The 288,358-nt window shown below is 38.2% G+C and overlaps 3 protein-coding genes, 1 long non-coding RNA gene, 2 other non-coding genes and 1 pseudogene across 7 annotated transcripts; 5 read left to right on the plus strand and 2 right to left on the minus strand.

The window, feature by feature from the left end:
* The first annotated feature begins 12,380 nt into the window (after nt 1-12,380).
* LOC118902803 (uncharacterized protein C12orf74-like) lies at nt 12,381-15,186 on the plus strand. Its single transcript, XM_036867465.1, is given in 3 exon segments — nt 12,381-12,462; nt 13,864-14,612; nt 15,121-15,186. Coding segments are annotated over 3 exon segments (897 nt in total).
* Nucleotides 15,187-23,258: 8,072 nt separating this feature from the next.
* Nucleotides 23,259-99,562, plus strand: LOC118901568 (pleckstrin homology domain-containing family G member 7). Its single transcript, XM_036864799.1, has 15 exons — nt 23,259-23,383; nt 29,294-29,421; nt 32,306-32,346; nt 38,288-38,386; nt 39,438-39,581; nt 42,668-42,763; nt 43,618-43,719; nt 47,537-47,650; nt 81,206-81,380; nt 82,925-83,040; nt 83,387-83,480; nt 89,414-89,493; nt 91,439-91,592; nt 96,572-96,669; nt 97,676-99,562. The coding sequence occupies exons 1-15, from the start codon at nt 23,334-23,336 to the stop codon at nt 97,781-97,783; spliced, it is 1,599 nt and encodes a 532-aa protein (XP_036720694.1). The 5' UTR covers nt 23,259-23,333; the 3' UTR covers nt 97,784-99,562.
* LOC118902897 lies at nt 43,044-43,145 on the plus strand. The gene has a single exon (XR_005021616.1). It is a non-coding gene; the product is annotated as a U6 spliceosomal RNA (small nuclear RNA).
* Nucleotides 99,563-101,393: 1,831 nt separating the features above from the next.
* On the minus strand, nt 101,394-237,319 carry EEA1 (early endosome antigen 1). 2 transcript variants are annotated; one of them, XM_036865414.1, is made up of 30 exons: nt 235,876-237,319; nt 195,675-195,767; nt 188,412-188,537; nt 183,823-183,947; nt 179,997-180,051; nt 179,835-179,900; nt 177,892-177,931; nt 176,513-176,626; nt 170,633-170,754; nt 169,560-169,715; nt 163,444-163,560; nt 154,901-155,239; nt 148,586-148,735; nt 147,445-147,564; nt 140,163-140,366; nt 135,437-135,637; nt 134,195-134,308; nt 131,670-131,825; nt 129,235-129,374; nt 126,244-126,574; nt 125,045-125,146; nt 122,979-123,173; nt 116,425-116,607; nt 109,460-109,645; nt 108,292-108,423; nt 107,093-107,278; nt 105,954-106,192; nt 105,577-105,697; nt 104,903-105,001; nt 101,394-104,175 (listed from the first exon to the last, which is right to left on the minus strand). In XM_036865414.1, the coding sequence occupies exons 1-30, from the start codon at nt 235,897-235,899 to the stop codon at nt 104,053-104,055; spliced, it is 4,359 nt and encodes a 1,452-aa protein (XP_036721309.1). In that variant the 5' UTR covers nt 235,900-237,319; the 3' UTR covers nt 101,394-104,052. The 2 variants fall into 2 exon arrangements, with proteins under 2 accessions (XP_036721309.1, XP_036721310.1); XM_036865415.1 differs by lacking the exon at nt 188,412-188,537 and having other exon boundaries at nt 235,876-237,318.
* LOC118902926 lies at nt 138,260-138,388 on the minus strand. The gene has a single exon (XR_005021640.1). It is a non-coding gene; the product is annotated as a small nucleolar RNA SNORA40 (small nucleolar RNA).
* On the plus strand, nt 209,551-213,022 carry LOC118901957 (annotated as a pseudogene).
* On the plus strand, nt 235,188-237,318 carry LOC118901801. The gene is made up of 2 exons (XR_005021472.1): nt 235,188-235,332; nt 235,491-237,318. It is a non-coding gene; the product is annotated as an uncharacterized LOC118901801 (long non-coding RNA).
* Nucleotides 237,320-288,358: the final 51,039 nt, after the last annotated feature.

Raw genomic sequence — 288,358 nt, forward strand, 5'->3', positions numbered from 1 at the left:
GAATGGACTTGAGGACACGGGGAGGGGGAAGGGTAAGCTGGGACGAAGTGAGAGAGTGGCATGGAGTTATATATACTAACAAATGTAAAATGGATAGCTGGTGGGAAGCAGCCGCATAGCACAGGGAGATCAGCTCGGTACTTTGTGTCAACCTAGAGAGGTGGGGTAGGGAAGGTGGGAGGGAGACGCAAGAGGGAGGAGATATGGGGATATATGTATATGTATAGCTGATTCACTTTGTTATAATGCAGAAACTAACACACCATTGTAAAGCAATTATACTCCAATAAAGATGTTAAAAAAAATTTTTTTTCTATCATGGGACTTCCCTGGCGATCCAGTGGTTAAGACCCCGCGCTTCCACTTCAGGGGGCACGGGTTTGATCTCTGGTTGGAGAACTGAGATCCTGCATGCAACATGCTATATGGCAAAAAAAAAAAAAATTCCAAAATGAAGCCCTGAAGTTAAAAAAAGAGGGAGGGAGGGGGAAAGATGGAAATAACACAATATAACAGACATGTGGGACATAATCAAAACATACATAATTGGAGTCTGAGAAGGATGGGAGAGAGAGAGAGAGAGAAAATGGAACAAAGCAATACTGGCAACAGATGATCACAGAATTTCCTGATTCTTCTCCTTTGTTAATGTTGTTAATTACATGAAATATATTAATTATTAATGTTAAAATAACCTTGTTTTCTTGGAATAAGTAAGCCCCATTGCAGTGCATCAGCAGCTCCCCAGTCACCTTAGCCCCCAGCTCCTTCTCCTGACTACTCTTTCCCTTCTTAGAGACATCAACACACTGGGGTTGCCATCTTTTGGCTGCACCCCAGTCTGGAGGCCCTGATCTTCCAATGGGGACTTCCTCTATGCTATTACCACTGCTCTTAATAACCTGAGGACCAGGAGCTGAGCCACACCCACAAGTATCCTTTGTATAGAAGTTTCTTGCTATTGTTACTGCTCTAGGACCTGGCCTTTTGAATACCTACAAAGCAGCCCGTCATTTTTTTTGGAGAGCCCTAAGTGTTACAAGTTTTTATTTATTTAGGGCTAAAATTTGTGTCTAAATCACAACCTAATTCTGGGATGAAGTCATTGATAATAAGTCTACTACTATAAATTCCACACAACAATTATTTAAGCATAGGAAGATAGTTCTCATATACCCTCAGCTAAATTTATACAAGCTAAATCTCTCCATTTCCGTTGACTATATCTTACTTCTGTATTAATTGGGACTCTTTTGGTTACCTGTGATAGAAACCCAGCTAACACTGGCTTTAAAAGGGAGAATATATTACCTAGCTGGGAAATATAAGGGATTAAATGTAAGGGATTAAAACTGGCCTCAGGGATCCATAAGTTTTATTTTTCCTTGAGTGACTTGACTTGGGGAAGGTCTCCCACATGAAAGCAAATATGGTCATGAGCAAATCCCAGTTGACATCATCTTCAAGCCATGGGACTGGAGAGCAGGGAGCACCTGCTTCTTTGAACTACAGCAAAAGGCTTGATTGACCTGGACTGTAACAGCTGCCAACTCCTCACCAATCACACGCAGCCAGGGTGATAAAGCTCTTGGACTGACCAAGCCTCGTTCTGTGTTGAGGGGAAGGCAGAAGGAAAATCAGCCCCACTCCAACCAAAGAAAAAAACATCCAACCACCAGGAGGAGGAGTAGAAGAAAATCACTCTCGTCTGGCAATGTCCTGCTACAAATTGGGAGACAGTGATATCAACAGAGGCATGATTACATTAAAATATGCACAGTGGCAGGTAAACTTGTGAAATAACGATATCTAGATACAGAGAGACAGAGACAGAGACGTATCTGCCCCCAGTTCCTGACACAGATCTCCTAAAACTCTTATAATTTCCTAAGCACCAGGGGTGCTCAGAGCATCTTTTGTTCTAACATTTGGTCTTTGACCCCAGTTCCTGACACTGAACTCCTAAATCTCTTGGAATTTCCTGAGTGATAAGAGTGTCGTTTCTTCTAATGAGGTGACTCTCGGTCATGACCTAGTCACCTTCCCAAAGGCCTCACCTCCTAATACCATCACCACTGGAAGTTAGGATTCAACATAGGAAAGGGGGGGTGGGGGGCACATCAGACCACAGCAAGACTTAACTTTACCTGTAATATTTTTCCACAGGGCAACATATTTCTATATTAATTATGTGCATCCAAAATATATAAATCTAAATATATGTATGAGCATGTATACACACACTTTAAAAAGTCTATGAGAAAACAGCCAAAATATTAGCATTTAGAAAGTGAGTACATGGGAAACTTTTCTTTTTTGTATGATTTTTAAACATTTTTAATATCTAAAATTAAAATAAAGAAAAACTTAAATCACTTTCAGTGTGTATCCCAGTCATATACCATCTTCTTGGATTTCCTTCATTACTCTCGTCAGCGAATGGGTTGTCTTGTGTAATTTTGATTCATTTGTCTATTTCACTGGCCACACTATCTATCACTGTGGCATCCACAAATGGGATAAACAGGACTTCTATTCCATCATACAAACATGGATAAAAACGTTGATCAACACAGACCAAAAGCAGGAACTTGTGGCCCCCTATAGCCTGTCCTCCACATGAGCCCTTTTGGGGTACAACTGATCTCCATTAACCTACCTGAACTCCAATTTAGCCCACACTTCCCCATCTTGCCCGGAAAGAAAGCAGGAGAATCTTTGTCACAAACAGCATTAAAATTAAAGTACACTACATATTTTTAAAATTCTCCTTATCTATGAAAAGCAGAAAACAAGAATATAAAGCATTGGTTTTTTTTCAGTCAGGCCCTATGGACCCCTGGAACCTTTCCTGAGTTAATTCGTTTGACCCTGTGAGAGGCTGAGTCTTTAACCACCCACAAAGGGCACTCCTAGGGTTAAACAAAATGCACAGCCACCGAATACAGCAACCTCTGACAAAGAAATAAAACCGATTAATTGGGAGTAACTATTTAACTTTCTAATATGATATAATCAGCCTTGTGCACTGATTATTCCTCAATAAATGCACTCACTAGGCTATTCCACACTCACATGAGTTTCAGGTTATAGAGTCCCATGGACAATAAAATCAGGTAAAGTGCTTTTTTGGTCATGAAAGTTTAAAGATGACTCTATCTTTATATAATAGGTGGTACAGGAAATAGTATATATTTCATTTTTAAAAAGCTTTACATCCATATATAATGTGACAGTAATATGACCCATCTCACAGAGTTCCTTTGCTTGAGAACAATTTCACTAATGTCATTTGAGAAAATTAGATCCATCTTCCTTCCATTTAGAAATAATTCTGGCTTATGTAACAAACCATGTTTTCTCTCTTCCCTCACTCTACTGTCCTCAGGAACATTTTTCAGAAGAGCAGAAGGTTTATGCTTCTCTGTTTCTAGGGCTCCTGCTGCTTCTGCTTATTCACCACCTGAAGTCTTAACTCTGTTTGTAACACCACAATTGGCTACTGTGGAGATAATTTTGACATAATCATGCTAGAATTATGACTTGGGGACAGAGATCACAGGGAAGTGGGTGAAGTCTTACAATGGGTCATAACTCACAGAGAAGAACCAGAAGCAGAATAATTCTCATCCAAGTAATCTGTTCTAGCTTTACTACAGTTAAAAATAAAATCCACAGGCTTGCTTCCCCCCCAACCCCCGCCACCCCACTGGGCTTTTAAAACTCATTTCCAAGCTTGTTATTGTAGTCATTAACTTCTTCTCAGCTAGAATTCTGACAAGGGAGGCAAACTCAGTCACTTGAAAAATATCATCACTAAAAATTGGTTGAGTTTAACTGGATGAAACATGCTGGGTAAATCAGCAGCAGCTTAGAACTTCAGCACTATTCAGAAATGAATTTCACACCTAAATCTCATCTCCACACTTTCCAAGGTAGGCGACTTGCTGGTTTAGTCAACATGAGAACAAATTCATTCAGGTAAGTCTGAGCATTACTGTGAGCCCCTGTTGAATATCAGAGTAAAATTCAAAGCAGCCCACACTAAAATTAAACTGAAGAAATACATTCCACAGTGCCTCTGTTGGATCTTGGCAAACACAGATGGGCTGCCACAGAGCCAGGGCAGCCTAAGGAATTGTGAAACCTTAGCTGTGCCTTCCTCCCGGGTTTCTATGATGATCAGTTGCTTGGTTTATTTCCACTTTCCACACTGGCCTCTCTCTCTCAGAAACACTAAAACCATTCTTCAGGCCAAACTGATGTCAAAGAGTAAAAGATACGGTGTGAAAGGTTGGGGACATATCTTAGCCACAATCCAATTCTAAAAAAACTAAATAACTATTGAAATGACTGTGGTGGACACAGCCTAATGTGACCCCCAAGTCACACTGAGTAACCCCCTCCCTGATAGTGTAGATGGGACTTGTGATTTGCTTCTAACCTGTAGAATATGGCAAAGGTGATGGAATGTCACTCCTGTGATTATGCTACAATACATCTATAAGACTCCATCTTACCAGACTGGATGGAAAGGCTGTCCTGCTAGCCTTGAAAGCAAACTGCCTATGGAGAGGAGCATGTGGCAGGGGACAGTAGGTGGGCCCTAGGACCTAGAGCCTCAGTCCTTCAACCACAGGGAACTGAATTCTCCCAACCACATGAAATTTGAAGAAGACCCTGAACTCCGGAGAGGAATGCAGCTCAGCCAACACCTTGACTGTAGCTTTGTGAGACAGTGAGCAGAAGATTCAGATAAACTGTGCCCAGTCTCCTAGTCCAGTTACTTGAGATAATCAGTGTCCACTGTTTTGAGCCGCTAAATTTATGGTAATTTGTTATGCAGTAATAGAAAACTAATACAGTGACCAACAAAATAATCATATTGGAAAACATCTGCATAACCACTGGAAATCAAGGACTGGTGCCACCTACATATCAGAAATCTACAGGAATTTATTCTCCAGATATAGTCTAAGAGGTCTTGGATCAAAGAAAGATGATGAAGGCTGCCCTCTTCCTGAGAACAATGTTTCTAGATGGTAGGGAGAAGAGCTAATAGACCCCCAATGACACCACTATACTACTGAGGATCCATTTGTATGCAAGTAAAGAAAGCATGACTCAAAGTGGCTTAACAATAAAGGAAACTTAATGACTTGGGAAAAGGTAAATGCAGAAGAGTGTCTTTCTGGAGTCCAATGAGGACTATTTCAGCTACTCAATGATGTCACTAAAGCCCAGTTTTGTTTTGTTGTTTTCTAATTCCACTCTCCCAGCCTTGGTGTCAGATATATCCTAAGACTGGCTCCTTCACCCCTATGGTCTCAAGACAGCTGCCAACAGTTCCAGTGCCGCGTGCCTACTATTTCACATCCATCAGGAAAGAGAGTCTTTGTCCCTGTATTCTCAGCAAAATTCCTGAGAGGCACATTGATTGGACTGGCTTAGCCTACATGCCATCTTCTAAACAATCCTTGCAGCCAGGGGGTTGGAAACCATGTGTTCCATCCTTCAAGCTGGACATGGAAGATCATGATGGAAACACTTAAACCTAAATGGAAGTCACAACTCTTTGGAAAGGGGAAGAGGTCATGGATCCAGGGAGGCTACTAACAAATGTTTACTGAAACCCCAACCTAAAGAGGTGAGTTTGGTGCTATCTTAAGACTCAGAAAAGAGGGCATTGAGAACTCACTGGTAAGCCCAGCCCTTAGGACCCTCTCACCTCAGCCGATAGATAACAGCTTCTGTGTTGGAAGGCCTCAGACTTCGTTCTTGCAAAAAGTCTCAGCAAGCAGAAGATTGAGCACGATGGGGAGCTGCTCTGCCCTGCATTTGTGCAATGGCACAAAGAGCTGGTTGTGACTGCAGCTGTGGCTCTAGAGACTTCTCCATGCCTTTTAGTCTTAAAAATCACTGAGCAAGCAATCTGATGATTTAATTCTCTCATTTCTTCTTTCAAACAAATTCTACTTGAGATATCTTGTCATAAACCCACACATTATCAGAACCCAGTCCAGTGCTTTCTTGGACACCAAGCAAGTAAATATATCCCTCTACAAGAATAGCAAACAGAGTAACTACAGAACTCAGTACAATAGTCTACACATCATGAGAATAACGTAAAAGATTCTAAGATGACTAAGTAGAGCTACCTTTCTTTGAAATAGAGTTATTTGAAAAAAATAGAAAAATTACAAATTATCTGATTCAGGATTTTTTACTTTAATTTTTAGACCACAAGTGTATAGTTGAGTGTATCATATACCTCAGTTTATGACACACTAAATAATTCATATTTCAACATGATTCAAGAACCTAGAGTCTGTCATCATGAAAAAGGAAACATTTACAATAAAAAAGAATTGCAGTGGAATAGTCCTCTTTATCTTAAAAGTAAAATGGATGTTAAAGTCATTATAGAAGCAGTTAAATGCAATTTGCACTCCACAGAAAATGGAACAAGCAAAATAGTAAATGATGTCAAGAAATTATCCCCAACTACAAGGGAGAAAGTAAAAGCAATGAAAATAATGTAGAGAGAAGATGAGATAATAGCAGATGTCCCCTAAAGAAAGAGAACTACTGAAAGAGAGAGAATTGTCAAATAACAGAAAAAAATTCTTATTTGGGAAAAGCATTTTAAGTAATTGAGAGTACACACCAGATCCTAGGCAAAACTGAACCCACTCTGACATATGCTGATTGAACATTTCCAGCTTCAAGTATTAGAAAATCAATTTTTAAAAGAAAAAATATAGAAACAAATTTAATAGTTAAACAATATGTACAACATCACAAGGAAAAATCTTTGAAGTTTAAAGTACCCACTAAAGAGCAAATATTCTATTGGCTTCCTATCTCAAATACCACTGACTGAAAATCTTATAAAAATGTCTACAGACTTTTAGAAGAAAATATTGTGGTGCAAGGATTCTATATCCAGCATTCATATGCTACAGCAGATATGAAACGGCTCAGAATATGTACTGCCCAGAAAACTTTCTTGAATAAACAACTCAAAGATATTGAGACGTATCTGGAGGCATTGAAATTAATCATTTTAAACATGGTTGCACTGGACTTTTATAACCCTAAAACCTAAAACATAGCTCAAGTAAAAATCACACCTCTTTTCAAACACTAGGAAAACAATTTTTTTTAGAAATTTTTCAATTCGAAGACCTGTGTTGGCCAGCAAGTCATGTAAACAAGTAAGCAAACCAGGATACAATCTGTTTGCACAGGCACACTCTTATTTTTATTCAAGCAAAGCGTATGTAAACAGAAAACTGCACACAGTGAATGACACAAAGACAACACACCCAGGTGCCAGCACACAGGTCAGGAGATTGAACATATAAGCATCCCAGAAGTCACACTCCTGACTCACAGTCACTGCCTCTCCCCAAAGACAAAAATTCCAATTCTAACTTCTAATACTATAGATTAATTTGGCCCATTCTTGCCGTTCTTATAAATAGAAACATACAGTCTGGCTTCTTTCACTGAACATCATGTTTGGGACTAGAGAAATTGTTCCTTCACTTTCAGAGTTTAATACATCAATGTATTTGTTGATGATGGACATTCTATTGAAATGGACATTGGGGTTGTTTCTGCTTTGGGGCCATTCTTTGTGGTTCTGTTAGAAGAAATAAAACTCTACAAGCACAAAGATAAATGAGAGCCAGCATCAGCCTATGTCAGGAAGACTGGGAGAAGCAGAGAGTATGGTGAACTGGTCACTGCTTGTCCTACCTGAAACAGGGAGCCTGTCCTCAAATCTAGTCTTTTTATATAGATATGGAATTGTGGGAATATGAATGTAGTACTGCCAGAATGGCTAATTTTTCTAAAATTCTTGCAATCCAAAATTTTCTAAAAAATCTCCTAATTTTTAATGTCAGATTTTTTTTTTTAAGCTGGAAGGCCACTCAGACATAGAAAACAAACTTATGGTTACCAAGGGGGAAAGGTGGGGGAGGGATAAACTGGCAGATTGGGATTGACATATACACACTACTATTTATAAAATAGATAACTAATAAGAACCTACTGTATAGCACAGGGAACTCTATTCAATACTCTGTAATGACCTATATGGGAACAGAATCTAAAAAAGAGTGAATATATGTATATGTATAACTTACTCACTTTGCTGTGCAGCAGAAACTAACACAATATTGTAAATCAACTCTACTCCAATTTAAAAAAATTAATTAAAAAAAAAAGCTGGAAGGCCAGTCAGAATTCCACAGCTTGCAGCCTCAGATCTAGGTATTCATGATACAAAAAGAGCTTGTCAGGCTTTAGACTTTGTAAGGGGCACATCCCAAGTGGTTTTCTCCCCAATGAAGACTTACCACGATCAAGTAAGGAGGAGGCAAAAACATAAGAAAAGCTGCCCCCTCCGAAGTACTGGAGAGAACATCTGTGTGTCACACTTAGAGATAAAGGGCCACCTTTGTTTCAAGGAGTTGCCCCAGGTCCTGAAGGAGAAGCTGACCCCCAGGATCGCCTTTCCATCGTGGTATCCCTTCCCTATCCAATGCTTCCCAGTCCCTTTTACTCTTTAGAGGTTGCACTATTTTTTTTCCTGATAATCCTTTGTGACCTTTCTGTACACTCTGAATTTTCTTATTTAAGATACAACCAGAGGTTGGAAATTTTTGGATGGGTGTCAGATATCCCATTATCATTATCCCCCAGGAGAGACGGTTTTACGATCTTGTGTGTGTGAGGGGACTCGCAGATGAAGTACGACCTTCGTGTCCACAAACCAAAAGCTAAAATACTTTATTCATTTTTCTTTCTTCCTAAAGTGAAACAATTCATTTCCAGACAGCTTTGGCAGGAGCTCAGACTATTTTATGCTGGCTCCATGCTGGCAAAATAGAGAAATGCCCTTGATACTGCGTTTTGGGTTTGGCAGTGACAGTGACAATGGTGGTAAAGGGAGAAGGTCGAGTCATTTTTCAAAGTTCTAAGTAAATGATGTTCTAATAAGACCAACATGAGAGGATTAAAGACTAAAGCAAGGGTTATCACAAAGCTAACATCTATAAATTAGACCTTTCTTCCCCCTAAGGCAGCAGCTCTCAAATTTTTAACACGTGTAAGAATCACAGGGAGGGCTTGTTAAAACGTAGACTGTGGGCCCCACCCCCAGAGATTCTGATGCAGGAGGTGGGAAGGGGCAAGAACTCGCCTTTCAAACAAGTTCGCAAGTGATGCTGATGCTTTTGACCCAGGGACCCCACTTGGAGAACCACTGACCTAAAGAAACCTTCACAGTAAGTATCTGTAATGATTCTAAACAATGACAACTTCAGTAAATTAGACTGAATTATAATTCGTTTGAATTTGTTTTTGTAAAGAGTCTGCAGAAATATCTTTTAAGACTGTGTACATTCTTGGGAATGTATGCCATATCTCCACCTAGACACCAAATAAAGGTTCTCTGGGGTACTGCTCTAATGAGAATGCTGGTAGATACAAATGCCTTTCCATCTGCCTTTTAACTACTTGAAAATTAATGCTCACAAATGTGTTCCCAAGTGCAATGACCATTTCCTCTATTATTCAATGCTTATCAAAACATTCCACTAAGTAAGTAGATCCACACAAAATGTTTTACGATGTAAGCAAAGTAAGGCTGAAAGGAATGACTTCTCAGAACTTTGGAGAAAATAAACAGATGAGAAATCTAGAACTGTCTCACTGAACTATCAGTGATAATCACTGAGCACCTGAAAGGGAAGTAAAAAGCCACACCTGCATCATTTCTGTATTAGATCAGTCACTGTTCAGTAGAAACAAATCACCTGACTTTTTCTTAGGCGGTCTTAGATTCTGAACTTGCTTCCCCTTAGGCTTTTTCATAAACAAATAACTAGAAAAGCCTCTAAGGAGGGGAGAGGCCAGTTCCTCATTTCAGCTCCCATCAAGTGTCCCTGTGCTCGGCCAGGAGGGTTCATTGTTACAGGTGTGGAACTTGTTCTTCCGAACCCTTGCCTGGCAGCTCGCTGTGTGGTTCTGCTGATTCCCTGGTCAGGACCCACCTGGACAATGTCACCTTCAGAAGCAGACCATCTTGCAGGTATTAGAGGCCGTTCAGCTGCTATCTGGGTTTCCCTCTTGCACTTTTCATTTGGTCAGATCCTGTTGCTACCAGCTTCTCTTGGTCCTGTCTTGCTGGTCTCGGTCAGGTCTAAGTAGAATGGGTGAATCATTAATGTGTGTGGTTTAATTTCGAGTACACTGAGATTGCTTCCCCTAACAGAGTGGGTGGTGGCTGCTGGCTTCTTAAAGCTTGGGAGGTCAAAGCCTGGTGGATTTACTTTATAATGAGCATTTATTGATTTAGTCTTTTAGGGAACATAAAGGAGAAGAGTTAGCCTGAACTCTTCTGTTAACTTTTGGCTTCCTACCAGATCCACGGGGATAATCATTTAGGGAGGGCCTCCCAGGAGCCTCAGCCATTATCCCTGCAAGGAGCTTGTGAGGGAGGGACTTTAATATCCTTTCATAAGTGTGGCCTGGAGGCTGACAGAGGGGGAGTGGATTATCCCAGGTCACAGGACTAGCTGGTGAGCCAAAGAGAGCAAGCAGATCGTTAACTCTAGAGCTTGGGCTCCCCTTCTCAGCAAACGGCCTCCCAGAGCTCCGCTGTAGTTAAAGTTTCTCCAGTTCTGCGGTGAGTCATGTCAGCAGTTACTAATGCCTTGGTTCCAATATATGAGACACTGGCCAGTAAACAATACTTAATGATCCTTAAGTCCCATTGGGTATAATAACCACCTACAGACTGCCACACCCTATGTCAGGACAACTAGAAAGGAAATCTGAAGCAGTGTCCTAACCCCTCTAAGGAGGAAGGAGAAGGCACAAGAACAGAGGGGAAACCCAAGGACTAAGAATTCTGAAAGAACTATTATGCAAGTGCCTGGGTAAACACACTGAACTCCCTTAACCATGCTGCTGCCTAGAACTTGGACAATGCTATGAAGGGGAACGGAATAAAGTCCCCTGGGTGTGTATGTGTGTTGGAAGTACCTGGAACTCCAGTTCTCAGCTCAGGCATTTGTTTGTTGGGAGAATGAGGAACTGGCCCTCCAGTAAAGGACCTGAAAAGAGACCTAATACACCTGTTTTCATCAGTGGTCAAAATGGGTCTTTTCAATCTTCTCCTGTGAAGCTGGTATCAGCCAGAAATTACCAATCTAAAATCAAAACCAGTTCAACCTCACCTTAACTAAAATGTAAGTTTCCTAGCAGGTATTACTGTCTCCCCTCACTCCCAAAATAAGGGTACCTCATACATTTTTGTTCTATATGTGAAGTCCTGTAACATTTGAGTCCTCGGCTCAAAATATTAAAGCAAACCCAGCATTAAGAATTTCAGATTTCTTTTGTAGTAAGAGTCAAACTGACTTTAGTTGGTATCTAAGTAGTTCCTTAAACAACTCTCCAATCTAAAATCCAGTACCTTTTAGTTTCACTTGGCTTTAAACCAGATGAGAACCAGGGAGTAAACATACGAGAACACAGAGTCCCCCAAATCAATCTCACAGAATTGTCATGACAATATCATGATGCTGGGCTCCTCCCCTTTACTGATAAGAATAAACCTAAGAGTCTATTAATTCTCTTGACACAGGGTTATTGGACTTCTACCCCTGAAACAGATTAGAAGAAACAAATGAAAGGAAACAAAGTATCTGCCATAGGCAAGTACAAAACTATAAGGAGACGTAATGACTAAAAACTAGGGAGTACATCAGTGTGAGGCTATTTCATATGGGGTAAATAATCATATGCTATAAAAAACCTGTAACAATTAGTCTCCATGGAACTACAATAAACAGTCATAATATTGTATGTCATCTAGTCTCATGAGTCACAACATAGGCAGACAGGTCATCAAGAATTTTCTGGTGGTCAGTATTCTCTATTATCAAATTGAGGATGTAAATAATACACAGTAGAAAAAGTTCTAAAAAGTGTTGGCAGTGAAATTAAAATTATCCAGCACTAAAAGAGTAAATTATTAGCTATCCTTAAAATTGGGCAGTCCAAATGCATCCATTCCTGAAGGGTTACAGATTGCTTTAGAATTATAGACTTGCTGGGAGTTCCCTGGTGGTCTAGTGGTTAGGATTCTGGGCTTTCACTACTGTGACCTGGGTTCAATCCCTGGTCGGGGAACTGAGATCCCACAAGCTGCGCAACACGGCCCAAAAAAAAAAGAATTATAGACTTGCTGCAGTTATTATTGGAGATCTCAGAATATGTGGTCAACTACTGATGTTCCATCCACCAACAAGCCATGTACAGCCTGAAACTGCCTCCCACATTGCCCATGGCAAGCCAAGATGGTTATTATTTGCTCCACAGTCCCACACCAGATCTGTAAACAATCAGGAGTTGCCTCTTATGCAATAGTTGATAGGATGGGTAAGGACTGATGCTTTCCCACAGGCAACTACCTTATTCAAATGGAAAACTACAAAATAACGGAATAGCAGTAAGTCATTTCCATGTCACCATGAACGTATTTACACCATGGTAGAATCAGATTTGCTTGAACACGGGAAGAGCTTAATTGGGAGGTAATTCTGCATTAGTGAATCATAGAGAGCACCTCTAATCACGAGAAGCAGAGCACCTGCGTGACATCTCGGTTTTTCTTTTCAAACTGGTGAGTTATTTTTCCAGAACACGGGGATGGAGAAAATCTAAAATGTCTTTTGCCAAATACTTTGCATCACTATCTTTGAAATTATGTCTCATTCTGTAATTTAAACCTTGAGGGAAGGGGGTCTCATTTTTCTTGTTCTCTCATCCTTATATCCCTGGAATACTCCAAAGCACATACACACATATTCATACATATATAAACGCAGAATGTAAGGGAAATTGAATGTATATTTGATTCTCTTAAAATGGAATAATCAAAAGGTGATGAGCGTTGTGGCTTCCAAGAAATCTCTTAGATCACCAAGGTTTTTAAAAGCTTTTTTGTTTGAACTGGAAGGGATATTAAGTAACCAGTAAATGTTGCCAGAGCTGCTCCAGGTCTTTGATCAAAACCCATCAACCTCCACAGCTGGCAAGAGTGTCCTTGCTCAAAACCTGCCAAATGCCCCCCACCCCACCTTTAGCAGGAGTGAACACAAATCTTAAAGGGTCCAGAGATAAGAAAGCAAGCTACGAATAAAGAAAACAGATGAAACCAGCTGGGACTAAGATGGCATGAATCTGACGCCCAACAGATCCTAAGTCTCATTATACACTGATTTTACTATATCAACATATTATGTGACACACCTACCGGCGGCCAGGACCAGACATTAAGGACAAAAAAGGGGGTGGCACCCCACTCCCTCGGAAAAAGCTCTGCCCCTTCCTGGTAGACTAACGCATAAGCCTCCCCATAATTAGCCTCACTCCTCCTCGCTTTGTCTTTACTCTTTAAATCACTCTCGCCACATGGGCGAGAGGTTGGTCTGCGAACGCGGTTCCCGCTTCTCCATTCTTTGGCCACTAAGTAAAGCTTGCACTGTGTCCATCTCCGCTTGGGTTTCGTATTCACCTACTCGAACCCCAATGGGAAAAAGAACTCTCCCCCATCGAGGCACAGAGCAAGGTCCAAACGACTTAATTCGGTAACATACACAAATTTCAATACGTAAACAATTTAGACGGGAAGACTGGACTCACTTATGTTAATTATCTACAAAACATAACAGATACTAATGTTAACTGGGCATTCCCTATCTGCTCTGGTGAATTAGAAGTTTTTATGTGAAATTTCAGACACCTTTTTTCTCACCTCCGTCTCCTTGTTCGCAACAGATTCCGCACTCTGCTCGTCCTCGTTAAAGATGCAGCCACCTGCTTGCAGTTATTCTCTGGAAAAGGACGAAGACACACCCGAGGAAGGGAGGCACCCGAAGGCGGAAACGGAGCAACCTCAGTGTGGTCGGGAGAACAGCAACTCTGACGGCGTCCCCTGGAAGCTTCCAGCAACCGGGCCTCTTAGCGGCGTGGAGAAGACGGAGCCATCCTTCCCAGAGGTGCAGCCCCCAGACTGCGGGTCCTCTCCTCGACCCCCCCTGGAAAGCCTGTCCAAGAAGCACTGTCAGAACCAGGGGAAACTTCTCCACTTTGACCGGCAGGCCCCGGGCCGCGCGTCCACCTCGCCCACATTGAGGAGGTTAAGGGGCCGCAGCTGCGGGAGTGTGCGTGGGCGTGCGCACGGCACTGCGCATGCGCTGCCTCAGCAGGCGGCCTTGGAAGGGCCCACCTCGGGCAGCTGCAAGGAGTCTTCCGGCTCCCCGCATCGCCTTTCCAACGGGCTATTTGGAAGCCCAGAGGAGTCTTCGCACTCCCTGTGGCCCCTGAGACTCCACTCAAGATTGCCTCTGGACCCCAAAACGGCGCTCAACGCAGCCGACTCGTTTGAGCTCCAAATGGCGCCCAGTGATGAGTTTGCCCTTCCCGTGCTTCAGTCCCTCAAAGAGGGGTCGCTTCCTCAGGCCTCCCTTCCACGGAGTGGAGGCCAGCCAGCACCCAGCCGCACCCCACGGCTCCCCAGGCCTCAGGTAACACAGTTCTAAGCCTCCTGCCTCTCATTGGTGGATGGAGAGCATAGTAGGTCTCCAGGTTGCCACATTGCCTGGTCGCGGAGTGGCGTGCTGTGTCGGTAGACGGCTGGGGGGACACACAGTCTTTAGGACAGTTGGCTGTCAAGTAAAAGGGGTGCAGCAGTTTGGGGAAGGAGCGTGGAGGTCGAGCTCACTTTCTTCTTCAATATACTTGAAGGCACTTTAAGAAAGGACCCAGGCTAGAGATTGTCTGTCAGTCGTTAGATAGTAAAGGTGGCCCTCTTGCAAGTCTACGCTATGTGAAGACCACCTGGCGTGGCTGGTTTAAAAGGGCAGAAAGAACAAACTACTCAAATTTCTAATGTTCTAACCTTCTCCCCCGAAAACAAAAATGCAAAACATTTTAGCTAGGAAAGTTACTGACCTCTCCCTTCAAGATGTCTGCTTTGGAATTTTGGGTGGGTTTGAGCAAGACTAAAACATGTATTTTTAAAATTTATTTCAGAGAGAAGAATTGCATCAGTCCAGGTATGTGTGTCTTTATTTTCTCTAGTGCTATGAAGTCTGTTGACTGTTTACTTTGACGTCTTTTACTTCTGTTCTGACATAGCAAACCTGATGGTGTATTAATCAGGGTACTTTGTTTTACATCCCTCAAGTCACTCTTCATATTATGGGTGAAAGAGTCTTAATTTCAAGAGTCTCCTTTAAGCGCCCAGCATTTTGCTGTGGCTTTTGGGGCAGGGTATGACAGCCACAGGTGATCATGGTTTTCATTTTGAATTGTCAATGACTTGGTCCTGTGGCTTAATTAACATCCACCAGTAATAGGTTTTGTCAGGAAGAGAGTGTAAAGGCCAGAAACATTCAACAACTTTTCAAAGAGAAATTCAGAGGACAAGGATAAAAGGAACAAGATGTGCTGTTTAAATCTAGGATGACCTTTAAAATGCCTATGACAGACTGTGCTTTTATCTAGATTGCAGGTAGATTGTGTCACTTCAGAAACCAGCTCTGAACTTTCAGCTTGGTCCCCCAGCTGTGGCAGTGGATTTGCCATTTCTTTCAGGGATGAAGAGCTTCTGTGGCAGTAAGGGAGAGATCCAAGCCCAATTACATCCACCCAATTTGTAGGATTGGTGGGAAAGCCCTCAGTTCATTTGGAAAGTCATGCAGGAATCCTCAGGAAATTAGCTATTGTTTTATTACTGGACCTCAATCCTCAAGCAAGTTTGCTGTTTGTAGTAGGAAGGATGAGATCCATCTATGCAGTCTTTGTTTATTTTTAACCCTAGTTGACCTAAATGTCAGCTAAGGTAGAGGATATTTACAAAGCCATAGGCAAATACAAAGTATTGTGTTAGTATATCAGCTAGCTATTGCTACATAACAAACCACCCCAAACCTCAGTGGCTTAAAACAACAAACAAGTATTGTTTCTTATAAATCTGTGTGTCCATTGAGGATCAGTTGATCCAGGCTGGGCTCAGCTAGGTAGTTCACTCCACATGTCCCTCATCCTTTTCATGGAACCAAATTTCTACCCTGGGCATGTTCTTGTGGTGAGAGGAGAGGTTCAAGAGGATAAATGGAAACATGCAAGGCCTCTTGGACCCTGGGCTCTGTACCTTGTCTAATTCTACAGGCCAAAGCAAGTCACGTGGCTGAACTCAAGGGCAGGAAATTATGTCTCACCAACAGTGGGAGAACACTTCAGTATTATACGGCAAAGTGTTTGGATGCAAGGGTTGGTGAAGAAAGGGGCCTTTAATGGAAATCTTCCACAGGTGTGAACCAGAATAAAGCTCTAACATGACACCTAATTCAGAGGTGTCAGAGAAAATGAAAAAGAGATTAGTGTCAGAAAAAGATGATGTTGTTTATAGTCAATCATGCAGAGTCTAATAGGGTGTTTAGGAATTTTGTTCTTTACCCTAAGAGCAGTGTGAAACCACTGAATGGATTGATATGATCATAGGGATACAGGGTAGACATGAGAGTTAGATGAGAGTGGATTCCAGCAGAACAATTAGAATGTTCAGGTATGAGAGGTTGGTAGGTTAGGCTCTGATGAAAGCAGTGGAGTTAGAAGGAAGTATCTCGGTTCAAGAGATATTTAGGAGATACCATCACCTAGACTTTGTGAATAATAGACCACCAGGGGAGAGGGGAAGGAAGTTGTCAAGAAGGACTTCCAAGCTTATGGCTTCCACTGTTAGGTGGCAAATGGTTCCATTCTCTGATCTAGGTAACCTTGGAGGGGAGAAGGGGATATGGGTAGGTGGCATGTAAGTTTGAACATGTTGAATTTGAGGACCTATGGAACATCTGAGTGGATATTTTGAGTGGATAGTTGACTAGAGAAAGCATCGTGGATGGAGATATATATCTGAGAGTCTTTAATCAAGGAATGCTTCCTAGAGCAGGTAAAGTCTGCCCAGCTTTGTGTGTAAGATGGAGTTAGCAGATGTAAAGGCTAACTGATGGGGCACACCAAGCCATTTGCAAAAGATGACATACAGGTGATTTTTATTGACCTGCCTGCAGAATCTTTGTGAGGCAATAACAGACATAGTCTTAAAAGATGCAAAGAGAAAACTTGGTCAGAGGGCTTGAGGCCTTAAAAAGCTCTGTGAGGTTCAGTATGTCACAATCACATACTACAAAATAGTGGAAGGTTACAGAAAATCACAGCAGGGAATCAGAGGGGAAGTAATTTAGATATCTTGGTATCTGGTAATGACCCTGAATTATCCAGGATTGTTTTTGTCAGGACTTAGTACAGTACTTGGCATGTAGGAGGCAGTGTTTGTTGAATGAATAAATGAAAGGCTAAGTAACTGTAAACAATATGTTTAATAAACATTCATGCATTACTGCTAAAAAGAAGTAATTTTGCATCAGCCGCAGACCACTCAGTCTATACTTTTTTAATCAAAAGTACACCAGAAGCATGAATTTTTGGTAAACAGCTAACCGTCTTTGGCACAAAGATCCTCTGTCTGCCTGTCTTTTGCTCCCTCTCTCTCTCTCCTTCCAGTCACTGCAGTCTGTTCAGAGGGCTCAGGTGGCTACTTCCCAGGCCTTGTAGTCCCTTACCTTGTAAGGTAAAGGGCTCTGCAGGAGGCCCTGATGTCCATTGAGGAGCTGGGGGCCTCACCTCAAAAACTTATTTAAACTTTATTTAAAACATACTTAAACGTATTTAATTTAGGCCTTTAATATGCCTATGAGATGGTATAAACCAGGGGGCTAGCAGACTATAGCCTATGGCCCAAATTCGGCCCACTACCTGTTTTTGTAAATAAAGTTGTGTTGGAGCACAGCCACGTCTATTCATTTAAATACTGTCCGTGACTGCTTTCACACTGCAACCACAGAACTGAGTGGCCACTACAGAGACCATATGGCTCACAAAGCCTGAAATATTTACTCTCTGGCACTTTATGGAGAAGGTTTGCTGACCCTGGTATGTTCAGTTAAGAAATGCTTGCCTCTGTGGCTGTCAGTCAATCACAGCAACTTTGTTTTTTCCTTGTAGCCCTTTTGCAAAGATTTTTCTTTTAATATAGTGTTTTAACACAGGGCCTGACAATTGGGCAGGCTTATATAAGTGAGAAGGGCCCAATCTCCTCTCATTTCCGAAATCAGCTCAGTGTTGACTTTGATTCCAGGTTTTTCTTTGTGGACTTTTTTTCTTATTGTTGTTCCCTCTGCCTATATATAACATTCCAGTGAATTCACACTCATTCTAAACTTTTTTCTCCTATCACCGAACTGTGCCTCCTGGCAAACAGTCTTTACAATTCATTCTTACTAAAGTGTGAAGGACTTCAGGCTTAAGGCATATCCACACTCATCTTTCCAAGTAGAGCAGTGTATTTATCCCCTTTGGGTTTCCCTACACCTCATAAATGCCTCCATCATAGTATCTAAAACAATGTATTGTATTTCTTTCACGTCCGTCTCCTTTCAGAAACAAGATCTTCCTGAGGGCAGAGACCACTTATTTACCCTTCATCTCAGCAGCTATTACTCAGCTAGAGTCTGTCTCCAGAATACTTACTGAAGGAAAGGATGGGTGGAAGGATGATAGGCAGGCTGCCTGGCTTACAGTGTTACTTATCTGTCCCTGATGTATTTGAATTTCAACACAGGACATGACTTGAAGCCAAGCAGTGAAGCCATGTTAGTGGAATTTTAAACATCGGGAAGCGAGTGGGGGGATTTTGTGGGTAGGGACACCTTCCTGGCAGCCCTTAAAATCGATAATCACAGAAAACTGTCTCACCTAACTTTTTAGTCAGCCCTGAAACTGAGAAAGGAAATGTACATACTATTACATCTATGAGAGCAGACTGACCTTCCAGTGCTCAAAAGAAATAGGAAAGAAAACCTAAATACGTCCAAAACATGAAAACAAAATGACAAGGAAGAGACCAGACAAAAACACTGAATGCCAGTAAAGCGCTTTCCAAAGCCAGATTTATCTGGAGTTACCCTGGAGGGTTGGGGTGGGGGATTGCAGTACGGCTTGGTGTTAGAATTACTGGAATCAGACTCCCCGGTTTTGAATTCTATCTCTACTTCTCTGGCAGCGTGACCTTGGGCAAGGCTGTGAACAGCTCAAAACCTCAAAGGCTTCATCTGTGAAGTGGAGATACAAATACAGTTGACCCTTCAACAGCACAGGGGTTAGGGATGCTGACCCTCTGTGCAGTCAAAAATTTGCATATAACTGTACGGTCTGCCTTCCTTATCTAAGGTTCAGTACCCAGTGGATTCAACCAACCACGGATGGTGTAGTACTGTAGTATTTCATGAAAAAAAAAATCTGCGTGTAAGTGGACCTCCTCAGTTCAAACCTGTGTTGTTCAAGGGTCAATAGTAGTACCCATCCAATAGGCTTTTGGTATGATAAATCGTGTAACTTAAATATTACCTTTTTTTTAAGAAACCATCATTCATTCATTCATTCATTTAGCACTTCCTGTATGCAAGTCACTGACTTATTCTTTCTAAAATATTCTGACCTCAGAGTGAAATGATCGATCACAGGAAGCTCATCTAATGTGTCTAAATGTTAGATTCAATACAATGTTAAATCCTCCCCAGACTTTTACCTAAAACCTGTTGTGTAGCTAGCACTGTCTGTAAACTCTAAGTAACGCCATAGGGGGAGAAGGCCCTGTCTCAGCCGTTGAGCTTAAAAGCTTATTAGAAAGTTACTAACCAATGATTAATAGATGGCATATTGGTTATTTTGTTTGTTTGCTTGCTTTATTTAAATCTCAGCCCTCCATAGTATCATATTTTATTGTGTTGCTTTCTTTCTTTCCTCCAATTGTATAGAGATATAATTGACTTAGAACATTATATAAGTTTAAGGTGTACAGCATAATGATCTGAAATATGTATATATTGCAAAATGATCACCACAATAAGTTTAGTTAACATCCATCACCACACATAGTTACAGTTTTTTCCCTTGTGATGAGATACATGAATACTGTTAATTAGTCGGAAGAGGAGACTGCAGCCTCAGGGCATCAGGGAAGCCTTCTTGATCCGGGCATGGCTGGAGGCTAGAGTGGGAACTGGCACCTTCCTTTCACATCAGGAACCATGTGTTATTCTTGCACTGGCATCAGCTCCCCCAGAATGTAAACTCCATGACAGCAGAAGTTGTGCCTGTTTTGTTCATTGCTGTATCCCTAGTGTCTAGAACACTACCCGGCACATAGTAGATGTTCAGTGAAAGTTTAAGGAAGAAAAAAGGAAGTGCATTTGTTGGTCAGTTAGGTTAGTTCAAGCCTGGTAGGGGAAATTGTATGATCCCTTTTTGGAAGTTTTCTCCTCCAGCTATTTGTTTATCTCTCTCTAGCTCTTTTCAACCTCCCCCACCTTCCTAATCTGTTTTGTGTTCATCTCTTGAGTGTACGTTGGGTTGTTGGGGATTTGTACAAGTATGGTTTGATCCCACTGGGTAGTAGTTTGACTCTTGTCCAGAAAAGGCAGTAGCCTCGAAAGACGGTGAGAGTTCTAGAAAGTTACCAGTATCAGCAGCTACCCTGGTGCTCTGAACACGTGTGTGTTTAATAACCATTACTGATTGAGCCCAAGATGTCACAGCATGGTGTGTTTTCCATGCAGTTGGAACTCCAAAGACTGTCTCTGTTTCTGTGTTCAAACTGTGTCGGGATGGGTCCCATTTGTTCACTCCACATTCATGAAGTGTCCGCTCTGTGTGGACCTTGGACAGTAAGCTAGAGGCTCCCCATTCATCCTCCCTTCTCCATTGGATTTTCAGCAAATGGAACATTTTGCTAGAAAATGGGCAATTATAATCAAAGGAAAGTTCCTAACAATCTTGTGAGACTCATAATGAAAAAATATTTCCCAGATTTACCCAAGAAAGCTACGGTTCCATAAAGTGGCAGTTGAGTTGTCATTTCTCTGTTGATTATTTCTTAAAAGGTATTTTTTTTCAAGATTGTTACTGATTCTTAATTGGCTCTTCCTGTATGATCAACTCAGTTATAAGCAAGCATTCCCATTTGCACTATATCTCTACCATAGGGTAGAACACTATGGTTTCTAAAATAGAACACCTACTTTTTCTAGTCACACAATTACTGGAAAACTGCCTGCTGGAAAAGGTACATTTACCATGAATTTCACTATCAGATAAGGAATGAGGCCTGATAAGCTTGCCTGATAAAAAACCATTGGGTTATCTTACTATTGTCAGTCTACAGCAGTGAAATTGAAAAAATATTAGAATAAAAAACTCAATTGTACTTTTTATTAAGGTAAAAAAAAAACCATTGGGCAACATTCACAGCAGAGGGGAAGGATTAGGCTGGGCCTTATCCAAACACTAGTACCTTCAATAAGATTTTTACTCCATTAAGACACACATATCACTATAGGGCAGTTGCAACCCTCCCTCCCCATATTCTCTAGTATCTTTGTTATTTTCCTTTAAAATTTGCACCTGGGAATTAGAGCCCAGTAGTCCTTGGCTTAAGCCCCCTGCACAGAAGGAATCTTTTTTTTTTTACTTGCAGTTTTTTTATTTTTTAATTTTATTGGCGTATAGTTGATTTACAATATTTTGTTAGTTTCAGGTGTACAGCAAAGTGATTCAGTTATACATATACATATATTCATCCTTTTTCGGATTCTCTTCTCATATAGGTTATCACAGAGTATAGAGTAGAGTTCCCTATGCTATACAGTAGGTCCTTGCTGGTTATTTATCTTATACATAGTGTGGTGTGTGTATGTTAAACCCAAGGAATCTTTTCTTAAAAAAATGCAAATGATATATTTGTCATATTTCTGAAGGAGGAGCTTTAATTATTCATCTTCAAACATTTCTGCCAAGATAAAGGTCATCACGTAATTACTGCCCCACCCACTGGCGGGGAAGATAAGAGCAAACGTAAACCCTCGATTCATAGATCATGAGGGATGGAAAGGGTCTCACTCAAAGTTGTTTTCCACATAAGGAAACTGAGGCCCTGGGAAGCGACATGCCAAGGTCACACGTAATGAAGGTCAGAGTTGGGAATCGCAGTCCTAAGTCAGGTGCCTTTGCCATTCAATTGCATTGCCCCCTTCACTCGTCTCCTGTAGCTGTCGTAATAAATTACCACTAACTGGTGGCTTAAAAACAACAGAAATTTATGCTCTGAGAATTCTGGGAGCCACAAGTCCAAAATCAAGGTGTCAGCAGAGCCACCCTCCCTCTCAAAGCTGTAGGGGAGGACCTTTCCTTGCTTCTTCATGCAGGCGTTCCTGGGCTATGGCTGTGTTACTTTAATCTCTGCCTCTGTCTTCACGTGGCCTTCTCTCCTATTTGTGTCTCTTCTCTAAGTATCTCTTATAAGTACGCAGGTCATGGGATTTAGAGCCCACTCAGATAATCCAAAATAACTTCATCTTGAGATCTTTTATTTAATTACATCTGCAAAGACTCCTTTTACAAATAAGATCACATTCACAGGCTCCAGGAGTGAAGAGATGGACATATATTGGGGCAGGGGGTGGGGGCAGGGGTTTCCATTCAACCCACTACACACCCTCTTTTATCTAAAGTAATAACCACCATTATATCAATTTCAAAAAACGCTTAGTGCTTTGAAATGGTTTGTAGTATCTTTTTCTCTCCTTCCATTTACAAGTCTTTCTGGAGTCAGACTTGGGTATTTGAATTGAATTCTTGCTCTGTTGTTCACTAACAATGAGACCTCAAGTGAGTTCCTGTCCTTCTAAGCTTCAGTTTCCTCAGCTCTATAATGAGAACAGTAATTTCCACTTCATAGAGTACTTGTGAAAATCAATATGATAATGCATGTAAAGCTCTTAACAGAATGTCTAGTGAGAGCCGATGCTCAGGAAGTGCCAGCTGATTTTAAGTTAGAATAATATTCACCGTGACCAATCTGTTCTTTACAAAGTGTATGTATTTGAGGTCTACTGGGGGACACATTTCCCCCCGCCAGAAACTTTTCTGGCACCAACACGTGAGCACAAGCTCATTCCTGAGTGTGACGCATGAGTGTGTGGCCTGCTCAGCTGAGGGGGAGCATTCTCTGGATTCTCCAAATTGTTGCTGTCCCAGCCCACACTGTGGAACTTCGGATCTTCAGTGGAAGACAGAATAAGGAGAAATTCTGGTACCAGAAAGGAGACAAGATTATTCCAGCAACCATGGGACTAGTCCCTTCAGATCTGACCGGCCTGGGGCAGCGCAACTCAGGGTTAGTGGAAGTGTGGTTGTGTTTGGGTTTGTGGGGGCAGTGGGGTGGCTGGCAAGCCAGAGAGGGCTGCGAAGTCTGGGTCAGGCACCCCGTTAGTTATACAACCTCCTGGGTCCAGAATTTTGTCCTGAAACAAAGAACCAGAATAGCCAAGCATTGAACCAAAAACAAAAAAAAAAAAGTGTTTCCCATGGATGTTTGTTTAGTGTGCTTTTTCAAACAAATAAAGAGTAGCAAGAAGCTATACTGTAGTTACACAGTGACAGTGGCCTGCCAGCCACACCCCAAACATTTTGCAGTTGTTATCAGCTCATTCCTTAGTGTAATCTCCCTCTGAGGAAATTAGGTACCAAAAAATTCTCTTCCCCACCCTCTTCACACAGGATGCCATGACCCCATGCACATACCATTTTGTTTGGGGGAAGGAGATAAAAAGTCTGAATTTATTACAGTGATTGCTTCCAGTGGATAATCAATCCAGAACTGGATACAGTGACCCTGTGTGCATGCCATGTCTTATGAGAAGCAGTCCTTTTAGAATAGCAAAAATAAAATACCAATATGGAACCACCAACACCCCTCCCCCCAAGAGACCTAAATGCAAAGTCATTCTGAATTCATTGCAACTATTTGCATTAATATCACTAATCCAATGATCTGAGCAACCCTGGCTGACACAGGCATGGGATCCTGTGCAGAGTGCCCAGAAATCTAGTCTGCTGCCAGGCATGGGTGATGCAAGGGCAGTTTTTCTGCACCAGTTCATGTCTCTTCATGTTAGTATGTGCAGATGTTCTTTCTTGTTGTTTTCCTAGGTTTCCATATGGTTATAACTGTAATTCTTGATATTTTTATTAACCAGTGCCCTCTTCTGATGAACATAAGAATGTCATCAGAGCTTCTGTTACGCCCTTCCAGGGGCATGCCCCCCCTTTCCAGAATGAGCATCACTGGGTTTTGAACACCAAGGCAACAAAGCCAAGGTCATGGCTCAAGCACTATGCAAGCTAGTTGTCTTCCCTGTGCTCCATATGTGCACATTGAACTCCAAAACCTGCCCTATGTGCTCCCAAATGGATGCCTTATGTCAGAAGGTAGCCCAGACAAGGAAGAAATGGATAGGCGTAACTTAATCACCTTTAAAGGCTGTGAGGGGGACTCAAATTGCACTTTGTGTATTGTATATGCATATAATTATACATTTATGATCCAGAATGGAAAAGCAAATTCATTTGAGGACTATCTGGATATCATTCTATAGGTCAACATAGTTATTCATTCAACAAGCTTATCCAATTACCTATTCTGTGTCAGGTTCTATAATTGGTGCTTAGACTCTATGATATATAAGACACAGCATGAGCCTTCAATGAAATCATTATAAAGAGGCAAGGTGGGAGTAGGGAGGGAGAGAATTGGCTCTCTCTGAGCAGATCAGAAAAGACTTCTGGAGGGAGAGCATCTAAGTGGGAATTTAGAGATGAATATGAGTGTGTCAGGCTCAGTGGAGAGAGGCAGGCAGACGGAAACTACCTGAGCCAAGGCATGGAGGCATGAAGTGCAGGGTGAATTTAAAGAACAGTGAGTAGCTAGCTATTACTGGAGTACACGTTCTGCAGGAGCTCACGTCAGGAAAGGAGAGCAATGGATGACTCCGTGTGTACAGGTTTGGTTATTATTCATTTACTGAACAAATATTTATTGAGCCCTTACTAAACACAGGGATTTAGACCAGGAGGTAGGAACTTAGGATAAAAGGCGAGGAGATAAGACATGAATCTGCAAAACTACCTTATAAAGATAGTTTTATAAGATACTTTCCTCGAGGGAGGACAACATCAGAAGAGTCTTTTATTCATTCGTGTTCATCAGTAACAGTGGATTGAATACTAAATGGGCACCCACCAACACAACTTATAAGACATGCTTCTTGCAAGGAAGGAGGTAGCAGTCTAGTGGAATAAACAGATACATAAATAGAACATGATATTATAATATATTCAACAACCGACATAATCACATTTATTGACAGCTTAATAAATTCCAGACGTGGATCTAAGCACTTTATGTTGATCAGTTGATCCTGACACAAGAAGTAGGTATGATTATTGTCTACATTTCACAGATGGCAGTCAGGGCCAGAGAAGTTACTTGCTCAATCAAGGTCACACAGCTAAGATTAAAATCCAGGCAATTCGACTCCACATTCTTAACCACTGCTCCAGATAACTGTAGAAGCATGGAAGAGAAACATATAAACCAGCCTAGAGGAGGCCGGGGAAGGCTAATTCTTCTACTCCACCATTGGTTATGGCCTCTCTGAGGTCCCCAGGGAATATAAAGATAGCTTATAGACTCATGCCAAATTCATAATAGTTATCAGATTGTGTACCATCTAGAGTTGAAGCTCAAAAGAGTAAACTTTTTTCCCAAAGTTTACCTAGCTTACATTTCTCATTCAAATTACTGTACTTTTCCCAGTCCCCTCTATCCCCATAAATACCAAATCTCATTGTATGCTTCCAGGGTCTTTATCAAGAGAAGTATAAAGTTTACAGGGAAGCTTCTAATATTTCTTTTCAGGGGACTTCTTGGGGCTCCCAGTAGTTTATGTTATCGAATACCTTTTGCATAGCACTGTGAAGATTCCTGGCTGGATTTGTATACTGTTCATTCATTATGTATCAGTTCCAATGTCCTGTTTGCAGAAGGAAGAAACTAGAATTGTATTTCTCATTCAAATTACTGTAACTTTTCCAACTCCCACCTAATTCAGCCCCCTCTATCCTCATAACCACCATGGACATCGGGTTGGCAAATAACAAGAAAGGGAGAGTTGTGAGAAGTTGTATGATTTTATTACACACCTCATCATAAATAGATGGTGAAAAAGTCAAATAAGAGTGCAGAATGCTGAAAGATGATATTCTTGGAGAAGGAAGTCCAGGATGAGGAGATCTGTGTCAGTTAAGACAGCATTTGTCTGCATGTAACAACCCAACTAGAACAACCTAGGCAAATAAAGGATGTTTCTCTTATAACATAACCAGAGCCCAGGCCAGGACAGATGTCGGCATCCTGCCAGGCTCCTTCTGTTTTCCTGTTCTGCTGTTATCTTTGCAAGATCACAGGTATACTTTCAGGTATCAAGCCATATTCATGACAACAAGAAGGGCAAAGGGCAAAAGGTAAATGGAAGAAGCTAGCCACCTCTGTCCCCTTTGAAAATTTTTTTCCCAGAAGCCACACCCTGCAACTTCCATTTAAATCTTGTTGGCCAGATTTGTGTCACACGGCCTCCGCTAGCTGCAGGGGAGCCAGGGCTTGTCAGTGCATTAACTTGGCACATGCCACCCCCAACAAAGCAGGGTTTTGATAATAATAAAAGTGGAGAGCATGCCTGCTGGCTGGGCAGCTAGCAGCGCCTGCAACATTACTCTAAAATTCTCCAATAAAAAAACAAAGAGAAGAACAGAGGCAAGTCAAAACAGATTTTAAAATCCCCGGAAATGCAGCTAATTGAATAAATCTGAGCCTGATTTTATCTAAGTAATTCCTGTAAAGTTACTTAGATAATCCATAGCCCTAAATCTCATGGGATGAATAGGAGTTAGACAGGTTCAGAGAGGGCAGAGAGAGGGCAGAGCATTCCCAGCTAAGTCACTGACGTGTGAAACATTTTGTGTGGGAAATTACAATCCATTCCCTGTTTCCAGAGAATAAATTGCAAAGTAAAGAATATTAGGAAGGTAACTGGGCCAAATCGTGGAAGGCTTGTGTGTATGCTTTAAAAATGTGTTTATCTGAAGCCAGGAGGGACTAAGTCAGACTTACATTTTGGATAACTCACATTTAGTGACTGGGTGTGGGATGGAATCAAAACGATAGAGTGAAGAGGCAGCTGGGTTACTACAGATGGAAGATGCTGAGGGCCTGCAGGGCAGTGCACCAATATGAAGGAATATTTCTTTGAGCATCAGGGAAGACTTCTTAGAGGAAGCAGCCTTTTAAAACTGAAAATTAACTTTGTTTTAGGCCTCCAGCATCTATCTGCAGAGTCTGAGGCAGCCCTAGCTCACAGATTTTGTAGGAATTTATGAGACACAGGTTATTCACTATTTAGAAATTCCCATACAACTTGCCCTACTATTCATTGGTAAAATGATTTAAAATGTTTTTAGCAAAAGACTGAGAATTTGAAATAATCCTTAAAATCTAAAGGTAGGAAAGACCTATATCAAGGTACTTGTATTCTCAAAATCTGTTGTTCTCCAACTCTGATGAGTATCTAGGGAACTGGGTAAAACTACAGATGCAGAGGCCCACCTTCAGACCTACTGGATCAGAATCCAAAAGGTGGGACTTGGGGACAGGTAGTATAATTCCACAGGGTATTCTAATATATATCAGGCTTTGGTCAACAGCATGTTAGGCCTGACAGGACATGACCAGGACCCCAACACCAGACATATTGATAGGAAGAAGGACATGAGAACCAAGAATATTCAATTATGAGGCAAGAGATGAAGGTGCAGGCAGAAAGGCCATCACTCCTGCAGAAGGTCAGAAGCATGGCACTTGGCTACAAAGCATGGAGGAGTTACACCATAGGCAGGTGGGAAAGTGGAAGGGTCAGAGGAAGGACTGGCCTAGGGAGACTAACGGCGCTCTAGGGATGGCCTCTTTGTTGGAGGAGGAAGCTGCATGGCAGTGACCCAAATCATAATATCCAAAGGGATATGACTGACCCAGACTCTGAACTTTCAAGGCAGTTCCATAGCTATACTTTTTTTTTTTTAATTATTTATTTATTTTTATTTTTGGCTGTGTTGGGTCTTCGTTTCTGTGCGAGGGCTTTCTCTAGTTGCGGCGAGCGGGGGCCACTCTTCATCGCGGTGCGCGGGCCTCTCACTATCGCGGCCTCTCTTGTTGCGGAGCACAGGCTCCAGACGCGCAGGCTCAGTAGTTGTGGCTCACGGGCCTAGTTGCTCCGCGGCATGTAGGATCTTCTCAGACCAGGGCTCGAACCCGTGTCCCCTGCATTGGCAGGCAGATTCTCAACCACTGCACCACCAGGGAAGCCCCATAGCTATACTTTTTGTTGGAGACAAAATTCCTTTGTATGTAAAGTAACCTATATGTTAAGCTATTTGTTGATGAAAAGAGAATTTTGAGGTTACATTGGTCAGTAAATAGAAGGAATTGCATCTCTCATTCTCAGAATAGACTAACGGAATATCTGAACAGCTATTATGGGGAAGCTCTGAAAATCCTTACAATTCGATGCAATCATTCCTTACCCATTTTGTTTCTTAGTGATCACAGAGCAAATGCCCAGTGGCTTTGGAGCTACTCCCCACTGTGTCTGATGTCAAGCATTTATTTTGTGAATATCCAACAGACAGGAAGTTTCATGAAATAGGGTGGAAGAAAGGAGAAGGTAGATAGGCCTGTTTGCTAAGCTTTTCCAACAACAGTTCTCATTTTTCTCTAGGAAAAACAGAAGGGCTGCCTTTACACAACCGGCCTCCAGTATCTAGGGGTGTCGTGGCCATGCCCATGCCCATGCCTCCTGTTCCCTCTGAGGCCATGTTCATAATTTGCAAAGACTCTTGTGTTTAAGGGCTTTCTCCTGTGTCCTCCTGAGTCAGAACATACCCAGTATGTTTATGTTGACACTTCCAGGCGAGCTGTTCTGCTTTGGATTAGTCAAAATCGTAAACAGTCAATGAGGCTCAAAAAGGTGTCAAACATGGGGCGGTGTGTGGGTCATCACAGCCCTCCATGCCTGGAGCCTGGAGTGGCCTCCTGAAAAAGCAGGCATTAATCGGGCTGCCAGCAGTCACTTCCGAGTGCCCATGCGGGGGCATGTAAGCTGTTAAGCTCTCTCCTTCCATCTCTTAAACCCAGATTCTACGAGCACAGGAGGAGTTCTGTGGTGCTCAACTTATCTGGACTTGAGGTGTTCCCCGGGGACCTTCTGGTGTCAGATGGAGCCGCCGATTACCTGTGCCACCCGCTTCTGCTGCTGAATTCAGGTCCTGTCCATTCAGCATACTTATATTACATACCTGCTCTACGATGGGTTTTATAATAAGCAAAGGGTGTTTTCAGAATATTTAATGACTAGTAGAACATGGGCACTGACACATTAGAACAGATGTCTCACCAATTAGGACAAGCACCAGCCATGAGTTACCGGAACCAGCTGAATACCGCTCTCGGTATCGGGCATTCCACTTACAGAGATGGATAAGGAGATGGATAAGGTATAGACCTTTCCTCAAAAGGTCCTCTTGTCAAATAATATACCCCACGTCTAGGACCTGGAACAGGTACACCAGTGACGGTGACCATCCTGGAGCCCTCTCTGGGCTGGTGGGCAGTGTCGCTGTCATTGCTGTAATGCCACCCCCCACCCTGTCCTGGCCTTCAGCCTCGCACTGGTATCTTCTAACCACGGTGGTACCGTGTGGAGGCAGCGGGCCCAGTGACGGCAGATTACTGTTAGAGCAGATTAGAGAGAGGCGGCCTTAGGGATGAATCTGCATTTTGAACTAAGTTGTGAAAGAAAAGAACAACTGCGGTGTTCAGGACACATCCCCATGATTCCGATGGTAGCCTTTGAGAGCTAAAAGGAGACTTCAAGATCATCATCCATCCTGGTAGTTTTTAAACTGGTTTTGTTCTTAGCAGAGCTCTTTTTACAAGAGAATCCTTACTTGGAAATCCAGTCTATAAAACAGATCCAGGTGGAGTTGTAGTGCTTGAAAATGGGGCAGGTCCCAAAGACTCACCTCCGAGGCATCCCTAGAAGCCCAGGATAGCCTGTGACAACACACGTGGAAAACCACCAAGCTCTTTCCTCATTCACATATGTGCCAAGTGAGACCCAGAAAGGAGAAGTGGCCTAGCCGTGGTGCCAGCTGGTTTGTGTCAGAGGAATGGGATCGAGACTCCTGACGCCTGACCCTGTATACGCTCCACCAGCCTGCATCAAACACCCATTACGCAGGCAGCTGTAGTCTTCCGTGTGTGGAAGTCAGAAGCCACCAGTGAATAAAGCGTAACTAACATTTGTCTAGCTCGTCACTCTTTATAGAGCCCTTTCACATCTACTGTCCTATATGACACAACAATCCAAATGCCCAAATGAACGAACCAAGAGGGAATTAAGTGATCTACTCAAGGACAGGCCCCTAGAAATTAGAGCTCGTTCTAAACACAGCATAACCTTAAGAGGTCAGTACATGTTCTGTGATGCTTTGCAAATGCTCTAAACTGGTTAAAAAACTAAAGCAGTACTTCTCAAATACTAGTCCCAGACTAACAGCTTCAGCATTGCCTGGGAAATTCTGGTGTCCCATGCCACACCTTCTGAATTAGAAACTCTGGGGGTGGGTCCCAGCAATCTGTTTTTTAATAAGCCCCCCCCAGGTGATACTGATACCAGCTAAAGTTTGAGAACCAGCATGCTAAAGAACAAGGTCATAATAGCTGCATGATGTTCTTTGTTAAGTTCTCTGCTAGGCATGTGTGCCTGGCATCACAGTAGATACCACGTAATAAAAGATATGCAACATTCTTCACCATATCCCTCCATGCCCTCTTCTCTAGGAGTTTAGAATAGAGTTCTCATGTCCCCATCATGGTCTAATGCAGTGCTTCTCAAGCTCTGATGTGCATATGAGTCACCTAGAGATATTGTTGAAATATAGATTCTGATTCAGCAAAACTTAATATTTAATAAAGATAATAAAAGATTAGGGATTCAATAGAGACACATTTAAATTTTCTTCTGAATACTTGTGAAGATTTCCCAAGGCCCTAAAATTACCCCTAAAGTTAGAAAAGCAGAGGAGAGAAATTTGCTAAGACAAGAGACCCCAATTATTGCAGTACAAATTGTACATGATAATTTGCCACCAGGCATTTGAAGCCTAAGAGAGGTGAAGCAGATTTGTCTCTGAGGGAGGTTCCACCTAATCTCCCCTTTACAAAGGTCAATAAGGTGGTCCGAATGAGCAGGATAATCGGTTGGATTCCAGGGTTCCAGTGGGAAAAGTCCCTCAAGCACACTCTTTTTTTTAGTAAATGCTGCTCAGGTAATTGCTTTCATCTGATGGAAGTATTATGCAGAGTCTCCTGATAAACCAGTAGAAACAGAGATGAACCATTAAAACATCCATTTTGTGTACTGAGTTATCAGAACATCTCACCAAAACCTAAGAGATGATTCCCACGTTTTTCTGGGTAGCATTAGAGATTGATGCAAATGACATACAAATCAAGAATCCACAATCTAATCTCTTTACTTCCTGATCATCAAAAGAATGAGTTACTGAATAATGACTTCCTTTTCAATTTAAAGCAACTCCTAAGGAGTATGTGGATGGTGGCCAATAGAGATTATAAGCCCCCAACCTAAAGATTGGTGACATGGGTTGATGTCCCCCTATTTCAGGAATCTGCACTCAACCACACCTGGGGATTATCAGGTCGATGCAGTCTCTGAGTCTCAAGTTTGGTCAGACGATTGAAGTTGCATATGCTGGGGTGGTTTCCAGTATAAAAATAAAGTCCTTTCAGCCCTAAAGTCCTGTGCCGCTGTCTTAAAAGAATACTCAACATTTTATTGCACTTTATAGATTTCTCCAAGAATGAAGGGGGAAAAGGAGGCTGAAACAGGACAATATCACCATAAGGTAGCAATAGTACACCAGCCTTTCAGTTGGAACATCGCTTCGTTTACTCATCTGCATAAATATAAATATTCATCCTGTGCATTTTCAAGAGAAGGAGAATTAAAGCAGGGCAAATGCTGTTTGGCTCATTTGAAAAGCAGATTTTGTAAAGCACTCCATTGATCTGTCAGTAGTTACTCCAAAGTACTAATATATCTTCTTTAATTTCACCCACCAGAATCCAAAAAGCCAAGATGGCCTTTCTCCAAGAGAGGAGTGGTGAGTATTGTGCATTGTCATTTTTGTTTTAATTAAGCCTCCAGTAGCTAGGAAAGTAAGAAATGGCTAAAGAGCCTCTTCATCCTACTTTATCTTTTCATGACAGCAGATGGCACGTGAAGTTTAAATTGTATCATCACATTCATAGTAGTGGATACAGAACTTGCCAAATGATGCCACTTTGTGCAGTGATACAGTGCTAATTGCCAGTGGTTAATGAGCTCTGCAAGAAAACAAAGCAATCCTAATATTGCAGTGCCTTACAGCTCCAAATTTATAACTTGACACAGTGTAGGAAACAGCTCACTCGATGAAGAAAACTTGCACAAGCGTATGCCCCAGTTTGCAGTCAGTGCCCAGTATACTGGGAACATTGAAAAATTAATGAGATAGTACAGAAACAGATTCCACAAATACACTTCTGTTTCTGGGAAAGCCAGTTGGATTAGACCTAGCGGGTTTTCTTTAAATTCATTCTTTCACCCTCAATTATTGAAGAGTTATAGATTGAAATCAGTAGTGCCTGATTCTTTCCTGCCTAGGTCAGGAGTTAGCCACAGTGAAGCCTTTCTCTCAAGCATGCTGGGGGCAGAGGGGAGGAGTGTTCCTCGCTTCTGGAGTGAGGAGGAAGGAGAAGGACTGACTGTGTTCTCCCCACAGTACCTACACGCCACAGCCAGCAGCACCAGGAGGGCCTTAGGAGTAGTTACTGCACTTCCTTCTGTTAAAAATCTGCCCACATGGCCTCTGTAGTTGGCCATCAGTTGTCGACATCTACCTTGGAGGTTCTGTGGATGCACACACATTGATACTTAACTACTGTAGCTAAATTAAAAGCCCTCTGAGGTTTCAATCCCAGCTGCTCCATGTACTGCCCTGTGACCTCGGCCAAATGAATCCATGTCTCTCTCAGCTTCAAGTCCTTCCCTGTAAAAAGTAGGTGGTAATAGTGGCAGCCTCTTAGGATGGTTGTGACAAGTGAGTCAAATAATGCGTGTGAAGCTCACCCCAGAGCTGGGCGTCTGAAACAGTCGTTACTGGCCATATTATTGTTAGTGTTGTTCATAACCAGGGCTTGGAAAACTGTGTGTTCCCATAATCAAGTATAGGAGTGACTTTCACATTATTTTTTCAAGGGTAAAAAAATGGTGTGAGTGTCTTACTCCCCTTGGGCTGCTGTAAAATACCACAGACTGGGTGGCTGAAACAACCAGTATTTATCTCTCACAGTTCTGGAGGCTGGGAAGTCCAGGATCGGGGTGCCAGCATGGTCGGGTTTTGGTGAGAGCTCTTTTCCTGGCTTACCGATGGCCGTCTTCTCGCTGCGTCCTCACATGGTGTAGAGAGAGCTCTGGTGTCTCTTCCTCCTCTTATAAGGGTACTAATCTCATTGTGAGGGCCCCACCCTCATGACCTCATCTACGTGTAATTACTTTCCAGTGGTTTCACCTCCAAATACCATTGTGGGGTTAGGGCTTTAACATATGGGTTTTGGGGGGACAGAAACATTCAGTCCGTAGGGACACAGTCTAAACATTACAAGTTGCAAATCATAAACTGTTAGTAAAATTGTGATACCATTGTCACCAGGGCTGTTGCTCACCAGTCTTTCTCATTTTGCCCCTCTTTAGGGACATGATTTGACTGTTTTCCTGGCAGATCTGAGACAGGGCCTGTGGTGCAGCCTCTCTGGGGATCCTTCCTTCCTTCCTGCCTCCCTCCCTCCCTCCCTTCCTTCCTTATTTAATATCTTTATTGGAGTATAATTATTTTACAATGTTGTGTTACTTTCTGCTGTACAACAAAGTAAATCAGCTATACATATATCCCCATATCTCCTCCTTCTTGTGTCTCCCTCCCGCCCTCCCTATCCCACCCCCCTAGGTGGTCACAAAGCACCGAGCTGATCTCCCTGCTCTATGCAGCTGCTTCCCACTAGCCATCCGTTTTACATTTGGTAGTGTATATATGTCAGTGCTACTCTCTCACTTCGTCCCAGCTTCCCCGTCCCCGCTGCGTCCTCAAGTCTGTCCTCTACGTCTGCGTCTTTATTCCTGCCCTGCCACTAGGTTCATCAGTACTGTTTTTTTAGATTCCATATATGTGCATTAGCATCTGATATTTGTTTTTCTCTTTCTGACTTACTTCACTCCGTATGACAGACCCATCCACCTCATTACAAATAACTCAGTTTCATTCCTTTTTATGGCTGAGTAATATTCCATTGTATATATGTGCCACATCTTCTTTATCCATTCATCTGTTAATGGACACTTAGGTCACTTCCATGTCCTGGCTATTGTAAATAGAGCTGCAGTGAACATTTTGGTACATGACTGTTTTTGAATTATGTTTTTCTCAGGGTATATGCCCAGTAGTGGGATTGCTGGGTCGTATGGTAGTTCCATTTTTAGTTTTTTAAGGAACCTCCATACTGTTCTCCATAGTGGCTGTATCAATTTACATTCCCACCAACAGTGCAAGCGGGTTCCCTTTTCTCCACCTTCTCTCCAGCATTTATTGTTTGTAGATTTTTTATGATGGCCATTCAGACCAGTGTGAGATGATATCTCATTGTAGTTTTGATTTGCATTTCTCTAATGATTAATGATGTTGAGCATTCTTTCATGTGTTTGTTGGTAATCTGTATATCTTCTTTGGAGAAATGTCTATTTAGGTGTTCTGCCCATGTTTGGATTGGGTTGTTTGTTTTTTTGATATTGAGCTGCATGAGCTGCTTGTATATTTTTCCTTCCTCATTTAAATGAAAGCAGGGTCAGTTGTCAGTCGGGTCTAGGGTCTCAGGAGAAGGGGCACCTCCCACCAGCTCTCCCGAGGCTCCTCCAGAGCGGGAAGCTAGAACGTGCTTTCAGAAGGGAAGACTTACCTAAGGAAGGATAAGGGTAAAAACCTACAAGTTTTTGTGATGCATCTATTTTTTTTCCCCCATAAAGAAGTAAGTTGTTCCACATGTATCGGGTGACTATATGTGCCAAACACTGGACTAGATATCTTAAGATTCCAATATGCTCATTTTCAGCTCACAGTTGAGAAGGTCAGACTGACATGTAAGTTGGAAAAAAACGTGATAAATGGCTTGCACAATGTTGGAGGTGGGTAGGCAGTGGTGGAGATACACAAAGACAGAACAATCAGTGAAATGACAAAATGTTTCAGCAAATGTTCTCAGTAATGAAAGGAGACTCATTTCTTGAAGGCTCACTTTTACAAGGACACAATGTCTGGTCCCCTTAAAAATCAGTGTCTACTCACTCCTTCATCTTTTTAGTCTTATTTATCAAGCAGTTCATATCTATTGATATATAAATGGTAATCCACATCAATATCAAACAGTACCATATTGTAATATGTTTCCCCAATCTATCACAGATTTTTCCTTTCCTTACCTTTCTTTCTTCTCTCCTTCCTTTCTTCTCAACCATTAATAACAGTATTTGTAATAAAAGCAAACACATATATAATTTTTACCATGTTATCAGGCATTGTTTCTGTTTATGTGTTTCTGTTTATGTATGTCACAGCTTACATATGTGTTAACTCATTAATTCTGAAAACAACCCACCAAGGTAGGTAACATTATTATCCCCATTTTGCAAATGGGGAAACTGAGGTTCGGAGAGGTTGAATAGCTTGCCTGAGGTCACACAGCTCTTAAGCAGCAGAGTGGGCATTTGTCCCAGCAGTCCCAGGCAGTCTGGCTCTGAGTCTGTTTTAGCCCTAATATTGAATTGCTTCTCCAGCTGAGGGGCTCCATAACCAGACCTGGACACTCCTCCCTCCTTTATCTCATCAGAGCTCTCAAAGATCTTGTCTCTTCTCACCAATTCAAAGCCAATTCAAGGTCAACCACTACAGAATCCATATATTCTCATACAGTCAGCCCTCTGTATCTGTACATTCTGCATCCTTGAATTCAACCAACTACAAATGAAAAATATTTGAAAAAAAATTCCAGAAATTTCCAAAAAGCAAAACTTGAATTTGCCATCCACCAGCAACAATTTATACAGAATTTACATTGCATTATATATTACAAGTAATCTAGAGATGATTTAAACTATATGGGAGGATGTATGTGGATTATATGCAAATCCATTTTATAAATGGGACTTTAGCATCTGTGGATTTTGGTATCCGAAGAGGTCCTGGAACCAATCCTGCTAGGATACTGAGGGACGACTGTATATCCATTTTACTCCAGTTCCATGTCACCAGTGCCTACTACAAATTTCCATTCCACACGCCCCTTAGTTATTAAATTTGAGGCCCCAGAGTTAACCTTGGCTTCTTTTCTTTATCCTCCATATCCTCTCAGATACCCTTCACATCTTCTCATTGCCTCTCCTAGTCAATGCCACCATAGTGGAAGCAGCACAGGTTCCAACAAAGGGTCTGTAACTCTAATGAGTTAATGTTTCCTCCAAGAGGACTGTCCGCTCCCTTCGCACTATCATATCCACCAAGCACTTTGGCCAGGAGGTTGTTCAGACCCTTGGAAAGCCACAGTGAGTGTCCTTCAAGACAGAGGGCTGGCGCCCCCTTTCCCACAGCTCCAGTTCCTCTTCCATTGCCTCAGCTTCTTTATTTTCCAACTGGCTGCTGATTTTTAATTTCCACAACATGCAGTCACTGTGGTTTCAGACATCAACAAAAGGAATACGTCCCAGCTGCCGTAGGAGGTCCCCAATCAGTTCCAAGATTCCTCTGCTACTGTGAAGCCTATAAGTCTCTAGTAAGTTTCTTCTTTCAGTGCCGTAGCCCTAGCAGAGAAGTCAGCCACAGCCCTTTAGCACTTTCTGAACCGATTGCAGGGTCTCCTTTCAGACACACAGGGAGCTGCCTCCCCACAACAGATAAGCTGTGCCTTCTCTGGCTCCTTAACCTAAAGTCGGAAAACGCCCACCAAACTGCTTAGACCCACACCAGCGTCATGAGCCCTGAGGCAGTAGAACAAGTTGAAAAATGATTTGTGCTGAATATTCATTTGAAATGCAGCCAAGTTGACTTTAGAAAGCCTCACACTTCGTTATTTGATAGCTTCTTCCTGGTTTAGTTGGTAAAATGAGCTCTTTAAGCAGGTAATTCATGATGTTGCACTAGGATATTGAATGAGTCCAAAAAAATTGAAAGGTCATGATAAAGTTTCAAAAGCAAGTTACAAAAGGATGTATAAATATGACACCATTAAAAATTAATTATAAATACAGTCAGAGAAAGGCTTTCAGTAGTTACCCCGGGGGGAGGAAGGGGCAGTGGAGATTACAGGTAACTTTGTGTAACTTTTTTTCTTTGTGGTTTTGTTTCTCAAATTTTCTATAATAACCATCTATTACCTTTGTAATCCAATTTTTTAACTAATATTATTTAAAATAAAAATTATAACAAAAATGAGTCAGTGGTTCCATCCTAAGGAAACCAGAGTTTCTAGCATATCCTGGTATTCTCCAGCTGTGAATTACCGTGTTAAGAAGTTGCTTTAACACTCTGGGCTTTATTTAGTCATCTACTAAATGAGGGGTTGAACTAAGACATCCAAGGCCCCTTCTGATGGTAAACATCTATGATCAAACATTTGGAAAAGTTAGAATATGAAGGACTCTAGGACCACAAGGTATGTGCTAGACTGAAATCCATCTATTTGCTATAGGAGTGTTCTGAGCTCTGTCTTTTTTTTTTTTTTTCTATTAGTAAAATGAGAGGTTTGCATCAGACATCCTCACCAGCCTCTCTCCTCCATGTCTGACATTCTGAGGTCCCGTGGGTCAGACTATGGCTCAGAAATGGTGTTTCACCTGTTAGTGACTCATAGACAAAATGTGCACTCTGTTCTCATGCATGTTGGACAATGAACCAGAGATGCCGAGGCTACCAAAGGTGTGTTATTAAAAGATTGAAAATCCTGTTTCTAACAATCTTTAAGCAGGGCAAAGACAAACACAAGCACATATCTGATCTGAAAGACTGCCTCTCCTCTTTGAAGATTACAGACTTCAGAGACTATGAGTTCCACAGCCTGAAGGTATCTCGTGCATTGTTTTCTGTGTGGCATAGCTTTTTTTGTTTGTTTTAGCCATTATTTTAAGTTGTCAGATTATTGGCTTGTTCATAATAACAGTAAAGTGCAGGAGAGAAGCCCAGGCTTGTTCATAATAACAACAAAGTGCAGGAGAGAAGCCCAGACCTGGGCAGACCGAGGTCTGCTCTCTCTAAAGCAGGGGTCACCAACCCTTCCAGTCCGAGGCCCGTTAGGAACAGGGCCGCACAGCGGGAGGTGAGCAGCGGGCGGGCGGGCGAGCGAGCGAAGCTTCATCTGCCGCTCCCCGTGGCTCGCATTACCGCCTGAACCATCCCCCAACTGGCTCGCATTCCCCCCTGCCTGCCCCATCCGTGGAAAAATTGTCTACCATAAAATCCGTCCCTGGTGCCAGAGAGGTTGGGGACCGCTGCTCTAAAGCACACTGAAAGCTCGGGAAAGTCATTGTACCTTAAGTAAGGTAATGGACGTGAGACCACTTTGTAGACCATGAAGCCCTGTACAAATGTTAATATTTGTTACAACCATTCCCCTCTCTGGGCCTTAGTTTCCTCATTTACAAAACAAGTTGGTTTTGATAAGACAATTTCTGAAGGTCTCTTAAAAACTTTAAGTCTCTTATTTCATGATTCTTCAGTAATTAATTTCAACAAGTTTTACCAGTGGAACCTGGATCAGACTTCCCAGTTCTGGGTTTGGGGTTCTTTTGGTGGGTTGTTTTTTTTTTTTTTTTTGCCAAAAAACTGAAAAGGACTTATGAAATTCTCAAACATAGTTCAAAACAATATCAATTTGAATTCGTTTTCATTTTAAACTAAAAACAGCATGTCCATCCCATCCATGGGAGGAATTGATATCCCAAAGCCATGCAGAGAGAACTGTGGTTTGGATAACTCTACCCAGGGGGACGCCTGGGGCTTGCAGTGAGAAATCGTGATTTGGGGGATTGCTTGTTCCTGCTGTACTGCAAGTCAAAGGAAGGGTGAACTGGTCAACCCACTGAAATGTTTTGTTCTCTCTTTTCTCCCACGTACAGGATAAGACCTGGAATGAAGTCGTGGAAACACATCAAAAACTTCCTACTAATCAATTAGACTTGAGAAAGCAGCAAGAGGCTGTATGGGAGCTCTTCACAAGTGAATGCACTTATTTCTTGGACCATTTATTAGTTCTTAAGATGGTAATGCTGGCTTTAATTTTTGTAGTAGATGGAAAACATTGGTTCTTTAGGGACTTGTTTCTTTCTTACATGCTGAAGGAAGGAAGGAAGTATGGGGGGGATCCCCTCTTTCAGAGGATCTTAAGGAAATTTTGTTTGTTTATTTTTGGTTATCAGCAACTTGGTTTCTCTTCATGCTTTTCTTAAACATAGCGTCTTAGGATTGGGTGAGACCTTCCAGCTCCCCATGTGATGTCTGAATCTCTTCTGCCTGATTCTCACCCTGTGCTTACATACTCCTCACGTCAGGGAGCTCACAGCCACCCTCAAGGCAGCCACCCCACTTTCATTCAGCTTCCTCTTTTGGCTCTTATACTCCCTTATGAACAGTGCCAGGCAAATGCTTTTTATCAGCTACGGAGCCACAGATTTCCAGGGCAACCATCCACGTGTAACGCGGGGGTGGGTGGGGAGGGGTGGATTATACAGTGTATTCACGATGTCTGTCATGTAAATGGTGCTCCTGAGGTTGTACAGTGCAGTAGCCCTGATCTGGGGAGGCTCTGAGCAGAGAATTCCTTATAGAAGAACCACAGGGCAAAGGATGGGAGGGGAGCAAATGCCTTCTAAGACCACAGGGGAGGATGGGCCACATTGCTCCCAAGGTTGCCTCTGCCCATAAGCATTTTTGAATCCTGGCTGCTCCCTTACACAGGAAAAGGCACTGTGTTGGGAGACACGAGTTCAAGTCCTGGATCTGCCTCTGACTTGCCATGTGAACTTAGGAAAGTCTAGTCCTCCATTCCATAAAACAGAAGTTGGCGCGTGCTTTCTGTAAATGTCCAGATAGTAAATATTTTAGGCTTTGCCAGACATGTGGTCTTTATTGCAACTACTCAGCTCCTCCATTGCAGTGCAAAAGAAGCCATAGATAATTTGTAAAGAAATGTGTGTGGCTGTGTCACAGTAACACCTTATTCACAAAAATGGGTAGCAGACCTGATTTATCCCACAGGCTGTCGTTTGACAATTCCTGTTCTAAGCTACAAAAGAGGGATGACAGTACCATCTCTGACTGTCTCATAGCATCTGATCATTGAGATGATCAGATTAGTTTCCTTTGAAATCTATCAAGTGCTATACAGATGTTCTTTTCTGTAAGTAATGTTTATTGTGACAGTCATACTGCTAAGTACTTTAGCAAAATTTAAGCCACAAAGACACTCAGAAAGTTAAAACTTAGAGACTATATCAGGATACAGAAAACTAGCTTAAGTAAGGATCTTATTGACCCATGTGACTAAAGTCCACAGTTGAGACAGAATTCAAGGTTGGTTTGATCAAGGGGCTCAAAACCAAGGGCAAAATTTCTTTTCGTCCCTCATCCCTGCCTTCCACAATATCAGCGTCATCCTGTGGCTGGCTTCTGTTGTAGTCACAGAATGGCTGCTGTCCTTGAGGCCATGGAGAGAGTGAGAAATAGAAGGGAGAGAGAGAGAGAGAGTCTCTTCTTAGCACTCATAGGCAAAGTCTTGATTGTCATTCTGATTGGACTGGCTTAAGTCACATGCCCACTTCTGAACCAACTACCCGGATAAGGAAGGAAAGTGCTCATTGGCTTAAGATGATCACATTCAAGGTATGAGGAAGAGTAGATGCTGAGGTGAAAACTGGGATGATATTAAGGAAGGGGGGACACTGAAGCTGAGTGGTACCCAATAGATGTTCACTGCAGAGGACTCACCCTGTGAGCTCTGCTACCTCCCTTGCCCTAATAGACAGCACAGAACTTTCCATCCCACTATAAGCTACATAAGCATTTTAAACTAGCATTTTTCTGCTTAAAAGAAAGCCAATTTGAGTTTATTTTCAAATGCCCCAGTGTATTTAAAGTATATAAGTACCTCTCTTTACACAATCAATATGAATTTCCCAAAGTTGCTTGTAAATTGGAATTTTGTAACTCAAATAATAAATTCACTGAAAGACTCAATGTTTTTCTTAAATGGCAAAAATTTCTATAAAGAAAAGAATCTTATAGCACAAAGATGATTTTTTTCTAAATTTTCCCAATTTATCTGAACTAATGATTTCTGTTTCTTACAATTACATGTTTTAAATGCTTGGATATTGACAGATTTCCAGACAACTGATGCTTCCTGGACTGGGGGAAACTCTAAGTCAGTGGTTCTCAAAGTGTGGTCCCTGGACCAGTAGCATCAGAATCACTTGGGAACTTGTTAGAAACCCATATTCTCAGACCCCATCAGAGGCCTACTGAATCCGAAAGGCTTGGGGTAGGTCCCGCTAGTCTCCAGTTTAACAAGGCCTCTAGATGATTCTGATGCAAGTGCAAGAACCATTTACTGCATTAATTAAGAAATATGGCAATGGGAATTGGAGAACACTGGTGGTCTAAAGTCCAGTCTTTTCACACCTACAGTTCTTGAAATATTCGGTCCCTTTGAATGCTTCATCATATTTATACAAAGTATTCATATTTCAATAAATTGATCTCTCTCTAGTTTATAGCATGAGAGGCAGGTATTCTGCGAGGATCGACTTGCTGTAGTTTTTCTCTTGTAGGAAAACATCAAGTAATGACATAAAGCCTCTCTCAATGTTTTCATTAATATTTAGTGTCTTTATCCAAATCTAAACATCTTACCAGTTATCAGGTATTAACTCATTAGTTCTCTATTTTTAATTTCCTGAAAGTAAAGGACATTTGGGTCTTTCGCAGAGAAAGGAATAAATAAGAACTCAGTATGAATGTTGTTTTGGTCTCAAGTAAGTGCTGTTGGCAAGAAGAGAACCTTGGCGATTTCTTTGGCACTGGGAGCAGAGAAAGCCCATCTGAACAGATTATGTTCAACAGGAGTGTTGTTAGGGCTCACAAAGCGGCAGCAGCTTCATACAGAAGAGCACATCTCCCGTATGTTCTGTGGGGGCTTAAATGTCATACGTGTTTAGCACAACTCTTAACGATTGAAAATACTGATCTCCAAGTTGTTTTGTAAAATTATAGTCAGGAGGTTTATGTTTAATGTTCTTGCAAAGAGCAAATATCAAAATTGAAAAACAAAGTAATGTGCATTTTTTTTAAGATCTTCATGAATACATTAAAATACCTACAGACTCATGAATATCTCCTGGATGTGGATTTATGGAGACTTTTTGCAAACCTGGAGGAGTTAAGTCAGGTGAGCCAAAGTAGGAAGATTCCAGTACCCATGTGTTAAAATTCGCCAGAGGACGATGAAAATTCATGCTTAGTCTATTCTTCTGGCTTGTATTCCATATTGGAACATGGACTATGGTTTCTTCCATATTTCATCCCCATTTAATCTTATGGTCGGGAGTTCAGGTTAATAAGGAAACCTACACATCCATTGATGTCTTTCCAATAGATGGCAGTTATTAGTTAGCCTTCAGTAACATTTTTAAAATTCTTCTATGGCTATTTAAGAAAGTAAACATATTGCTCACTTCAGCAGGACATATACTAAAATTGGAGCGATACAAGGATTAGCATGGTTCCTATGCAAGGATGACACAAAAATTTGGGAAATGTTCCATATTTTCTCTAGAATACAAGCTCTGGAACACCTTCTAGAATATGCTCAGGAACCCACCTTGTTCACTGCTGTATCCAGAAGACCTTGAACAGTGCCGAGTACATGGGAGGACTCAATAAGTAATGTTGAATACATGAATTTCCTCAATAAATGATGTTAAATACAAAAAAAAATTCCTAAGATCTCTGTCCTCACCATAAGTGTCTATTCTCAAATGAATGTTCTTTCTCACATATATTATAAATAAATAATATCTTTCCTCTAAAAAAGGAAGTGAGATACCAACAAGAATTCATTTATAAGAAAAACTTATAAGAAAATATATATTGGAAAGTAGAGGAAAATAGATCTTTGAATTTTGCCAGGAGATAAATTTGAAATGGAAAACATCTGTAAGAATGACATTTGAAGTTCATCAGATTTTTATTTCTTACCCCTGGAAGTGTACCTACTCTTGTTTTCTTTCTCTCTGGCCCTAGACAAGCTTTGGTTTTGTGAACAGTCTTTTCCACATCTTCAAGGACTATGTCGACACTTCTGAGACTTTACCATCGTTGGATTTCATTTCCATGCTCACAAAGGTAAAATCCTTCTGGGAGATCTCAGCTTCTATGTGATAAATTCACCTGCCTCTCAGGATAGTCGTTTATATCTCCTTGATCATTGTTATTGTTCTTCCTGGGAAGGTTCCACCTGCACCCTCCCACAAGGGAACTATCCCTTTTCCCACCAATCAACATTTTCAGAAATAACTTGCAGATTCTGTTTCTCCATTGTCATCTCTCCTGTGTGGGTTTTATTAAGACAAAAATCTGCATGCATGGAAAAGCCATTTCCAAGTCTGGTTTTCAAATGACTTCAATTTAAAGCTGTATTCATGGCAGTAGTTTGTGCAGGCTAATTACATGGTTCAGTTGTTCTTCTAACAGAAGTGCCAGGCTCTCTGAAAGGAACAAAATAAACCTTCAGATCCATTAACACCCTTAATAAGACTTCTGTGTGTGAAAGGAGGAGAAAAGAGGAAAACTTGTACCCGTGGTCTGATAAATGCTATTTTTTTTCTTAAGTAGGTATTTGAACCTCTTCCCCTACTTTGAGCTTTTTAATTCAGTCCCTATCTATCCTCATTTAGCAAGATTTAAATTGTTACAATATACTTAAAAAAACATAGATTGAGGTTTATTGAGCACTTACTAAGTACTTATGTGTGGGACTGATAACCTGTGCACAGTAATGTGCAGAATTATGTGCATATCCCCTGCTTTGGGGGAGTTTTCAGTCTCGCGGGGAAGAAATTAATCCAACGATGACACTAATGATTATATAATCAAATTGAGATCAATGCTGGGGAAAAAAGGAACATAGATATTATGAAGGAAAACTTCTAGGTTGGGGCAGATGGTGAAGTAGTTACAGACAGGAAACTCTTCCTGGGGCGATGATGCTTGAGGTGAGATATGAAGAAGAAGGACAGTTTAACAAGGCAAAACAAGCAAAAATTAGGTATAAAGTGGGGAGATCTTTAAGTGACCTTTGAAAGCAGATTAGAATAAGAAAAGCTTTGAAAAACAAGAGAAAGAATGTAAAGTGTTGGGAATTACCTAAAATCTCAGACTCTCTCAATTCCTTTAGAGTCAGAAATTATCTTTTTTTTAGGACCATCACATGCTACACATTTTTTGTTTTTGTTAGACAAAGGGGCAGAGCCCTTAGTAAGTTACATAATGGACATGAATATTTGGATGTGCATTGGTTCAAGGTCTGAAGTCCCCTTGGTTTTCTTGATAATTTCTTTACTCCATCAAAGGCTAGGGCAACTGGCGGGCTTGGCTCCACTTGGCTCTATCCATCTCCTTGGATCAGTGGACTAGCCTGGTCATCCTCTTCTCACGGTAATGGGTGGGAGCACAGAAGAGCATAAACACCCATTATATTGGGTGTTTCATTTTGTGGCTCTTGCTTGGGACATAGAAGCTGGTGGCAAACATATCCGGGAATATTCATCTAAAGGCTGACATCTTGCTTGGGACATTAGCACCAAGACCTGGCATCCTAGAATTTATTTTTAATGTAGTTTTTAGTAAATAGTCTGGAGAAATATCAACTTCTCATCAAAACACATAAGTTGTCTTAGTCTGCTCAGGCTGCTGTAATGAAGTGCCACAGACTGGGTAGCTTATAAGCAACAGATACCAATTTCTCACAGTTCTGGAGGGTGGAAGTCTGAGATCAGGGTGGTGCCCAGGTCATGTGAGGGCCCTCTTCCAGTCAAAGACCTCTTACTGTATCCTTTGCATAGCGGAAGGGGCTAGATAGCTCTCTGGAGCCTATTTTACAAGGGCATTAATCTCACTTATGGGGGCTCCACCTTTATGACCTAATCATCTCCTAAAGGGCCCACCTCCTAATACTGTCACATTGAGGGTTAGGATTCAACATGTGAATTTGAGGGGAACACACATATTCAGACTATAGCATAAGTGTACTTACAGCCTACTAAAGCATAGACTCTTTGCTGAAAGTCAATAATAATACCCACATATGAATGCTTCCTGTTACGTTACAGATGTGTAAAGATGGGCTATAAAAGTTTCTCCTAAATTTAAAAAGGCCTACATGAGTCAGGTTAATTTCAGTTATACCACAGGAACAAACTCCAAATCTCAGTGGCTTGGTATCATATCTCACTTATGCTCTGCTCCTACTTTGTCCTCGCTCTGGGACCCCTGCTGAGGGAGCACCCACCACCTGGAATGTTACCAGTCTCAAGGGCAAAGACATAAGAGACTGAGGCAGAGCTCTCACTGACTCTTCAAGTTTCTGGCATGTCTGTTCACATTTCATCGGCCTAAGAAAGTCACATGGCCAAGCCATGGACTCAATGGAGTGGGCATATATATTCCTCCCCAGGAAAGGGAACTAGATGAGCAGTGATAACAGTCTACCACGGTGTCTTGCAAGAAGCTCACCAGTGGAAGATTGGGACGTTTGTTATCCACACAAAAGCCATCTGAGAAGTCACTGAGAAGGAAGCTGAGGCTTGGAGAAGTTAAATCACTTGGCCAAGTTCACATAGCCAGTGGGTTGTAGAGCTGCATTTCTAAGCCTGACTGTTTATGGTCTTCACAGCAGCCTCCTCGTAATGGCCTTTCTCAAGCATCTCAAGGTGACCTGTGAGAAGACCTTCTCTTTATTTCCAAGCCCCCAGCTATCACCAACCCCCCAGGAAAAAATTAATTCACATTATCAGCTTTCAAATTACTTCTTCTTGAAGGCAAAACTTGACATTTCCCCCCATAGCGTTTTGTCCTCTGAGGTCCTATAGCAAAATATTTTTCTAGGTTTTTGTTATCTCTGCCTTTACTACTGTCACTTCCTTTACTGGCCTGTTAGGCTTGGTCTGCTGTCTCTACTCACTGCAGTTATAATGTTACCAGCAAGTGTGTCTTCCTTCTCCCATTCACCACATTATGACACTATTGGAAATTCCCTAATGGGACCCATTACTCATTATACTAATTAATAAACCTATCAAGGAGCACATAGGCTTAGCAATGTGGTAGGCACTATGGATTCCTAAAGAGAGTGTCTGCCAGTAAGGAGCCAGAAGCACTGGTGAAGAGAAAAGAATAACTGTCATTCCCGAGACAGACACTTAACTGAGATGGTGGCACATTGTGCAGTGTGCCCAGTTTGACCATTATACATATGAATGTATACGTACGAATTGGCCACTTGCCTCATTTTAAAATAAATTTGACATGGCTTACGAATGTGTAGTCATTATAGCAAGTTTAAGACATTACATAAGCATAATGAAGAAAGAACACAAGTGTTAGCTTGGGTAAGACTAGCACATAAAACGCACGCTACGAAACTACATTCAGTAGAGGTGCCCCAAATCTGACTCTCTATTTTTAGAAGCTGGAAGGAGAATTCAGTATGCGGATATTTTTGGGGAAGATTTAGTGAAAAGTCAGATGTTGTTACTTTAATCACTTACTACAAACACAAGCTTGACATCAACAACATGAGCAGTGAAATCAAAGGCGGCGTTTGTCATCAGGTTCCATGCGGTGTGTGTAGGCCTCAACAAAGCATAAGTGCAAGTAAAGGGTGAATTAAATCAAGATGTCCTAAACAGAATTTTCTTTATGGGAAAAAAAAAAAAAGACAACTTATTGAGGAGTTAACTGTTTACTATGGGGATATCGGGGTTTTTTTTAAACAATGTTTATTTTGAACTGTTACTACCCATGCAGTCATAGCTCCTACTTGATAATGGTGCCTCCTCCACTTTCCCTGTTCTAGTTGCTGATAAAAGTGAAGAGAAAGAGAAAGTCTGTCTGTGCTCTCTTTGCTTCCATTCATTCTCCTTCTGCCCTTCTCCTCTTGCAGTATTTCCAAGGAAGCTTGTGTCAGAGCCACCAGACCTACTGCCTGAATTACTCAGCTGCTGTCTTTTATCTTGAGAGTCTGAGGCAGAGAGAGGACTTCGGAATTTATTTAAAAGTAAAGTACCAGTTTCTTTTCTTTTATATTTTCCCTGAGACTCTTTGGATATAACAGGTACTAGGGATTATTAGGCCCAAATTAAATGGGAAAGGAGGAAAATAAATGATCAACCATACATTTTAACTACAAACCTGCTTTCCTTATAAAGACATCATTCTCTGCACACTTAGGATTTTAAATGGTGCACTTCTGGAAACACTGATCATCTAATGTCCCTCCTGAGATTTCGGCTGGAGCTTTACAGTGCTTTATTTGTTCATTTGTTTGTTTTTGGAAGGAATTGGTGAGAAAACTAGAGTAGGAACTGAGGCTTTGTTTGTGACTAGAGGTTTGGCTCTTGCAGGATTTGGCCCCAGCAAGGTCCTGTTGCACAAAAGCTGGGCGCACCATTTACCTTGTATTCTGTGTGAATGGTGCTTCCTGGAGGACGTCAAAGCACACAGTGTAAACACTGCCCCTGAAGTTGTTCAGCATGGTGGCTATGGGTCCCAAAGTGTTATTAGAACAAGGAATCTCTTCTAGGGACCTTCAGTGTTTGCTGATAAGCAAAACCGAAAAGAATTTTCCTTGACTTCCCTACTTCCTTTAACCCCTTTTTGACATGTCTTTAGTCTGAACCGTACCTTTCAGCCTTTCAGTATTATGCCAGAGCCCTTTTCATGACCCAAGAAAATGGTCCAAGCCTTTCCAGAAAACCAGCTCTTCCCTGCAGCTGCAGGAAGCACCTGCCAGAGCATCACCTCAGAGCTGTGGGAGGAAAGGCCACCACACACAGTTTCCAACAACTTCGCTGTGAATCGGTGCATCTTTGCCATGGCCAGGATGTGCCAGGAAACCTGGGCGAGGGATGAATGACCTTGGAAAGAGACTTGGCTCTATTTTTGTAGCTTCAGCCTTTCAGTGTTTTCTTTGCTACTCAAACCCAAACCTGAAAGCTCATTAGATTTCCAGGGTATGAATAATGTTGTTGCAGAAGTTTTCCCTGGAAGCTTATGGATGAGACCCTTGCCAAGCCCCCAAACTAGGGAGAATCCAGGTTCATTCCTCTCCCTTCCATGCTAAGGCAGAGAATAATTTAACAAGGCTCAGACATTGTTTTCAAGTAACTGTGGAAAATCCCATAACAACTGTGACACAGAAGTTTATGTTTATATATAAAATATATACAGCATCCAAAGATATTTAGGGAAAAGAATGGAGGATGCACTGTTGTAATGATGACATATGATACTTTTATAATGCATAATGCTTTGCCAAGCACTTTCTCAAACAACTTTTTTTTTTTTTAATTTATTTTATTTATTTATTTTTGGCTGTGTTAGGTTTTCGTTGCTGCATGCGGGCTTTCTCTAGTTGCAGCGAGCAGGGGCTACTCTTCATTGCAGTGCACGTGCTTCTCATTGTGGTGGCTTCTCTTATTGCAGAGCATGGCTCTAGGCTCACGGGCTTCAGTAGTTGTGGCACGAGGGCTCAGTAGTTGTGGCTCGCAGGCTCTAGAGAGCAGTCCCAGTAGTTGTGGCACACGGGCTTAGTTGCTCTGTGGCATGTGGGATCTTCCTGGACCAGGGCTCAAACCCACGTCCCCTGCATTGGCAGGCAGATTCTTAACCACCACTCCCCAGGGAAGTCCCAATACCATACTGTTTGTTTTTTTTTTTTTAATTATTTATTTATTTATTTATGGCTGTGTTGGGTCTTCGTTTCTGTGCAAGGGCTTTCTCCAGTTGCGGCAAGTGGGGGCCACTCCTCATCGCGGTGCGCGGGCCTCTCATTATCGCGGCCTCTCTCGTTGCGGAGCACAGGCTCCAGACGCGCAGGCTCAGTAATTGTGGCTCACGGGCCTAGTTGCTCCGCGGCATGTGGGATCTTCCCAGACCAGGGCTCGAACCCGTGTCCCCTGTATTGGCAGGCAGATTCTCAACCACTGCACCACCAGGGAAACCCTATACTGTTTTAATGACTGTAGCTTTGTAGTATAGTCTGAAGTCAGGGAGTCTGTTTCCTCCAGCTCCATTTTTCTTTCTCAAGATTGCTTTGGCTATTTGGGGTCTTTTGTGTTTCCATACAAATAAAAAGTTTTTTTTTTTCTAGTTCTGTGAAAAATACCATTGGTAATGTGATAGGGATTGCATTGACTCTGTAGATTGCCTTGGGTAGTACAGTCATTTTGACAGTATTGATTCTTCCAGTCCAAGAACACAGTATATCTTTCCATCTGTTTGTCATTTTTGATTTCTTTCATCAGCATCTTATAGTTTTCGGAGTACAGGTCTTTTGCCTCCTTAGGTAGGTTTAATCCTAGGTGTTTTATTCTTTTTGGTGCAGTGGTAAATGGGATTGTTTCTTTAATTTCTCTTTCTGATCTTTTGCTGTTAGTTTATAGAAATGGAACAGATTTCTGTGTATTAATTTTGTGTCCTGCAACTTAACCAAATTCATTGATGAGCTCTAGTATTTTTCTGGTAGCGTCTTTAGGATTTTCTGTGTATAGTATCCTGTCATCTGCAAACAGTGACAGTTTTACTTCTTTTCCAATTTGTATTCCTTTTATTTCTTTTTCTTCTCTGATTGACGTGGCTAGGACTTCCAAAACTATGTTGAATAATAGTGGTGAGAGTGGACATCCTTGTCTTGTTCCTGACCTTAGAGGAAATGCTTTCAGTTTTGCACCATTGAGAATGATGTTTGCTGTGGATTTGTTGTATATGGCCTTTATTATGTTGAGGTAGGTTCCCTCTATTCCCACTTTCTGGAGAGTTTTTATCATAAATGGACGTCGAATTTTATCAAAAGATTTTTCTGCAACTATTGAGATGATCATACAGTTTTTATTCAACAATTTGTTAATGTGGTGTATCACACCGATTGATTTGCAGATGTTAAAAAATCCTTGCAGCCCTGGGATAAATCCCACTTGACCATGACATATGATTCTTTTAATGTATTGTTAGACTCGGTTTCCTAGTATTTTGTTGAGAATTTTCGTGTCTATGTTCATTAGTGATATTGGCCTGTAATTTTCTTTTTTTGTGATATCTTTGTCTGGTTTTGGTATCAGGGTGATGGTGGCTTCATAGAATGAGTTTGGGAGTGTTCCTTCCTCTGCAATTTTTTGGAATAGTTTCAGAAGGATAGGTGTTAACTCTTCTCTAAATGTTTGGTGAGCCCTCCCATTTTAAATTTTCTAGTTTCTAATTGTGCCCTTTTTTCCACTTAGAGAAGTTCCTTTAGCATTTGTTGTAAAACTGGTTTGGTGACGGTGAATTCTTTCTGCTTTTGCTTCTCTCTTAAGCTTTTGATTTCTCTGTCAGATGAGAGCCTTGCTGCGTAGAATATTCTTGGTTGTAGGTTTTTCCCTTTCATCACTTTGAATATATCATGCCACTCCCTTCTGGCCTTCAGAATTTCTGCTGAAAAATCAGCTGATAGTCTTATGGGGATTCCCTTATATTTATTTAATATTTTCTCTTTGTCTTTAATTTTTGTCAATTTGATTACTGTGTTTCTTGGCGTGTTCCTCCTTGGGTTTATCCTGTAAGGGACTCTGCACTTACTGGACTTGGGTGACTGTTTCCTTTCCAGTGTTAGGGAGGTTTTCAGCTATTATCTCTTCAAATATTTTCTCAGGTCCTTTCTCTCTCTCTCCTCCTCTGGGACCCCTATAATGCAAACATTGGTGTGTTTGACGTTGTCCCAGAGGTCTCTTAAATTGTCCTCATTTCTTTTCATTCTTTTTTATTCCGTTCTGCGGCAGTGATTCCCACCACTCTGTCTTCCAGCTCATTGATTCATTCTTCTGCATCACTTATTCTGCTATTGATTCTTTCTAGTGTATTTTTTCATTTCAGTTATTGTATTCTTCAACTCTGGTTATTTTTTATATTTTCTAACTCTTTGGTAAAAACTTGTAACTTCTCACTTTATACATCCGTTCTTTTCCCGAGTTCTTGTATCATCTTTACGGTCATTACACTGAACTCTTTTCTTGGGTAGATTGGCTATCTCCACTTTGCTTAGTTGTTCTTCTGGAGTTTTATCTTCTTCCTTCGTCAGGAACATATTCCTATGCCAACTCATTGTGTTTAAATTTCTGTTTGTATTTCTATTCTGTAGCTTAGTTACATTTCTCAGCCTTGGATAAGCGATCCTCTGAAGGCAATGTCCTATATGTCCCAACAGTACACTCCCCTCTCATCAGTCAAGGGCCAGGGACCAGCTGGTCCCAGGGTAGGTTCTGACCTATGTTTGTGGACTCAGTTCTGCAGGCTGCAGGATCGTAGTTTCCTTGCTTCTGGTGTCTGACCCCTGACACTGCTCTAGCCGTTATGCAGGCTTCCTGGTGGGAGGGGCTGGTACCTGCTCACTGGTGGCTGGAGCTGGGTCTTTGCCCTCTGGTGGGCAGGGCTGTGTCAAGGGGTGTGGCTATAGGTGACTGTGGGCTCAGGATGACTTTAGGCAGCCTGTCTACTGATGGCTGGGGCTGTGTTCCCACCTTGTTGGTTGTTTGGCCTGAGGCGTCCCAGCACTGGAGCTTACAGCCTGTTGGATGGGGCCAGGTCTCAGTGCCAAGGACCCAAGGAACTCCAGCCAGAGTTCACATAGGTCCCTGCTATGTCCACTACCAGCTTTTATGACTCCAGAGAGATCCATGGCCACCCCTGCCTTCCTAGGAGACCCTTCAAGACCAGCAGGTAGGTCTGGCCTAGGCTCCTGTGGAGTCACTGCTTTGCCCTGGGACCTGGTGCACATGGGACCTTGTCTGCACCCTCCAAGAGTGGAATCTCTCTTTCCCCCAGTCCTGTGGAGCTTCTGCAATCAAGCCCTACTAGCCTGCAAAGTCGTATGTTCTGCTGATGCAGGGCTCAGAGCTCTCACTGCTGTGGGAGAACTTCTCTGATATAATTATTCTCCAGTTTGTGGGTTGCCCACCCGGGCAGTATGGGATTTGATTATACCATGAGTGCACCCCACCTCCTGTCTCATGTTTTCTTTTTTATGTCTTTGGATGTAGAATCTTTTTTGGTAGGTTCCAATCCTTTTTATCAATGGTTGTTCAGCAGTTAGTTGTGATTTTAGTGTGCTCGTAAGAGCAGGTGAGCTCAGTGTCCTCCTACTCTGCCATCTTGTCTCCCTCTACACCTTGGTCAGGTTTATTCCTAAGTATTTTATTTTTTTGATGTGATTTTAAAAAGTATTTTTTTAACTTTCGCTTTCTGATATTTCATTGTTAGTGTAAAGAAATGCAACAGATTTCTGTATGTTAGTCTTGTATCCTGCTACCTTGCTGAATTTGTTTATTAGTTCTAGTAGTTTTTGTGTGGAGTCTTTAGTTGTAGTAGTTTTTGTGTGGAGTCTTTAGTTGTAGTAGTTTTTGTGTGGAGTCTTTAGGGTTTTCTATATATAGTATTATATCATCTGCCTATAATGACAGTTTTACCTCTTCCCTTCCAATTCAGATAACTTTTATTTCTTTTTCTTGTCTGGTTGCTGTGACTAGGACTTCCAATACTATGTTAAATATAAGTGGTAAGAGTGGACATCCTTTTCTTGTTCTAGATTTTAGCGGGAAGATTTTCAGCTTTTCACTGTTGAGTATTATGTTGGCTGTGGGTTTGTCATAAATAGCTTTTATTATGTTGAGTTATGTACTTACTTTGGTAAGAGTTTTTATCATGAATACATGTTGATTTTATCAGATGCTTTTTCTGCATCTATTGAGATGATCATGTGGTTTTTGTCTTTTCTTTTGTTGATGTGGTATATCACATTGATTGATTTGCATATGTTGAACCATCCTTATAACACTGAGATGAATCCAGCTTGATCATGGTGTATGATCTTTTTTATGTGTTGTTGGATTTGGTTTGCTAATATTTTGTTGAGAATTTTTGTATCTGTATGCATCAATATATTGGCCTATAATTTTCTTTTTTGATAGTGTCTTTTTCTGGTTTTGGTATCAGGGTGATGGTGGCTTCATACAATGAATTTGGGAGTGTTCCCTCCTCTTCAGTCTTTTAGAAGAGTTTGAAAAGGATTGGTATAATTTCTTCTTTGTAGGTTTGGTAGAATTCCCCAGTTGAACCCATTTGATCCTAGACTTTTGTTTGCAGGGAGTTTAATTACAGATTCTATTGCACTTCTAGTGATCAGTCTGTTCAAATTATTTATTTCTTCTTGATTCTGTTTTGGTGGGCTGTATGTTTCTAAAAACTTGTCCATTTCTTCTAGGTTGTCCAATTTGTTGGCATATATTTGTTCATAGTATTCTCTTACTTTTTTACTTATTCTCTCTCTCTCTCTTTTTTTTTTTTTTTTGGTATTTCTGCGGTATCAGTTTTTCCTCTTTCATTTCTTTTTTTTTTTTTTAAACATCTTTATTGAAGTATAATTGCCTTACAATGATGTGTTAGCTTCTGCTTTATAACAAAGTGAATCAGTTATACATATACAATATGTTCCCATATCTCTTCCCTCTTGCATCTCCCTCCCTCCCACCCTCCCCATCCCACCCCTCTAGGTGGTCACAAAGCACCGAGCTGATCTCCCTGTGCTATGTGGCTGCTTCCCACTAGCTATCTATTTTACATTTGATAGTGTATATATGTCCATGACACTCTCTTACCCTGTCACATCTCACCCCACCCCCTCCCCATATCCTCAAGTCCATTCTCTAGTACGTCTGTGTCTTTATTCCCGTCTTGCCACTAGGTTCTTCATGGCCTTTTTTTTTTTTTTCCCTTACATTCCGTATATATGTGTTAGCATACTGTATTTGTTTTTCTCTTTCTGACTTACTTCACTCTGTATGACAGACTCTAACTCCATCCACCTCATTACAAATACCTCCATTTCATTTCTTTTTATGGCTGAGTAATATTCCATTGTATATATGTGCCACATCTTCTTTATCCATTCATCTGTTGATGGACATTTAGGTTGCTTCCATGTCCTGGCTATTGTAAATAGAGCTGCAATGAGCATTTTGGCACATGACTCTTTTTGAACTATGGTTTTCTCAGGGTATATGCCCAGTAGTGGGATTGCTGGGTCGTATGGTAGTTCTATTTGTAGTTTTTTTAAGGAACCTCCATACTGTTCTCCATAGTGGCTGTATCAATTTACATTCCCACCAACAGTGCAAGAGTGTTCCCTTTCCTCCACACCCTCTCCAGCATTTATTGTTTCTAGATTTTTTGATGATGGCCATTCTGATCAGTGTGAGATGATATCTCATTGTAGTTTTGATTTGCATTTCTCTAATGATTAATGATGTTGAGCATTCTTTCATGTGTCTGTTGGCAATCTGTATATCTTCTTTGGAGAAATGTCTATTTAGGTCTTCTGCCCATTTTTGGATTGGGTTGTTCGTTTTTTTGTTATTGAGCTGCATGAGCTGCTTGTGGATCTTGGAGATTAATCCTTTGTCAGTTGCTTCATTTGCAAATATTTTCTCCCATTCTGAGGGTTGTCTTTTGGTCTTGTTTATGGTTTCCTTTGCTGTGCAAAAGCTTTTAAGTTTCATTAGGTCCCATTTGTTTATTTGTGTTCTTATTTCCATTTCTCTGGGAGCTGGGTCAAAAAGAATCTTGCTGTGATGTATGTCATAGAGTGTTCTGCCTATGTTTTCCTCTAAGAGTTTGATAGTGTCTGGCCTTACACTTAGGTCTTTAATCCATTTTGAGTTTATTTTTGTGCATGGTGTCAGGGAGTGTTCTAATTTCATACTTTTACATGAACCTGTCCAGTTTTCCCAGCACCACTTATTGAAGAGGCTGTCTTTTCTCCACTGTATATGCTTGCCTCCTTTATCAAAGATAAGGTGACCATATGTGCGTGGGTTTATCTCTGGGCTTTCTATCCTTTTCCATTGATCTATATTTCTGTTTTTGTGCCAGTACCAAACTGTCTTGATTACTGTAGCTTTTGTAATATAGTCTGAAGTCAGGGAGCCTGATTCCCCCAGCTCCATTTTTCATCCTCAAGATTGCTTTGGCTATTCGGGGTCTTTTGTGTTTCCATACAAATTGTGAAATTTTTTGTTCTAGTTCTGTGAAAAATGCCAGTGGTAGTTTGATAGGGATTGCAATGAATCTGTAGATTGCTTTGGGTAGTAGAGTCATTTTCACAATGTTGATTCTTCCAATCCAGGAGCATGGTATATCTCTCCATCTATTTGTATCATCTTTAATTTCTTTCATCAGTGTCTTATAATTTTCTGCATACAGGTCTTTTGTCTCCTTAGGTAGGTTTATTCCTAGATATTTAATTCTTTTTGTTGCAATGGTAAACGGGAGTGTTTTCTTAATTTCACTTTCAGATTTTCCGTCATTAGTGTATAGAAATGCAAGAGATTTCTGTGCATTAATTTTGTATCCTGCTACTTTACCAAATTCATTGATTAGCTCTAGGAGTTTTCTGGTAGCATCTTTAGGATTCTCTATGTATAGTATCATGTCATCTGCAAATAGTGACAGCTTTACTTCTTCTTTTCCAGTTTGGATTCCTTTTATTTCTTTTTCTTCTCTGATTGCTGTGGCTAAAACTTTCAAAACTATGCTGAATAATAGTGGTGAGAGTGGGCAACCTTGTCTTGTTCCTGATCTTAGTGGAAATGGTTTCAGTTTTTCACCATTGAGGACAATGTTGACTGTGGGTTTGTCATATATGGTCTTTATTATGTCTCTATGCCTACTTTCTGCAGGGCTTTTATCATAAATGGGTGTTGAATTTTGTCGAAAGCTTTCTCTGCATCTATTGAGATGATCACATGGTTTTTCTCCTTCAATTTGTTAATATGATGTATCATGTTGATTGATTTGCGTATATTGAAGAATCCTTGCATTCCTGGAATAAACCCCACTTGATCATGGTGTATGATCCTTTTAATGTGCTGTTGGATTCTGTTTGCTAGTATTTTGTTGAGGATTTTTGCATCTGTGTTCATCAGTTATATTGGCCTGTAGTTTTCTTTCTTTGTGACATCTTTGTCTGGTTTTGGTATCAAGATGATGGTGGCCTCGTAGAATGAGTTGGGGAGTGTTCCTTCCTCTGCAATATTTTGGGACAGTTTGAGAAGGATAGGTGTTAGCTCTTCTCTAAATGTTTGACAGAATTCGCCTGTGAAGCCATCTGGTCCTGGCTTTTGTTTGTTGGAAGATTTTTAATCACAGTTTCAATTTCAGTGCTTGTGATTGGTCTGTTTATATTTTCTATTTCTTCCTGGTTCAGTCTTGGCAGGTTGTGCATTTCTAAGAATTTATCCATTTCTTCCAGGTTGTCCATTTTATTGGCATAGAGTTGCTTGTAGAAATCTCTCCTGATCGTTTGTATTTCTGCAGTGTCAGTTGTTACTTCTCCTTTTTCATTTCTAATTCTATTGATTTGAGTCTTCTCCCTTTTTCTCTTGATGAGTCTGGCTAATGGTTTATCAATTTTGTTTATCTTCTCAAAGAACCAGCTTTTAGTTTTATTGATCTTTGCTATAGTTTCCTTCATTTCTTTTTCATTTATTTCTGATCTGATCTTTATGATTTCTTTCCTTCTGCTAGCTTTGGGGTTTTTTTGTTCTTCTTTCTCTAATTGCTTTAGGTGCAAGGTTAGGTTGTTTTTTCGAGATGTTTCCTGTTTCTTGATGTAGGCTTGTATTGCTATAAACTTCCCTCTTAGAACTGCTTTTGCTGCATCCCATAGGTTTTGGGTCGTCGTGTCTCCATTGTCATTTTGACATTGGTGAAAGTGGGGTGTTAAAGTCCCCTACTATGATTGTGTTACTGTCGATTTCCCCTTTTATGGCTGTTAGTATTTGCCTTATGTATTGAGGTGCTTCTATGTTGGGTGCATAAATATTTACAATTGTTATACCTTCTTCTTGGATCGATCCCTTGATCATTATATAGTGTCCTTCTTTGTCTCTTGTAATAGTTTTTATTTTAAAGTCTATTTTGTCTGATATGAGAATTGCTACTTCAGCTTTCTTTTGATTTCCATTTGCATGGAATATCTTTTTCCATCCCCTCACTTTTTTTCTGTATGTGTCTCTAGGTCTGAAGTGGGTCTCTTGTAGACAGCATATATATGGGTCTTGTTTTTGTATCCATTCAGCCAGCCTGTGTCTTTTGGTGGGAGCATTTAATCCATTTACATTCAAGGTAATTATCGATATGTATGTTCCTATTCCCATTTTCTTAAATGTTTTGGGTTTGTTATTGTAGGTGTTTTCCTTCTCTTGTGTTTCTTGCCTAGAGAAGTTCCTTTAGCATTTGTTGTAAAGCTGGTTTGGTGGTGCTGAACTCTCTTAGCTTTTGCTTGTCTGTAAAGGTTTTAATTTCTCCATCAAATCTGAATGAGATCCTTGCTGGGTAGAGTGATCTTGGTTGTAGGTTTTCTCCTTCATGACTTTAAGTATATCCTGCCACTCCCTTCTGGCTTGCAGAGTTTCTGCTGAAAGATCAGCTGTTAACCTTATGGGGATTTCCTTGTGTGTTATTTGTTGTTTCTCCCTTGCTGCTTTTAATATTTTTTCATTGTATTTAATTTTTGATAGTTTGATTAATATGTGTCTTGGCGTGTTTCTCCTTGGGTTTATCCTGTATGGGACTCTATGTGCTTCCAGGACTTGATTAACTATTTCCTTTCCCATATTAGGGAAGTTTTCAACTATAATCTCTTCAAATATTTTCTCAGTCCCTTTCTTTTTCTCTTCTTCTTCTGGGACCCCTATAATTCGAATGTTGTTGCATTTAATGTTGTCCCAGAGGTCTCTGAGACTGTCCTCAGTTCTTTTCATTCTTTTTTCTTTATTCTGCTCTGCAGTAGTTATTTGCACTATTTTATCTTCCAGGTCACTTACCCGTTCTTCTGCCTCAGTTATTCTGCCATTGATCCCTTCTAGAGTATTTTTAATTTCATTTATTGTGTTTTTCATCGTTGCTTGGTTTCTCTTTAGTTCTTCTACGTCCTTGTTAAATGTTTCTTGCATTTTGTCTATTCTATTTCCAAGATTTTGGATCATCTTTACTGTCATTATTCTGAATTCTTTTTCACATAGACTGCCTATTTCCTCTTCATTTGTTAGGTCTGGTGTATTTTGACCCTGTTCCTTCATCTGCTGTGTGTTTTTCTATCTTCTCATTTTGCTTATCTTACTGTGTTTGGGGTCTCCTTTTCACAGGCTGCAGGTTCGTAGTTCCTGTTGTTTTTGGTATCTGTCCCCAGTGGCTAAGGTTGGTTCAATGGGTTGTGTAGGCTTCCTGGTGGAGGGGACTGGTGCCTGTGTTCTGGTGGATGAGGCTGGATCTTGTCTTTCTGGTGGGCATGTCCACGTCTGGTGATGTGTTTTGGGGTGTCTGTGGCCTTATTATGATTTTAGGCCGCCTCTCTGCTAATGGATGGGCCTGTGTTCCTGTCTTGCTAGTTGTTTGGCATAGGGTGTCCAGCACTGTAGCTTGCTGGTCATTGAGTGAAGCTGGGTCTTGATGTTGAGATGGAGATCTCTGAGAGATTTTTGCCGTTTGGTATTACGTGGAGCTGGGAGGTCTCTTGTGGACCAGTGTCCTGAAGTTGGCTCTCCCACCTCAGAGGCACAGCCCTGATGCCTAGCTGGAGCACCAAGAGCCTTTCATCCACACGGTTCAGAATAAAAGGGAGAAAAAATAGAAAGAAAGAAAGAAAGAGGATAAAATAAAATAAAATAAAACAAAGCTATTATAATAAAAAATAAGAAAAAAATTATTAAGAAAATTTTTATTAAGAAAAAAATTTTTTTAATTTTTTAAGATAAATTTATTAATTTTTTATAAAAAAAGTAAGAAAAAATTAAGAAAAAAATTTATTAAGAAAAAATTTTGTTTAATTTTTTAAAATAAAAAGCAAGAAAAATAAATTTTTGAAGTAAAAAAAAAAAACGGACGGACTGAACCCTAGGACAAATGGTGAAAGCAAAGCTATACAGACAAAATCTCACCCAGAAGCATACACATGTACACTCACAAAAAAAGTTAAAGGGGAAAAATTAATATATCCTGCTCCCAAAGTCCACCTCCTGAATTTGGGATGATTCGTTGTCTATTCAGGTATTCAACAGATGCTGGTACATCAAGTTGTTTGTGGAGCTTTAATCCGCTGCTTCTGAGGCTGCTGGGAGAAACTTCCCTTTCTCTTCTTTGTTCGTACAGCTCCCGGTATTCAGCTTTGGATTTGGACCCGCCTCTGCATGTAGGTCGCCTGAGGGCGTCTGTTCTTCATTCACACAGGACGACGGGGTTAAAGGAGCAGCTGCTTCGGGGGCTCTGGCTCACTCAGGCGGAGGGGAGGGAAGGGTATGTATGTGGGGCGAGCCTGAGGCGGCAAAGGCTGGCGTGACGTTGCAGCAGCCTGAGGCGCGCTGCGCATTCTCCCAGGGAAGTTGTCCCTGGATTACGGGACGCTGGCAGTGGCGGGCTACACAGGCTCCCAGGATGGGCGGTGTGGAGAGTGACCTGTGCTCACACACAGGCTTCTTGGTGGCAGCAGCAGCAGCAGCCTTAGCGTCTCACGCCCGTCTCTGGAGCTCGTTTAGGTGGCGCTCTGAATCCCCTCTCCTTGCGCACCGCAAAACAAAGAGGCAAGAAAAAGTCTCTTGCCTCTTCGGCAGCTGCAGACTTTTTCCCGGACTCCCTCCCGGCTAGCTGTGGTGCACTAACCCCTTCAGGGTGTGTTCACGCTGCCAACCCCAGTCCTCTCCCTGCGATCGACCTGAGCCTGAGCCTCAGCTCCCAGCCCCGCCCGCCCCGGCGGGTGAGCAGACAAGCCTCTCAGGCTGGTGAGTGCTGCTCGGCACCGATCCTCTGTGCGGGAATCTCTCCGCTTTGCCCTCCTCACCCCTGTGGCTGCGCTCTCCTCCGTGGCTCCGAAGCTTCCCCACTCTGCCACCCGCTGTCTCCGCCCGCGAAGGGGCTTCCTAGTGTGTGGAAACCTTTCCTCCTTCACAGCTCCCTCCCACTGGTGCAGGTCCCATCCCTATTCTTTTGTCTCTGTTATTTCTTTTTTCTTTTGCCCTACCCAAGTACGTGGGGAGTTTCTTGCCTTTTGGGAAGTCGGACGTCTTCTGCCAGCGTTCAATGGGTGTTCTGTAGGAGCAGTTCCATGTGTAGATGTATTTCTAATGTATCTGTGGGAAGGAAGGTGATCTCCGCGTCTTACTCTTCCGCCATCTTGCCCAGACCCCTGATTTTTCTTAATATTTATTTATTTATTTTTGGCCGCGTTGGGTCTTCATTGCTGTGTGCGGGCTTTCTCTAGTTGCGGGAAGCAGGAGCTACTCTTCATTGCAGTGCGTGGGCTTCTCATTCGGTGGCGTCTCTTGTTGCAGAGCACGGGCTCCAGGCATGCAGGCTCAGTAGTTGTGGCACACAGGCTCAGTAGTTGTGGCTCACGGGCTCTAGAGCGCAGGCTCAGTAGTTGTGGTGCACAGGCTTAGTTGCTCTGCAGCATGTGGGATCTTCCCAGACCAGGGCTTGAACCCGTGTCCCCTGCATTGGCAGGCAGATTCTTAACCACTGTACCACCAGGGAAGTCCCCTCCCTTTTCTTCTTGATGAGCTTGGTCAGAGGTTTGTCGATTTTGTTCACCCTTTCAAAAAATCATCTCTTGATTTTATTGATTTGTTTCTATTGTTTTTTTGATTTCTATTTTATTTACTTCCTCTCTGATCTTTATTATTTCCTTCCTTCTGCTGACTGTAGGCTTTGTTTGTTCTTCTTTTTCTAATTCTTTTAGGTGGTAAATTAGGTTATTTGAGATTTTTTTAATTTTTTTGAAGAAGGCCTGTATCACTATGAACTTCCCTCATGGGACTGCTTTTGTTGCATCCCAGAGATTTTGTATGGTTGTGTTTTCATTGTCATTTCTCTCAAGATATTTTTTAATTTCCTTTTTGATTTCATTGTTGATCCATTGGTTTTTTAGTAGCCTGTTGTTTAGTCTCCATGTAATCATTTTTTTCTCGTTTCTCTTTCTGTGGTTGATTTCTAGTTTCATGCTGTTGTGATCAGAAAAGATGCTTGAAATAATTTCTGTCCTCTTACATATGTTCAGGCTTGCTTTGTGTCCTAGCATGTTTCCTATTACTTGTTTTCTCTATTTCGGAGCTCCTATATTGGGTGCATATATGTTAACAAGTGTAAGGTCCTCTTTTTGTATTGATTCTTTTATCATTTTATAGTGTCCTTCTTTATCTTTCTTTATGGCCTTTGTTTTCAAATCTATTTTGTCTGATACGAGTACTGCTACTCCCACTTTCTTCTCATTTCCATTTGCATAAAACACCTTTTTCCATCCCCTCACTTTCAATCTGTGTATCCTTTGCCCTAAAGTGGGTCTCTTGTAGGCAGCATATTGTAGGCTCTTGTTTTATTATCTAATCTGCCACTCTGTGTCTTTAGATTGGAACATTTTGTCCATTGACACTTAAGGTAATTGTTGATAGATATGTATTTATTGCCATTTTAAACCTTATTTTTCAGTTGATTTTATATTTCCTCTTTGTTCCTTTCTTTTTCTTTTTGTTTTTCTTCTTGTGGTTTGATGATTTTCTTTTGTATTATGCTGGAGTTCTTTTGTTTTTGGTTTTTCTGAATCTGTTGTATGTTTCTGATTTTTTGTTGCCCTGCTTTACAAGTATGTTAACCCATTACTATATCTACTTGCATTAGACTCATAGTCATATAGGTTCAACCATATTCTGAAAAAAGTCTACATTTTCTTACCCCTCCCCCCACATTTTATGATTTTGATGTCCTCTTTTATATCTTCATGTTTATCACTTTGCTCTTTATTGTAGTTATCATCGCTTTCACACACACACAAAATAATTGTAATCTATATACTGGCTTATTTAAGTGATTTATTTTCCAATTGTGATTTTCTCTTTCCTATAGATTCTTCTTTTCTATTTAGAGACCTTTCAATATTTCTTTTAGGATAGTTTAGTATTGCTGTGTTCTTTTAGTTTTCATTTCTTTTTGTTTTGTTAGTTTTGTTTGAGAACTTCTTTATCTCTCCTTCTATTCTAAATGATATTCTTGCTGGGTAGAATATCCTAAGTTGCAGGTTTTCCCCTTTCTGGACTTTGAACATATCTTGCCACTCCCCTCTGGCCTACAACATTTTCTGTAGAGAAATCAGCTGAATGCCTTATGTGGGTTCTGTTTTAACTAACTCTTTGTTTTTCTCTTTAGAATCCTCTGTTTAACTTTTGCTATTTTAATTTTAATACATCTTCGTGTAAGTCTGTTTGTGTTCATCTTGTTTGGGACTTTCCTGTACCTGGATATCTGTTTCCTTCTTTAGTTTGGGAATTTTTCAGCCACAATTTCTTCAAATATATTTTTGATTCCCTTTTCTCTTCTCCTTCTGGGATCCCTATTATGTGTATATTGTCTTGCTTTATATTATCCCATAAGTCTCATATATTGCTTTCTTTTTTTACATTTGTCCTTCTGTCTGCTGTTCTGATTGCATGATTTCCAATATTCTATTTTCTAGATCACTTATTTGTTCCTCTGCATTGTTTAGTTTCCTATTTATGGCCTTTAGCTTGGCTTTTGTCTCGTCAAATGAGTTTTCTAATTTTAATTGGCTCCTCTTTATAGTTTCCAATTCCTTGTTACAGTGATCTTCATTCGTCTCAATAGACTTTCTTAATTTCTACAGTTTTCTTTTTATTACCTCCTTTTTGAACTTGGGATCTAGTATTATAGACTGATCTGTTTCATTGTTCGTTGGTCTTTCAGGGGATATATCTTGTTCTATAAATTGGGAGTGATTCCTCTGCTTTTTTTTTTAATTTTATTTTTTTATACAGCAGGTTCTTATTAGTTATACATTTTATACATATTGGTGTATACATCTCAATCCCAATCTCCCAATTCATCACACCACCACCACCGCCCACACATTCCCTCCTTGGTGTCCATACGTTTGTTCTATACATCTTTGTCTCGGTCTCTGCCCTGCAGACCGGTTCATCTGTACCATTTTTCTAGGTTCCACATATATCCGTTAATGTACATTATTTGTTTTTCTCTTTCTGACTTACTTCACTCTGTATGACACTCTCTAGATCCATCCACATCTCTACAAATGACTCAATTTCATTCCTTTTTATGGCTGAGTAATATTTCGTTGTATATATGTACCACAACTTCTTTATCCATTCGTCTGTCGATGGGCATTTAGGTTGCTTACATGTCCTGGCCATTGTAAATAGTGCTGAAATGAACATTGGGGTGCATGTGTCTTTTTGAATTATAGTTTTCTCTGGGTATATGCCCAGTAGTGGGATTGCTGGGTCATATGGTAATTCTATTTTTAGATTTTAAGGACCCTCCATACTGTTCTCCATAGTGGCTGTATCAATTTACATTCCCACCAGCAGTGCAAGGGTGTTCCCTTTTCTCCACACCCTCTCCAGCATTTGTTGTTTGTAGATTTTCTGATGATGCCCATTCTAACAGGAGTGAGATGATACCTCATTGTAGTTTTGATTTGCATTTCTCTAATAATTAGTGATGTTGAGCAGCTTTTCATGTGCTTCTTGGCCATCTGTATATCTTCTTTGGAGAAATGTCTATTTAGGTCTTCTGCCCATTTTTGGATTGGGTTGTTTGTTTTTTTAATATTGAGCTGCATGAGCTGTTTATATATTTTGGAGATTAATCCTTTGTCCATTGATTCGTTTACAAATATTTTCTCCCATTTCAGGGTTGTCTTTTTGTCCTGTTTGTAGTTTTCTTTGCTGTGCAAAAGCTTTTTAGTTTCATTAGGTCCCATATGTTTATTCTTGTTTTATTTCCATTACTCTAGGAGGTGGATCAAAAAAGATCTTGCTGTGATTTATGTCAAAGAGTGTTCTTCCTATGTTTTCCACTAAGAGTTTTATAGTGTCCGGTCTTACATTTAGGTCTCTAATCCATTTTGAGTTTATTTTTCTGTATGGTGTTAGGGAGTGTTCTAATTTCATTCTTTTACATGTAGCTGTCCAGTTTTCCCAGCACTGCTTATTGAAGAGGCTGTCTTCTCTCCACTGTATATTCTTGCTTCTTTATCAAAACTATGGTGACCATAGGTGCATGGGTTTATCTCTGGGCTTTCTGTCCTGTTCCATTGATTTATATTTCTGTTTTTGTGCCAGTACCATATTGTCTTGATTACTGTAGCTTTGTAGTACAGTCTGAAGTCAGGGAGCCTTATTCCTTCAGCTGAGTTTTTTTCCCTCGGGGCTGCTTTGGCTATTCTGGGTCTTTTGTGTCTCCATACAAATTTTAAGATTTTTTGTTCTAGTTCTGTAAAAATTGCCTTTGGTAATTTCATAGGGATTGCATTCAATCTGTAGATTGCTTTGGATAGTATAGTCATTTTCACAATATTCATTCTTCCAATCCAAGAACATGGTATAGCTGTCCATCTGTTTGTATCATCTTTAATTTCTTTCATCAGTGTCTTATAGTTCTCTGCATACAGGTCTTTTGTCTCCCTAGGTAGGTTTATTCCTGGGTATTTTATTCTTTTTGTTGCAGTTATAAATGGGAGTGTTTCCTTAATTTCTATTTCAGATTTCTCCTCATTAGTGTATAGGAATGCAAGAGAGTTCTGTGCATTAATTTTGTATCCTGCAACTTTACCAAATTCATTGATTAGCTCTAGTAGTTTTCTGGTGGCATCTTTAGGATTCTCTATGTATAGTATCATGTCATCTGCGAACAGTGACAGTTTTACTCCTTCTTTTCCAATTTGTATTCCTTTCATTTCTTTTTCTTCTCTGATTGCCGTGGCTAGGACTTCCAAAACTATGTTGAATAATAGAGGTGAGAGTGGACATCCTTGTCTTGTTCCTGATCTTAGAGGAAATGCTTTCAGTTTTTCACCATTGAGAATGATGTTGGCTGTGGGTTTGTCGTATATGGCCTTTATTATGTTGAGGTAGGTTCCCTCTATGTCCACTTTCTGGAGAGTTTTTATCATAAACGGGTGTTGAATTTTGTCAAAAGCTGTTTCTGCATCTACTGAGATTATCATATCGTTTTTATTCTTCAATTTGTTAATATGGTGTATCACATTGATTGATTTGCTTATATTGAAGAATCCTTGCATTCCTGGTATAAATCTCACTTCGTCATGGTGTATGATCCTTTTAATGCTTTGTTGGATTCTGTTTCCTAGTATTTTGTTGAGGATTTTTGCATCTATATTCATTGGTAATATTGGTGTATAATTTTCTTTTTTTGTAGTATCTTTGTTCGGTTTTGGTATCAGGGTGATGGTGGCCTCATAGAATGAGTTTGGGAGGTTTCCTTGCTCTGCATTTTTTTGGAAGAGTTTGAGAAGGATAGGTGTTAGCTCTTCTCTAAATGTTTGATAGAATTCGCCTATGAAGCCATCTGGTCCTGGACTTTTGTTTGTTGGAAGATTTTTAATCAGAGTTTCAATTTCATTACTTTTGATTTGTCTGTTCATATTTTCTATTTCTTCCTGGTTCAGTCTTGGAAGGTTATACCTTTCTAAGAATTTGTCCATTTCTTCCAGTTTGTCCATTTTATTGGCATAGGGTTCCAGTAGTAGTAGCGTAGAATGCTTTGTATTTCTGCAGTGTCAATTGTTACTTCTCCTTTTTCATTTCTAATTTTATTTTTTTCCCGTCTTATTTATTTATTTTTTAACACCTTTACTGGAGTATAATTGCTTTACAATGGTGTGTTAGTTTCTGCTTTATAACAAAATCAATCAATTATACATATACATGTATCCCCATATCTGTTCCCTCTTGCATCTCCCTCCCTCCCACCCTCCCTATCTCACCCCTCTAGGTGGTCAAAAAGCACCGAGCTGATCTCCCTGTGCTATGCGGCTGCTTCCCACTAGGTATCTATTTCACATTTGTTAGGTGTATATATGTTGCTGCCACACTCTCACTTCATCCCAGCTTACCCTTCCCCCCACCCCTGTGTCCTCAAGTCCATTCTCTACGTCTTTGTCTTCATTCCTGTCCTGCCGTAGGTTCATCAGAACTATTTTTTTTTAGGTGCCATATATATGTGTTAGCATATGGTATTTGTTTTTCTCTTTTTGACTTACTTCACTTTGTATGACAGACTCTAGGTCCATCTACCTCATTACAAATAACTCAGTTTCATTTCTTTTTATGGCTGACTAATATTCCATTGTATATATGTGCCACATCTTCTTTATCCAATCATCTGTCCTTGGACACTTAGGTTGCTTCCATGTCCTGGCTATTGTAAATAGAGCTGCAGTGTGAACACTGTGGTACCTGACTCTTTTTGAGTTATGGTTTTCTCAGGTATATGCCCAGTAGTGGGATTGCTGGCTCGTACGGTAGTTCTATTTTTAGTTTTTTGAGGAACCTCCATACTATTCTCCATAGTGGCTGTATCAATTTACATTCCCACCAACAGTGCAAGAGGGTTCCCTTTTCTCCACACCCTCTCCAGCATGTATTGTTTGTAGATTTTTTGATGATGGCCATTCTGACCGGTGTGAGATGATACCTCATTGTAGTTTTGATTTCCATTTCTCTAATGATTAATGATGTTGAGCATCCTTTCATGTGTCTGTTGGCAATCTGTATATCTTCTTTGGAGAAATGTCTATTTAGGTCTTCTGCCCATTTTTGGATTGGGTTGTTTGTTTTTTTGATATTGAGTCACATGAGCTGCTTGTAAATTTTAGAGATTGATCCTTTGTCAATTGCTTCATTTGCAAATATTTTTTCCCATTCTGAAGGTTCTCTTTTCATCTTGTTTATGGTTTCGTTTACTGTGCAAAAGCTTTTAAGTTTCATTAGGTCCCATTTGTTTATTTTTGTTTTTATTTCCTTTTCTCTAGGAGGTGGGTCAAAAAGGATCTTGCTGTGATTTATGTCATGGAGTGTGCTGCCTATGTTTTCCTCTAAGAGTTTTATAGTGCCTGGCCTTACATTTAGGTCTTTAATCCGTTTTGAGTTTTGTGTTGTTTTGATTATGGTGTTAGGGAGTGTTCTAATTTCATTCTTTTACATGTAGCTGTCCAGTTTTCCCAGCACCACTTATTGAATAGGCTGTCTTTTCTCCACTGTATATTCTTGCCTCCTTTATCAAAAACAAGGTGACCATATGTGCATGGGCTTATCTCTGGGCTATCTATCCTGTTCCATTGATCTATATTTCTGTTTTTGTGCCAGTACCATACTGTAGCTTTGTAGGATAGTCTGAAGTCCGGGAGTCTGATTCCTCCAGCTCCGTTTATCTTTCTCAAGATTGCTTTGGCTATACGGGGTCTTTTGTGTTTCCATACAAATTGTGAAATTTCTTGTTCTAGTTCTGTGAAAAATGCCATTGGTAGTTCGATAGGGATTGCATTGAATCTGTAGATTGCTTTGGGTAGTAGAGTCATTTTCACAATGTTGATTCCTCCAATCCAAGAACATGGTATATCTCTCCATCTGTTTGTATCATCTTTGATTACTTTCATCAGTGTCTTATAGTTTTCTGCATACAGGTCTTTTGTCTCCTTAGGTAGGTTTATTCCTAGATATTTTATTCTTTTTGTTGCAATGGTAAATGGGAGTGTTTTCTTAATTTCACTTTCAGTTTTTTCACCATAAGTGTATAGGAATGCAAGAGATTTCTGTGCATTAATTTTGTATCCTGCTACTTTACCAAATTCATTGATTAGCTCCAGTAGTTTTCTGGTAGCATCTTTAGCATTCTCTATGTGTAGTATCATGTCATCTCCAAACAGTGACAGCTTTACTTCTTTTTTTCCGATTTGGATTCCTTTTATTTCTTTTTTTTCTCTGATTGCTGTGTTTAAAACTTCCAAAACTACGTTGAATACTAGTGGTGAGAATGGGCAACCTTGTCTTGTTCCTGATCTTCGTGGAAATGGTTTCAATTTTTCACCATTGAGGACGATGTTGGCTGTGGGTTTGTCATATATGTCCTTTATTATGTTGAGGAAAGTTACTTCTGTGCCTACTTTCTGGAGGGTTTTTATCGTAAATTGTTGTTGAATTTTTTCAAAACCTTTTTCTGCATCTACTGAGATGATTATATGGTTTTCACCTTCAGTTTGTTAATATGGTGTATCACATTGACTGATTTGCATATACTGAAGAATCCTTGCATTCCTGGGATAAACCCCACTTCGTCATGGTGTATGATCCTTTTAATGTGCTGTTGGATCCTGTTTGCTAGTATTTTGTTGAGGATTTTTGCATCTATGTTCATCAGTGATATTGGCCTGTAGTTTTCTTTCTTTGTGACATCTTTGTCTGGTTTTGGTATCAGGGTGATGGTGGCCTCGTAGAATGAGTTTGGGAGTGTTCCTTCCTCTGCAATATTTTGGAAGAGTTTGAGAAGGATAGGTGTTAGCTCTTCTCTAAATGTTTGGTAGAATTTGCCTGTGAAGCCATCTGGTCCTGGGCTTTTGTTTGTTAGAAGATTTTTAATCACAGTTTTAATTTCAGTGCTTATGATTTGTCTGTTCATATTTTCTATTTCTTCCTGGTTCAGTCTCGAAGGTTGTGCATTTCTAAGAATTTGTCCATTTCTTCCAGGTTGTCCATTTTATTAGCCTATAGTTGCTTTTTAGTAATCTCTCATGATCCTTTTTATTTCTGCAGTGTCAATTGTTACTTCTCCTTTTTCATTTCTAATTCTATTGATTTGAGTCTTCTCCCTTTTTTTGTTGATCAGTCTGGCTAATGGTTGATCAATTTTGTTTCTCTTCTCTAAGAACCAGCTTTTAGTTTTGTTGATCTTTGCTATAGTTTCCTTCATTTCTTTTTCATTTATTTCTGATCTGATCTTTATGATTTCTTTCCTTCTGCTAACTTTGGGGTTTTTTTGTTCTTCTTTCTCTCATTGCTTTAGGTGTACAGTTAGGTTGTTTATTTTAGATGTTTCTTGTTTCTTAAGGTAGCATTGTATTGCTATAAACTTCCCTCTTAGAACTGCTTTTGCTGCATCTCATAGGTTTTGGGTTGTTGTGTTTTCATTGTCATTTGTTTCTAGTTATTTTTAGATTTCCTCTTTAATTTCTTCAATGATCTCTTGGTTATTAAGTAGTGTATTGTTTAGCCTCCATATGTTTGTATATTTTACAGATTTTTTTCCTATAATTGATATCTAGTCTCATAGTGTTGTGGTCGGAAAAGATACTTGATACGATTTCAATTTTCTTAAATTTACCAAGCCTGATTTGTGAGCCAAGATATGATCTTTCCTGGAGAATGTTCCATGAGCACTTGAGAAGAACGTGTATTCTGTTGTTTTTGGATGGACTGTCCTGTAAAGGTCAATTAAGTCCATCTTGTTTAATGTATTATTTAAAGCTGTGTTTCCTTATTTATTTTCATTTTGGATGATATGTCCATTGGTGAATGTGGGGTGTTAAAGTCACTTACTATGATTGTGTTACTATTGATCTCCCCTTTTATGGCTGTTAACATTTACCTTATGTACTGAGGTGCTCCTATGTTGGGTGCATAAATATTTACAGTTGTTGTCTTCTTTTTGTATTGATCCCTTGATCATTATGTAGTGTCCTTCTTTGCCTCCTGTAATAGTCTTTGTTTTAAAGTCTATTTTGTCTGATATGAGAATTGCTACTCCAGCTTTCTTTTGATTTCCATTTGCATTCAATATCTTTTTCCATCCCCTCACTTTCAGTCTGTATGTGTCCCTGGGTCTGAAGTGGGTTTCTTGTAGACAGCATATGTATGGGTCTTGTTTTTGTATTCATTCAGCCAATCTATGTCTTTTGGTTGGAGCATTTTTCCATTTACATTTAAGGTAGTTATCTATATGTATGTTCCTATTACCATTTTCTTAATTGTTTTGGGTTTGTTATTGTAGGTCTTTTCCTTTTTTTGTGTTTCCTGCCTAGGGAAGTTCCTTTAGCATTTGTTGTAAAGCTGGTTTGGTGGTGCTGAACTCTCTCAGCTTTTGCTTGTCTGTAAAGGTTTTAATTTCTCCATCAAATCTGAATGAGATCCTTGCTGGGTAGAGTAGTCTTGGTTGTAGGTTTTTCCCCTTCATCACTTTAAATATGTCCTGCCCCTCCCTTCTGGCTTGCAGAGTTTCTGCTGAATGGTCAGCTGTTAACCTTATGGGGATTCCCTTGTATGTTATTTGTTGTTTTTCCCTTGCTGCTTTTAATATTTTTTCATTGTATTTAATTTTTGATAGTTTGATTAATATGTGTCTTGGCGTGTTTCTCCTTAAGATTTATCCTATATGAGACTCTCTGTGCTTCCTGGACTTGATTAACTATTTCCTTTCCCATATTAGGGAAGTTTTCAACTATAATCTCTTCAAATATCTTCTCAGTCCCTTTCTTTTCCTCTTCTTCTTCTGGGACCCCTATACCTCAAATGTTGGTGCATTTAATGTTGTCCCAGAGGTCTCTGAGACTGTCCTCAATTCTTTTCACTTTTTTTTCTTTATTCTGCTCTGCAGTAGTTATTTCCACTATTTTATCTTCCAGGTCACTTATCCGTTCTTCTGCCTTAGTTATTCTGCTATTGATCCCTTCTAGAGAATTTTTAATTTCATTTATTGTGTTGTTCATCACTGTTTGTTTGCTCTTTAGTTCTTCTAGGTCCTTGTTAAAGGTTTCTTGTATTTTCTCCATTCAATTTCCAAGATTTGGGATCATCTTTACTCTCATTACTCTGAATTCTTTTTCACATAGACTGCCCATTTCCTCTTCATTTGTTTGGTCTTGTGCATTTATACCTTGCTCCTTCATCTGCTGTGTGTTTCTCTGTCTTCTCTTTTTGCTTAACTTACTGTGTTTGGGGTCTCCTTTTCACAGGCTGCAGGTTCGTAGTTCCCGTTGTTTTTAGTGTCTGCCCCCAGCGGCTAAGGTTGGTTCAGTGGGTTGTGTAGGCTTCCTGGTGGAGGGAACTAGTGCCTGTGTTCTGGTGGATGAGGCTGGATCTTGTCTTTCTGGTGGGCAGATCCACGTCTGGTGGTGTGTTTTGGTGTGTCTGTGGCCTTATTATGATTTTCGGCAGCCTCTCTGATAATGGGTGGGGTTGTGTTCCTGTCTTGCTAGTTGTTTGGCATAGGGTGTCCAGCACTGTAGCTTGCTGGTCGTTGAGTGGAGCTGGGTCTTGGCTTTGAGATGGAGATCTCTGGGAGATTTTTGCCGTTTGATATCATGTGGAGCTGTGAGGTCTCTTGTGGACCAGTGTCCTGAACTTGGCTCTCCCACCTCAGAGGCACAGCCCTGAAACCTGGCTGGAGCACCAAGAGCCTGTCTTCCACAAGGCTCGGAATAAAAGGTAGAAAAAAAAAAGAAAAAAAGAAAGAGGAAGATAAAATAAAATAAAATAAAGTTATTAAAATAAAAAACACATATAATTTTGAAAAAAAAATTTTTTTGAGTAATAAAAGAAAAGAAAGGAAGAAGAGAGCAACCAAACCAAAAAACAAATCCACCAATGATAACAAGCACTAAAAAGTATACTAAAAAAAAAAAAGCAAAAAACAACAACAATAATACAGACAGACAGAATCCTAGGAAAAATGGTAAAAACAAAGCTATACAGACAAAAATCACACACAGAAGCATACACATACACACACACAAAAAGGGGAAAAAATATATATATCGTTGCTACGGAAGTCCACCTCCTCAATTTGTTGTCTATTCCAGGTATTCCACAGATGCAGGGTACATCAAGTTGATTGTGGAGATTTAATCCGCTGCCCCTGAGGCTGCTGGGAGAGATTTCCCTTTCTCTTCTTTGTTTGCATAGCTCCTGGGGTTCAGCTTTGGATTTGGCCCCGCCTCTGCGTGTAGGTCGCCTGAGGGTGTCTGTTCTTTGCTCAGACAGGACGGGGTTAAAGGAGCAGCTGATTCGGGGGCTCTAGCTCACTCAGGCCAGGGGGAGGGAGGGGTACGGATGCGGGGTGAGCCTGCGGCGGCAGAGGCCAGCATGACATTGCACCAGTGTGAGGCACGCCGTGTGTTCTTCCGGGGGAGTTGTCCCTGGATCATGGGACCCTGTCAGTGGCGGGCTGCACAGGCTCCCGGGAGGGGAGGTGTGGATGGTGACCTGTGTTTGCACAGAGGCTTCTTGGTGGCTGCAGTAGCAGCCTTAGCGTCTCATGCCCGTCTCTGTGGTCCATGCTGATAGCCGCGGCTCGCACCCGTCTCTGGATCTCCTTTAAGCCGCGCTCTTAATCCCTTCTCCTCACGCACCAGGAAACAAAGAGGCAAGAAAAAGTCTCTTGCCTCTTCGGCAGCTCCAGACTTTTTCCTAGACTCCCTCCCAGGTAGCTGGGGCACACTAGCCCCCTTCAGGCTGTGTTCTCACCGCCAACCCCAGTCCTGTCCCTGGGATCTGACCTCCAAAGCCCGAGTCTCAGCTCCCAGCCCCTGCCCACCCCGGCGGGTGAGCAGACAAGCCTCTTGGGCTGGTGAGTGCTGCTCGGCACTGTTCCTCTGTGCGGGAATCTCTCCGCTTTGCCCTCCTCACCCCTGTGACTGCACTCTCATCCGCGGCTCCGAAGCTTCCCCCCTCCGCCACCCACAGTCTCTGCCCATGAAGGGGCTTACTAGTGTGTGGAAACCTTTCCTCCTTTACAGCTCCCTCCCACTGGTGCAGGTTCTGTCCCTATTCTTTTGTCTCTGTTTTTTCTTTTTTCTTTTGCCCTACCCAGGTACGTGGGGAGTTTCTTGCCTTTTGGGAGGTCTGAGGTCTTCTGCCAGCATTCAGTAGGTGTTCTGTAGGAGTTATTCCACATGTACATGTATTTCTGATGTATTTGTGGGGATGAAGGTGAACTCCACGTCTTACTCTTCTGCCATCTTGAAGCTCCTCTCCCTCTCATTTCTAATTTTATTGATTTGAGTCCTCTCCCTCTTTTTTTTGATGAGTCTGTCTAATGGTTTATCAATTTTGTTTATCTTCTCAAAGAACCAGCTTTTAGTTTTATTGATCTTTGCTACGGTCTTCTTTGTTTCTATTTCATTTATATGTGCTTTGATCTTTATGATTTCTTTCCTTCTACTAACTTTGGGTTTTGTTTGTTCTTCTTTCTCTAGTTCCTTTAGGTGTAAGGTTAGGTTGTTTATTTGAGATTTTTCTTGTTTCTTGAGGTAGGCTTGTATTGCTATGAACTTCCCTCTTAGAACTGCTTTTGCTGCATCCCATAGGTTTTGGGTCATCATGTTTTCGTTGTCATTTGTCTCTAGGTATTTTTTGATTTCCTCTTTGATGTTTTCAGTGATCTCTTGGTTATTTAGTAATGTATTGTTTAGCCTCCATGTGTTTGTGTTTTTTACAGTTTTTTTTCCTGTAATTGATTTCTAATCTCATAGCATTGTGGTCAGAAAAGATGCTTGATATGATTTCAATTTTCTTAAATTTCCTGCAGCTTGATTTGTGACCCAAGATGTGATCTATCCTGGAGAATGTTCCGTGTGCACTTGAGAATAAAGTGTAATCTGCTGTTTTTGGATGCAATGTCCTATAAATATCATTTAATCTGTCTGCTGTATAGTGTCATTTAAAGCTTGTGTTTCCTTATTAATTTTCTGTTTGGATGATCTGTCCATTGGTGTAAGTGTGGTGTTAAAGTCTCCCACTTTTATTGTGTTACTGTCGATTTCCTCTTTTATAGCTGTTAGCAGTTGCCTTATGTATTGCGGTGCTCCTATGTTGGGTGCATATATATTTATAATTGTTATATCTTCTTTTTGGATTGATTCCTTGATCATTATGTAGTGTCCTTCCTTGTCTCTTGTAACATTCTTTATTTCAAAGTCTGTTTTATCTGATATGAGTGTTGCTACTCCAGCTTTCTTTTGATTTCCATTTGCATGGAATATCTTTTTCCATCCCCCCACTTTCAGTCTGTATGTGTCTCTAGGTCTGAAGTGGGTGTCCTGTAGACAGCATATATATGGGTCTTGTTTTTGTATCCATTCAGCGAGCCTGTGTCTTTTGGTTGGAGCATTTAATCCATTCACATTTAAGGTAATTATCGATATGTATGTTCCTATTACCATTTTCTTAATCGTTTTGATTTGTTTTTGTAGGTCCTTTTGTTCTCTTGTGTTTCCCACTTAGAGAAGTTCCTTTAGCATTTGTTGTAGAGCTGGTTTGGTGGAGCTGAACTCTCTTAGCTTTTGCTTGTCTGTAAAGCTTTTGATTTCTCCATCGAATGTGAATGAGATCCTTGCTGAGTAGAGTAATCTTGGTTGTAGGTTCTTCCATTTCATCACTTTAAATATGTCCTGCCACTCCCTTCTGGCTTCTAGAGTTTCTGCTGAGAAATCAGCTGTTAACCTTATGGGAGTTCCCTTGTATGTTATTTGTCATTTTTCCCTTGCTGCTTTCAATAATTTTTCTTTGTCTTTAATTTTTGCCAATTTGATTACTGTGTGTCTCGGCATGTTTCTCCTTCGGTTTATCCTGTATGGGACTCTCTGCACTTCCTGGACTTGGGTAGCTATTTCCTTTCCGATATTTGGGAAGTTTTCAACTATAATCTTTTCAGATATTTTCTCAGGTCCTTTCTCTCTCTCTTCTCCTTCTGGGACCCCTATAATTCAAATGTTGTTGTGTTTAATGTTGTCCCAGAGGTCTCTTAGGCTGTCTTCATTTCTTTTCTTTCTTTTTTCTTTATTTTGTTCTGCAGCAGTGAATTCCACCATTCTGTCTTCCAGGTCACTTATCCATTCTTCTGCCTCAGTTATTCTGCTATTGATTCCTTCTGGTTTATTTTCATTTCAGTTATTGTATTGTTCATCTCTGTTTGTTTGTTCTTTAATTCTTCTAGGTCTTTGTTAAACATTTGTTGCATCTTCTCGATCTTTGCCTCCATTCTTTTTCCGAGGTCCTGGATCATCTTCACTATCATTATTCTGAATTGTTTTTCTGGAAGGTTGCCTATCTCCACTTCATTTAGTTGTTTTTCTGGGGTTTTATCTTGTTCCTTCTTCTGGTACATAGCCCTCTGCCTTTTCATCTTGTCTGTCTTTCTGTGTATGTGGTTTTTGTTCCACAGGCTGCAGGATTGTAGTTCTTCTGCTGCTGTCTGCCCTCTGGTGGATGAGGCTATCTAAGAGGCTTGTGCAAGTTTCCTGATGGGAGGGACTGGTGGTGGGTAGAGCTTGGTGTTGCTCTGGTGGGTAGAGCTCAGTAAAACTTTAATCCGTTTGACTGCTGATGGGTGGGGCTGGGTTCCCTCCCTGTTGTTTGTTTGGCCTGAGGCAACCCAACACTGGAGCCTACCTGGGCTCTTTGGTGGGGCTAATGGCAGACTCTGGGAGGGCTCATGCCAAGGAGTACTTCCCAGAACTTCTGCTGCCAGTGTTCTCATCCTCACGGTGAGACACAGCCACCCTCCGCCTCTGCAGGAAACCTTCCAACACTAGCAGGTAGGTCTGGTTCAGTCTCCCCTGGCGTCACTGCTCCTTCCCCTGGGTCCTGATGCATACACTACTTTGTGTGTGCCCTCCGAGAGTGGAGTCTCTTTTTCCCCCAGTCCTGTCAAAGTCCTGCAACCAAATCCTGCTAGCCTTCAAAGTCTGATTCTCTAGGAATTCCTCCTCCCGTTGCTGGACACCCAGGTTGGGAAGCCTGACATGGGGCTCAGAACCTTCACTCCAGTGGGTGAATTTCTGTGGTATAAGTGTTCTCCAGTGTGTGTCACCAACCCAGCAGTTATAGGATTTGAGTTTATTGTGATTGTGCCCCTCCTACCGTCTCATTGTGGTTTCTCCTTTCTTTGGATGTGGGGTATCTTTTTTTGGTGAGTTCCAGTGTCTTTCTGTCAGTGATTCTCCTCTCCTTCTTTGTTTTGCTTATATTTCTTTGACTCTATGAATTTAGGAGAAACAGTTGTCTACTGTGGTCTTGAAGGGCTGTTTTTATGTGGAAGCATCCCTGTGTAGTCTGTGTGAGTCTCATATTTTTGGTGCAAGGGATGTTTTTAGTATGGATGCCTGCCATGTCTTTCCTCTATGTATGCTGGTTGTTATCCCCTTGCTAGGGGGTGTGATTGTTTTTGTGGTGACCAGAGCCTGCACTGGAAGTTGAGTGGCCCTCCTCTTTGCTCTGTGCTTGTCACAGCCTTGTTGGGACAGGGTCTGCTCCCCAGTTGTTGGAGTAGAAGCCCCCAGGTCTGTTTCTGAGCTGTGGTATGAGGTAGGCAGTACTGGAGCACTCCCACTGGGAGTCACTGAGTATTCCTCCTCAGGAGCTGTCCACCGGCAGGTGTGCTCTGTGGTGTCCTCTGTCACCCATTGTGCGTGCTCACAAAGTACACCATTGTTGGCACTGCCCTCAGGCCCTCCTCAGCCATGGGGATGCAGGCAGTCAGCCTGGGTGTCCCTCAGGTGCGGTGCTCACAAAGCCACCAGCGCCGATCCATTGGCACAGATTCCCTGAAGACAGGCACCGGGACCTTCCTTAGTTGCCCGTAGTCGTGCACCTGGACCCGCTGTGGGAGCTACGGAATCGGCACAGACCCTGGCCCCACCTCCACGTTCATGCATCCACAAAGTTCGCAGCTGCTAACTCTAGCCCCGCGCCAGCCCCAGGAGTACCAGCATCTGCTCGGATGTCCCACAGTTGTTTAGCTTACAAAGGCGCCAGCAGCGTAAATCCACCAAAGTCACAAAGTCTCCCAGCGGGGCTCAGATTTCAGCCCCAGCTCTGTGTGTGGGCACCTGCAGGCACTGGCGTGCCCCCAGAACTCGTAGAGGCGGAGCCCTGCCCACTTTGAGCACTGTGAGGGTGAGGCTGCTCTGGCGGGGCCCCACTCCTCCCTTCAAGGGCTTGTTAACAGTGGGGCTTCTTTGGCGGACCCAGGCTTCATCCTGCACACAGCCCCAGTTGCAGCCCAGGCCACACTCCAGCCCCTCCAGCTTCTCCGCAGAGCCACCGCCAGTCCTCTCCCCGGGTCTGTCCACTGAAGCCCAAGTTTCAGCACCCAGCCCCCACTCATACCAGGAGTTACATGTCTTGGGCTGGGGAGTGCAGCAAGGTGGCCAGGACCAGGTGTGCTGGTCTCTCTCTCTTCTGCCAGCTGTAAGCTGGTTGCTGCACTCTCCTCTGAGCCTCTGAAGCTCCCTTTCTGTCCCAGCTGATCTCCCAGCCGGTGAAGGGAGTTCCCAGGGTGAGGGAACCTTTCCTCTTTCACAGCTCCCTCCCAGGGGTGCAGGTCCCATCCCGATTTCTTTTTTTTCTTTTGTCCTACCTGTTTACACAGTGATCTTTCTTGCAGCATTGGCTGTATGTCTTCTGCCAGCGTTCAGTAGGTGTTCTGTGAGAGTTGTTCCACATGTAGATGTATTTTTGATGTAATTTGTGGGCGTCATTGAGCTCCGTGTCCTTCTATTCCGCCATCTTGATCTCCCACCTATAAATTTATTTATTATAAAACTGAAGCAGATTTCATTGACCTAGACCCATCCATGAAAAGGACTTCTATGTCCAATCTCTCATGACAGAGAATTGTTTTTCTTTCCCTAATGTTTCTGAAAAGTAAAGCCAATAGAGAGATGAAAAAAAAAACTTAGTTTTACTTTTAGAATCATCAAATATTTTTTTTTTTTTGCTCTTCTGAGACCTTCCAAAACGCTAAAAGCTTCCAGTATCTCTGCCTGGATCTCTGTCTGAATTATTTACCACTGGTGTTTCTTTTCTGATTGATATCTGGGGGAGATTAGGTGTTTTTATATTTACCCTGAACACCAGTGGGTACTGGCAGCCAGAGCTGTTCCCTACAACATGGAAGTTTGGAGCAGTGGCCCAGGGCTGTGTGTTTTGAGGGAATCCCTAACTGCTGCTGAGAAATCAGTTACTGGAGCTCCCCAGCCCCCCACAAGGACCAGCAGGTAGTGCTGGAATGCTGTTGCTAATGACTCAGCATGGAAGTCAGCCACTAAGGCCACAGACTACAGCCTCTCCACACCTCCTCTTTCCACTCCTCCCCACTCCCAGCCTTTCCACATCTGCAGTCCCTGCTTCCTTCATCCCTTCCAGCCCCAATGAGAATCACAGCCATTTTGAGCTGGATGAGAACTGGGAGGTCATCTAGTACCTTCCCCCATTTTAAAGAAGAATCTGAGGTGCAGAGACGGGGAGGTGGTCCCTCAGCCTTGAAGCCTGCCCCCTAGAGCTCCATCCTCCACGCACCTTTCTGACCTTTCTGGGCTCACCTTTCTGACCTGCCATCTGTAGGTGGGGAAGTGGGAAAGATCACGCCCGGCAGAATTCCCGTAAGGAAGAGTCCCGGATATTTTTAAAAGAAATGTGATAAAGCTGCTAGTGTAGGAGGGTACCACCCTCCAGGGATGTGGTCAGGCTATGAAAGACCAGGACAAATTGCAAAGCACGAGGCTAGGAGAGAAAAAGGGGGAAGTTGGAGAGGGGAAGAGAGAGAAAGAGCTCTCTCCTTTCAAAGAAGAGAATGGCGCCAGCAAAATGGGGTGGTGGGTGGTGACTGTGGGCTGTGAGCCCTCCCCATAATCTGAAATCTTCAGTAAAATAAACACATGCACTCATAAAATGTTTGGCATGAGTGGGTTTACAGTGGAAACCAACACAGGAAACCTACCAAAGGGCTAAGTGTGGCATCTGGCCCATGCTGTTCAGCGAAGAAACAGAACGTGTACAAACAGGAGTCCAGGGGCCAGAAGAGGCCATTGGAATATCGCTTTATAAGTGTCTAAGGGAGAGTTCTGGACTTGTTGGAGGTTTGAGCCAATTGTACCGACCTCTCTGAAATGCAAGGGCTGACACCTGGGCATAAAGACGTATGAAGATATCTCTGGGGACGCAGAGGGAGCCTTCCGCAGTGCGCAGTCGTCCCTTTGTATCCACAGGGTATCGGTTCCAGAACCCCGACAGATACCAAAATCCGAGGATGCGCAAGTCCCGTATATAAAATGGTATAGTATTTGCGTATAACCAATGCACATCCTCCCGTATACTTTAAATCATCTCTAGATTACTCATAATACCTAATACAAGGTAAGTTCTATGTAAATATTGTAAATACAGTGTAAATGCTATGTAAGTGGTTGCTGCTGTGCCGCAAATTCAGGCTTTTTGGAACTTTCTGGAATTTTTTTTCCCAAATATTTTCAGTTCACAGTTGGTTGAATTTGAGAATGCAGAACCTACAGATAGTAGAACCGACTGTACCTTGACCCACCTGAGGCTGGTCTTGAGGGTCTGGGTCATGAGGGTCAGGACTTAACCTGGGCCTGGAGTGAGCATGAAAGAGGGAAGAGGCGAGAGCCTGCAGCAAGAAAAATATTTAGTGTGAGGACAGGATCCATTTAGAGCTGAACTCAGGACCAGTATGGTGTGAGCAGGTGGGAGGAGAGAAGTGTAAGGGAAGTGAACACACCCTTAATAATACTTCTTGATGTACCTGTGTGTGCAGTAGCCACAGACCTGGCTCCAGGCATCATGTGTCACCTGCACAAAGGCTGGGACCCCTCAGGCTCAAACGGTGTCACATTCAAAGAAACAGTCCAGCAGATGAAACAAATGTAGGAGCTATTCTTATGTTGCTTGCATTTCTCAAAATACCATTTATGGAAATCCAATGTATATCCCATAGCAATACTTACTGAAGTTTCCTTTCATGTATTCCCCATTGTGTGTACTCCTGGCAACTGCCTCTTTGAACAAACTCTCCCTATTGACAATTGTCTACGTCTTTTTCCCTCTCCTCTCTTTTCTATATCAATGTAGATCAATTTAGCGTCTTCAACTTCTGTTTTCATTTTCTCTTCATTATCCTGATTCCCTCCAACAAAGGAGAGTCAAGGAACTGACCCAACAAGCAAAAATCCTTCCTTTTCCTGTCTACGTGTGTAGTGTTGACTCTCAGTTCTCCTAACTGCATTGCAGCAAGAGTGGGAGCAGAGTTGGCAAAACCAGAAGTCTCCCCCAAGGGCCAGGGAAAAGGAGAAGGCAAGGGGCAAAACTAAACTCTTCAGTGTCAAGGGTAAACAAGGCTGAAATATGTGTATTAATACATCTTACACGGCCACTGATGGAGTACGCAATTTCTAGGGGATTTAACAAAATTCAAACTTTTCCTGTGCATTCAAATCTTGACATCAGTTTTCCCATTTAGGAGGATTGAGGGGGTGGTGTTATAGGTGATGCTGATGACCTCTTCCTTCATCACCATTGCTGGGAAGGCAAGACATCTGAAGAAAGATTCTTTTATTTCTTTAATTGGAAAGCAGCAATGTTTCAGTCAGTAATATTCAATACTTCTTAAGCACATTGAAAAAACCCATTTCAGACCCTGAATTTAGTACTGGTAGATAGATGCTTGCTAAGACAATTTAATATGGAATTTTCAAAAGCAAAGTCTAGTCCATGGCTTATAAATTTTCCTAGCAAGCTCACAGGTGTGTCATGTCATTACTGATTGAACTCTCTAAGGGTTTCTTGTGTCAGGACTTCTCAGGGCCTTGATAGGAGACGCGATGTTCTGATCCACCTGCTTTTGCCTCCCCCAGTGGTGTGAGCAAAATGAACAGTGCAGACGCCTTCACCTGCCTGAGCTGCTAGTGGCCCCACTACACAGGCTGACTCGATATCCCTTGTTGCTGAAGAACATCTGGAAAAGGAGTACTGACTCTACGGAGAAAATCATGATCTACTCCATCAAGGAAAAGGTGGAAAAGTCAATCTGTAAGTCCCTGAGACGAGTGACCCAGAGCTCCAGTGTCAGCTTTAATCAAAGAGTTGGGGGACCCTCTGGCTCTTGGGAACCATTTGGGCTTCCATCCTAGGAGGTAATTCCATTGCCTTGAGGTCATGGCTTTCCGAAATGTGGATTCGAGTTTGAGTTTGCATTGTAAATCAAACACACTCAAAACAATGGGCTCCAGTCACATCCTGGCGAACCCTATGAGAACTCTTAACTCCAAGTTCACGCAGGACATGGCCCCGTCTCCAAGGCTTTCAGATGTGAGTTCAGGCAGGAAAAGTTCTATTTCCCAGATGATGAAGGCACTTTGTTTTTAACATCCATACTGAACCCACACACAAAGCAAATGGGAGTAAACAGCATGGGAAGCCTTTCCGGAGAATAAATTACCATCGGTCATTTTTTTTAGGTCACTGAAATCCAGGGCCAATCTAAATATAATGCCAACTGCAATCATTAGACCCGAAATTTGGGAATAGGAAAAGAGAAAGCCCTGTGATGACTTAAGTTTATTTGGGTAGCTCTGTATAATCACATTCAAATAAAGAAGTTCGTGATATATGTCCATAAACCAAGATTTCCTGGGGAGCATCAAAAGGGAACAATTCAAAATGATGATTATCAGCTGTACAGAAATGATATATTTTTTTTCTTTTGCATGTTTAAAAATAAAATGACCATTCACTTAGGAGTTTCTTTCCTTTTTAAAAATTTTTTGTTGAAATTCTAAAATAACCCAAGGAACTAGAATTCAGCTTATCAAGTGATTAAGACAAAAAATTCAGTTAAAGACAGACTTTTTTAAACTTTTAAAGTAATTTTGAAGATTATTACTCATTTTGATAAGTTTGTGAGGGGGATAACGTCTCTTCTAGGAATTTCTCAATAAAATGAATTCTCATTGTTGGGGAAAGAGATCCTGTGGCCTTCCTTTAAAGCTTAAAGATGGTGAATTCTCAAGGATTCCCTAACCGTGTGATTCTGTGGGTCTATGACTTGCCCTCCATGTTTTCAAAAATCATTTCAAAACCTCAATAGCAATATGTTATTAAAAAACATTGGAAAATTAATATAGACCTTCAAAGAGAAAATGAGTTCTTACCAAAAGAAATAATCAACCTTACCATAAAGTGAATGTATGTTTTATGATTAAGACAAAAGGATATGTTTGTCCTTGTTAGTCTGATTTTTTTTTCCTTCCTGTAATCACACGCTGTGTGATGTAGGGAATATGAGAAAGCTACTAAGGGAACTGTTAGTATTATTGAAATAAAAACGCACAATACATTTCCAACTTACTGAGTTAAATTAGTTCAGCTTCATTTTTCTCTGCAAGAGGCTGATTTCAAATTAGTGAGTTTTTCTAAGGCATTTAAACAGCAAGAAATATGTTAAATGAACCTAAGATATGGTTTGGCTCCAGGGGCGGTCAATATCTCTAAATGATTCCTGTGGATCTTGGTTAAATTTTATGCTGTAATGTCTCATGCATTTAAAAATATATTGAATGTGTCTTGTCTTTCAGGGGATCTTGAAGGAAAAGTGAAGTGGCTTGACAATTTTCAAAAATGCAGACATCTACAGGAGATTATAGTGTGGCCTCCACTTTGGGATAGAGATAAAAGGTTTTTCATTCCAGAGGTACAAAAAGGATCAATTAGAACCTATGTCCCTTTCTAAACGTTTGGCATTCAAGTGGAAGTATACTAGTCTCACAAAGTCCCCAGCTGCCCACTAGAATTATAAATCTAGCAAGAAGTAAAGCCTCATCCACATGGCATTGTGTGTGGGGAGGCTGACCTCCTCATGCCGTTCCTGAACTGGTCCTTCTAAGCATTTTTCCCATTCTTTCCCATTCCCATGTGCATTTACTGGCATTTCCAAATGTCAGGAACTTTCTAGACAGAGTACATTGCCCCAGCTTCTAGAATATGCTGTCCTCCAATCACTAACAACATCTCTTTGATTTCCTCCCTTGTTTTGCCAGTGCCTGAAACACATTTTTAAAGAACACATGGCAGAAAACATCCTGTCACCAACCAACAGACACCTTCTCTATGAAGGAAAATTAACTCTTGCAGGTAAATAACTGTTTCCTTTACAAACCCAACATCTTTGCTACCTTGTAACTTGTCCAACTGTTGCTTATCGAAGGGTGGCAAGAATTGTATTTCCTTATGGCCAAGACGATGGAAGATGTGAATCAGAGAGCATCCTATGGAGTCACGCAGACTCCAGCTTGATCAAACCACGACGTAACTGGCCACACGCCCTCCGTTTTCTCTCTGTAAAATGGGATAACGATATCTGTCTTATAAGCTCAATGTTAAAGTGAAGTAACACATGTGAAGAGCTTAGCTCAAGGTCTGGAATATAGTAACCACTCAACGCCAGCTGTTACCACCCTCATTTTACTCCCCCAGTGAGCTGGGCAATCATACTCTCAGTGTTGACTGAGAACCTATTATGTAACACATGTTGCATTGTGTAGGTACCATTGGAGGATAGAAAAGTCATTATTCTGGATAATCCTTTCCCTCTAGTTGGGAAGCGCTGCCATAATGAGCAGACCTGCAGTCTAAGTCCAGAAGAGAGTCTGATGCTGGAGTACTCAGGAAAGGCTTCATGTGGTCCATGGGACTGGAGGCGGGCTTTGGGGGGATAGAAGGGTGTAGTTCAGTGAAAGGACAGGAGGGAGGACATCCCAGATGAAAAGCACAGCAAGAGAAAAGGCTTGGAGGCAGAAGCCACTTGAGAGAATAGGCTCATGGCAGCGTGGTTAGGAGGGTGATCCCCGAGGCTGCCTGCCAGATTCCCTTCCCAGCTCAGCCTTTGCTGCCTGTGTGACCTGGGGCCACTTACAGCAATCTCCCCATGCTGCAGTGTCCCCTCTTTGTTGTGAGGATTAAATGAGCTGATGGATGTATAAGCACTTGAAAGAATGGTTGGCAGAGAGTCAGTGCTCAGTAAATATTAGCAGAAAGGGCTGCCCGACTGAAATAAGATTTGCATTCATTCATTGATTCATTTCTTCACAAAATCTTGATTGAGCACCTACGGTGTGTGAAGGCCTGTGGGATGTGAGGTTGCCTGAGATCTTTTGGGGGGTGCCAGGCAGTAATTCCTTATTCAGTACACACCTGTTGAGAACCTGCTCTATTTTAGGGATAGCGCCAGATGTCAGCTTGGGACATAACCCCCGCAGGCAACTGCCAACTCGAAACATAGACATGCCCAGCTTTTTATATCAAAGGGCTTTTTCATGCATTGTTTCCTTCCAGTGAGTTATGCAGAGAAGTTACATTTAATCCCATGTCACAGCTGAGACTCGGGGAGGTTCTGTGTCATGCTCAAGGTCACTTGGCGGCAAGTTAATGGCAGCGTCCAGACCCAAGCCAGGCTGCCTCACCCTAGCAGGCTTCCAGAATCACAGCCACTGCCTTGAAAGCCAGAGGGACCCAGCCAGGAAATTGCAGGCAACAAGAAGCCACTGAGTGCTCAGGGACATGGGAGGCTTAAAAGGGTGTTGAAGAAAGAGTTATGGGAAGCAATACACAAAATGGCTAGAGGAGGAGACCAAAGCAGAGAGACCAGCCTGAAGGCGCCACAGTGAAGCAGGATGGGGTGGGAAGAGCCTGGGCCTGTGTTTCTCAACCATTCTCCACCTGTAGACCACTCCCCTCCCACTTTCATTTGGAAAGATAACAATCTTACCCTTTCTTTTACAATTTCAAAAATAATTATATCATTGTGACAAAGCCAAATCCAACCAAAACCAAAAGTAATGAAGCAAAACACAGTTCTGTGTGCAATCCTATGCCTTTCCCTGCAAAACTGGCCTCCACCTGGAATCATGAGAGATTTTATTTCACCTCTTCCCCCTATCCACCAAATTCCCAACTGTGAGACGCACCAGCCTATCCTAAAATGTTAGAAATGGGCGTGGATCAAAAAGGATAAATGTGAGAGCTATTTCAAAGGCAAAAACAGGAGGACTTTATGATTGATAAAATGGATGAAGAGGAAATGAGTCAAACACCTTCAAGTGTGCTTATCTATCTGCCTGAAAGGTTGGTAGATGACCCTGAGGGTGACGCAGGGAGTGGGTCAGGGAGTCAGTTTTAGGGTTCAGGTGTGGACGTGATGGGAGGCCACATAGAGGCTGGATGAACGTGACCATGAAAAATCTCTTGGTGAAAAGCCGCGTCAGATGTGTACTCGTATCAAGTGGGATGGGGGTGCTTGTCATGGAAGCATGGGTGGGAGACTGGCCTAAGAAGGAGTCATTATGGTTCAACCCAACTTTTCAGGAAAAGTTTCTTGTAGAGTCAAATGTGGTAGAATGGCGATGACCTACATAAGCATTACTAACACCAGGCTCCTGTCTGACAGCACATGCTATTAGTCAGATTTCACCAGAGAGGGGTGTGTCATATAGTAGTGTCAAATCAAGTTTAAAGTCACTGGGACTTTGGCTCGGAGTTGGCATAGAGATATGGTGTCGGTGGGGGTAATAGTGTTAGAAGAAACAAGACATCATTTTGAATGGAAAAAGCATTGGACCAAGAATTAGGGGGTCTAGCCCCAACTGTGGGCTTTGGGGAAATTGTTTAAATTCTCTTAATCTCTTCTGTAAATATTGATGATGATGATGATGGTGATGGTGATAACCATGATGATGATGGTATCCACCACTAATATATTATGTTCCAAAATTTCTTCTAGCCTTAAAAACTGTAGTGTTGAAATTAAGTGCATTTTCTCATTCCCAGAAGGTCCAAGTTTTTATAACTTTTGGAGCATAACCAGCTTCCCACTGGAATTCATGCCAGCATGCTCCCCACAGACTGGTATTTCTAAATAGAAAAAGAGGTAAAGTTCAGGCAAATAGGATGGCCCAGCAGCTGTAGCACCTAGAGAACACACGTTGTTCAAGCTGCTGCAGAACTAGAATAAGTCAGTGACGCTGCTCTGTTCTCTAGCAGTGTGATGAAAACCCCACAGGCCAGACTCTTTGAGAAAAAATAAATACCTAATCGAGTTAGAACCGCACAAGTTTGTTAAGTCTCATATCTGGTTGTGTGGCACATAGCTTCAAACTCCTGGGATGATAAATGTGAATACTCTAACTTTATGCCTACAGTCTTCCTCCTTAGTCATCCTTTTTCGTAATCCCATATTTACTTTAGCACTATCAGTTCTTGAATTTATCTTAAATCGTGTTTGTGTTTATTATGTATCTGCTCCCACTATAATTAAAGCTCTTTGAAGGAGAGATTTTGTCTTAATCATTGATGCATAGGAGGTGCTCAGTATTTGTTGACTGCTTGGTGGAAAACTAGGGCCTCAGTAAACGGTAGCTAAAATAATCATCATTTCCTAGAATGAAGTCTAGGACATAGAAGATGCTCATACCTGTTTGTTAAAATACTTGAAGTTAGAAGGAGAAAACAAAGCTATTTCATTTTGACAATGATCATTCACCTAATTCAGATAGGAGTGGCAGAGGGTGGGGAAAGCAATATTTAACAGGTCTTAAAGGTCTAGCATTGTCCAAATGTCCCATTCCTCACCCTACGTGTTAGTTAGGATATTAAGCCAGCTCTTGGAGACAGACCGGTTTATTTATCTCACACGTAAAATTCTGAGCTATATGACAGCTTTACTCCATGAAGCCACAAGGGATCTGGATTTCTTATGTCCTTTTGCTCTGCCATCCTAGAGACTGCTTTCTTCTGTGGCCCCAAGGTGAGTCACCAATTTGCCTACATTCTAGCTCGTATTCCATTGGTCAGAATTTAGTCACTTGGTCATATTTAGCTACAAGGAAAGCTGGGAGATGTAGTATTTATTCACAGTGAACATCTACCCACTAAAACTTGGAAATTTCATTACTACAAAAGAAGGGAAGAATGGTTTTTAAGGGACAACCAGCAGTCTTTACTGCAGCCCAATTTGCAAAAAGGAGTTTCTAGTAGTGATAGAAAACATTAAAAAAAACTATTCAAGGACAATTCAAGATTGAATAAAATATCTAATTTCTATGCAGATATAGGAAGTATCTTTCCTGTAAACTTAGACTAAAAATGAATCCCAGATATTTTATTTATTAATTTAACCTTAGGCATCTCATTTCCACAGGTAAATGTATATGAGAAAGAACTTCTAGAGAAATATAAATAAATAAAATAGAATAATAAAAAATATTTACTGATTTTTCTTATATTTACTTTAAGTGCCTGTCACATCCCCCTCAAGGACGGCCTATTCCTCTAAAATCATTTAAATTTAACCATTTCTTTTTTTTTTTTTTTGGTATGTGAATATAAATTACTATTTTGGGAACTTTTGGAAAGGGTAACTTTTGTCAGATTAATTTTAAATTAAAAATTAATTTAAATTTTTAATTTTAAAAAATTTTAATTTAAAAAATTAAAATTTTTTCTTTGTTTAATTTTTGAATTTTATTTATTTTTTTATACAGCAGGTTCTTATTAGTTATCTATTTTATACATATTAGTGTATATATGTCAATCCCAGTCTCCCAATTCATCCCACCACTACCACCAGTGCCCCACCACTTTCCCCCCTTAGCGTCCATACGTTTGTTCTCTACATCTGTGTCTCAATTTCTGCCCTGCAAACCGGTTCATCTGTACCATTTTTCTAGGTTCCACATATATGCGTTAATATACGATATTTGTTTTTCTGACTTCACTAACCATTTCTTTTTCTAATTTCTAAGGGATAGAGTTAAATTGAGAGGGGAATATCTCATTCTAATATTTTATTTCTCTTCTACGAGTATCCCCTTCTTAGGGAAAAGTAGAAAAGCCTATTTGCCTTCAGTTATTATCAAAAGTGATATCAGAAATATATTTGTAAATATAAAGCTTCATGAAGATTATTATTATTTTTTTTTTAATATTTATTTTTGGCTGTGTTGGGTCTTCGTTTCTGTGCGAGGGCTTTCTCTAGTTGTGGGAAGTGGGGGCCACTCTTCATCGCGGTGCGCGGGCCTCTCACTATCGCGGGCTCTCTTGTTGCGGAGCACAGGCTCCAGATGCGCAGGCTCAGTAGTTGTGGCTCATGGGCCCAGTTGCTCCGCAGCATGTGGGATCCTCCCAGACCAGGGCTCGAACCCGTGTCCCCTGCATTGGCAGGCAGATTCTCAACCACTGCGCCACCAGGGAAGCCCCATGAAGATTATTTAAAGCCTGTATAGACACATTGTAAAACTTAAGAAACAAATTGTTTTAGTGACTGTCTTAATCAGCTAGGGCTACCATAACAAAATACCACAGACTGGGTGGCTTAAACAACAGACATTTATTTCTCACAGTTCTGGAGGCTGGGAGTTCAAGGTCAAGTTGCCAGCTGATTCAGTTTCTGGTGAAAGCTCTCTTTCCAGCTTTCTCAGTGTCCACACGTGGCAGAGAGAGAGAGAGAGAGCATGCTCTGGGGATGACATTCACCCTGTCAGATCAGGGGTCCTCCCTTAAGCTTTCATTTAATTACTTCCTTATTCCAAATACACAGTGGGGAGGGGGGTAGGGCTTCCACATAGAATTTGGGGGAGATGCAATTCAGTCCACAGCTACGACAAAGTGCCTTTTTTTCTGGTAATGTATACCTTTGCCAATGACCACACAGATGAGTCAAGAGGCCAAAATGCTGGAGTTCTGTTAGTCAATAGATGTGTCCTAGGCTCAGCTGAAACCACGACAAATATCATCCAAGTAACCTTAGATCCACATGAAATGCCTTACAAATACAATGTCTTTAAAGTTGGAAGGGTGGGCTCACATCAAGTCCCTGCCTTAGGGAGAAGTCAATTCAACCATAATGCAGTTTTCTGACCCACGTGATTGGAGCCCCCTGAGCTGCAAGCCTCGTGTGCCCTGATCCCCGGCGTATGTTGTTTTCTAAGGGATTCTTTGATTTAAAAAGAAAAAAAAAAAAAAACCTCTGCGTACTGTTTCCAGCCCCAATTTCTTCTTCTTTCTTTCCTCAGAAAGCACAAGATTCCTAGATGTTTATCTGTTTCTCTTTGATGATTTCCTCTTAGTTACGAAAACTAAGCGCAACAAAAAGGTAAAATGCTGTTGTCTCTAAATAATTCTGCTAAATGAGTTTAGAAATATTTCTGAATAAGTTGAGTTAAAAAGAGAAAAGATTCTTATACATCAAATCAGACTTTACCCTCTAAAAAATGGAGGCATTTAAAAATACTGGCTTTTTCCATCGTAGAGTGCTGGACTGAAAAACAACAGTAACAAAAGCAAGTCCCATTTCTTAAGGATGTCACAGCGTGTGTATATTTTTAGAATGACTTAGTCTGTATACTTCCGAGGTGAGTCCCAGAAGCCACAGGGCTTCATGCCCGGCCTGTCTCAGCAAATGAAATTAAGATACTTTTGTCCATATCCGCCTTTTCCTCATCCAAATTGACTAACGCAACAAAAGCTGCCAGAGCAGGGGGCCTCTCTAAACCGTCTGCTGCCAAGTGCTGAGGTGATATCTACCACCCGTTCTCACGTTCTTCCTGAGAAATGATGCTTTGGGGACTGCAGGTGGGAAGGAGCCCTGGTCTCTCAGTGTCTGCCTATAATTAAGAACTGCAGAAGCCAAACAAATGTACAGTTGGCATCACAGAAAAAAAACGAGTCACCAGGGGCTAGAGCCACAAAATCTCTTCTAAGAATAGGGATTTCTCCCTTAAGTATTAATGGTTACCATTACTGTCGTTACTCCCCGATGAGCCATGGGTCTCATGGTCCACCAAAGGCTTTCTATCTAATGTCCCATTTCACAGTTGTTCCCTGACTGGTGTGTGTGAGTGCTTTCAGGAAGAGGCCTCCTCTGCAGCTCTCAGACACCTGCCCTTAGAGATGGGAAGAGGATGTGCAGTATGTTTTTGGCTGTCAGAGATAACTAATGTTGTTCTAACCCACTCACTTCTTTACTAAACGACTAGCCTTACACAGATGTAAGATTATGAGACTAGATCTCTCAGATCTTTTAATAACCTAAGCTTCTAGATGGCATGTTGGCTAGTTGAGCTAAATAATTTAAGGGTCTTTCAGCAATAAAATAGACACCCATTAATCAATCCGTGCATAGTTGATCAGTGGTTGAGGAGGGAATGGGTGTTGGAGAATATTAAGTCACAGTTTTGAGACTTGGATGGCCTCTTATTTTCAGCTACCCAGGCTAGCATGTCTGAACAGGCAAGCTCTGAAAAATCTCTGTCCCCTTCAAAAACCTGACGTTAAGCACAGCTTACCTTCTCTTTACATAATGGCACAAATCAGAGCCCACAAACTAGTGGCAGCCCATTATTGGCCATATTATAAGATAATATTCTGGTTTCATGCTTCACAACTTGATTCCAAAATAAGTAATGTTATCTGTTTTAAATTCCTCTTTAAATTCTTCCATCTGATAAATCTGAGAGAACCACCCAGAGAAGACCCCAGGTTTCATTTATTTTTTTGGAAAAAGAAATAAGGAATGTTATCTGTTTTAACTTTCTCTTTGCTGTTTAATGCACAAATTACTTCACGTACATCCCAATCTTTGACACCCTTTTTAAAAAAAATTCAGTATTTTATATATTCAAAACAATTTCAGTTATTTACATATCATAGAGCATGGAATTTATTTATTTAGATTTTAGTATAAGATCCCATGGACAGAGTTGGCCAACATGAGGCTTCTCTTTCTTGTTCATTTAACTCAGTACCATAGAGGGATACTACTGGAAATGAAGATCTTCCCATTGATGTGATAATGATTTAAATGTTTCCCAGCTATGAAATTACCCTTTTATTTATTCAGGTAATTAAACTTGGGGATCAGAAACACTATGCTTTAAATCACTGTGTACTTTGGGAAATGCTTTTCAAGATCCAGAAAGAATAGTAAGCTAGATTTCAAGCAGTTGTTTCTAAAAATCAGTTTACTTAAGGATGTACCTTAAGTATGTGCATCAATATTTAGTTCCTACTTACTGCATTATTTTCCTCCTTAATTTTAGAAACTTGGAGGCTCAGACCCTGGTTTAATGTGCCCTTCACTTATTCCTGAGCTACAAACAGTAATCAAAGAAGGTGGTTCATGTATGGTACTCGATCAGCCCATTCCACTAGACAGATTGGTTGTCAGAGGTCTCGATCCACTCCACATGTCAGGTATGTGTCTATTTGCATCATTCAGCTCATCTGTTTGCTATCCCAGAGTTTTATGTTGGCCTTTTTTTGGTAACAGGACATGAATCTAATTTAAATCTTCATGAAAGATAACACTGGGTTCCTGTGTAGCTAAGTATCACTCACTCTACAGGCTAGTTATGGAAAGAGTATTGGACTTGCTTCCAGTGCTTGGATGACCCAGCTCTGCCACTTGCTAGCTGTGTGACCCTGTGTGCAAGGTACTTAAATTTTCTAAGCCACAGATTCATCTTGGTAAAATCAGGATAATATCTACCCCAGTGAGCTGTCATGAGAATTAAATGAAATAATGCAGGTAAAGCACTCAATAAATGATAGCTATTATTAGGATTGTTATTCTGTTAACCATTTTTAGTACTATTGCTATTGTTAAAGCACTGGTAAACCATGACATGCTATGCAACCCTAAGATATTTTATTGCAATTGCTCTATAGAAAAATGCCAGAAATAAATATATAAATATGTATATGTACATACATATACACATATACATCAAAATGTATATTTTTGTTTATTTTTCAAGCATTTCCTGAGTGTCTCCTGTGAACCAGGCGCTCTGTAAGTGCCCTGGAGTTACAAAGATGGAGCTCTCAGAACAACGAAAGATCAATAAATCCTGTCAGGAAAGCCCTAGGCCTCGGAGGGACTTGAAGGACATTCTGGCCTACTTAGTACTGGGTGGGTGGCAGCAGTGTTCAGAAGGAAGCATCCGTCATTCTTTCCTGGGGACAGGCTGCTAGAAGACCAGCAAAGCCAGGCAGGAGGGGAGTGCCTTCCTGTCCCAAGGGAGGAGCAGGAAGAGGGGGAGCACTGTCCATGTCCGGCAGTTCCCACTCCAGCAGCCAAGCCCAGAGCACCAGTCATTAGCACAGGACCTGCTTGTACTCAGCAGAGCCACATTACACAGTGAATACACCAATGAATAATAATAATAGCAAAAATTCACATCATTAAGTTATGTAACTAAGTTGTATATTTAAATGTTCAACTCGTGAATGGATGCAAACTCTCTCCCCAAGAGCAGCAGGGCTCCAATGAGGGGAAACCTGTATCCAGAACTAGAGCCTTCTGCCTCCTTTGTCTGTTCTTTCTGTGTCTGCTAAGATTTGCTGAAAAGCAACTGGTCGGGCCTTAAGGCCTCTTAGATCAGATTTGGCACGGACCAATCACTGTCACAGGCCAAAGCCTGCATAAACCAGAGAGCTTTCCCGAGCAAGCCTAAAAAGGGGCATCTCAGAGGAGCACAACCTTCTTACTACAGTGGCCATAGTTAGAAGATTCTGCCATGATAAATGGATGTGAGTGGAGGAAGGTGTCAGATCCCCCAAGCAAGAGAGGGAAGCAGCGTGGGCTCAGGTCAGCCACAGCCCTGGCAGCCAGCTGGACTTTATGGGAAATCTGACATCACAGGATTCCCTTGGGAGACGCATGTTTTCTCTCCTGTATTCCTTGTTCTTTTTTTTTTTTTTTAATAAAATCAATACCTTTTTAAAAACCATACTTCCACCATCTTTTGTTACTTTTTGACTTGTCACTACCATTTCATTTCTTTTTTTTAAATATTTTTCTCATTGCTCTGGTGGTTATTTTAACTGTTCAGATACAGTGCATGAGGTAGAATAGCTGTAGAGTGAGACAGAGTAAAGTCTGAAAAAAGAAGAGATTGTGCTTTGCAGTGACAGAGACCTAGTTTCAAATCCTGGCTATATTATTCACAAGCTGTGTGACCTTAGAAAAATTCACCTAATCTGTGCCCTCATTTGTAAGTGGGAATTAGTTGACCTTTTTTTTTTTTAATTGAAGTATAGTGGATTTACAGTGTTCCAAGTATACAACAAAATGATTCAGTTATACATGCATATATATTCTTTTTCAGATTCTTTTCCATTATAGGTTATTACAAGATATTGAGCTTAGTTCCCTGTGCTACACAGTAGGTCCTTGTTGTTTATTTTATATATAGTAGTGTGTACCTGTTAATCCCAAATTCCTAATTTATCCCTCCCCCACCTTTCCTCTTTGGTAACCATAAATTTGTTTTCCATGTCTGTGAGTCTATTTCTGTTTTATAAATAAGTTCATTTGTATCTCTTTTTTAGATTACCACATATAAGTGGTATCATATGATATTTGTATTTCTCAGACTTACTTCACTTTATATGATAATCTCTAGGTCCATCCATGTTGCTGTAAATGGCATTATTTCATTCTTTTTTACGGCTAATATTCCAGTGTGTGTGTGTGTGTGTGTGTGTGTGTATACACATCACACACCACATCATCCTTATCCATTCATCTATCGATGGACATTTAGGTTGTTTCCATGTCTTGGCTACTGTAAATAGTGCTGCTATGAACACTGGGGGTGCATGTAGCTTTACAAATCATAGTTTTTATCTTTTCCAGATATATGCCCAGAAGTAGGATTGCTGGATCATATGGTAACGCTATTTTTAGTTTTTTAATGAACGTCCATACTGTTCTCCATAGTGGCTGCACCAGTTTACATTCCCACCAACAGTGTAAGAGGATTCCCTTTTCTCTACACCCTCTCCAGCTTATTATTTGTAGATATTTTGATAATGGCCATTCTGACCAGTGTGAGGTGATACCTCATTGTAGTTTTTATTTGCATTTCTCTGATAATTTGTGATGTTGAGCATCTTTTCATGTGCCTGTAGCCATCTGTGTATCTTCTTTGGAGAAATGTCTATTTAGGTCTTCTGCCCATTTTTTGATGGGTTGTTTTATAAGCTCTTGGTATATTTTGGAAATTAATCCCTTGTCGGTCGCATCATTTGCAAATATTTTCTCCTATTCTGTAGGTTGTCTTTTTGTTTTATGGTTTCCTTTGCTGTGCAAAAGCTTTTAAGTTTAATTAGGTCCCATTTGTTTATTTTTGCTTTTGTTTTCATTACTCTAGGAGATGGATCCAAAGAAATATTGCTGCTTACTGCTGCTTAAAATATCTCCTTAATTTATGTCAGAGAGTGTCCTGCTTATGTTTTCCTCTAGGAGTTTTATAGTATCTGGTCTTACTTTTAGGTCTTTTATCCATTTTGAGTTTATTTTTGTGTATGGTGTTAGAGAACATTCTAATTTCATTCTTTTACAATAGCTGTCCAGTTTACCCAGCACCACTTATTGAAGAGACAGTCTTTTCTCCATTGTATATTCTTGCCTCCTTTGTTGTAGGTTAATTGACCGTAAGTGCGTGGGTTTATTTCTGGGCTTTCTATCCTGTTCCATTGATCTTTGTATCTGTTTTTGTGCTGGTACCATACTGCAGCTTTGCAGTATAGTCTGAAGTCAGGGAGTGTGATCCCTCCAGCTCCATTCTTCTTTCTCAAGATTGTTTTGGCTATTTGGGGTTAGTTGACCTATCTTATACAGTTGCTGTGTGGTTTAAATGACACAAAAAGGAAAAAAATACATAGCATTGTGCCTAGTACATAGTAAGTGCTGAATAAATGATGTCAACTATTAATTGTTAATCATTATATTAGAACATCAGGGAGAAAAAAGCTATTCCTGACCATTTATTATCTCCTTATTTTATTTTCTAAGCCTAGCTATACCAGGTCCTTTTGTTTATTAAGCCCTTAGTAGCCATATTACAAACTAAACAGATGAGGGATACCTTAAATAACTGAGAACTACAGTTACAATTTTGAGGAACATGGATTCTGAAATCCAGCCAAGAACAACAACCTGATCTTTAAAGCCTCACTTACTACAGGGAATTTATAAGGAGAAAAATCAGGGAGTAAAACAAAAACAGCCAGATCTTTTTTCCTGAAAGTCATTTTAATAGGTTTAAGTCCTCTCACCCCAGAGAAGCTGGACAGAATTTCATGACCTTGACAGGCTTTGTTGTGTAGAATTTAGGAATTATGAGGTTTAGACTATTACAATCTGTAATAGTGAAGTAGTTCTTGCAGTTAAGAAAATAAAAGTCTCACATTTGCTTCGATTCTGAAATGAGGCCCAACTTGCCTCAGTGAGTCTGAATTAAACCCACAAACTTCAAGGAACAGAAATAATGACTGTGAGCAAGCATCAGCGTAATGATCATCCAGGAAGAGTCAGTGTTCTCCTCCTCCTCTCTGAAGTACTTGGTTTGACCCGGAGCCAGCCCTGGTTTGGTTTTGTTTGTTCCTAAACATAAATTGACTGTAGAAAGAATGTATAGGCTGCAAAATTTTATTCCTGGTGCTGTATAAATAATTCAAGGAAGAGACTTTCATTTTAAGAGCTCCAGCTGTATAAAAAAAGGAAAATCTGCTCTCCTAGTATCTCCTATCATTTCTTTAAGAGACCAGCTAGGAAATGACAGAACAGACTGTTTCTTTTCAAACACAGAAACCATGCCAACATTTTTTTTGTTTGTTTTACATTTCACATAATTTGGTGGATGCTGGATTTTATTTGAGTCCATTTTTTTGGCTTTTCTTGGACTGCTGTGAAGCATTCAGGTGGTTTTGTATTTTTGCTACATGTTAATTTGTTTAACTGTTGTTTTGATGTGACTTCCCTTTAAGTACCAAAATAAAACATTTTTAAAAGGAGTGGTGGAGGTCAAAGAAACAATGATTGTATTATTTTTCGTATTTGTATTTATATTTTACACACACAAAATCTACCTATTATGCTAAGCTTTTTCCTTGGGAAGGAACACATTTTCCATCACTTAAGCCATAAATGCATTTATTTCCTCAAGCCCCAGAAGTCATTGGCTAAGGAAGAAAAGGTTTTCATATTTAAGTGGGCTCTCTTTGGACATAGCAGTGAAGTCTTGGTCTTGGAATCAGATTCTTTTTTAATTGACATAAACCTCCCACACTCATTAATAAACAAACAAAAATCCAGGTTCTTGTACTGAGAAACTGTGGATTTCGTATTAAATGCTTTGGCTCTTTTGTCTTTAATGTTTTTCTAGTCTTTGGGCTGAGAAATTCTTTCCTCATACAACATGAAAACAGCTATCGACAGTGTATAGCAGCATTCTTATTACAAGCCCAAACAGAAAACATCAAGGTATGTATTTCAATTTTGTAGGTTTTGATTCTTCAGACTTAAGGAAAAAAATCACACCCCAAGCTCATTAAGGAACAGTGAATGGAAAGTTTTGTGTATTTTCCTCTCCTGCTTTGGGAAGGGGGTAGGTTGGAAGGAGGGGAAGGATATGAATATCTAGACCATACCAGGCTCAGAGACCTCAGAACTGACCATCTTCTTACATCCCCAGTGTTGACACAGCCTCCCTCATTTTCTCCTGTGGCAGAAGCTCAAGAGCTGCCTCTGACTTCTGGGGGGGTCTGTAGGAAATGGGGGAAGAACTGCTTTGGATTGCATGCTTGATTTTTAAGATGCTCCGATCAATTTCCAAAGCCCCAGTATGCAAACAGTATGATGCCAGCTTAAGTGAGGGGCTCCTGCAGAAATGAACTGTGTCAAGTCTTCTCTTTACCCTTTGAAACTATGCTACTGTTTTTACAGCTATGGAGCTGAAGAGCAGCTGCCTATCTGACTCTGGTTTCTTTATCTTAGAAGTTTCCATTTTTGTCTTTCCCCTGGTAGGCTTTCATCAGGGCAGCAATGTGGCCAGACAATTAATGGAAGACTACATTATTTTCAAGGAGTCAATTTCTTCCCTCAGTCTGTTTTTCAAGTTATGCCACTGATTAATAACTTCTGTTTCCACACAAAGTGGAAATTCAAGAAATTCAGCTTTCAAACTACTTATATTCCCAGTATTCATCTTTGTAATTAGCCATCATTGACTATTATGGTTTCTTGATTACTCACAACTGTTTATCCAACTTGCATACCATACTCATCTAATCCATTTGCATTTTCATATGTGATTAGAGATATTTATGATATATTCGATTTAAGAAAGAAAATGGGAAACATGCAAATGTTTCATCAGTCTTCAGTTTTAAAGAGCGAGTCAACAAATACAAGGGGAAATATTAATCCAAATATGTGAGAAATTTAACATTCTCTTCTCTCTATATATTTCTTTTTTCTTTCTTAACAGAAAACATGGATTGCACAATTAACAGCAGCAATCTCTTGCTTCACCAAGAGTCAGGAAACCAAGAAGATGTCCTTATTCACTTTGCCTGCAGAATCCTCGGAAATTTAGGGACCTAAAACAAGTGGCACACCTTTTTAGACATTAGGGATTAAGGTATTCTTTCATTCAAACTTGTAACACTTACCTAGTAATGAGCTAAAAGAAAATGTGCATTTTAAAGAAGTTCCAGAATTTAAGCTAGGAAATTCCTCAGGGTAGAGTAATAATGGCTGCAACAAATTTGAACCGGAAGGAATTTCTTGGTAAGTGTATACATGCTGATATCCAGACTATGTTATAGTGCTTCAGTCAGGCTTGCAAGAGGGGCGAGGGAAGTATGATGCTATTATAATTCGTAAAAGGTGAATGATCAGGTAAATGCAGTATCAGGAGGAAAACAATGCCCACTGCTTGCATCTGATATGAATTCTAGCATCTTACTTTGTGTATATCTGTAATGAAACCAAGTTTCCTACATGACTTATAAATCAGCCTTACTGCTCTACAGTCCTACCTCATACAAAGTTTGATTGCTCTTTTAACATACTAAGCAATGAATAATAAGGTCTCCATCTTAGCAGTTTTTAAATTCCTAGTCGCCAACAGTTTATTTATCTCAGGTATACTTTATATAACTCTTAACATGGAAGGAGAAAATCCCAAAGACTAAATTCCATTGTTTTAAGAAAGAAAAAGCAAATATCTGTTCCAGTTTCACCAGTTAACAGTTTTACTTGGGAAATTTCATAGAAATAGTAGGATATCTTTCTCTAAGTCTCACTTTTTGAAGAACAGTGGAGTTTGTCATAAAACTTCTTTCTGGTTTTGAATGTGTGTGTGTGTGTGTGAGCACAGTACAGTTACTTTGTCTTATTTGGCAGGACTTGAAACATCATTAGAATTTCTTAAGAAAGACAGCTTGAACTATTATCATGGTGGAATATACTGTTAACTGCATGTAAGGAACTAGTTCTTATAGTCAGATTATATCAAAAGGAAATCCACAGATTTCAATTTCAGACATGGTATCTTTTGCAGTTTCCAAAATGGAAGTAGTAAATTTATCAACTTGGACTGCAAGACAAATGATACCTTAACTGATCTCCTTAAGCTGGAGAATGGGATAGAAAGGATGATGCTTGGGGAAGTCACGTGCACAGTTAATTCTCTGAGAAAAATGTGATTTCACCATGTAAACCAGGCAGTATAGACAAGTGCAGCATAACAGTTCTTTTTAAGGGCCAAGCACCATTAGAATGGAGGGTCACAGCCCCTGTATAATAATGTCATATTTATTAGGAGTAAGTGAAAATGAAAGGAAAATCAGGAAAGCAGTAACTATGGTCAATGCCTAAGAATAAATGAGAAAAAAAGGCAAAGTACAGGAGAACAAATTTCAAGTGAGTTCTTAGAGATGAAAAAAATGTATTTTTTTAGAAAAAAATTAACAATTGTCTTGCAAGGATTTCTAGATATCAGCCAACTTAGGAAAAGGGCAATGGACTAGGTGATCTCCCAAAATTCCTTTTAGTCCGAGTCCAGTACACAGATGTTTGTTTATATGTATAAAACTATTTTCTCCCTTAAATCTCATTAAAGGGAGAAAAAGATTGACTAAATTAACATGTAAATTTAATTAGTTAAGATGTAAAACAGCTTTAAAATATGCAATATGCAAAGAAATATTAGCACTTCTATGTTCACTGCAGCACTAGTCATAATAGCCAAGATGTGGAAAAAACCTTAATGTTCACCAACAGATGAGTGGATCAAGAAACTCTGGTATGTACATACAATGGAATTCTATTCAGCCTTGAAAAATACGAAACAACATAGATGAACCTTGAGGACATTATGCTAAGGGAAATAAGTCAGTCACAGAAAGACAAATACTGCATGATTCCACTTATATGAGATTTCTAAAATACTCAAATTCATAGAATCAAAAAGAGTGGAATGGTAGTTGCCAGAGGCTGGGGGTAGGGGGAAATGGGGAGTTACTAATCAATGGGCATAAAGTTTCAGTTAAGCAAAATGAGTAAGCTCGGGAGATCTGCTGTACTGTACACTTTTACAAGAGTTGTCGAGAGTTGTACTACTCTCGACAAAAGTAGTTGTACTACTTTTACAATGAGTAGATCTCATGTTAACTGTTCTTACCACAATAAGATAAAACTTAAAAGAATATACTATGTACTTAAAGTGAAATTCTATAAAGCTCATAAAAGAGCATATCTAATATATAATATATTAAGTGCTTGAGGATATACACATTATTCTCTTCAGAGGGAAACACATTAGAGTAAAATGAAAAATCACTTATGGAACTTTGGTTTCCAGGGGAAAAAAATCAGTAAAAAGCAATGGTACATTGAACCTTGAAATGGTCACCTGGGTATTAAATGTACAATGAAAGAAGAGATTAATATTGTTTAATATTTTTTAGTTTTGCTCATTTTTCTCAATAATGAATGAAATGAGAAGGGGATGTCTCAAGCAAAATAGCATTAGTAATTTCTCTTGAAATATGAACTTAATTACTATTCTTAGTTGAACATTAAAGCACACCCATTGTGAGGTTGGGATTGACATATATATATATATATACACACTATTGATAATATATATAAAATAGATAACTAACTAATGAGAACCTACTGTATAGCACAGGGAACTCTATTCAGTGCTCTGTGGTGACCTAAATGGGAAGAAAATCCAAAAAGGGGATATATGTATACGTATAGCTGATTCACTTCGCTGTGCACTAGAAACTAACACAACATTGTAAAGCAACTATACTCCAATAAAAATTAATTTAAAAAAATAAAGCACACCCATTGTCTATATCCAAGTGCAAAGTTCTAAATCTGTAAATAAATTAATGTAAAATGGCTAATATCTTACCTCTTTTAAATAGACAAAATAATTTAGTCACAGAATATATCTACTAGAAATTATTTTTAATATCTTTAGCATATTTTTTAAAAAAGCAACAATTCAATAAAGGATTCTTCCATTGTTCTTTATACAGATTCAAATTTTATATAATTTATCAGTTACATTTATAATCAATAACCTTCCACTCACTGAGTTTAGAAACCACAGTATTTACTGAGCTAAACTCTCTCACAAATAAGGCACAACTACATGATCACAAGTAGTAAATACAATGAATCCAAAAACTAAACAAAATATTCATGCAAAAGTATCTACAGAAGTTATGAATATATGATCCAGTTCAAGAAGTACAGAATGTCATATACATAACTGCATCATGTTACAATAAATTCACTACTTCTACAGGGAGAGAACCTAGCTATTTCCAATTCTATTTTATACAATTTTACATAAATTTAGTGAATTTATGCACAGTATTCACATTTGCAACAATAACAACTGATCATTAAAATTCAGGCAAAGGGCAATTAAGACAATAATGTGTGGTACGTTATATAATTACAGAATACCATTCATCAAGCTCTTGTCTAGGAATACTAAATTGATGGCACGTTTAAATTTTATGGATCAAATCATCCATGGTTTCATAGCCAAAGTGCATTTAAAAAAAACTGCTATAGTCAAATAGGTCATGAATATCAAAATATATGATCATAATTCGCTTTCCACTTAAAAGCTAAACATCTTTATGCAAATGCAAGGTTTAAAAAAAAGTGGCTTTAAAGTTCCCAAAACTATAAAATAATCATAAAGCCTTTTCAAGAGAGATGGGGAACGAACAAATTTGGCAGTTACTATGTAACATTACTGTGAAGAAACTATTAAACTAGCTAATTCCACATTAAGAGGTAGTTGAACAAAATTATACACTGCATTGAGGTTTTTGTGTTTGTTTCCCTCTTTTCTTCAAAATAAACAAATCCTATACCAGCAGCTTGTCTTCTTTCTACTAAAAATTCTGTAGGTATAGTTTATTGTACACTAACCCAGCAAGACTTGATTTTAACTCACGTTTCTGTGCTTGGGTTTAGAATTTACTAACACGTGATGCCAATAGGCTTTGCATTAGAGCTGGAACTCCATACGTGCCAGCTGTAAATCACTGACAAATAGTACCAGCAGACATCTAAAATGTAGAACCAATAAGCACTCAGAAGATGACTTTTTAATTAAAAGAAACAGAAAACTCTTTAATTTTTGTTTCCAAAACACCTTATTGGTGAAATTAATAGCAAAATATTAAGTTTCATTTCTAAATATAATAGCCTAATTATTTGGGGCCTAGGAAGTGAGATTAGCTAGATGAAAAGTAGAAAATCACTCAAATACATATGGTTGTATTTGTTGTCCCCACAAATTTTTATGAATATGTGGGTGGGGGGACAAGGCAGGGAAAGGCTTTCAGTGCACCCAATTAGGAGATGAGTGAACAGATATTCTAAGCCAGAAGAATTCCCGTGAAGTTTCATATCATAAAAAAATAACAATGGTGCTGTGAATATGTTTTTCCAACATGCTTATTAATTTACTTATAAGTGTAGAATTAAGACTATTTGAAAGAATTTATATGAAAATGCATAAATGATTTTAGCTCAATTTTTGTTATCCAACTTATTTTTAATAAACATCCACTGTATTTCTTCATTCTGTACGCTCAAGGATATATGTTTATCTGAGTCCAGGGACTCAGTCAGGGTCCTTAGTAGCTACTGACAACAGAGTTTACTTAAATGGGTTTTTTAAATAATTAAATGAATATATGGCAGTCTCTTTGTTTGTATATATTATAGGAAGAGCATAAACATGATAATGTGATTTCAGCATGATATTTGAAAGCAAGTGTACATTATAAACTGTGTATTGTAAATGAAATATTAGCTCCCATCCTTCCCTATTACCAAATGATTGCACTGAATGAATATATATCTTTACATTTCTTCTTAGAGTAATAAACCAATATTAATGAGTTTTCTCTTCAGATGTTCTCCAATTTTCCAAATTAATAAGACTATGATAAATTAAAGTTCAATTCCATTGTTCAGCATCCAAATAAACTAATTTTTAATTACCCTCAATTTGCCATTCTGTTTCAGTTCTAGTTATAATTTGGGGATTCCTAAATACATCTGTTTTTGGCAATACTCTATTATCCAACTGTTATTTCAAGGTAATTTCATAGCATTATTTTTGCAAAGTAAACAGATACACAGTTGATATGGAACCCCAAATTCTGAACCTTTTAAAATTTAAGTCAAATTTAAAACTTTAAAAAATTCTTCCCTATTAGGTAAGAAGAGAATATAAAGCAGAATATTTAATGTCTCCTTACCATTTTGTATTTGTTTTCACAGATAAGACTATAGCAATATCAGTTACTAGCTCAGTGAAGCTGAGCTATGCTTGAGAAGGTTAAACCAAATTACCTTGAAAAAAGCAGATCCATTAAAAAAGCAAATTCAGATTCTTGAAGATGCTGGAGAGACAAAATGAGGATATAAAATGAAGGCTAATCTCAGAAGACTTCCCACTTAAACAGAGAATAGGACCATTATACAACTTCTATTATTCACCTTCCAACTGGGGATGAGGGTGGGAAGTTTTGTAGGATTCTTAATTAAGACTACATGGGAGTTTAAAAATGAAATAGAAAAAGACAAAAAGAAAAATTAACCCTAATCTTTAAAATACAACCCAAGGATAACCATAAAATAAGCAAATTAATTTTCCAGAGGTTTTCATAAAATCCACCCAAGAGAATTTAATCAATATTGTTAAAATAAAAACCATGTTTAAATTCATGGTTAATATTTAAATATAATCTGTATTTGGAACACTTGAGTAGTAAATTTGTAACATAACAATGCAACTGAGCTATGGACCTGTGTATAAGGGAAAAAAAGCTTTATAGTTCTATGCATTTCACAATGAGAATATTTAATATAATTAGAGTGTTACTGTGCAACATATCTGATATGGTAACATCATCACCCATGTACATTTCTTGACACTAAATGTGGGAGAAAGAAGAAGTAAGCTATGGAAGTGCATTCATGTCATTTCTGAACAATGAAATTATATTTAAAAAAATACATTGCTATTTTCCGTCCAAAATTTATTTACATTTCATTGGCTACTTCTAAACTTGGCATGAAAGCTGTTCCGGGGGAAATGGAAAAAAGTAATGAAAGATGGGCTCGAGTCTCACAAAAATAGAAGAGTTTTACTTGATATTGATAACATTCCAAAATATATGAATTCTAATTTGGTTTAGTATTGCAACCACTGTCCAAACCGAATAGTAGTAGTCCAAGATCTCTATTAAGTGTATTTATTAAAAATCTAATGTTAGTGTAATATTACTCTGACGTTGCGATAACCCATTATCCTTGCAAGTCATTGAAACATGCATCACAGACACGAACAGGCTTCTTGGAAGAAGGAGTTAAGGCATTTTTGGCTGAACACTCAGCACAGAAGATATTTCCACATTGTCTGCAGTGATGCTGTAAATGACAAAAATTAAACATTTTTAAGCATAAAAATTATACCAAAAGTATTATGAGACTACAAGAATACAGCAAACTTCACTGTGAAGGTATACTAACTTTCAAGTGATAAGCATTTAATAATATAAAATCTCAGTATGTCGATTTAATCCCTCAGTTAATTTGAATGCTTCCTATTTAATCAGATACTGTACTAAACATTTAATATGGAATTTATCTTGGAATTCTCAGAAGAACCTTAGAAGGCATTTTAATGCCGTAATAAAGTGCTTAATAAAGTGCTTAATAAAGCACTTCTATCAGGTGAAAAACTATTCCTATTTGCAAAATGTTTCAGGCATAATTTCTTCAATAGGAATATAAACTTGAAACATCACATAATGGCATTATTTTAAATGATTTTTTTATCTCTGCTTTTTCTTCCTTTAAGAGAACCTAATGATGACTGAAACGTATGAGTTTAATACTGATGCACTGGTTCAGAAAATGATTATCCAAGAGAGTAACTCAGTAGGAAGGTAATAACTGAATTTAAAACTAAAATTGAAACACACTAACCAGGAACAAGATTTCATGAAACTTAATTATTCTATGTAGTTGTAAATTAAAGTTAATAAATGGCAAAACTTTTAAAATCTGTCAAATGCAGGACAATTTCGATGGTTAAAACATCGTCACTGAGGAATAAAATCAAGAACTATAGCAATATAACAAAACCATTTACCCGTCTCACTGTTACTGAAAAGCCTTTCCCACAGGCCATACAGTTTTGTACTTCATTGTCTTCAGCCCACTTTCTATTCAACGCTTGTGTATGTTTGATCTATTAAAAAAAAAAAAACATTATAATATTCAATGCTGTAAAGAATGATTGATAATTTCTAATTTGGTGGCCAAGTTTTAAAATGGATAAAATTTTAAAAATCAGAAATACTTTGGTCCACTTCCATTATCAAAAGTTGTTACATAATTAAGTCTGAATGACAATAAATAAATAAATAAAGCAAAGCAAGTTTTATTCCTCAAAGGCATTGGTAATTTCTAACCTTTGGTGATTTCCCATTCATTCTAACCCTAAGGATCAATCCTTCCTTGGAACTCTGAGCATATAATCAGATCACTTCTTTATCACGTAGCAACTCATTCATTCCTTTGTGTTCTTGACTTTTCCCAATAATGACAATTCACGAATGACGTGGCTCTCTAATCATTGGGGTCTCAGATAAGTTCTTTAAATCTTATATTTAATTACCCGTAACACCTGCAATACTGCTACACGGGCAGTAGCCATTCAAAAGTATTATTAAATATGAGATTTTTTTTAAATGTTGAAAATATGCTTTTCACTAAGAGGTAAATTCTAGACTAAAAAACTGCCTCATACACCAGGTGACTTACTTGAAGGGACTGATTCTCTCTGCCCAGTTCCTGCACTGCTGCAGTTGTATTATCCAGCTTTCTTTGCAATTCTAGTACTTTGGTTTGAAGCTTTTCTATTTCACCTTCTCCTTTAAGACACCTGGAATAGATTGCAAAAACAATTCATTTTTAAAAAATCATTAAAGACCCTCTCTGAACACAGATAATGAACTACTTTAGTAACTTTAAGCATAATACATTAATTTCAACTCTGTTGTAAGGGTTAATTTTTCAATGACTACTTAAATACCTGCTGGAGCACTTTTCTCAAGACTTCTATTTTTTTAAATGTGGAATACAACAACCTTTGTATCACTTAGCATGGAAATAAACTAATTTTACTAGACATCAACCACCTTTCTAGTAGTGCCCTCCTTTCATCTTGATTATTCTGAACCGTTGCTTCCAATACTGCAATTTCACCCCGTAAGTCGTCCGTCTGTTTCTCAAGCTCACTGACTCTCCGTTGACTGGACTGCCACTCCTTCTTTATGGTGCCCAAGTTTTCATTTAATGCTGTAATCTGCATGGTAAGTTTAGCCTCGTTTTCTTCATGCTGCTTCATTCCTACTTCTTTTTCTTTTATTTCGGAAAGCTGAGAAAAGGAAAAACAGTGGGTAAAAAACCTATTACAAAAGTAGTGCAAAATTTAAGTTGTTGAATTTTAAATATTGGCAACATAAATAATATTACTTCTTCAGCGAAGAAGGCACTAATAAAACTGATTCCACAAACATCTCTGTAATTTGAACTGACAATGGTCATGACACTGAAATGGTGATCAGCAAGCCTCTTATAAAATCAAACTAAAGTAAAGCAATTTGAGATTTTCCTTTTTTCCACTAGAGCAGGGGAAGAACACATAGTTAGGGAAAGCAAGGTGCCCTGGAGACAAAGCTGGCATTTTCTTATGTCTCAAATTCCAAATGCATCCTTTTGTGTCTATCAACCTGCCAAAAAAACAATACTTCAAATCACTGTGTGAACTTGAAATTGCAATTCTTCAACAAAAACATTCAGCAGTCAATTTATCTGGGGATATTTGGACTTAATTCAACAGAGGAAAGCCAGATGCTTCCCATTTGGCATGCACAAGTTAGGGAAGGAAAAGTAGACTTTGGTTATTGTAATTCCAAACTGAAGTTTCCGTTCCCCCTTATCAACATTCAGTTTGACCAAACAAATGAGTTTAACATGATTAGCATTCATGCCATTTACCTCAATCTACATAGTTATAGGTTTGTTTGTTTTTCTGGCACTAAAAGTGTCCCCCCCCATCATGTTTTATTGAATTTTCACTTATATAAACCAAAATATAATCATAGAATAAAATATTTCCAATCACATGTCAGCTATTTAAACAAATCAGATCTCTTAAATCAAAAATTAAATGTTAGGTGAGCATTTGAATCATAACTTTTAAGTAGAAAAATCCTCTCTTACTGGATTAATTTACAAAATCAATTACAAAACACACCTCCCACCACTAACTTACCAGTTTAGCTTCCTTCTCCATAAATTCTTTCTTCAGCTCATCTTCTTCCTTTTTCATCTGCTCTTTTAGCATTTGCTGGGTTTTCTTCTCCTGTTCAAGGGTTGCCTTCAGGGAATCTACTTTCCCTTGAAGCTCTAATTTCTGCTGAATCAAAAGCTGTTTGGCATCCTTGAGATTTGTTACCTCCTATGAGAAAGTAAGGCCAAAATAAATCATCCTTTATAGTAAAAAAAAAAAAAAAAATGTAGCTGAAATTTATGCTACTTATTACAATATAAACAAAGAATTTTAGCCTCTTATGAGAGTCTTAAAGTTCAGTATTGCAAACAGTTGATTAAAAAGGTGAAATATTATGTACTTCCTGCTCAACAATGATTTAAATTCAAGTGATGCCTTGCATGCATGTTTTGATTAAATTATGTGAAAAATTTCTACCCCCTATTTTCCCTTCATTTAGGAAGCATTTATTGGTTCAACATTTAGGCATCACACACTGTGTTAGGTTCTAGGGATATATATAAAGATGAATTATATACATTCCCTGCTTTAAGGAAGTCAGTCTGGAAGAACATAATGACATAAAGAGGTAAGTAATTATAAAGCAAAATGGCAAGTATACTGATAGACATAAGAGGTATTATGAGAGCACTCAAGGGAAAATCCAACCTTTCTCTAAGAAAATGACATTTTACAAACATTTTACAAAGCAAATTATAAGCAGTTAATATTTTCAGGTGGCATGCCAGCCATGCTAATGATAGGAAAAATGTTCTAAACAGATTATTAAAGGATTTTAGGAAGAAAAACGATTAAAAAAACAATCCCTTAAAATCTTAATTCTAAACTCTTACATATTTTGAAGTTTACCATCTATAAGCATAATGGATAGCTCTTGTCGATTACCACCTCAACAAAATCTAAACTTTTAGGGTTACTTTGCTTTATTCAGTAATTTGAAAACAAAGGTAACATAGTTTCAGTATGTGTATAGGTATTATGCAACACAAGAGCACTGTGAGAGTGAGAGTATTTGTCAAAAAACAGCAAAACAATGTGCCTCGCACATAGTATGTCCTAAAATAAATAAATGTGTGTCTACACACATACACACACATACACACACATACGTATATATACACAAATCTTTTTAACAACACTAATACAATACAAAAGGAAAAACAATGATTATCTTCACATACCTTTATGCTTTCTTGCTTGTGAGACTTGAGTTCTTCACTCAATTTAGCAATTTCTTTTTCTTGTCTACACTTAATTTCCTCTATCTCTGCCAATTTACATTTTTCATTTACTAGTTCTTTTTCTTTCAGTGACTATAGAAAAAATGATTTATTTTAAAAAGTTTTAAAGTAAATACTTAAAAGTAATGTAACAAAAATGACTGCTACTATTTATGACTGTCTCTGCCCCTTCCACCTTAGTTAACTTGAGCAAATTATTTACCTTCCCTTGCCTCTGTGTCCTTATTTATACAATATGAACAATAAGATCGTTACAAGGATTAAATAGTTACAGTAACTATTAAAATTAATAGTGCCTGGCTAAAGTTTAGCTAAAGCTACCATCTTATGCTTATGATTATCATCATCATCACTATCTTTATATAGGGCACCTAGGGAGGAGTATTATACATTATCTAATTTAATCTCTATGCTAGGTAGCTCTTTTTAATCCTCATTTTATAGGTAAAGGAACAAAGACTTAGAGAAGTTAAATAAGCTATTAAAAGTAGAACCATAAAACTAAAACAACATCTGCCTGATCTAAAGCCCTTGTAATTAAAGGCCTCTAAACTATAGTTCTGCCAGAATTTTCTAACCTTGAGGCACAAATCATAAATTTCATTCCAGCCTCACCAGCACCATCGCTACAAAAACATCCACCAATTTTTAAATTAAAGATAATTCAGAGGTAATTCCCTGGCGGTCCAGTGGTTAGGACTCCGCGCTGTCACTGGCGAGGGCCTGGGTTTGATCCTTGGTCAGAGCACTAAGATCCCACAAGCCACACAGTGCAGCCAAAAAAAAAAAACAAAAAAAACCACATAATTCAGGAACTGCACAAATAAAATATACCAAGAACTTCAGGAATTGTACACTTCAGAATAATATCAGCTGATGGAAATATAAAATTTCAATTATGAAACCAAAATTAAAATGTTTCCTAGAATTTGAATTTCTCATTCATATAAAATTTTAACTGATCTTTAAACGTACTGATCATAATACAATGCTTTCAACTTTATAACTTAGCATCATTTATATAAAATACACCCCTACTTACCCTTAGAAAAAGCTGGTTCTTAATTTTAAATGCTAAGATTCTAGATTTAGTCAGAAAATAAAATACCTTTTCTTTCTGTATATCTTGCAGTGCTTTACTCTGCTCCTTCAATTGCTGTTCTTTCTTTGCTAAATCTTGCTCCAAAGTAGCCTTGGTGGTCTTCAGTTCTTGAATCAATTTATTTTGGTTTCCAATTTGATTTCTATTTGAAATCAAGTCCTCCTGTGCTAGAGAAAGCTTCTCTTCTACAGACTTATAAAAACAATTTCCCCAAATTATTATATGTCATTTTTTGGCAAATTTCAACAGAAACATAATAGTTAACAGTTATACATAACAGTTATGCGTAAGCACAGTGGAAAGTAATATACTTTAAAAAGATAGTAAATGGGCGGAAGACCTAAATAGACATTTCTCCAAAGAAGATATACAGATTGCCAATAAACACATGAAAGGATGCTCAACACCACTAATCATTAGAGAAATGCAAATCAAAACCACAATGAGGTATCACCTCACACCGGTCAGAATGGCCATCATCATAAAATCTACAAACAATAAATGCTGGAGAGGGTGTGGAGAAAAGGGAACCCCCTTGCACTGTTGGTGGGAATGTAAATTGATACAGCCACTATGGAGAACAGTATGGAGGTTCCTTAAAAAACTAAAAATAGAACTACCATACGACCCAGCAATCCCACTACTGAGCATATACCCTGAGAAAACCATAATTCAAAAAGAGACATGTACCACAATGTTCATTACAGCACTGTTTAGAATAGCCAGGACATGGAAGCAACCTAAGTGTCCATCGACAGAGGAATGGATAAAGAAGATGTGGCACATACATACAATGGAATATTAGCCATAAAAAGAAACAAAATTGAGTTATTTGTACTGAGGTGGATGGACCTAGAGTCTGTCATACAAAGTGAAGTCAAAAAGAGAAAAATAAATACCGTATGCTAACACATATATATGGCATCTAAAAAAAAATAGTTCTGATAAACCTAGGGGCAGGACAGGAATAAAGACACAGACGTAGAGAATGAACTTGAGGACACGGCGGTGGGGGGAAGGGAAAGCTGAGACAAGTGAGAGAGTGGCAGTGACATATATACACCTGCCAAAGGTAAAATAGATAGCTAGTGGGAAGCAGCAGCATAGCACAGGGAGATCAGCTCGGTGCTTTGTGACCACCTAGAGGGGAGGGTGGGAGGGAGGTGCAAGAGGGAGGAGTATGGGGATATATGTATACACACAGCTGATTCACTTTGTTGTACAGCAGAAACTAACACAACATTGTAAAGCAATTATACTCCAATAAAGATGTTAAAAAAGTTAAATTAAAAAAAAAGTATGTTATGCCCTTCAGTAAGATGATGTAAAAGAGAAAGAATGCTAGATAACTCTCTTGCCTATGCAAAATACTTGTAGTATTTTCCATAGGCAAGTATAAAATAATAAAACTGAAGCAATTCCAAAGCTTCTAGAAATAATCTGTAAGTATTTACTAGCTAAGTGATACGAAGAATATCAAATAAGTAGGAACCATATCAAACACACTCAGAGAACATATACATAATGAGAAGATATGGGGAGACATGGGAAAAAAGCAATTTAAAAAGAGATAAACATGACATTATATATGCATATATGTTTTGTAGGATCTATGATGGCCCTTGACATGCTAAAAGGTTTATTTAATACATAGAAAGGGGTTTTTGTCTTGGAGGAAAAAATGTATTTCATATCTGCCAACCTGATTAAGTGAACTAAAAGAGGAAAGTCAACCAGACATCTGAGGCTCTACTTCTAACAAGGCCATCACCCCCATCCTCTTAACTTCTCATCTATGTGGTAGAAGTAGCGCTGTCAGTTGACACAGTCCATAGTTACTAACTGTTCGAAGGCCCAAATATTTCAAGAAGCTGAAGCTGGGGGAAAGAGCAACTTTTTGACTCATTAGGTTTTGATTTGGAGGTGGATATGGTAACAGGTGGGGAATGGAAAATGGCAGGAACCTTGCCACTCTCAGCTGCTAAGGGAAATAACTCTAAGATGCTCTTCCACCATCTAGAAGAAGTTTATCTTTCTTATTCTGGAGATACAGTTTCTTTGAAAAAAAGGCAGAAGATACAATTCAGGAGGAATCACTGCTATCTAGGCTTGGCTATAGTAAGCATTTGATAAAGAATCGATGAAAACTAAATGAATAAATGAAAACCTTATTTAAAGGGCTTTACTTAAGCTTCCTGAAAGAGATTATTCCTTACAAATAACCCAGTTCAGAAGTCTTTTCTGATGTAAATCAAATTTCCATTTTCAATGGCTTCCACTAGAACACTAAGAACTGTAAGACTTCCTTTTTGGAAAAGACTTAAAGTCATCTAGTCCTTTACTAATCAAGCAGCTAAGCTTTAATTGAGTATACTACTAAGGTAGACAGGAGGATAAAAGATGGTCCTGGACTTAAAGAAGCTGACCATACAGCCTGGAAAACAGAACCAGGGTATAAAATGGAAGTTGTACAGGGTATTAGAGCATTTGCTATATGCCAAATGCACAGAAAAACGAGTGTGAGAGTTCTCTGTGGAATGTTTAAAGAAGGCTTTGTGGGCATGTGGGAACTGACCTAAGTATCACACAAGGTGAGAGTGATTTCAGAGAAAAAGAATAAAATTTGACAAAGCCTAGCCCATACTGTCTATAGCAATTGTAATTAGGTAACAGAGGTCCTGATCTAATGCTAAAGAATACCAACACTTGCTAGAGCCTAAAAGCAAGAATACCCCCAATCTCTGACCACAGAATTCCAAAATGCCCATGGTTTAAATAACAGCCTATAAAATTCTGAACTCACAAAATCCTAGTGACTAAATCTTTAAAGTCAAGTTCAAAATCTGCACTGTTTTCTGAGCCAAAACATGTTGTTCAACCTTGCCTCTGAATATTCATCTATGTCATTCAGCAGTATACTGCTGTTTCAAAATTTCCTTTTATCTTTCTTGCTTCAGACTATATTAGTTTCATCTGCTCAGCATCTTTTCCCTTGGAGAACTCCCTCTCCCATTAGATGGTTTACTGGGGCTATCTTTAACCCACCCACTGCCACTGGAATAAGCAAATCCCTGAGTAGATCAAGTACCAACCCTGATCCTGAATACCCCAATCACATTATAGTAATGTAGCAAAAAAAGATTTTCTGCACTGTTCTGTGGTAGCTATTGCTTTTTTGGTTTTTGGGGGGGGGGGGGTCTGTTCAACAATTTTTCCTTTTTCTTTCAAAATAAAACTTTAAAATTTTTAGTTATTTTTCTTGATGTCTGATGAAATGACATAAAGAACAGTACTAGGCTAAGAAGGTTTACATTTAATTCTAAACTTTTTATCCTAGAATTTTCACTTCACTGAGGGTGCAAAATTTACAGTTAAACACCACTTCTACCTTTCCTGGAAAACAAAGAATAGCACACAGCATAGCCAGTTTGAAATATCCAGTCAACAAATTTTAGTATTTCATAAATAATCCAGCAGATGGGGCTAAAGGCATAGATCAAGCCAGCCCGTCTTCCATTCTACTGGTGTCTTGGTGTACACCGTCAGCCCACAGATGGCAGCCTTGACTTAGGTGTCATGTTACAAGGTTCTGAACCTCTCCCTTTCTCTCTTATACATAAGGTCATATAATAATCACTGAAGCAAAAGAAAAAGAATGGCTGATCCCTTATTCTGGCCTATAAATATTATTTGAACTTTTCTAGGAATTTCTTTCTTTTTTTAAATATTAACTTAAGTAGTTCAGATACCTGTCATTTTGGAAGGATTAACTTCCAAATATCCTATTGTATAAAAAAATAAAATAGGATATTTTGTCAAATCCTATTTTATAAAAATTTGTCAACATCCTATTTTATTAAAAAAATTCAATATCCTATTTTATAAAAAAAATTCTAGTGAAATGATGGTAAAAGAATAAAGGGCTACTGGTCTTCCCCAGTGGCATAGTGGTTAAGAATCCACCTGCCAATGCAGAGGACATAGGTTCGAGCCCTGGTCCGGGAAGATCCCACATGCCGCAGAGCAACTAAGCCCGTGCACCACAACTACTGAGCCTGCGCTCTAGAGACTGAGGGCCACAAATGCTGAGCCCGTGTGCCACAACTACTGAAGCCCAAGTGCCTAGAGCCTGTGCTCCACAACAAGAGAGCCACCGCAATGAGAAGCCCGCGCATCGCAAGGAAGAGTAGCCCCCACTCACCGCAACTAGAGAAAAGCCTGCACGCAGCAACGAAGACCCAATGCAGCCAAATTAATTAATTAATTAAAAAAAAAAAAGAATAAAGGGCTATGAATCAGAAGAGCTGAGATCCAATCATCGTTCTGTTATTGTGCAAACACTAGGCCTGTCACTAACCAAGCAGGGCCTCAGTTTCATCTGCAAAAGGAAGCTTTGGAAGAGAGAGTCTATCCACGGCCTCTCAACAGTTGTTAAACTCCACAGCAGCCTTATCCCTCTGTCTTTCTCTTCTTGCCCATGTTTACATTTGAATTTTTCTTTCGTGTATAAAATTAGAACATGATGCAGCTTTAGGGCATAATAAAAATAATTGTTGGCTTAATGAAAAACATACTGATTTAAAAGATCTAAGTCTTATTACTGTGTTATGCTCTTGGGTAAATAATACATCCATATGAAGAAAAAACGTGATTTCTACAGAACTTCTACAATCAGTCATTAGGTTTCATCTTCTCTACCACCTCAATGTCCTTTGAATTCATGCACATTCTGCATCCTTACTACTACCAGCCCGAGCCGCCACCATTCGCACTTGGACTACCACAAAGTCTCCTATCTCATCCCAACGTTCAGCCATGTTCCCCTACAATCCATTCCTTCTCCTGCAGCCAGTTATTGGCCTAAAATACAAATCCGAGCAAATCCTTTCAGTGGTTCCCTCCTGCCTTTAGGATAAAGTCCAAACTCTTCCACAAACCCTCCCTGACTTTCAACAGTATTGTAAAGGAAAACTAATAATAATTTAAAGCTACTTAGAGAATATAGCAAGTTAAGATACTTTCTAAATGTCAGGTGGTATTTTTTTAAAAGAACTCTTGCTGGGAATAAAGACACAGACCTACTAGAGAATGGACTTGAGGATATGGGGAGGGGGTGGGGTGAGATGTGACAGGGTAAGAGAGTGTCATGGACATATATACACTACCAAATGTAAAATAGATAGCTAGTGGGAAGCAGCCGCATAGCACAGGGAGATCAGCTCGGTGCTTTGTGACCACCTAGAGGGGTGGGATGGGGAGGGTGGGAGGGAGGGAGATGCAAGAGGGAAGAGAAATGGGAACATATTGTATATGTATAACTGATTCACTTTGTTATAAAGCAGAAGCTAACACACTATTGTAAGGCAATTATACTTCAATAAAGATGTTTAAAAAAATAAAAAAATAAAAAATAAAAAATAAAAAATAAATGAAAAAAAAAAAAAGAACTCTTGCTAATTGTGAACTTTATATATATAAAATATCTACTGTTGGCCCTATGAAAATTCTTTTACCCAATCTCCTGTTTCTTTGTCAGATCATTAGTCACCACTGATTCCTTCACTTCCTTGCACCCTGTACATTATTCAGCCCTTTTGTTTCATATTCTCTCTCCCATTAATCTCTTCTGTTCCATCCTCTTTAACTCCAGTTCTAATCAGCTCACAGCTAGATTACTGGAGTTTATGGAGGAAGGAAGGGAGATAGCCTCTTAACTAATCTCCCCAGCACTAGTTTACGCCAGATCCAAACCAAGCTGCTATCTATAAACCAGTTCCAGGTTGTTGCCTAAAATATATCTTCTTCATTTTATTCCTCTGCTTAGACTCTTCATCCCCCCCCTCCCCCACCCACCGCCAACCCAATATAAAGTCCAGTCAGTCGTCCTTGCTAGGCATCTAAGATACCTCACAGTTTGCTCCCAACCTTTTTAACTTTAACTTCCAAACACAAACCAGCACTCTAGCAAGACAATTATGGTGACTGCCTCCTGGCTTTGCTGGTTCCCACTGCTGCACCTTTTCTCACATGTGCCCCTAAGGGAACTGATCTTTCTCAGGACTCTCTGTGTATTCAAATTCTTATATCCTTCAGGACCTGGTCAAGTCCTACCTCCTTCATAAAGCCTTCCCTATAGCAGCCTATGAATAAAGTATAGACATAGTATATTTATGTATATTATATATAAAAATATTCTGTGATTTTCAACAGAATTTTTCAATAAGGCATTTTAAATTAAGTAAAGAAACAAAAATCCAAACATAGGAAAGAATCAAAAAGCATACTATTTCACTATGACAAAAAAGAGAAATGGCTAACTCTTCTGTGAGAGAATACAAATGTTCCATTTCCCTTAGAGAACTGATACCTTAATGCTACATAAAAATTGTTTACCCTTTTTCCATTGTCTTCATTTTAGTAAAAATGATAACTTTAATCAAACAGTATTGCCAAGGACAAAATATCCATATATGTTTAGATAATTAAGGTTAAGTTTACTTTGAGCTATAATCTCCTAATTTTAATCATTATGCATTCCAGTAGTCCTGGGAAGTTGACTAATATATAAAACTAAAGTTAATATTGCTTGACAAGCAACAGTAAAATTGCTTGCATTTTCACAAGTGGTTTACATTTAAAACTCCTTAGATTTTTTAACAGCAGTCTGTTTTAAGAGTTATTTTTTTTACATAAAGGCAGCAAAGTCCTTAGATAAGCCAATGTAGCAATTAACAATTTCCAAATTATTTCTATTAAAGATGTTATTCTTAAATGCCTATATTTACATATATATTTTGTTATATAAAACAATTTAAAAAGCATGTTTCTCCAAATATAATAATTCAATAGAAAACAAGCATGATATTCCATAAACACTAACATTCCCATGCCCATTTGGGTTCAAATCAATCATTTAATGAATGTCTATAAACAACTTATTGGTTTTTATGATATAATATAGTTCACTATACCTTAAGATCTTGCCTTGTGGCAAGAAGTTCAGATTCCTTCCCATAGAAATCAGACTGAAGCTGTTTTAGACTTTCCTGACTTTTTTCATAGGTATTTTGTAACACTGATATTTTCTGTTTCTCTGCTGCAAGTTCCTGTGCTGCTTGTGTTGACTGCTGCTGTAGTTTATTCTCAAGTTCTGTCTGAAACATACAATAGTTATTTAAAACAGTATGCATACCAAAAACCAGTTACAAATATAGAATGAAATCCACACAACTAAGATTCCTAAGAACAAACTGAATTGTAGTTATGCCCTAAAATTTTACTTTAATAAAGTGTAACTTACCTTATAGTTACAAAATTAAAGAATTACAAAATTCAACAAGTCCCAATTTAAACGACAAAAAATGAAAAAGCAATTAAATAAAGAAAAAAAAATTTCACTGAGAATTCCCAAGTACCAAGGTCTCAGGAGACTGAAAGTAACAACTACATTCTGATGGAAGATACAGTGCTGTATGCTTTAAAAGATGATATAATTTAAGGTTGAACTATGGGAAATTTCTACATGAAATAATTAAAAAGCCATTACTAAGTTGAAGTATATTGTTTCTACTCCTTGAAATTCAAGAATAACTTAAGAAATTTCTACAGGTCATCTTTATTAACATCAAAGCAGAAAAAGAGAAGAAAATGTTGCAAAGGTACAACTCCTCTAAACTCTAAACCTTCAGTCTTTAAGAAGATTCAGGAGATATGCACAAATTATGACATAAATAAAATATATGTAAGCATAGCATGAAAAGAAGCACTTGGCTTTTAAAATAAATACACTTCAATGAAACTGCTGTTGAAGTCATCAGCGACCCCCTTGTTCCAAAATACAATATTCATGTCCTTGTCCACATCTTACTGACATCCCAGCAGTCCTTCAAACAGTTGATGATGCCCCCTCCTAGAAACATTCTTCAACCTGGTTTCAAGGACATCTTGTGTTTTAGATTCTCCTCCTACCTCACTGGTCATTCCATCTTAAAATCTTTTACTAGCTCCTCCTCTTTTGTTTGATCTCTCAATACTGTATGACCCCAGGGTTCAGTCTCTAGCCCTCTTTTATTCTATATACAGTCTCTATTTAGAAGATCCCAACTAGACTCATTTTTATTAAGAATATAGATATAAAGTACTGTAGTTTACAGCTAGGCCTTGAAATATCTTTTTAGGATCTGTTAGGAATAAGATTGATATTGTATTGTGTGTAACCTGCACAATGTGGAAAGCAGATATATCTGTGCAAAATCTTTGCCTCTGTGCTGTCAGTGTGATGTGCTTTCTGCATGGTTATATACTACTAGTGATTTTATCAAAACTTCTAAAACTTAAATTACATGGTAAAAGGTCTGTAAGAGGCTGCATAAATGTTAGTTGGCACATAAAGACAATTGTAGAAGTTGAAGACATGATTGCTATATTTCAATGTTTATTCCCACTCAACATATTGCCTTCTAAGCTTTCTTTTTTTGTTCAAAGCATGATCTTAAAGATATGTTTAAGTTAATGGATGTAATGCAGGGTTCCTACACTGTATTGGCGCATGTTGGTGGCCCTCTGTGCCCTAGATATATGCACACAGGGTGCAAGTAAAAAGCTACAGAGTGAAAGTTGGTTTGGATCCTCTTCATTTCATTTGTTTAGCTTTTCTGTTATTTTTCTCTACTTACAGGTATTCCTGTGAATAAATCCTTGTTAAGTTAAAAAATATATATTTTTTAAAATATTGTTTATTTACAATTGACTCCTGAATTTATGTCTCTAGCTCCAACCTCTCTGCCTGAACTCTGGGCTCATTATATCCAAGTACTTCCCTGACATCTTCACTTGAGTGATTGACAGATACCTATCTCAAGTAGAAATCTTGATTCCTGACAGCAACCCTGCTCCTCAAAAACATGCTACTTCCCCCAATAAATATGGCCATCTATCCAATGGCCATCTATCCACTTGCACAAGCCACAAACCTAGAATTATTCTAGACTCCTCCTTCCATCATCTCTCACCATCTAACCTATCAGCAAGTCCTGATGACTCAGCTTACAAAAGATATTCCCAAATCATCCACTGCTAACACTTTAGTTTACGCCATCATCTTGTACTTTCTAGACTGCAGTAGTTTTTCAATGCCTTTCCTGCTTGCTCCTTTATGTCCCTTTAGTCAGATCCCACCGTTCTCTGCTCAAAATCTCCTTATCGATTCTAATTATCCTTTGAACAAAATACATCATTCTCTGTTATCTTATAATCTTCAACTTTGTATGTTTATGCTTTTACCCCTGTCTACTTCTCTGAGCTCATCTCATATTACTCTTCCTCTCTCCACTATACTTAACCTATACTGGTCTCCGTTTTTAGAAAATACCAAGCTTGTTCTAGCCTTAAGATCTTTGCACTAGTTGTCCCACCCCGACCACTACATGGATAGCTCTTGTATTTCATGTATCAGCTCAAATCTCCTCAGAGGGGCTTCTTTGATCACCCAACCTTTTAGTAGGACTCTGTCCCATCACTGTCTTTCACATCACCCTGTTTAAGTTTCTTCCCCCCAAGAAAGTTTAAGTCCATGAGAATAGGTTCCCCGTCTGTTCACAGCTACACCTCCAACACCTAGAACTGTGCCCATGGCACAGAAGAGGTGCCTAGTAATATTTCTTGAATGAATGAATGACAAATAGATGGGAGGTGGACAAACAAAGCCCAGGACATCCATTAAGAGACTTTTATAGTAGTCCACATAAGAGAAAAAAATAGCCTGGACTAAGACTGTGGCAGTTGGGAAATAAGAAAAGGGGATAGATTCAAGAGAGCTAGGAGGCAGATTGCCAGGAGGTAGTGCTAACTACCTATGGAGGAAAGGGGGTTCATCACCCCACACATTATCTGATAACATCCCACATTACCTCCAATTTAGAGTCTTCACGACGAAGAATTCCTGGACATTGTTTTTCGTGTTGAAGACTACACTGCGTTTTTGGGGTTTTTTTTTGGTAGAATACTACTTCTTTTCTTTAACATTTTCCCTCCCACAAATCTAGTTTTCTTTCTCTTCAATCACCTTTATGGCTCAAATAAGCCCTCTACAAAGTCTCAACACTGATCATAATTGCCCTCTGGGTTCATATTTGGGCCTTCATTTTACTTACTCTAAATGACAGGCTCATTCATTCATTCATTTTTTAAAAAATCATTGATAGCTTATTTGTTAGAAAACACAGTTCTCTGACTTTGAGGAATTCAAATCTATTAGTGGGTAAGTTAAATAAAAGAAAATTTAAAAAAATAAAAAGATCAATGTAACAGCTTGATAATGGGTTTAACAGAAGTAAACCCAAAGTTCCAAAGGAGAATATACGAGGGTCAGTCATTTACAATTTATCCTTCACAAGCTTATCAGTTTTTGCTCTAAAACAGGTCTGACTACATTTCTCCCTTCTAAAGATTTTTACCTTTAGTCTTCCAATATTAAAAATTTAAAGTGGAAACAACTATACAACATCTACTGTGATCTGACTTCATCCAATTCTGTAGCCTTATCTCCCGTCACTTCTCCACTTACGAGGTATTCCAATAGCAAATTTTCTATAATGACATTTTTTTAAGTTTCGCAAACTTTGCTGATATTGTTTCCTCTCCTTTGAAATATCTAATTTCCTCTTTTTTTTAACCTTTCAAAATTAGGATAGTCTTCAAAGACACAGTTCAAATGCTAGCTCCTCTAGAAAGCCAGTCAAAATTTCCATTAAGTTCTAATTTTTCTCATTCTCCTTCTTACTACAGTTTTCTTTTTCCTTACATACCTGATTCATTAAATTATAGGCTACTTGAGAATAGGGGCCATTTCCTATTCATTCTGTATTCCCACATTAGGTTTCAAATAAGGTTGGTACAGGAACTGATGACTTATATAGCCTTGCTGGATCCTTTATCTGTGACTCCCAAACAATCACAATCACATTTTAAAAATGTATGTATATGTGTGTTTCATATAGATAGATATAGATATATATGGGGGGTGTGTGTGTGTGTGTACACATACATATCTATACCCATTTAAACTTTATCCTTGTTTTCCTATTTCACTGTGGCCCAGTGAAAAGTTTCCAGAGACCATCACTGTATGGTTTACCATGCACAATGACACTCTTAGATCATAGTTTGCTACACTTATATATAATATCCAACAACTATTTTGCTTCCCCATGGCACTGGGCACACACAGTACTAGGTACTTTAAATACATTATTGCAATCTTTTTTTTTTAATAGATCTTTTTTTTTTTTTTTTTTGTAAATTAATTATTCTATGGCATTTTTTTTTCCTTTATTTATTTATTTATTTATTTATTTTTGGTTGTGTTGGGTCTTCGTCTCTGTGCGAGGGCTTTCTCTAGTTGCGGCAAGTGGGGGCTACTCTTCATCGCGGTGCGCGGGCCTCTCACTATCGTGGCCTCTCTTGTTGCGGGGCACAGGCTCCAGACGCGCAGGCTCAGCAATTGTGGCTCACGGGCCTAGTTGGTCCGCGGCATGTGGGATCTTCCCAGACCAGGGCTCGAACCTGTGTCCCCTGCATTGGCAGGCAGATTCTCAACCACTGCGCCACCAGGGAAGCCCCTTTAATAGATCTTAATTGAAGTATAATTGCTTCAAATTATCTCAACCTTTACAACTCTATGACCCTATTTTATTTAGCTCAGAAAGATGTATCACTTTCCTGTGACCATAAACCTAATGTATGTCACACAGAATTTAAATTCAAATTTGCCTGGCTCTAAAATTTATCTTCTTTCCATGATAGTACACTGCTCCTCAATAAAACCAAACAATTCTTGCCTTTCAGTGATTCTCTAGGTACTCCAAATTCCAAGTCAAATTTATAGAGACTGGCTATCCACCCAACACTCCCCCAAAATGCTGTCCTCCCCAAGGTTAAAGGTGTTCCTTCTTCTAGCATTCATACACTGACACAAGTGAACTACTGCTATGAATGTTTGTGACACCCCCCCCCCAAATTCATGTTGAAGCCTAGATCAAATGTGATGGTATTTGGATGTGGAGTCTTTGGGAGGTCATTAGGTCATGAGGGTGGAGCCCTCGTGAATGGGATTAGTGCCCTTATAAGAAGAAACACAAGAGATAATCTCTCTCAGTCATATAAGGATACAGCAAGAAGACAGCTGTCTGCAAGCCAGAAAGTGGGCCCTCACCAGACACTCAATATGCCAGTGCCTTTATCTTAAACTTCCCAGCCTGCAGAACTGTGAGAAATAAATGCTTATTTTTTAAACCACCTAGTCTATGGTATTTTTGTTATAACAGTCCCAAGTAAGACAACTACCAATAAGAACATTTCCTCTGAATCTCAAAATCCTTAAGGTGTCAGCTAGTAAAGCCATGCAAAGTACAGGCAATATATATTAATCATAAATCTGGAAGAAATCTTATTATAACTAATAATTTAATAAAAAAGAAAATGTGCTAAAAATAGTTGTTGGGTTTTTTTTTAATTTACTAAGTCATGATGTTATAAAAATGAAGATCTAAGGAAAACTTGAATGTGAGGCTAATAGATTTTGGGAAAAAATGACCTCAAGATATCAAATCATAGAACAAAATACATACTATGATAATTATATCCTGATGTATGATTATATATAACACACACAAAAAAAGGATAGACAAATTTGTCTACTCTTGTTTGTGTTATTAGAAAATTACTCTTTTGTAAAATGGCCATAATAATAGTTATAAAAATAGTGGTCAACATAAAATATGTATTTGTGGGGTTAATTTTTTTTCTCTAGTAATGTGACAAGCCAACTATTAATAACATGACATATTTTGTTTGTTTTACATACTAGGGATCTTATATCTTTCTTCTCCATGAACTAATTAATATGCACACACCAACAGTGGGGAAAACCTCATTTTGTTCAAATATTAAGTTCAATCCACTTTTATCAAGTCTTAGTCTGGACAAGTATTAAAACTTACTTAAGGATGAAGAACGGATGCTTAATAATAAATCAGGATAGGTTTGGAAATGGAAACCATTATGATATAACTTAAAAAACCAAACAATTATAACTATATGAAACCTATACTACTGAATATTTAAATATATCTCAATTTGTGATTTTTGTTCTTGATTATATTCCCTTAATGATGATAATTTATTTTTAAATTCCTTTAAAATTTTCTAATACACTAGAAATGTATAAATTATTCTCTTAACATAGTTAGTTATATGTTATTTTACAAAAAGCTAGTTTTATGCCTATCAGACAAATGATTAGTGCTAGAACTTCAAATAAGAATTATCTAACAACATGGTTATAGTGAATGGAAATCCAGACATAGATATTTAGTCATATAATTAAGTGCATTTATACATTTAACTTAGAAAAAAATTTGAGCATATGTAAAATTTTCTTTGTTGTAACTCATCTGTGTTACTATCATACTGTTATTTTAACTGCAAAGTTTTTCTTCCCATAAAAAGTAAACAAATATATCACTACCTTCTGTGAAACAGCAATTTTAACCTCTCCTTGGAGTGCTTCAATTTGCTTTTTCTTCTGTTCAGTCAATTGCTTTAGCTCATTTATGTTACTCTGAAGTTGTTGTTCTTCTTTTTCCTTTTGTGTTAAACTATTCTGGGCCTGTATGACTTGTCCCTGCATTGAACTGAGCTCCAGCTTCAGCTGATGAGAAGTCTAAAAGAAAATAAAACCTGCTTAGCATTCATTTATCCATGCAACACACATTTATTGAGTACCTATTCATGCCAAGCACTACTCTAAGGAGAAACTACTGAGTCTATTGGCCACAAATAATCAGTAGTAAACCCAAAAGAAAAATCCCTACCCTCATGGAGCTTTCATAACTGACAATATTCACTACTGGATGACATGCTGGATTAATCTTCAATATTTGTTTAATCTTCCCTTCCTTTTTAACTTATAATTATACATTTGGATAGAGCTTGCAAATGGACTAGATTAATATTCCCTTATATCATAGAAAAAGGGAAAATCAACATCGATCTTTAGATTGCTGAAATGTCTACTGTTTTGAATATTCTCAAAATGCTAACTGCATTCCCTGACGGTCCAGTGGTTAGGACTCGGTGCTTTCACCGCCAGGCCTGGGTTCGACCCCTGGTCGGGGAACTAAGATCCCTGCAAGCAGCACAGTGGGGCCAAAAACAATAAAATAAATATTTTTTTTAAAAAAATGCTAAATGAGCCTGTTGGCCACAGTGAATCAGAAAGGATAGCTTCATATTAACTGTGATAAAACCAAAATAATTTTTGGCAAATATGTTTAGTATCTGTCTGATAACACTAAACTATACCACACAATAGTTTCCTCATTTAGAGATTTGAGGCATATTTTGCTACCACCTTATTTTAACAATCTACTAGGACATATTTCTGTTCAAAATTAGATATCATATAGAAGTCACACTGAGGTTCCTCTGTGGCCAAGGTGAACTACACTACCTCTCACCCTTCCAGCCAAAGTCATGTTTTCATATTTTATGCATATTTCATTAAGAACCTAATTTGAGCATCTGACCATTCAAAGTTACTTTTGAAAAAGTTTCAGTGCTATATATGGATGCTTCAGCTTATCTCCAATACAAAGGGAAATATTTTTGTGCAAAACAGGAGTCAGGTAGTGTTAATAATGATGATTATGTTATGATAACCAATGATAAATAGCTAACATTTGACCATTTATTTTGTTACAGTTGGTATTCTGAGCACTTTGAAATATATTAACCCATTTATTTCTCGCAATAATCCTATGACACAGATTCTACTATTAGCCCCATTTTACTGCCGAGGAAACTGGAGCACAGAGAGATCAAGTCATCTGCCTAAGACAAGGCAAGACAGCATAGCTAATAATTGGCAGTCAGGATATAAATTTGCACAATCTGGATTCACAGCTTGGGCATTAACCCTCCATAATTTTGCCACTTACATGGCTGGCATATAAAGCACAGGTGTCTTCTTTCAATCAACAACCAGAACACAATCACACTAAAGACTTGTCAGGACTATGTTTTGCTGCTTTATCAAATCTGATCTCTAGAAAACTACATGCCTGGACTCTAGCTGCTAGAGGTATGTCTTCAGAGAATAACAATATATATTATACCCATTTATTTACTCATTTGCTTGTTTGTTTTGATGGAGAACAATAGAAGCATTAACCATAGAAAAATGGTTGTTATACAACCATTATCAAATATGCCATTAATATAAATGTCCATGAAATAAAGAGCCCTTAAAATGTCATTTCTATGGAAAATCTATTGACTTTTTTTATCCATAGTAATGTACCTTAATCTAGATTATCTAATTATAACTCTATAGTTAGTTGACTCAATTTTCTACCTTTATTAATTATAATCCTTTATTTTGGGCCTTTTATTAAACTAGCTTAAATCTTTTTAGTAGTAGGTAGAACACAAATGAAAAAACCTTCTTTTGACTTAAGTATTGTGAAAATATTTTGAAAATATAAAGACCTTATTATGCTTTACATATTTTTTGTTATAGAAAAAAAATCTTACCTCCTTCTCTTTTTCAAGTGACTTTTTCAGTTCATTCTGTTCCTTATGTGTGCTTTCTGTCTGTGCTTGAAGTTGTTGCTTTAATTCTTTGCACGTTTTCTCCTAAAAAAATGGAAACTACATTATGCAGAAAATATCTGTAGTGAATTTAAGAATTTTGGTTTACAATCTCAGTAAGATCCACACAAGGAAATAAACCAGAATCACTGATGATTTAAGATGGGACAAAATCATCCATTTCAATTAAAAAAACAGGCAAATATTATAGCAGTAAATGGGGAGGGAGAGGAAAAGGCTAAGAGTTTCTATTATCAACCCATAGTCACAATAAATACTTTAGATAATATTTAGACAAGATTTTAGAATACTTTGGAAACCACATTTTTATGTCACAGAATTAATTAATTAACTTATACTATTTTAAAAGTAGAATAATGGGCTTCAGAAAATGGAAGCAAATTTTTTTTAAGTATTGAAACAACAAATAAAAATAATCACATATAACTTAAGAGGGAAGATGTACAGATAGATGTTTCCTCCAAACAGAAAGGAACATAAAAGTAACATACGATAATCATGTTTTTTATGCTACTCAACACTTTCACTGACCTTCATATTGAGAACAAAAGAATTTTACTTTTGCTATTATTCTGTGTTATTCTGGGTTAAAATATTTCTGAGAATACATTCCTCTTTACGCATTTCCTGAGACTCAGATTTTTTTTCTCTATAGTTTAAATATTTTTTACAGTATCTCTAAGACATGGTATTATCTAGAGTTTTAGAAAATTGAATAAAGAAAGTTTATAGCACCACAGTTAAAAGTCATTAAGATCTTTCTGGTCTTCTTTCTTCTTTTTTTTTTTACAGTCAAGTGAAAAACATTTCAACTAGTAGCTATATTCTCTGTGGAAGTGCCTCTGAGGACAAACATGCTGCAGTCCTTCCCAAATCTAGCACCAGACCCAGAATAGAGAAAGACTATATACTCAACTGAAAATTTTCTGGGCCATTGGAAAATTACACACACAAACACCAATATCTTTTTCTCAGGTTAAGTAATCCCAATTCCTTTCCTCTAAGAACACTTAAAATCACTTAAATGCAAGGTGAAAAGTCAACAGTGAATTAAGCAGAAAAGTCACTACATTTTAAATAAAAATCACTTCTACCTAAGAAAGTAAACATAAACAACTAACCAAATCTAATACAGCAGCTTTTCCTTTCTGATTTTCCTTTTCAAATTCACTTTTGGAGTTCTTCAAAGAATCAGAAACTTTTGATAATTTCTCTTTTGCTGCAGAAAGCTCTGCTACTAGAGTTTCTTTCTCCATCTTCACTTTTTGTAGTTCTGTTACTGCCGTGTGAATTTTGTTATTCAATTCCTTGTGCTGCATCTTTGCATCTTGACTTAAATTTTCAATTTCTTGTTTAAGGACTTTTTTTTCTTCTTCTTGCTTGGTAAGCATTTGCTTAATATTTTCAAGCGCTTCAGATTTCTTCTGTAGATCCAACTTTGTATTGGATACTCTAAATATTTAAGAAACAATTTCTTTAATAATGCATAATTTACCATTCAAATTAATAAATTATTTAGTTTTGAAACTTTCTTGTGTAGTTAAGAAGTAAAAATAATAATTTAATGTCGTAAAACCACACAACCGAAAAATGCCTTAGAACATCTGATCCAATCATTTAACAGATGAAGATGATTTTCCTCAAGTCAAATAAATTAGTGGTAAAGCCAAGACCATCTAAGCCCATGACTTAATCCAGTCTTGCTGACCACAATGTATCCCCAAATAAATCTGTGCATATAGCAAACCCTCTAGTCTATGACAGCCAGAAATGTTTTCCCATGTACCCTAAAGAACCTATTTATTATGTTAGCCCCCATGCACAGAGAACTCTGCCTCTTTCCTTGAAAAACTAAAACACATTATGTGTTTGCCAGGTCCTAAACTTCAAAACACATAAGGTAACCAGGAAAAATAAAGTTAAAAAATAGAAGAAATATTTCATTTCAAACATGAAGGAAAGACAAAAGATTTACTTTAATCCTAGAGCCTAGCAGATTATATAAAAGATTTGTTATCATTTGTCCTTTAATATAAGTTTTCTACACCAGAATGAATTAAAAAGTTACAAGAACCTGAAACTAGCACGATACTGTAAATCAACTATACTTCAATTTTTTAAAACAGGAAAAAAAAAAGTTATAAGAATGAGGAAATGAAAATATTGTTTTAAGAAAGTTAAACTAAAGACTTTGCTTTCATAAAATGAATAAAATTATGCATATTACATATCAAAAGAAAAGAACACATTAAAGATCAACCATTTTTTAAAGTGAAAATGAAACTAGGTGCAAAGTAATATTTCTAGAATGCATACTATTTCCAATGTACTTTACTATCAATGTATTTTATTATAAATTCAACAATATGTTAAAGAGAGGTTATTAAAAAATGTACCAGCCACATAATTGAAGTTGGGTATTAATACAATACCAGAACTGCATCTATACCTTGAAGTTTTCTAACTTTTAGTCCCAGAAACTTACTTTTACTTTCAAAAAAGTAGCTAGAACATATGAAGGTACATTCACAGGATCCTGTACCTCATGGGTTTTTAAAGGTCTAAATAGAAAAGTCATTGTACTAATATTACTTTACCATTTAATATAGTTAAAATCCCTGTCAAGCAACCCTAAAATTGGGACTTGATATATTTACTATGTTACTTAACTTTCCCATAAGTAATTATTATAAAATCATAAGACTATGTGAATCGAAGAAGGCAAACAGAAATAAAGGCTTTCATAGTGACTGTAAAACTTAGTTTATTTTTTAAAAAGTCACTTAAGGAAGTAATAAATAAATCCACAATCTGGGAAACCTTAACACCCCTTTCTCAGAAACTGACAGAAATGACCAGAGAAAAAAATTGGCAAGGATATAGAAGATTAGAACAACATTATCAACCACCTTAACCTAACTGATATTTATAGAACACTTTACCCAAAAACACATATATGTGCACATGGAAACTTAACCAAGATAAACCATACACTGTGCCCTAAATGAAAATTTGAAATGTCTGAATTTTACTGAGTATGTTCTCTGACCAAAATGGAATTAGAAACGAATAACAGTAAGATATCTAGAAGAGTCCTAAATATTTGAAAAGTAAACAATATACTCCTAAGTAACCTGTAAATCAAAGAAATCACAAACGATATTTGAAAATACATTAAACTGCAGAGTAATGAAAATACATTATAAGATGGAATTTGGAGGGAAAGAGTTGCATGCAGAGTGAAGGTGGCCCTTGAGAAAGGGGAGCCCTGTACCCTGTTATTTGGGCTGAGTCCTATGACAAGGGGTGAGGTTTAGTCAAACCTCAGATGTGTTTACCCAGCCCTTCTCTCTTAGGTAGTACTCTAGAAATGCAGGACCCCACATAAGAAATGTTTGCATAAAGTATAAAGGCAAAAATTTTAAAAACCTTAGTAGAAATGGAAAGAACCACTGGGCCCACAGGGGGCCTTGGGAAAGAGAACAAGAACCAACTCAAAGGTCATCTTCACAGATACATGACTGGGTTCCAGAGGTGACAAATCACTCAGTGGCTAATACAAAGGATCAGATGTACTCCCCAAATACCTAGGCACTGGAAACGACAATGTTAAGAGAAGAATGCCACTTGAGGCACAAAATGCATCTGTATATCCTCAAGTTCACAATGTCAGGACCCAATTTACTAGATGTGAGAACAAAAACGTTTTGTCATCACTCCCAAAAAAAGGATGAAACCATGAAGGCATAAAACAATTTAACTATCATCAACTTTGATGGGTTTTATTTCATTTCCCTGAAAGGTACTGAATACCTTTCCCAGGCTCTCAGCTTCCATCTTTACTACTGAGAGTCAAAAACCCTCACCATCCTGACACAGATCCAGTCTGCCAACTCAGTCAGAGTGCTGTACTTGGCCTTTGAAGACAAAGTCTACTGAAATGTGACTGGTCACAAGCCCTCCTATTTAACCATATTGTGATGGCTTTATTTTTCATTCACATTAATATCAGTACTTTATAGAATCAAATAAATCTTTAAGCACTGTGATAGCAAAATTGAAATCTTATGAAACTTAGTTTATAATCCTCTCCCTTAAGTAGTTTAGCTTACGTTTCTTTCTCCTTTTCAAGTTGTTTACTCAATTCTGTGGCTCTAAGCTCTAAATCTGTGTTCAGCTGTCTTTGCTCTTGTAGATCCTGCAAAGCTTGCTCCTTGCTTGCTTTAACTTCAAGAGTATCAGCTTCTAGTTTCTATGGCAGAAATATAATATAAAACCATTTTAATGTCAATGATTATCTATTAAACATTATAACATTTATTTACACTCAAATTGGTGTTGACATAACACACAAAAATAACCAAAAATATTTATGTTATAATAAAAAACACATTCTGAAGCCATCACTGAATAAAGAAGCCATTTATCTTGGAATCTTTCAGAAGACCTAGCAGCTGGCTTTATATATGAGAGGCAGTCACTAAGTTTTTACTTTTTAAAATGAACTCTGAATAAGAGAATAAATTTAATTATATTTATTACTTGAGTAAAAGTTATTAACTCAAGTATGAAAAAACTAAGTAACAGGTTCACACATGGGCCCACTTAAAATATATAATCCTGGGACTTCCCTGGTAGAGCAGCGGTTAAGAATCTGCCTGCCAATGCAGGGGACAAGGGTTCAAGCCTTGGTCTGGGAAGATCCCACATGCCACAGAGCAACTAAGCCCATGCACTACAACTACGAAGCCTGTGCTCTAGAGCCCACGAGCTACAACTACTGAGCCCGCACACCTAGAGCCCGTGCTCTGCAATAAGAGAAGCCACCACAATGAAAAAGCACACGCACAGCAACGAAGAGTAGCCCCCGCTCGCCACAACTAAAGAAAGCCCACGCACAGCAACGAAGACCCAATGCAGCCAAAAATAAGTAAATTTATTTTAAAATAAATAGATAAATAAAATATATAATCCTTTATATTCAGTTAACAACACTGATGTTATATAATTATAAATATTCAAAACTAAAATGGAGTTGTCACGTCATCCTTCTCATTAACACCTATTGACCCTAAATATAAAGCCAATTAAACTTCTGATTTTGCTTCTTTAATCTCTTGGTCTAGAGATTATTATTCTTCACACTGTGGTTTCTATCTCATACATATACATATAACTGTATGTATTTTTACAAATTTATAAAATCAAATTGTTAAATATATAGTTTGAACGTCTATAAGCAATGCTTTTCTTGTATAGTTGTAAAAATTTTGCATACTATTTTATAAGCCAATTTAGGTACCTGTGGCTCTTACTCAACACTTACACTGGATATTCGATGTAACTATGTTAATTCTATTAACTACATATATACACAAACACACACATATATATATAAAACAGGTGGAATACTTCCTAAAATAATAATTACAAAATGTTAAATATCCGATATTGTCATAGATCACAATAGACACTAGTGGTTCTAAATATCTTTTCTTTGGGGGGGGTGGGGGGGGCACACCACGAGGCATGCGGGATCTTAGTTCCTTGACCAGGGATCAAACCCGTACCCGCCCTGCAGTGGAAGCGTGGAGTCTTAACCACTGGACCACCAGAGAAGTCCCTAAATAACTATTTTTAAAAGATACTCAAATAGAATTCTCATTAGATGCCTTTCATCTAAAAAAAGAGACCAAAAAAAAAAGTTTTTCTGTTCTTTTCAACCATTACATCATGTAATTGATCATACCATTATCACTGACCACAAAGAAAAGGGAACCCATAAATAGAATTGTAAATGTAATTTTCTTCTTCCATGTTATGTTGGTATAGATGCACATATAGAAATATACATAGCCCATGATTCTATAATTGTACAGAAGTGCTTCATCTGACTGTGAAGGTATAAGTTACATATATAGTAACTTGAGAAATTTTTCTTTAACTTATAGAAGTTCTAATTTAAAGGACAAAGGACTCAGGTCAAATCCTTCTCTAATATGTGTAGTCATTTAATCTCTTTAGTATAAATCAATACTCTCACTTGAAGTTGTGTTAAAGAAAGAAGCAATTTACCATAGTGTAAATTATAATGGTTTTAATATATTAATTAGAAACAAAATCCAAAGGGTATAAATGTAAAATGTAAAAAAAGGAAGAAATATACCATACTGGAATATTACATTGGAATAAGGAGGGAAGGAGACAGGAATGATAGGGCAGAAGAGACTTCACAACAATAAAAAACTAAGTTCCTTGTAATTATAGAGTAGATCCTTGGTTGGTTGTCTCTTTAAAACACTTACACATTACAATGCAACCAGTATATATGTAAACTGCTATTTGTAAAAGCCATCCATTAGTGAAGAAATTAAAAGTAAAGGTGGAATTCAAAATTAAGACATGAAAAAACTACAAGTAATTTTTTAAATTGGTATATCACAACTTCACATTTGTTTGCAAATTTAAAATCTTTGATTCCTTCTAGGTCATCAATTCCCATTGCTACAGCAGTAGAAAATATGGCTACAGTTTCCTTTATACAAACCTTAATTTGACCTTCCAATTCTTCAGTTTTCTGTTCTAAAGAGAGGTATTTCTCTTTATATTCTTTAAGATGACTTTCCAGCTGACTGCAATGTTCTTGCTTATCCTGCAACTTTGTAGTGACCTGATCCAACTGAGTAGTGATCTTATTTAACTCCTATAAAAAGTACAATTAAAGATAACTTTGGTAAGGTTTACTTTGCTGTAATGCCCAAATGTTTGGTCAAAGTAAAGCAGAATACTCTAACTTTATTTAAGAAACTATTTTGAGTAAGACCATAGATAAGTCTAATAATATATCAGAGGTTATATTTACCCACCAATGGAAAGGACCTGAACTGAAGTTGTACATAGTCTGAGATACTACGTTTACATACGTTAAGAGCTCAATAACTTTTTCTAGGAAGAGTTATTTTAGGAGCCAAAAGATACAACAGAATATTAAACAGGCTAATAATAAAATAAACTTTTATACTATAATTAAATGTTTTCAATGTTCAAAACACCATTTTTTAATATAATTTTTTAATTACAGGGATTACATTATGATACTTGAACAATTCATTTGGAATATCTAGTTGCACAGAAAAAAACAAAATAAAAATTACTAGTAAATCCACTACACACAGATAATTACTATTAATGTTTTGATAACTCTCCTTCTAGTCTTTTCTGTATGTTAGTTTCTATTTTTTGATTTGTACTTTTAAAATAAAGGAGGTTGCTTTACATACTGTTTTACTGTAACCTCCTCTGTTTTTACATAACAATGCATCATGAAACTGTGACATTATTTTCTAAAATATCATTATACATGACTGTGTAAATTTCTATTTTATCGATACAGACCATTTTTTAGCCAAATGTCCTATTTTATATTCTTAGATTGCTACAAACCTTTCTGCAGATATGCAAACTGCATACTTAAAACTGTGATTATTTCCTTAGGGTAAAGGACTAAAAGTGAGCTAATGAATATGAAAAATCCTAAAGGTCTTAAAATAAATATATTGCCAACCAGCTTCCCCTACCACCATCAAAAGGTTGAACTAATGTATACTATTGCAAGCAATGTATGGAAGTGGCTTGTTCTTCTACACCATGTCCAATCCTTCCAGTGTTAAACACATACACACAAACATTTTACCTTAATAAGGGCATATTCCATTACTGTCTTAATTTGCAATTGGTTCTTAATGAACTTGAGGATTTGCTAATATAGTTTTGATCATTTACTTTTTTTTGTAGTCACTTATTTCTTATGTATAAGTGTTTTAAAGATCAAAAATATTAACCCTTCATCAGACATACTTCAGAAAATGTTTTATTCTTTTGCTACTTGCTTTAGAATTTTGTAATATTTTTGGCAGGTAAATTTTAAACTTTTATGTGATTATTCTTATAAATACTTTTTCCACTATAGTTCCTGGCACTGACCTAATACTTAGAAAATACTTTACAGATGTATTTAGCAATAATGTAAATAACAATGTAAAGTAAAAAGCAAGTTGTAGAACAATATATATAATGATAGTATATGTATAAAACAAAAAGATCTGTGTGTGTGTATATACACACACACATATATTTTTGTTCAATGTTTATATAAGTCTGGAAGGATACATACAAATTTAAAAGCAAAATTTCCATATAAGGAGAAAAAATGGATTGGGGTTAAGGGTAAATATAGAAAATGATTTTGTTTTGTTAACTTGATACACTACTATAAAAAATGTTTGGACCAACAACCAGTATTACTTCTCAAGCAAAAAGTAAACTTTAAAAATTCCTACCTGGTCAAAGGTAAGAAAAATCTACCAGCATTTTGACCTTGGCCCTAAAGGAGGAAGCTTTTATTCTACCAGAAGTGTTGAGAAGAGTAACTTGTGTATTCTTTCCAGCCCTACTTACTCCTACCCCCAAGAAAAGAGAGTAACTCTTACTATTGAGATAGAATACATGGTGCTCTTTTCCTGCTTCCAAGTGGGAAGTATATCTGGGTCACGGCCTGATTACCTACTTAAAACAGTTGTGGAAATCTGTCTCTTTCCCAGTCATTGGCACTTGATGGGATGAAGCAACAATTCAACAATTAGGAGTAATTATTTCAGCTCCACACCAAGGTCTATATTATGGGAGAAATACAATATTAAGAAGCTCAACCATAGCTGCACAAGTTGAGCTTTATCAAAAACAAAGATGATTTTTTTTTTTTTTTTTGCCACGCCTCTTGTCTTGTGGAATTCTTAGTTCCCCAACCAGGGATTAAACCCGGGCCACCATGGTAAAAGCACCAAGTCCTAACCACTGGACTGCCAGGGAATTCCCAAAGATGATACTTTTATCTCCATCTGTCTGACTCTTGCATCTACCACTCAACTGGTTCTGAACTCAGGGAGAAATTAAGGAGAATAAGCAAGTCAATCACAATATTATATAAAACTGAGTATCATTTTTACATGTTTCCAGTTAATTTATCTACCAAAACATTAGGTTATGGTAAGAAATTGCATCAGGTTCTCCTACCTGCTGTTTATCTTGTAATGCGTTTTGGGCTGTGTCCAAATGATTTTGAAGATCTGCTCTTTGAGCAGTTTTTGCTGCTTCTGCTGACAGCAATAATTCAGTTTTGGCTTTAATCTGTAACAAAATTTACAAGTCATTTAATTTGTATTTAGTTCTTGATTTCCCCTTGCTTGAGTGTACGTTACTTTTGTCACTAAATAATTTTAAAAAATTAAATCTTTTGGCAGAAAACATAAAGATTTAGACATTAAAAAATAAGTACGTGATAATCCCCCAAACAGGAATGAGTAGGAGAGAATACTCCTAATAATGCTTGAATAAATGATAAAAAGATGTCCCTATATAACAGCAAAACACTTATCCCTCTCTAAAATTGGACATCCACATATTGAATTATCTGTAACTCATCTAATAAATATATTTTTAAAAGAAAGAAATGTGTATCCTCTTTTTCCAAATTCTAATAGTATACTTATTTTATTATATTATTTCTGATTTTCAATGGAATTATTCTCCTCAAATAAAGAAAATTAAGGCTTAGAAATGTTTCTATAACTTTCTCTACTATAGTATAGAATAAAAAACGAATGATGAGAATGAAGAAAGAAATATGTCTTAATTCCCACACCATGAATGACTCACTGAGCAAGGCTTCCATATTGGCCTCTGAAAGAAAACACATTAAAATACATAATGGTACCATACAAAGTTGGGCTTTTTTTTTTTTTGGCCGTGCTATAGGCTTGCAGGATCTCAGTTCCCCAGCCAGGGGCTGAACCTGGGCCCTCAGCAGTGAAAGTGCCAAGTCCTGACCACTGGACCACCAGGGAATTCCCTAAAGTTTTTTTTTTTTAACCAAACATTTAAAAAAATCAAATTCAAAATAATTCAAATATATGTAACAGAAATCTAATGGTATAATAATATCAAACAACTTTGAACTTAGGAAACAATAATAAGGGCTTCATGAAAAAAAAAAGTGAAAAGATCTGGTAGTTTCAGGAAGAGTAATTTGCTGGGAGAGAGAGAGAGAGAGAGACGAGGAAAGAGAGAAGGCAACAGGAAAGCTCAACAAACTGTCTAAATACAACCTTTATTTAATTCCTATTCCTAATTTTTTTTTCCATTAATAAGTAAGGCAGGGGGTGGGGAGGGAGAGAGAAACAATTTAAAATATGTGATGGCCTAAAATTGGTGTTTTAGTCACGCAAACTCATATTAAGTTACATAATTCGATATTACCTGTATATCAAGCTGGGAGACCTTCTCCTTGCTTTCATTTAACTGACTACTTAATTCATTAATGCTGGATTCTAGGGAAAGGACGCGGTCTTGTGCAGCTCTGAGATGTGCCTTCTGCTCTTGCACCTGGTCATGCAAATTCTCCTGGGCTTGTTTATGACTTTCTGACTGATTCTTCAGCTTCTCTGTTAGTTGAGTTACCTACCATATAAGCAAGACTCTAATTACGAAGGTCACAAATGATGTAACTAGAAACCCAAATTTAAGCATCATGAGAATGTTAAAGTGCTCTACGATAGATTATCTTAACTTTTTTTCGAGAAACATTATTCACATCTTTCCAAAAATAAGTAAACATAATCTCTCAAAATCATAAGAATAACATCAAATTCAGAGATTCCTATTATTTTTAAAACCAACTCTACTGAACTATAATTTAGATGTAATAAAATTCACCCAATTCAATTGTACAGTTTGAGGAGAGCTGATAAATACATACATTCATTTAACCATCACCACAATCAAGCAAGAGAACATTCCGATTACCCCCAAAAGTTTCCTCATGCTCCTGTGCACTCAGTACCCTCCGCTCATCTCTGGCCCCAGACAATCACTGATCTGATTGAGTAATAAGAGTTCCTTATATATCCTGGATGTTTCTGAATTGTCAGATATAGGTACTACACATATTTTCTCCCAGTCTGTCTTGGCTTTTATTTTTGTAATGGTGCCTTTTGAAGAGCATTCATTTTTCATTTAGGTGAAATCCAATTCATCTGATGTTTCTTTGGGGTACTCTGGTTAGAATTCATTGAGTTTCTTAGATCTGTGGTTTCATATTTTTAATCAAATTTACAATTTTTTCAGTCATTATTTCTATAAATATTTTCCTCCTCCCCACTCTTCTTTGACACTCATTATATGTATGCTAGATTACATGATACTATCCCACAGGTCATTAAGGCACTGTTCATTTTTTTTCCAGCCTTTTTTCTCTCTGTGCTTCATTGTGGACAGTTTCAATTACCTTGTCTTAATGGTCACTGACACTGTTTTCCATTTGCTTAATCTATTATATTCATCCAGTGAAATTTTCATTTCAGATTTTTTTTAATCTCTAGAAGTTCTAATTTTCATTCTTTCCACTTCTATTTCCATTATTATAGTTTTTTCTTTATATCCATAAGTATATTTTATTTTTTTAAGTGTAAAGGGTTTTTTTTTTAATTATGTGTAACATAGGCAAAATTATTTTATTTATTTATTTATTTTTGGCTGCGTTGGGTCTTCGTTGCTGCCCACGGGCTTTCTCTAGTTGCGGCGAGCGGCGGCTACTCTTCGTTGCAGTGCACGGGCTTCTCTGATTGTGGTGGCTTCTCTTGTTGTGGAGCACGGGCTCTCGGCGCGCTGGCTTCAGTAGTTGTGGCACAAGTGCTCAGTAGTTGTGGCTCACGGGCTCTAGAGTGCAGGCTCAGCAGTTGTGGCACATGGGCTTAGTTGCTCTGGGGCATGTGGGATCTTCCCGGACCGGGCCTCAAACCCATGTCCCCTGCATTGGCAGGCAGACTCTTAACCACTGTGCCACCAGGGAAGTCCTGGCAAAATTATTTAAGTCAATAAATTTTTAAGGAATTTCACAAGTTCTGATTCTTTCCACTGCCAATCACCTTAGTTCCTCCAAACTCAAAATCTTCAAGATAAAATAGCCCTTTCAGAAAGTTGTCATGTGAGTCAGCCCACAATTCTTTTAGTTGGGCTTCTTCGATCTCCAGTGGAATACGAACACACTTCAAAATTCCCCACCTGTAATCTTTGGGATCCAATTTCCTCAAGCAATTTACTTTAGGACCACGTTTAGGGTCAGGAGACGGATCTGCCTGGTTTTGAATTTGACACCCTCTAAAAATGTATTAGGCTCAAATCATATTCACTCCTAAGCTATCACACCCTAGAACAATACAGATCGTTGGGATATGCCAATACCTTTTTAATATGATTTTTTTAATTAATTAATTTATTTATTATTTATTTTTGGTTCCATTGGGTCTTTGTTGTGGTGCATGGGCTTCTCATTGCGGTGGCTTCTCTTGTTGTGGAGCATGGGCTATAGGTGTGCAGGCTTCAGTAGTTGTGGCATGCGGCTCAGCAGTTGTGGCTCACAGACTCTAGAGTGCAGGCTCAGTAGTTGTGGCGCACAGGCTTAGCTGCTCCATGGCATGTGGGATCTTCCCGGACCAGGGCTCGAACCCGTATCCCCTGCATTAGCGGGTGGGTTCTTAACCACTGCGCCACCAGGGAAGCCCGCCAATACCTTTTTAAAATCCAGACACTGTGTTCAAGATAAAAGCCTAAAAAAAGAAGCCATCTTTGTTTCATGTCAACATTAAAATTAGAGTGCTAAATCAATGCAGCTGATAATTTAAAAGCTTAAGATATGAGGGAAATTATCAGCTCTATAATCCTGGAAGCAATCTTTATGTTTATCAATACACCCCCATCATTTGATTCTCTTTTAGGTATCATGTTCCTTCTTATCTGTATCAAAACTCATACTGGGGCTTCCCTGGTGGCGCAGTAGTTGAGAATCTGCCTGCCAATGCAGGGGACACGGGTTCGAGCCCTGGTCTGGGGGGATCCCACGTGCCGCGGAGCAACTGGGCCCGTGAGCCACAATTACTGAGCCTGCGCGTCTGGAGCCTGTGCCCCGCAACAAGAGAGGCCGCGATAGTGAGAGGCCCGCGCACCGCGATGAAGAGTGGCCCCCGCTTGCCGCAACTGGAGAAAGCCCTCGCACAGAAACGAAGACCCAACACAGCCAAAAATTAATTAATTTTTTAAAAAAACCAAAAAACTCATACTGAACACTGAGTTCTGGGTTGCAAAAGAGGATGTATTTTTGCACCTGTCTATAAGTCTTTGTCCACAAATTAAACAAAAACAAACACAAGTGCTATATAAGTATATTTTTAAAGCTGTGTTAAAGTACTTGTCTGATGACTCTATCCTCTCTCATTTCAGGTTCTATCTCCATTGAATCATTTTTCTCCTGCTTACAGCTCACATGTTTTCTGCTTCTTTGTGTGTCTAGTAATTTTTTTTATATTTGTTGTGACAAGTCTGGATTTTGCTGTCTTCTTTCAAAGAATGTTGAATTTTACTCCAGCTGACAGTTAATATACTTGTGGTTCAGCTGGACCCTTTCCAGGCTTGTTCCTATGCTTCTTAGGTCAGGTGTAGGCCAGCTTTCAGTCTAGGGATAGTTTAGCTTTACTCCAAAGGGGTGACATTTCTGGGGTTTCTACTGAATGCCCCCAAGTGTTCAACCATGTCTTTCTGCTCTGACTGGCTAGAACTTGAATGTTTCCCAGCTCTGTGAGTTCTAATCATTTTTCAGCTGCAGCTCCTAATAATTGTTCACTGCCTGGCCTCATGGAATCTCTCCTTATGAGTGTAAAGATTAGCATTCATTGAAAGGTTCAAGTGTATCCCTAAGCAGATTTCTGGAGCTTTTTCTCTACATTGTTCCCTCCTCTCTGACATTCTGCTCTGCAAATTTGAGTTCAACCTCCCTGAACTTCAAACCTCTCATGTCTTAGTTCGTGAGACCACTGTGCTTTCCTTGGATTCCCCCGACCTGCACCAGTCTGAAAAATGTCTCTGGGTCAAAAGTTGGAATGGTCAAAAGGCTCACTTCACTTGCTTCTCTTCTCTCAGGGATGAAAACCTGCTTGTTGTACAATGTCTGAAAACAGTGGTTTTACACAGTTTTTTCTACTTTTCTAGTTGTTTACGGTGGGAGGACTTAATAGGTATCAGTTACTCCAACATTGCCAGAAGCAGAAGTACATAAATTTGACTTTTATTTATTCTTTTTTCAAAATTGTATATGCGTTTCAGATCATATTTGTATAATAAGCAATGTCAAGTTGTATGCAACTTTTAACTATAAAAACTAGTCTAAATAATTCTTCATAAAAACTGGTAACCTAGGCTAACTTTGAAATTTGGGGGAAAAATTTGTGTTATATTCTAATACCCAAATTAGAAAAGTGATATGACCTACTTATACTTTAATACTTTCTCGTTTAGATAATTAGAATTCTCTTATTTGACAATTCTTCCCAAAAGTGACTATACATTCTTTACAGTTTGAAAATGTATTAAGCTAAATTTTATAAGTTTCACTTAAACTAACACACAGATGTTAGAACGATAAGGCAACTTACCAAAGTTATTATTAGCTATGTATTCCAAACACATATACAATATCAAAATACAGGTAACCACTAAGCCTGGTTATTAACCAACACATAGTAACAACTAACACTTGATTAGTGGTTTTAGTTTATAAATATATTTTGTTATTTACTTTTTTCAAAACATCACAAAATGTCATGAGGCAAGTATATATTATTAATTACTTTTCAATATGAGCTAACTATACTTTTCAAATGAGCTAACAAGGTGAAATGATTTGCTCATGGTCATCACAGGTAATAAGTTACATCCTGGGACATGAACTGAGAGTTCCTTCATCAAATCATGTTAACTTATTTTCACTACAATAGCAACCCACCTCTAAGGTAAATGAGATGGTATTTGTCAGAAATACATAATAATTTTTAAAGTACTAAAAATAACAGAAGAATCATTTAGATAAAGCACTTAGTAAGATTTAGAGAGATAAAAGTAAATTTTAGAAATAGAATACACTTGACAAGCTTACGTGTTCTTGTAATGTATGGTTTTTTTCTTGTAACTGGTTAAGAACAGCAGTCTCTCCCTCACCAGCCTGAATTTTTGCATAAAGGTCTTCTCTTTCCTTTTCTAGTAAAGAAATATTTTCTTTACTCTTCTGTAATAAGGCTTCAAGGTTCTGGATCTTTTGGTCCTTATCACCAATTTGACGTAGTACTTGTTCCAAATCATTCTGTAAAGAATTGAAAACTACTACCTTAATGATAGAGAACTTAAAAAGTTATTCCTCAAACAAAATGATAATAAATAAATTTTAAGACTCAAACTCTTAGTCTTACACATTTTTTACTAATCATTACATCTTAACATGGCAAATTTAATTAAATAATTAGAACTATATACTTCACAATATAAACCTATATTATTGATAATAAACTAGAATTTAACCAAAATACCCCTTCAATTAACCACATTCTTACTCTCACACTCTGAGCTCACCACCTACGACGACTCTTGTTTACTCCATTTCAGACACGTGGGACTCCTCATTATTCCTAATCACACCAGGCACATGCCCACCTCAGAGCCTTCACACCAATTGTCTCTTCTGCCTGGCACACTTCCTCACAGTCACATGGCTCATTCCCTCTCCTTCCAATGTTTGCTCAAATGCCACCTTCTCAATCATGCCTACCCTGATCATTACATTTAAAATTGCAGCCTTTCCAAATACTCCCTCTCCTGAATATTTTTTCTTTCCATAGCACTTATCTTCTAACACTAAATAATTTACTTATCTTTCATGTTTATGTGCCTCCCTCTGCCCCCTCACAAGAATGTAGGCTCCAAGAAGGTGAAGATTTTTATCTGTTTTATTCATCGAGGTATCCAAGACCTGTATGTTCTAAGATATTTACTGAATGAACAGAAAAGTAAGTGATTGTACTCTAACGCACATACACTCATGAAAGATCATTTCAATACCCCAATAGGACTTTTCTGTCACTACATCAAGGGATCCCTCTTCTTTACTTCACCAAGGACCGTCATGTTACACAGAGCACTTGCAAGAGCCCACATCCAGAGCAACATTCATTAATGTTGAGAGCTATCTGACCCAGAGCCTTTGCCTCTGCCTCAGTCATTCTAAGAGAGCCAGAGAGCCTCTACCCAGAACAAGGCCCTAACAAGCCCTTATGCAAACTTTATAGCAGCCCACACCACCTTCCTGAGACAGAGCCAGCAACCCCCTGGTACCCTCAACGAAGTGTGCCAATATTAAAATATGTGAGATCAGTCACCTCCAAACATGCTTCTCATCCCTCTAAGTTTCAATCACGAAACGATGAAAAGCAACCTAATCTCTCTGCTCTCATCCTCTGTTCCTGCCACTAAGAACCCTCTCTGCACATTCTACCAATCTTCTGGAAACACAGTTTCAGGGCTAAGCTTTTTCTAGAACTATCACTCTATTTCCAAGTCTAACTGAAGTTTGGTGCTCCCTTTACAGATGCTGATTCCCCATCAGCCCTCTCTGATATGTAAGGACTGTTCTGTTGGGCAAGCAGGAGAGGTTGACTTTTTCTAGATTTCTTCACCGCCATTACTCTCTCCCTCAAGTAAAAGGTTTATGCTGCTTTGGGAATTATGTATTCATTTATTCTACCATCTATGCTGTGTTGCTATCATCTATAAATCCCTACCTCATTCACTGAAGACTTGAGACCTGATTTAGTCTTTCTCTCAATCCCAATTTCTGCCAATTTCCTGGGAAATACAAAATACATAGAGAATTAAGAGTACAGCCTCAACATTCATATCATCTTAATTCCTGGACCTTTATTCATTCTATTCAATCACTCACATGCAGGATCTTGTGATCACCTGAAATTGTTCTAGATTAAAAAAATGTCAATTATCTTACTCTGTGACCACAACTTCCTGACCGTCTTCCAATTTCATGACCTCATTTCTGCTCTTCAATGTTAAAGAGACATTAACCTCAATTTTATTCTAGCTTATTTAGCATACACCTAGCTTTTCTTCCTGAACCTCATATATGGATATGAACTAACCTTAACTATTCTTTCATCTACATTCTCCATTTCCTTTTACCCCCCAAATTTCCAATATAGCCACTCCAAAAAAAACCCAATCCTAGATCAATGGTGCAATCTGCTTTCTCCACACCTACATTTCTGAGCACTATTAGAGCAAAATCACAAACCTCCACAGATTGGTGCCACCACAAATTTCTAGACTCCAACCTCTATTATATACTCAGAATCATCTTTTCACTCCTGTCACTTGAGTGGGGTTCTCAAATATTCCCCTAAATAACCATTTAAAAGCTTAATCTTAATCTCCAAATTCTTAATCTCTATCTCCAAATTCTTAATCTCTGTCCACTGGACATTCAGCTATTACTATTCAAACTTAACCTGGGGGGTGGGCGGTGCTAATATTATCTTCAGGAATGACCTACCATGATTTTTCTTCCTCTTACCTATAAAATTATATATAGACATATATAATTCAAAAATATTTACATACTACTATATGTAAAATAGATAACCAACAAGGATCTACTATATAGCACAGGGAACTGTACTCAATATTTTGTAACTGTAAAAGAAAAGAATCTGAAAAAGAATATATATATATATATATATATATATATATACACACACACACATATGCATATGTATGTATGTATTATGTATCACTGAATCATTTTGCTGTATACCTGAAACTAACATAATATTGTAAATCAACTATACTTCAATAAAAATAAATAATAAACTAAAATATATTTAAATACACACACACACACACACACACACACATCCTTTCTTCAAAGGATATCCTTCACAGGATAAGTTTGAATTTACCACCACCCACTGTATCAGTGACATCATAGCTTATGAATACCTTATTCCTTCAGTCACCTCCCCTTCTCCAATATCCTCAATTATTCCCTCTCTACTAGTCCCTTTGTCCTACATAATAAACATATTCAGGTATCTCTGGTTCTCAAAACCACTTCCTAGACCAAGTCCCACTCCAGTTTCTGCCCAGTCTTTATGCAATTCACATTTTAATTTCAAAAGTAATGCATATTTACTTTCCCAACTCCCTCATCTCTCATTCACTCATCAATCAAAAATCAGACATTCATGTCCATCACTTTATTGAAATTATGTTTCACAAAGTCACTAATTCTTAACTACTTAACCTAATGAATATTTCTCATTTATCATACTGGGCGTCCTCACCACACACCCACATTTGAACTTGCTGCTTACTCCCAACTTTTGACTCTCCCTAGTCCTTTGGCTTTCACTCTGCAAGGTCTCCTTAATTGCTCTGATCATTCTTTCTTTGAGCCGTTCTTCCTCTACTCATTCATCCCTTAAATGTTAGTGTTTCCCAGAAGTCTTGTGTTACCAGTTGTCTATTTTTCTCATTACACTCTCTCCCTGGTTGATCACATTTATTCTAATAATTCCATTTACCCCATAAATACTGTCTCTCACAGCTAATATATAGCATGGTCCTCTCCTTCAGGCTTTAAATTAATACATCCCATAGGTGCCTCAGGCCTTGTCCAAAACTGAACTCACCGCACTGGCCGTCTTTCTCAGGTTCATTAACACAGCTGATGATACCTCCCTTTACCATGTACCCAATGTTATCAGTCTGCAAGCCATTCCCTTTCTCTGTCATTCCCTACAACTATTAATTTACCTCCAAAGTAGTATTCATATTTCTCCAAAGTAGTATTTTACCTCCAAAGTAGTATTTATTTTACCTCCAAAGTAGTATTCATATTTGTCCCTATGATATTTTTTAGCAATTGCTTAAACTAAGACCATCATTATTAGGCTTCCCTGGTGGCGCAGTGGTTAATAATCCTCCTGCCAATGCAGGGGACACGGGTTTGAGCCCTGGTCCGGGAAGATCCCACACACCGCGGAGCAACTAAGCCTGCCCGCCACAACTACTGAGCCTGTGCTCTAGAACCCGCAAGCCACAACTCCTGAGCCCACGTGCCGCATCTACTGAAGCCGGGGCACTCTAGAGCCCGTGCTCCGCAACAAGAGAAGCCACCGCAATGAGAAGCCCGTGCACCGCAAAGAGTAGCCCCCGCTCGCCACAACTGGAGAAAGCCCGCGTGCAGCAACGAAGACCCAACACAGCCAAAAATAATAAATAAATAAAAATAAATTGATAAAAAGAAGACCATCATTATTTTTCACCTAAACTACTGCATATATTAGGCTTTTAACTGATCTCCTGTTTCAGAATATTCTCTCCAAAATTCATGTTTTACAAAACCATGAGAATAATCTATTTAAAAATCAAATCTGGCAATGGCACTTCTATCTTAAGACCTTCAATACCTTTCTATCTTCAAGCATAGATAGAAAGGCCTTCCATAAACTTACCCATGTCTAATGCTCTAGGCTCTCCTCCAACTCATCTCTAAATTACAGCTTAAGCTCCAGCAAAACCTAACAGTTTAGTTCATACCAGCTTCACTATTCTTTTCCTTGTAACTTCTACTTGGAGTATACTACTCACTATCACCATCTTTGCAACCCAGAAACATCTACACAAACTTTGCAACAGATTGCCCCTTCTAAGGAAATTTTCTGTAACTGCTCTTTTCCAAATTATATCCGAGCTACATAACTGTCTTCTCTATGCTATCATAATAATTTTATACACATATATATACCTAGAACTATACTCATCACATCTCTTTAATTAGTTTTTAGGACTTTTCATAATGAGAGACTTTGCCTGGCCTCTTTGCCATCCTTTTCTTATTCCTCCCCAGAGATTGAGAATTTAACTAACTGGAAAGCTTGGAATAAGGAATCAAGAATGATTAACTCAGCCCCTTGCTCTCCCCTCAGTCTAAGAGACAACCTGCCTATAAGAAGGTAAAAGGCTGTCATTTCCAGCTTTGTCTGTGACTGGATGAATAAATTTAATTCTGCGGTACATTATAAGAAAGTCCACTTGCCTGCAATCTATGCCAAATTCTCTACCTCATCTTTACTACTCTATTTTTTTGCTACTCTTTATAATAAAACTCCTAGAGTTATCTATATTCATTGCATCAAACTTCTCTCTTCCCATTTTCTTTTGAACCCTCTCCATCAGGCTTTTGCCCCTCCTTCTCTTTACAAATTGCTCTTACCAATGTCATCAGTGACCTCATGTTGCCAAATACAATAGGATTTCCAGTCTTCATCTTGTTTGACCTCCATCCTTCCAACTACCCGAGCCAAAATCCTTGGAATCATCCTTGACTTCTCTGCCAATGCCCCATATCAATCTATCGGTAAATCTGTCAGCTTTACCTTTAAAGTATATCTAGAATCTGACCATTTTTCACTACCTGCACTGTTTCCACTCTGATCCAAGCTGTATCATTCTTTTTTTTTTTTTTTTTTTTAAATAAAGTTGGGCTTATCCTTTTTTATTTATTTATTTATTTATTTATGGCTGTGTTGGGTCTTCGTTTCTGTGCGAGGGCTTTCTCTAGTTGTGGCAAGCGGGGGCCACTCTTCATCGCGGTGCGCGGGCCTCTCACTATCGCGGCCTCTCTTGTTGCGGAGCACAGGCTCCAGACGCGCAGGCTCAGTAATTGTGGCTCACAGGCCCAGTTGCTCCGCGGCATGTGGGATCTTCCCAGACCAGGGCTCGAACCCGTGTCCCCTGCATTGGCAGGCAGATTCTCAACCACTGCACCACCAGGGAAGCCTCCAAGCTGTATCATTCTTGTCTCAATTATTATAGTAGTCTCTTAGCTAATTTCTTTGTTTCTACTTATGTGCCCCTACGGCCTACTCTCAATACAGTAGCCAGAGTAATCCTACGAAATTATAAGTCCGATCATGCTACTCCATTGCTCAGAATCCTCCAATGATTTCTCATCTCACAGTAAAATCCTTAAAATTATCTATAAAGCTCGACATGTTCTGATCCTCTGTGATCTCTATGGCTGTGATTCCTATGGCTTTTAACTCTCTTATCACTCACACCACTCCACACACTGGCTTCTTGATGTTCTTGTACACCTTCCCTTCCTTTAGATCTTCTCAAAGATGCCTTCCCTGGCAACCATATCTAACATTGCAGTCCCACCTCCAGATCCCCAGATACTTCCTACTCCCCGTCCCTTTTTTCATCTCCATAGCATTTCCACCATCTAACACACTATATATTTTGCCTATTTACCTTGGCTAGTGTTTGTCTTCCTCACTAAGCTCCATGAGAGCAGACATCTTTGTCTATTTTCTTTGCTGCCATATCCACAAAATCACTTCCTTAGCTAAGATTAGACATTAATATATATTTGTTGACTGACTGAATGAAAGAACAAATAAATGAATACAATATTTGGATCTCTAACCACCTGGCTCCCATGCTACTATCCAAACTCAGAAGGGAAAGAAAGGCATATTACTTACTGTCTCCTTTCAACTCCAACATTGCTTCTGTGTGTATATCATTAGATTGCCATTTCCTAGAAGGCAGGCACTGTGTCTTACTCAGCTCTCTAATTTCAGTGCTTACCACTGGGCCTGACACACAGTGCTCAATAATATTCAACGAATTAATGAAAGACCGAAGGAATAAATGAATGTCAAATTCAAATTCATTTCAAACATCTGGGTACTGTCTTCTGCTCACCGTAACAAAAAAAAAATTTAACTTATTTCAATCTTCTGAGCTACACTATAGAATCTGTACAAATTTAACTCAGTCACATTTTCTATACCTACAATTCCAATGTTCATATGATAGTTCTGAAACAGGGAAAGACATGACCAATAAACAGTAAGTTCTATTGTAGGAAATATAAAATGTTATTTTTTACTGAGGTAAACTAAACTGAGAAATTTTATTTGCATTTTTAATTTCTAAAATAAGGTATTTTTAATAAACAATAATAAATAAATAATTTATTATGTATAAATAACAATTTAAATAAATAATATATTTTATTTAAATAAATTTAGTAAATTTCTTTAACAGAAATTTAATAAATTTTAAATTTTTATATAAATAAATTTATAAGTAACAAATCTATTTATAATAAATATTTTTTTAATATTTTAGAAAAAATTTTCAACAGAGCAATCAAAAGAAAAGATTTTCTGATTATCCAGATACTGAAAATAATCAAAACTCTTCATAATCAAGTACTTTGCATTATCTAATTTCACCACAACAAAAGGATAATGATTTGGTTAATTTTTGTTTAAAAGGCTAAAAATTCAAATACTATTTACCTGAGCTTCACGAAGTTTTGCTGTAGTGCTTTGCTGAAGAGCTTGTTGTTCTTGATGCTGTTGCTTTGTTTTATCTAACTGATGCTGCAATTCTGTGGAATTTGTTACTTTTTCCCTCAACTTAAAAAAAAAAAATGAAGACTATCAGTTGACAACTTAAAGGCATAATGCTATCATATAAATATCTGGTAGTACTTCAGATCTCACAATTCTCAAATCTGAAGAGAAAATTCAATTCAAACAACAGATAAAAATCAACTTTAAAAGCAATATCTCATTACTTATAGAATCGTAATCTCATGATTAAGAAATTATTCCTCAAGAATTGATTCTCATCCTGAAAAGTATAAAATTCTTTCTCCAGGTTGGCAATTAGTTTATTATTGTTTTTATATACTAATATGATCAAGGAATTAATTATATATAATTAATTATATATTTATTTTTAATTAATTATATTTGTAACATTATCAATATTTGTTTTACTTTTTTCACAACAATCATAATTATCACTTATTGGGAAACAACAGCATGATCTACCACACTAAGATTTTGGGTCTAGAAGAAAATCTTTTGCTGAAGCTACAGATTTTAACTCTCAGGGTTTGTTCAAGTCTAATAAAAGACGTACTTTAATTATAACTTTTACTTTAACCAAATAGCAGTTACCATTTTTGCCAACTACAGCTTAAATTAGGATAGCATACAATCTTATGTTTAATTTTTAAAAGAGAAAATCCTTAAATGCAAACTCAAAGTTTATATGCACCAACTACATGTCATTAATGCCCTCAGCAACTATTCATTTTTCAGAGTCATTAGGAATTGGTCCTTCCTGGATAGGAAGACTCTTCTTGAGCAGCCTGACAGGTTCACCCGGAGAATTTATCCTGCCTAAAGCTGAAGAGTAGCCTTCTTTGCACATTTTTACTGAGAACTTTAGGGAATACAATCACAACAAAATGACTTAATGTAGTCAATAAATAGGACGTTTTAATTGGGGAGAAATAAAAGTCCCAACTTAAAGTTAAAAAAATCCAATTAAAGCTCTTGACCATAAAAAAAATAAACACAATATTTAACGTGCCTCAAATCTATCAATAAATGTACTAATGTAAACTCATTTGAAATGCGAGCTTACCTCTTCTTCTAAACGAGAAAGTTTGAGCTGTAGATCAGCCACTTGTTGTTCTTTATCCATCAGCTTTTCACTTGAAAGCTGTCTCTGTTCCTTCAGTCTACCATGAGCTTCCCCTAGTTGGCGCTCTGTCTCCAGAAGTTTGCTATGTAACTTTAGAAAAGGAAAAAAAAGTAAGTACATATGTATAAACACACCTACAATCACCACCATTACTACTACCACCTACTTTCCAAACAATGTTTTATTTTTCACCAATATAAACATAATATATTAATTTTCATGATACTTTAGAGGAACCTAATATCCAACTGAATTTTAATCACATAAATTATGACTCACATAAAACTGTAACCAAACATCACAGGTTTCAGGGTTTTTTGCACTCTTTAAAAAAAAAAAACAAACAGCAAACCTGAGAGGCTTTTGTTTAGATATGTGTTGTAATCACTTGAAGAACTTAAATAAAACAAAACTTAAAAATTAAGACACTTTAAGGCACATTCAGACCTATTCCACTGTAGTTTTTAGAATCCCAAAGTGATTCTTGTTGTTTTCCCATAATTATGAACCACCACAACTGACTTCTTATATTTGGGTACTGAATAGAGCACAAAGCATTCTCAAGTCCTCAAACTGGCACACAATTTCTAAATAAAAGAGAGGAAAGAATAGTTTCTTAAAATATTAGGTGATTCTCATTCATTAACTTTAATATTGCCACCTAGCTAAAACTAAAGGAGAAATTTGTCTTGGTGCTAGAACTATCACTTTCTCAAATTCCTTATTTTCGCTAATACTACCAGAAATAACAGCTGGTTTCTTTTGTGGGATTAGCTGGGAGTGGGTTCATTAAAAAAAAAAAAGTTTGTATTAATTTTAGAATTACTGCACAAGTGCTGGGAGTACAGAACAAAAAAAGAGTGGCATGGAGATACGGATGCAAGACATTCGGCAAGGCTTACACACTAAGAGTACTTCTTTTTTTTTTTTTTTTTTTTTAAATTTTATTTATTTATTTTTGGCTGTGTTGGGTCTTCGTTTCTGTGCGTGGGCTTTTCTCTAGTTGCGGTGAGCGGGGGCCACTCTTCATCGCGATGCGCGGGCCTCTCACTGTCGCGGCCTCTCTTGTTGCAGAGCACAGGCTCCAGACGCGCAGGCTCAGTAGTTGTGGCTCACGGGCCTAGTTGCTCCGCGGCATGTGGGATCTTCCCAGACCAGGGCTCGAACCCGTGTCCCCTGCATTGGCAGGCAGATTCTCAACCACTGCACCACCAGGGAAGCCCTAAGAGTACTTCTATACCCCACCCTCATAACACATTAAATCAAATCTCAGGATGTGTCTCAGCAAAACTGGAAATTAATAACAAGCATTCTATACAATTGCTTTCAATCAAACCCATTCATGTTAAATCTGAAAATACTAAGAATCTATAGCCTTTGTGTCATAGATACACTTATATGCTCTATACTTGCATATTTCTCCATAAAAATTCACAGTTGGCAAGGAAAAACTAAAGTTCTATCAGAAGAGTGGACACCCACTATTTTCTTATGCTATGAAGCAACCTGCGGCTGTCAAAATATATCCTATCCTCAATAAAGAAAACCGAAGTGGATTTCCAAAGTAAAGCATGCTTCAACCTAACTAAAACAGGAATCAGTAATAGTTAAAGAGAAGACATTTATTTTATTCTTGTCCTAAGGCAGCAACCTGACATCTCTCCGTTTTCTTCTTCTTCTTCTTAAAATGCAGTGAATTAGCACTGTAGTAACTACCCAAACCCTCTCCTTCTCACTACAAGAAGTAGATCCAATCCTGGTATGTGAAAGCAAAGGAGGCCTTCAAAGTAAATTCATATTTCAAGCATCTAAGTGCTTGATCTCTTACAGACAGGCATCACCTACGTCTAGTTCCTGAACTTGTTGGATAAGAATCACCCAATATCATTATTAACACAAAGATAATCAGACTTCTCCCCTAGAAGTTTAGATTTAGTACATTTGAGCTGAAGCCCAGAAATCCATGTTTTCATAACAAGAATCAGATGATATTTAGTTTCAGGAATCATTTGCCAAAAAGCGACACTTTAAAAAGCAGCAGTTTTCAATCTCAACTACAGAGTACAATCACAGGGGAAACATTTAAATACACCAATGCCCAGGCCTACGCCGGAGATTATGGCATAACTGAGTGGAGGGTGAGGCCTTGATATTGGTAATTTCTTAAATTTCCCCAGGTGATTCTGGTGTGCGGACAGAGTGAAGAACCACCAAATTAAAGATAAGTGTTGCTCTGGATGTAGAAAACAAACTTATGGTTCCCAGCGGGTGAGGTGGGGGGTGGGGGGGATAATAAATTGGGAGATTGGGATTGACATGTACACACTACTATATATGGAATGGATGGCTAGTGAGGACCTACTGTGTAGCATGGGGAGCTCTACTCAATACTCCTCTGGTGGCCTATATGGGAAAGGAGTCTAGAAAAGAGTGGATGTGTGGATGTGTGTGGCTGATTCACTTTTCTGTGCACCTGGAACTGACATGGTATTGTGGGTCGACTATACTCCAGTAAAAATTTTTTATTAAATAAATAAAGATAACTGTTGCTCTGAAGCGAAGATTTACTAAAGGGGTGAAAAAAGAGATATTATATATTATAAATAACTGTCATTCTTTACTGTACAATCCTGATAAATCCCTGATCTTTAATAAAGAGATGAATCTCAAATCAAAGCTGCCCAAGGGTGTAAGCAGGCCAAAATCCCTTAAGCCATAATGCCTATACCATTTTATTTATTTTTTAATTTTTTTTTTACATCTTTATTGGAGTATAATTGCTTTACAATGGTGTGTTAGTTTCTGCTTTATAACAAAGTGAATCAGTTATACATATACATATGTTCCCATATCTCTTCCCTCCTATACCATTTTACAGTAAATATATTAAGGGAAAAAAAGGATAAACTAAGAGTAAAAATAATACATCCTTGAGTTATTAATAGAATGGTCTATCCTAAAGTTACATTTTGAGATATACATACATGTATATGTTCTCTGAGAAATTTAGTTTTGTAAACTTATATACATAATTCTTTATTCATTAAGTTCCAATTAATGTTTGCTAAGTGCCAGGCCCTATTCCAAATGCTTCACAAATATTAACTAATTTAATCCTTAATAACGCTATGAAGACAGTTCCATTCTTATCCTCTTTTTGACAGATGAGCAAACTAAGGTACAAATTAAATAACTCGTCCAAGCTCACACAGCTTGTAGGCCACAGAACTGGAACTCAGAAAGCTGGTTCTTAAATCCACACTCATAAACCACTATGCTATTTGAGATGGCACGTTAGATAATTTTTTTAAATTAAGTTGGATATATGGGTTGGGGAGTGGGAGATACAAACTACTGGGTTAGACAGGCTCAAGGACATACTGTACAACATGGGGAATACAGCCAATATTTCATAATAACTGTAAAGAAAAAGAAACCTTTAAAAATTGTATAAAATTTTTTAAAAATTAAAAAAAGTAAATTGATGTCTAATTGTTTAATTATATAACATCATTATCTGCACATCTGTGGCTATTTTAAAAGTGCTCACGAACACAAATATGAAGAATATGGGGTACTTTGCTTTCAAGTCCTTTGTTGACAATTGACAGCTATCTATTTTTGTCAGCACTGAAATGGGAGCTGAGGACACAGTGGAGAGCAAAACAAACCCAGTTCATCCCTACACTCTTTAAGGACGCTGAAAGAAGGTTTAAGGTGAGGTTCACTTCCATTCTTCCAATAAATACTTACTGAAAGCTCTAAGTGTAGAGGCTGATAGAGTACAGAATAAAACAGATTCCTCAAATTAAGCAGCTCACCGTCCAAAGGGAATGGTAGATAATACGCAAGTAAACTAGCTATACAATATAAAGTATTATAAAGAAGAAGCTTGCTGGAATAAAGTAGGGTCCAGAATAAATGGAAAATAAGCTATTGAAATAGAATGGTCCAGAAAGGCTTTATTGAGGAAACAATACCTGAGCAAGCCTTATGAAGAACTGAAATCAAGAACACTCTAAGAAAAATACGTGGGCAAAGGACCTAAGGCAGGAAAGTGCTTTGAAGTGTTGGAGTGTTTGAGGAACTGAAAGGAGATCAGTATGGCTGCTTCACATGTTGGAGACAAGCTTGAAAACAGACATAGTGTGGACCATACTACAAACAAGTGCTTACATGACCAAGTAAGATATTTGGATTCAATTCAAAGTGTAAGCAAAGCCACTGAGGTTGTTAAGCAGAGGAATAAAGTGATATCCTTCACATTTTAAAACAAGGCCTCTAGCTTCCATACAGAGAATAGACTAAGGAGGTCTCTAGAAAAAGGAAACCTGTAGAAAGGCTAACACAGTAGCCCAGGTGAGCAACGGCAGCAGCTGAGATTAAGGGTGGTAGCAGTATAGATGAAGAGAAGTGGACAGATTTGAGTCATGCTTTGAAGGTAGAATCCAGACAGCATGCTGAAGAGAAGACGATAAATGGTATCACTTCAAGGTCTTCAGTACAACCTCTTTATTTTGTACAGAATTGTGACTAAACCAAATAATTATGTACATTCAAGTCTTTGAATAAAAATATTGTTTGAGTAGGTTCTCAAAAATTCCTGATGCCCCTCCACCCACTGACAACCAAATGAAACCCAAATTCCTCAGCCTGCTATTCAAAAGCCTGCATAATCAACTTCCAAATGCTCTCTGGATTCAAAATAGTCCACTACTATTACACATGCCCTATCCTCAAAGCAAATGCGTGTCCCTCCCTGGTTCTTGTAATACTTCCCTGCCTCTAGTTTACTTTTCTGCCTGGAAGACCCTCCTGCCTTCAAACTGCTACTTGTCGAAACCCATCCAATATTCACAATTTCAAGCACCACCTCTCTCTCACACAAAGCTTTTCTTGATCACATTAACAGGACAAAATAATTATACAATATGAAGTACTATGGGGGGGAAGAAAACAGGAGAGGAACTCTTCCAAATTCCCATGGTATATGAGACCATTTTATTTTAATTCTCACATTCATTGGTATAGGATAGTACTTGCCTCATCCTCAATGAGATTTACATAATCATTTAAGGTAGGTACTGTTTCCTTTTTCATTTCTGTATCTCCTAATAAACAAGGCATAGTGTCTTTTAGAAACCATAAATGCCCCATTTGTTCATTTGAACTGAAAGGCAAATATCTAAGTTATATTTAAGTTATTCATTGATATCCCCAAGCCTCTGTTTCCTTCGATTATGAATGCCTGCATTTGTTCATTCACTTACTTACTAAAACATCTGCTGATTAATAAGCAAAATGCCAGGTAGTTGGGATAAAAAATGAATAAGACATGGTCCCTGCACCTGAAGAGTTCAGAGTCTAGTGAAGAAAGATACATAAGTTATGATAATATACTATACTGTGATAAGTAAAACAATCAAGATATGTAAATGCTTAAGCCATATCTGGAGGGGGTGGTGGTGAGAAGTGGCAATATGAAGAAAAAGATTTCTGGAAAAGTGACAAGTGGGGTAAGTTGTATTTATCAGGGAGAAGAGAAATAGGAAGAGTATCTCAGGCTAAGAAGACAGAGGACTGATGCCACAAAAGCCAAGTATCACTGCCCTATAAATGAAAATAGTTGAAAATTATCAAAAAAAACGTGGCTGAGGACTTTAATCTCCCCCAAATTTCCATTTTTCTACCAACTTTAATGTTACCTATAAGAAATAATCAGAATAGAGAATTCAAAAATTAAGTTAATGGCAAAGTCAAAACTTCCATGAATCTTCTTCTGATAGATATTATTTACCTATAAAAAACAGTTGTTAGGACTAATTTGTTTTCTTCTTTTAAAATATCTAATTTTTATATTATTGGTTTAACAGCAATTATATTTTAAAATTTAGTAACAAGAAAAGAAAAAAGATAAGAATTTTTAAATAAAAGAATGATCAACAATTTGAATTATTATAATAGCTAATACCTGCTGAGTACCTACCATGTACCAGGTACCATTCTAAGCAATTCATATGTATTAATTCATAAACACTTCACAATAATACTATATGATAGATACTATCATTTTAAGGGAAATTGAAATTAACAGAAATGAGATCTGACTCAATACTATAGGTTGTGAAAATTAAGAGTTATTTTTTTTTAAATGACAACTTTTTAAATGAACTATATTATGATCAAACAACCATCAAACACACTAAGAAGAAACCATAGGGGGAATTACAATAAATAAAATTTAACAGCTCTTACTTGATTAATTTCACTTTGGAGTTGTAATCCATGCTGTTCCTTTTCTTCTCTCTGTTGTTGTAGCTGTTTAAACTCTGCCTTAAGATGCTGGTACTTGGTCTCCACTTCTGATAATTCTTCTTTGAGCTTTTGAGTAGCCTCTCCCTTTTCACCTAGCTCTGCCTGTATTCTCTGCAGTGAGGTTTCAGATGCAGATAACCTTGACTGAAGCTGTTGACAATCTAGGTCTTTTTGATGAAGGCTTGCTTGTATATTCTTTTTACTCATACATTCTTCATTATGTTTCTCCTCTAACTGAGTATAGTCCAGTTCTTTCTTCTGCAACTTTTCAGTCAAATTCTGAAATATCAATTTAACAATTTTCTTTTCCTAATATTTTTAATTATTCTAATTATTCAAATAATCTTTAGAGCAATATCATTTCCTACTAAATGTTTTAGTAAATATTAAAATATAAAAACAGTGAAAATATTTTAACCAAGAAGAATTAAATTGTTATATACTAACTTATGGTTTTATTATTGGTCTACTTGACTAAGCTCTATTAATATAATTTTTAAATTACCAACAAAATGTTGACATAAAATGAAAACACTAAAATCTACTAACTAGATTCTTTAGGCTATGCAACATATTTATAATCTCCCATTTGAGTTAAAAATTGAAACTACCCCTCTATTATCAAAAATTACTTTAAGTAACAATATGGCAATTCTGATTTTTGGCTTTGCAATTTCATAATTGGTAAGAGCTTTAGCAATAACAATACCATTTACTGCTCTAGTATGCCTGATTCTACTGATTTCTCATTTTTGCTCTTCTTGACAAACATCATTTTTAAGAGTCACAAGTTTAAGACTTACTCAAATTTCTTTCTAGGTGTATAAAACAGTGATCTAAAAATATCACTTACCTGCCTTATATTTGTTATTTTACCCAATACTATCAAGTACAAAATATAAAAATGACACCTCCAATCAAAGATCTGGATCAACCAGCCTAATCAAATGTTAAAGTCTGGGCTCAGTGGAGTTTTTACGACTAATATTGAACATTTTTAGTCAAGATATTTACACACAAGATATGGATCAGAATTTTGACTCAACTCTGTAAGAAAGATAGCCAGGAAAAGAAGCCACTATAAGCAGCTGATGAGTCAATCATGGACATTTATTATACTCATTTTTATATACAGTGTGCTAGAAGGGGATAATACAGAAATAGTGGAGGGCAAGCAAAACTTCTGGCCTTTAAACAGACTATAATCTAAATGAAACACATTTTAACATTTTTTTCTAAGTTAAAACATAATGCACAAAAAACACAGATTAATACAAAAGCTGTGTTAAATTTCTCAAGTGCACAATTTTTTTAAAAATGAAAAGAGCAAAGTCAGGTGGGGCTAACTAGTAAGTTACAATCACCTGAAAACAAAGTTTGAACTTGTTTGAACTTGGTAAAGTAGTGAGAGGAGTTAAGGACTAGGTATACATGACTCATGCCATCTGCTCTATACAAAAAGACACAAAGGAACAGACAAACAAGTTGCAAGTGGGGACACTGGGGAGTAATAAGTTTAGATAATAGAGTGGGAAAGGCAGCAGTAATGGTTCTTAAACACGTGTCTGAGAAAAAGTTCATTAATGTAAATTATCAAGTAGAAATATACTATAGAAAAAGCAGTGTCAAAAAGATATAAGTATATGTAAGAAAGACAAAATGGGAGACAAAGTAAAAAGAGCACCCAGAAGTTTTCAGCAAAATTAGCAAAGAAATGTGTCTTGACTAACCAACAGACACAGAACAAAAGAGGTAGAGCCAAAAGACTAGAGAAAAACAATAATAATTTTGAGTCAAACTACCTGTTAGGAAAGTTCTCTTTTTATAAACATTTTTTTGTCTTACTCATTAGTAACTCCACATCTTTCTTGACTTGATTTCATACTTTTTCTTTGAAGAAAATAATATTTATTTTAGAATTCATAAGCTAAATTAAGACTGTTTATTGATCATTATAAATGCCTTGCATCTTTTCAAAGAAAATTCTAAGTTACTAAATTTTATGAATGCAACCATGCTCACAAATACTTCGGTGGGATATAATTTTAAAACATGCTACAAAAATTAAGGCTAGTAATGAGGTAGTGAGCCTTCCTCATAGGCTTACTCATAAAGTGCCCAAGTAATCCTACTAGTTCTATACATAAAGGACCCATCAGACAGCTTTACTCTTTAAGAAGCAAAAATACATTACAACCATTCACTTTAAAATTCACTTATCCTAAAAAATTAATCAAAATCTTCCTGCTTTATTGCACAGATGAGATAATTAAATTTTATTTAAAAGAACCTAAACTACTTTCTTTTTAAATATCCTAATCCACTCACATTATATATATTTTTATATGCAAAAGGCTTACTATATTTAGTATCACAAACTTTTTATTCTTATTATGGTCTTCTCATGGAATCTGAAGCAAAAAGTCTAGTGAATACATGGTTTTTGAAGATTGATTTTTTTTTAAGTACAGTAGAATCCATTAAAGAAAACAGTAATTGCACTTTCACTTCTCCATATTAATCCTTACAACAAAAGATGAGACAGACATTATCATCCCCATTCTGTGGATGAAGAAGCTAAAGCTGAAAGAACCTGATATGACTTGGCCAGGTAGCAGAGTCACATATGATGATTCTAAGTCCAATAAAGTTTTCACAACACAATTCAGACACTCAGTGAGTCAATTCAGGCTTCCCAAAGCATACACTATTCAAGTTTAAATTATAAAATGAATGTTAAGCTTAACTCATAACATAATTATCATTTGAGTCAGCAAAATTCTTTCCTTCCGAATGTCCAGTCCTCTTTTGACTTCCTCACCAATTGTTCTTTCAACATATTTCCTTACAGAGACAATTTCCCTGTATTAGACTCTGTTATTCACTTGTTACTAGCCCAGGTAATGAGAAGAAATGCAAAAAGAATGGCATTTTTTATTGCTTGATAGCTTACAAAGTGGTTTCAAGGATCTCATCTCGTTTGTTCCTCAAAACAGCTTTGTGAGAAAGAACAAACTGAACTACTTGTACCTCTCCAACATCTTATATTTTGTGCTCTTACATGTCCCCATGCCTTCTGTATCTAGCTCTCAAAATGAAATGCCATTAACCCCTCTGCCATGTGACATGCTCCTAAGCATCCTTAAAGACTAAGCTAAAGGGACTTCCCTAGCGGTGCAGTGGTTAAGAATCCGCCTGCCAATGTAGGGGACACAGGTTTAATCCCTGGTCCGGGAAGCTCCCACATGCCGCGGAGCAACTAAGCCCGCGCCCGAGCACCACAACTACTAAGACTGTGCGCCAAGAGCCTGTGCTCCGCAACAAGAGAAGCCACCTCAATGAGAAGCCCGCACACCGCAACGAAGAGCAGACCCCGCGCACCACAACTAGAGAAAGCCCGCACACAGCAACGACGACCCAACACAGCCAAAAATTAATTAATTAAAAAAAAAAAAAAAAAAAAGACTAAGCTAAAAGGTTATGTCTTCAACAAGAGTCTTTCCTGATTTACTAGGCAGTAATTTAGGAAAACATCCACCTTGGTCTTGACTCAACTCTGCATCACAAAACTTACAGTAAATAAAAACAGTAACAACAAACATTCACTGAGGTGCTTACTCTAAGCCAGGCAGTGGTCTAAGCACTTCAACATCTATTAATTTTTTTAATACTCATATCAATCGTAAGAGGCAAATAAGTATAACAGTACTTCTTAGCAGAAGAGGAAAGAGACTTTGAGAGGCTCTGTGTTACAGCCAGTCAGTGACAAAGCTGGGATTTAAACATGCCTTTGACCACTGTACTATGCTGTTCATCTCAATATACCACTTTGCAATACAGTGGTAATACACAGCAATACAACTACTTGCCATATCTGGCTTCTGCTTTGGCCTATGAGCATCTTAATACTGAGACTGTTGGAAAGCGGAGAGCAATGAAGGATGGAAAATGGGTAAGAGGTGAGACCCAAATAATAACTCAGTCTCTTACAATGACCTATACTGATCAATTAGTAGCTTTAAATAAGCATATGATTTTGTTCAGAATTTATATGGAAATAGTTAATTAAATTGAGCTGCAGAATTTTGTTTAAATGTCAGCATATGATTCTTATTAGAAACTAAAAAGGAAATTTCTTCAAGATTCCTGGCTTGTTTTTAAGTTTTCAGAGCCAGTGATTAAAAAACACTGGTTTAATGCTGAAAATCTTGACATTAACACAAAAGCAACTATTTTTTCAATTCATTATATTTTATAATGTTATCTATCAACCTTGATGCTGCCTATGACCCACAAAAGCTGTCCAAGGCATTTCATTAATTGCCTTCAAAAGACCAGGCACAGAGATTTCCAAATTCATAACACTTGGATATCACCACTGTCAACAATCATGGTTTGCCAAGGACTTGGGTGAGGAGAGGTCGGGGAGCAAGGATAATAAAAAAAGGTAGATGCACATCTGTGCTTGCTCTAACTGGAGAAAAAAATCCTAAACAGGAAAAAACTTCAAAAAAAAATTTGAAGTCTTACTATTAGTAAGATTAGTAGAAAATCCTATTATTCCCTAATCAAAAATATTCTAATTTTACCATATTAAACCATCTTGAGTCTATGTATTATTCATAAAAAAAAACATACTACTTCCTTTAATAGCGTGAATGTATACATGCATGTGTGAATATATATATACACACACACACACACACACACACACACACACACAACCTGTGCTTCATTATCCCTTATTAATAGTTTAATGTTTCAAAAAGACAAAATAAATTACACTGATCATAAACATCCATTGTGTGTACACCTCTGGTAAATTTCCAAGAGGTAGAAGGTCAACTCTGAGCTCAAAGAAATTAAAAATCAAACTGAGGGACAAAGATGAAACTAGAGTATACGTGGAAGTTTTCTACATATAGCTTGACAGGAGGGAAAAAAGGGGGGTAGGGAGACACAGAGGTTTTCATAAAACATAAAAAAGATTAAATTTTAAAAACCAGTCAGCACCAGGAGTATACGGAAAAATGGACAATGGTAAACTGGTATAATTACTCTGAAAAATAGTTTGGGATCACCTAGTAAATTTGATTATGTATATAGCCTATAACCCAGCAATTTCCCGTGAGACTACATAATAGAGAAATTCTTACACAAATGCATGAGATTTGTATGTGAATGTTCATAGCCACAATATTTGAAATAGCAAGAAAAAAGAAAAACTGTTAAAAAATAGGAAGTATATATGGGTCACTTCTGCTGCATACCAAATAATATAACTGTCATACAGAAGAGCATTTATGTGATTGAATTATAAACTGAGCTAGTTGCTTTTTTCCATGAAACACCATTTTTAAGAATGACAGACAAACTATGACTATTCAGATTTGGGGAGGAAGAAGATCTGTCACTTCAAAGGATAGAACTGATAGTATTGGTTGCCAATGATAAAATTCAAGCTTCCAAATGAAGCTTAGAATTTTGGAAAACTTGTATCCACTACCATGAGCTTGACACTTCCTCATATGTATAAGGTATTCTAAGATTGATGGTGATATTGACAAATGTGATTAGTTTTATATTGTACAATGAAATGTGTCAATATTTGGAAAAAAAATCTGCATAACTCAGTGAACCAATATTTTCCACATGACTAATGCATAATGTTACAAAATCATGCACAGGAAAGACCCATTCAAAACGCAAGACAGAGGAAAAAATTTTATTGTTACGAAGTACAAAAATTGCATTACTATGGTTTCCGATTCTACACTGTAATTAACTTTTGAGAAACTATACTTTAGTTTCAGTTTAATATCAAATAAAATTAGCTACAATTATCTGAAAAGGCTATTAAGATAGTCCTCCGTTTTCCAACTACACATCTGTGAGACTAAATTTTCTTCACACGCTTCAAACATATCACAACAGATTAAATGTAAAAGCAGATATGAGAATTAATTAAGTCATTAAAGCAAAGCCAACAAATTCACCATGCCTTTGAGTAAAAAGATTTAATAACTTCCTATTCCTCCACCACCAAAAAAGTAAAGACATGGGAAAAAAAAGTACTGATACCAATACCTGCCCTATCCCAAAACTAAATATTATCTGTTGCTCATCTTTAAAGAACCAAGGCAGAAAATATTAACATTACAGAATACAGAATAAGAACAAAGTTGGAGGTCTCATACTTTCTGATTTCAAAACTTATTGAAACATTCAGTAGTCAAAACAATGTGGTACTGGCGTAAAGAAAGACATATAGACCAACAGAGGAAGACTAGAGAGCCCAGAAATAAACACTCACATACATGGTCAAATGATTTTCAACAAGGGCTCCAGGACCATTCAATAGGAAAAGGACAGTCCTTTCAACAAATGGTGCTGGGAAAACTGGATTTCCATATGCAAAAGAATGAAACTGGACCCTTACCTTACACTATTAAAAAAAATAATTCAAAATGAATCAAAGACCTAAAACTATAAAACTATTAGAAGAAAACATAGGTGAAAAGCTTCATGACGCTGAACTTAGCAATGATTTCTTGGATATGGCACCAAAAGCATAGCAACAAAAATAAAAATAGATAAATTGAATTCTCTCAAATTTAAAACTTCCGTGCATCAAAGGTGTGATATTGTAAAACATACATTTGGTCTTGGTCCCCATTCCTGGAACCAGTCTCCTAAAACCCCAGGAATTCCCTGTGATAAGAGCAATAAAGATATCCTTTGTTATTCCTAACAAGCCCCTTTCAACCATCTATGAGTTCGTATTCATGAAGTGATTTTTTAGAAAGCCCTAAGGATGGGGGTTGGTTGCCAGGGGAACCAACCTTGAAGAAAAGGTTGGAACTTTCAGTCCCACCCCGACCTCCAGGGAGGGAAGAGGGGCTAAAGGTTAAATTAATCACCAGTGGTCAATGATTTAATCAATCATGCCCGTGTAGGAAGGAAAGGGTTTTGAGACTCTGAGTTGGTGAACACGTGGAGAGCACCCAGAGAAAGCAGGGAAGCTTCAAACCCTTTCACACATATCTCGCCCTATGCATCTCTTCCATCTCACTGTTCTTATGTTATAGTCATCTATAATAAGCCAGTAATCTAGTAAGTAAAATGTCTTCCCAAATTTTGTGAGTTACTCTAGCAAATTAATCACACCGGAGGCAGGGGATTGGGAACCTCCCATTTATAGTCAGTTGGTCAGAAGTACAAGTAACAAGCTGGACTTTCAGTTGCTGTCTGAATTGGGGTGCGTGGGGGAGGTGGGGTTGGGGTGCTCAGGCACAGCCCTGCAGGACTGCACCCTTCATCTGTGGAATCTGATGCTAGCTCCAGGTAAGCAGTGTAAGAGTTGAGCTAAACTGTAGGACACCCAGCTGGTGTTGAGAACCGTTAATATACGGAACACCCTCACATCTGATGTCAGAAGTGAAGCTGTAGTACAGTATTGAGAGTACAGACACACAGGAGCGTTTTTCCTTTATAAAAAGATACAATCAACAGAGTGAAAAGGCAACCTAAGAGAAAATATTTGCAAATCATATATCTGTTAAGGAGTTAATATCAAAAAACATATAAAGAATTCCTACAACTCAACACAAAAACACAAACAACCCAAAGAAAATTACATAGCCAACAAGCATATGAAAAGATGCTCAACATCTTAATCATTAGGGAAATGCAAATCAACCATGAGGAGATACCACCTTAACACTCATTAGGATGGTTACTATAAAAAAAACAGACAAATAAAAATCACAGAAAATAACAAATGTTGGCAAGGATGTGAAGAAACTGTTGAATCCTTGTGCACTGTTGATGAGAATTTAAAAGGATATAGCCACTATGGAAAACAGTATGGTGATTTCTTCAAAAAACTGAAAATAGAATTACCAATACGATCCAGCAATTCCAATTCTGGGTATCTACCCAAAAAAAAAATGAAAGCAGGATCACAAATAGATATTTGTATACCCACGTTGAAAGCAGCACTATTGACAACAGAACTAGCCAAAAGAAGGAAGCAACAGATGATAGATAATACAATATATACATACAATGTAATATAACCTTAAAAAGGTAGGAAATTCTGACACATGCTATAACATGAATGAACCTTGAGGACATTATCCTATGTGAAATAAGCCAAACACAACAAGACAAATACTGTATGATTCCACTCATATGAGTTACTTAGAACAGTAAATTCATAGATATAGAAAGTAGAAGGGGTTTGGGGCAGGGAAGACAGTGAATGGGGAGTTGTTTAATGAGTGTTGAGTTTTAGTTTTACAAGATGAAAAGACTTCTGAAATTGGTTGCATAACAATGTGAATGTAAATAACACGTAAAAAAAAAAACCCACACAGAACAAGTCATACTGTACTGTGCCAATATATAAATAACATACACAAGATTAAAATTTAAGGTCTATAAAATCAATTCACCATTATATGTAGTTTTTAAATTCTCACCTGATTTTTTTGTGTTAATTCATTAACTGAACTTTTAAGTTTTTGTAGTTCCTGCACATACACAGCAACTTCCTGGGGGCCTTTGGCAAGTTCACTCCTCAGCTGGTTTATTGTGGCCTAAAAGGAAAAAAAAAATTAGAGCAAACTAAAATAAAAAAGGAAATGGAAGCATCCAAAGGTTTCCAGATTACATAGATTTTTGTCATTGTTGTTGAACTGAAATAACTCAGAAATTTCAACTTGATTCTTTATCTTACCACCCCTACATCTTTTCTGGCTGAAAATTAATTTTTAAAATTTATCCAAAATATACAACTTCATTTATTTAATAATACATGAAATGAAAGGTTGACGTCCTATTTTATGTGTCTGAAGTAAGCACCAAACTGCAAACATGAATTTACTGGCTTTAAATTCTATACTTTAATCCTCCTGAATTTAAAAAGGATATGCAAGTTATGCCTATATTTTCTCCCAGTTTCTGTGCACAGCCTTTTTTTTACTTCAGAATCATGTTAAATGCAACAACCAACATAGAATTACCTTTGAAAGTGGTGAATCATCTTTTGGACTGTAATGCAAAGTATTTGTCCAAAGAAGTTATCAAACAGAAGCTATATATAGTTTTATTAAACTGGATCACTCTGTGATCATGGAGAATAGCTGGGTATGAATTTGCTTTAATGCATTTAATATTGTTTAAATGAAAATTAATGTCTATAATGAAAACAATGGTTTAATCATTTAATAAATAAGGTAAGAGAAAGATAAGCAAAGAGCCTGGAAATACAAGCTTCCTATACATGAAAGCTTCAACCACTAGAGAGAGACTAAGTACTGCCTTTTAAGTATGGTTTCCTGCAAGTGATATTAACAGGAGAACTTTTTCATTTCTAATACTGCTTACTGGCTTTACTTTTTACATTCTTAACGTTACGATTATTTTCATTGCCTATATTCTTCATCAGTAAATAAACTGTAATATGAATACAATAAATTTCTTAATTTTTTTAAATGAACACATTGCAGTTACCTATATCATATATCACAAGTGAGTACTTTCATCTTCAAGGAAAAAATCTTAGAAGGCTACTAATTTATTGTGACAATAATGCCAAGTGATCTTTGCTACTTCTTTTGGAAAGCCTTCCAGAATGCGTGGCCCTTTTTTTGTTAAAGGATTCTCATTGTAATAAAACCAAATCCACTGTGGATGAAGGTATAAGGATAATGGATGAAGGTATAAAGTTTTAGAAACAAACTAGTAAACAAGGTAACTGAACTGAATGATCAAACACTTGGGCTTATTTTAATAACCATAAATTAATGAAACTAGTTTTTTGAGTGCTTTCCAAACTGGTTAAAAGTCAATAAAAAGAGGTTTCAAAAATGTTTTGGGGAATGACAGCACGTCTGAGATATGTTTATAACCTGATTTTTTAAGGAAAACATGTATATAAAATATACTTCAAAGAAGAAAAATGTTTAAATATTCATGTATTTTTAACTGTTTTCAGGTAAAAAGTATATCCTAAACACTTTCTGTCTTGAACTGGCCGTGTAACCTTGAAATGGATATAGGTATTGGAAGTTTATTTCAATTTGCTATGTCTAACAACTTTGAATCTCAGAATCACTTTCTATTAGCAACATTATGGATGTTAATAAAAATATTAGGAACAATCCAGCTACTTTAAATTAGTATGTTTTAATCATGTAGTACAAATGCCTACTTATCACACAGGAAAATAAATTATCGTATTTAAATCCCTACTTCTAACTCTCTCTTCAAAGGAATTACTAGAATATCTCACACATAATAAACAGAAATAAGTAACAGTGTACTAAAATGCAAATTTTGAGTATATTTCATTAAAATACCACGATTCCACATTGAAGTTTATAAGATACAGTTAGCCATGTGTAACATCTATCTAGTATCTATCTTGCTGATAAATGCCAACATATAAAAGGAACTAAACAAAGAAAATGTAAAGCAAATGTATCCTTTTAGATACAGTAACATAAATAGTTTTATAATGTATACTTCGTACACTAAATATGTATATGTTTTTAAACTAGAATTTTTAAAAATATAAAAGCAAGCATTTAAAATTTTTCACTTTACTCAAGGGGGGAAAAAAGAAAGAAGTGGGAAAAGTATACACCTAAAGGTACATTTTAGTTATGGGGAAGGGGAGGAACAGGAGTGAATTATAGGACACTTTCACTCTCTCTACTGCACATTATGAGTCGTTTTAATTTTTGACAGTGATCATATGTTTCTATTTAAAAAAAATAAAGACTGAAGAAAGACAAAATTTCAAAGGAAATAAATACATTCACTATAGTAATATCACTATGGGTGAAATTCAAAAAGAAGGTTCTTCAAGTCACACAGACAGTCCTCACTAGTTAATGGGACAAGCTCATCTGTGCCTAGAAATCTTTAGCACTTGCACTCTCTCTTCCTGGGAATGCTGCTCCCAATTCTTCACCCTGCTTCTTGCTTACTTCATTCTTCTCCCATGTATCCTCTTTGAGGATACCTTCCCTGATCATTCTATCTAAAATTGTCCCACATTATTGCCAGCCCCACTACTGTCCATATCCTGCTTTGTTTTTCTATATAGCACTTAGCATTAACTGACTTTCTATCATGATTTGGTTTACTTATATATTATTTGGTTTCCACAAAGGAATATAAGCTTTATGAGAGCAGGCACTGTATCTTATTCACTGTTGTATTTCCCACATGTAAAATAGTTGCTGACACTCAGGCATTCAAAAAATACTCACTAGGGCTTCCCTCGTGGCGCAGTGGTTGAGAATCTGCCTGCTAATGCAGGGAACACGGGTTCGAGCCCTGGTCTGGGAAGATCCCACATGCCGTAGAACGGCTAGGCCCGTGAGCCACAACTACTGAGCCTGCGCATCTGGAGCCTGTGCTCCGCAACAAGAGAGGCTGCGATAATGAGAGGCCCGCGCACCGCAATGAAGAGTGGCCCCCACTTGTCACAACTAGAGAAAGCCCTCGCACAGAAACGAAGACCCAACACAGCCATAAATAAATAAATAAATAAAATTTAAAAAAAAAAAAAAATACTCACTAAAGGGATGAATGACTCTATCTCCAAGAAGTTACAAGATATTTGTACACAAGGAAACAGTATATAAGACTCTATATAGTTTGCATTTCCTTGAAGCCACGTTATTGAATTTAACATCGAATTTTTACTACAAAATTTTAAATTACAAAATAATTAAGGAAAAATATTTCATGCAAACCTCCTGCTAGTGCTTTATTATAATTATTGTCCTAATATTCTACTAGTTTTAGTAAATAATCATTTTAAAGATGGTTAAAAATTTGCTTGATTAATAAAACAAAAATGAGCATATGTTTGAAGTTCTGAGATTGCCTTAAAACACAAAATTGCCATATGGTGCTAGAAGGTGCTATATTAAAAGTAGTACTAAACTACTAATATTAAAAAGCCTTCCAAAAACACATTACCTCAAGTTTAAGCATCTCCATTAGAAAGCAGAAAAAAATAAAATAAAATGATGGATGAAAGGTGGAAGACAAGACTGACAAAAGTACACATTGAACATACAATAAAAAGTCCAAACACACCTCTAAATCTGATCTCTTATACTAGCATACGTTTAAATGATACTTAAATGCTCTCTTTAGTAACTATGCATGAGTGTAATCGTACTTATTCCATCTCTTTATAACCTTTTTAGCTTTAAAAATTGGGATTCAAATAAGTATATTTGGAATAAAAATTAAATTCTTAAAAAATCATTTCCATTAAAGACAACACCAAATATAAGTTGATTATAGCTTTGATATTTTTAATAATGTAGATTTTTATGAATCATACTTTTATTAACCTTAACTTCTGATCTAAAGAAAAGGTAATTATTTAAAAGTACTTTTAAATGTTTTAGAATGAGTTATTTTTCTATATGCCTTCTAAAATATCTAGATTTTTTTAAATGTCAATGAATTCATAAGTTATATTGTTAATGAAAGGAATGGAACATATTTAACAATGTATAATACCAGATTGTATATCTTGAGCCTCAACTAGAAATACCAAACAAATCATTACATTTTTAGTTTCTTTAATTCCTTTTACTGTTTTGTTTCTGATTCCAATGTTTTAGGTTCAGTAAAGCAGTAATATATAAAATAGTTTTTTTTCTATTAAGTTCAAGTTATAGAATTCACTAACACACTTAACTGAGACTAAATAGAAATGAATTTTAATAAATTAATAAAATACATGCCATTTTTCAAGGAGTAAGCAGAAGCTAAAAACAGTTATAAACAAATAAATGAGATGGAATATTTAGACAGTAATTTTTTTCATATGGAAATGGTATGAGACACAACTCAAAAGTACTTTAAGCTATACTCAATACAAATATACAATATGTCAAGCTATAAAAAGTAATAAAAATAAGTATTAGATCAAGATTAATAGCACAAATTTACTTCTAAGGCAATCACCAGACCACCTAAAATGGGAAATAACATGATATAGAAAGAACACGAGCTTCAGACAGGACTTGAGTTCTAATCCACGCTTCTTTATGTTAGGTGCATGACCTTGAACAAGTTATTTAACCTCATTGAGCCCAGATTCCTTAAATATAAAACAAACTTAATACTTAACTTACAGGGTTAAAAGAAATTTCTACTCAAGCATTATTTGGATGGGATTTTACCTCATGAGACTTCTTTGATTCAGCCTCTCCTTGATTACACATTAGGAGCTTTTTATTGGCTTTGATAAATTCATGAACTCCCTGGAATTATTTGAAAATTTGTGGGACTATGTGTCACTGGGCTACAAAGATCACTTTTGGGAAATCTGCACCTGAAGTTCATAAACTTTAAAGTCTGAAGTGTTAGGCATCATAAAGCCTCACATGCCTATGCATGTTGTACCCATAAACTTTCACCATTCCTCCACTGATAAGATATAGGAGGAACTAAAATAAAGGATGACATGGGTTATCTATATTTATACTCCATAGCTCATTAATAAGTTACTAATTATGAATAGAGTGGCTTTTAGATCACCAGCTGAAAAACTCTAAGAAAGAGATGCAAGTTGAAATGTCACTATAACTTAACGTTTTAAACTGAAAACATGAAAAACAGAGGTCTGTATCATATATGGGAGCTTAAGAACTACACATAGTAGTAGTTATAACAAAATACCTCCTATGATACAGTAGGAAGGACAAAGGCTATCATTTTTAAGCAAGTATATTTACTACACATCCTAGACTTTGTCATATGCTGACATAATTATATAAGGGATTTACAGGCCAAAGTCATGCAAGAAATAGTAGAAGAAACTGAGAATGTTTATCCTGGAAGAGAAAAAAACTCAGAGTAAATATGAACAGTCTTCAAATATTTCATGTGGAAAAGAACAATTTATTATGTTTAATTCCTGAGAACTGGAACCAGTGCATGTAAATCATAGGGAAACAAATGCCAACTCAATGGAATGGCTGACTTAGGAAGAAATATGCACCCCCCACGTCACCTAGCAAGAGTTGTAGATCACTTATCAGAGATGCTATAAAGGGAATTCCTGGATGGAGTGTTAGACTAGATGATTTTTATGACTTCTTTCAACCACATAATTAAATAGCTGATAAATGAAAAAGAAGTCGAATGGAAAATAAGTCTTAAATACTTTTTCTAAATAACATTGGTTATACAAATGAAGAAAATGAAATCATACTTCCTTTACCCCTACCAAACTGAAATAAACTTAATTACTACTTACTGACTAGTCTGGAGCAAATTTAACTTTAAATATAATTTCTACACAATATACATCATTTATTAAACAGAATAATACTCTTGTATGCAAACATTCTTCTCTAAGTCTCTAGCTTCATAGAGCAAAGATTAAAAATATTGACTATCAGACCATATTGACTATATACAAATATTACCCAGACCAGATGAAAGAAAGGCAAATACTGCTTGATAGGTCACTCAGAAAAATCCTGGCTTCACTCAAGAGTGCACACTAAACAAGTTAACATCAATCTCGTTTAAGTGCACTAAACTTCATTACCTGTGAGTGAGCATGTTCTGCTTGTAACTTTTTGCATTCATCTTTGAGTTTTTCAGATTCTCTCTCACGTTCCAAGGTCATGTTGTCCATTAGCGTTTGAACTTGGACCAGTTCTTTCTTAAGGACAGCAACATCTTCTATTCCAGGTCTCTGAAGCTGTGAAGCAACACATTTTGATTAAAGATCACAGTGAAACTAAAATAACACACATTTTAAAAATAGTTTTACTACTAAGAAATCAAAATAAAACAATCTTTAATATCAATTACTAGATTCCAAACATCAAACACTGATGTCTTCCCCCAACAATCCTCTCCTTTTCCCGCTCTATCTTATACTTAATAGTATTACCACTCATGGTACAAAATCGCAAATTCACAATTATCCTTAGCGCTTTAATTGCTTTCCTTTCCTTCACAAACTACACCCACTGGTAATAACAATCACTTGATAAATGCTAAATTCCTTCATTTTTTTATCCTACGAAACTGGTCAATAACATGAAGAAACAACAGGTATAAGCATAATTTGGGTTTGTTGCAGGTTGAATACAGTTGATTCATTTATTCATATATTTCTTGAGTGCTAAATAAAGGACAGAAAGGAGGCAAGGACAGATCCAAAGTTGTTAAGCCTGGGGAGAGTGATGAAAATACATGGTACCAATGACAGAAATACAGTTACAGAGGAAATAGGATGACTTGATGTTATACTTGTTGAATTTGAAATGAAAGCTAGAAATGCAATCAGAAGTGTCCTAAAAGTATGGATTTATAAAACTAAAGTTCAAGGGATGGTAAGATCAGAGATGCAAATATGGAAACTACTAAAAAAGACAGTTGATACTAAGATAGAAACAACAAAAATGTTAATGTCATAAATTATGTGTCATAAAATTCCATTTTTAATTTAAAAATCATATAAAGTATATACATTTACGTGGTAAAACTATAGGGAATTTTTTCTTTCCTCCATTCTACTCAGGCTGTACTTTCAAAAACGTTTCATCAGTGTATATATTTCATTTTTCAATTTCAAATAAGGTACATTCTAATAAATGGCTTCTAAATTACCAGTTCAGTCTTTAGATCGTGAATTATAGTTGCTCCTTTGTTTAATTCTTCTGTTAGATGTGTCACTTTTTGTTCAGCAGCTTCTCGAAGACTCCTTTCTTCATCATATTTTGACTTTATATCTAATTCAGGATAGTTACACAAATGACATGACATTAACTCTAGGGAAGAACAGTTTTATAAATTCTTGTATATTCCAGTATATATCTATATATCACTCTAATTCAAATTCACATTCCTTTGATAACCATAAATATATACAATAAAATACTTCTGATTACATTAAATGATAAACTTTTTTTAATTTTTAAATTTTATTTTATTTATTTTCTTATACAGCAGGCTCTTATTAGTCATCAATTTTATACACGTCAATGTATACATGTCAATCCCAATCGCCCAATTCATCCCACCACCACCACCACCCCCCCGCCGCTTTCCCCGCTTGGTTCCCATACGTTTGTTCTCTACATCTGTGTCTCAATTTCTGCCCTGCAAACCGGTTCATCTGTACCATTTTTCTAGGTTCCACATATATGCATTAATATACGATATTTGTTTTTCTCTTTCTGACTTACTTCACTCTGTATGACAGTCTCTAGATCCATCCATGTCTCAACAAATGACTCAATTTTGTTCCTTTTAATGGCTGAGTAATATTCCATTGTATATATGTACCACCTCTTCTTTATCCATTCGTCTGTCGATGGGCATTTAGGTTGCTTCCATGACCTGGCTATTGTAAATAGTGCTGCAATGAACATTGGGGTGCATGTGTCTTTTTGAATTGTGGTTTTCTCTGCGTATATGCCCAGTAGTGGGATTGCTGGATCACGTGGTAATGCTATTTTCAGTTTTTTAAGGAACCTCCATACTGTTCTCCACAGTGGCTGTATCAGTTTACATTCCCACCAACAGTGCAAGAGGGTTCCCTTTTCTCCACACCCTCTCCAGCATTTGTTGTTTGTAGATTTTCTGATGATGCCCATTCTAACTTGGGTGAGGTGATACCTCATTGTAGTTTTGATTCGCATTTCTCTAATAATTAGTGATGTTGAGCAGCTTTTCATGTGCTTCTTGGCCATCTGTATGTCTTCTTTGGAGAAATATCTATTTAGGTCTTCTGCCCATTTTTGGATTGGGTTGTTTCTTTTTTTAATATTGAGCTGCATGAGCTGTTTATATATTTTGGAGATTAATCCTTTGTCTGTTGATTCATTTGCAAATATTTTCTCCCATTCTGATAGTTGTATTTTCGTCTTGTTTATGGTTTCCTTTGCTGTGCAAAAGCTTTTAAGTTTCATTAGGTCCCATTTGTTTATTTTTGCTTTTATTTCCATTACTCTAGGAGGTGGATCAAAAAAGATCTTGCTGTGATTTATGCCAAAGAGTGTTTTTCCTATGTTTTCCTCTAAGAGTTTATAGTGTACGGTCTTATATTTAGGTCTCTAATCCATTTTGAGTTTATTTTTGTGTATGGTGTTAGGGAGTGTTCTAATTTCATTCCTTTACATGTGGCTGCCCAGTTTTCCCAGTACCACTTATGAAGAGGCTGTCTTTTCTCACTGTATATCCTTACCTCCTATGTCATAGATTAGTTGACCATAGGTGCGTGGGTTATCTCTGGCTTTCTATCTTGTTCCATTGATCTATGTTTCTGTTTTTGTGCCAGTACCATATTGTCTTGATTACTGTAGCTTTGCAGTTTAGTCTGAAGTCAGGGAGTCTGATTCCTCCAGCTCCGTTTTTTTTTCCCTCAAGACTGCTTTTGCTATTCGGGGTCTTTTGTGTCTCCATACAAATTTTAAGATGATTTGTTCTAGTTCCGTAAAAAATGCCATTGGTAATTTGATAGGGATTGTATTGAATCTGTAGATTGCTTTGGGTAGTATAGTCATTTTCACAACATTGATTCTTCCAAAACAAGTACATGGTATATATCTCCATCTGTTGGTATCACCTTTAATTTCTTTCATCAGTGTCTTATAGTTTTCTGCATACAGGTCTTTTGTCTCCTTAGGAAGGTTTATTCCTAGGTATTTTATTCTTTTTGTTGCAATGGTTAAATGGGAGTGTTTCCTTAATTTCTCTTTCAGATTTAACATCATTAGTGTATAGGAATGCAAGAGAGTTCTGTGCATTAATTTTGTACCCTGCAACTTTACCAAATTCATTGATTAGCTCTAGTAGTTTTCTGGTGGCATCTTTAGGATTCTCTATGTATAGTATCATGTCATCTGCAAACAGTGACAGTTTTACTTCTTCTTTTCCAATTTGTATTCCTTTCACTTCTTTTACTTCTCTGATTGCCGGGGCTAGGACTTCCAAAATTATGTTGAATAATAGCGGTGAGAGTGGACATCCTTGTCTTGTTCCTGATCTTAGAGGAATGCTTTCAGTTTTTCACCATTGAGAATGATATTTGCTGTGGGTTTGTCATATATGGTCTTTATTCTGTTGAGGTAGGTTCCATCTATGCCCACTTTCTGGAGAGTTTTTATCAGAAATGGGTGTTGAATTTTGTCAAAAGCTTTTTCTGCATCTATTGAGATGATCATATAGTTTTTATTCTTCAATTTGTTAATATGGTGTATCACATTGATTGATTTGCATATATTGAAGAATCCTTGCATCCCTGGGATAAATCCCACTTGATCATGGTATATGATCCTTTTAATGTGTTGTTGGATTCTGTTTGCTAGTATTTTGTTGAGGATATTTGCATCTATACTCATCAGTGATATTGGTCTGTAATTTTCTTTTTTTGTAGTATCTTTCTCTGGTTTTGGTATCAGGGTGATGGTGGTCTCATAGAATGAGTTTGGGAGTGTTCCTTCCTCTGCAATTTTTTGGAAGAGTTTGAGAAGGATGGGTGTTAGCTCTTCTCTAAATGTTTGATAGAATTCATCTGTGAAGCCATCTGGTCCTGGACTTTTGTTTGTTTGAAGATTTTTAATCACAATTTCAATTACATTACTTGTGATTGGTCTGTCCATATTTTCTATTTCTTCCTGGTTCAGTCTTGGAAGGTTATACCTTTCTAAGAATTTGTCCATTTCTTCCAGGTTGTCCATTTTACTGGCATAGAGTTGCTGGTAGCAGTCTCTTAGGATGCTTTGTATTTCTGCGGTGTCTGTTGTAACTTCTCCTTTTTCATTTCTAATTTTATTGATTTGAGTCCTCTTCCTCTTTTTCTTGATGAGTCTTGCTAATGGTTTATCCATTTTGCTTATCTTCTCAAAGAACCAGCTTTCAGTTTTATTGATCTTTGCTATTGTTTTCTTTGTTTCTATTTCATTTATTTCTGCTCTTTTCTTTATTATTTCTTCCCTTCTGCTAACTTTGGGTTTTGTTTGTTCTTCTTTCTCTAGTTCCTTTAGGTGTAAGGTTAGATTGTTTATTTGAGATTTTTCTTGTTTCTTGAGGTAGGCTTGTATAGCTATAAACTTCCCGCTTAGAACTGCTTTTGCTGCATCCCATTAGTTTTGGATTGTCGTGTTTTCATTGTCATTTGTTTCTAGGTATTTTTTGATTTCCTCTTTGATTTCTTCAGTGATCTCTTGGTTATTTAGTAACGTAGTGTTTAGCCTCCATGTGTTTGTGTTTTTTACGTTTTTTCCCCTGTAATTCATTTCTACTCTGATAGCATTGTGCTCAGAAAAGATGCTTGATATGATTTCAATTTTCTTCAATTTACTGAGGCTTGATTTGTGACCCAAGATGTGATCTATCTTGGAGAACATTCCATGCGCACTTGAGAAGAAAGGGTAATCTGCTGCTTCTGGATGGAATGTCCTATAAATATCAATTAAATCTATCTGGTCTACTGTGTCATTTAAAGCTTCTGTTTCCTTTATTTATTCCTTCCTTTATTTTCATTTTGGATGATCTGTCCATTGGTGTAAGTGAGGTGCTAAAGTCCCCCATTATTATTGTGTTACTGTCGATTTCCTCTTTTACAGCTGTTAGCAGTTGCCTTATGTATTGAGGTGCTCCTATGTTGGGTGCATATATATTTATAATTGTTATATCTTCTTCTTGGACTGATCCCTTGATCCTTATGTAGTGTCCTTCCTTGTCTCTTGGAACATTCTTTATTTTAAAGTCTATTTTATCTGATATGAGTATTGCTACTCCAGCTTTCTTTTGACTTCCATTTGCATGGAATATCTTTTTCCATCCCCTCACTTTCAGTCTGTATGTGTCCCTAGGTCTGAAGTGGGTCCCTTGTAGACAGCATATATATGGGTCTTGTTTTTGTATCCATTCAGCAAGCCTGTGTCTTTTGGTTGGAGCATTTAATCCATTCACATTTAAGGTAATTATCGATATGTATGTTCCTATGACTATTTTCTTAATTGTTTTGGGTTTGTTTTTGTAGGTCCTTGTCTGCTCTTGTGTTTCCCACTTAGGGAAGTTCCTTTAGCATTTGTTTTAGAGCTGGTTTGGTGGTGCTGAATTCTCTTAGCTTTTGCTTGTCTGTAAAGCTTTTGATTTCTCCATCAAATCTAAATGAGATCCTTGCCGGGTATACTAATCTAGTTTGTAGGTTCTTCCCTTTCATCACTTTAAGTATATCATGCCACTCCCTTCTGGCTTGTAGAGTTTCTGCTGAGAAATCAGCTGTTAACCTTATGGGAGTTGCCTTGTATGTTGTCGTTTTTCCCTTGTGGCTTTCAATAATTTTTCTTTGCCTTTAATTTTTGCCAATTTGATTACTATGTGTCTCAACGTGTTTCTCCTTGGGTTTATCCTGTATGGGACTCGCTGCGCTTCCTGGACTTGGGTGGCTATTTCCTTTCCCATGTTAGGGAAGTTTTCGACTATAATCTCTGCAAATATTTTCTCTGGTCCTTTATCTCTCTCTTCTCCTTCTGGGACCCCTATAATGTGAATGTTGTTGCGTTTAATGTTGTCCCTGAGGTCTCTTAGGCTGTCTTCATTTCTTTTCATTCTTTTTTCTTTATTTTGTTCTGCAGCAGTGAATTCCACCATTCTGTCTTCCAGGTCACTTATCCATTCTTCTGCCTCAGTTATTCTGCTATTGATTCCTTGTAGTGTAGTTTTCATTTCAGTTATTGTATTGTTCATCTCTGTTTGTTTGTTCTTTAATTCTTCTAGGTCTTTGTTAAACATTTCTTGCATCTTCTCGATCTTTGCCTCCATTCTTTTTCCGGGGTCCTGGATCATCTTCACTATCATTATTCTGAATTCTTTTTCTGGAAGGTTGCCTATCTCCACTTCATTTAGTTGTTTTTCTGGGGTTTTATCTTGTTCCTTCATCTGGTACATAGCCCTCTGCCTTTTCATCTTGTCTATCTTTCTGTGAATGTGGTTTTTGTTCCACAGGCTGCATGACTGTAGTTCTTCTTGCTTCTGCTGTCTGCCCTCTGGTGCTAAATGATAAACTTTAAATGATCAAATGTCTTTGTCTACATAACTTCCACACAGCAATAAATTACTAATTAGCATTTTAATGTATACTTAATCACATACAATATTTTACCTAAAAGCATGTATATGTAGTTAAAAAAATTATATGTAATTGTTAGCATAACCAAAGGTTAAATCTGTACTATATTATTTGACTTCTTCAAAATGTTACTTGTTAATCTTTAAGCATACCCGAAAAGAAAATTCATCCTCTCTAAAATTCAGGAAGAATTTTACAGAGAAAATCAGTCCTTTGAAGGGAGGAGGTGGAAGAACAAACAAAATAACTTATATAGCAACTCTATTATCATTAAATGCCAGTAATCACCACCACAATCTATAACAAATGCTTTATCACAGTAAAATACAATGTTTATTTCTAGGATATACAATGGCAAAATTGTAATATGACTGATATATTGGCTAAATAATTGTGATTTAATTTACCTGCAATTTCAGTGGCAAGTTGGGCTGCTTTCTGTTCAAATAAGTCTTTCATTTGCTTAATATTAAAATTTTCTGTTTGGGCTTCTTCTAACTTCTGTTCCAGAGACTGTAGTTCTACAAAAAAGTACAGTAATTATTCAAATACAATGTGAATTACATTTCCTAAATTGTTATTACTTATATCATAATCATTGTAGAAGTTAAAGACAATCAACATGCATCTACTAGCCAATTACAAGTAGAGTATCTTCACATTTTAAGAATTAAGCATAGGGCTTCCCTGGTTAAGAATCCGCCTGTCAATGAAGGGGACACGGGTTGGAGCCCTGGTCCAGGAAGATCCCACATGCCTCGGAGCAAGTAAGCCCGTGCGCCACAACTACTGAGCCTGCGCTCTAGAGTCTGTGAGCCACAACTACCGAGCCCACGTGCCGCAAATACTGAAGCCTGCGTGCCTAGAGCCTGTGCTCCACAACAAGAGAAGCCACTGCGATGAGAAGCCCGCACGCCGCAACAAAGAGTAGCCCCAGCTCGCCGCAACTAGAGAAAGCCAGCATTCAGCAACAAAGACCCAACGCAGCCAAAAATAAAATAAATAAATTTATTTTTTTTAAAAAAGAAAGAATTAAGCATAGCCAATTCATTTAAGGCTCAAGTCATAGTTTACAAACATGTAAAACAAATGAAAGGAATATTTAGCAATCATACCCAAATAATTTATAAATATTTGTTTAAGGATTATTTTGACTTCACGTTTCTCAGTTATTTTCCTGTATCTGTCAACTGACCAAAAAGGAATATATCCTGCACCTCTGATGAAATGTGTCACAATGTGAAATGAAATTAGCACTGTTTTAAGAACAATCAAGGTCTTAAATAAAATAATCAATTAAAATATGCAGTCAACTCCTACTACTTCATTCTCATAAAGAAAAGGGATTTCAGAGGGACATTAAATACAATAGCTAATCTCAAAATATAATTTTGATTATTCATTGCACATTCCTCCAGTTAAAGTCCATTACAAAGATGCTAGTTTCATCATTTTTTTATTTCAAGAGAAAAAACTGCATCGCTCTTTAATACAGATCTAAATTTTCATTAACCACCATATTAATGTAATATTTCAGAAGTTTCTTTATAACTTCAGAATATAATGAACTAAAAAAGGACTAAGATTTCATTAACTGATTAAGTTACAAAGTTCACAGGTAATAGACACTCTCAGCCTAGAATATGACTGTTATCTTCACTGTTTTAAAGCCATAAAGTATAATCACAAAACAAAATTCATGTAGCAAGCATCACAGAAAAAGAAAGAAGTAAAAAAGGATGAGAAGGAAGAAAAATGAAAAAATAACAGCTTTAAGTAAAGTTACCTGCTGATGAATCAGCCACTAATCCATCAGGTTTAGACTCCTCGATGAAAACAAAAAACATAAACAAATGCATTAAAAGGAAAAGACAATACTGTTACAATTACCAATGTGAAAAAAATCTCTGAAATCCACATTCTGTCAGGTAAGTAGCAAGATTTTGATGAAAATCAAATCTTGGCCTGCTCACATTCTTCTAGATCTCTAAGGTCCGACTAGGCAGTCTGGAATAATGATGTTAACTGTAGCTCACTGATTCTAAGAATTCTTTTATGTTAACATATATTAAATTTTTATGAGTCTTGCCAAGATGGCATCTTAAATTCCATAAATACAGTAATAAGTAACATAAAGTATCACAATTATAAAAATAGATTCTAAAGCAAATACTTAAGTTAGCAGACAAGATTCAATCTTATAATAGTTGAAAATTTTCATAAGCTGAAATATGCCATGAAACTAACACTACTAAAAAAATTGGCTTTAAAAACATAAATTTTTAATTCCAGATTATAAATTGTCTTTAAAGAAGCCGAAATAAAGAATGTATTCCATAAGGTTTAATTTATCACATGCATTAGGAATAAAATAATATACTACCTAGTCATTATTTCCATATTTTAAAGAATTATATATATCTGAAAAAGTTTCATAAGTTATCTCATAGTACATCTGACTTTTTTATTTTCCTATACATTGGATTTAGACATACTGATTGCTAATAATCATCAATATTTAAAATACATTTTCCCCCAAAGGTAAATTTCTTATCAAGGCAATTGCACTGTGGGAATGTATTTAATTTATTATAAATGTAAAATAGCCATCTCAAATGTAGTAAACAATTTCCTCTGTGTTTTCAGGTGCGGAAAATAATACAGCTCATGTTTGACTGATTGTTAATGGCATCTATGTAAAACATACATAAGTGAACTATAAGTATTTTAGATTACTAAAAACCTCTTTAATGCGACCTCAATTATAGAAGCTTAGCAGTAATAAGACTGATATCTTTTTATCCATTTATTTGTTTTTTTTCCTAGTCCAAATCACAATTTTTGGTGAAAAGACAAAAAGACCAACTGGGAGTCATAATGTGCTAAGATAATGTGTACAGGGATCACGAATTACTTTATAAAAGTATTAGAGCTATAGTTAAAGGGTGTCAGTTTTATTCTTACAAATGAAAACTATACATGTATTTGGTAAAATTCATTATTCTATGATTCTTTATGTAATTTTAGTATAAAAGTCAAAATAATTTTAGTATAAAAATCATAATTGGTTAAGACATTGTTTAGAAAATACATTAAGCTATAAAGAACATATATATATAAAGAATCTGAGATATCAAGTGAAATCCCTCAAAATAACTACTTTTGATACCACAATGATTTTCTTGTTCTTTTCCCTATATATTATTTTTATATAAAGTTGTATAGTACATATGTGCCTGTGTGTGTACAAAGACACAAATTTTTTTAACATCATTAATACATCAGTTTTCCCATGTTTTCAAACAATCTCCACTAATATAAACTGTAAGCAGCTACTAATAGTTCTGTCCTTATTAATAGACATTTTAGTGATTTTCAATTTGTCACAAACACAAATGCTTTGAAGAGCTTCACTATTGTTTGAACCTATATTTCTTAACCATTTAGGTATATTGTCAGAAAATAAGAATAATGTTTTAAACAACCCATAGGTAAATGATTCTTAATGGAGCACCTTTAAGGAGTTACATCTGACCTTCCCACATATTAGTTATATTGGTTTGCATTCATTAGTACTACCAAAGGATATACATGTAGGCTAATACACAGAGAAACAAATTAGGAAGTTATTCATATCAGGCCACCTGTTTACAAAAAAGTATTATGCTTGATTTTCAACAATGAAAATAAACAACTAATAACACACTTCAAGTATTTAAAAGCGATTACTTGCTGCTGCAGCCCTTGAAATTTTTCTAATTCTTTCTTTAATTCTTCTGAGTACCATTTTTCCTCCTAAGAAAAGAAAATGGTTTTTAATTAGCAAATTGTAAAAGATTTTATTTATCTGAAACACTGAAAATAAACAAGTATAATCATTTTTAGTCTTACCTTAAGTGAAGCCTGTAGGTCTTGGACCTCTTGTCTGAGTAGTGTTATGTCATCTCTAAGCATAAGTTGAAAAAAACAGGAATTAATAGTTAATGTTCTTTAACAAATCATGGCTAGTGACTGCATATTAGTATTCTAATTTTCTCAAGTCTTAAAAAAAAACTATAGATTTTATGTATAGTGGCATATATATATATATATATATATATAAAATCCTTGGGAAAATAATTTTATTCCTAAAGCACATTGTCTGTAAATGGAAGAACATTTTCTCATGGAAATGATAAAACTGACTGTCAGGAACCTGAGCCAAAAGCAAAATATCTCCCATTAATTTACCAGCAATAAGCATCAATGGCTTCCTACTGCAGTTAGTGTAAAATCTAAACTCATTAACAAGGACTATAAAATCTGCACAATCTACTCCTTGCCTTACCACTCTCACCCTCATTACTTTAGCTCTAGCAATTCTGGCTTCTTTTTGTTTCTTGAGTCTGAAATGCTCTTTCCTGTCAAAACCTCACATTCTGTTCACCGCACCTAATTCTCTGTCAGTCTGACAAAGAATGGTGAGCAGACACCTCAAGGTCCTAATGCAGGAAAAAGATTCCATGAGAAAACACATTTAGGATTATTCTTGTGGATATGAGGAACATATCTTCCCCTGTTGGATTATAAACAGCAGAAAAAGGGACTCTCCTTCCTCCACACCACTCCAATGGCTGCCACGGTAGAAGACACAAAACTGAACTGAGCTGATTGGGAATACTCAAGTTAACTGATTCTAGTACAAAGGGAACAGAACAGGATCAGTTCTAATGTTTCAGAAGACCAAGTCCACACCAGCACAAGCATATCAGAAAGTAAAAGATAATGAGACATACTGGTGGGAGAATTATTCTCTAGGATGGGAGTGGGGGTAGAGAACAAATGGACAGAGTCAGCTTCATCTGTGAAACATGGTTAATAATAGAAAAAGAAGGAAACTGCCAACAAAGAAAAATGTAAAAGATGGAGAAATGAGTCCTCTACCTTTGGTAGCCATTCACATGTAAAGAATTAATTCATTATTCAACAGAACTCGTCTATGCCAGACTCTCAAGTTGTTCAGTTTAATGGGGGAAGTAAACATGTGAAGAAGTAAGAGTAACAGACCATCAGTTCTATGATAAAAATAAAAATAGAGGCATAGGGACTTCCCTGGTAGTGCAATGGTTAAGAATCCACCTGCCAATGCAGGGAACATGGGTTCGATCCCTGGTCCGGGAAGATCCCACATGCCGCGGAGCAACTAAGCCCGTGAGCCACAACTACTGAGCCTGCGCTCTAGACCCCGTGAGCCACAACTACTGAGCCCGTGTGGCACAACTACTGAAACCCATGCGCCTACAGTCCATGCTCCGCAACAAGAGAAGCCACCACAATGAGAAGCCCGCGCACCACAACGAAGAGTAGCCCCTGCTCGCTGCAACTAGAGAAAGCCCGCGTGCAGCAACGAAGACCCAATGCAGCCAAAAATCAAATAAATAAATTTATAAAAAAAAAAAAAGGCAAAGAATACTAGTCTGGCAGCAATGTGGAGAGTTAAGTAGAGAGGTACAAGACATAGGGAGAGAGCCAACTATAAATACTGAAAAATATTTCTGAGTGACAGATGAGGAAGCCTAAACAAAGCCGCAGCAGGGAAGATAAAAAAGGTTATAAGAGCTGTTAAGGAGATAGAATTAACTAAACTTTGTGACAGATCAAATAGGGGAGGGTTAAGTGTGTAAAAATGAGCAAATCCAATTTTCTGGCTTTAGTAACTTGGTGGAAAGATGATGTTGCCATTAACCAGAAGAAGTAACCGTAGGTAAGGAACAGGTTTAGAAGGAAATATAATGAACCCTGTTTTCCAATGTCAACAGGGAGATGTTCCTTTGGAACCTCTAAGAGAAGATACCTAGTAGGCAACTTGGGAGATAATTCTAGGTTGGAGATGTAGTTTAGGAGGAAGTCATGGATATGGATATTACCCCAAGTACATTATATAGAGGAAGGGAGTACATTAAACAGATCAAGAAAGAATTATCACAATGATGTGCTGTCTCAGAAGAGTAGAAGGAACAAGAGCCAGAAGAACCAAATTTTGCAGACATTGTAATAAATAGTCTACAAAGATGGCTGCCATCAAGTTCTTCCCTTCCTATACACAGAAGCCACTCCTCCACTGAAAGATAGAGCTTACTTCTTGGCCTCTTCAATCTGAGCTGGCCCTCAGATTCCTGAGCAGTCCTGTGGCTACTATGACCAATAAAATATGGCAGAAGTGACACTCTGAAACTTTTTAAGCCAGGCCTTAAGACAACTGGCGGCTTCTGTTTCTTTCCTCTTGTAATGCTCTTTATTAGAACCCAACTGCTGGCCTGTAAGTGCAAGCAGCTGCATAGAGAGGTCCACATGAAGGAGAACTGAGTCCCCTGATATACAGCCCCAGCTGAGCTGACAGCCAGCATCCAGTATCATCTCCCAGCCATGAATGTGAGGTCATTTTGGACCTTCTGGCCTTCCCAGCACCCAACTCTACATAACTCAAAGCAGAACCATCCAGTTAAATCAAAGAATCATGAGAAGTAATACAGAGTTACAGTTTTAAACCACTAGGTTTGGGGTGGACTATTACACGGTTATAGATGACCAAAACAGAGGTCAAGTAAAATAAAAACTGAAAATAATCCAGGTTTTTTTTTACTGTTGACCTTTGAAGAAGTATTTTCAGGAGAATGGTAGGGCAAAAACCAGGTTTTAGTGAGCTAAACATTGGATGAAAAGTTAAGAAGCAAGAACACAGGTAGACTATGGATGTTTTTATGTTGAAAGTTAATGTATTGGGCACTAATTCACAGCTGAGAAAGCAACTCTGTTAAACTGACACTAAATATATAAACATTTACATATAAAGGATATATTTTATATCTACCTCCTAACAAATGACAAAAGAACAGTACACAAAATTATTGACTCATACATAAAAATCCTAAAAAGCACTAATAGTCATGTAAAAGGGAAGATTCATATTTCCCAAAAGCTCTGGTTTTCCCACATATTTTAATAAATTAAAACAACCATATTTTATAGTTCTACATTATCTATCAACCATAATGTGGTCATAATACTTTTCCTTAATGTGGTGTTCTTTATGCTATAACATATTAACCAACTGAGAGGCTTTTTTTTTTTTAAAGAAAAACATGAAAAACAATTTTTTACAAGTAGAATAAAATCAAGTTTTCTTCCTTAGTGGGAATATAAGACAAGAGTCCTTACCAGTAGAAGAAGAAAAGCAAAGTCATACTGTTGAATGCTGTTCCAATTAATTGTATTTTAGTTTAATTCTTAAAATGGTCAGGCAAAATTGTCAAGAAGCAGAATGTGTTATGTGTGCTTGCTGTTATATTAGTGATTACAAAAAAAATGTTTTTTTAATAATTATTAAATTTAATTCTTTGCTAAATTCATTATTTTATCAACTTACTATAAAATCTTCTAAACAAAGCATATCACTCTTTATTAAGCAGAATTGCTAAATATAATTTAACCTTTTAAAAAATCACAATCTTTATTAAAAATATAAACCTGTGAACCATATTGTAGATGCTGGTATAGATAGTTATTGGTCAAGGATAGGATTGGTTATAACAATAAAAGATGAAGGCTATGCTAAAAGAAGATAGATTTAAATTAGATAATATAAAAACACTACTCTTTTCGAGAACTAAGTATTCATGATTAAACAATGATATCACATGCATTCACTACATTACACTTCAAAACTATTATACTGTACCGCTTCAGAGCCAGAGCTTCCCCTCCATGACTCGAATCATTACCAGCATCGTGGACTGCCTCATAGTGTTTGAAAAGTTCATCAGCGGATCCAAGAGATTTCATACACTGGGGACATATGAAACCCTACAGAAAGAGGTAGAAAAGGTTTCAAAATAGTACTTAGTATTGCAAAATAACCATTTATATGTTATGAAATATAGTCATATGTATTATTCATACCAATAAGTAAATTGTAATTTACAGTGTTAAGCCCAAATTCTGGTATTGTGCAAAGGTACATCACTGCCTATCCTGGTTGCAGTTTACAAAATGTTTTTTAAAACCCTTACAACCATCTTTTAGGTTGAATAAATTAATGGCTAGAGTACAGAATTCTAATCTGAGAAGTTAGTTCTAATCTAGAAGTCTAGTTGAGAAGACTTGCCATCATATCCTCCATCTCTCCAGATATCTCCCTTAGTAAAACAATATCTGCTCCAATCTACTGCACAGGAATAACCAAAATATTAAGAACATGAAGCACTCTGATCATTGAGAAAAAAGGTAACGTAAACAACTCATAATTACCACAGACTATCTACAATGGTTGAGAAGTATTTTCATCAGTAAATTCCTTGCTAACTTAAGATTAACACTATAAGAGCTTAAAATTAATATATAGTCCCATAAAATATTAAAAACTTATAAATAATCCCAGAATTATTATATAGTTATGGCATACAAGGCCCTGCAGGTATAGTCCCCCAATGACCTAACCAATCTGATCTCTGGACATCCCTTACTCTATACAACATGCTTCAACTATAGTGAAGTACCTACGTTTCCCTGAACACACCACAGTATCTCACATGTTTACACTTTTGCATATATTGCCTTTTTTCCTCCAGCATTCTCATCATCGGTTTGTCAAGTTTCTACATCCACTATAATGCACAACACAGTGAAGCTTTTAATCTATGTTTCCCTAATGGCTAGTGTAGTGTTTTGAACATACCATATACTTTCTACAGAGTGTACTTATTTAATGAAATATGAATGAACCTGGCAGGGCAGAATTTGGCAAAAAAAACAGAAAAGCTTGCAGATTATAAAACCTGCCAAAGGATAGACTGAGCTAAGTAATAAGTACTCCGGACACATAAAAACTAAGAATAAACAAATGACTTCTGCTCCTTTGTTGGGTGCTATACAAATAACATACCCTCACATCATTTATGCACATCATATGGCAGAATCAAGGCTCAATGAACATAACATTACCAGACAATGGTATAACAGAAGTATTGATATATATAAAGAACTATAGGAACACAAGAGAAGTATCCAAATCTGCCTGCGGCAGCAGTTAATACTTTCCAAAAAATAAACACACACACACACACACACACACACACACCCCCTATGTATATATGTATATATACATGTATGTAGACATATGTCTATATGAGACACTGGAATTAGGTACTGAATAGAAGTTTACTTGTCAGAAATAAAGGCATTCTAAGCAAATGGAGGAGCATGAACAAAGATGTAGGAAGAGGTATGAAACACAGCCATGCTGCATTTGGGAAACAGAGGTATGTTCTGATCACAGAGCCAGAGTGAAGGGCAGGGGCACTAGAGGTGAATGAATGCAATGATCTCTTATGAAACTCCTAAAGTAAGCAAAGACAGAAGTACTGAGGATGTGCCTTTGGACATCAGAATAATGCCATTAGGATCCAGAGGTATGTGATGCTCAGCACTGTCTTCTGAATGAATGAATGCCCCCAGCCTGTGTGTTAATCTACTTGGTATTATGCTCTTTTTTCAAAGCCATCTATTATCTACCATCATATTTCATAATGGCTCTATATTAAGCTCTATTTGGTATTCTTATAACTTCTGCCCAGTAACTGCTGTACCACACTAGTTAACATGCTTTTAGTGCAACAGCACATAAACCCCTATAATATTTAGCTTGTCATTTCTCTTTCGTGTCTCAGCTTCTGCTAGTAACCAGTAGGCAAATTACAGTGTTACTCAGGGAATCCACATCCCAATTATGCTATTTAATCTTCACAACTTGGCTTTTTGACCATTGTGTTTACTTCCAGGTTTTGGCTCTAGATACCCAAGGACGCCAAAAAGCTAATGATCCCATTAGGGTATGCCATACTTTCTTAAAGCTTCTAAACATTACCAGGTTAATATTCCAGAAAGAACTGATTCATCCCTAAAGAGAAGTTTTAGAAATTCAGTAATACATATTTAGAAATATTCCACCTAAGTAAATTTTCCATGTGATTAGAGCTTGCATGTTTAAATAAAACTTCAATTTTGGGACAATTCTGATGAAAATAATTCTAAAATACATATATGTACTTCCTCACCTACTTAAACAGATGATATTAAACCTTTGCTTAATATCCCAGAAGCATAAATATTAATCACTGAATGGGTGTCTTCCACTCTATTAATTCTGGCAAGTCTCTTTAATTCCTGTACCCACATTCTATAGTTTTTCTTACACACTGTTTTGTCTTTCAACAATCATTTCTAAAAATTATTCCTATGCTATTTCTAGCAATGCTTGCCTGATATGGATAGGAAGGATAGATTAAGGGAAAAAAAGTTTATTAAACCATATCACTCATTTAAAATAAAAGTAAAGGGACTTCCCTGGTGGTCCAGTGGTTAAGAATCCACCTTCCAATGCAGGGGACGCAGTTCGATCTCTGGGCAGGGAACTAAGACCCCACATGCCGTGGAGCAACTAAGCCCACGTGCCACAACTACAGAGCTCATGCGCTCTGGAGCCTGCACGCCACAACTACTGAGCCTGCACGCTACAACGAAAGATCCCACATGCCACAACTAAGACCCAACGTGGCCAAAAACAAATTTTTTTTTTTTAAAGTAAAATAAGCTCAGAATGAATATCTGCGGATGTCCCGTGAATAGAGTTCATGGGCTTTGTGATACTAATTCTGGATATTAAGAGACTCCTCTATTTTTTGTAAACTATCTTCAAGGGAATTAAGGTTGCTAGATAGATAACTTACAAACAGTAAAACAGCAAACAATAATACACCAAAATAGCCAGCTACATTTTATTTCCCTTAATCATTCCAAATATCTCACCTACTCACTCTCTCTCTCTCTCTCTCTCACACACACACACACACACACACACACACACACACAGTGTTGACTTAAGATTAAAAGCATTAAATTCCTTACTGTTAGTTTTCAGTTATCTGTAATCCTTTCTCAGATCCACCATAGCTAAGAACTTAACTTAACTTGATACTTATGATACCCTATTGTACCAAGTGTCCTTTCAGTTAAAAGGAAAGTTCTTATTTAAGTGACAGGTAGGTAAGATAGTCACTTTTGATTTTGGCTAACCCATAAAGAAAAGTTGACCCATATGTTCTGGAAGAAAAACAACTGGTAAAATGCTAAGCAGAGTTCCAAGAATCTTTTATGTCTCTATCTTTGCTCACACTGCCTCCGTAGTTTAACTGGTGTCCTCCTATTTGCACTCATTTCCCCACCACCCTAGAGAATGTCTGGTTTAATTGTTCCCCTCTTCAAGTTCTTCTGCAGTTCCCCTCAAGCTGAATCAGACATTGTACTCTTTTTGCAAATATCTATCATAAAAACTTCCTGGCATAGAGACCATATCTTATTTACCTTTTTATCTCCTGTACCTACCAAAATTCCTGGCACAAAGAGGTGCTCTATTAATGTTAAATAAGTGAAAGTTTGGTGAGATCGTTTTCTTATACATCATTAACTCATAGGAAAGAGTAAGTCTGATTTTTTTGTCTTTCATGGTAAAAAAAAGTTTCATTCTTTTAAAAGATTTGTAAAAGAATTTTTTGAAAAGCTACGTCTCTCTTTGTTTTTAGAATACTGTAGTAATTTTCAAAGGAAGGAGATATATCAAGATCATCTGAGAAATTTTTTCCAGACTGAAAATGGGCAACACTTCCCCTCACTCGCTCCCACTCCCAGCCTTCTGCATACACCAGCCTCACATACTACAGAGAAACATTTGGATGACCCATGATCAATAACAGGTGTATATCATTCTGTCACTTCCAACAGGTCTGGGGAATCAAAACAAAGACTGAAACAGTGGTAGATCCAGACTCTAATGCTGTATATTTTTCCAAATAAAGACAGTAACAGTTCACATGCAAAGTCCTCGTTCTATGTAAGAGTAAAGCATCTTAACCTAAAGCATTTTAAAACATTCATTAATAAAACATTAACTACATAATAAAGATATAACTTACAAAGGTTGAAATAAAAAACATTCACTTTACATTTCAAATTTCATGGCAAAATTTATGCAAAAATATAAACTTAAACTTTTATATATGTTTAAAGATTCACAAAAAGACTGCTGCAAACAGTAAGAACAGCTAACTTCCCAAGAGCCTCTTTTCCTTATTAAACCTTCTTAGAGCATGCATAATTAAAGCAATCCACATTCCCTTATAGCAGAAAAAGTTAAGCAACACTGAGGCAAGGAAAAACAAAGCTATTTTGAGCAACCCAAAACCAAGCTGCTAAAACAAAATATTCAGGACCCACAGTAACACTGGAGTCATTAAGAAGTTCCTGTCCTCTTGTCTCATTTTCAGCGTGCACTTTCTGGTAATGCTCCGACAAATCAATAGCAGTTATACATCTTTTCATACATAATGGACAGATGAAACCCTGTGAAATAACAACTTTTAGGAGGATATACACAAAAAGTTATTTATGAAACAAAATAGAAACATTGAAAATAGACATAACAGGAAAATAATAGTATATCTCTTTTTAGTATATGGAAGGGAAATTTTCAAGTAGTAACTGTACAAAAGGTTGAAAGACCTATCCAAAGTAGGACTCTGAAATTAGTTTCCATCCTTATGCTGTAGATTCCCATTGGTCAATTTTATTGAGTAACCAGTTGCTTTAGCTGGAATATTATTATTCTTTTTGTTTATGATACTTTGTCCTTACTTATCTGAGAGCTAGTATTGGCAAGCTAGCTTTTATTTTAGATCAAGAAATGATTGGCAGTTTTAACAAATACTTTTATGTAGAGGATGTTCTCAACAAAAAAGTTGTTATGATGAAAGCAATTTTTAGTCTTCACCATATTCCACTAGCCTAAGATCCCATTCTTGCCCATACCCATAATTCCCAGTAGGTTACCCTTCCTTCTAATTTTATGAGCCAAATAAAATCATTTTAAAACAATCTCCCAAATTCCCCATACCTAACAATATATGTATTTTAAAATGTGGGCTGTTACACTGATCTATGGTTTGGGGTTTTGTCAGATAGGAACAGTAAAAGGATAAGAGAATAAAGGAGTTCAGAGTATCAGGGAGAAAGTAAATTAAATGAAGACAGTGGTGAAGGACAATAGGTTACAAAGGTTATAACGTCATGAGTTTTGGTGTCAGAAATAGATGTGGGTTTGAGTCTCAACCAATACTGACTATATGACTTTAAAAAATTCACTTTACCCTGCTAAATGTCAGTTTCCTCATCTATAAAATGGGACTAATATTAGCACCTATTTGTCTAGAGTTATTGTGCAGTATATAAAATGCTTAGTACAGTGCCTGAGACATTATAAGTGCTCAACAAATATTAACTGTCATTAGATGTATGGTTAGAGAGTAAAGGAAACGAAGCCAAGAAAGGTTGACAGACTAGAAGGAAAAATAAAAATTAAAAATCTAAAATAATCAGCAAGGCCAAAGAAGGTAAGTAGTGAGACTATGAAAGTTTTTGAGAGGATAGCCAGTTGAGGTAAGGAATGCAGAGATATGATTTTAACATGTCAGGTAAAATTATCCTGCCTGATAAGAAGATGGAAGGTACTGCCATGGGCTTGAGTAACTAGAAAAGAAAAGTAATAAAGATCATTGGCACTGATAACATTAAGAACTGGGAGGCTAAGATGTTCCTTGAGTTCCTCGATGTACGTTAGGATCATAGCAAGGAAGAGGAAGACTACAAACAAGGTTCCAAAGTAAGAGGCAAGACAGGGTAGCAGTTAAGAGCTAGTCTTGGGCTTGAATCCTGGATTCACACCACTCTTAGTAGCTTATATTACCTTCAATTTCCTCATCTGTTAAATGAGGTAACAATAACACCTACTCCATATGGGGGAGGGGGTCTCGTGAGAATTAAATAATACACGTTAAGTCCTTATCACAGCATCTGATACAAAGAAAACACTCAATAAATGTTAGCTATCATTAATATCATTGTTCCTCTTGTTAACAACCCTTTAAGGAGATTAGCCAGGGGATTAAAGTGAGGAACATGAATTCACTTATTTTTTCTTTTTACTGATGAAAGGGTTGTCTTCCAGGCAACCACAGGCCCAAGTATTAAAACTACAGAATAATAATTTTTTTTAAATGCACTGTTGCATTGTTTTTTACCACAATATCTTTATGCTGCCTGTCTCTTTACTCATTTCTTCACTTTAAGTTTCCACATATCATCATTCAGTCATCCGTTCAAAAAGTATTGGGACTTCCCCGCTGGTCCAGTCGGTAAGACTCTGGGCTCCCAATGCAGGGGGCCCAGGTTCAACCCCTGGTCAGGGAACTAGATCCCGCACGCGTGCCACAACTAAAAAGTCCGCATGCTGCAACTAAAGATCCCACATGCCACAACTAAGACTGGGGCAGCCATAAATAAATAAATAAATAAATAAATTTTTAAAAAAGTATTTACTGAGTGTGATTACTATGTCATTATGCTATGTTGTTGAGAATGCAATGGTAAAATAAAGCAAAGACCCCATCCTCAATAACCCTGCACGCTTCTTGAAAGAGCTGTAAAAGAAAATACCCCACTAATCAGAAAATCCTACTAGAACTACCTTCAAAATACATTTAGAACCTCAGGGCCTCCACTACTGCCCTGATCCAAGCCACCCTCACAGTGTACATGGATCACTGTAAAAGCCTTCTAACAGTCTCTCTGCTTCTATCCTTACCCCATTAACAGCTTTATTTTCCACACAGCAGCTAGAGTGATCCTACAAAAATATAGATAAATTTTGTCCTTTCCCTGATCCAAACTCTCCAATGACTTTCTATCTCACCAAGAGTAAAACACTAAAGTCTGTGCAAAAGCCTATAAGGCCCTACATGAGGTGGGCCTGATTATCTCACTAACCTAACCTCCCCCCATTCACTGTGCTGGAGCCACACTAGCCTCCTGGATGCTTTTTCAATATGCCAGGCATGCTCCCACCTCAGAGACTTGTTCCACATGCCTGCAACACGCTTGCTCCAGAAATCCACATGATTTCTCACTTCATTCAGTTCTTTCTGAGCTACCCCCTCCTCAGAGACATCTTCAGTAGTTGTGGCATGTGAGCCCACGTGCCACAACTACTGAAGCCCGTGTGCCTAGAGCCTGTGCTCCGCAACAAGAGAAGCCACTGCAATGAGAAGCCCCCGTACCACAACTAGAGAAAGCCCGCGCACAGCAACAAAGACCCAACGCAGCCAAAAATTAAATAAATTAAATAAATTAATTAAAAATAAATAAATAAATTCCACCAGCATAAAGATTTTTTACTATTTCACTCAGTGCCATACCTCCAGCACCCAGAACAGTGTCTGGTGACAATAAATATTTGATAAATAAATGAATCTCAGACTAATAATCATTACCAAAAGGACAGGGAACTCTTTTCCACAGAAGCATGTGGAAGAAGCATCTATCCAACATGTGAGTCAGGAAAGTTTATTGGAAAAATTATCTGTGATGAGACTTGAAGGATAATCAGATGCTAACCAAGAAAAAAGAAAAAGCAAGACTAGGTAAGGCATAGAGATCAGCATATACAAAAGTTCAAAGATAAGAAAAAACTTGGCACACCTTAAAATCAGTTCATTATGCCTGGATCAAAGAACATAAAAAAATATAACCACATATATAAGGTCAATTGATTTCTCACAAAAGTGAAAATTTAATTCAATGGGAAAAGGTAACATTTTCAGCAAACGGTACTGCAACAAGCATATGGAAAAATGTGGTTTCCATATCCACATGGAAAAAATGAACCTCAACCACTATCTCATACCATATACAATAATTTAAAATAAATCATAGATTTAAATGTACATGCTAAAATGATTTTTTAATTTTTTTAATTCTTCTGTCTTTTTTTTTATTGAAGTATAGTGGATGTACAATATATATAAGTTACAGTTTACAATATAGTGATTCACAATTTTTAAAGGTTATATTCCATTTATAGTTATTATAAAATATTGGCTATATTCTCTGTGTTGTACAATATATCCTTGTAGCTTGATTTTTTTTTTTTTTTTAATCAGAAGCAAGCATAGGAGGAAGTTTTGCAACCTTGGGGTAGGCAAAAAACTTTGTAGTACCCAAAAAGCAAAAATCATAAAAGAAAAGGCTGACAAACTGCACTTCACCAAAATTTAAAACTTCTTCTCTTTGAAAGACAACATTAACAAAATGAAAAACAAGCCACAGACTGAGAAAAAATATACACATCACATATTTCTGATTGTGGTGTAAGGCCTAAAATTAAGGCCCAATATTTTGTGTTGCCTTGACAACTGGTGAAACTGGGAGGGCTTCAAATGGCCTAACTGCAAGTTCCGCTCCCCACTCTGCTCTCACAGATAAGGAGTTCTAGCCAAACAGCCCTCCTCTTCACAGGCAGCAAGCACAGGGCCTGCTTATCCCTGAGAAGGTTCCCTGCCGGCCCCTGGAATTATTCAAGCAAGCCAATCACATCTCCTTTAGAAACCAGGGGGCACCTTACCTTCCTGATACTACAATGCCTGCCTCTCACAACCCCTGGTTGTTCATTTTGTTCCCAAGTGCAATCCTCATGTGGCCCTGCATGGCACACCATGTCCTCCTGCTCTGGGCTGTGAGTATATGTGACTAATAAACTGCTGTTGTTCTCATTTGTCTCATTTGTCTAATTATGTGTTTAGCTATTCCCATAAGCCTAGGACAGGAATCCTTCCCTCACTAATCAGATGAATAGGAGGCAATCAAAACACTGACAAAGGATAAAGAACTCTTATAATTCCTTAAAATAAAGATAAATACTCCAATTTTCAAAATGGTCGGATTTCCAGTTCCAGACAAAATGGAACAGATACACTTCTCTATTCTTCCTGCTAAGTACAGCTGAAATCCAGAGGCATTATATATAAAACAAAACAAAAAGAAAATTCTGAAAGGTAAAGAGAAGAAGGCAGACCAGCTGAGGATCTCAGGAGCCAAGGACTGAGACAGTGGTGAGTACTCTGGGTTTTCTTTTCATCTCATATATTCTGGACTGGCTGCTGGAGAAGCCAGCTACCTGGAAACTTCAATGGACACCGACCAAAAAAGCCCCAAGAAAAGTCTGCTCTCCCTAGCCAAATGACTAGGAAAATGAAGCTCTGATTTCGTAATATGCTGGTCATTAGTGTGTTTCAGTGGGTACTAAGGATGGAAGCCAGATTAGAAATGGATAAAGAGTGAACAAAGAATTTGCTTCTGCAATGCAATATACTAAATAGTCTGAACAACTGTCCTGATGAGAACAAATGATATGATATCACTTATTACATTATGTATTATACAGATTATATATTTGTTATAGACTGAATGTCTATGTACCCTCAAAATTCATATGTTGAAATCTTAACCTCCAATGTGATGGGGCCGTTGGGAGATGATTAAGTCATGAGGGTGGAGCCCTAATGAATGGGATTGGTACCTTTATATAATAAAAGAGACCCCAGAGAGCTCTCTTGCCCCTTCTGCCATGTGAGGACAGCCATCTATAAACCAGAAAGGAAGCACCCATCAGACACAGAATCTGCCAGATCCTTGATCTTGAACATCCCAGCCTCCAGAACTGTGAGAAATAAATGTTTGCTGTTTAATCCTCTCAGTGCTTTTGTTATAATAACCTATACTAAGATACTATTATATATATTATTATACATAATAATATATAAAATATGATATAAATGAGCACTAAAGCAAGGTGTTGCTTTATTTCTGACGATTTTTTTAAAATCCTGCAGAACCATGATATTTCCAAATCCCCATTTAGATGGATGCTAAGGGCACAATGTTAAAACCTTAGAATTTGGTCAAAGTGGGAAGCCAACATCAGGGGTAAAAGGGAAGACTGAGAGAAAAGAGAAATTGAGAGAGGTGGGGAGAGATAATCAACTGAGACCTTAACAAGTCAATACCTTAACACTGGGCATATGGAAAAAAACTATACCCCCTGAGAATTCATAATCACCAATAGCTCTCAATTAGGTTAGAAATTTACACTAGTGGGTAATCTGAAAAATTTCAAGTACCGAACTTAATTTAAGGGAGTCCCAGGTTAGTGGCACCTCTAGAGCAGTATTTGTATGCTGAAGGGAATAATTTGTGGCATAGGTAAAAACCAAAGTTGCATGAGGGAGAGATGATAAGCTGAGAATGTGAGAGAGAATGGAATCCAGAGCACAAGGGAAAGGACTGAAATCTGATAGGAAAAGAGACCTGTCTTCCGCATACTAAAGTAATAAAGAGAATAGAGTTGCAAGTATAGTTTTAGGGACAAAATGAGAACATTCATCTTTTCTCAATGGTATAGAAGGTGACGGTGAGAAGGCAGGACTAAGGTAAGACACATGGAAGGTTTGAGGACAAAGAAGAGAGTACAACTATCACAGAGAGCAGAAAAGGGAGCCTAATAAGAAAATATAGCAAGATTATCAGGCACTGCTCATTTACCCACTGGAGATTTTTTTGTTGTTTTTGGTCTGAATGAGGTCAACAATTACTACTAAATTCCTTTCCAAGGTTACAACCTAGCTCTCTGAACTCATCATATCATAAATACAGTTTGGAATGTTTTCCTTAAAGATATTTACTTAAACTTGCTCTTAATAAAGTTCAACTGATACTTTACTTCTCACTCTCACAGCCTTGTTCGATCTTGTTATGGTTAATATACATATACATGAAGACAGATGGTCAAAAAGAGACAAAACAGAGAAATGAATGGATAGAGAAATACCTAGAAACAATACCATAATAGACTCACCAACCAAGAGATGGAAAGAATATGGGAAAAGGGGACTGGGTAGGTGGTACAAGCTGGGCCGAGAAAGGGGCAATTGACAAAAACTGTCAGAGCAGAAAAATGTGAGTGTGTTTGATCTCTGTAGGGGGCAGTGTTATGGGGTGGTTTTTATGTTCTCTTTACCATTATCTCCTTTTTTCTATAATGAGTATAATATTATTTGTTAAAATAATGATAGTAATGTAGCAACTTCTAAAGGCTGACTTCTCAAAAAAATTTGAGTTATTTCTTTTTTAGACTTATTACTTTCTCCATTAATTTTTAATAAGCTATCAGAAGTTCTTACAGAGTCATATGAAGACAACAAATAATATATAAATGTTATAGTTCATCTAATTTTTCATTAGCTTAGTCATTCATGGCAGTACAAACACATAAGTAGATACTAATTAACTGGTAATTCTTTACAAACAGATTTTTAAATCTTCATTAAGTTGAGATGACTTTAACATTAAAGATAAATTGTCAATATTATTTTTCAGTCTTAATATACACTTTCGCAGTCTCACAACTAAGCACTATTATCTATCTACAAGTGAGGTTCAAAAGTTGCATTCCAATTTGTAAGAAAGATTTATGAGCTCTTTCCCTACAAAAGTTTAAATTATCAATTGTTACTCCATATATTTGCTATTTTTCCTTAAATAATATTTTCCTTAAATAAAACAATATTTATTGCCAAATTATTATTTTCATACCTCCGAAGAGCTTTCATTATTGACATCCACTGTGTTTATAGGAGCTGATGATGAATCTAAATCAGAACCTTGAGAGCCAACCTCTCCCAGAGTCTGAAACACAAGCAGAAAGGGGAAAAAAATCAAAAGTAAATATCAACAATAATTCATAAACTATTTAATAACCTAAACAGTAATCAGGGCTAGCCTTACACATAAAGGTAGATGTCCTCTCAATAATAACAAACAGCACTAGAAGCTATCCTTTATTAAAGACTGACTGGACCTAATACTGTATCAAGATCTCTATCTGCCTTCCTCTCAGCTTTAGTCTTTTTAAATTAATAACAAGTTTACTTTTGTATATAGTGCTTTATCATCTTCACCTCACTTTTACAGAATATCTTATTTAATCATAATGACATCTCTGAGAGAGACAGGTAAAATGTTATATCCATAGATGAGAAAACAAATTCAAAGCAGCTAAGGGACTTCTCAAGATTCTACTGTTAACAAAAATCAGAAAGAAGCAGAACTAAAATGCTGAAATTCTAATTCCTCTTGCATTGCTCCCCACTACGTCAAGTGAACTACAATGATTTGAGGGGAGCTAAAAAGGTCAACACAGGCCACATTATCTAGTCACCCATCCATCTACTTCCCATGCCAACCATTACCAATCTGTTTCCAATACTTAATATTCCATCATCAAATATACAGTTTGGAGGGTTAAAGGCCTTTTTTTTCTCTCCTGCAACATTTATCATCTAACATTATTATTCATCATACTTAGGTATGACATTAAAGGAACTGGAAATCTAGTAAAATATTGGCTAAAAGACAGATTCAGAGCACAAGAACTGACTCAATAATCCTTATCAAAAACATTTATGGTGCACAGTATCATTATTCCCACTTTATACAAGAGAGAATAAAGGTGTAGAAGTTAAGTTACTTGCCCAAAGTCACATGGTTAATAAGTGGAAGAAAGGATTTTAACTTGAGCAGTCTGATACTTAATCACTAACGCATACTACTTGACATCTCCACTGAGATATACCTCAAGCACCCAAGATTGAGAACAAATCGCTAAACATCTGTCTCAAAACATGAACACCCTGTACATCACTTACATATTCAACATAAATGCCAAAGAAGGATGAACTGATACTACTTCAAAATTCATCAATTAAATTAAGGATTATAAAAACTGCATAGAAAAAATGAAATAACATGTGTGTACTATGATTATAATTATGTATAAAAACTAATTATATAAGAAAAGAGATTCAAAGGAAATATCCCAAAATGCAAACAATGATTTCTTTAGCAAGAAACAATTATGGGTTTTTTGGTCTTTAGTTTCTCAGTTTTTGTTTTTGCTACATTTTTTTCAGAATTTTAGATTCATAGTTAAATTACTTTTACATTGAGAAATTTTTGATATTAAAAATAATCAGTTGTCTAAATTGGATGATCTACATTCCTATCATATTTTCCCAAAACATAACTCTTTAAAACTTTTTAAACTTATCCAGAGTATGTCTTTATTGTGTTCACTTAACATCCACAACATTCTCATGTTTGAACTATTACATCAGCTACCCTCCTCCAAAAAAACAAAGCAAAATTCTTTCCCAAAATGATATACTTGAGACATGAATTTATAAATAAAAGCCTGCTATCTGAGTTTGATGATATACTCATGCATGTGACAAAAAAAGTAACTAAATAGTAAAAAAATTAAAGAGCATTTTAATTATATAATTAATATAAATAACTGTATAAAACTAGAAATTCATTTTTGACTCATCAACATTTCAGAGCTTCACATCATAATGGTTTTTAAAACTACTGACCCCATCCCCAAAAGCACTGGAAACAAAAGCTGTACCTCCCAAGAACTACACTTTCCCCATTTCTGTATCCTAAGTTTTTCCAGAGTCCAGGTGGCTTTTCACCTGAGATTTACCTTGCCTGAGAACAAGCAATTCACAGAAATATCTACATAATCCTATTATCATCACCAAAAATACCCTTCCCTAAATTTGCCTAAAATAATCCTAGTAAACAGACCTAAGTAAGTCCAAGAGGCATGGGGAAAAAAGAAGAAACAATAAAATCATCATGAGATGCTTTTGATGTGCATATTTTACACACATTCCCTCATTCCCTCCAATTGTTGCTAAATTGTCTAAGAACTTCTTTTTCCATTATTAGGCTGCCAAAATCCCATCACTTCAATGAGAAGTGCAATTACAGTAACAATGACCCTGAGGAAACAATATAAAGCATTCTAACATTTACACTTATAAAAAGTTTTACTTTGTAAATACAATGGGATAAGAATAATTTGTGCTAAAAACTTAAAATGATAGGGGATAAATATCTTCCAAATTGTGTTTTTTAGGAAAATTATTACATAATTTAGATATCTTTTACAGTGACCAAAAGGTACAAAACACATTCACTTTGTTTATGGTTTCTTCAATAGATATTTACCCATCTCCCATGAAGTACCTAACATTCTATAAAGCTCTGCATGCCAAATGGAGGACAATGGGTATGAGGACAATGTAAGAGAAACAAGGAGCAAGCCTTCAGGTAGACTATACAACTTGGCTGGGGAAACCAAGCTAATGTGTAAAAAAAGAGATAGGAAACAATTTGAAAAAAATTAAATGCTAAAGGGCGGAGCTCTGAATGTGAGCAGAATTCTGAGAAAGAAGAGATCAATGCAAGTTGTGGTAATTGAAAAAAATCTTATTTCTTGAAGTTAAATTTAATTAAATAAAATGACAATCATTCCAAATACATGAAAAAAATGCACAAGAGCAGACAGGGCAGAAATAAGAACACTGTATTTGATAAAAAATACATATGTTTGAAATAAAGTAATATACACACAAACAGGTTATTAACTAGGTTAAACTGATAATGTGGAATAGGGTAAGGGATATAAAGCACTGAAATATGCCATGGTAAAGAGAGAGTGTCCACAACTCCAGTCCAGATTGCACTCACAGTTAGCATAGAAACTAAGCTGCCTCAGCTCCAATCAAAGATCAATAGCTGATTAAAATTTTTTTAATGTTAAAATTGTAGACGTATGCTCAAACACAAGGTAAGTATCTCAGTGGACAAAAAATAAAACAAACACACAGAGTATAGAGTTTGGGAACTAAAGTAGATAGAGGCAAACAAGTTCTAAAGAGATAATAGGAACCAAAACACCCTACATGTGATAGGTAACAAGAAGCCAGGCCCACTGTGGCAACTCAGAAAGTTGGCCAAAACTACTACCCCCTGCCATAAGCAACAACTTTTTAAAGCTGTAAACCCAACAAGCACTGTGTCTGGGATTGAAGCTTGATCAAAACTTTTCCAGGCAGGGATGAATGGGCATTCCAAGCAAAGCATTATTTACAAAAGTGAAAAATTATGGGAGAGTTCAAGATGGTAGCATAAAAAGATCATGAACTGACCTCCTCCTACAGACACAACAAATGTACAACCACATATGGAACAGTTCCCCCAGAAAGGGATTTGAAAACTGAATGAACAGAACCTCCACAACAAAGGGTAAAATAAAAGGACAGCAACAAGATGCATAGGACAGGAGAAGATATGAAAACCACACCTCAGCTTCAGCAATCCACTATTGGGAGAGACCACAAAGGCACGAATCCTTTCCCTGAGGAACGAGGGATTTGAGCACATCAGGCACCCCAACCCCTAGATCTTGCACAAGAGAGAAGAGCCTCCAAAACACCTGGTTTTGCAAACCAACGGGAAATATGTCCAGGAAAGCTACTCTTAAAGTAGAATAGAAAACCTGCTCTTAAAGGACTTGCACACAGATTAACTTGACCTGAAAACCAGTGCAAAAACACCAAATTGAAAAGTGCATAAGACCATAGGTGAAGGGGACTCACCTATTAATCTTGAAGCATCTGCTAGAGAGGCAGGAACCAGTTGGAATGCTCCCCACGGGCTGAGTCACTGGCAGGAACCATTTATGTGATCTCAGGCTACCTTGCTAATACTGGTGCTGGAAGGCACCACTTCGGAATTCTCCACCCAACCTATTAGCACCAGTGGGCACATCCCACCAGGGGTGAGAGAGCACTGCCAACCCCCGCACCTCAGGTGGGCCTCACAGCTGCCCAGGCAACAGCCCCACCCACCAGCACCCCATAGCAGCTGTGGCCCCACAAACTGCATGTAGCCCACATAGGAGACACCCCTTGAGCCCCTGACTCTGGTGGCTAGATAGGATTGTGCTTCTGAGCCCCATAGGACATCTCCTAAATAAAGCCACTCCTTCAAGACTAAGAGAGATAGCTGATATACCTAATACATAGAAACAAACACAAAGAATTAGGCAACATTAGGAGACAGAGGAAGATATTCCAGTCAAAAGAGTAAGTCAGAACCTCAAAAAAAAGAACTAAACAAAACAGAGATAAACAATCTACCTGATAAAAAGTTCAAAGTAATGGTCATAAAGACACTAACCAAACTCAGATGAAGAAAAAATTAGCACAGTGAGAACTTCAACAGAGATAGAAAATATATGAAAGTACCAAACAGAAGTTATAACTGAACTGAAAAATATGCTAGAGGGGTTCAACAGCAAACTGGGTGAAGTAGAAGAACAAATCAGCCAGCAGGAAGATAAAACAATGGAACTCACCCAGACAGAGCAGAAAATGAAATAAGTATTTTAAAAAGCGAAGACAGGGACTTCCCTGGTGGTCCAGTGGTTAAGAATCCGCCTTCCAAGGCAGGGGACACGGGTTCAATCCCTGGTCAGGGAACTAAGATCCCACATGCCGCAGGGCAACTAAGCCCGTGTGCCACAATCACTGAGCCTGCGCACTCTGGGGCCCATGCACAGCAACTATGGAGCCCCCGCACCACAACTAGAGAGAAGCCGGCGCACCGCAACAAAAGATCCCGCATGCCACAACGAAGATCCAGCATGCCACAACTAAGACCCGACGCAGCCAAATAAATAAATATCTTTTAAAAATAATAAATAAAATAAAGATAAAAAATGAAGACACCTTAAGGGAACTTTGGGGCAACATCAAACAGAATAACATTTGCATTATAGGGGTGCCAGAAAGAAAGAGTGAAAGGGACAGAAAACCTACTTGAAGAAATAGTTGCTGAAAACATCCTTAATCAGGGGAAGGAAACAGACATCCAGGTCCAGGAAGCACAGAGAGTTCCAAATAAGATGAACCCAAAGAGACACACACCAAGACACACTATAATTAAAACAGTAAAAATAAAGGATTAAGAGAGAATCCTAAAAGCAACAAGAGAAAAACAAATTGTTACATACAAGGAAAACTCTATAACTCTACAAGCAGATTTTTCAGCAGAGCCTTTACAGGCCAGAAGGGAGTGGCAGATCATATTCAAAGTGCTGAAAGAAAAAACTTCCAACCAAGAATTCTCTACACAGCAAAGTTATTCAGAATTGAAGAAGAGATCAAGAGTTTCCCAGATGAGCAAAAGCTAAAGGTATTCATCACAACTAAACTGGCCCAACAAGAAATATTAATGGAACTTCTTTAAGCTGAAAAGAAATGGCACTAATTAATAATAAGAAAACATATGAAAGTAAAAATCTCACTGTTAAAGGTAAATGTATGATAAAAGCAGAGGATCAATCACTTATAAAGCAAGCACAAAGGTTAAGAGACAAAAGTACTAAAAATAACTAAAATTACAATAATTAGTTACAGGATGCATAAAATAAAAAGAAGTAAAATGTGTCATCAAAAGTAGGAAACATAGGGAGGGAGTAAAAAGATAAAGCTTTGGAATGATTTCTAATTTAAGTTGCTAGCAACTTAAAACAGGCTACTGCTTACATAGAATGTTACAGGTGAACCTCACAGTAACCACAAGGAAAAAACTTATAGTAAATACACAAAAGAAAGTGAGAAAATCTAAACATAACACTAAAAGAAACCACACCAAAACACAAAGGAAAAGAGAGAACTACAAAAACAGCCAGAAAACAATTAACAAAATGGCAATAAGCACATACTTATCAATAATTACCTTAAATGTAAATGGACTAAGTTCAATAGTCTTACCTCAAGAAACAAGAAATCCCCAATAAACAATCTAACCTTACACCTAAAGGAACTAGAAAAAGAAGAACAAATGCCAAAATAGGTAGATGGAAGGAAACAATAAAGATCAGAGCAGAAACAGAGACTAAAAAAAGAAAAAAAAAACAAGATCAATGAAACTAAAAGCTGATTCTTTGAAAAGATAAATAAAATTGACGAACATTTAGCTAGACTCACCAGGAAAAAAAAGAGGACTCAAATAAATAAAATCAGAGATGAAAGAGGAGATGTTATAACTAACACCACAGAAATACAAAGGATCGCTCATGATCTATGAATATACGCCAACAAATTGGACAACCTAAAAGAAACAGAAAATTTTTTAAAAACATACAATCTTCCAAGACTGAATCATGAAGAAATAGAAAAATCTGAATAGACCAATTACTAGTAAGGAGATTGAAACTGTAATCAAAAATCTCCCAACAAATCAAAGCCCGGAGCAGACAGATTTACTGGCGAATTCTACAAAGTATTCAAAGATTTAATACCTTTAGAAGGATTTAATATCCTTCTCAAATTCTTCAAAAAACTGAAAAGAAGGGAAGGCTTCCAAACACATTTCATGAAGCCAGCGTTAACCTGATACCAAAAGCAGACAAGGAGACCACAAAAAAAGAAAATTACAAGCCAATATCATTGATGAACACAGATGCAAAAATCCTCAACAAAATGTTAGCAAACTGAATCCAACAATGCATTAAAAGAAGCATACACCATGATCAAGTGGAATTTATTCCAGGGATGAAAGGATGGTTCAACATCCACAAATCAATCAACATGATACATCACATTAACAAAATGAAGGACAAAAATTATATGGTCATCTCAATAGATGCAGAAAAAGCATTTGACAAAATTCAACATCAATTTATGATAAAAATTATCAACAAAGTGGGTAGAGAGGAAATATACCTTAACATAATAAAGGCCATATATGACAAATCCACAGCTAGTATCACACTAAACAATGAAAAACTGAAAGCTTTTCCTCTAAGATCAGGAAACAAGACAAGGATGCCCACTATTTTCACTTATTTTCAACATAGCATTGGAAGTCCTAGCCAAAGCAATTAGAAAAAAAAAAAAAAAGGAAATAACAGGCTTCCGAATCAGAAAGTAAAACTGTCACTATTTGCAGATGACATGATACATATAGAAAACCCTAAAGACTACACACACACAAACACACACACAAAAAATGTCAGTACTAATAATATAATAAATGAATTTAGTGAAGTCACAGGGTACAAAATCAACATACAAAAGTCTGTGGCATTTCCACACCAACAACAAACTATCACAAAGAGAAGTTAAGGGACTTCCCTGGCAGTCCAGTAGTTAGGACTCTGCACTTCCACTGCAGGGGGCATGGGTTTGATCCCTGGTTGGGGAACTAAGATCCCCACATGCCATGGCATGGCCGAAAAAGAAAAAGAAAGAGAAATTAAGAAAACAATCCCATGTATGGCTGCATCAAAAAGAGTAAAATACCTAAGAATAAATTCAACCAAGGAGGTGAAAGACCTGTTACAGTGAAAACTGTAAAGACACAACCAAATGGAAAGATATTCTGTGTTCATGGATTGGAGGAATTAATGTTGTTAAAATGTCCATACTACCCACAGCAATCTACAGATTCAGTGCAATCCCTATCAAAATTCCAATGGCATATTTCACAGAACCAGAACAAATAATTCTAAAATGTGTATGGAACCACAGAAAAATCCCAAATAGTCAAAATAATCTTGAGAAAGAAGAAAAAAGCTTGGAGGTATCACACTCCCTGATTTCAAACTATACTATAAAGCTACAGTAATAAAACAGTATGGTACTGGCACAAAAACAGACACACAGATCAATGAAACAGAACTGAGAGTCCAAAAATGTAAACCTACGCATATATGACAATTAATTTATGACAAAGGAGCAAAGAACATACCATGGAGAAAAGATAGTCTATTCAATAATGGTGCTGGGGAAAACAGACAGCCACATGCAAAAGAATGAAACAAGTAACTCAAAATGGATTAAAGACTTGAATGTAAGACCTGCAACCATGAAATTTCTAGAAGAAAACTTCACTGATATCAGTCTTTTTTTTTTGTCATTTAAGCAGTGAGTTTTATTTTGTTTTTGTTTTTTATGATTTATTTTTTAATTGAGGTTTTTTTACAATTTTTGAGATATATTTGACATATAACATTATATTAGCTTCAGGTGTACAACATAATGATTCAGTATTTGTATATGTTGCAAAATGAGCACCACAATAAGTCTGGTTAACATTCATTGATATCGGTCTCAGCAATGTTTCTGTGGCTCTGACTCCAAAGACAAGCGAAAGAAAAGCAAAAATAAACAAATGGGACTATATCAAACTAAAAAGCTTCTGTACAGCAAAGGAAACCATCATTAAAACAAAAAGGCAACCTACTGTATGGGAGAAGACATTTGCAAATCATATATCCAATAAGGGGTTAATATCTGAAATCTACAAAAAACTCATACAACTCAACAACAAAAAAACCACCAAATCAAAAAATGAGCAGAGGACCTGAACAGACATTTTTCCAAAGAAGACACACAGGTGGCCAACAGGCACATGAAAGGATGTTCATGATCACTAATTATTAGGGAAATGGAAATCAAAACCACAATGAGATATCACCTCACACTTGTCAGAAAAGACAAGAAATAAATGTTTGAGAGGGTGTGGAGAAAAAGGAACCCTGAACTATTGGTGGGACTATAAATTGGTGCAGCCCCTATGAAAAGCAGTATGGAGGTTCCTCAAAAAATTAAGACTAGAACTACCATACGACCCAGCTGTTTCACTTCTGCCTATTTATCTGAAAGACACAAAACCACTCATTCAAACAGATATATGCACCCCTATACATTACAGAATTATTTACAACAACCAAGATATGAAAAAAAACCTAAGTGTCCATTAAGGATGAATGGATAAAGAAGACATGGCATACACATACGTACACACACACACACACACACACACACACACACACAGGACTACTCCTCAGCCATAAAAAAAGAATGAAATTCTGCCATTTGTGACCACATGGATGGACCTTGAAGGTATTATGCTAAATGAAATAAGTCAGACAGAGAAAGACAAATACCACATGATTTTGCTCATACACAGAATCTAAAAAAACAAAACAAAACAAATGAACAAATAAAATAAAACTAAAACGAACTCATAGACACAGAGAACAGATTAGTGGTTGCCAGAAGGAAAGGGGGTTGGGAAGTGGGCAAAATGGGTAAAGGGGGTCAACTGTATGGTGATGGGCAGCAACTAGACTTGTGGTGGTGATCACTTTGTAGTGTACACAGATGTCAAATCATAATGCTATACACCTGAAACATATAATTCTTAAAAATTTTAAGTGAAAAATTACAAGCAAACTATGTTCAAAACAAAGAACAGGTTGACTAAATTGTGACATACCCAACTCAACAAAACGGACAATTAAAAATGACAAGGGTAGGGGACTTCCCTGTCGGTCCAGTGGTTAAGACTCCACACTTCCACTGCAGGGGGCATAGGTTCAATCCCTGGTCAAGGAACTAGGGTCCCGCATGCCGTGCGGCACAGCCAAAAAATTTTTTTAATTTTTTAAATTGTTTTTAAAAGTGACAAGGGTGAAGATTGTGCAAAGAAATTATAACACGTGATATAGTGTTGAATTTGTAAGACAGGCAAAATACAAAGTTTGGATATATTATGATTTCAATTATGTAAAGATATAAACACAGAGATTGAAAGGTCACAGAAGACTGTTGTGTTTTACATCAGGGTTATTTTTGTTGTTATTACTACTTTTCCTCTATGTTGCTGAAAGGATAAGATTTGTGTTGATGATTTAGTTAACCACCTACCCATCTCCTCTCAAAAATTTTTATTAGTGTGGTCATATTTTTTTTTAATTTTCAGATTTTTTTTAATTAAAAAATATTTGGGCTAGCAAAAGATCCAAATGATTAGAGTTATCAAACACCTATCATTAATGCTTAGTGGTGTCAGCCAAACAGATCAAAATTTGAAAACATGGGGGAAAAAGGTTATATGGTATTCAAAGTATTTATTTCAACCAAATAAGAATAGATGTCTGCAATATATTTGGCTACCTTAGGTTGTTGATAATATAAAAATACATTCCTACTACCAACAACTATAAGATCAACATAAAGCAGCATTAATCTCTCCAAAAACTACTTTCAAAAATCACATACAAGTTTTTGAAGAAAGAACAGGACTTAACTGGGAAAAAAAAAGTTACTGTTTACTGTATGCAATACCTTGAAAGGTAGTATCACTATCAAAGAAGTTTTAACAACATGAAGTTTCTTTAAAATGCATTTTTATCTATTTCAGACTAGTTGTTTATTGAATACAACTTTAAAAATCTACTTGTGAGAATCATAATTACACTGCTGTAATCCAAAGCAACCAATAGCTATGTCTTCCAATTATGACTGAAAATCTAATAGCAAAGAAAATCAAAACAAACATCTAGTAGCATATAAAAAACACCTATTTTATAGATGAATAACAAAAGTTTTTCTAATATCTGGTGATATACTGAGTCAGAGCTTCCAAACTCAACATACTCTCCCTATATATAACTCTCCCCCTACATATGACTTCACTACAGAGAAGATCAAGCAGGAAGAGGGCAACAATTTCATTGAGAACATAACTCAGTTTTACAACCTAATTGCTACTAAAAATAAAGAACCTCATCTCTAAATCTTACCTATCTTCAAAGCACTAAAACCAACTAAAAGGATAACTAGTCTTTGCACACAGAAGAGATGTAGTAAATGCTTAATAAGCAAATGCACAACCCATACCACTCTAGCTGAAACTAGACTGGGAACAAGGCAAACCAGCAGAAGCTGAGTTAGTGACACATTAATTGCCAGAAAAAGGTGAGTTGACTAGAAATAGAATATTGCTTTTACGAAAATCTTTGAAAAAAATTGTTGTAAGATACTAAACACACCTTATACTTAGCAAAGTTATTTCTGAAACTGGAAAGGATACAAGTATTAGAAATTAAATGACATACAACCTCAAAACCTTGGAGACTCTTGGACATGGACAAGGATTTCTTATAAAATGTAACTTTCAGCATGGATTTTGTCACTCTGTTTCACCCTCCTCCCACCATAAAGACCAACTAGGAAAATTTTCACAAATTCAAGAAGTTTGAAAAGCCATCTATTATATTCAGACCTTAAGAAGGGTGCTTTTGGGACTTCCCTGGTGGCGCAGTGGTTAAGAATCCGCCTGCCAATGCAGGGCACACGGGTTTGAGCCCTGGTCTGGGAAGACTCCACATGCTGCGGGGCAACTAAGCCCGCGTGCCACCACTACTGAGCCTGTGCTCTGGAGCCCACGAGCCACAACTACTGAGCCCACGTGCCACAAATACTGAAGCCTGCACGCCTACAGCCCACGCTCCACAACAAGAGAAGCCACCGCGATGAGAAGCCCACACACCACAACGAACAGTAGGCTCCGGTCGCCGCGACTAGAGAAAGCCCGTGCACAGCAATGAAGACCCAATGCAGCCAAAAATAAAACAAATCTATCAAAAAAAAAAAGAAGGGTGTTTTAAATACACTACCTGATCCTTGTACTATAAATGAATAATCAAAGATTTCTTAGGGCCCTCACTACCTCTTTCTTACTATTAAGAACTAAGAACTTTGCACATACAGATGAACTGAGAAGGTATATTTGCAAACGACAATTTTCTTATTTCATGGAAAGCATTCCAGGGCTTCCCAGGGAATTTTCATGTTCAACCTCTTAGCTTACCATACACTGTTAGGTGATCTCACTTATTCCCTTAACTTTAATTATCCCCCAATGCAGACAAAAATAAAATTCTAAATCTAATCCAGATCTCTGCTGAACTTCAAATTCATATTTTCCTTCCCTGCTAAATATCTCTACCAGAGTGCCATGAAAGCATACTAAAGTCATTTTAATCAAAACGAAATTCATTATCTGTTCTCATAAAACTTTTATCCATCTGCATTCTCTACCTGAACTTACAGAAACATCACACACCCATCTTGCTTAAATCTAAAGCATTATCCTTAACTCCCCTCTTTCTCAACCTTCACATCCAATCACCAAATTAATTGAATCACCTACATAAATTTTGCATCTATCACTTCTTCATCTCCTTTGCCATTAACTCAGTTCAAGACTTCATCATCTCTCACCTGGACTATAAAAGAGAGACTTAATTTAGCACCCTATATCTCTATACTACATTTCCAGTTGCTTTCTAATTGATTTCCCAAAGCACCTCAAATGAATCATTTCCAAAATCAAACCACTTATCTCAACCCTTTACCATCCCAGGGAAAAAGTTTTCTTTTCCTCCTATGTTCTCTAGCTTAGTTAATAATAATCGTCATTTATTTAAAACCTCAGCTAAAGTCTAACTGAACTCGAATTGATATCTGTACACCAAAGTTCATCGCAGCATTCACAATAGCTAAAGGGTGGAAACAACCCAAATGTCCACCGATGGATGTATGGATAAACAAAATGTGGTATATGCATACAGTAGAATATTATTCAGCCTTTCAAAGGAAGGAAATTCTAATACATGCTACAACATGGATGAACCCAGGAAGCATTAGTCTAAGTGAAATAAGCCAGACACAGAAGGACCAATATATATGACTCCACTAATATGAGTACCTAGAATAATCAAATTCATAGAGACAGAAAGTAAAACAGTGGTTACCAAAGGCTGGGGTAGGGGGAATAAGGAGTTGTTTAATGGTACAGAATTTCAGTTTGGGAATGATAAAAACATTCTGGAAATAGATAGTTGTGATGGTTGCACAACAATATGAGTGTACTTAATGCCAACAAACTGTACACTTTAAAATGATAAAAATGTTAAACTTTACGTTATAATTTTTAAATTTTAAACCTAACTGAATCTCAAGTTAATGCTATAGCCACACAGAGAAGATAATTATTTCAAGTGTTTTAAGAACACAATGTTTTGACTTTATAGCCTTAGCGAGCTATAGTATAAGGACAAAAAGAACTGCTAAAAAAAAATTAGTAAAACTGATTCAGTAAGCTTATTAACAGTAATATTAGTATTGTTATTTTAAAGCTATGGTATGTATATTTTTAGGAAAAAATAATTATGTTAACGTTAAGAGCCAAGATGTTCAGTATAAAATTTAAAAATATAAACTCAAAGAAGGAAAAAATACTTTAATTTGAACTCATGTTGTTTTGCTTTTTAAATCTGTCCATATGTACATGTGTGTATATATATATATCCTAGTTCTTATCTTAAATGCTTAAAAGCAATGACAACACAGAAGCAATGAGTACCCTAAGTGCCCAGACAGTGGTATTTAAATAGTATTCCCCATTAAAAGGAACCAGGACTCTTTGGAGAAATGGATGATTCCAGCCTGGAGGAGAAATTTTACTAGATGAACCTGGCACATGTTGTGCCACAAAGCAAGGAAGTTATCAAACACTAACAGGGTCCTGTCAAAATGACAAAAGTCACCTTGAAGGCACTTCTACTAGGTAAAGATGGGACAATTTGCATACCAAAAAATCACACTGACTTCAATTGACTGAAACCCACTAAATATACATAAATCCTTGAGTTAATGAAATATATTTAAAAATCCATGAGTGCTTCTTCCTCTTCCGGGGATGGTATCTAGAGGCATTCAGGATGGTCCAGTGTTTGAGACACCATCATAGGCTATCCTACAATACAGCCTCTAACAAAACCAGGCTGTCTCAAACTCCTGGTGTTTACCTTTATACCAAGAAGGTTGGGAAAGCACCAAAATCCACATGTGGCATGTGCCCAGGCCAACTTTGAGGAGTTTGTGCTGTGAGACCTAAAGCCCTTACAAGGTTGTCTATAACGAAAAAACATATCAGCCAGGCCTATGGTGGTTCCATGTGTGTTTTAAATGTGTCCATGACAGGAACAAGCACACTTTCCTTACTGAGGAACATAAAATCGTTGTGAAAGTGTTGAAAGCACAAGCACAGGGTCAGAAAGCTAAATTAAAAAATGAAGTTTTTCTGAGTAATTAAAAAATCAAAAGGCAAACAAACAAACAAAAAAATCCATGAGTTCTCTTTCCTCAAGGAAAGAGAAAGTCAAAAGACAAATAAGTAAGCCTCATTTCATTGATCACTACTAGAGTAGTGTATCAATTCTTATTCTGAAAATTCATAATTAAAGAAAAAGAATTAAGCATTTATCCTGACCATTCAGTATATGCTGAAATTCATGGCAACCAGATCACCCTGGTTTAAACTGAAAAGTTCTTTACAGAAAAATGTCAGTTAATATATGTAGAAGAAATAAAAAATCTGGAAAATCAACAGTTTGCAACTGTTGATGGAATCAGTCTTTCTAACTTAAGTGACATCAATAAAACCTTTCCTTAGACAAGAAATCTTTCTCTCCTTTAAACTGTTATATCTCTTATTTATACTTCTCTTGTAACACTTACCAATACAAGGAAGAAGAAAGTGGTGGTAGATTGTTAAAGCAATGAATCACACCTATGTTTTAATGCCCTTGCAATTCTCCTGTGTAATCCTCTCCCACATGGGCTCTGGCCATGAGACTTGCCTTGGCTGATGGTAGAGTAGCAAATAGCATACAAGTGTAGAGTGCACAATGGGATTTGCTCCCTCATTGCTGGAAACTCTTCTGTCACCACACAAGCCCAGGCTAACCTTGGACACATGTGACCCAAGGAATATTATCAGCAATCTGAGAGAGGCTGTTAGACTAACACCCCAATCAAACCAACAGATAACTCCAGCTGTATTAGTAACTCCAAGAGAGACCAGCAGAAGAACCATTCAGCTTAGCCTAGCCCAAATTGTTGATCTAGAGAATCTAGAGTAAATAAAATGATGGTGGTTTTAAGCCAAAGCCAAAGCCAAAGTTTGGGGATGGTTTATCATGCAGCAATAGACACAATTAGATACAGTAAATATAATGTCATATCTTCTCCACAAGAGAGAAAAGGAACCTTTCTGAGGATGGGAGCCCTATAAAGAATGAGGTATTCGTCAAATTTCCTAGTAAGGACACAATAAAAATACCCCCTGAGTTTAACTAACACACAATACTTCTCATACATTAAAAAGAATTAATGTAACTACTCCAAGATTTACATTATTCTATTTTCCATAGTTTCTTTTTTAACTTTCTAAGTTAAACAAGAGACTAGAAGACTAAACTGCCAGTCTGGTTTTCAGGGTATTTGAGTAAAATCAAAAAATTTTTTTTCTTTGACAATACTCATTGGTGGAAAGAGTATTGGAAAACCAACACTCTCAAACATTGTTTGTGGGAGTGTAACTAAATACAAAAAATGTACATACTCTCTGACTCACTGCTAGGAAATTACCCAGTGGACAAATTCATTAAAGGACCACCTATATATGTATACAAGCATGCTCACTGCAGTGTTATTTATTAGCAAAACTGGAAACAAACTAAATGTCCTTCAATAGAGAAATGATTAAATTTTAATAATCCATATAATAAAATATAATGTAGTTATTAAAAATAAACAAATAGGGCTTCCCTGGTGGCGCAGTGGTTAAGAATCTGCCTGCCGGGCTTCCCTGGTGGCGCAGTGGTTGAGAATCTGCCTGCCAATGCAGGGGACATGAGTTCGGGCCCTGGTCTGGGAGGATCCCACATGCCGCGGAGCAACTGGGCCCGTGAGCCACAATTACTGAGCCTGCGCGTCTGGAGCCTGTGCTCCGCAACAAGAGAGGCCGCGATAGTGAGAGGCCCGCGCACCGCGATGAAGAGTGGCCCCCACTTGCCGCAGCTGGAGAAGGCCCTCACACAGAAACGAAGACCCAACACAGCCAAAAATAAATAAATAAATAAATAAATAAATAAATAAATAAATAAAAACTGTGATCCCTTGCACCGAATGAATTCTCAATCTACCTACCCTCCTTTATTAAAAAAAAAAAAAAAAAAAAAGAATCTGCCTGCCAATGCAGGGGACACGGGTTCGAGCCCTGGTCTGGGAAGATCCCACATGCCGCAGAGCGACTAAGCCTGTGAGCCACAACTACTGAGCCTGCGCGTCTGGAGCCTGTGCTCCACAACAAGAGGGGCCGCGACAGTGAGAGGCCCGCGCACCGCGATTAAGAGTGGCCCCCGCTCGCCGCAACTGGAGAAAGCCCTCGCACAGAAACGAAGACCCAACACAGCCAAAAATAAAAAATATATATATATAAATAAATAAATAAAAATAAAAATAAACAAATAATAAGAGGCAGTTCTGAAAGTGCTGATACTGAAAGCTCTCCAAACTATATTAAGTGAAAAAGATCAAATTCATATAAAGAGTATGATCATACTGTAAAATGTTAATGGATATATGCATTAAAACTTTGTGGAAAAATACACAAGAAACTATTAGCAATGATTACTGGGAAGGACCTACTTTTCACTTTATATCTTCTATACTCCTAATCCTTAACTCCTGTCAGCCTCAAACTTCATATAAAATTTGTCTCTTAAGTCCTTTCCTGCTTGCTCTCAATCTTCAACCTTGAAAACGGTCACTAATACTCTTTGTTCTAATCTCCATTATAAATCTAACAACTTTAAACTTGTTTACAACTCATTTTTGGTAATTACTTTTTTTTTTGTCCTCTGAGTTCCTTCTCATTTCTCCACCTTCTTCTTAAAACTGAATATATCCCGATCTATATCAAATCCTGATGTAGAAGGCTAACTCAGACTGTTGCAGTATAACCTTGACCCACCATGTAACTCCACAGATGCTTTTCTATCCATCATAAAACCATGTACAATAGTAAGCTTCTTTACAAATATACCACATTTAACCCTAATTAATTTACATCAGCTTTCAACTGAAAATAATTCCTATTTTTTTAAATGTGAGCAGTTCCGCCTAACCTAGAGCCATCTACGACTTTAATAAGCATCAAATAGTCACCCCTGTTGTTAAATTATTAATGGTGAATTGAATGCAATTCCTATTCGTCTTTCTAAGGTGTCTTTTAAGAGGCTATATTCCCCCGTTGCACCTGATTCCAGCCTACTCCAAAATGTCTCAAGTGCCAGCACACAATATACTTCCGCATCCTAAGTCTTCCCTGCCTAACTTAGTGACATAGACTACGATAAATACAATACAGTATGCCAGAGAAGGGGGGTGAGAAGCATACACTTATCTAAATGCAATTGGCTCTTGTTTTCAGCAGGGCCTGTCAAGCGTTCCAAAAACAAAAGTACATCTAAATCTAGGAATACTGATTCAGAAAACAGTAGTTGGAGTCACACAGACCTGCATTCAACTTCCAGTTTACCCACTTAGAAGCTTTGTAAAAGTACTTAACCTCTGTAAGCCCCAAATTCCCATTTGTAAAGTGGAACTAATGTCAGCCTCACAGAACTGTTGGGAGGATTAAATGAAATAGTATGCATACAATGTTTAAATCGGCACCTGGCATTTGTTAGATATACTATAAGTAGTAGATACTTACATTATCACTAAGTGCACCACTCCTAAAAAAAAGACGTAGAATCAAAATTTAAAAGCTGGAAAACGTCTTAGAAATCATGTTCCAACTGTAACACTCCATAGATGAGGAAACAAAGCCCTAGAAAGTACAACTGGCTTACCTGACGTCATGCTATCTAACAATAGAGCTGCAATTAAAACTTAGGTTTCCCAAGTCCTAATTCAATATCCTCTCTACTGTCTCAAATATTTCTTGGCCATCTCTCTGATACCCATCAAGACACTTAATTTCTCTAATCTCAACTTCTTCAATGACAAACTACAGGGACAGGACAAGATCATGGGTCTTTCTAGCTCCAAAATTCTCATTCCATGATTCATGTGGGCCCTAAACTGGCTAACTTAAAAGCATGACCATAGAAACAAAGTCAAATATATTTCCAATCTTTATATATGCTTAGCTTTCTTATGTATACTTTCAAAACTCTAAAATTTAGTTAGTGGTTATTAATAGGTACATGAAAGCAGTCAAGTCAGAAAAAAAAAAAAAGCAGCCTAGTCAATAAGAGACTGAGACAATCAAAACTAATTGTAGGGACTTCCCTGGTGGCACAGTGGTTAAGAATCTGCCTGCCAATGCAGGGGACACGGGTTCAAGCCCTGGTCCGGGGAAGGTTCCACATACCACGGAGCAACTAAGCCCGTGCGCCACAACTACTGAGCCTGCGCTCTAGAGCCTGTGAGCCACAACTACTGAGCCCACGTACCACAACTACTGAAGCCCACGTGCCTAGAGCCCATGCTCCACAACAAGAGAAGCCACCGCAATGAGAAGCCCGCGCACTGCAACGAAGAGTAGCCCCCGCTCGCCACAACTTGAGAAAGCCCATGTGCAGCAAAGACAACCCAACGTGGCCATAAATAAATAAATTTTTAAAAAAAAACAACTAATTATAGATAAGTTACTAGCAACTAAATTGGGTTTACAGACATCATACAATTAACTCAATATTAAGTGAAAGAATAAAAGACTTTAATATCGAACACTTTAAATATCTAACATGTAATTAAATATCTAACATATAATTAAAATTGATTCACATATTTTAAGCAAGTTTAGACTATCAGGTGTCTTGATTCAATAAATATGGAGAGACAGACACAAAAATATATCAAAATAAGAATTCAGAATCTGGGGGAGAATGGATACATGTGTATGAAGGGCTGACTCACTTTGCTGTGCACCTGAAACTATCACAACATTGTTAATCGGCTATACTCCAATATAAAATTAAAAGTTTAAAAAAAAAAAAAACGGCGCTCGCCCATCTCTCAGGACCGACTGACCCATGTTCAACTGCTGTTCACATGGAACCCTTCTCCACTTCGGCCTTCAAAGTTCTCGTTTGAATATTTGCTACTACCACCAAGATCTGCACCTGCGGCGGCTCCACCCGGGCCCGCGCCCTAGGCTTCAAGGCTCAACACAACCCTCCTACCTGTCTCAGAGCGGGGGTGGGGGTGCGGGGTGGGGGGGAGGTGGAAACGATGACTACACCCCACCCTGAGGGAGGATGGCCCACACTCCTGCTCCCGTCCCTCACACGCCACTTTTCATTTTTTAAGTCTTAAAATCACTTGAGAGAACTGGGAAAGGTGCTAATAATAAAATTTCCTAAACAGAGAATCTGTGGGCCATACTCAAAATCCCAAAATGTGCTTGAAGACCTACTATGTAAAAACTCCAGAATCTAACAAAAATCCTAATCTACTGGCTATGAATTCCTGTTATAAAAGATATGTAGAATGTCAAAGAAGTGGAACACAATATTCATAAAATTAAACTCCATCCTGAATATTATCATCTTTTACAATGCAAAAATCCCTGAGAAAGACTATCCAAATAGCAGATGACTCGTAATTCAGGTTCCCAAGGAAACAGAGTCTGAGACTGATATCTGCAAGCAGGTTTACTGGGGAGTGCTCTCAAGAACACCTGTGTAGGCACAGAGGCAGCATGACTGGGCCAAGGGAGAAGCTGAACAGTACTGATCAATAACAGTTGCAAGAGCAGCCTCAGCTAAGCCTACTAAGAGTCCTGAAGCTAGAATGACCCTTCATGTTAGTCTCTAATCAAGGCAAGAGGATGATTCTTTGCATCCCCCACCATCAACCAGGAATGAAATGCAGGCGGCTTCCAGGAAGGGGACATAAATTTGGGTGAGGCAGCCATGATCCCAAGCAACTAAGAGAATGTGTCTCTATCCTGAAGAGGTATCTGTGGCCCACACCAAAGCATCCACTACAATGAATGTACCTTACTTGCATTTGAGATACGCATAAAGGGCTATACACTGGGGAAAGGGAGTGGGGGAGGGAACTCAACAGAAAAGGAGACTTACTCTCTTCTGGAGCCTACTATGTGGCAGGTGCTGTGATCGTCATGCTACATGAGCTATGGGATTTTATCACTGAATCCTTGCTTCCTGAAGACAGTGTTTTTTTTCTCAGCAAAGAGGCTAGGAAACAGGGTGAAAGGTATCAGGATTTGTTATGTAACACTTAAAATGCTACTTTGTGGTTGCAAATGGTCTGCAGACTCAAAATCCTGGTACTTCCGTGATTTTCAACTAATACTTTTACCCTGAAAAGCACTTTAGAAATCACCTAGGTGGTGCCCTCATTGAGCAGATAAGGAAAGTGAAGCCAAGAGAAGCTCATGATTTGCCTAAGATCACACTGATAGCAGAATTTAGAACGTGAACTCAAGTCTTTTGATTCCAAATTCAGTGATTTCTCTACTTGATGTGGTGCCTTTACATTCAAAAACTTAACAAAATCAAAATAACCCAGAGGCATGAATCTTATTGTAAAGCTCAGAATATCAACTTCTCCTAGATCATTTGTACTTTCAAAATCAGGCACATAAGAAACTTGAGTTTTATACTAGTTAAAGAAATGTCAATTGGTAGTGTGCTAAATGAAATATTATATCTTTCTATTAATAATAATAATAGCTAACTTACAACCTCTGTGACAGGCACAACATCAAGATCTTTATTCACATTATATCATTTAATCATCACAACAATCCTTTGGATAAAGTCAAAGGAATTGTTCCCATTTAACCAAGGGGGAAAAATAAGGTTAAAGAAACTATGTAAGTTGCTAGCTAAGATTACAAATGTAATCATGCCCAGAGCTGAGATTCCACCTGACTTAAACAAAATGCTCTCAAAGTTAAACCATCCACTATGCTACAAGCCCTATGCTTCTTCTCAATTTTCCTTTTCTGAACTTTTCAGATTTCCATGATGTACATGATTTATTTTTATAACCAGAAATATATTCTTTTATTATTTCTAAATATTCTATTTTAAAACTAAATCATTGAGAGATTAACCAAGATGGCGGAGTAGAAGGACGTGCTCTCACTCCCTCTTGCGAGAGCACCAGAATCACAACTGGCTGCTGGACAATCATTGACAGGAAGACCCTGGACTTCACCAAGGAGGATACCCCACGTCCAAGGACAGAGGAGAAGCCACAGTGAGACGGTAGGAGGGGCGCAATCAGAGTAAAATCAAATCCCATAACTACTGGGTGGGTGACTCACAGACTGGCGAACACTTATACCACAGAAGTCCACCCACTGGAGTGAAGGTTCTGAGCCCCACGTCAGGCTTCCCAACCTGGGGGTCCGGCAACGGGAGGAGGAATTCCTAGAGAATCAGACTTTGAAGCCTAGTGGGAATTGATTGCAGGACTTTGACAGGACTGGGGGAAACAGAGACCCCACTCTTGGAGGGCACACACAAAGTAATGTGTGCATCGGGACCCAGGGGAAGGAGCAGTGACCCTGGGGGAGACTGAACCAGACCTACCTGCTGGTGTTGGGGGGTCTCCTGCAGAGGCGAGTGGTGGCTCTGTTTCACCGTGGGGATAAGGACACTGGCAGCAGAGGTTCTGGGAAGTTCTCCTTGGCGTGAGCCCTCCCAGAGTCTGCCATTAACCCCACCAAAGAGCACGGGTAGGCTCCAGTGTTGGGTTGCCTCAGGCAAAACAACCAACAGGGAGGGAACCCAGCCCCACCCATCAACAGTCAAGTGGATTAAGGTTTTACTGAGCTCTGACCGCCACAGCAACAGGGAGGGAACCCAGCCCCACCCATCAACAGTCAAGTGGATTAAGGTTTTACTGAGCTCTGACCGCCACAGCAACAGTCAGCTCTACCCACCACCAGAGCCTCCCATCAAGCCTCTTAGATAGCCTCAACCACCAGAGGGCAGACAACAGAAGCAAGAAAAACTATAATCCTGCAGCCTGTGGACCAAAAACCACATTCACAGAAAGACAGACAAGATGAAAAGGCAGAGGGCTAGGTACCAGATGAAGGAACAAGAAAAAACCCCAGAAAAACAACTAAATGAAGTGGAGATAGGCAACCTTCCAGAAAAAGAATTCAGAATAATGATAGTGAAGATGATCCAGGACCTCGGAATAAGAATGGAGGCAAAGATTGAGAAGATGCAAGAAATGATTAACAAAGACCTAGAAGAATTAAAGAACAAACAAACAGAGATAACCAATACAATAACTGAAATGAAAACTACACTAGAAGGAATCAATAGCAGAATAACTGAGGCAGAAGAATGGATAAGTGACCTGGAAGACAGAATGGTGGAATTCACTGCTGCGGAACAGACTAAAGAAAAAAGAATGAAAAGAAATGAAGACAGCCTAAGAGACCTCTGGGACAACATTAAACGCAACAACATTCGCATTATAGGGGTCCCAGAAGGAGAAGACAGAGAGAAAGGACCAGAGAAAATATTTGAAGAGATTATAGTCGAAAACTTCCCTAACATGGGAAAGGAAATAGCCACCCAAGTCCAGGAAGCGCAGAGAGTCCCATACAGAATAAACCCAAGGAGAAACACGCCGAGACACATAGTAATCAAAGTGGCAAAAATTAAAGACAAAGAAAAATTATTGAAAGCAGCAAGGGAAAAACGACAAATAACATACAAGGGAACTCCCATAAGGTTAACAGCTGATTTCTCAGCAGAAACTCTGCAAGCCAGAAGGGAGTGGCATGATATACTTAAAGTGATGAAAGGGAAGAACCTACAACCAAGATTACTCTACCCGGCAAGGATCTCATTTAGATTTGATGGAGAAATCAAAAGCTTTACAGACAAGCAAAAGCTAAGAGAATTCAGCACCACCAACCAGCTCTACAACAAATGCTAAAGGAACTTCTCTAAGTGGGAAACACAAGAGAAGAAAAGGACCTACAAAAACAAACCCCAAACAATTAAGAAAATGGTCATAGGAACATACATATCGATAATTACCTTAAACGTGAATGGATTAAATGCCCCAACCAAAAGACATAGACTGGCTGAATGGATACAAAAACAAGACCCATATATATGCTGTCTACAAGAGACCCACTTTAGACCTAGGGACACATACAGACTGAAAGTGAGGGGATGGAAAAAGATATTCCATGCAAATGGAAATCAAAAGAAAGCTGGAGTAGCTATACTCATATCAGATAAAATAGACTTTAAAATAAAGAATGTTACAAGAGACAAGGAAGGACACTACATAATGATCCAGGGATCAATCCAAGAAGAAGATATAACAATTATAAATATATATGCACCCAACATAGGAGCACCTCAATACATAAGGCAACTGCTAACAGCTATAAAAGAGGAAATCGACAGTAACACAATAATAGTGGGGGACTTTAACACCTCACTTACACCAATGGACAGATCATCCAAAATGAAAATAAATAAGGAAACAGAAGCTTTAAATGACACAATAGACCAGATAGATTTAATTGATATATATAGGACATTCCATCCAAAAACAGCAGATTACACGTTCTTCTCAAGTGCGCACGGAACATTCTCCAGGATAGATCACATCTTGGGTCACAAATCAAGCCTTGGTAAATTTAAGAAAATTGAAATCATATCAAGCATCTTTTCTGACCACAACGCTATGAGATTAGAAATGAATTACAGGGAAAAAAACGTAAAAAGGACAAACACATGGAGGCTAAACAATACGTTACTAAAAAACCAAGAGATCACTGAAGAAATCAAAGAGGAAATAAAAAAATACCTAGAGACAAATGACAATGAAAACACGACGACCCAAAACCTATGGGATGCAGCAAAAGCGGTTCTAAGAGGGAAGTTTATAGCTATACAAGCCTACCTAAAGAAACAAGAAAAATCTCAAGTAAACAATCTAACCTTACACCTAAAGAAACTAGAGAAAGAAGAACAAACAAAACCCAAAGTTAGCAGAAGGAAAGAAATCATAAAGATCAGAGCAGAAATAAATGAAATAGAAACAAAGAAAACAATAGCAAAGATCAATAAAACTAAAAGTTGGTTCTTTGAGAAGATAAACAAAATTGATAAGCCATTAGCCAGACTCATCAAGAAAAAGAGGGAGAGGACTCAAATCAATGAAATCAGAAATGAAAAAGGAGAAGTTACAACAGACACTGCAGAAATACAAAGCATCCTAAGAGACTACTACAAGCAACTTTATGCCAATAAAATGGACAACCTGGAAAAAATGGACAAATTCTTAGAAAGGTATAACCTTCCCAGACGGAATCAGGAAGAAACAGAAAATATGAACAGACCAATCACAAGTAATGAAATTGAAACTGTGATTAAAAATCTTCCAACAAACAAAAGTCCAGGACCAGATGGCTTCACAGGTGAATTCTATCAAACATTTAGAGAAGAGCTAACACCCATCCTTCTCAAACTCTTCCAAAAAATTGCAGAGGAAGGAACACTCCCAAACTCATTCTATGAGGCCACCATCACCCTGATACCAAAACCAGACAAAGACACTACAAAAAAAGAAAATTACAGACCAATATCACTGATGAATATAGATGCAAAAATCCTCAACAAAATACTAGCAAACAGAATCCAGCAACACATTAAAGGATCATACACCACGATCAAGTGGGATTTATCCCAGGGATGCAAGGATTCTTCAATATATGCAAATCAATCAATGTGATACACCATATTAACAAATTGAAGAATAAAAACCATATGATCATCTCAATAGATGCAGAAAAAGCTTTTGACAAAATTCAACACCCATTTCTGATAAAAACTCTCCAGAAAGTGGGCATAGAGGGAACCTACCTCAACATAATAAAGGCCATATATGACAAACCCACAGCAAACATCATTCTCAATGGTGAAAAACTGAAAGCATTTCCTCTAAGGTCAGGAACGAGACAAGGATGTCCACTCTCACCACTATTATTCAACATAGTTCTGGAAGTCCTAGCCACGGCAATCAGAGAAGAAAAAGAAATAAAAGGAATACAAATTGGAAAAGAAGAAGTAAAACTGTCACTGTTTGCGGATGACATGATACTATACACAGAGAATCCTAAAACTGCCACCAGAAAACTGCTAGAGCTAATTAATGAATATGGTAAAGTTGCAGGATACAAAATTAATGCACAGAAATCTCTTGCATTCCTATACACTAATGATGAAAAATCTGAAAGAGAAATTATGGAAACACTCCCATTTACCATTGCAACAAAAAGAATAAAATACCTAGGAATAAACCTACCTAGGGAGACAAAAGACCTGCATGCAGAAAACTATAAGACACTGATGAAAGAAATTAAGGATGATACCAACAGATGGAGAGATATACCATGTTCTTGGATTGGAAGAATCAACATTGTGAAAATGAGTATACTACCCAAAGCAATCTACAGATTCAATGCAATCCCTATCAAATTACCAATGGCATTTTTTACGGAGCTAGAACAAATCATCTTAAAATTTGTATGGAGACACAAAAGACCCCGAATAGCCAAAGCAGTCTTGAGGGAAAAAAATGGAGCTGGAGGAATCAGACTCCCTGACTTCACACTATACTACAAAGCTACAGTAATCAAGACAATATGGTACTGGCACAAAAACAGAAACATAGATCAATGGAACAAGATAGAAAGCCCAGAGATTAACCCACGCACCTATGGTCAACTAATCTATGACAAAGGAGGCAAAGATATACAATGGAGAAAAGACAGTCTCTTCAATAAGTGGTGCTGGGAAAACTGGACAGCTACATGTAAAAGAATGAAATTAGAATACTCCCTAACACCATACACAAAAATAAACTCAAAATGGATTAGAGACCTAAATATAAGACTGGACACTATAAAACTCTTAGAGGAAAACATAGGAAGAACACTCTTTGACATAAATCACAGCAAGATCTTTTTTGATCCACCTCCTAGAGTAATGGAAATAAAAACAAAAATAAACAAGTGGGACCTAATGAAACTTAAAAGCTTTTGCACAGCAAAGGAAACCATAAACAAGACGAAAAGACAACCCTCAGAATGGGAGAAAATATTTGCAAATGAATCAACGGACAAAGGATTAATCTCCAAAATATATAAACAGCTCATTCAGCTCAATATCAAAGAAACAAACACCCCAATCCAAAAATGGGCAGAAGACCTAAATAGACATTTCTCCAAAGAAGACATACAGACGGCCACGAAGCACATGAAAAGCTGCTCAACATCACTAATTATTAGAGAAATGCAAATCAAAACTACAATGAGGTATCACCTCACTCCTGTTAGAATGGGCATCACCAGAAAATCTACAAACAACAAATGCTGGAGAGGGTGTGGAGAAAAGGGAAACCTCTTGCACTGTTGGTGGGAATGTAAATTGATACAGCCACTATGGAGAACAATATGGAGGTTCCTTAAAAAACTAAAAATAGAATTACCATATGACCCAGCAATCCCACTACTGGGCATATACCCAGAGAAAACCGTAATTCAAAAAGACACATGCACCCGAATGTTCATTGCAGCACTATTACAATAGCCAGGTCATGGAAGCAACCTAAATGCCCATCAACAGACAAATGGATAAAGAAGAGGTGGTACATATATACAATGGAATATTACTCAGCCATAAAAAGGAACGAAATTGAGTCATTTGTTGAGACGTGGATGGATCTAGAGACTGTCATACAGAGTGAAGTAAGTCAGAAAGAGAAAAACAAATATCGTATATTAATGCATGTATGCGGAACCTAGAAAAATGGTACAGATGAGCCAGTTTGCAGGGCAGAAGTTGAGACACAGATGTAGAGAATGGACATATGGACACCAAGGGGGGAAAACTGCGGTGAGGTGGGGATGGTGGTGTGCTGAATTGGGCGACTGGGATTGACATGTATACACTGATGTGTATAAAACTGATGCCTAATAAGAACCTGCAGTATAAAAAAACAAACAAAACAACTAATACTAAACTTTCATTGGGTTATTTGTATGGAAATATGTTAATATAAATGTTTCAGACATTACATGAAATTTCTAAAAATCTTATATTTGTATTTGTATGGAAATATGTATGGAAATATGTTAATATAAATGTTTCAGACATTACATGAAATTTCTAAAAATCTTATATTTGTATTTGTATGGAAATATGTTAATATAAATGTTTCAGACATTACATGAAATTTCTAAAAATCTTATATGTTCTGGTATAATGTTATAAGTCATAATCCTAGTTATTACTTTAAAATGTATATCTCAGAAATAACTAATTTTCTTGTCAACTGCTTTATTATGAACTTTCATCAAATCTTTAACCGTGGTCATTTTTAAGTCTTTTGTCATTTACAGACAGTTCTGGGTGTACTCTGATGATTTTGCAAATATGTTCCTATAAAAGGGTTTCATCTTCAAGAAATTCATGGAAAAGACTCTGACAAGTACAGGTTTCTGGTAACTGACTGTACTGCTGAACTGAATGAATAAGCATTTTCAGAACTCTAATGAAAAACTGATGAACTCATAAAAGTGCTAACAAAAGATCAAGATGAAAAAAAAAATTAATTACATGGGACTGAGTGAACTGATGAGGATGAGTATAATTTTTGTGACTTTCTGTCTGAATTTAAAAAAAAAAAAATCCCACAAGGACTCAGAGGCAAAGAATATACAAATCAATTTTCACTGCAAAGTAAAGGAGCTGTTACAGTGGAGGATTACTGGACTGAATGTCAATATTATGACATAGTATGAGTGTGTTTCATGTTTGGTAATTGCAATCATTGTTGCTTTTGTTGTGGTCATCCATGTACAATGCTTGGTGTCAGTCTATTTATCTCTTGTAAAAATAAAATACAGTGTGTGTGTGTGAAAAAAAAAAAAAAAAGAATCACAGATCAGCAGCTCTGCAAGGAATCTAGGGGGTCACTGGATGTGACTTTCTCACTTCATAGATAAAACTGAGACCCAGCAAGGTTTAAGCAATTTGATGAACTCAGATCTCTGGATGCCTAATTCCCCATTAAAGCCCCTTTCTCCCTGTTGCACACCTGCACTCCTGGAAAGCAACGCCACTCAGGAAACCCTGGTTTGAATGAGTGAAGTGTATGATGGTCAAAACAATCAATCAATCAAACAAATAAAACAGCAGGTCCACGCAAAAAAAAAAAAAAAAAAAAAACTAAATCATTGCTTTAAATATTTGGAAGTTGCAAACAGATATAACAAGGTTTTATCAGAAAAATTAATGTCTTATAGAACAAAATAAACCCATACTTCCTTATCAGAGGTCCAACTCAATACGATTACCTCTTAATCAATCCCCCACAACAGAGTGTGTTTTGGCATAACACTACACAAAGTCAGGAATTCTTAAAACACTTTCCAAATATTATTTAGCTAATAAAGTCCCTATAAAGTATCACTGAGACGCTAGAAAAACTTTTATATTAGCATACTTATGTAAAACTTAACCATAGTCTAATATTAAACATTGAAACGAGGGAAAGGATGTGGTTTTTATTAAATTCCATCTGCTGCTATGACCCATGCAATACTTAAACAGATGTCTATGCAACTAAGTTATTCATGTTCAATATGTCAATCAATCACAGTGTAAGCAATGGCCATGGATCTATCCCAAAGTAAGTTATCCTACCGCAGCCCATACTGAGAACATAGTCCAAGACAGCCAGGGTATATGACCCCATGTCTACTGCCAATCGACCAAATGTGATCACCTGGACCCAAAAGCAGCCATTCACAAGCTAGCTAGCAACCAATAAAATGGCTCAGTGGCAAAACAGACAAACAAACAAACCCCAGCGTGAACAATGAACTACTGCTGAGCTCCATGCTTAGGCCTTTAAACTGCAAACTTTGAAGAGAAATGACTGACTAGTTACACAGAGACTTCCCTGGTGGTCCAATGGTTAAGACTCCACGCTCCCAACGCAGGGGCCCAGGTTCGATCCCTGGTCAGGGAACTAGATCTCGCGTGCCGCAACAAAGAGCCCGAATGTCACAACTAAAAAAAGATCCCACATGCCACAACGAAGATCCCATGAGCCGCAACAAAGATCTTGCACGCAGCAACGAAGATCTCACGTGCTGCAACTAAGACCCAGCACAGCCAAATAAATAAATAAATATTAAAAAAAAAAAAATTAGCCACACAAACTGGCACTAAACAGATACACATCAAAGTCATGAGGTAAATAAGAGCACAGGAGGGACTTAAGTAAATCAAAGTTATAACCCAGCCAAAGTTTCAAAAGACCACTGACTCTTGAGAATGCAGAAGCTATGAAGGAAAAAACTAGAATAGAGGGTAAGAAAACTAGCTGGCACCAAATGAACCTAACCAGAACTATAATCACTATTTCAGAGCCACAGTAAAGCTCATTTCTAGAATGATCTGTAAAAGATGTGTTTCATGGTATCACAATTCCTAAAAGGAGGACTCCTAAGAATCAAATGACCTCAGTCCACTCCCAACCTCAGCTGACTAAACCAGCAGCAGACACCTGACCCAGAGGAAGCAACTCCATCATTGGCCAGCCAGAGACCTACGCGTGACCCAACAAGAAAAGATGAGGAGGACATTTTTGATTCTTCTCTTGGGGTTTGGAAATTGAGACATTTGGCCAGTTGGCTATGCAAAGGTAAGGTGAAAAGCAAGTAGAATCATGTGGTCAGATGGCCATTTGAGGTCTTGAGCATACTAAGCAAGGAGCAGCGAGGAGATGGACACAGAGATGCAGAGGCAAAATGCCAGTGGTCCAGGAGATTGTGTGAGACAGAGGGGAGCACTGCCTCTGCCCTGACACCTTTCTAGGTTCTACTGTCTAGAGACCCAACTGTACAGCAATTCTTATTCTTAGATCACTTTGAAACCTTACAATAAATCCTCCTTTCAATTTAGACTGATTTGAGGAAGTTTATAATCCTTGAAAATAAAAAGCACTCATTAGAATGTTGTCCAAGGATGACAGATTACATTCATGCATTTAATATTTAATTACTGTTTCCTCTCCTCCATATATCTTGGAAGAATAGTCTGCACTCCCTGTTTCTACGCCCTTACTGCCCAGCCAATCATTTCTCGCCATGACTCTCCTGAAACTGAACTAGGTGTGACCTAACTGTTCCATTCAGTGGATACTTCTCAGTCCTTATTTGAATTGACATCTCTTCAACATTCACACATATCTAATACTTGCCTCCACTTGTCTCCTGAGTGCTGGACCTACATATTTCCACCTGCCTAGTGAACATCTCTGTTGGGATGTCCATACCTCTAGTTCACACTCGTCTTCCTCCCCAAACCTGTTCTTCCTCCTCCTCTATTCTTCACCTTAGTTCCTTCCCCCAAGACTACTCACAAGTCAGTAAGTCCTATTAATTCTCCTAACTTTCTTGAAAATCTGTTCTTTCTCTATCCCCAAAGCCATTGTCTGATTCAAGCTTTCATCATCCCGTGGATTGACAACGAGAGATGCAGAAATTCTGATTCAATGGAGGGACTTGGGAATCTTTTTTTTCTTTTTCTTTTTTTCTTCTCTTTTTTTAAGGATTCCAAATGATTCTAATGTGCAACAATTTTAGGAACTAAAACGTTATTACTTTCTAGCTGGTCTCTCCCTTTATGGAGCCAGCCTCTCTACACAGCTACCAAGTCAACATGTATTACTGAAAATACACCAAGTATCAAACATTAATGTAGGTCCTACACACTAAGAAAGAAAAACTAAATCCCCACCCTAAGGGAGCTCAGTCTAGTAGTGGAGAAGTCAAGTATCACAAGAACAATGGAATAAGTTTTGCAGAGATCTATATACTAAGTGTTTTAGTATACTGAGCTACTATACACTAAGTGTTTATTGAATGCTGATACTGTGGTGAGTCTTCATGAACATTATTTCATTTAATCCTTCTACAATACTGTAAAGTACATATTATGCTCATTTTGCAGATAAAGCAGCTGGGTCTCAAAGAGCTTGAAATTTTGCACAAGATCTCACGCTCATGAATAGAGGAGGCCAGGGCTTAAACGATGGTCTAATTCCAAAAGCCCATTCTCTTAATTAGTATGGGGTGCTTTGGGAGAAAGAAAAAAGAGCAAGCAACTAACTCCTAGTATCCCCTAAACTGAGCAGTGTGGACAAGTAATGGTAGGGCACTCACAGCAGAATAAAGAGCTTCTACAGAGATGTGAAGGGATGAGAGATCAGGGGAAGTTGTGTGAAACACAGTTAGTGAGGATGGCAAGGTCAGTGAATGTACAGAGGTACGTGGAGATGAGCCTGAAATGGAATCTTTTTTCCCAAGGAACCAGAGCAGTATCGGCCTTGCATGCCAAAGTAAAGAGTCTGGACATCTCCTATGGGCACTGAGTTGTCACCAACAGATTTTAGACAGAAGACTGATTCACCTGATACACTTTTTATAAGGATCATAAGGGGAAAATATTTTTGGAGGGTTTTCCTTATTACAAATTTGATTATTTAAAAACTTTCCATGGCTCCATATTGTCTACTGTATAAAGTCCAAAATCCTTTCCAGTCTCATCTCATAACTATCCCCATCCACATGCGAAATATTCACAATTCCCCTATGCTGTGCTAGGCTGCTTCAGGTTTTTGCATTTGCCTGGTCACTGTCTGTACAAATGCCTTCTCTCCCTTGTTGCTCCTTGCCCGAGTCTCTCCAGCTTCAGTAAGGCCTTTAACCATCTCCATTCCGTCTCCCTCCCTCCTCCTTTCACCACAGAATTACTTTTTCTTTTGTGCTCACATTCTTCCTCTGTATATCTATTGCCACATCACACTGCTTTGTAATTATTTAAGTATCTGTCTCCCCCATTAAATCTCTGCCAGCCCAGCACAGTAATGAGCACAGAATAAATGTTCAACAGTATGACAAATGACTTTCTACACACACACACACACACACACACACACACACACACACACACGAAGTTAAAAAAAAAAGATAACAAGGGAGTGATAAGAAAAGCATTCCTTGAAGAAATCTGGAGTATGTAATAACAAAAAACCAACATTAGCAGCAAATAACATTTATAGAGTTTACTGTGTGCCAGATACAGTTGTAAAACCTTCACATGTATTAATTCATTTAATCCTCACAACAACTCTATGAGAAGGGTACTATTATTATGACTATTTTAATGAGCCACAGAGAAGTCAAGTTACTTGCCCAAAGCTACCAGCTAGTAAATAGGGTGCAGATGCCACCCCAGGCAGTCTGGCTCCAGAGTTCAGGTTCTTTTTTGTTTGTTGTTTTTTTCAGAGTTCAGGTTTTTTTACCAATAATTATATTGGGTTGGCCAAAAGGTTCATTCGGTTTTTTCCGTAAGATGGCTCTAGTGGCACTTAGTCATCTTTAACTTCATTCAAAACAATTTTGTGGGCTTCCCTGGTGGCGCAGTGGTTGAGAATCTGCCTGCCAATGCAGGGGACACGGGTTCGAGCCCTGGTCTGGGAAGATCTCACATGCTGCGGAGCAACTAAGCCCGTATGCCACAACTACTGAGCCTGCGCGTCTGGAGCCTGTGCTCCGCAACAAGAGAGGCTGCGATAGTGAGAGGCCCGCGCACCGCGATTAAGAGTGGCCCCCGCTTGCCGCAACTAGAGAAAGCCCTCGCACAGAAACGAAGACCCAACACAGCCAAAAATAAATAAATAATAAATAAGTGAAGTTCTTATAAAAAAAAAAATTTTGTTAGACTGTATGTGACAGCGTCATATCAGCGTGCGTTAAAAAAAACTTATCAAAATCAGTGAATTTTTGTGTAGCCACTTTAATGTTGAAGATGGAAGAAAAAAAAGCAACATTTCGGCATATTATGCTTTATTATTTCAAGAAAGGTAAAAACGCAACCGAAATGCAAAAAGAAAGATTTGTGCAGTGTATGGAGAAGGTACTGTGACTGAACATGTCAAAAGTGGTTTGCAAAGTTTTGTGCTGGAGATTTCTCACTGGACGATGCTCAGGGTCAGGTACACCAGTTGAAGCGATTTGATAGCGATCAAATAGAGACATTAACTGAGAACAATCAACGTTATACCATGCGGGAGATGGCCGACATACTCAAAAGACATACTCAAAATATCCAAACCAAGCGTTGAAAATCATTTGCACCAGCTTGGTTATGTTAATCGCTTTGATGTTTGGGTTCACATAAATTAAGGGGAAAAAACCTTCTTGACCATATTTCCACAAGCCATTCTCTACTTAAACGTAATGAAAACTTTCCGTTTTTTAAAACAAATTGTGATGGGCGATTAAAAGTGGATACCGTAAAATAATGTGCAACGGAAGAGATCGTGGGGAAGAGAAATGAAACACCACCAGCCACACCAAAGGCCAGTCTTCATCCAAAGAAGGTGATGTTGTGTATATGGTGGGATTGGAAGGGAGTCCTCTATTATGAGCTCCTTCCAGAAAACCAAAAAATTAATTCCAACAAGTACTGCTCCTAATTAGACCAACTGAAAGCAGCACTCGACGAAAAGCGTCCAGAATTAGTCAACAGAAAACGCATAATCTTCCATCAGGATAACACAAGACCACATGTTTCTTTCATGACCAGGCAAAAACTGTTACAGCTTGGCTGGGAAGTTCTGATTCATCCACCGTGTTCACCAGACATTGCACCTTCGGATTTCCATTTAGGTCTTTACAAAATTCTCTTAATGGAAAAAATTTCAATTCCCTGGAAGACTGTAAAAGGCACCTGGAACAGTTCTTTGCTCAAAAAGATAAAAAGTTTTGGGAAGATGGAATTATGAAGTTGCCTGAAAAATGGCAGAAAGTAGTGGAACAAAAGGGTGAATACGTTATTCAATAAATTTCTTGGTGAAAATGAAAAACGTGTCTTTTATTTTTACTTAAAATCCGAAGGCACTTTTTGGCTAACTCAATACTATCTCTTTAGCTCAAGCAAAAGACACCAGTATAAGGAAACAGTTCTAGCCTTGGTTCTTTTATATCTTAATCTCTTTTTTATTCTTAACACACTAAAAATAAATCTACACAGTAAGAAAAAATTCCACTTCTTAAAATTTGCTTCAATAAATGAGTAATAATTTCATCAAACTTAAATGTGTAAATAATCTGGGACGCCTTCCCTAACATCTTAGTTTAGATCAGGGCCCTCTTGCTGTACACTCTTGGGGCTCCCTGTGCTTTCCTTCCTAACATTCACCCAAGGATGTGACCATATACTTATGTGATTCTTTGAACAGTTCCTCTGTCCTCCCCTGGATACTCAGCTCCACAGAGGTTCATGTCTATTTTACTCATCAATGCAGCTTCAGCATATAGTAGACCCATAATAGATGTTTGAGAAGTAGATATGTCCAAAAGGCTTCCCTATTCATCACTTCTTTTTTTCTGCTCATGTTGCCATCATCATAATGCAAATCATAATTACTTAGTGCCAAAAATATTAAAATCAATCTCATCTGATCTCCGCCTATATTCTCTTATGGTTTTATACATCTCATGCAACACTGACAAATTAATCTTCCTAAACATTCCTTTACTTGTTCAAAAAATATTAACTCCTACTATGTGCCTAAAGGAAACCAGAACGACACCCCAAAACATGTCACTTTGGCATATTGATTATTTTTAATTAAAGGCATTTAAGAACCAGCAGGTACAAGAAGAACATTCTGGGGACTTCCCTGGTGATGCAGTGGTTACGAATCTGCCTGCCAATGCAGGGGACACGGGTTCGAGCCCTGGTCTGGGAAGATCCCACGTGCCACGGAGCAACTGGGCCCGTGAGCCACAACTACTGAGCCAGCGCGTCTGGAGCCTGTGCTCGGCAACAAGAGAGGCCGCGACAGTGAGAGGCCCGCGCACCGCGATGAAGATTTATTGATTGATTGCTATGTTGGGTCTTCGTTTCTGTGCGAGGGCGTCCTCTAGTTGCGGCAAGTGGGGGCCACTCTTCATCGCGGTGCGCGGGCCTCTCACTGTCGCGGCCTCTCTTGTTGCGGAGCACGGGCTCCAGACGCGCTGGCTCAGTAGTTGTGGCTCACGGGCCCAGTTGCTCCGCGGCACGTGGGATCTTCCCAGACCAGGGCTCGAACCCGTGTCCCCTGCATTGGCAGGCAGATTCGTAACCACTGCATCACCAGGGAAGCCCCCTCAATAATTTTTATATTGACTATATGTTCAAATATTTTAGATATATTGGGTCAAAGAAAATATATTTTAAAAAGTAATTTCACCTCTTTTCACTTTTTTAAAATGTGGCTACTAGAAGCTTTAAATTACATATGTGATTGCTATTTGCATTGGACTAGAGCTAGATGACCAAGAATCTCCACAATGAGGTGTCACACTATCTTTGTAAGTTTCTCTCTCAATTTCTTTCTGCTAAGCAGACCTCTCTCTCTAAGTCACTTGGTTTTAAGCTACTTAAGGGTAAGGATCAGTTTTACTCACTGTTGTATCTCCAGTATCTAGCACATATCCAGTGTTACAAACATTTGTTTATTGAAAGGCAATATGCAAGCAAAGGCAAGAGGGAGGGCAGGAAGAATGAAATCATTCCCACCTCTGAGTCTTTGTTTATACTGTAACTCCTTCCTAGAATGAAAGTAACTCTCTTCCTCTCCTAATCACCTTTTCAAAACCCCATCTCTTGGGCTTCCCTGGTGGCGCAGTGGTTGAGAATCTGCCTGCCAATGCAAGGGACACGGGTTCGAGCCCTGGTCTGGGAAGATCCCACATGCCGCGGAGCGATTAGGCCCGTGACCCACAATTGCTGAGCCTGCGCGTCTGGAGCCTGTGCTTCGCAACAAGAGAGGCTGCGATAGTGAGAGGCCCGTGCACCACGATGAAGAGTGGCCCCCGCCTGCCACAACTAGAAAAAGGCCTCGCACAGAAACGAAGACCAAACACAGCCATAAATAAATAAATAATTTTTTAAAAAAATTAAAAAAAAAAAAAAAAAGTCACAAACCAAAAAAAAAAAAAAAAAACAACCCTATCTCTTGCCCATTTTCTCCAAGGAGACGCTTCACTCTAACAGGTTCATTCTGATTGGTCCTCCTCTGTACTACTACAGCCTTCACTGTCTATATAATTTACTTTGGCACTTAATCATATAAGTTCCCTGAGAGAGAGGTCAGATCTCGTATTCTTCCCGTATCTTCCACAATGACTGGCATAGTGCTAACCATATGAGTTGAGTGGTTGGAGGAAAGGGCAACAAGGTGCTAAAAAAAGGAAATGGATTGAGTTGGGAAACTTGGCTCTAGTCTCAGCTTTGACATCTACTGTGTTGCCTTAGATAAATCACTCAATCTCTCACTTCCTACTTCCTCATTTTTAAAATCAGAGAGACTCATTACCCATAAAAGAAGCCTTCTATTTCCACAATTCTAGAATTAAACCCATTTTTTTCTTTAGCAATATTATTGATATATACCAATAAAAGGAAAGCTAATACACTTAAGGATCTTATTGTGATTTAACTTACTGTTAAATCACAATAAGATCCTTAAGAAAGAAATAGCAAAGAAGTTTATAAACTGCCTAAAGTACTAAATGCTGATGTCTTTCCAGCCATGAAGCACTTTAAATCCACATTTCTCTTCAAAGCCTATTAAGCACAATAATCAATACACACATATTGGAGCTACCCCAATTTTTTTTTTTTCAGATTCTTACAAGCCTCAAAGAAACACCTTTTAGTAGCTAATGGAAAAAAGAAAAAGAACCAGAAACTAAATTTTCTATAAAGTACCCTAGGACCTTATCGGTGATGTTCAAAGATGCTGAGTTACAATTGATTATAAGCACATTGTCTGTTTCTTCTTTCAAAAATGCTACTTAAAGGACACTATTCAGGGACTTCCCTGGTGGCACAGTGGTTAAGAATCCGCCTGCCAATGCAGGGGACAGAGGTTCAAGCCCTGGTCCAGGAAGACCCCACATGCTGCGGAGCAACTAAGCCCGTGTGCCACAACTACTGAAGCCCGAGCAACTAGAGCCCGTGCTCTGCAACAAAGAAGCCACCGCAATGAGAAGCCCGCGCACCACAACGAAGAGTAGCCCCTGCTCGCAGCGACTAGAGAGAAAGCCCAAGCACAGCAACGAAGACCCAACGCAGCCAAAAATAGATAAATAAATTTATTTTAAAAATATAAAAAATAAAGGACGCTATTCAGAAGAAAATTACAACAGTTAAAATGAAAAGGTCATGTGAAAACAGAATGCTAAAGGTATGCGACTTAATTTCAAAGCATGAAGACCATTTCAAACAAATCTCTAAATCAGCAACCTTAGTTTTAATCTTATATCTTATGACCTCTGCTGAGAAATAAGATTATCAGGGTGGGGTAAAATAAAATGGTTGCCATGTTACATAATTTAAAGATTCAAGTTATACTTGTTAGTAAATAGCACCTGTGGAGCTCATACTAGTAATACAAATTACAAGATTTCTTTAAGGCTTTATCCAAATGCCCCTATTAAATGCTGAGCATTAACAGTGACCCATCTATAAGAGCCGAACTCCTCCCAGGTGACTCTAGGTCCTCTCCTGATCTGGTCTGAGCTACCTCTGCAGCCTCACCTCCCACCAATCCCTGCATATCTTTTCACTCCCTAAACTTAAATGTTCACATTCCCCTTAATATTACTTGCCCCATTTTGTGACTTCTTGTCTAGGCATTTGCGGTTCCCTCAGCCCAACCTGCCCTCCACTCTTCTGAGCTGCAAATATGCCCTCCTCCCAGAAGCTTTTCCTGATTGCCCCAAAACCCTCCCACAAAGTGGCCCCCAGGCACTATTCATTCTTCTATTACAAAGAACTGCCATTACTTTTAAATGTCCACTTCCCCAACCAGCTGTGAGTCCTAAAAGGCGGGCCCATATCTTATTTAACTGGTTCCCAGCACCTAGCAGATGCTTTGCATTTACTGACACTCAATATAAGGACATTGAAAAAAAGAAAGTTAAGTGGTTAACGATGAGAAACAATTCAAACTTTCCTATAAAAGAGTATATAAATTTAAGACAGTGGTCTCAACCAGGGCAATTTTGCCCCTAGGTGACATTTGGCAAAGTCTTCAGATATTTTTGGTTGTCACAACAGGGGGGAGGGGATTTGGGAGTGCTACTGCATCTAGTGGGTAGAAGCCAGGGATGCTGCTCAATATCCTACAGTGCAAAGGACAGCCCCCAACAACCAAGAACTATCCGGTCACAAATACCAATAATGCCATGGTTAGAAAACTCAGTTGTCAACTGGCTTATTCAAGTGTGATGATTCCTTATCATATCTCAGCAATAACCAGAATAAATTCCAATTTTGTGGTTTCAGCTGAAACTTCTGTAGCCATCGATGTGTATGCACCAACACTCAAAATGATCTTTATATAATCGTAACGCTTAACAACATTAAACCGAGAGTACTGGAAAGCAGTTCATATTTCTGAAAACTAATCTACAACTACTAGAAGCTACTCTTAAGTCAGTAAACACTTTATTTATAAACTATAAAGCAAACCACAGGCGAACAAATTTTCAGCTGTGGAATTATGTGACGGAAACACAATCTGAGGCATGAGGTAATCAGTCAGTTCCTTCAGGTCTGACAAGAGAAAAAAATCTCAAAGTAGTGGAAGTAAATCACGCACAGGTGTCTTTAATGTTGAACACAGGAACTGATGACCAGTGTAAAGGGCATGCCCTCGCTACTGCCAAAATCAGCGCTTATCAAGATTTCAAAAAACTCCGACAAAACATTGCAAAAAATCATCAAATGTCAATACAGGGTGGAAGATACAGAAGTTAACTATTTCTCCCCCTGATATATGACCAAGTTCCACATGACTTGAACATTTCCCAAAGCTATGCAGGAGCAAGGACACTCCCTTTCTACATAGTGGATGACTCAACTCTCTTTGGTACATTCCTTGACTGAATGCTACAAGTTCACTAACTCCTTTTACCCTTGGAACTAGTTATCCTACTCCCTCAGTAACCAACTAATGGGTTTGGCACCAACTTTTCAGTCATTTACATTTTGTTGCACCCCATCGGTCTCAAAAAGAATTTAAGAAAAAAAAAAAAAAGCTAACCAAAACAAAAACTTGAGTAACAGTGACTCCTACAGAAAAGATTTTGTTATTCTAGGAACAGATTCCTAAACAAAACACCTACAGCTTTCCAATGCTCTAATCCTTGTATCTTCAGGCTTTTCCAGATTTGACATAGAGAGAGCACTGGCAGAAAGTAAAGGAGTGTACCGTTGGATCAAGCTGACAACGGATCTATACTTGCATGGCTCAAAAAAAGGTACTGGGCTGGGAGGGGAAAACGCATTTTTAAATGGGGGGCGTGTGGGGTAGGGGAGTTGCCAACAGTGAGTAATAGCTTCCTTCGCAGCGGACTTTAGCCAGTTAAGTGTCGGTACAGCGACTGGGCCAACGTTAGGCCTGGTTTCACCACATTACCCTGCAGTGCTGCCCAGATGAGATTAAGAATCCGCGTGAGGCAGGTGCGTGTCGGGTAAAGTTGCGGGCCACGCCGGGCGGGGCGCTGGGGGAAGAGCCGAGCTGGCCTCCCGAGGTCTCCCACCCGGCGTGCTTCAGCCCGGCGGGCGGCTGGCCGGCCGGACCCGCGGGCACTAACTCTCCATTTTCACTGCCATTCCAGAATCTGGAAGGAACGCGCCGGCGCCACACCCTCCCGCCCGGCCGCCCGCTCGCACTGACAGCCCGCGCGGGTGCGGGGCCCGGGCCTGTGCGCCGGGGGCCGCGGGGGACCCGGCCCCGCCCCGGCCTGCTGCCCCGCCACCGCCCCGCCCGCCCCCTGCCCCCCCCCCCCCCCGCGGCCCGCCCCCCCCCCCCGGCCCGCCCAGAGACGACCGAGGCCTAATCGCCGCCTGGGCTGCGGGGCCTAAAGAAGGAGGGGGCCGGCGCTGAAGAGGGGGCGGCCACGCCGCCGCCGCCTTGGTTACTCAGCGAGGCGGCAGCTTCCGCGGCCCTGGGCTCCGGCTCTCCCGCTCACGTGCTCCTGAAAGACGGTTTCACTCTCTTACCCTCTGCAAAATCCTCCTTAACATGGCTTAAACACCACCCGGCGCCGCCCCGGTGACTCTCCGAACCTTCCGCGGGGCCACTCAGTACTCGGGGGTACGCGAGAGGGAGGGACTGAGCCGGGAAAGGACTGGGAGGAGGTCGGGGCGAGGCTGTAGCGGCGGCCACTCGGGCTGCCCCGACTTCCCCACAGACGGCGAGAGGGAGCGCGCGCGAACGAGCGAAGAGGTAGCCAGCGAGCGCCCGCCCGCCAGCCTGCCGGGCCGCCCCCGTAACTGACAGCTAGGCGGACCCGCCCGCCACCGCCCCGCCCTCTCGGCCTGTCCATCTGCGGGAGGCGGGGTTGGAAGGGGCCTGGCCCGCGCCTGCGGCCAATCGGAAAAGGCGGCGGCGTGGGCGGTTGCGTGACGGACAGGCGGCAGGACGCTGGCGCCGCCGCTCCTTCCGGCGGGCTGGGGGACAACGCGGGCGCCGAACGCACGCCCGCACTCTGTCAGAGGACGCGCCCGCGCGCAGACAACGTACCCTCTAGGGGAACCTGGAGGGGGTCCCTGACTGCGACGCAAGAAGGGGTCTCTGAGCGGGTACCTGGGACGGCACCTCAGATTACTCTGTAAAATTTGTCACTGTGACCCAGGCCTTGGCCGTTCCTGAACTGGATCCTCATTTCTGCTGGAAGCGCTTGGAAGCAAAGGAGAGAATCGCAGACACGATTAACCGGTCTGATGGGCTTTTTTTCTCCCCTGGTCCAACCCCTGGCGCCTTTCCGTACTCCCTTCCTGCTTCTAATATCAGCCAAAGGGAAAGTAAAGAATCGGAAGAAAGGGTAGGAAGAAACTGGAATTTGAGTTGGTAAGAGAAGTTTGGGGTTGTCATCTTTGGACTATAGCAACAATAATGGACTGATGTCGCTAACATGTTGCACCATCTAAAGCCCACGCTTGGCCCATTCTCCTAGGGAATTTTAAATCCTCTTCTGACAATAGATGTATGAAGTGAATCGACCTTAATGCGTCTGTTTCATAGATTAAGAAAAAATAATGAGGTCACAGATAAACAGTGTGCCAAAACAAGGACGTGGACTTGGAAGTGGACTTGGACCTGACTTCCAGGCACGATGTTATTATTTAAACTCAAAAATACAGCTGCGGAATCCTACCATTCTGCCAGTATTCACGAGCCAAGAGGTTCGACTTTACCTTGAGGAGGGGGAAAGAGAAGCCTTTAATAATGTTTAAGTAGGAAAGGAGAGGAGGAGAATAACGCAACTAACCTTGCTGGGGGTGGGAGGGGAGGGTGGGGATCTGAAGTCTACCAAGCAATGAATGGAGCGCTTATTAGAAAATACCCACAGATCTTCTGAAAAAAATGCAGCAAATCTTATTTTCAAATTACTTAATGTAAAAGTGTTTTGTAAAATGTAAATAAAGCATTATATGATGTAATATGTTGTTTCCATCCAAAACATATCTGTTTTTTAATGTGTGTCTGTGTCTATAGTGCAGCAAAACAGTCGTGCCTACAACTCATACATTATTAATCACTATTGATGATAGTGCACTTAAGTACTTCCAGGCAAACATAGCAAAGCACACACTTTTCCACCTTTCCAGACACAGGTACTTTATTTTCAGACAGTATGGGAAATATTTTCACTGAAGCAGAGTGATAAAACTGTGACATAATAAATATATTGAATAGATTTGGTCTCTGCCCCTGAGTGATAGGGTGATAAGAGCATCTTTTGTTGTAATGTTTGATCTACTGAGTGGTTGGGTGTCCCTAGATAGCTTTAGGGTGGGGGCTGAGTCATGATTAGAAGGTTGGAATTTTCCGGCCCACCTCCTGAAGCCAAGAGGAACTTCAAGACTTAATCCCCATTGGCCAGTGATATAATCAATCATGTCTATGTAATGGAACCTCCATAAAAACCCTAAATAACGAGGTTTGGAGAGCTTCCAGATTGAGGAACATCAAGATGCTGGGAGGAGGAAGTGTCTGGAGAGAATAGGGAAGCTTTGCACCCCTCCCCCATACCTTGCCCTATGCATCTCCTCCATTTGGCTGTTCCTGAGTTGTAGCCTTTGTAATAAACCGGTAATAGTAAGTAAAGTATTTCTGTGAGTTCTGTGAGCCAGTATAGCAAATTATCAAAGCTGGGGAGAGTGTTGTGGGAACACCCAATTTATAGCCAGTTGGCCCAAAGTACAGGTGACAACCTGGAAGTTTCAACTGGTATCTGAAGTAGGGGGCATTCTTGGTGGGACTGAGCCTTTAGTCTGTGGGGTCTGTGCTAACTCTGGGTTGTTAGTGCCAGAACTGAATTAAATTGTAGGACTCGGTGTGCAGGGAATTGAAGAATTGCTTGGTGTGGAAAAAAACCCCACACATTTGGTGTCGTAAGTGTTGTAAGTAGAGAAAGGAAGCAGTTCTTTCCCTTTAAAGTGACATTTATTTCTATTTTTTATTTTTCAAAAATTAGTTTAAAGCTGCTTATTAATGTCACATGCTAAAGCCTTCTCCACTGGAATTCTCCAGTGGAATCTTTTGACTAATATAATAGACTCTCATCTACTGCTTAGCTAGATGAGTTATTCAAAAATCTGTGTGCTCCCCTGCAGCTTATGATAACTCCATCATTGGAATAATATACTAGGGAACTGAAAACTCCAAAAAAAATAAGCAGTGGGTGAGACATAATCATGTAAGAACATCCTTCACTAATGTAGCAGCTTCCCACACAAAACATTCCTATTTACCCATCTGGCTGTTAATTCCTATCCATTTAACTCTTTTACATCAATATTCCATCAATTCTTTGACTTCGTCAAGACCTCCAGTCCATTGGCCCTTCTTACGTTCTTACTATGGGCCATTTCCCTGGCATCCTCATTTCCGTCAAAACCCAGCTTAAAGCTATGATCCAACTTTATAGCACCGCCACCCTTTGCAAATATGCTTAACTTCAGCTCTCTCTTCCTCCATTGTTCTTGTCTAGCAGAACCCAAACCTGACTACCCAGCTCCTCTGTGCTGTACAGGAGCTGCTGAATATCACTAGAGATACATGTATACAGCTGGAGCTGCTGGGCTCATTTTACATTAACAGCCACAGATCTCAGGCACTCAACACAGTCCAGCAACAGTCCTGTTATACTTTCCTCCTGTCTTCTTTCTCTAGATCCCCAAAGTGGCTTTCACACCTATAGTTCTTTCACTGTCTTACCTTGCATTTTCTTCCTAACCCACTCCAATCAAGTCTCCTTCTCATCTACTCCAATGAGACTGCTCATATTAAGATTACTAATGACGTACATGTTGCCTAATCCAGTAATGAGTTTATTTTTTTTTACTTTATTTGACTCTTGTTCACACTGAGAACAATAGACCACTCTCTCCTTGAATTTTTTTTTTTTAATTTTATTTTTGGCTGTGTTGGGGCTTCATTGCTGCGTGGGCTTTCTCTAGTTGCGGCGAGCGGGGGCTACTCTTCGTTGCGGTGCGTGGGCTTCTCATTGCAGTGGCTTCTCTTATTGCGGAACACGGGCTCTAGGCGTGCGGGCTTCAGTAGTTGTGGCACGTGGGCTCTAGAGCGCAGGCTCAGTAGTTGTGGCACAAGGGCTTAGTTGCTCCGCGGTATGAGGGACCTTCCCGGACCAGGGCTCGAACCCGTGTCCCCTGCATTGGCAGGCAGATTCTTAACCACTGCGCCACCAGGGAAGCCCCACTCCTTGAATTATTTTATTCTCTTGACTTCCTTGACAGTATACTTTCTGGTTTTTCTCCTAAATGACCATTCCTTCTAAAACTTGTTTGAAGACTTCTCTACCGCATATCTTAACGTTAGAGAGCCCCCCACTCTGTTCTAGGCCCCTCCTTTCGTCTATGGCACATGGCCTAGAAGTGATCTCAACCAGTCTCCTGGCTGTAAATTCACTTTTCTGCCCAAGTCTCTATCTATCTCCAGTGCTGAACCTGCCCAGGTTTCCAGACTTGTATGACAAACCATCTACTTCATATTTCTTCTTCGATGAATGAGCATCTAATGAGCATCTCAAACTTAATATGAGCCAAACAAAACTGTTTCATTTTTATCTTCAGAATTGCTTCTTCACCAGTTCTCCTGTCTCAGTATGTCCTACCCCCAGCTACTAAGTTGGATCAAACCAGAAATCTTGAGGTTATCTTTGGTTTCTCTCTTTATCTCATCACATCCCCTCCCTCCATCCAATCCATCAGAAAATCCTGACATGTTTACCTCCAAAACATACCCCAAATCTGCCACTTCTTTCCATTATCACCTCAGCCCACAGCACCTTCATCTCCTGTCCAGACTATTGGAATAGTTTCCTGGTTGGTCTCTCTGCTTTTACTTTGGCTTCCCTATAGCCCATTCACTACACAGCAGCCAGAAACAACTTTTTAAAATGCAAATTAAAGAATGTCACTGCCTTTCTTGATTGTAGCTCCCCATCACAAACACAATAAAATTCAAATACCTTATCCTGGCTCACACAACCTGTCTGATCTGGCCCTGCCTGCTTCTCTGCCTTCCACTTATAAACACTTAGCTTACTATGCCCCAGCCTCCTTGAACTTTTTTTTTTTTTAATTTATATTTGGCTGCGTTGGGTCCTCGTTGCTGTGCACAGGCTTTCTCTGATTGTGGTCTTCATTGTGGTGCGCAGGTTCTCACTGCGGTGGCTTCTCTTGTTGTGGAGCACGAGCTCTAGGTGCGCAGGCTTCAGTAGTTGTGGCTCATGGGCTCAGTAGTTGTGGCTCGCGGGCTCTAGAGTGCAGGCTCAGTAGTTGTGGCGCACAGGCTTAGTTGCTCTGCAGCATGTGGGATCTTCCCGGACCAGGGCTCGAACCCGTGTCCCCTGCATTGGCAGGCAGATTCTCAACCACTGTGCCACCAGGGAAGTCCCTCCTTGAACTTTTATTCCTCAGCTGCACAAAGCTTATTCCTGACTTTGCACCAAACAGTTCCTATTTAGGAAATGCCTTTCCCTGAGATCTTGTGATTAATTTCTTGGCATTCATACTCCACTTTAAAAGTCATCTCCTCAGAGATAGCTTCAGGGATCACCTCATCTAAAGTGCTAAAGCAGTCTCCAATCTATCACGTCACCCATTCTAATTCTCTACATAGCAGAGAAAACTATCATTTCTGACTTTTCTTGTTTCTCTATTCACGTCCCCCACAACAAGAATATAAGGGTCTTGTCTCTTGTTCACTGGTATGTCCCCAATAATTAAAACAATGCTCAACCCATGGTTAGCAATAAATATTTATTGATGAATGAATGAAGAAAGGAAGGAAGGTACTATGGCTTAGATGTTTGTGCCCACCTAAAATTCATATGTTGAAATCCTAACCCCCAAAGCTGACAGTATTAGTAGGTGGTGCCTTTAGGAGGTGATTAGGTCATGAGGGTGGAGCTCTCAAGAATGGGATTAGTGTTCTTATAAAAGAAACCATAAAGAACTCTCTAGTTCCTCTATGTGAGGATACAAGAGGTCTGTGACCCAGACAAGGCCCCTCACCCAACCATGCTGGCACCCTGGTCTTGGACTTCCAGCCTCCAGGACTGTGAGCAACAAATTTCTGCCACCCAGTCTGTGGAATTTTGTTATAGCAGCCTGAACTAAGACAGAAGGGTATATAATCATTCCTGTAACAGTTGCCTTACAGGGTTCCTCAAACTAAGATCTTCCTACTTGTGAAGATATAGTCCATATCCAACAATCTTGAGAGTAATCCAACATCTTTTGATCCTACTCAGCAGTCTTTTTTCTTTTGATATAATATATATGTGTGTATGTTTCTTGACTCTTCAAAATTTTCCCAGTATTTATGAGAAACAACTTATTCTCCACCTTTTGTAAATTCGAACATTTTTCTCCTTCTTAATTTCATGTGTGACCACCAAATAACTCATTTCCAGTTAGAAGCAAATCTATGAAAAATCACAACACAACAAGCAAAGTGCAGCTGATGGCTCTGTATACGTAAAGCAAAGATAGTTTAGGGGTTCTAAGGAATACACACAGGACTACTAACCAGCTATTTGGCAGCAATTAGTTCTTATTTTTCTCAACTTAACTGAATTGTTCACTTTTGACAAATTATGTTAACATCATTGAACCAACTAACTGAAGTCTAGTATCAATTTGTGCTTCTTTCAGCCCGTGAGGGAAGGATGAGGAGGGAGGCAAAGACGAGAACTTCAAAGGAGTGGGGAGATACATGAATTCTCCAGATGTCCCTACTGATTTTCTCCAAGTTGACTTGAGTAACTCCAAGAAAAGTATCAGGTCTCCATTGAGTTTCTTTGGAAGCAGGTTTAAGGAAGATCCAAAATAATAATTATGTTTTAAGAGCTATTAAAAATCATATATATGTACATATATATATGTATATGTATATGAATACACACACACACACACACATATATATATACACATATATATATGGCCCTGCTAAGCCTATTGCATTCAACCCCATGTTGAGTTGGTAGAGTACAAATATTCCATGGAACCATGTAGAGGTAGCACAACAAAAATTCCCATCTAATATAAGTGGTAGAAGCCACTAGGAAAAACAGTATGGAGGCTCCTCAGAAAACTAAAAATGAATTACCATATGATCCAACAATCCCACTCCTGGGCATATATCCAGACAAAACTCCAATCCAGAAAGATACATGCACCCCTATGTTCATAGCAGCACTACTCACAATAGCCAAGACATGGAAACAACATAAATGTCCATCGACAGATGAACGGATAAAGAAGATGTGGTACATATATACAATGGAATACTACTCAGCCATAAAAAAGAATGAAATAATGCCATTTGTAGCAACATGGATGCAACTAGAGATTATCAAACTAAATGAAGTAAATCAGAAAGAGAAAGACAAATACCAGGACTCCCTGGCGGTCCAGTGGTTCCACTGCAGGGGCACAGGTTGGATCCCTGGTTGCGGAACTAAGATTACACATGCCGTGTGGCATGGCAAAAAAAAAAAAGAAAGACGAATACCATATGATATCACTTATATGTGGAATCTAAAATATGACACAAAGGAACCTATCTATGAAACAGAAACAGAAATAGAGAACAGACTTGTGGTTGTCAAGGGGGAGGGGGTTGTGGGAGGGATGGAGTGGGAGATTGGGGTTAGCAGATGTAAGCTGTTATATATATATATATGGAATGGATAAACAACAAGGTCCTAATGTTCTACTGTATAGCACAGAGAACTATATTCAGTATCCTATGATAAACCATAATGGAAAAGAGTATAAAAAAAAGAATGTATATATACGTATAATGGAGTCACTTTGCTGTACAGCTGAAATTAATACAACATTGTAAATCAACTATACTTCAATTAAAAAACTGTTTTTAAAAGAAGAAAGAAGGAAGGAAGAAGAAAAGGGAAAAAAAAATCCCATCTATGATAACAGTGTGAAATCTTGAGTGCCAATGTGACTCCTCCAGTCATACACAGAAAGTTCATGGTTGGGACTTTCTGACCTGGAAGACTCCTCATTCTGCTTGGGTTTCCTAAAACCACACATTTGGGGAACTAGGAAAACAGTGGGGAGCTAGGTTAACTCATCTTTTTGAACTTGTGAAGATTCTTTATTTTGCCTATTTGAAAAAAAAAATTCAGTAGTAAATCAAAATGAAATTGATGTTAAATCAAATCCAAATCATCATTCCTATCAGTCTTCTAACTGAGACCAACCTGTGGACCCCCTACCTGCACAGCTAACTAAATGGAAAAAAACACATGGACTACTACAAAAGGTGGTGGTGTAGGCGAACTGTAGAAATGCAACTAACACCTGAAGTCCTGTTCTCACATGTTTCTAAAGTGTGTTTGTGAAGTCAGGTGAAGTGATTTAATGAGTTGGGTAGAGAGATGTCATCTGATTGTTGGTCAGGGCTAGCATTTCCTTGGATTTGCTCAGTCCAGTGTTTTTCTAAGTATGTCCCTCCAAGACCTAAGTGGTCCCTCAGAGGCCACCTCAGTAGATGGGGAGAAGCAAGCAATTGAGGCCCTACATTATTCACCCTTGCATCAGCTGATGCAGCTTCACGTTTACCTATTTTACATAATGGGGCTCTGAGTGAGATTTGTTTCCAAAAAAAAGTAAAGTATCACTCTGGGGCCCAAAAGCAAAAGTATAATTGAAAATATTTTAGAGGAGGGGACAACTGAAATAGGTATGGTCAAAAGTTAAGAAAACCAGTAAGAAATGGTGAGGCACACCTAGGTTAGCAGCAGCAGGAGTTACCATATATCTAGTTGGACCAGTGCCCGAAGGGGCAAGAAGAGAGAACAGTTAACCAGAATCCAGAGAGATCTATGAGAGAGAGCTGCAGGACAGAAGCTGTGACCTTCAGTAGGGAGTATTTACAAAACACTTAGATGTGAAAGAGAGGATACCAAGGGACTATATGTCCCGTCTTCATTCTCTTCCCAACTTCTGGATTTCCTGCTTGTGCTTTCCACTGGCCCAACTCAATGAGGAGCCAAAAGGCAAGGGAGCTTGTGGATGTACTAAGTCCCCTACATACGAACCTTCAAGTTGCGAACTTTCAAAGATGCAAACGTGCGTTCACATGTCCAATTACATGTTAGTTCATGTGTCTGGAGTACATTGTCACATGCGTGCATCCTCTACAAGTGGTTGTGCTTTTGTGTACTTTACTGTACAGTACTGTATAGAGTACAGTAGCACAGTATCTTTATTTCAAGCCCAGGATGTCCAGAAGCAAGCGTAAAAGCAGCAGTGATGTAACTGCTGTGTAAGAAGCGCCAGCTGTTGTACTGTACGACTGTACTTTTCAAGGTACTGTACTGTAAGATTAAAAATGTTTTATTTTTTGTGCTTGTTTGGCTTTTATGTATTATTTGTGTGAAAAGTATTATAAACCTATTACAGTACATTACTATATAGCTGATTTTGTTAGCTGGGTACCTAGGCTAACTTTGCTGGTCTTATGAACAAGCTGGACTTACAAATGCGCTCTTGGAATGAAACTCGTTTGTATATAGGGGACTTACTGTAGTGAGTGGATCAGTTTCAGCCTCAAGAGGCAGAGCAGTTAAGACCTTGTGTTAAATAGGAGTCAAGCTATCCTCCCTTTGGAGAAATGTTGGAAAATAAACTAGATTCTGTATGTTCATATATACTAGATCTAAGCTATGAAGAGCAAAGAGCCTGCCCGATGCTAGACATGTCATATCTGCTGTCTATAGCTCTATGTTAAATATCATAGGTGAGTTTGCTGAGGATCAGAAGTTTGGAATTTCAAAGCTGTGATTCCTTCCATGCACTCCACTGAAGGGAAATACAAAAATAATGGTCAGGTTTTTAAAACTCTTTCCTACTACAAAGTTCTGGAAATGGATAGTGGAGAATAGTTCCACAACAATGTGAATCTACTTAATGCTACTGAAGGATACACTTAAAAGTGATTAAAATGATAAATTTTATGTTATGTATATTTTATCACAATTTTTTTAAAAAAGGAGATAGAGATTGAACACAGAGGAGGAAGTGGAAGGCGTGACAATAGAAGCAAGAAGTTGGAATGATGCAGGGAAGAGGTCCTGAGCCAAGGAATGCAGGCAGCCTCCAGGAGCTAGAAACGTTCTCCCCTTGAGTCTCCAGAAGGAACCAGCCATTGAAGATACGTTGACTTAAGCTCAGTGAAACTGATTGCAGCCTTCTGACCTCCAGAACTGTAAGGTGACAAATTTGTGTTTTTTGTTTATTTGTTTTTCTGTTTGTTTAGGATGCAACATGTGGCATGGGGACCTTAGTTCTCCGACCAGGGATCGAACACATGCCCCCTGCAGTGGAAGCTCCGAGTCCTAACCACTGGACTGCCAGGGAATTCCCAAATTTGTGTTGCTTTTTTTAAAAGAAATTTTTTTTCAATGAGCAATATAGCATTGAATTCAGAGTTTATTGATTGTGACACAGTGTGTAGTCAATATCTGTAAATGAGTTTTGAAAGATAGGAAAGAAGGAAGGGAGGAAGGGATGGAAGGAGGGAGGGAGAAAGGAAAATGTAAATTTCAGACCAGTCGTTGGTAGTAAACTTACTGGCTAAACCTTCCAAAACACGTAAATGTAGCCTCTTTTTCCCCTGACGATTTTAAAACATATCTGCAAATTCTTTGACACTCCTCCCACCAAAAGGCAGAGTTTAATTTGCCTTCCTTTGAAGGTAGGCTGGACTTAGCGATTTGCTTCAAATGAATAGTCACTGTGTGACTTCTGAGGCTAGCACAAAGCTATTTAACAAATACAAGTGGAATGCTTTATTATGTGATTGTTAGCTCAGTATGCCTTCCAAGAAGTTGCCTACTTTGGAAAATCATGTCATGAACTTAAACTTTAAGCTCCCAGTCATGTACTAGAACTACTCAACTTTGAAAGGACATTGCCAGAATGTATACAGAAGAGTGACTGGTATTATTAGTTGCTGATCTTAGTAATTTGGCTAAACAAGGTGGATTGCACCAAGGTTTACAGCTATAGGACCATTATTATCCACCTCCCATACACTCTCATTGGGTTACCAGACACTCTTAGGGTTTCTAGTACATGTTATTTATTTGCTGTTGATTCTAAAATCTGCAGTCTGGCTCTCTCGTCTACATGTGAAACCCAAATATTTAACAGCCTACTGAACAAACCCATTTCGATATCCCCCAGAATCCTCAAGCACAATTCAAAATGTCTGAACTCTAAAGTGACTCATCATGGGCCTCTTCTGCCCTTCACTCACTTCCCTATGACCTCTTGGGTTCCTATACCACTGCTGGCACCACCACGCCCAAGCTAGAAATCTGCCATCTTTGTCCATTCTCTTTTTATTTCTGCCCATATTTAATTAATAACCCAGACCTGTAAATTCCGTCTCACATTGCCCCAATTTTCAAGTCACTCCTTTCTGACCTAGAAGTAACTCATCTCTGATCTTGGTCTTGCATCCATCTAATTCATTTTCTACCCTGCAGCCAGAGTGATTCTTACTAAAGCACAAACCCGATCTTCATTACACCCCCTGCTTAAAATTCCTCACTCATCCCCATCATTTTGAGGACAAAACCCAAACTCCTTACTGTGATTTGCAAGACCTTCCATGCTTTGCTCCGGCTACCCCTCCCGCTTATCACTTGACATTATTTTCTTTGCACTGTATGCTTCAGGCATGCTGAACTACTGCAGTTTTCTGGCTCATTACAGTCTCTCCCTGACTTCTAGGCCATGACATATACTATTCCACTTGCCTGGAATGTTCCCTATGTTCACCCTCCTTTTGTCTGTCCAGTTCCTACTCATCCCAAAATCTCACCCCACCCCAAACTAAGCTACATGGCCTATGTGTATCTCCATTTTGTACTCAACCCTATTAAGGGTGAGAAGGGAACATCACAGACTCAAAACACTCTAGGCTACATGAAAAGCCTGTCCCTGAGGTCCATCATTCAACTACCTCCTCTTGTTCTGAATACAGACCCCTCAAATTTTCAATTATAATTGGCTTCCCAGGTAGTTTTGTCTTTAAAGAGTAAATGCACTTATCCTGTTGAGGCAAGCAGAACAGTCCACACGACTGTTTTATTGCCCATTGTAAATTAATAAAATGACATTTCAGTCTCTGTAAGCTTGAATAAAATGAGTTTGCCAAGAGAAGATTTTACTTTCAATGTGCTGACAAAAATTCAAGTTTTGAGCCTGCAAAGCAAAGATTCAGAGCTTGTACCACAGTGAATTTACCGATGTAAATAAACTTCCTGAGGTCTCTTGACAGCTAGCCAGCTGGCCTCCCTAGGCAGCATAATTAGAATGATGAGTGGTATAGAATTTAGACCCACTGCACTTCCATCTCCCCTTATGACTTGACAGAAACTCAGTGACAGAAGATTCCAGAGGCCATCTAATTCAAACAGTATGTTGCTTAAGCCCATAGACTGCTTAGAATAGTCTGAAAATCTAAAGCAGAATATTATGGTCAGGGCTCAAATGAATGGTCCATCGTAAAATACTAATGTGAAAATGTCTTGCCACCACAGGTAGCATGAGTGAGGAATGGGAGATGATAAAGTACTTTACTTAATATAATTATTATTTATAGTTAAATTATTATTGTGTAAAAAATATTCTAGGTGGAAGAGACTCTCTTTCTTTCTCTCTCCTCTCTCTCCCTCTCTCTCTCCTCTATATCTATCTGTATTAAGAAAAATGTTTTCTTTGCTAAGGGAGGAAAAAATCTACCTAATAACTCAGGGCAATCATCTCATTCATGTTATCACTTGTAAATGATATTACAATAGTGTACTTGATGTCAGCATTGCAAGATTACATAAAAAATAACACATGGTACACTTTTTAAAAGTGTTTTAGGAACCATGCTTGTTACAGGTTAGTTCGCTAAAAATGGGATCCAAAAATATATTTTACTTGACAGATTTTGGTTAATATATAAAATGGATACTTAGTTGACAAACAAGCAAACAAATTAATCTGGGAAGAAAATTAAAGAACAATCTTTGGAAAATACAGTCTCCTTCTTCTCCCTTTTACCTTGTAGGGAAAGAAAATCTTTTCCTCTACCCTCTTAGCTCAAGTACCTGGGGAGATACAAATTAAACTAACAAAAGACAGATTAACAGGAGAAAAGGCATACAAGTTTTATTAATATTTACACGTGCATGATAACTTCACAAAAAAAAAGAAGTGAAAAATCCAAAGAAGTGGTTAGACTCAGGGGCTTATATATCATTTTAACAAATGGTGATATACTGTAGAGAAGTAACTAGACGAAGGAAAGGGAGTTTGGGCTTCTAGGGCAGATAAATTGTGGGAAAGTGACAAGAAAATATATGGGTAGAAGGAATGGAGGATAAGTGTTATTTTAGTAAGTTTTGTTTATGCAGACTCATCTCAGTGCCAGTTCTCCATCTCCAATGTTATAAATTAATGGCAATACCTTAGCAGCCTACATAAGCAAACCAAAACCTAAGCCTGAAATGCCTCAAGGTTAAGAAATCAAAACCTAAGGACAACCTGTCACAAACAGCCCACTAGGCTTTCTCAATTAATGCAACTGCTTAAGCTATAGCTAATCAAATAATTTCCTTGCTTTGCTTCTGCCTCTTCTCTATAGAAAGTCTTTCCCCTGGCTCCTGTTTGTGGAGTGTTTCTAACTACTTCCAGTTGGGTATTGCCCAATTCAAATCAATTTTGCTCAAATAAACCTTATCATTTTAATATACCTCAGTTTATCTTTGAACAGCGATAAGGATAGCTCTCTTCTTCCTCGTACAGCAGAGGGGATAAATGTATACCCTGCTTTTGGGCAGAAAGGAAGAGGGTAGGCAACTCTGTTTAAAAAAAAAAGAAGACAATTCAGGTGATACAACAAATTTTAATACTTCATGACATTCATAGTCTCCTTTTGGAGAACTGCAAAATGAGGTAGAAAGCAAGACATTTTTATAGGATAAAGAATAAAGAACAAGGAAGAGACAAATGAAAAATATCTGATAGGCTAGGGACATATAGTCAAACTTGTTTGGGTGAGAAGACCTGGAGTTGGCTTGGCATTTGAGGTTTGGCTGAATAAATATTCAACTGGCCCTCTGTATTCATGGGTTCCACATCTGCAGACTCAACCAACCATGGATTGAAAATATTTGAAAAAATAAACTCCAGAAGGTTCCAAAAGGCAAAACTTAAATTTGCCACACTACCAAATTCTTCTATGAGACCAACATCACCCTGACAACAAAACCAGACAAAGATATCACAAAAAGAGAAAATTGTAGGCCAATATCACTGATATGAACATAGATGCAAAAATCCTCAACAAAATATTAACAAACCGAATTCAACAATACATTGAAAGGATCATACACCATGATCAAGTGGGATTTAGCCCGGGGATGCAAGAATGGTTCAATAACCACAAATCGATCGATGTGATACACCATATTAACAAACTGAATGACTAAATTACAAGAGAATCTTATAATGGAGAAGGCACCAACTTAAATGTGCATAAGAAATTTTACCCTTCATTACCAGTCTTTTCCTGGCAACCTCCTATAACTGGCCTCCTCCCACCAACAGAGACACAGACACAGACACAGATTCACACAGCTTTCTTTTATCTTTAGCTGAAGATGATCTTTCAGCTGGTAGCGTAGGCCACCTAGGGTGTTATTCATTTTTCCCTGGGTATCTCCCATGTGTACATGAGGTATACATGTTAATACAATTCTATTTGTTTTTCTCTTGCTAATCTGCCTTTTATTACAGAGTGTCCCAGCCCATAACTCAGAAGGGTAGAGGCAAAATTATTTTTCCTCCCCTACAGTTCACTCAAGAAACTACTACATATGTCGCAATTGAATTGGAAGACCTTAGGATGAAATTTAAAGCTAATAATAAATAATTTAGTCTTATGATGAAAAACAAGTGACAAAAATCATCTTTAAATCATTTTATATACTGAAGAAAAATTCTGAGATAGCATATGTTAAAAAGAAAAACTATAAGCCCAAAATGGTGTCACTTGTGCTAAAGCTAAATACTAAACCTAGATTTAATACCAACCTGCAGTCTGCAGTTTTAATCTTCCCCAGGAATGTAATCTTTCTTTCTTTTTTTTTTTTTTTTTGGTAACTCTGGTTTAAACATTACACAGTTGAAACTTGAACATGGGTTTGAACTGTGAGGGTCCATTTATATGCAGATTTTTTTCTATAAATATACGGTCAACCCTCCCTATTCTCAGGCTTCGCATCTGCAGATTCCACCAACCACGAACCAAAATTTCCATCCACTGTTGGTTGAATCTGAGGATGCAAAACCCACAGTTAACGGAGGGCCAGCTGTATTCATTGTACTATGCCATTTTGTATAAGGAACTCGAGCATGTGTGTGTATCCATGGGGGCTCCTAGAACCAATCCCCCATGGATACAGAGGGATGACTATATAAATTTCATGTGTACAACATTATAATTCAACTTCCATATACACTACAGCATTCTTAGAACCCAAAATCTAGTATTATCTGCCCATACAATTGACCTTCTTTACCCATTCCTCACCCAACCCCACTTCCCCTCTAGTAACTACCAATCTATTCTCTGTATCTGTTTGTTTTCATTTTGTTTTGTTTTGCTTGTTTGTTTTTATATTTTACATATGAGTGAAATCACATGGTATTTGTCTTTCTCCATCTGACTTACTTCACCTTAATGCCTTCAAGGTCCATCCATGCTGTTGCAAATGGCAAGATTTCATCTTTTTTTAATAGCTGAATAATATTCCATTGTGTGTATATATATATATATATATATATATACATATATATATATATATAAATAAAACTTCTTCTTTATCCATTCATCCACTGATGGGCACTTAGGTTGCTTCCATATTTTGGCTATTATAAATAATACTGAAATGTATCTTTTCTAATTAGTGTTTTCATATTCTTTTGATACATACCCAGAAATGGAATTGCTAGATCATGTGGTAGTTCTACCAACTAAAGAATGTCGCTTGCCATTCAGTTCTACAAGCATTGAATCATTAGCCACTGCAGCAGCTTACCTTTAACACACCCTGAAAGGAGTTCAGGATGGAGATCAGGAATGAGGAACTCTGTGCTCTGGGAAAACTGGCAGAACAGGCCTTCAAATAGATATTTTCAGGAGAAAATAAACCTGGACTTTTTATAAACCTGGATTCTTTCATCTTCCCATACTTAGAAAAGCACTACAACCATAAACTAAGATGTTTGTTCCTCCTGACTATTGGCAACCTCCTACCAAGATATATGCTTGGTGGCATGTACCCCCTTTGCCAAAATAACATATATACTGACCTCCCCCCTTACCTCTTTGGAACAGTTTCTCAGTGCTATCTGAGAGTCTGTCTCTGGGGTTATAGTCCTCAGTAAGACACTGAATAAACTTGACCCACAGCTTTTACATTGTGCATTTTTTAAGTCAACAGTTCTCAATTTTTTGAGAGAAGTCCATAGTGGCTGCACCAACTTATATTCCCACCAACAATGCAGGAGTATTCCCTTTTCTCCACATTCTCGCCAACACTTGCTATTTCTTGTCTTTTTGATAATAGCCATTCTAACAGACATGAGGTGATAGCTAATTGTGGTATTGATTTGCATTTCCCCAATAATTAGTGATGCTGAACATCTTTTCATGTGCTTGCTGACCATCTGTGTGTCTTCCTTGGAAAAGATCCTCTGTCTATTTTTAAATTGGGTTGTTTGTTTTTCCTTGTTGTTGTGTTGTTGTTGAACCCATGTTCATGTGCCCCATGCACAGTGAAGCCAAACAAACCAAAACATCAGGGTTAGGAGCAAAGAAAGGTTTATCGAAGGGCCAAGCAAGGAGAGTGGGCAGCTTATGCTCAAAAGACCCAAACTCCCCAATGGCTTTCAGGGAAGAGTTTTTAAAGGCAACATTTGGGGTGAGGGCTACAGGGGCATGACTTTCTTCTAATCAGTGGTGATATAACAGGGTGGTGTTCCAGGAACCTCAATCATCAACCTTCTGGTTCCAACCAGTCTGGGGTCTCAGCATGTAGTTACCATTTTCCACCTGGGTGGGGTCTTAGTTCCTGCAGAACAACTCAAAGATATGTATCAAGGAGGAAGTAGGACTGTTTTATCACCGAAATATTCTTTCTTGACTGATTTTCCTTTATTTCTGCACTGATTTTCCTTTGTTTCTGCATTCCCTCACTTCCCTAACTAGTAATTGGTTGAATCTGCTCTTTAGAACTCAGGGAAGGCCTAGGAGACCAAAGCCTTTTGCTATAAGCAAGAAATGGGGGTCCCAGAAAGGTTTTTGTACCAAGGAGAGCCTCACAGAATCCTGCTCATGTCAAAAAGTGTACTGCCTGCTTTCTTCTGGGAATTTTATGGTTTCAGGTCTTACATTCAAGTCTTTAATCCATTTTGAGTTAATTTTTGTATATGGTAGAAGATAGGGGTCTAGTTTCAATCTTTTGCATGTGGCTGTGCAATTTTCCCAACATGATTTACTGAAGAGACTTTCCTTTCTCCATGGTATGTTCTTGGCTCCTTTGTCATAAATTAGTTGCCCATATATGTGTGGGTTTATTTCTGGGCTCTTGATCTCAGAAATGTAATCTTAGTCAACCAGTTTGGAATTTCCTGGTCATCACCAGTGAGGTAACCTGTCATGTGGGCCCTCTAGCCCCCAGAGGAAGAAGAGACAATCTGCATGATAAAACTGTTACCATTCTCCTCCCCCTAAAAAGATCTCCTGGCCCAAAATAACTCTTTTCTTCTGCTAATGACTTCCTTGCCCCACCTACCTTTTTATAAAAGCTTACCATTTTGTACCACTCCTCAGAGTGCCCTTCTAGTTGCTAGAATGGGCTGCTTCCTGAGTAACTGAATCGTTGAACAGAGCCAATTAGAATCTTCAAATTTACTTCGTTGAATTTCATTTTTTTGTTTGTTTGTTTTTAACACATACAACCAATTTAGTGGAGTAATTTACAGTTGAAAACTTAAAGGTATTTCTAGGTAGATCAGTATCTCTGTCCCTCAATTTTGATAATCTTGGTGAATTTAAAATACTGTGAGGTAGTATAGAATAAAGGAATCTGTTGTACCATCTGCTCTGACTTTGAAAGTTGAAGACATTTGGAAAGACCAACTCATTTTTTTTTTAATTAATTTATTTATTTATTTATTTATTTTTGCTGTGTTGGGTCTTCGTTGCTGTGCGAGGGCTTTCTCCAGTTGCGGCAAGTGGGGGCCACTCCTCATCGCGGTGCGCGGGCCCCTCACTATCGCGGCCTCTCCGGCTGCAGAGCACAGGCTCCAAACGCGCAGGCTCAGTAGTTGTGGCTCACGGGCCTAGCCGCTCCGCGGCATGTGGGATCCTCCCAGACTAGGGCTCGAACCCATGTCCCCCGCATTGGCAGGCAGATCCTCAACCACTGCGCCACCTGGGAAGCCCGACCAACTCATTTTTTAAGCCTGCATAGTGTTTGCTGACCCTGATTAGAAAGTTGGCTTGAATAATTGTGCCAACAGTTTAAAAGGAACTATATCTGTTTTTGTTTTGTTTCCTTTTATTGTATTTAATTTTTTTGGCTTGTTTGTTTCTTTTATTTGGAAAATTAATAACTGCTAAAGTTTGGAAGAAGTGGATTTACTCGTAAACCCTCTAAAGAAATGTCTGCAAGGTATTTTCTTTGTATTGTCAATTGCTTACTCAAGCAACAGTCAGTTTAGAAGTTTCTCTTTCATGCAAATGAAGTACTAGTAGTTGAGACACAGCTTTGACTAGAAAACCAAACTTACTTGTGGTTGTAAAATGTTCCATAAAATAGAAATAAAATACAGTACTATGTTGGTGGATAAGAATTAATCCCTTTTTATTTGAAAGAAGCTCTCCAGTAAGTAAAACTTTTCAACATTGAATAATGTTGTTCTATTAAATATTGCAAACATTGTGTGTTGTTTTTATTTATTTAATTTTATTTATTTATTTTTAAAAATTATTTTTATTTATATATTTATTTGGCTGCATCGGGTCTTCTTTGCTGTGCACAGGCTATCTCTAGTTGTGGTGAGTAGGGGCTACTCCTTGTTTTGGTGCACGGGCTTCTCATTGAGGTGGCTTCTCTTGTTGCAGAGCACTAGCTCTAGGTGTGCGGGCTTCAGTAGCTGCTGCACGTGGGCTCAGTAGTTGTGGCTTGCAGGCTCTAGAGTGCAGGCTCAGTAGGTGTGGTGCTCGGGCTTAGTTGCTCTGCGACATGTGGGATCTTCCCGGGCCAGGGCTCAAACCCGTGTCCCCTGCATTGGCAGGTGGATTCTTAACCACTGCACTACCAGGAAAGAGCTGTGTGTTGTTTTTAAAGTCATTTACATAATGATATGAAGTTGCAGTGGTTACTTACTTGCTCTACATTACCTTGTATATTGTAAATTTTTCATTGCAAGAACAAAATAAACAGAAAGCTGGTAGCTAAAATGTATCAAGCACTTACCAGCAGTTTTCTGAACTTACTTATATTATTTCATTTATTCCTCACAATAATCTGATAAGATAAAAGGTACTGAGGCTTAGATTAAACAAAAAAAAGAACATATTGCCCAGCACAAGAAGTGGTTGAGCCAGGATTTGAAGCCAGGTAGTCTGATTCCAAAGCCTATTCTCTTAATGATTTCAAATACTTGAATACCTAGTAGACCAGTAAAATAGGCAATATCATTCTAGGAGTTTAATTGTTTTATTTATCTATTGTGAAATTAATTAAATAAGGAGCCCATTAGACTGAGGTGGTTCTAATATCTTAGTAGCCTATATAAGCAAACCAACACCTAAGCCTGAAATGCCTTAAGGTTAAGAAATCAAAATCTAAGGACGACCTATCACAAACATCCAACTAGGCTTTTCAAAATAATGCAAACACTTAAGCTATGGCTAATCAAATAATTTCTTTGCTTGGCTTCTGCTTCTTCCCTATAAAAGCTCCTATTGGTAGAGTGCTCCTAACCACTTCTAGTTTGGTGTTGCCTGATTAAAATAGACTTTTGCTCAAATAAACTCTTAAAAATGTTAATAGGTCTCAGTTTACCTTTTAACACTATATATTTTAAAAACATTCTCATAAACTTTTATCTCCTATAACTGTATGGTCTTCATAATTTTCATTTCTAATGCCTAGTATTCAATCAACATTAGAATGTTAAAAATCAACCCACAATGTTTTTTAAAAAAAAATTTCTATTATGTTATATATTTATATCTTTTTTTTGTTTGTTCATTAAAGATGTTTAGCATATCAGAATTACATAAATCACATTCTATATGTTAATATGTCATTTTCAAAAAGTTAAAAACTATGATTCTCATTGTTGTTTACCTCATTAATGAGAGAACTAGCAGAATAATAAACCTGGTTCAAATGGGGCATAAGAAGACAAAGGTATTTATAGTCACTGAAAGGGAAAATAATGCTGGAATAAGATTACTAAATTACATAAAAATTGGTTAATGCCCCATAGGGCAATAAAACTAATATTTGGGTTACAACCCAATGTCTTCTACTGGACACAAATCATTTGCATCCCTATGAGACAAAGCTATTTGCATTGCTGAAACACATTTATTTGCATCAATCACTGTCTGGTTTTCTACAATTTAACATCTACTACTACAGAATCATTTTTACCATTTATCACTATCATATTATGTATTTTACATGTTTACCTTGTTTATTGTTTCCTCCCACCATTAGAATATAAAGGCAGAACTTTTCCCCTCTTTTGTGCATTGAGGTATCCCCAATACCTAAAATAGTGCCTGTTCCAGAGTAGGCACTCATCATATGTGTCGAATGAATAAATGAGTAAAAACAAAAAATGATATGGTTGACTTTAACTTTAAAAACATAGGCCATCCAAGGGGCGAAAGTGGCGGGGAAGGGGTGGTGGTGTGATGAATTGGGAGATTGGGATTGACATATATACACTGATACGTATAAAATGGATAACTAATAAGAACCTGCTATATAAAAAAATAAATAAAATTCTAAAATTTAAAAAAAATAAAAAAATTAAAACATAAGCCATATTAAGAGGAAAAAATGTAAAGTAACCAAGCCCAAAGTAAATTAAGAAGTAAACTAAATCCTAAAGGAGAGCCAAACTCTCATATTGATGCCTGAATAGAGGAAATTTCCAGCCTAACTTTATGCAGAGAGATTAATAGAAATGACATATGATGAGATGGAAAAACAAGCAGCACCTGTAGAAAATCTGTTATCTTCTCATTCTCAAGGTGAAAGTAGAGAAGAAACAACTGTGTGCTCTCTGAAGAGAGCTGGGGTGAGGGGGTGTGGGGTAAGGGGGAGGAACCAGATCCAGATTGTAAAACTCAATGAAATAAATTCCACCTCAAGAAGCCACTTGTTACTGAAAAAACTGAAATATGCTACTCTGGCATAAGGATTATTTTGAGCTGAAGGCAATTAAGAAACAGCAGGCATGGGGGAAAAAAAAAAAACTCTCTGCCGTCCCCCGATCTGGCCAAAAGCAAAACATACATTTCCATTTGTAAAAGTGTCTCCCTCTCCTGTACCAGGAAGAGAAACCTATCATTCCCCATCTTAATCACTGGAGATAGCTCCGGACTTTTACAAGCCCAGAGATGGTACCGAGAGCCATCTAAATGACAGACCTTACAAGTACCCTTATCTTCCATCTTCCCAGAAACTCAAACCCCTTTTCCTTTGTCTTGCACTTCACAAATGTAGTATTGCTCTTTATTGAAATGGTATATAAGACTTTGGGTTTGATGGCTTCTTTAGGGTTTTCACTTCATTTCTGTAAGGCCTCTGATAGGCACATTTAATAAATCTTCTTCTGTTAAGCTGTCTTTTGCCAGTTCAATTTGCATGGCCCCAGCCACTGAACCTAAGAAGAGAGAGGGAAAAGACTTTTCCTCCCACACATTTTCCAGCCACTTTGACCTCCCTTGTCAGCATCTACTCTGCAAATATGGTCATATTTTTTTTTTTTAAAGATTTATTTATTGATTGATTGATTGCTATGTTGGGTCTTCGTTTCCGTGCGAGGGCTTTCTCCAGCCGCGGCAAGCGGGGGCCACTCTTCACCGCGGTGCGCGGGCCCCCCACCATCGCGGCCTCTCCTGTTGCGGAGCACAGGCTCCAGACGCGCAGGCTCAGCAGTTGTGGCCCACGGGCCCAGCCGCTCCGCGGCACGTGGGATCTTCCCAGACCAGGGCGCGAACCCGCGTCCCCTGCATTAGCAGGCAGACTCCCAACCACTGCGCCACCAGGGAAGCCCGATATGGTCATATTTTTGACATGATATCTTTAAGGCTATCACCTAAATAGTCTTTAATCACTTTAACAGTAATATATTAACTCAATTCCGTTCAAACCATTTGATAATTAGGTGAAAAGAAGGACTTTATTGAGATAAATCCAAGTTGACGATCTTTTTAATGTGCGAACATTTTGCTGTCTCAATCAGAGACTTATTTCACATCACACTAGAGAAAATTCGGCTTTTAAATTGTTCCTTGCATCCTCAAAAATACCATACATATAGGGTATTTTATTTGGTCTTTAACATAGAAGCTTGTTATTGTAGATTCAAATCTCTAGTCTAGAGGCATCTGCTAAAGTAAGGTAGTAATGCAAATAACTTTTTTAATGTTAATATTTTTATATGACCTTATTTTTAACTGTTATAAGACATTTCTGAACTATATAGCAGGAACTGGAGAACTTCCTCTATACAGGACCAGAGAGTATATATTTTAGGCTTTGCAGGTCATATGGTCTCTGTTGACTTCCTAGGGAGGCTGAGCATTTTTCCATGTTTTATTTGACATTTAAGTTTCTTCTTCTGTGAAACTCCTATTTTTATCTTTTGTCCATTTGCATATTCTAGATATTAGTATTTTGTCTGTCATTTGTGTTATAAATATCTTCTTCCAGATTGTGGCTTGTCCTTTCACTGTCTTTGTTTTATTTGTTAATAAATGGACTTCTTAATCTTAATGAACTTAAATGTATCAATATTTCCCTTTATGTGTTGTTTGAGAAATCCTTTAATATGCTGATGTCATAAAAATATTATACAGCTTTATAAATATTTTGTCTTTCACATTTAATTCTTTAGTCTATCTGAAATTGATTTTATAAATGGTGTAAACTAAACATCCTTTTATTTTTCCACATGGATAACCAGTTGTACCTGCTTTCTCCCACTGATATCCATTTCCAGCTCTGTCAGATATCGGGTTTTTCAATAAACATAAATGTAATTTGGGTGGGTGGTTTTCTGTTCTATTTTATTGATCTGTCTATCTATCTCTTGCCAGTTTCATATTATCTTATCTTATTGTAGCTTTGTTCTTTTTTAGTCTAACTTTGCTAGTCTTGGCCCTTTGCTTTTCATATAGATTTTAGAAACATTTTGACAAATTCCACATACAAAATTCTGTTGAGATTTTAATTGAAATTGATTAGAAACAATTTCATCAATTTTGGAAGAATTAAATATTCAATTATAGAGTCCTCTAATTCATAAATATGTTTTGTCTCTCCATTTATTTAGATCTTCTTTAATACCATTCAGTAAAGTCTTACACTTTATTACAAAAGGGTCTTACATATTTTTATTAAAATTATTCCTAGATATACTTTTGTTGCATTTTCTAACTGTAGATGCTGTATCAAAATATAATTAACCTTTTATATTTTGAACTTAAATCTTATGATCCTGTTACACTCTATTTCTGAAAGTAAGTCAAGATATACATTTGTGTTTTCTTTGTAGGCTATTATATCCTTTGTGAATAATGACAGTTTTTAAAATGTATTTCCAGTCATTATCTCTTTATCTTGTGGATTGCTTTGGATAAGACTTTCCTTGCAACGTCATATAGAAACAGTGATAAGAAGCATCCTGGTATTGTTCTTGGTTTTAAAAGTATGACTTTAATACTTCATTAAAATATGTTTGCTCTAGGTCTTTTTTTAAAATTATCAGGTTAAGGTTGCTTTTTAAACCACAAATTGCTGCTGAACCTTATTGAATTTTTAATCTATTGAGATGACCATATTGCCATTAATCTCTTGATGTAGTGAATCACAACACACTAAGTGATTGTCTAATGTTAAACCAATTCTGCATCCTTATAATCAACTCAACTTGGCAAGGCTGTATGGTCTTTTTCTATGTCTTATGGTATTCAGTTTGCCAATATTTGTTTTAGGATGTTGACATCTATGTTCAAAACTGAGAGAATCTATAACTTGCATTTCTTACACTGAAATTGTTTGGTTTTAATATCACCATTATACCTGTTAACCTGAAATAAGTAGACTGCTGGATATTTCTCCAGCAAAGACGGGTTTATTCCTGATCAGCAGAGAATTGCAATTTGGGGTCTGCAACCATGGCAAGACAGGTACAAGTCCTGGCACAGCAAGGGGAGGAGAATGCCTTTAAAGAGAGGAAAAGGAAGTTGGGAGGGCTGTAGTAAACAGAGAGTCCATGGCTTTTCATTGGCTGAGTCCTTGCCAGGAAAGCAGTGTCTTTCTTCCTCGCCTTGGGCTTTACTATCGTGGCAGGGTGTAGGAGCTCCCCCTTCTGGTCTCCTGACTCTACTTATTTGAGGTTTCTGTTTATTAATTTTACATACCCAACTTCTGAAAATGAGTCCAAGAGTGTTTCTTCTCCCCTACCCCCATCTTATATTCCTTGAAAGTGTGTTAAAACTCACCTATAAAATTATCTGGGCCTGGTGGGTTTTCTTTGCATGCATGAGAAGATTTTTAAATACTGATTCAATTTTTTACAATTTTAACAATTTTTCCTAAATTTGTTCATTTGTGTGTTCTGTCCTTTTAATTTCTGTTTATCATTATTTTGGCCTTTTTGCCACTATCTTTGGTTTTATTCTTTTTTATTTATTTATTTATTTATTCATTTTGGCTGCACCGGGTCTTAGTTGCGGCAAGCGGGATCTTTAGCTGCGGCATGCGGACTTCTTAGTTGCAGCGTGCATGCGGGATCTAGTTCCCTGACCAGGGATCGAACCCCGGGCCCCCTGCATTGGGAGCACAGAGTCTTAGCCACTGGACCATCAGGGAAGTCCCCTGGTTTTATTCTTTTGTTTTCTCTTGTAATCTCTTAGATTTGAAGCTTAGCTTATTTACATTCAGGTATACTTTTCTTTCTAATATAAGCATTGAGAACATGCATTTTCCTCTCCAAGAAGTATGTTTTAAAATTTTCAGACATACACTGTTTTAAAAAATCTTTTAAAATGCATTTCTAATTCAATTGCATTGTGTTTAAAGAAAATGGTCTGTGTATGCCAGTTCTTTTAATAACTTATTCAAACTTGCTTTTTGGCCATATACCTGAACAGTTTTCACATAAATGCTTTCGGGGCACCTGACAGGAATGTATGTAATCCAGTTGTCAGGTCTAGGGGTCTATATGTGTCCATTACATGAAGTTTGTTGCATTTTTCAAATCATCTATATTCCTACTAATATATTTTATGATTGGTCAATTAATTATTGATATGATATATCAAAATCTCCCACTCTGCTGGGGGATTTGTTGATTTTTCTTATAATTCTGGCAACTTTTACTTTATGTATTTTAAAGCTGTGCTATGCGGCCTATACAACTTTAGAATTATTAAATTGTGATGAAGTGAATCTTCTATCAATGTTTTTACCTTATTACAGTATTATTTTTTTGTTTTAAAGTCTATTTTAAAGTCTAATATGAATATAGTCATACCACCTTTATTTTGGTTAGTATTTGTTTAGCATACGAGTTTTACATCCTTTGAATTTTAATCTCTTTTTTTAATGGTTTAGGCAGTGGTGTGCTGGCAAATGCTTAACAACCAGCTCTCTGGGAAGGCAAGGTAGAGTCTGATTTGCAGAATTTACTGATTTCTGTTGTCTCAATACTGCCACCTGAGACTGCCAGATAAAATACAGGCTGCCCAGTTAAATCTGAATTGCAGATAAACAATGAATTATTTTTAATATAAGTATGTCCCAAATAGTACATGGAACACACTTACTTTTTTTTTTTTAATTTTATTTATTTATTTATTTATTTATGGCTGTGTTGGGTCCTCGTTTCTGTGCGAGGGCTTTCTCTAGTTGCGGCAAGCGGGGGCCACTCTTCATCGCGGTGCGCGGGCCTCTCACTATCGCAGCCTCTCTTGTTGCGGAGCACAGGCTCCAGACGCGCAGGCTCAGTAGTTGTGGCTCACGGGCCTAGTTGCTCCGCGGCATGTGGGATCCTCCCAGACCAGGGCTCGAACCCGTGTCCCCTGCATTGGCAGGCAGATTCTCAGCCACTGCGCCACCAGGGAAGCCCCACACTTACTTTTAAAACATATTTGCCGTCTTGTTGCCAAAATGGTGACCTCTGGCGGAGGTCAAACCAAGGGATATTCCTTGGGGCCTCTGCCACCAGTGTCCTTGCCCCCATAGTGAGCCACAGCCGACCCCCTGCCTCCCCAGGAGACCCTCCAAGACTGGCAGAGATTGTTGACACCTCCTAAAGCACAGAACTATACTTGCAAACCAGACAACACTAGGACATGATGACCAAGGCTGATACCATTCACAGATGAGATTCCAGAACAATGTTTCTAGTTAGGAGTCTCCTGGTGTCCGATTGCTAAATACTGGCTTCAAACAAAGCAGTACCCTGCTTGTTTCAGGTGTGTCTCTTGTAGACAACATATGGCTCTGTATTATAATTGCCTACTTACTTATCTCTATTTCCTTCTGGCTTATCAGCTACACAAAGATAAAGATTTTGTTCACTATTGTATCCACCCGTTCCTGGTTTAGTGCCTAATACTTGATGTTTAATTGATTAATGCATATTGCATGCCTGAATGAAGTATACAGCACAGTGGTTAAGAATGAGGTGTTTCTGAGTCATTTAAATCTCAGATATGCCACCCATGTAAATGTAGAAAGGCTAGCTAAGCTACTTAACCTCTCTAAGACTTAGTTTTTTTACTGGTATAATGTGGCGAACAGTAGCACCTCCTTCAATAGTATTTTGTGAGCATTTAGCATTTGCCTGGTACATTTTAAATACCCAGTAACAAATGGTTAATGTTGTTATTTGTGTTGAACAATATTGATACCCCACTTGACACCATGATCTCATAATTCCTTTGAATTTGTCATCACTGAAAGCTGCTTCACTGATGACGAACTAAACTCCCAAATCCCACTCTCTGATAACAACCTTACTCACGGAACTTGCACAGCCAATATTAGGATTGTTCCTTTTAAAAAACTGCCAATTTAGGAGGAAAATACTATCTAGTTGTCATATGTATTTCTCTTCTGATTTAGGAGGTAGAATGTTTTCAGTTTATTGGAAATAGGTGTTTCTTTTGTCACTTTCCTCTTCATGGCTTCTGCCCATTTTCTACTGGTATGTTAATCTCTGTCTTTTGAATCTGTAAGAGCACTTTATATATTAGGAATATCAACCTTTTGTGCAGCATGTATTTTGAAAATAATGTTCCCAAGTTTTCATTCATTGCTTCTCATGGTGCTTTTATTTTATTTTATTTTTTATTTTTTATTGGAGTATAGTTGACTTACAATGTTGTGTTACTTTCTGCTGTATAGCAAAGTGAATCAATTATGCATATACATGTATCCACTCTTTTTTATCATGGTACTTTTAAATATACAGAATTTTTCTTATTTCTAGGAAGTAAAAAATATCAGTCTTTCCTATTTAAACATTGTAGAAATATATGATTTAGAATGTGAAAGTCCCACATATTTTTACACTCTGCCCACCCTGTGAAAACCACTGATAACAATTTAGTATATCTTCATAACACATGTATTGATAGTCAGTATGTAACATCAATTGTCTACTCTTTTCCATTCTTAATGCTGCCACCTGGTCTGGGCCACCATTGTCTCTTGCCTTCCTCTCCTTCCTCTCCAAATCACTGTTCTTACCACAGACAAAATGGTCATATTCAAACATAAACTAGATTTTTTCCTAAACATACACTAGCATATAGATCATTAACCAATGAATATATACTATTCAGTCCCTTGCTCTGTTCTCACTTAACTGTATACATTGAGCCTCTCTATGTTCAAATATTGCATGGAACATACTTTTTTTTTTTTTTTAAGTATTCCTTGTCTATCTGAAATTCGAATGTAATTGAACGTCCTGTATTTTTATTTGCTAAATTGCACAGTCTTACTTCTATTGTTGGTCCAAGGTTCTAGCCTTCTCTCAGCCAGGGGGAAGGGGTTAAGGAGACTTGAGGAGCATGCAACCAATTCTATTAAGGGCAGAACCTGGATGTGTCACATATTACTTCTGCTTATAGCCCATGGCCATAACTTAGTCACAGGGCCACATAGAACTTCTAGGGAGGCTTGGAAATGTACCCTTTTTCTGGGCAGGTATTTGGCCAGCTAAAACCCTATTACCATGGAAGAAGGGAAGAATGAACGTTAGGGAACAACTAGTTCCCTAGATAGGCACTATTGTTAGAGACAACAATCTTTGGATATAGTCTTGGTAGGACTATCATTAGAGGTACCCAATTCCTCTCCCCATTCCAACCAAGGAATGGGCATGTGACCCAAACTGAGCCACTCAGACACTCTCTGAAACTGAAATCTTACGCAAAGTGACATAGAAACTTCAGATGGTTGAAGTTCATTCATCTTGATTGTGGTAACCTGAAAAAACTAAACATATGGCTTCATGCTACTTAGATCTCTAGAGTTTTCTGGCTCTTGAGCTTGCCCTGAGTCTGCCTTCACAGATTCAAATTTTCCTTGGATTCTGTAAGATATCCTTTTTTTTCCCCCTTAAGTTGTTTAGAATTGGTTTGTGCAACTAGCAATTATAGAACTTTAACTGATCAAAGCTCAAGTCTGGATGCATTCCAAGGTGAGGAGATAAAAAATCGGTTTCCCACCCCTGAGGATCTCTGTCTAAGCAAATTTGCACTTCTGCATTACAGTTTTGAGACTTAAGGTAACAAGACAGCAATAGCATCAAAAATAGTGGCTTAAAATGGAAACAGAGAGAGAAGTGAAAATTAAATTTGACTAAGCTAATAGTTGCACTTACTTTGTGCCTACTTGCAGAGATTACTGATTAATAGTTGCAACAACTCTGTGCTTTGTTAATATTTTACACGTATTATCACATTAAACCCTTGTAGCAACAATAATAGGCATTATTATTATTCTCATCTTGCAGATGGGGAAAATGGGGCTTATAAAGTTAAGTGATTTTCCGAAGGTCACATAACTGATAATGGTTGTAGTCAACATTCAAAACTAAGTTTAATTTCAGCACTTGAGCTGTTAACCATTATACCATACCATCCCCAGACCTTAAAAAATAAAAAAGATATTTGCTATCTGAACAGCCCTTTAATTTAACTTCTATTTTTTAACATTTATTATTTATTTATCTGAGGCTGTATCTTATGAGAAAATTTCACACTTACAAAAATAAAAAGAATGGTATAATAAAGCCTCATGGTACCCATCACCTAAATTCAACAATTATTCCCATTCCACCATCCTTTTTTCATCAGTCCTCTCTCCAAATTCACACTTTATTTTCTTTTAGCCTGGAGTATATTTTATTTAATTTATTTTTCTTTTTTAGAAATTTATGTTTGTTTTATTTTTTATTTTTAAATTTTTATTGGAGTGTAGTTGATTTACAATGTTGTGTTAGTGTCAGGTATATAGCAAAGTGAATCAGTTATACATATACATATATCCACTCTTTTTTTAGATTCTTTTCCCATATAGGCCATTACAGAGTATTGAGTAGAGTTCCCTGTGCTATACAGTAGGTCCTTATTAGTCATCTATTTTATATATAGTAGTGTGTATATGTCAATCCCAATCTCCCAATTTATCCCACCCCCCCTTACCCCCTGATAACCATAGATTTCTTTTCTACATCTGCGGCTCTACTTCTGTTTTGTAAATAAGTTCATTTGTACCCTTTTTTTAGATTCCACATATAAGTGATATCATATGATATTTGTCTTTCTCTGTCTGACTTACTTCACTCAGCATGACAATCTCTAGGTCCATCCATGTTGCTGCAATGGCATTATTTCGTTCTTTTTTATGGCTGAGTAATATTGCATTGTATATACGTATCACATCTTCTTTATCCATTCCTCTGTCAGTGGACATTTAGGTTGGTTCCATGTCCTGGCTATTGTAAATAGTGCTGCAATGAACATTGGGGTACATGTATCTTTTCTAATTATGGTTTTCTCTGGGTATATGCCTAGGAGGAGGATATGATAGCTCTATTTTTAGTTTTTTAAGGAACCTCCATACTGTTCTCCATAGTGGCTGTACCAATTTACATTCCCACCAACAGTGTAGGAGGGTTCCCTCTCTCCAGCATTGGTTATTTGCAGATTTTGTGGTGATGGCCATTCTGACTGGTGTGAGGTGATACCTCATTGTAGTTTTGATTTGCATTTCTCTAATAATTAATGATGTTGAGCATTTTTTCATGTACTTTTTGGCCATCTGTATGTCTTCTTTGGAGAAATGTCTATTTGGCTCTTCTGCCCCTTTTTGGATTGGGTTGTTTGTTTTTTTGATAATTTACACTTATTTTTTTATTATTTTATCCTGGAGTATTTTAAAACAAACCTTCACCTATAAATACCTCAGTATATTTCTCTAGTGCATAAGAACCTAAAAGAAAAAAATAACATCATAACATTATCATGCCCCCAAATTAATAACAATTCCTTAATATATTTAATATCCAATCCAAGTTCAATATTTCCTGATTGTCTCAGAAATATCTTTTTACAGTTCAAATAAAAATTCAATATCTGACATATGTCAGATATTCTCAAGTTTCTTTTAACTTATGACTGTTTCCCTTCTCTTTCTTCCTCGATGCCATGTGTTTGTTGAAGAAAAAGGGGGCTTTTGTCCTGTGGAATATCTAACCTTCTGGATTTGGCTAAGGGTACCCTCCTAGTGTCATTAACAGGTTCTTCTTCCATCTCCTGTCTGTCCTGGAAGCTGTTAGTTAGTTCAAGAGATCTGATTAAATTAGGCTCAAAAAAATTTTTTTTTTAAATTTTGGCAAGAACACTCCATAGGTGGTGTAATAGCTGACTTTTTAAATAAATTGTGTAACTGATTTATTAAATGTGCTAAATCAGTGATTATAATCAGTAAATGCTTTGTCTTCTCCCACCACTGCCTTCAAACAAGCAGATCTCCCTTTGCTGTCCCCGGTGACATTTCAGGCAGATCCTTGACCTTTGGGGCCACTCTCAGATGTGAGAAGAGTCTCACTTTCAGCTACGGAAAATTCCAGTCAAGTGTAAATTAAACTTTAATTTCTCATCCATTCCAAATCTCCCTCCTCCCCCCCTCTCCTATTACAGCTGCCAAGCATGGCCTTTCCTTTCACTCCATTGGGTAGACAGTCTCCACTGGGACCCTCCAGTCCCTGGGAAACATTGTGCATTCTTGCCCAGACAAATGGCGGAAGTGTAACTTGCAACCCTTCGTCCTCACCCAGCCACTAGGGGCAGCTCCAGCCAGACTTTAGTGTGCAGATTTCTCTATATCCCTCAAACTCCAAAGAACCCTTGTCAGATTCTTCCCAAAACTTGCTCATCTTGCACTCCTGTAATAGCACAGGGTAAACGTACACATTCCTGCAGCCAAGCAAGCATCTGGCCAGGGATTGAAAGCCCCACACCCCTTTCTGGCTGGCACTCCAGAGTGCTGAGGGGCTCTCTCGCTGCCTCCCTTCACTTGGTTCCAGTGGGAAAAGCAATGGCCCATTCAGACCAGGGAAGAAATGCCACCATGCTCACTCCTCTTGGGAAGTCCCCCTAAAGATGCATCTGCCCATCTTTCTCTGCTAAAGGCTGTGGGAGTGATGATTGCTGGACCAGAATGTCCATTTCATAGTGAGACCTGTGCACATGTGTTGAGGGCCCTTCTTTAAAATAAGGGGCTGCTTCTTACCTATTGTTTACACCTCTGAGGTTGTATCTTACTCTTATCAACAGGAAAATCCCAATCTACATCCATACAAGTCTACTAAGATTTACCCTTGATTTAACTTTGTAAAGTAATTCTGCTAAATATATGGAATTTCCTATTTTATTTTATTTTTTAAAAAATTTTTATTGGAGTATAGCTGCTTTACAATGTTGTGTTAGTTTCTGCTGTACAGCAAAGTGAATCAGCTATACGTATACATATACCGCCCCCCCACCTCCTTTTTGGATTTCCTTCCCTCCTAGTTTATTTTATTTTATTTTATTTTATTTATTTATTTATTTTTCTAGTTTATTTTAAAATGAATGATTTGGAGAAACTCAACACTCTCCAGGACATTTTTTCATGTATCACTGTGATGTTGGGGAACACCATGCACAAGGCAAACACATTCTTGTCTTCTATCCTTACTCAGGAAGACCTGGGTAGTCTACTAAATACCACCAACAACAAAGCAAGAAAAGGGAAACATTTCCAAAAACAGCAGAGGACAATGAAGCGGGTCCACAGCGATATATCAGCTAAATTAAATTCACCCAGTCTATGTCATATGTAGAACTGTGTGCTTGTTTGATTCCCATGTTATATTAGATACAACCTATAACCATTTTAATTGATGTGTTAAGATCCGTGTGTATTTTTTAAATAAATGGGTTTAATTACAATTGCTGGGTGGAGAGCTGCTTATTCCAGCCTTAACTAGAACTTGAATTAGGAAATGAAAAGAAGGCTTACTGACTCACCAAAGAGTCAGCTGAGTACATTTTTATTTTGCTCTCCGCCAAAGTTGGAGTAAACAATAAACTAACCAAGAACAGCATGGTGGTGAATCAGTATCTATGGATGAATATGTGAATGTGTGGGGTATAGGGGGAGGCCAACACTATTACATCAAATTGGGCTGAAATAAGGAGTTTAAAAATGTATGAGATGCTTCTGGAGATGTACTGTAATGGGCTAATCGAATCATGTTAAACTCACTCTGGATGTAGCTGGTTAAATATGCCTGAATCCAAGTATTATATACTCAAAATATGTGCTCCTAGCAGGGCTCCAGGCTCACATTAGGATCTTAATAAATGCTTGTAGAAGGAGGAAGGAAGGGAGATGGGAGGGAGGAAGTGAAAGAGGGAAAGAGGGAGGAAGGAAGGGGGAGGGAGAGAAGGAGGGTAGACCAGCCCAGGAAATTGGTTTTTATTACCTCATTTTAACAACTGAGTAAGCATAAATTGACTAATGGCCTTTTCATGGTGTGGTTAAAACGTTGAATTTAGGCCTAATTGTGCAACTGAAAGAAAAGTAAGAGTTTAATAAAAATCATGTTATGGTAATAATTGAAAGGCTGACAGCACATGCATTTGAAAAAGGAATGTTAAACGTTTGGTTTTTATGTTTTTGCGTTTAACTGTGGCCATCATGAATTAACTTTGTAACATATTTAACATTCCAGAATATCAAGTCATTGACTTGTTCTTTTAGAAACCCCATTTTCCAAGTCATTTGAATTAAATTACAAATATATTTAAACACAAAGACACTACCAATTAATAGGAAGCAACTGTTCCATTCAGGAATGCAATGTAGAATGAACGTTTAAAGCCAACCTGATGAAATAGAATAGCAGGATAAGACCGCACATTAGTCATTCTTCCCAATTCTGTGTCATGTGCAGATTTCATAATTATTCTGTTTTCATGTGAATCTTGGATACAAATGCTGCAGAGAGGGTCAAAGCCCAGATCCTGTCACACTCACCTAAAGGTGTACCCTCAAACTTCCCTCCCTCTTCTCTCTCCCTCTGTGCATTTGCCACCTGGTATTGTCATCCACCCTCATGCATCCTCTTGGAGAAATCTACAAGAACACCAGGGAGACTTCGTGAAATTGTCTCATGGCCAAAGTAACCCTTCCCTTCAGGGTGTTCCTTTGGTACCCTCTACAAGCCTCTAGTATTGAGCTTACCAGAGTGATCATTATAATTTCTTGTCTCTAGAATACAGACTCCATATAAATAGAGTTCATATTCATTTCTGAATCTCCACTAAACAGTATTTCTTGTGTGCCAACACTGGTCAAGGTCTGTGTTACATGTTGTATTTAGAATTGAACAAAATAGACGCAGTCCTTGGATTTTGGAGGTGTGTCATCTACTGAGGAAGAGAGTCATTACATAAATCAACAAGCAAAATAGGAGATTGTAAATTGTGTCATGAAGGAAGAAACCAGGGAGGCAGGGGCCGGAACAAAAGGAGAGACAGAATGGAACTGAGCGTTTAGCAAGACTTCTCTGAGGAACCAACATTTAACTGGACGCCCACTATAACTAGGAGTTATTCAGCTTATTCAGGCTTGACTGAAAAAAGCATGTCCAGCAGACACAGCAGTGTGTGGGAAGCCTGGCGTACTGCGGCTGGGACGGACGGGGCAAGGGGAGAGGGATGGGAGAGAGTCAGGGGTCCAGACACCGTGGGGCCTTGGGATTTTGTGTTTTATCCTAAGTTGTAAACCACTGAAGGCTTTAAGCAGGGGGCTAATGTGATTTGTATACCGTGGTGCCTTGTGTTTACTTGCTGGGTATTGAAGATTTACAAATAAATGGATGAATTAAACATAATGAATAGCGTTCTTCTACGCCATTTTGGAGTTTTACCAACCTCAGGCAATTAGATTAATTTGATATAGCCGGTTCTTAGGAAACACATAATGGGAATTTGTTGATTTTTCAGGCACTCACCATTTATTTTCCCTTTCTACCAACCCCCCTCTTAATTTTAGGTAATATATCTCCCCATTGTGTGCATTCTTGATGCCTGGCTCTCCCTTGGCCAAGAGGCTGGCATGAGAAAAAAGCTGTTCCAACCTGACTCCCTCTTCTGGGACTTAGAATCTTTGGTAGAATAACTGATAGAGAAGAAAAATGCTTGAAGGAGCTCAGTTCAGCCACTGCAACTGAGGCTCCAGTGCCCATGGCTTCCTTGGTTCCTGCCCTGGTTTTAAGCCTGAGTCTCTAGTTTCTCATCTTTCCTCCCAGTAAAAGTCCCACCAGTGCATTCACTTTTTCCTTAAAATAGTCAGCATTCATTTGTCACTTGCAATAGAAGAATCATAGTGGAATGAAAATCTGTTTTAGCTCTAAATGGGGATCACATTTTGGTCTCAAGTTTTAAAAACATTTCTTTGGATATATTACTGGCTTATTTCCAATCTGATGGAAACCTTAACATTTTCTTTTACTTCTCAAAACTGATTTTAGTAGTTGGAATGTACTTTCTGGGCTGAAAGATTTGAAATCCTTGAAACTAGTTAAGTAATCTTTTCCTCTCTCTCAAATTTCCTCAAAGACAGAACTATAGTTTCCTTTGTCTTTGCACTATTTATTCCACATGTTTTTGTTAGAGACCATTCTCCTTGTTTTCCAAGCATGTTCCACCAAACACTAGTCCCATGAGGTGCTTCCAGATAAAAAGTGTCAATTATTACATATGTCTGAATAGCAGTGAAGACGCTACCCCTCTTTTAGGGTTTCAAAGAACATTGTAGCATCTTAAAGCATCTGAAAAGTCCTACAGTAAAGAAATCTGTGTATTTTCCTAATGTTTCCCAAATGTATTTGGTCATGCAACTCTTCTTTCTGCAAAACCCATTAAAGAACAAGCATTTTGTGGCACCCACTTTGGGAAAGGCTGTTTTTGAAAATCAAAGCAAAATGAAAATGAGGTTTTTCCATGTTCTCTGTGCCATCTGTTAACATTGCATCATGTTCCTTGGCAGTGGGTTTATCCCTTTTTTTGTTTCTCCTGCTTCAAATACAGGTTGAACATTCTTTTAGGTATTGCCTTTTTTAGAATTTGTAAAGGCCTCAGTCCCTCCTGGCACATGCTACTCTTTGGATTTATTCTAGGTATATCCCTGACTTGCCTCTTACAGTAAAGGCCCATCAGGGTGCTCTGAGAGCAGCCACAGTATTTTATTTACTTTTCTGTGTGTGAGTCTCTGGAGTGTCCTTAAAATTCGGGGTAATATGGTAGAGGGAAAGCTCAACATTCAGCCCTTGCCGGTCTTTTATGCACATACATGTGAGAACACACGTATATACATGAATACATATCATAGAAAAAATGGTCTATTCTTTGGTCACCTCCAAGACATATGATTCTCCTTGGGGGTAGTCCCAAACTGTCCAAGTTGAGATGGGCAGTGTGGATAGAAAGTGAGCTATGGGGACAGAGCATCTCTTTCCCAACTTCCCTGACTGGTCCAACAAATGTGTAAAGAGAGAAGGTCAGGGGTTCAAAAAAAGACCAGGTTGGAAGGAGGAGGAGCAGGGGCCAAGGAATAGCAATGATGGCTTTGACCTTGGTCCAAATAATGACAGTTAAGCAACTGACACAATTGTGTCTTTTAAGTCTTCATTCACTTACTAATTCATTCAACTAACAGTATTATTTTTTACTGGTCTATAACATTATTTAAGTTTTACATGTACAACGTTGTATTTCAACTTCTGTCTACACTATAGCGTGCTCATCAGCAAAGGTTTAGTTTCCATCCATCACCCTACAGTTGACCCCCTTTACCCATTTTACCCTCCCCCACCCCCTTTCCCCTCTGGTAACCACTACTCTGTTCTCTGTAGCCATGTATTCGTTTTTGTTTGGCTTGGCTTATTTATTATTAATTCATTAATTAAAATTTTTAAAATATTCCAAATATGAGTGAAATAATATGGTATTTGTCTTTCTCCGTTTGACTTATTTCACTTAGCAAAATACCCTCAAGGTCTATCCATGTTGTCACAAATGGCAAGATTTCAGCTAATATTATGGAGCACCTACTCTATTATGGAATTCTGCTTGGTTCCTGCCTTCAAAGAACTTACTGTCATATTGGGTCCCTGGGCATCTAAATAAAAATTTCCAGTATAACCTAGAGAGTGTTATGTTAGGAGTAGGAACAAAGTGCTTTTATGCATTAATTTAGGTATTAGATATACTCTATAACTTAAGCTTGTGTTACGCTAGATATACATCATTTCATAAATGTGCCTTCAGTTTTCTTTACTAGCTCATGTTCATCCATGTTCACTGCTTTATAGCATTTTTATAGCATTCCATTGCAAAATATAATACAAAATTTAAATTACAATAAATATTTGTTACTAAATCAAATATCCATTCTATTGATGAATGTTTAGGTAACTGTAGTTTTTTCACAATGCTGCAGTAACATCCTTATGTATACCTGATGGGTGTGAAATGGTACCAGTTGTGGTTTTAACTTGCATTTCCCTGATTGCCATTGAGGTTGGGTATCTTTCATTTGTTCATTGGCCATTTGGGATTCTATAAATTCTTTTACACTTCCTTTCCATGAAATGTAGCACAGGGCTATCACTGAGCACACTCTCAATGGGTACTGATGATCCTCCTTGCCATAGAAAAGTTGCTTGGTTTCCTAACACTAATGTCGGTTCCTACCTTCAAAGCTGGCATCACTGAGACCCACATTTGCAAGTGGGTAGGTTCTAGAAATAGTTGTCTTTCTGTATACCCAGTATCTGTGATGCCTGTGGTGGGTTCACTGAGTTATAACACTTTCCTAAATCTCACGGTGGGGGTCTGTTTTGTGTGATTAGACTTCTGCCTCAGTTTCTCTGATGAATAGAGCCCAGTTCTACTCTGCTAGAGCACTGGCAAGTCTCACCATTCCCCTTCCTGGGGTACTGGAGGCACTCCACTGACCCTCAAGTTGCTGGCTGTAGTTATACTCTAAAAAGATGAACCATTTGTAAGCATGATATTAGTTCCCTGTTAACGTGAAGCTTCACCTGGGTATGGAGACCTTTGCTGACATGCTCCATCTGTAAACTGGACCCCCTGAGATATCAGCATTTATACCTCCTCTTTGAACATCAACTTGGACCATCATCCAGTGTCTTTGGGTCAGAGCCACAGCCATATTATGATTCTTGAGCTTGGGTCCAGCCTCCACCTCCTCCCCACCAGCCAGTCAGCGAGGTCCTGCATGCCCTAAGGCTGACCTGCTAGAGTATGACAATCTGTCCTTTTTCCTCAGTTATGTCCCAATTAAATATAACTATTATTGATTTGAACTTTTTTTTTTTAATTTTTATTTTTTATTTTTGGCTGTGTTGGGTCTTCACTGCTGCACAGGGGCTTTCTCTAGTTGTGGCGAGCGGGGGCTACTCTTCGTTGTGGTGCGCGGCCTTCTCATTGTGGTGGCTTTTCTTGTTGCGGAGCACGGGCTCTAGGCACACAGGCTTCAGTAGTTGTGGCACGCGGGCTCAGTAGTTGTGGCACACGGGCTTAGTTGCTCCACGGCATGTGGGATCTTCCCAGACCAGGCATCGAACCCGTGTCCCCTGCATTGGCAGGTGGATTCTTAACCACTGCACCACCAGGGAAGCCCTATTATTGATTTGACCTTATAAGCAAATAGAACTTACTTTGCTCTGTGAAAACTCCTTCTTAGAGGCCAGAAAATGGTGACGGGGGAGTCATACATCTTCCTTCAGAAAGGAAGTGGTACTTATTCAATCTCTTCTTGTGACTTATTTTTATTTCTTCCCTGTCTGGGACTCAAAGATTTTAATCCAAGTTAGACATTAATTTGAAATCATTTGGGGGATGTTAGGCAAGTATCTCTTTTAAAATTTAAACAAGGAAAAAATCAAGTCTGACATCTCAATGATTTTCATATTTCAGGTCAACATATTTCTTCTAATTTGGATATGTGGAACTACTGTGGTATTTAGTTTACAAAACAGGCCATTCACTAAGACAGTAATGTGGACAGAAAGTCCTGTGGAACATAACAGCATGAGGAAGCAAGTGATTTTCTGCCAAGCTCACTCCAGGCACCTAAACATGACCCATTTCTGCACTGGAGGAGAAATAATAACAATTCTCTAACCCTGTACCTTCTTCTGTTCTTATGCACAAAACTGTATCCCCAACTCTTGCCCTGCACCTCCTCTTCCCCCACCTCTGCACTTCTGGGGTATTGACTATACTGTTTGATCCCATTTATTTAGAAATATATCAGGCAGATTCCAACATTCTGAGAAAGGAAAACACTGTACCTTTAGGAAATTTTATTCTCTGTTGTCACTTGGAACAAATCATTTACAAGCTCAAAGTGTTTCTCATAATATATCTTAGAAAAAAAAAGATTAAGTTGCAGGTTAAGAAGCATTTCAGAGAGAATTTTATCTCTGCAAATCACTAGTCATATTTTATTGCTTGACAGAACAAATGAATAGGAAGTATTTGTTCCCATAAAAGCACAACCCTTATTGCAAAAATTCTGAAATTTTACATGGTTGCTAGTGGAAGGATTCTGCCTTTGACCTCTAAGCAATGACCCTTTTCATACTTTAGGGTTGAGCCTCTCAACTCTAAAGTGGAAGGATTAGCCACACTTTGGAATTCTAGAAGTCTGTTCAGTGTGCTCAAAAACATTAAAAGACGAATGATGATTTTTAAAAAGCAAGTTTTGGAAAATTGAAATGCCTTTCTAGAGTTATTTTACTATTTCCTGGTTCACCCTTTATTGCTATGTAGCCTTTGAGTAGTTATAGATCTGACAAGTGTTCCAATTCCTGGTTCCCAGGGAGAAGTGATATTTCTCAAGTATGGAGAGTGGGCTACACATTGCCCAACTCACTTTGCATAGTCTCCTGTCACATATACATAAAAATGTGTATCATCAGCTGGAGGGAGGAAATCAATTTTATATATTGATCAAAATCTGGTAACAAACAATGAAAATACACGGAACACCACTCTTCTGTGCACCCAGATACAGAACTACGGCTTTAGGTTTGGCGTAAAAACAAAACAAAACAAAACAGCTTTCACTATTTACAACAGCCAAGACATGGAAGCAACCTAAATGTCCATTGGCAGATGAATGGATAAAGAAGATGTGGTGTATATATATATGGAATACTATTCAGCCATAAAAAAGAATGAGGTAATGCCATTTACAGCAACATGAATAGACCTAGAAATTATCAAACTAAGTGAAATAAGTCAGACAGAGAAAGACAAACATCATATGATATCACATATAGAATCTAAAATATGATGCAAATTAACTTATTTATAAAACAGAAATAGACTCACAGACATAGAAAACAAACTGCTGGTTACCAAAGGGGAAAGTGGGGGAGGTGGCATAAACTAGGGGTTTGCGATTGGCAGATGCAAAGCTACTGTGAATAAAATTGCCAGACAACAAGGTCCTACCGTATAGCACAGGGAAATATATTCAATTTCTTATAAACTATAATGGAAAAGAATATGAAAAATTATATATATACATAATGGAAACACTTTGCTGTACACCAGAAACTAACACAACATTGTAAATTAACTATAGTTCAGTTAAAAAAAAAACAGCTTTCTCTGTCTGAGTGCTGACCCATATTTTGTGGCTTACAGTCTCAGCTGATTAGGGTAGGGTAGTGTTGTAAAAGTGCTTCATGAATAAGAGATGAATTTTAGTCATATGTGAACAACAGCAGTAACTAAAATAGAATCATATGATTCCTTTTTTAATTCTCTAATGCTTCATGTCACCTCAAAGAGAAAAATTCAGTTTAGTACTAAGTTGTTTTTTTTTAATTACTTTTTTTGCCACACCACATGGCATGTGGGATCCTAGTTCCTTGACCAGGGATCGAACCCACACCCCCTGCATTGGAAGCGCAGAGTCTCAACAACTGGACTGCTAGGGAAGTCCTTAGTACTAAGTTTTTATCACCTCTCTTCGGAAGAGTAACACAGAGAGAGGGAACAAGGAGATCTTAGATTTAGAGCTTTCAGGGGACAATCTTGTTTTGTTAGGATTTAACAGCATTGTTTAATTTTTCTTGTGATTGTACTTACAATTACCTTCTCTTTCTAACAAATGACACTGGTTGTGTAGCACAGTGGTGAAGCACATGGCAGCTTGCTTCCCCCAGAGCCAGGGGAGAGAGAGGGGGGAGTGATGGTGGTGGGGAAAACCCATGATCAAAGCCAGGGCCTTTTTATTACCTAATCTCAGAAGTGACATCCCATTGCTCTGGCATATTCTATTTGTTAGAAGCAACTTGCTAAGTCCAGCCAACACTCAGGAGAGGGGATTACATAGGGCATGAATACCGGGAGGCAGGGGTCATGGGATATCTTAGAGCTTCCTAGCACAGGGATATATTGCAATTGCTTCTTTCCCTTCTTTTCCCCAATGGATAAATAGAATGTTCCATGGGGGCAGAGAGAGTATCTTGTTCACTGTGGTATTCCCAGTACTGGGCACAGTGCCCCGAATTTAAAACTGCTCAATAAATGTTTCTTTCAAGGAAACAAGAAGGAAGGAAAAGAAGGAAGGAAAGGAAAGAAGGGAGGGGGGCGGAGGGAGGGAGGGGGAAGGAGGAAAGGAGGGAGGCAGGTGAGGAGGAAGGGAGAAAGAAAAGATCTGAGTGAGAAGATCAGGGTACTCTGCTAATCCCTGGAGAGCAGGGGTGGATCTTCAGGAAAGGAAAACTCAACTATAAAGACTCTGGGAATGGAGTCAGGATTTCCGTCTCTTCCCTAGTCCTGAGCACAAATGAGCCTCCAGGGAAATGGAGGCCACTCTGTGAACAGACTGCACCCACCATCCTGCTCCGAGCATAGCTTCTGTGGATGCTGAACAGTTGAGCTCTAAAAGAGCATAAGAGTCACCCACGGAAGGACAGCCTTGATTGGGGTCCCTAATAGGGTATATACAGGTTTTGCTGACGGAGCTGTAATTGTTGGCAGATAGATCAGGGAGAACTCTGAGGTGTCGCTCTCCATTTGCAGAGAGCAGTGAGAAGTTCTGAATGTGTATATGCTGCTTTGTCATTTAACATTATAAAGTAAAGATATTACTTAGTTACAAATTCTTCGTGAGCAAAATTTTAATGGATCCATAATATTTAATCTAACAGTTGTAACATGAGCTGTTCAGCCATAGTTTTGCCCTTGCCTTTATGGGTTGTTCCCATTTCCCACTGTTACATACAATGCTGTAATGAATGTTTTTATAAACCTGTCTTTTCACAATTGTGAATATCTCTTTAGGTTAAATTCCTAGCAGTGAAATTGTAGGGTAGAGTATATATATACACACTGTGTGTGTGTTTGTGCTCACACGTGTGTGTGTTTGTTTGTGTATACTGTCAAACTGCCCCCAGAAATGATGTACGAATCCTCATTCCTGATGTAGAATAGTGCCTATTATTACACACTAGCTGAGACAAGGTTTCATTATCTTTACAAAGTTGTCAGTCTGATAGCTGAAAAATAATAGCTTATTATTGTTTTAATTACATGATGAAGCAAATTATATGATTTTTTGTGAAAAAAAATTACATGATGTAGTCATTAATGCTGCCCACCAAATATTTCTGACTTGTCACCTCCTGAGCATATAGTAGGATTGAATTTCATGGCATTTGATATTCGGTGGGGCCATGTGACCTGTTCTAGTCATTGAATCGTGACTAGAAATAACATGTATTTCTCTGAACTGAGTATTTCATTGGCAGCGCAAGATCCTACAGAGCTCTCCTTTGCTTTGGCTATTGGTTACCAGCAATATTCCTGAAGGTGGCCTGGGTCCCATGGCCCAGGGACATGCCATGTTAATTCCATGGAACAAAGCCTCCAGCTAAGCCATGCCAGATGTGAGCAAAAAATAAACCTTTCTGTTGTTTTAAGCCACTGAGATTTGGTGTTGACTGTTACTACAGGATTACCTAGACCATCCTGACTGATGCATTAAACATCTTGGATCTTAATGAGATTGAACACATTTTCCTATGCCTATTGACATTTTGTATGTCCTTTTTTGTGAATTTTCTATTCATGTCCTTGCATGTTAACTTTTTAAGCTTGTGGTACTCAACTACACATTTGTCAAGGCTGAATCTGATCCCTTCTGAGGTATCAGGGAGAAGAATGAAGTCTGTGAAATACAACATAAAGTATGGGTCTACCACAGCACACTTTTTAATGTTTTTTAAGTAATGTACTTTCATTTCAATGATAATGTCAAAAAATATATAAACATATTCTGGATCATTTAAATGGCCACTTTATAACTGAGGGATGCTATTAATTTTTATGGCCCAAATGGTTTCTTATGGTGTCAAGTAGCACTACTCGACACACAGACCAATAAGAATAAACGTGGACTTAAAACATAATGTTTTTGCACCAAGTGAAGGACAAATGATGTCTCAACATATTGTCCACTGTAAGATCAGAGGTTTCACGGCAGAATAAGTAGAGAAACTTGTAGGAGCACTGAGTCATCACACAGCCCACATCAACACAAGCAGGCTCAACTCAGAAGAATCTGGCACAGCGCTCAGTGCCATTTTTATGTGGTCATTTGTCTCCGTTATGGTCCTTTGCTTGCAAACAACATAACTGATTCTGGCTAACTCAAGCACTAAATAACTGATTGAAATGATACAAGAAAATGCAGAATTGAAGAAGAAAACCAGTCTCAGAAAGAGCCAGACTAGGGCAGCTCCAGGGATCTCAGTACCATGAATTTCTGGAATAGTACATTTTGGAGACTGCCAACAAAATGACTCAGCCCCAGTCATCTTCCATCTGTGTGTCTGTATGTCCTAGATTCAAATTCCTGGGTCCCTTTGAGTCATGTCCTCATCATTTTGCTGGCAGGGGTGGGGGTAGGTTGGGGGGGTGAGAGGAGGATGTATGGGACTTCAAAATGCTCAAGTCATCCAGATGCCTGATGAAAACAAAAGGTTGTCTATTCTCAAAGTATGTGTGAGACGTCAAGGGCCACTCCTAGAAGGTTTGGGGGATTTAATCCTTCCTAGGCAGGGGAGTGCATGGGGTCTCTCCCTTATGAAGGCTTTTCCTTGTTTAAAAAAAAAAAGGAAACTAAAGTGAATATCCAGAAGGCATTCAGGAAAAACATAAATTACAAAAGAACAACCTGAAGTCTAAGAAGAATGTAAAAGATGGAAGTACTCTTCCGTGAAATGGATGAAGGAAAGAAGTAATGAACAGGGCTATTTCTGGGCCTCATGAGATTCGGTCTTAGACTCACAGTCAAAGAAACAGCCATCTCCAAAAAATTAAATCAAAAGACATTTAGATCTTTGCTCAGTCTTTTGATAAAATATTGAAGTTGGGGTATATTTTTAATATGCAGCAAAACTCTTTGAAATATACTTTAGGGTTTAGACACCTTTCTCATGATCAAGTTTTCTTATGTGCTCTGCAGTGGCTTCCACCAAAATCATGCTCTCTGCTGTCTCCCTCTATTTCAGAAAATTCTACTTGACACATTCTTTAACTTGTCCTCAGTTCACTTTTATGGATATCAGCTGAACCTCCTTGAATTTTTTAGTTTTCTTTTTTCTTTACCCTATTACCTGGATTCTACATAACAAAGAAGAACCTAGGAAATGATCTAGAAACCAACAGGAGGGCCTTGATAATGGGTGGAATCCATAATTCAATCATTTCCCTTTAACAGCGATTGTATGTCACCAATATTTTTCATTTTCATTTAATACAAAATATTTTTCGAATTGCCCTTGTGACTTCCTTTTTTGGCCCATACGTTATTTAGCAGAGTGTTGTTTAATTTCCAAATATTTAAGGATTTTCCAGATATCTTTCTGTTATTAACATCCAGTTTATTTATGATGTGCCTCAAAAGCATATTTTTGTATTCTCTTTTGGGATGGAGTGTTCTACAAATGTCACTTAGGTCAAGTTGGTTGATCTTTCGTTAGTTATAGTCTACCTTCAAATAATATTATGTCTTCAACAGTATACTCCCAGTTCTTACCTCCCATTTTTGTGCTACTCTTGTGCTATGTTTCATTTTATGTGTGCTATATACACATACTACAGTGATACTATTTTTGCTTTAGCAAATCATCAATCTTTCTAGAGAAAATAAAACTTTAAAAATTTTTTTGTTTTTACCTTCACTTTTGCCATTTCTAGCACTGTTGATTTCTCTAGGCAGATCCAAGTTTCTGTCTGATATAATATTGTTTCTGTCTGAAGAAATTTCTTTAACATTTCTAGGAGTGCAGGATTGCTTTATAATTCATTCTCTCAGCTTTTGTTTGTTGGAAAAAGTCTTTATATTTCATTTTCAAAAGATATTTCTGACAGTTTTTTTTTTTTCTTTCAGTACATTAAAGATATCACTCTATTGTGTTCTGACTGGCATAGCTTCTGACAAGAAGACTGCTGTAACTTTCATCTTTGTTCCTCTGTAATAGGTCTTTTTTTCTCTGGCTGCCTTAGAAATTTCTCTTTATCCTTGGTTTTCAGTAGTTTGACTATGATGTGTCTAGGTGCTCGGTTTGTTTTGTTTGTGGAACAGCTGTGTCTTAGAGCAATGCTTTTCAAAACTTAGTGTGCGAATGACTCTCCCAGGGAGCCTATTAAAATACAGATTTGATTCAATAGGTCTGTGGTCTGGCTTGAGTTTCTGCATTTCTAGTAAGCTACCGGATGAAGGCAATGTAGCTAAGGTCTTAGAACAGCCTGTCAGGGGTAGGAGACGCGAGCAATTTACCTGGTGGCAATTTCTGATTTTTTGTCTCTCACTGGTCAGGCTCATCTAGTGGGGTGTTAACACTCCCCTATATTTCTGAGTTGTATTACTTCCCCTTCAAGCAGCCACTGAGGAAGCCTAGCCTTTCTGGGTCTGGGTGCTAAGGATGCTCCTAAAGCTATGGAGACAACAGAGCCTGGGAGGCTGAAGCAACCATTGGTCTTAGAAAATGAGAAATGGGCACTGACAGCCACAGGAATGAAACACATCAGAAGTAGGGTAAATAGCAAGGTCTAGAGTGGGAGGGTAGGTGAATCTGCATAGTTGTGTAAACTGAGTCCAGTCCCAAGGGAACGCCTTTTAAGGGCATGATCTGGAACCGGCATACAACACCTATTCACACCCCATTAGCAAGAAACTAGCCACATAGCCACAGCCAGCTGCAAGAGAGAGAAAGAAGTGTTGACTTTAGCTGAGAAGCCTGTCATCAATTTGTATTTCTAATACATTCATAAATTATATTTAAGATGGTCTACTTACAAACAATCAAGGCTCTTAATCTGTAAAACCTGAATTTTAGGTTCAGTTCTGCGCCTGAAAAACTACAAATATTGAACAAATATGCTCATGAAAGGCCTCCAGAAAACCAGAACATCGAAATCAGGAATACAAGTCACTTCTTAGCAGAGCTGAGGACTTGCGCATAGATAGATAGATAGATAGACAGACATGAATTTAGGTAATTAAATGGCATGTGACAGCCTATTCCATAATATGAAATTTACTATTCATTAATAGCAATCAATTACCAAATTGACCCAAACTAGGTAATTTGGAATATAGATGTCACCAAGAAAGACAGGAACTCAAAAAAGAATAATATCTCACACACAATGTGTTTTCAAGTATGGGGGAAGAAAACCCAAACGAAAACACCTTATAGACATAGTTAAGACCTTGAAAAATCTCACAGGCAGCTTTTTGCACACACAATTTCAACCCACTGCAAACCTCTCACTTGACCATTGAAAAAGCAATTTCAAAGTACCTTAAGAAATTGTGAGCCATGGCATGGCATAATTCAGATACTCTATCTAACCCCAATTGCTTTTCATACTTCTTCATTAACCATTTATTGATCACTTGTCATGTGATATCTATCATCATGTCTTTCCAGAAACCATTTCTTTTTGGGCATCAGTCTATCATTTTTCCCTATGACTACCATGAGCAACTCTCAACCTGGAAGCAAGCCCTTGAAGAGACCAATTTGATCTGCCAAATGTTTTAATTCTCATTCCTCCCACCCTACCCTTGGTCCCTCATGACCTCTTCTTTTATGGGATCCATGTGGTATGGCTCAACATACAACATGTAGGAGGCAGTAGGCATAGAGATTGGGAGTCAAAATTTAGGGACTAGACTTCTTGAGGTCATATTCCAGCTCAGTCAAGGTTGTAGCTGTGTAACCTTGGCCAAATTACTTAAGCTCTCTGTGCCCCAGTTTCTTCATATGTTAGAAAGGGGATAATAATAGTATTTAACACAGGGTTTTTGTAAGGATTAAATGGCTTAATTTATGTAGAGCACTTAGAATAAAGTACTTAGTACATAGATCATAGTAAGTTCTCAAAAATCACAATTATTAATATTTCTCTGGGACATGTTTGCCTTTTATAGGCATTTATTGAATACCTACAATTTATCAAATATTTACTGGGCTCATTGCTTATTGGTGCTATAATAAATTACCACAAATTTAGTGGCTTAAATTAATAAAACTTTATTTTCTTTCATTTCTGGAGTCCAGAGGTCTGAAATCAGTTTCATTGGGCTAAAGTCAAGATGCTGGCAAGGCTGGTTCCTTCTGCAGGCTCTAGGGGAAAGTTTATTTCCCTGCCTTTTGTAGCTTCTCTAGCTGTATTCCATGCATTCATTGGCTTATAGCCCCTTCCTCTATCTTCAAAGTTAGTAGCATATCATCTTCAAATCTCTCTCTGCTTCCATCATTGCATTGCCTTCTATCTGACCCTTCTGTAGTCAAATCTCCCTCTGTTTCCCTCATATAGGGATAGTTATGGTTACATTTAGAACCCACCTAGATAATCCAAGATAATCTCCCGATCTCAAGAGGAGATGATCACATCTGCAGAATGCTTCTGCCATATAAGGTAACATTCATAAGTTAAGGAATTAAGACCTGGATATCTTTGGGGGTCATTATTAAGCCTACCAGATTCACTCTGGGCCAAATAGTTGGCTCAGCCTTGTACATAATTAACTCATTTAGTCTGCATGAAAATTCTGTGAAGTCGTTTTAAATCCCCATTGTTGAGATGAGAGCACTAAGGCATGGAAAGTTTTGTCTGTCAGGTATCCAGTAAGTGGCAAAGTCAGAAATCGAACGCGAGACCCTTGGATTCCAAAGCCCATACTGTCAATCAGTCACTCTGTTCTCTCTGCCAATGTTTGGTGGAAGAATAAGGTGGAATAGGAAGAGGTGTCTAAGGCAAGGTACATCCCAAACTAAGAGAGCCCTGGGTGGTCTGACAGCAGCCTTAGGGGCAGGGAATATGGGCTTGAGGATTGTACCATCGCAGAAGACCTCTTGATGGACTTGGCAATGTTTTTATTTCTGATGGTTTTATTTCTACTTCCCCTCTCAAACATTTTCTCTTCTTTTGCCACTTCTCTCCTTGGGACTGGAGCTTCATTCTCACTCTGGTAGGGAGTTCTATTCTTCACTGTTGGAGAGACACAATTTGGAACAGACCTGCAAATGACCACCAGCAGTCAGTTGCTACTTTTCCTATTCCCTGGGTCCTTCAAGGTCAGAACAGCATTGTTACGCTGTCCTAGAAGAGTCCCCTCAGAGAAGAATGGCTAAGGCAGGACATTACCCTGAGGAAGTGCTCCCAGGATGGGGGACAAATGATGATGAAAGGAAGACTTGCTGTTTCACCCTGAAGGTTTAAAGTAGCAGGTGTATCCTGAAATGGCATGCTCTTCCTGTTTCTTAACTCCTGCAGCCTCACTTCCTACAGATAAGAATAGCTCGGAATTATTAACTACATCCTATTATTTAAAATAAATAAGAACAATCTGTTTATGGTTACCAACAATGTGTTAAGCTAAATGAAAAGCTATTCAACAAACCTGAAGAAGATGTTCAATAAACAAACAAACTCAAACCACTAAGTTCAGAGACAAGGTAACTAAAGTGCTTGAGGAATAGTTTTATCAACTCCCCTCCCCACTGTTTGCAACAGTCATCAAGCTAATACACCTGTTTCTTCATCCAAATCTCTGCTTAAAGTCACCTCTTCCTGGAAGCTCGGGATAACTATTTAAAACCGGCTGCCCCCATCACTCTCTAAGCCATGCTCCTGTTTTATTATCCTCAGAATACGTCTCACTCTCAGAAAAAAAAGCATCTCTTTTCAAAATCTAGACTTTAATCTTCATCTCCTTGTTAGAATACAAGCTCCATAAGAGCAGGGATCTCTAGGTGTTAGAAACTATAATGGTAGTTGACGCGCAGTAGACAGTCAATAAACATTGCTGAATGAATATACTGCATGAGCTTCTCCAAGTAAGCAGAGGGGAGGAGAGATAAGAGGAGTTGAGAAAGAGACCATCTCTTTATTTAACCTATCTTCCTTCCCCCACTGAAGTTCCACTGCTCTAGAAAAAGGGAGGCAACCAGCACATTAAAAGACAAAAAAAAAAAAGAGAAGCTAATTCATGGCTTTTATGCTGCCTGATAATTTCAGGGATTTTTCAGGAATAATTTTGACACTGTGACTTTTTTGCCTTAGGCATTAGAAACTTAACACTCTATGTGAGGTGTGGCATCTCATAGTCATAAAAAGGTTGGCCTACAGAGGGTGCTAGTTCACTTCAAAAAACTAATATAAGTGACTAAACTTTCGTTGGGTCCTGGAAAGAGTTTACAAAGCAAGCAGGGAAGCAGCTTAGTAACAACTAATGAAATGCTTAAATTTGCCACATTTGGCTTCATAACCAAAGTTTAAGGAAAAAAAAAAAAAAAAGAAAGCAATCTGTGAAAATGCCAGAAGCATTCAAAGACCTCCACCGGGGAAAAGAAGTGGCATCGTTTTTAAAGAAGAGAAGCCAGGGAAGCATCCAGAAGTAGAGAATATTGTGCATGTTGTGAAAGAGAAGCCTGAGGCTGGGAGAAGTTGCAAGTCTTGGAGGAGAGGCTGGCAGACCTCTGCCAAACCCCACCCTGCACTTCATGCTGAGAAACGAGGGTTTTAAGGCCTGGGGAGAGATGCCTGTAGACTGTCAAGATGGGAGTATTCTTCCTAAGCTGTTTAACTGAGCACAACATTCTTAAAACTGACCCTGGATTTCAGGGTTCAACAAGGCCTGGGGGGACAAAGAGCCCCTTGAGAGTTTTGAAATAGGTACTTGGTCACAGTAGGCTTAGTGGGAACCGCAAGGGAGCCTGGTAAGAGGGAGAAGCCTCTTCAAGGTTTGGATCCACTAAAAAATCTTCAGAGAGGAAATGGGATCAGCATGTTAGTTCTCTGTGAAAACTTTTGAACCCTCTTAGAATGAAGAAACAGTTGAGGCAGCTTGGGTAGTCCAGAGCTAACCTTGAGGCAGAGATTCATAATCCTAGTACTCTAGCCTTCATATTCCAGTGATCAGATACAAATTTTCAAGGAAATCTGAACTCAAAAATCCATAACAGCTGTGACACAGCTTATTATGTATGGTGCTTTCAGTTGGTGACTGTCCTTGCCTTTGTCAGTTCAAGGTAGATTAATCACTTTAATGTTCAATGGCTAAACTTTAAACCAAATCAATAAAGGGCATGAATGAGTTTGCAAAAACAATCAGCCACCTCCCTCAATTTAATCGTAAAAATCAATTAAATCAGGTTTTTCTTTGGCACAGTGTAGGGAAAACATCTATTTTCCCAATGAACTATCTCATTGATTAAATGATTCATTTGGAAGACATAGCTACAGTCTAAGATTTTAATCTTAAAAAAGCATGTTTATCTTTCAAACACATTTTCAAGATTCTGAAGTTCGCTTCTTTTTCCCTAAGGATTTGCTTCATCTCAAATGCACTTCTAACCTTTCTTTTGTTGTTATTTTTAACCATTAGCCATGTACTCAAAGTAGAAAGTCTATGTAAATGCTTGAAACTCAATGTAAGCCCACGAGCCTAAACACCAGCAGGTGAGGATGAAGTAGCAATTATTGAGGTCACAGAGGTCTTACTGGGGGGCCACTTTGCACTTTATTTTGACCTCAAAACAACTAAATGACGAAAGTATCGTTTGCTCCATGCCATGGTCAGGGTTAACAATGTTAAGGCCACAGGCCAGACAGTCATGTCAACGAGCAAAGCAGGCCAGTTATGAGGGCTTGTTCCCTATGGGGAGGTGCAAACAATGTTTCTGGGTCCCATTTTTCAAGAGAAGCCAGTAGATTTATGTGAAGTCTCCTGATTTTTTAAAATGGTGCTAAATAATTAAAAGAAATGTTTTCAATACTGTGTGAACCACATAAAGGAAACCTGGGGCTGAACCTGGCCCAGGTACTGCCACTCAAAAATGTTTGGTAGCGGGGTGAATATATGTCTCAGGAAGGTGATGTCACCCCGCTGCACAGCTGGCAGGTGACACTCAAGACAGGCACGTGTTTCCCAGAGCCCAAGACTTCCTGACTACACCATTCTTAGATACTAACCCTCTGCTGATGGGTTACATCTGTGAAGTCCTTTTAATATATGCAAACATAGCAAAATCCTTTTTTAAAAATTACAGTACATTGATTCAACTTCAGGGTTTACCTCATACTAAGGCAAGTAAGCACGGGTTTCTGGAGGGAGTGGAACTTCAGGCTGGGGCTCCTCTGAGGCATTCTTTCCTCTGACTGTAAAAATCATCAAATAAAAACCAAATCTGGATTTAGTAAGAAGGGCTTTGTTCAGAAGGATTATTGCAAGGGGAAGAAAGGGACTATGGTAGTAGGGAGAAGCCCTGATCACAAGGTCCTCAAGTGTCTACAGAGTGAGTAAAACGGGGTTTTCTTTGATAGGGAGAGCAATAAACAAGAACTGGGTGTGGGGAAGTGGGATGAAAGGAGGGCATGATGGGATAGCAGGTCAGGGGAGGTTTCACCCTGAGGCCAGCCTATTTTAAGGAGGACCCTCAATGAGTGGGTGTAGGCTGGCTCCCACTGAGGGTGGGCCAAAGTTCAGGGACCTAGGATTAGGAGAGAAGTTTAAGCAAAGCTAGGTTGACAAACACTTTGCCCGGACTGATTGGTGGCGGCAGGCAGTCCAACCAGTCACTTATGAGGCAAAGAGTGGGAATTTGGAGTCTGTGTCTTGCCTTGTCACAGGTAAGCCAGGGGGGCCTTCCTGAGTCTTAAGTGATATTGAGAAAGGTGGTTTCTTGCAGTAAGCCATTTTCCAGAACACAAAAGGGCAAAGGTTTTTCTCAACCTTCAGGTAAAATTCAACATTGTCCAAACATAAGCACAAGACAAAGGCTGAGAGTGAGATAGGCCTGTTGCCAAGGCCCAAACTAGTTAAGTCCAAGGTCGACTTTCCCCATAGAAGGAGGGACAGAAAGAAGCTAGGAAGGTCCCGGTTTCCTCTGGAGAGGGGCGAGCTATTGTAGAGTGTGGAGGCTCCCGCCTGCTGGCTCTGGGCACACAGAGGCCGGCATCGTTGGCTGAAGGCAGCAACTGGGAGGAGTGGCATCAGCTCCACCACTGCCAAGGGAGCGGGTGAAGAATTGGCAGGTCATAGGTGTGGTGAACTCTGGTCCCAAAATACCCTTGAAATGATTGGGAGCCATTTCAGGATTGGGAAGCCAAGAGAACGTGTGGGACCGAAGGACCCCTTGGGTTTTACTCACAGCCATCCCCACAGCCATCATGAGCCATTGAGAAAGACTCAGAAAAGTTCCAGGAATCAGCTGATGGGGGGCTTGTGTGAAATAACAGTTTTTCTTTTAATTACTGTTATCTTGCTTTCTCACTCTATCTCAGGTTGATGTGACCTGGGAGATAATGTTTGCAACATTACGTTTGTATAAATGGTCACGTTCTCCCTAGGGATGCAAACCACCAGGGAATGCCCTTCAATTAACATTTCATTTCATCAGA

This window comes from Balaenoptera musculus, chromosome 10 (assembly GCF_009873245.2).
Source record: "Balaenoptera musculus isolate JJ_BM4_2016_0621 chromosome 10, mBalMus1.pri.v3, whole genome shotgun sequence".
NCBI lineage: Eukaryota > Metazoa > Chordata > Mammalia > Artiodactyla > Balaenopteridae > Balaenoptera > Balaenoptera musculus.

What these genes read in the sequence shown, in the direction of transcription:
- LOC118901568 (XM_036864799.1), top strand. Translation starts at nt 23,334, where the DNA reads ATGGGACTAGTCCCTTCAGATCTGACCGGCCTGGGGCAGCGCAACTCA. An exon ending in AAACTAAGCGCAACAAAAAG is followed by an intron (nt 89,494 to 91,438) that starts GTAAAATGCTGT and finishes CCTTAATTTTAG; the next exon opens with AAACTTGGAGGCTCAGACCC. An exon ending in CGATCCACTCCACATGTCAG is followed by an intron (nt 91,593 to 96,571) that starts GTATGTGTCTAT and finishes ATGTTTTTCTAG; the next exon opens with TCTTTGGGCTGAGAAATTCT.
- EEA1 (XM_036865414.1), bottom strand. Translation starts at nt 235,899, where the DNA reads ATGTTAAGGAGGATTTTGCAGAGG. An exon ending in ACTTGCCACTGAAATTGCAG is followed by an intron (nt 170,755 to 176,512) that starts GTAAATTAAATC and finishes ATCCTGAATTAG; the next exon opens with ATATAAAGTCAAAATATGAT. An exon ending in ACCATACATTACAAGAACAC is followed by an intron (nt 135,638 to 140,162) that starts GTAAGCTTGTCA and finishes CTTATATGGTAG; the next exon opens with GTAACTCAACTAACAGAGAA.